The sequence below is a fragment of the Taudactylus pleione genome, unplaced genomic scaffold (genome assembly GCF_031769625.1).
Source record: "Taudactylus pleione unplaced genomic scaffold, aTauple2 ptg000117l, whole genome shotgun sequence".
Lineage (NCBI taxonomy): Eukaryota > Metazoa > Chordata > Amphibia > Anura > Myobatrachidae > Taudactylus > Taudactylus pleione.
The window spans coordinates 8722396-9010753 of NW_028284519.1; the positions used below are offsets into that span (position 1 = coordinate 8722396).

At 40.6% G+C, this 288358-nt stretch overlaps 1 protein-coding gene across 1 annotated transcript; it reads left to right on the top strand.

Annotated features, from left to right (window-relative positions):
- Positions 1-39072: 39072 nt before the first annotated feature.
- Positions 39073-181520, top strand: TOX3 (TOX high mobility group box family member 3). The gene is made up of 8 exons (XM_088471948.1): positions 39073-39910; positions 138336-138401; positions 142428-142457; positions 147630-147881; positions 170755-171024; positions 173010-173237; positions 176251-176331; positions 179721-181520. The coding sequence occupies exons 1-8, from the start codon at positions 39812-39814 to the stop codon at positions 180468-180470; spliced, it is 1776 nt and encodes a 591-aa protein (XP_088328074.1). The 5' UTR covers positions 39073-39811; the 3' UTR covers positions 180471-181520.
- The last annotated feature ends 106838 nt before the right edge of the window (positions 181521-288358 follow it).

A 288358-nucleotide genomic window follows, 5' to 3' on the forward strand; every position in this document is an offset into this window, starting at 1 on the left:
GAGGTGGAGTATGTAATGAAAGAGTGATTGATTGATTGACTTATCATTATTTTATCACTACTATAAAAAAACAAATCAGGTGGAAAATGCTATTAAAAAACAAGCACCCAAAATGGATGAAAGTTGTATATTATTATTTAATTGATTGATTCATTCATTAATTACTGATTGATAAAAAAAAATATTTAAGGTCATTAAAGAATACATTGTTAATAGTCAATGATTCCTCACAAAGGTTGAAATAGAATCCAATAAAATTAATAGTTAAACTACAGGGCAGCAAACTCCAAATCAGCCTGTATTATACTAATAAATAATGGGAGGCTTACCTGTTGGCCATGCAACCCCCTCCCCCCATTGGGTAACACACCCATGTAGCACATTTGTGAAATGCACCAGACAGAACAAGTATGAGGACAATACCATGTTATTTCTCCTAAATCTAGTGATTTTCTGCTTATCCATGATCTACAAGCATTTCTGTTGACTTTTGTGAATAATCTATTAAATTAGCTTGTGCATATTAATTAATTAAACTAAGTTTGCTCCATAATTCTGTTAAGTTTCTTGTTTTTTAACAAAATGACAACCACTTTACACTGCTAGTCACACAGTGCTTATATTATTAATGCGGTGACCAGGGCCAGCTCGAGGAGGAGCCGCACCCTGTGCAGAGAGGGACTCAGATGCCCCCTTACCCTGTGCTCTGCTGCTAAGTGTGCCCAAAAAGGGGGCATGGCCTAATTACCATATGTCACTCCTCCTAAATGATGCTACTTGGGGACATGCCGTATGGCATGCCTCCATTTTAACATCAGTCTGGGAGCGAGCCCAGCACTTATTTAGTAGCTGGGCTGCCCCCAGCCCTCTCCCTGCTGCGCGGCATCCATTCCTCTTTTCCATTCCAGCTGCGGCGGTGGGTGTGCCCAACCTCCTGACCAGCAGCCGGATACTTCAGCCTGTGGGTGGAACAGTGGGGGAGTGCCCAAAAAATGGGACTGTCCCACTGAAAATTGGGAGGGGTGCATCCTCTATGGGGTGGCGCCCCTGTTTGACCGCACTGGTCGAACATGCCTCAAGCCAGCCCTGGCGGTGACACAGCACCTACTGAGCATTATTATAACACGGTGCCACTGCCTGGCCTGAATACACACAACTTTTATTTAAAAAAAATAATAATAATTTTTGAACAAATGACAATCACTTCACATTGTGAGTCACTCAGCACTGATATTAATGGTGGACTAAACTTACTGTACATTATTTTTTAACCTTTACAGCACACTGCTCAGTGAACACACACAAGTTTTACCCAAAAATTATTTGTATGTTTTATTTAAAACATTTGGAAGAAATGACAACTACAAACAGCGCTGATATTATTGGTGGACTGCACGTACTATACATTATTTTATAACATTTACAGCGCACTGCCCTTTGAACACACACATTTTATTTTCTGTTTTTTATAGACACCAACTACACACTGAGAGGCAAATATACTAAGCTCTGGAAGTGATAAATTGGAGACTGATAAACTACAAACCAATCAGCTCCTACCTGTCATTTTTTCAAACACAGCCTGTAACATGACAGTTAGGAGTCTCCAATTTATCACTTTCCAGAGCCTCATACAGCACTTATATTATCACGGTGGCATGACCAGGCCCTAAAATCATACAGTGCTGATATTAATGGTGGACTGCACCTAATATACCTTATTTTATGTTAACAGTGCACTGCTTAGTGAATATACACATGTTCATGATTTCAGCTGACATCACATACTTATACACAATCACTAAACACGAGAAAGGCATCAAGGCAGCTATTTGGCACTTGGAAAATACAGAATTAGACACTTCCAAAATTCCATTTTCTCATGAAGGGCATTGAGTTCATCCTTAGCCACAACCACTTCTTCTTCAATGGTGATTACTTCTCACAATGTTTCGGAGCCACAATGGGCACAAAATATGCCCCCAGTTATCAAAACTTATTTCTCGCCAAGTGGGAAGAGGAGAACATATGGAATGGCGTGTACTGAGGGACGAACTATGTGTCCTGGTTTTGATACATACTGTAGATGATGTCCTGTTCTTCTGGAGGGGATCAGAAGACAAAATTGCTTATCTAGGCCTGCATCCTTCAACATGCATTTTGCTGTCACTACTAGTATTGGTTTTGCTTGTTCAATTAGACCATTTTCATTAGGAGTATAGGCAATGGTCAATTCCATAATCTTTTAAGAATTATTCCACCACTCTGTTGAGATATTCTCCACTGTATCTTATCTTAGAATCTTGTGTCTGTAACCAGTTTTATTTTCTTCCAGTGTCTTGTAATCTGAAATTTTTTTTGCCACGTCATATTTCTCTCTCATAAAGTACATCCTTGTGAAGTCATCTATAAACATCACAAAATATCTGTATCCACTTACAGATTTTACTTCCACTAGAACAAACACATCTGAATGTACTATTTCAAGTAGTTTTGTTGCTCTACTCAATTATTTTGTTAATGGATGACAACTTTGTTTCCCTGCCAACAAGAAACATTAAAGTACTCTCTTTTTTATGAATAACTCAACCTACTTGTGATAAAACTCATGTTTTAATACTATACTACTAAATGACCAAGAAGATCATGCAACACAAAAGATAAAATTACACAAAACGTGGTGGGAAAAACAAACTAGGTCCTGGCCTGGATAGGACCAGTGGATTTAACAACTGACTAGTCTTGTGAGGGAGGACATGTGCATTGAATATCTTAGCTGTCAATATGGTCAGATGAATCAATCATGACAAAATGGTCAAAAATTTTACAAAATATGTAGTGTTACAATGTTTTAGGGAGTACATTCCCCTCAAAATACAGTGTCAGCAACCACTTGCTTAGTCGACTATTATATGCTTCTGTTTATCTATATTGTTTCGCTGCAATACAGATCTCACATATGGGTCTCTCTGTGTTAGTCACCAATATTCCTGTGACCATCCCACGCTGTACTTCTGAACACTGTTGTATCCAAGGTGACAAATTATTCTATGCAAGAGTTTTAGTGACTGTGACTCAGTTGTCATAGTTGGGTAACAGTGCTTTGTGTCAAGGACATACAATTGCTGACATAGCCTGTAGCTATGACAGTCCCTCTTTTTATCACAATGCACTTTCCTTTAGCAATTGAACTATGTGGCATTTATGTTCTAGGACACTGATGGCTATAATATTTATTCCTATTTATGGTACATAAAGCACATATTGGATCTCTGTGACTTTTGATCTTGTCCCAATTTTTAAGCAAGCTTTAATTTTTCCAATTATAGTTATTGTAAGAACTTGATTGTGAATTCCTTTGATAGTGACAATGTCACATTTGGTTAACAGTGAAGCTAAAATTCCTTTTTGTACCTGAATCAATATTCTAGGAAACTTTTACGAGGCTAACTGTACCATTCAGGGCTAACACATCTCTGCCATTGCACACTAAATTGCTTTATGATCTATCTTGTGACAATTGTAACAGTTGAATTTATATTTTCAGAACTTTTTACTTTTTGTATGTAATGGAGTTGTCTCAGCATTCAAATCATAAGATACATGTTCTTAAAGCCTTAATAACTTTGCAATTACTGTGACTATTGTCAACTTTGCTGTGTTTGCCTCTAATGCCACAACCAAGAAGTCAAAGGGCCTGATTCAGACCCACTCGCAAACGGCTGTCCGCTCGCAAGTGGGTCGATGTTGTGCTCTGCGCATGCGCATGACGGCAGGAGCTCCGTCGTGCGCATGCGCCAGACACGATGAGTGAAGGACTTTCCTTCGGTCGTTGTGTCTGATCAAAGGGGGCGTGCTGTCGATGTTGATTGACAGCACGCCCCCTTTGGTGGGCATGCCGGGGGCGTGCCTCCCTGACGGGGGCGTTCCCAAGGGAATGCCTACCGTCAGAAGCCGGCCCACTGACATCACTAGTGATGTCAGTGGGAGTGATTTTGGCTCTGATAGAGCCAAAATCACTCCGGGGCTTGCGGTTGAAAACCTCAACCGCAGGCTCCGGCTCGCAGTTTCGATAGCCGCGATGGTCGTGACCATCGCGGCCATCAAACTGCACGCTCGTATAGGCTGTGGGTGGTGACCCACAGCTATACGAGCGTCCAGGAGGATGCTCCATTTTTATGGAGGGCGGCCCTCATTCAGAGCGTGCGCTCTGCTCAGAGCGTACGGCTCTGAATGAGGGCCAAAGTCAGGTATCAAGTTCTGCAAGATTTCTGTAGCCATTTGCACTCTAATAGATGTTAATTGCTGGGAAACATACATACTTTTTTGTAAACAATCACTCATTCTGCTGCATTTATTCGATTTCATGTTATACAAAGCACATCTTAAATTTATAATCCTCATGAGACCTCATCTTGATATACTTCTTGCAGTGTTGTCCACGTCTTTTTCTGACTCTTTCCCACAAATTATATAGTGCACACGGTGTTCTACACTTATGCCTATAAGTTATGACTTTCTCTATATCATATCGTCTATGCTTGAATCTGTATCTAGTTCCACAAACTTTTACTCTTTAAATGCATTTCCAAAGTAAAGTTCCAGGTTGTATAATACACCTGTAACCCCCTTTTACCTCTGTAAAGGGTCACCGAGGTTACTAACTCCCATTTCACTAGTCTAATGTACCCACCTATATCCTCCCAATAAGTGGTGTAACTCCTTTTTAAATCAGTGCCTACACCCAAGTATAAGTAAGTATTGTGGGCCTACTTGGGAAAACCCTAACTTAAGTGTTGAATTATAGGTGTGTCATGTAACATTGGCTCACAACGAATATACATTTACCAAAGAATAATTATGTACTTCTTTCCTCCACTGCTCCTCCAGAAAAGTGATGCACTAGATACAGTTTGAAAAATACTTATACTTTAGTAAGATGGTTGTAAATTAATGTTAACACATAAAACATATATACGGTCCATTAACTTTAATAAATGTAAACTCACTTGTCATGCAATAGTACACTAGCAAAGTCCCCTGCTTAATTAGAGAGTCCAAACGTCAGACAAAAGTGAGGCATTTGCAATTTGTATAATGTTCCTTATGCTCTCACAGTATTTTGGGAACATCCTTCAATGTAGAGAGGATGTAAGAAGTTCTCTGTAACTGTTACCGGATACAGGGCCTGATTCAGACCTGCTTGCAAGCGCTATGAGCTCGCATGCGGGTCGATTGTTAAGCAGTGCGCACGTGTGAGCCCCGGAGTGAGCGCACAAAGCACTCACTCCGGCACGTGCATCCAAAAGGGGTGGCTGTCGATGTTGATCAACAGCTCGCCCCATTTGGAAGGCCGTCCGGGCGGGTGGCTGGGCAAACGGAGGCGTTCCTGCAGGAATGCCTGTCGTTTGTGGGTGGCCCTACTGACATCACTATTCCTGCTCTATTAGCTACTGCAAGGGTCTTGTCGCAAGCCCGATGGTCGCGATGGTCTTGACAATCGCGACCATCACCTGGCCACTCGCATAAGCTGTGGGTGGTAACCCACAGCTATGCGAGTGGACAAGTGGCCGCAACTAAAAAAAAACAGCGCCCGCCCTGATTCAGAGCGAGCGCTCGGTTTTTGCGAGCGCCTCTGAATCAGGGCCACAGTTACTTTCTTACCAACTATGGTCACTGACAGTGTTTATGTAAACAAGTTACTTTTGTTTCAGTAAAAAAATTATATTTTGCTTCACAGTGAGGGTCTAACACCCTGCTCCCCCAAACACTTTCCACTTCGCTATTATTAGTCATAGAGCTGGCTGATGGAAAACTAAACAGCCCTAGGTTTTCCTGGTTCTGATTCCTTTTATATGTCACTTCATTGTTTGCTTCTGTGAAATACAGTAGGTATAGGGATACAGTCTGCCCTATTACAGGATGACACTGCGTGTATGTGAAGCATAATAAGTCACTCACATCTGCTGGCAGGCGCTGCTGATGAATATAAGATTTTGTCGAGCGCTGCTGCACTGAGCCACTTCAGCTACCCTCCTGTCTCCTCACCCCCAGCTGGCTTCTCCGAGGTAGCTCTGCTCAAAACTGCATTTCACAGGGGGCTTACTTCTCTGAGCAGCCTTTAGTGACCACCACCTCCTGGTTACACTGACCCTGCACTGATCCATCTCCTCTACCTTCACTGAATCTGTCAGTGTAAGCTGTAATACTCTCATCGCTGACAGGTGTCTGTGGAGTGGTGCATCTGTACTGCTCACTGCAGCTCTTATGCTCACCACCTCCCTGAATGGCTTGGGATCTCTGTTGTCTGTGCACTGATCTGTTCCCCGACTGTGTACTACTGATTACCTGCCTAAATTATTAGGGGTGACTGTGGCCTTGATTCAGAACCGGACGCTCTGACAGAGTGCTCGCTCTGAATCAGGGCCGGCCTTCTTGTTTTTTAGAGTGGCCTCATGGCCGCTCGCATAGCTGTGGGTTACTACCCACAGCTATAGCGAGTGGCCAGGAACTTGGTCGCGATGGTCAAGACCCAAGAGAGATTTCGGCTCTCACAGAGCCGAAATCTCTCCCACTGACATCACTCATGATGTCAGTGGGGCTGGCCCCAAACGGAGGTGTTCACATGGAAACGACTCCGTTTGGGCAGCCACTCCCCTGGCCTGCCCACCAAAGGGGGCGTGCTGTCACTCAACATCGACAGCATGCCCCCTTTGGTATGAGACCCGGAGCGATGGTTTGCCCATCGCTATCCGGGTCTCCGTCGTGTGCATGTGCACTGGGCCACCATCGACCCGCTTGCAAACTCATAGCACTTGCGAGCGGGTCTGATTTAGGCCCCGTGTGCGCTGGCCTGTCTGACAGCGGCACCGCCTCCTTCTTACAGCAGACACTGATAATGTCTCACTCCCACCACCGCTGCTGGCCACTACTGCTGCAGACACTTATAGCTCCCTGGTTGCTGACAGCTGATCAGGAGCCACCCGCTCACTGAACGCCACACACTCCAGTCCCTTGCTAGAAACCGTTGTAATTCCTACACCGTTCACCTGATTTGGATGTAATTACCCACAAATTAAATCTGAAAGTCTGCAGTTAAAGCACATCTTGTTTGTTTCATTTCAAAGCCATTGTGGTGGTGAGTAGAGGCCAAAATATGAAAATTCTGTCAATGTCCCAATATTTATGCACCTGACTGTATATATATATATATATATATATATATCAAATACCAACAGCGGCTGTCACTCCTCCAAATCGCTGCAAAGTCGCAAGGTGCCCGATACAGATCACAGATACAGGTGAATGTTCCCAATACGGCACTCTTCGCTCTTAATACAGTAAAGAACCCCCTGGGAACGGGTGGGTTTCAACGTTTCCAGATACTTTAATCTTTTCGTCAGGAATACAAAAATCACATAAAATCCACATACCTTTATAACCGTCACCACACCCGTGCACGCTGCTACAGAGACCTGTCCGGGAGCTGCTGATGTCGATCCAGGGACCAATACCCTGCTCTCCGCCGCGAACGCCCCCTGGTGGTTTGGAGCTAATACCTTCACCATGGAAACATGACAACACCTCGTGCACACATAGGACAATTAGAAGAAATGCAGTAGAGGTTTAGAGCTCGCACCTTTATGCAAGAACCTAAGGTGACGATCTAATCATCATAACAAACTTGCTAATCGAATGACTGTTGTAACTCATTACAAGAAAAATGCAGGATATTAATAATATGCAACTGTCTTAACGTAGACGTATACTAAATAAAGCATGTAAATGACAAAAATTCATTCAAACCAAGTGGAGCAACCGTTTTTAGTTCATGTATCCAAAACGCCTCCTTTTTTAACAAGGCTTTAGCTCTGTCACCACCCCTAATGTTAGGTGGAATGTGGTCGATCATTTTATATTTCAGACACGCCAGGGAGTGCTGGCAATCCCTGAAGTGTTTAGCCACTGGTTGATCACTTGCTTTATTATCCAACGCCAGGCGTATTGTTGATCGATGAACTGCCATATGTTCTTTAAACATCCTTGTGGTTTTGCCAACATATAGCAAACCACAAGGACATTTTATATAGTACACCACGAACTGAGATGTACATGTCAGGGAATACCGGATTTTATATTGTTTCCCAGATCTGGGATGCCAGAATCTGTCACCCACATCTAAATATCTGCATGTGACACATCCTAGACACTTGAAATTGCCTAGTTTCCTCGTTAAGAAATGTGGCACCTGCTCTCTCTTTAGATTCGTAACATCATTGTGAACTACCTGGTCTTTGATACTTTTACCCTTTTTGTAACATGGTAACAGTTCTTTATGTTTTAGACCTGGTAGATCCTTATCAGAGTTGATCAGGGGCCAAAATTTCCTCGCTGTTTTTATTATTCTTGGACTAGCCGCTGAGTATTCATTGACCCAAATGATCTTGTCTTCCATATTTTTGGATGCTGTGCCCTTCCGTATATCTTGTGGAAACATTGCCAATGCTTTTTCTTTCATCTCTTTTAAAGTCTTCGGATGGTATCCTCTTGCGATGAATTTTAATATCATTTGGTCTATATGTGCTGTTGCATCCATTCTATTACTGCAGATTCGTAGGACCCTTATAAATTGTGAAAGAGGCAGCCCTCTTTTTAACGCTACTGGATGATGGCTTTTCGCATGTAGGAATGTATTCCTATCTGTGGGCTTTTGATAAAGAGTAGTTGTTAAAATTTTATCCTTCACAAAAATTTGCACATCCAGATAGTGGATTTTTTCTTCACTCATTGCATAGGTGACTTTCACAGGACTTTCTTTGTTAATATTATCCATCATAGTGGTAAAGTCCGCCATATCGCCAGTCCATAATAGAAAGGTGTCATCTATGTACCTGGTGTAGCCATAGATATATTTAGCTCTGCTTTGATTAGAGAAAAAAACATCCTTTTCAACTTCAAACATGAATGCATTAGCGTAGCTTGGAGCCACACATGAGCCCATCGCGCATCCCCGTTTCTGGACATAGAAATGACCATCAAACATGAAATAGTTTTTGTACAAAGTTAATTCCAACAGTTCCATAAAAAAATCCAAATCTGGTCCCCTGTATTGTGTATTGTTCGTTAATAGACGTCTGGTCGCTTGAATGCCCATTTGATGTGGTATGTTAGTGTATAAACTGACCACGTCTAAGGTACACATAATTACTTTGGAATTAAACGGGCTCCATTGTTGTAATTTACAGATGAAGGAAGTTGTATCCTTGAGGAAAGTTGCTTCTGCCTGTATTACTGCTTGTAAATAAAAATCTAGATATTTGGAAATGTTGTATAATAGAGATCCGCGTGCCGAAATTATTGGCCTTCCAGGGGGCTTTTTAGAGTCTTTATGTAGTTTGGGCAGTGTGTACAGAATTGGTGTGATCGGGTACTCCACTTTTAGACTCTCTGCCACTTTTGTTGTGATGATACCATTTTTTGCAGCACGGTCCAAGATGGCATCCACCTCTTTTTTAAACACACAGCCTGGGTCTTCTTTCAAAGATTCATAAACCATGTTGTCATTCAATTGAGAATAGATTTCTGCTTTATAATCAGACACATTTTGCACAACAATTCCTCCACCCTTATCAGCACTGTGTATTATGATCTCTTTATTTTTTGCTAAATTGTTCAACGCAGTTCTCTCTTTTTTAGTGAGGTTGTGTATTTTGTCACCTCTTGTATCTATAGTCTCCTCAATTTCCCTATTTACTATAGCTGTAATGCTTTTTATGGCTGCATTATTTGATTCGGGGTCAAAAGATGACTTTTTAGTTACTGATGTCTCCGGCCTATCTATATTCTGGTTTACACCAAAATGTTCTTTCAGCCGTAATTTTCTATTTAAATGGAATAAATCTATTTTCTGGTTGAATGTTTTAGGAATATTTAATGGAACGAACGATAGTCCTTTACTAAGAACTTTTTCTTCATCTTCAGTTAATATTTTGTCCGACAGATTGAATACTAGACTTTCTTTTTGTATGGTTTTTTTGATCTTCCGTGCCCATTGTCCGCCCCTTCTGGTGTGTTTGCCAGTGGCCCTCCTTTTGCCCTTGTTGTTACTCCAAGTGGGGGCTTCGCGTTTTTTGGGATCCTTTTGTTCCCCGATGTTTCTCCATCACTGGATGAAATAGCTGTACTGGAGGCTTCTGTAACCAAATCAGCATAAGAACGCTGTTGTTGTCGTCTTATAGGTCTAAAACCTCTTTTTTGATCTTTTTGATTCACCCAGGAATACACTCTTTGCTCCTCATAATCTCTATTAACTATTGCTAATTTATTCTTTTTGAAGATTACAAGATCTGTTTTATATTTTTCTATTGCTGTAGTTAATTTCTCCAACCAATTTTCAGATTTATCCAATTTTAATTTATCCAAATTTTTTTTCTCACACTCAGCAATTTTTTCTTTAACGATCAGCAGTTCTCTTCTTGTTTCCTCAATAACAAGCAGGATTAGATCGAAAGAACATTTATTTAATATTCCGGCCCATTTCTTGCAAAACTCTGGGTTGAATCTTCCTATTGTAGGAATATTCTTAACTCTAAAACCTTGTGGGATTTTTTTCTCCCTAAAGTAGTCTGATAAGCACACCCCATGCATATAGAAGTCAACTTCTTTTTTCCGCAATTTAAGCAATTGAAAATAATTGGATTCAATAGAATCTTCTATTCCAGTTGTACTGAACTTGTCCTGGAACAGAATGGCTTCTGCTTCCGAATCAAAGTAGGAATGCACATTTCCCACAGTTAATGTGGTGTGTGTAAATCCACTTACTTCTGCAGTTGTCTCTGTGTGACTCATGTTTCACTCACCACACTATATGTACATAAACTTTTGTGCTGAAAAACACACAGGATCCTGTGGTAACGCTTATAGAAAACAAACTGCCGGGTGCTCAGCCAAACAACTTTACAATCGTGGATCAATATCAAATACCAACAGCGGCTGTCACTCCTCCAAATCGCTGCAAAGTCGCAAGGTGCCCAATACAGATCACAGATACAGGTGAATGTTCCCAGTACGGCACTCTTCGCTCTTAATACAGTAAAGAACCCCCTGGGAACGGGTGGGTTTCAACGTTTCAAGATACTTTAATCTTTTCGACAGGAATACAAAAATCACATAAAATCCACATACCTTTATAACCGTCACCACACCCGTGCATGCTGCTACAGAGACCTGTCCGGGAGCTGCTGACGTCGATCCAGGGACCAATACCCTGCTCTCCGCCGCGAACGCCCCCTGGTGGTTTGGAGCTAATACCTTCACCATGGAAACATGACAACACCTCGTGCACACATAGGACAACTAGAAGAAATGCAGTAGAGGTTTAGAGCTCGCACCTTTATGCAAGAACCTAAGGTGACGATCTAATCATCATAACAAACTTGCTAATCGAATGACTGTTGTAACTCATTACAAGAAAAATGCAGGATATTAATAATATGCAACTGTCTTAACGTAGACGTATACTAAATAAAGCATGTAAATGACAAAAATTCATTCAAACCAAGTGGAGCAACCGTTTTTAGTTCATGTATCCAAAATGCCTCCTTTTTTAACAAGGCTTTAGCTCTGTCACCACCCCTAATGTTAGGTGGAATGTGGTCGATCATTTTATATTTCAGACACGCCAGGGAGTGCTGGCAATCCCTGAAGTGTTTAGCCACTGGTTGATCACTTGCTTTATTATCCAACGCCAGGCGTATTGTTGATCGATGAACTGCCATACGTTCTTTAAACATCCTTGTGGTTTTGCCAACATATAGCAAATGTCCTTGTGGTTTGCTATATGTTGGCAAAACCACAAGGATGTTTAAAGAACGTATGGCAGTTCATCGATCAACAATACGCCTGGCGTTGGATAATAAAGCAAGTGATCAACCAGTGGCTAAACACTTCAGGGATTGCCAGCACTCCCTGGCGTGTCTGAAATATAAAATGATCGACCACATTCCACCTAACATTAGGGGTGGTGACAGAGCTAAAGCCTTGTTAAAAAAGGAGGCATTTTGGATACATGAACTAAAAACGGTTGCTCCACTTGGTTTGAATGAATTTTTGTCATTTACATGCTTTATTTAGTATACGTCTACGTTAAGACAGTTGCATATTATTAATATCCTGCATTTTTCTTGTAATGAGTTACAACAGTCATTCGATTAGCAAGTTTGTTATGATGATTAGATCGTCACCTTAGGTTCTTGCATAAAGGTGCGAGCTCTAAACCTCTACTGCATTTCTTCTAGTTGTCCTATGTGTGCACGAGGTGTTGTCATGTTTCCATGGTGAAGGTATTAGCTCCAAACCACCAGGGGGCGTTCGCGGCGGAGAGCAGGGTATTGGTCCCTGGATCGACGTCAGCAGCTCCTGGACAGGTCTCTGTAGCAGCGTGCACGGGTGTGGTGACGGTTATAAAGGTATGTGGATTTTATGTGATTTTTGTATTCCTGACAAAAAGATTAAAGTATCTTGAAACGTTGAAACCCACCCGTTCCCAGGGAGTTCTTTACTGTATTAAGAGCGAAGAGTGCCGTACTGGGAACATTCACCTGTATATATATATATATATATATATATATATATATATCATGAACTACAATACTCCATTATAAATACATGACACGCACATACATTTTACCTCATGAACTGTGACTACAGTACATATATATTTACCTTATATATGTACTTATTAATATTGTGTTATTTAACCCTTAACCAGGGTTACACACCTTTAGCTTGATAACCCCTATTATGTGTGTAGCTCCTGATTTAATTTTGCTCACAGATATGACTGAGCAGCTTCTGTACTTTAATCAATTCAATGTTGTCATAATGCACGGGAAACACTCTTGGCATTATTCAGTGCAGATCGCAACTGAGAATGCAATAGCTGATTATGCACGCTGTCTCACTTCGAAGATATGCTAATTCTCTGTGATCGCTCTGCCTCCACAGCACAACATAAGGATGCCCAACTTACCTTACACACATTCGTAATACTTAGCAGGACTGTGAAACCATCTATAACATTGAGTACAATCGCAGCCTCATGTACACTTGCACAACCCTGACCTTACCCAGGAATTGCTAACCTCATCACATGCAGTGAGTATACAAGCTGTGTATGGCATCGCAGTGGATAATTTATGCACGCCCATGCACGCCCATGCAACAGCATTCAAACGCACTGGCACACCTGCATTTCACTGACCACCCTCCCCGTCACCACCCCCAAATGGTAATTCCTGTCAATCACTCTGCATTGGGTCTGCGTACTGACTGCAAACGCAGTTCTGATTGCAGTGGAGTGTTCGTGCACACGCACTGCGATGCATACGAATGCGCAGAATGCAACAATTGGCCGATCGTATGCATAATCGCAGTTGCGATCCTTGCTGAATCAGGCCCTCTGTGCTCTTTATAACTCTGTGTTTGTATGCAGCTTCTGTGTATTGGGCAGCTTTTGTGCTGACACACTGGGCTTTCTTCACTCTGTGGGCCTGATTCAGGCCAGGACGCTATCAGCAGTGCGCTCGCTATTGCCGATGGTTGCTAATCTGCGCATGCATCGCAGTGCGCATGCCCGAACTACACAATGCGATCATAGACCGCTCACTCGCCCAGCACAGCCAGCCCAGCAGAGTGAGTGACAGGAGAGGCCATTTGTGGGTGGTGATAGGGGCAGTCCAGTAAAAACGGTGGGTTGGATTTGCGAACGCAGGCATGCCTGAGTGTTCTAACACCATTTCAGATGCGTGCATAATTTACAGGCAGCATCATTGTACACGTCACTTGCAGTTTTTTTACACTGAAAGCCTCGCAGTGCTTGCGGGAGTATAGGGTCTACCACAAGTATTGCGTATTGAGCCAATGGTTTTTGCTTGTGCCGATGTATGCAGTCAATTAACAGAGTAGCTGGTGCTACTCACTGTATTGTATAATTGCAAACTGGATGCTTAAATTAGCATATATATTTCTTTTTTTTTGTAATTTGTATATTGAGAAAGATACAAGTGCCAAACAACTTGGAATTATCAAGCAGTAGACCATATATTTGTAAAGTTCACAAATACATGTTATTTTGTTTTTTGCGGTTTTTAAAGTGATATAGGGGTATTCTATATGAAACGTTAACATTGCCAGCGAGGTTTTCGCCGCACATTGGAGGTTTTGCCAGCAAAAAAGTATTGTGTGCGCTCCCGTGTATCCCCGTATTCAATTTGAAATCGTCGAAAACGGGAACCAGCGATACTTGGATCGGCGAAAAAAAACTTGAACTTTCAGGAATTAATTGTAGGAGCCCCCTAAAGATGTCCAGACCTCGGGGATCACTATGGGTACCCCCGTTTTTGCCTGCAGAAGAAAGTCGGGGTTTTTAAATAGCTGAGCAGGTGTTTTTTTTCCCGACATTGAAGAAGTGATGCAGAAGAGCAATTAGGTTTATTTTTTTGTTTTTTTAAGTGGTCTCATCAAATTTGGGGTACATGAAAATGGGTACTAGCATATTTTTAAGTCCCTAAAGGTAATTTTTAAAAATTCAGCAAAAATGCACCTGCCGCTACTTTGCGCAATGAAAAAAACACCCGCCCCAAACACCAGAAATAATTTCGTTACTTTGTTTTTCTTTTTACCTCATTTTTTTTTTTTAAACCCCAATTTTTATTTTTTTATTTTTTTTAAGGGTGTCCCGATTTTTTTTAGGACATTTTTTTTGAACATTTCCTTTTAAGGGGACATTCCCAAAAATACAGGCTACACACCCAAACCCCTATTCTGCATTTTTTTTCACTTGCTATAGTGCTTAGAAAAATTATCCCTGTTTTTTAAAAAATGACCCTTGACCCCATTTAAGGATAAAAACGGGAATTTTCGGGAAATATGCCTGGGACCCTCCTAAAGATGTCCAGACATGGGGGATCACTATGGGTAACCCGGTTTTTGCCTGCAAAAGAAAGTCAGGTTTTTAAATAGCTTTGCAAGGTGTTTTTTCCTGCAGCGGCTATTAGAAACCCCGACTTCCTTCAGGAGTTAAAAATGGGGGTACCCATAGTGATCCCCCATGTCAAGACATCTTTAGGGGGGTCCCTAGAATATTTCCCGAAAATTCCCGTTTTAGTTAACCTGTAAAAAAAATTTGTAAAAAATTACAAAAAAAATTACATAAGGTCCCCCCCAAAAGCCAAACCAGCCCCAGGCTTGCCAGCCAGTGGTGGTTTCTAAAAATATGGGGAACAAAATGTGTAGGGTTCCACTGTATTTTAGAAACCAACACCAGGCTGCAGGGACTAGTGCTGGTTTTAAATATAGGGGGCAAAAACGACATGGGGTACCCCCTATATTTAAGACCAGCACCAGACCCAACCAACCGGGGTGTAATGCCACAGCCCAGAGACCCAATCACCGGGGCTCCAGGTCCAAAGCATTACATCCCAAGTCGGTCAGCGCAAGCCGGTGATCTCGGGGGAGTCGGGGACCCCCCAAAAAGGGTCCCCCCTCTCCCGAGCACCACAGGCTTACCCTGAAGCCTGGGGCTCATCCCCATAGCCCTGGAGCGGTGGGTATGGGGGTTATAGGGGGGCCAAATAATGTAACACTATTGTACTTTACAGTGGAACTACAAGTGCCAGCATGCCTGCCATTTTGCACTTGTGGAACTACAAGTGCCAGTAGACATGCGGCACCTGTAATTTCACTGTAATATAAATAGTTAAAAAAAGACAAAACACACACACCGTGCCCAGTATAAGTTTATTACATACACCTACCCATTCACACATACTTACCTATACCAGAAGTTTCTGTCCCCTTCTCCAGTAAAAATCCTTCAAATTTGGCCCTGTAAGGAAGATTTCATACTCACCTACATCCAGCGCTGGTCTCCGCAGTAATCCATGGGATTAAAAAAAAGAAAAATGCATTTACCCGATCCATGCTACAAGCTATCTGTATGTGTGTTGTCACACATACATATAGCTCCCGATTGGCCGCTGCCGGCACTTCACGGGGCATTGCAGTCCCGTCAGCCAATCAGCGGCAGCGCTCACTGTGGAGCACATGCTTATTGGCTCCGGCAACTGACAGTTCCCATGTGGGCTGACTCACCCACGTGGGAACTGTCAGTTGCCGGAGCCAATCAGCAGGCGCTCTACAGTGAGCGCTGCCGCTGATTGGCTGACGGGACTGCAATGCCCCGTGAAGTGCCGGCAGCGGCCATTCGGGAGCTATCTGTATGTGTGGCAACACACATACAGATAGCTTGTAGCGTGGATTGGGTAAATGCGTTTTTTTTTTTTTTTAATCCCATGGATTACTGTGGAGACCAGCGCTGGATGTAGGTGAGTATGAAATCTTTCTTGCAGAGCGATGTTTCTTGGAAATCTTACTGGAGAAGAGGACAGAACATCTGGTATAGGTAAGTATGTGTGAATGGGTAGGTGTGTGTAATAAACTTATACTGGACACGGTGTGTGTGTTTTGTCTTTTTTTAACTATTTATTTTACAGTGAAATTACAGGTGCCGCATGTCTGCTGGCACTTGTAGTTCCATAAGTGCAAAATGGCAGGCATGCTGGCACTTGTAGTTCCACTGTAAAGTACAATAGTGTGACATTATTTGGCCCCCCTATTAACCCCACACCCACTGCTCCAGGGGTATGGGGATGAGCCCCACACTTCAGCGTAAGCCTGTGGTGCTCGGGAGAGGGGGGACCCTTTTTCGGGGGGGTCACCAACTCCCCCGAGATCACCGGCTTGCGCTGACCGACTTGGGGTGTAATGCTTTGGACCTGGAGCCCCGGTGATTGGGTCTCCAGGCTATGGCATTACACCCCAGTTGGTTGGGTCTGGTGCTGGTCTTAAATATAGGGGGTACCCAACATCGTTTTTACCCCCTATATTTAAAACCAGCACTAGTCCCTGCAGCCTGGTATTGGTTTCTAAAATACGGTGGAACCCTACACATTTTTTTCCCCGTATTTTTAGAAACCACCACTGTCTGGCAAGCCTGGGGCTGGTTTGGCTATTGGGGGGGACCTTAAGTCATTTTTTTTCTAAATTTTTACTAATTTTTTTTACAGGTTAACTAAAACGGGAATTTTCGGGAAATATTCTAGGGACCCCCCTCATGATGTATAGACATGGGGGATCACTATGGGTACTCCCATTTTTAACTCCTGAAGGAAGTCGGGGTTTCTAATAGCAGCGGCAAGTGCATAAATGCGACTTTGAAGAAAGTGGTGCAGAAGAGCATTTAGATTTTTTTTGGGGGAAAAATAACTATGCCCAGCAAATTTGGGGTACTTGAAAATGGGGTCAGCATATTTTAAAGTTGCTAAAGAGACTTGAAAAAATCGTGAAAAACCCACTTGCGCAAGGAGCTGCAATGGAAAAAACACCTGGGGCATACTTGGGGACCCCCCAGAGTCAAGTTCGCTATTTTTTAACTTTGTTCACCAACATTTTTTTTTTTGGCCCCCAAATTCAAAGTGCTTTTTTTGGGGTGTCCCGATATTTTTTTTTTGAAACAGATCGTTTCATGGGGTCATTCTGAAGGGTGCAGGCTATTTTTTGTAAGCCTGCACCCCTAAACTCCAATTCTGCACTTTTTTTCGCCACCTATTCAGTGGTGAAAAGTTATCACCGTTTTTTGCCAAAGACTTTTCGAACCTGCGAAAAGTCTTTGAAATTGAATATGGTGTAAAACTAAAACCTGCGATAATGACGTCATAGGTGCGATATTAACGCAAAAACGGACTTATCGCTCCCATATTGAATACCCCTGATAGTGTTTTTGGGTTGTGGAACTGCACATCCCAGCATGCCTTTCCAGAGAAAATACATGGCTTTTTAGCAATACTGTTGCAGGCCAGGGCGTGATTTGTTGTAACATATTTTTATAAATTGAAATCATGTTTGAAGAAGGATCCAAACACATTTTTTCATTGATAATGAAATATTTTATTTTTTATGGTTTGGATTTATTCACATTCCAGATCCATAATAAATAATAACATTTTGCATAAAAGCATCATTACATATTTCATAACTTTTTGAAAAAACTAAATTAATCAATTTTAAACATTAAAAATACATGATTTTCTGGACGAATTTGGTTTAGGATAACCATCAGACAATGAAGATGTGGACACACTTGCAGTCGTGGTTGAGGAAAGTGGGCCTGTGCCGCCACCAGATGTGCCTCCTACACCTCCGACAAACACATCACCTCAAAATGTGCTAGGCCCATCACATGGAACGATACAAAAATCAAGATAGACCTTGTGGGCCTTCCAGGGGCACTAACCAGATTTAAATTTTGGATATACATAAGTAAAGTTCTGGGGGAAATAAATTAAAGATCATCAATCAGAAGTTTATTTCTTTGCAGTCGACTCCGGGAAGCTCCGGGGGAACAGTGCGTACCCTGCTGGGAGCTCGGTCCAGCCACAGCAGGGCACTGGTCCCCCTCACCTTCGATTGGGCCAGTCAGATGTTCTTTCTTCTCCCTGACATTTTGGCTTATGGACCTTAGAAAGGAGATTTGCTCCAACATGCTGGACTGGATAGCCTTCATGGCTGCTGCTCGCCTTTCCACTGCCACCCTAAGCTCATCCAGGACTACGGTATGGGTGGCAGTGGAGGATGGGGGAGGCACAATTGATGGAGCTTGTGCCGTCACCCCATCCATTTGAATGCTTTCAGCCATGTCACTTCGTAAAAAAAGGAATTAAAATATTTTATTTTGTGAACCAAAAACCCAAAAAGTCCAATAGAGAGACAGGTGTATGCAAATTATTACCAGACTCAACATGTGGGTCATCTTGTGGAAGGTTTTGATACTTGACGTTTACCTCCTCCACTAACCTCCATTCTAAGGCCCCCACAAGTTGATATTGCCTTTTGGTTAAAGCCAAGGTGCCAAGCTTTTTTTTAGTCGGCTGCAAAGGTCACTCCACCTTTAGGATAAATTTGCATCATTAATTTTTCACCAAAAATCATCTTATGAGTTATCTAGATATATTAACCATTTGGAAAACAAATATTATCATTTTTAATTTTTTTCATGATAAACAAGAGTAAAGGACCGGCGCCTGGGGACCTTGGGCCCGCATGTGCCCAACCGCATTAAAATGCGGGCGTACGCGGAGGTTAGGAGGAAGCTCCACCGCATGGGGTTTCCCCGCACTGTAGTGCAGCTTGAGCGGAGGTGGTCAGATCTCCGGAGGTGAACCCCAGACCTGCTTGACCAATTGCGGGCAGAGAACTGCCAAAGTAAGTTATGCATTTTTTTGGCATTGCATCATGTATGCTTTGAGTTGTATATGCCTTTCTGCGTGTGTGTATGTGTGTTTGTTTTATTTACTGAATTTTAAGAACTCTTTGTTTTTTTCTTTTTAAGGTCTGCATCCATTCTTATTTTGAATCAAAATGGCTGCCAACAAGTTTGTAAGTCATATTTGAACTAATGTATATGTGAATTTATCACAACTGTTGCAGTCATTAGGTGTGTGTGTACTGGTGTCTGTGAGGTTGTGTGTATGTGGTGATATTTGACAAACAACATGGGTAATGACATTTCTTTGTAAAACTATCAGATGTCTGTAAATTTGAGTCAGGTGACATTTTATGCAATGTCTCTGGGTTTTTGTAACATGGGTGATGCAGGTGTCTGTATGTAATCCTCTGGGTAATGAATTCTGCATTTAAAAAAAAAAAGGCCACAATCATTTGCTTTGCTAAACCAGGGATATCTGGATATGATGGCTTAATAAACATGTGTAATTCTGCAAACCCGGAGTCTGGATTTTGATGGTATTAACTGTAATTAAAAGAGCACTGTTGTACTTTTAAAAATAAAACACATTCATACATGTATACTGATTTTTTTTCAAATTTTTTAATTCTTAGGATTACGTCAAAGAAGACAAAGGCCTTGGCAGGCCGAATCAGCATGCAACCCAGAATCTGCCTCCCCCACCCACTCCAAATCACCCACCCTAGAACCTGCCTCCCCCACCCACTCTGAAAGTGATAATTGGGCTGCTTCTGCCTCAGAAGTGCCGGCCGAAGGAGTTGAAGGTACATATGTCACATATGCCATTATGCTATGTATATAACATTTTTGACCCAGAAAAGAATGTAATGTGAACGCAGCATTAACCTCAGTAGCCAATGTTAAACACTGTGCAGTACTATCGGTCAAAGGGATACACACAAATTAGTTATGGCTATGGTGGATGGGTTTTTGTAAAAAAATGTATTAATTAATAACAATAACGTCATAATTACTCCTGATTTCCATTAACTTTGGAGTGAAACAAGAGGAGCCAATAAGGGAGGTACTCCAGAGGGAGATGGCCACAATTGGCTTTGCCTTGCAAAGCTGCCTGTACGCCGTTAGGCGCATACAACATCACCTTCGATAAGCAGTTCACCATCACTTTTTTTGTGTGAAAATAAAAAAATTATAGTTTTGCATCCAAAAATGTGTGGAGTATTTATGTAAAGGTAAAATATTATATAAGGAAAAACATTATAAAGTAGACCGAGCTCATTCAATGTTTCATTATGTATGTTTTTTATAATGGGTATATATTTTAATTTATATATTTGTATAGGGATATTGATATTTTATATATATAGGCAAATCTTGTTTGGTATCTCTCTATCTCTATATATAACCATTAATCAATATTGGCCTATCTTGAGAAGTGATCAGGATCTGGAGATGATACATGACAAGCGGATTTTGACTTGCTATTTACGGGGGAGAAACATTCGGGACATGATTGTCCATACGGATGTGTCTAAATTAGGTAAACCAGTGACTAAGAATATACTGGGTCCCCTCAAGAATGGATGTTTCAAATGTGCGGGCTGTGTCACCTGTGGGTACATGCTCACCGGTGACACTATCAAGCACCCATATTCTTCTAAACCTTTGCGGGTTTGCCCCTCGCGGGAAATATTACGTCGGTAAGACGGATCGTCAGTTCAAGCAGAGAATGGCTATGCACCGATCATCGATCCATGCGGCCATTCTCTCTGGGACTGGGGAGCAACCTGTGGCAAAGCATTTTGCTCAGGTTGGACACTCATTGACCGCCATGCGACACATGATTATTGACCACGTTCCGCCACTGGTGAGAGGTGGGAATAGATCTAGGATGCTACTACAGAGGGAAGCGAAGTGGATTTTTTTATTAGATAGTTTGACCCCTAAGGGTTTGAATGAAACAAATAGCCTTCAATGCTTTCTGTAATATTTTCATTATATAACTAAATTTTGTCTATTGACATCGATGTGACTGCCTTATCTGTTGTTGGTGTTGCAACATCGATGTTGCTGGCACATTTATCAAATGTAATTTTATGCACTATAGTGAAGCGAAGTTTTATTAGATAGTTTGACCCCTAAAGGTTTTATTGAAACAAATAGCCTTCAATGTTTTCTGTAATATTTTTATTTTACAACTAAGGCCCTCATTCAGAGCCACTCGCTATTTGCGGTCGTTCGTTCTAAAACTAGGGGTGGCTATTCAAATGAACCGTCCGCTGTTTGCGGTCTGTTCACGCCTCTATGTCTGAACGAGCGAGCAACACTTGCGTTCGTTTTTTGGAAAAATACGCCCCCTGGCCGCTCGCATCCTACGTCATGTCCGCTATTTATTAGATTAATCGAGTACATCGACAAGGGTATGAACTGCTCGCTTTTCTTGGGGTTGGTGTTTGCTACCACAATTTTGCGAGCAGTTCTGACTATAAAATAACCCAGTGACGTGGTCAATGACGCTGCTGTTTTAAATATGCACACCCATAAAACGCCCGTTTTGACCTTTAAGCACGCCTGCGTTCTGATTTCGACTCCCCATTTTCAAGCACCTTCCCCTGTTACCACCCACATACGCCTCTTTCTGTCACTCAAAATAGCAGGCATTCGCTATTTTGCGAGCACATGAATTTCGGCCACACTGACTGGTTAGCGCATGCGTATAACGATCCGTACGCATGCGCAGTTGGGCTAACATCGCTCGGAACGAACGAGCGGCCGCTTACGAGCGGCTCTGAATCAGGCCCTAAATTTTGTCTATTGACATTGATGTTACTGTTATTGGTGATGTAACATCAATGGTGCTGGTACATTTATCAAATGTAATTCAATGCATAAAAATTAAGATTTGTTTGCTGACATTGATGTGACTGTCTGATTTTGTGCTGGTGGTTGAGTATTAATGCCGCCGGTACGTCTAACTGATGTAACTTCATGAACTATGGGGGTCATTCAGACCCACTCGCGAGCGGCAGTACGCTCGCAAGTGGGTCGATGTTCCCCACTGCGCATGCGCATGACGGAGGGAGCTCCGTCGTGCGCATGCGCGAGACCCGGCGAGCGAAGGACTTTCCTTCGCTCGGAGTGTCTCAACAAAGGGGGCATGCTGTCGATGGTGACTGACAGCACGCCCCCTTTGGTGGGCATGCCGGGGGCATGCCTGCCAGACGGAGGCGTTCCCAAGGGAACGCCTACCGTCTGAAGCTGGCCCCACTGACATCACTAGTGATGTCAGTGGGAGTGATTTTGGCTCTGATAGAGCCAAAATCACTCCTGGCCTTGCGGTTGGGAAACCCAACCGCAGGCTTTCACTCGCAGTTCCGATGGTCGCGATGGTCAAGACCATCGTGACCATATTTTTGCACGCTCGTATATGCTGTGGGTGGTGACCCACAGCTATACGAGCGTCCTGGAGGACGCTTCATTTTAATGGAGGTGGGCCCTGATTCAGAGCGAGCGCTCTGGTCAGAGCGTCCGGCTCTGAATCAGGGCCCATGTTGCTACCAGCGATTGTCACAACAATGTGTGGATTTTGCATTGCATATTGCCTTTCCATTTTTTTGTTTATACTGATTGTCTTGGTGATGGGTGCACTGTTGTGAGGTCATCACTCTGTGCCTTCCAGCATGTCTCTGGCTGGATGTGGTCAGCAAGCACATGGAACAGCTGGTGATGGGGAGCACTATTTAAGGTCAGTGTCTTTTGTATTACATTGTGTCCTGATGAAAATACTCATGTATTGAAACGTCGACTTGACTGAATAATCGCTGTTTGCTGTCTTTCTTTAAAAATCCCTGAGTGCCGCCAGTTCTGCTCGGTATATATATATATATATATATATATATATATATATATATATACACAGTATATAGATATATAGATATATATTGTAAGCTGCAAAATAAAAAAAAAAATTTAAATTTGTACACTGTACGCTATTGCAGCATAAGCAATTAAAGGGAAAATCGAAAGCTAGGAAGAGAGCGCAACATGGGCTGCGATCACTTCCGATAGTCCATATACCAATGTTTTTCATCAGTTTCTGGTGGTCACGTGAGCTAATGGGCGGATTAATGTAGTCTCTGATGGGCGTCTGCATACACAAAGCGATTGCTCACTAAGACATGGAGGGCGTGTTTATGCCGTGGCGAGTGAGCGCTTCCCGTAGCGTCAATCTGGAAAATTTGAATACGCAAGATGCGTGTGATCACATCTACCGAGCGGGTCTGGATCAGGCTCTGTGTTCCTATACAGTCTGACATGTGCCTAAGATGGTATCTGTGTGTTGCTCTGGGCATCTCTAATAGCTTGTATTTATGGGTACTTTACACCTGTGTGCCTGGGCACTTTACACTTGTGTGCCAGGGCCCATAACTTATTGAAAATGATGTGTGTGTAGATATTGATACTGCAGAGTTATATAGGCACACACCAGCTACTGACTAAAACTTTGAACAGTCCAGTTATTTAAGCAGTGGTGTTTGTTTATTGAAGGATAATAGGTACAGTTTTACTCAGTTATACACACTGGTAGATGGAGCTTAGCTTGAGCAAAGCAGAGTGTATGCTGTTCCCTGCACCTCTGAGTAGAGGTGCAGTGATGACAGAACAGATTTATGGGGTCCTTCTTGAGCTATCTGTCTTCCACTGTGACACTCTCAGACAGTATTAAGATGGCTACAGTTACATGTGCCGGAGCACATCAGGATGCAGGGTGGATTTTCCTGCAGACTCTGACCCTGATTCAGAGCCGGACGCTCTGACAGAGCACTCGCTCTGAATCAGGGCTGTCCCTCTGAATTTAAATGCTGTGACCACCCACAGCTATAGCGAGCGGCCAAAATGATGGTCGCGATGGTCAAGATCATCGCGACCATCGGGCTTGCGATGAGACCCTTGCGGTAGAGTCTCATTGCCGCAAGCCCTGGAGTGCTTTTGGCTCTATCAGAGCCAAAAGCACTCCCACTGACATCACTTATGATGTCAGTGGGGCCAGCCCCAGACGATAGGCGTTCCCATGGGAACGCCTCCAACTGGGCAGCCACGCCCCTGGCACACCCACCAAAGGGGGCGTGCTGTTAATGACCATCGACAGCACGCCCCCTTTGGTGCGAGACCCATAGCGACGGCTTGGCCATCGTTATTCGGGTCTTGCGCATGCGCACGACGGAGAAGCCTCCACCGTGCGCATGCGCACTTGACCAACATCAACCCGCTTGCGAGCGCTCAGCGCTTGTGAGCGGGTCTGAATCAGGCCCTCTGTGTCCTAGTGTCCAGCATGTACAGTATGCACAGTGCTGGAGTGCACTGCTTTCTAACATATCTCACATCAGCTCAGTGTATGAATCCATGTCAGACCAGATGGTTTTTGTTTTTTTTCTTGATTAGATCTTCACATTTCTTTTCATCCAGTATATAAAAATTGCAAGGCAGACATGCTCTCCATTTCCATGGTCGGGGATAAATAGGTACCGACAGAAAGATGTCATATCCATAATGCAGAGTGTGTAGCAGCTGTCACTAAGATCTCCACCTTTCCTTTGGGTAAGACCTTCATTCCTCCAAGTCTTCAGAAAAACTTCAGTGAGCACACTGCTAAAGATTTGTAGGACATGTTGGATTTTGAAAGACACTGTAACTCATTATTCAAAAATATTGGTGGCCTACAATTCCTCATCATTTATAATAATTTGTCTCAGCCTGTTCCAAGTGTGCCCAGGCAAACTACTATGAGGCCATTGCCTATTCAGAGTATTAATTGCTCCCACATTTCTTTGGACTTTGTCACCAATCTACCACTTTCTAACAAATACACCATCATCTGGGTAGTGGTGGATCAATTTTCCAAGATGATGCATTTTGTACCACTCTGAGGCATTCTATTATTGCCAGTTTTTCCCAGCTCTTCATGAAACATATTTTCCATCTTTATGCAAAGCAATAAATATCCAGCTTAACTTTTCCTCTGCATTTCACACACAATCCAATGAACAAATGGAACATTGGAGTGGCGAGTTCGGGGCAGGCCTGGTCCTCTATGGACGCTATATAGATGACCTATTTTTCATATGGGATGGAGATGAGAAGTCAGCAAATAATTTAATTAGATATCTTAATAACAACCCTTTCCAACTTACCTTCACTAGTAATTGTAGCAGGACGTCTATAAATTTCCTGGATATACTGGTCTCCATTAAGGATGATCATATTTCTACCTGCACTTATCAAAAAGATACAGACATGCAGTATATAATTTCATACCCTTTCGTAGCAACCATTACAAAAAAATGGCTGCAAAATATTCCTTCTGGTCAGCTACGCCATATCCATAGAAATTGTTCAGACTTTAACGAATTTAAAGAACATTCACATGAATTGTTGGAAGCCTTCAGAAAGAAAGAGTATGCCGAAACATTACTACAGGATTCATACAATATAATATCAGTAATGGAAAGACAAACACATTTTATCACTAAACAACCCTATAAGAACAATCTCAATCCAATTTTACTCAAGCAATCAAATTTATTACAGATACAATTCAGCAGCAGGCAACATAAGAAAGATCATTAACACCAATTGAAAAATTTTATTTACAGATCCCATATTAAAGAACGCGATAGGTGCAGGAATGAAGGTTATTTTTCAGAAAGCCAAAAATTTGGGAAATCTATTGGCACCTACATTATTCAAGAGGAACCATATACATCAGACACAGAGGTGTGGGATTGTTAACAACACTAACTGGTTACCCACCAAGACTATAGGCTGTTATAAGTGTGGTTCCACGAAATGTATAAAATGTGAATTTATACAGCATAAAACACTCACTTTTGCATCAGTTACTACGAAAATGACATTTCCAAGCAAAACATACATCAATTGCAACTCGACATACATAATATATCTCATCAACTGCACCTGTTTTATGCAATACATAGGTCACACTACATGTAGACTTAGAGATAGATTTCTGGAACATCGCAGAAATGTACTTTCACTTTCACTCACTTTCCAAACACTGAGTAGAATTACACCAAGGAGATCATAAGTGTATGAAAATTGTAGATATAGAAACCATTACCCCAACTCCAAGAGGGGGAGATAGGTACTCTCGATTATGCGAGAGACGTATTAGATACATCAATTAGGAACAATGCAACCTGTAGGTCTCAGTGAAATTGCAGACACAGATTTTGACATATAACATATTTTAGTACTTGAGTTTCCTCAGGCTAGCTTTTTGTTAATATGTACCAACATGTTTGTCCAATAATGTTTGTCTGAATATAATATGGATACATCATGTACCACACAATTTTGGTTGCTATGATGTGTTGTATTTTAATGCACATGTATACAAACACGTTAATATTTCTTTTTTAGAGATTTTTTGTTTTTAAACATTTAATTTTCTTATATTATTACACATTTTTTTATTTTTAATGATTATTACTGTCATTATTGTTATTTCACATTTGTTGGATACAGATGGATGATGGGGGTGTTTATCCGTATTTTAGGGTAGATTATATGCACAAAATATTAACTATCCACTACAGTTACGCTATTTTTTGAGAAAGAACCTTGCTAGTATTTAGTATATGGTTATTGCATATGATAGAGGGCTTACCACATGAAGTTCGCTATTTAGGAACATCATGTCACAACCAGGGTTTCTCTGCATGGTGGTCGACGGGTATTACCTGTGAGGTCACTGTGGCAGGGGGCATCTGGCGGTGGTGCTGGTGTGTGGCGAGGGGCATTGGCTGTGCGTGGCTCTGCGCAGGCCTGCTGTCACATTGGGCTGGTGAGGCCTGGCTGTGCTTCCGTTCCATTTGGCATGGGTGCCGCCATCTTGCCTCCAGCCATGTGATTTGCTCGCCCAATCCTGGTTTGTCACATGCTCTCTCTGGCCAGTCACAGCACAGCACTTGGTTTTTAGGGAGGTTCAGAGCCTCACTTCATTGCCAGTGCAACGTGTTTCTCAGCATAGCTGAGAGAGAGTTCCCTGTGCTCACAACCTGTTACCTGTGAAACGCTACATGCCTGCCTGCTTGTCTGCTCCAAACCCGCTGGACTACCCAGCATCCTCCATTACCTTCCCATTGCCTGAGTACTTGAGTCCTGCTGTTCACCCTGCACCTTGCCTCCACTGACACTCTGCTGGATATTTCTTCCTCAGTCAGGACTCTTCATTAATCAGTCACCACCTGGACAGTTCCCCTTGTCTGCCACTACCTGGACATTTTCTATTAACCAGTCACTACCTGGACATTTTCCATTGTCTGTCACTAACTGGACTTTTTCCTATTTGCCTCGCTACAGCTCCCAAGTGCACTTTAGTGCTATACCCGGACTTTCTGTTTTACCACATTCATGTCTGTTAAGCCACTCATTAAAACCTCCACATTTATTTTTAAACCTGCTTCAGTGTCTGCTCCTATTACCAACAAAACCTGAACCTCACACATCATCTGCTGGTAGAACCTGTAGAATATAGAAGTTACAAATAGTTACATTATTGTTTATTATCATGCCAAGTTCATAATAATTGGGTATTGTATTTGTAAGTCTATGTAGAACTGCTACTATCAGTTCATGTGTATCCCTTTAATAGAAGGGTTAATCAAAACTGTGAAGTTCAAATCACCCCTTAGTTACATGGCGGGACACATCTGTTGACAATTAACAAATCCTCTTTATAAACCACCTCTTTTCAAATGGAACATTAAGCTCCTGATGAAGGTGCTAAACAGCAAGGAAACACGTTGAGCTTGTTTGGACTATTCCACTATACCAGTCACACCAGAATTTCTGTACACAATTTCCAGAGGATATACTACAACTTGCCTCTTTACAAGCCCTATTGCTAGTGAGTATATCATTGCAAACACCTCGATATACTCACTGCACACAGACTGTGGCTAACTGCTATTTAGGAGTTAGCGGCTGCCACCTGCAAACAAGCAGAGAGAAACAGCTATTATCACTTCCATCTAGACTGCCTCACATCCACTGTGGTCACTCCCAATATATATTGGCAGCCCCAGCACACAGTCCGTACAACGGAGCACAATAGGACATACTGTGCAAACTGCAAAAATCCTCTGTATACGGACAGCTCGCTTCCGACAGAGATGTGCAGACACCATCTACAGACGTTATCAACAGAGCTCCGGAGCAGTAGCTATTCACATTAACAGCACCAATTACATTAGCAGGGCTGCATATCCATATTGACCTGTTGGCCTGTTTTGACACTCATGGCCCAGGATTTCTCTGGTTAATCAGAATAACCACCGACGATACCTACTGCTCTCACAGCAGATCACTACCCTCTGATGACGGTTAAAAATTTCCATTCATACCAAAGTACTTATTGGAATTGTGACTGTGTCCATTTCTTCTAAAGCCTTTATAAGACACTTTTTATTTTTATGTTGCAATTCATAGTAAACATTAAGCAACAATATTACTTCTAAGTGGGGTAGCCTATTCTTTATATTTTACACTGTGATTTTTTAATTAATTTTATGTATCACATGCTGTATGATGATGATTATCCGTTTAGTCGACATTGACTTTCGGACACTTTATGGATCAGTGAATGCCACGCTTCTCTTTCTCTTACTGCTTCCTTCAGGTCATTTATGGGCATGCTCATGTCAGCCTTTAATGTGTCCAGCCAACGAGTTCTTTGGCGTCGTCTTCTTCTGGATCCGCTGACGAATCCAAGCATTAGTGCTGTTTCTAGGGAATTCGCCCACATGACATGTCCAAAATACGAGAGTTGTTGTTTGGTGATCTTGCCTTCTAATGATATTTTTGGTTTGACCCGCTCTAGGACTGCCTTATTCATATTCATTGCTGTCTATGGCATGCGCAGCATTCACCTCCAGCACCACAATTCAAAAGTGTCGATTCTCTTGCGATCTGCCTTCTTGAGTGCCCAGGTTTCGCATGCATACATAAAGATCAGAAAAACAATTGCATTGACCAACTGTGCTTTTGTTGCGCTGCTGATATCGTTGCTCTTCCATATCTTCATCATTCGTAGCATAGCATTGCAGCCAAGTGCAATTTGTCGCTTTATTTCAGTAGATGATTCTCCACTCTGATCAATCTTAGAACCCAGAAAGAGGAAGTCTCGTACTGATTCGACTTCCTCATTATCGATTGCAATATGGACTGCATCGTCACTTGCCGTAGTCATTATCTTTGTTTTCTTTTTTCGCTTGAAGCTGCATCAGCATAACTGAGTCCTGACGCCTTTATCAGTTCCACATCATAAATGCTCGAGTTACTCGAAGGTCGTCGTTGTTCTTACCTGGTAGCATGTTGGGTGCTTTCCAGCACCATATTTGAAAGCGATTGTTTGTGATCCATAAAGTATTTTGGCAGTAATAGTGGAGAAGTTTGCCATTTCTTTCTCCACCCCTCCCCATTTATCCGGGCTAGGGACTGGTACGTAGCTGTTGACAACTACATTGCTGGGTTCACATGCTGTATAGCATATGCTAATTTTAATATGTGACTAATTGTTATAATAAACAATTATGCAGGCCCCCAGTAGTGGTCCCCCTTATGCAGGCCCCCAGTTGTGTCCCTTATACAGTGCCCCCCAGTAGTGGTCCCCCTTATGCAGGCCCCCAGTAGTGCCCCTTATTCAGTGTCCCCAGTAGTGATTCCCCTATGCAGTGCCCCCAGTAGTGATCCCCCCTATGCAGTGCCCCTTATACTGTGCCCCCCCTAATGGTCCGCCCTATTCAGTGCCCCAGTAGTGATACAGTTTCCCTGACCAGTAGTGCATAACACACACACACAGATACAATACATACACAAAGTACTGACTTACCTAAATCCCCACTCCTGCCATTGTCTGCTCCTCCGTCCTCCCGCTCGGTCCTGCTCAGTACTATGGTAGAGACGTCATGACATTTCAACCATCACCCACTGCAGTAGCTGGAAGGCGGAGCTCATGAGTGAGCTCCAGCCCGGCTCTGGCAGTGGGCACAGCAGCCAAAGAGAGTCTGTCTGACTCTCATTGGCTGCTGAAACACACAAATCGCTACGAGTGTAGTACCAAGCGCCGGTGGCAATGTGTGTGCAACTGTGTAGTGCGGACTGCACTCATTGTGGTCTGCACTACACTGACTGACTAGGGCGGACATGTAACATGGCCGGCGCCACCGCCCCCCCCATGCCGCTGGTCCCACGGTGTCCAGGGCATGAGCCCCAGCGGCCCTGCCATAGTTACGCCACTGCTGTGCAACAGGATGCAACTATTGTTGTATCCTCAGTCATGATATTAAAGCTTCTGATTTTAGTTTGCATGAGTAGTGTTATTCAACCATCCAGCTTCGCTAACACTCCAGTCACCACTGCTAGACCAAGGGGCACTGACCTGAATCCCAATTCTCCTATTGCCATGGCAATAATGTGAATTGGGGGCACTTAAATGTGGAATAATATGTACTGGGGACTATGTGTGGCATACTGTGAATTGGGGGCACTGTGTGGCATGTTTACTGCCAGCAATACAATGTGGCATTTTGTGTAATGGAGGCACTACAATGTGCATACTTACTGGGAGCACTGTGAGATATAATGTGATTTAAGGCACAACTACAGGTGGTAAATGGCACATTGGATTTGCAGCCACGGTTGCCAGAAGCATGCTGCTTCTAAAAACCTGGTCTCTATTACATAACCCCCTAGGGGTTCATTGTAGTGGATGCTAATTCTACACGTCATGTAGCGAGTTTTTTTTATAGGCCGCATTTATGCATATCTATCAACATGACCCCTTCTGCCAGGCACAAATTGCTCTGGTACCGGAGTGCCCACATAATATATGATTACAGTCACCTGTGTTAAAATGACCATTCTCAACAATTAGTCAACACAGGTGACTGCAATCATACATTATGTTGGAAATCCAGGATCTGGGTCTGGTGGTTTATTTGGGCTGCTCGCTCTCCTGTTCAGTGGACTGCCTAACATCCATCTCCTCCTTGCCAGTATGTGCAGGTGGACTTTGGCTATGGCTGCATCATCTCCCATAAGTATATATTTACTGCTCTCTCCCAGTCTTAAAGGCATAGGCACACATGATTTTGATGTCACATTGGTGCCGCATTCAACCTGGCAGCCTACTTGAGGTGGACTCTTCAGTGCCAAAGTATTAGACCACCTTACCTGCTCCAGGTTTCCCTATTATTTGGCTTTGTGTTCTGGACACTGCTTCTCCTGATGACATGCCTGTGCCCCTTACCTTGATTTGTGTCAATGTTCTGCTACCTGCCTGTGGCACAGACCCCGGCTTGTCTTACCATTCTACTTCCAGCCTGTCCCCTGGACTTTAACTTGTCTTACTGTAGCACTACTTTGCCTGTAACCCTAACATCAGATTCCATTACTGAGCTCTTTGTCTGATAACTCTGTACCTCATTTCTGTTGCACTCCCACATAGTCACCTCCAGTGGCATCTAGAGGGCTACCACCTGCGAACTGCCAGTAGCAGTCATCCCAATGTGCAGTGGTTTTTGGTGAAGACCACAGGGATTTTTAGACTTTGCTCCTTTAACTTGCTAGAACAGATTCTGGTCTGACAATTTACAAACTGCCCAGAATGAACAGAGCATTTTGAACCTTGTGGAAGGGATCATGTTGGAAGGTCTGTTATTGGGAATATATTGCTTATTGGATAGCAAGATGGCATAGTGGTTAGCATTATTGCCTCACAGACTGAGGTCATGGTTTCAAATCCCAAGTTTGTGCCTTGTCCCTGGGCTTGCATGGGTTTCCTCCAGATGCCCTGGGTTCCTCCAACAGTCCAAAAACATACTGGTAGAGTAATTAGATACTGGCAAAATTAACCAAAATTAACCAAATGTAGATGTGCTCTTATAAGTTATGGAATTTAACTATAAGTTCTATTGAATGACAAATATTTTAGAGTACAGAGCTGTGTCAGTTAAAGGCACTATATAAGTCAATAGTAATGAAAAAAATACCTTTAAAACTAGAAGTTTACTGAAGTATATAATGCTGACCACTGGCTCAATAACAGATAGCAACAGTACGCATCTGGACTAACTATTGTAAAGTTATGCAGCATATCATAGATAACAGTTTTTAAATAGTGACCTATTGGCCATAATAATCTTTACTTAAAGCTCTTAGGGTCTGATTCAGTAAAAAATTAAGGGGTTTATAGCGCTCTCAATCCTGTCTTGAAATTGTCCCTAGCTGCTCCACTGGTAGAGGTATCCCAACCTCTAAAAAATTGGTTAAATAAATGATTAATAGTGGTGCGCTCTGGGGCAATTGTGATATGTGGATAATGGGCCCGAAAAAAATGAAGGAAAAAAATGAAAGAAAAAAAATGAAAGAATAAATGAAGGAAAAAAAAAATTTTTTTTTTTTTTTTTTTAAAAGAAAGGAAAATGTCCAGCTAATGTCTCAACATAAAGTCCTGACTTGAATCTGTAGACAGTTTGTTCTCAGAATTATTTAGACAACTGAATAATGGCATGCGTTCCTAGTCCCTGACCGGGAATGTGTACAACAGAAAATCCTAGTGTCTCTTATGGAGTAGGATCTTTGGATAGTCTCAGAAAATATGTAGCTCTTAACGAGTTAATTTCGTGATGTCTGTAGGATGGATGTTCTTATATTGTGCTTGATGGTAACATACACCTCTTAATCCGCATTCCACCTCAAATATAATACATGGGCACAGTATCAGGGATCATGGTGAACACAATTGATGCAGGTAGGTAAGAAATGGATTGTACTTACCCAATATGTAGTATCGCTCCTGCTGGTTCTCCTTGTCCCGGTGCTCCTGCAAATGCTTCTGAGGGTGCTTGATACGTGGGGTATGCTGCTGCACACTGGCTCCGGCTGTGTCACATACCCCACGTATCAAGCACCCTCAGAAGCATTTGCAGGAGCACCGGGACAAGGAGAACCTGCAGGAGCGATACTACATATTGGGTAAGTACAATCCATTTCTTACCTACCTGCATCAATTGTGTTCACCATGATCCCTGATACTGTGCCCATGTATTATATTTGAGGTGGAATGCGGATTAAGAGGTGTATGTTACCATCAAGCACAATATAAGAACATCCATCCTACAGACATCACGAAATTAACTCGTTAAGAGCTACATATTTTCTGAGACTATCCAAAGATCCTACTCCATAAGAGACACTAGGATTTTCTGTTGTACACATTCCCGGTCAGGGACTAGGAACGCATGCCATTATTCAGTTGTCTAAATAATTCTGAGAACAAACTGTCTACAGATTCAAGTCAGGACTTTATGTTGAGACATTAGCTGGACATTTTCCTTTCTTTTAAAAAAAAAAATTTTTTTTTTCCTTAATTTTTTCTTTCATTTTTTTCATCTGATTCAGTAAAGACCGCAACTGCGATTACACATGCTGTCACACGATTGTTGTGTTCTTCGCATGCGTATGCATCGCAGTGCGCAAACCAGCCACTCCCATCGGGACTACGTTTGCAGAGACTACATACACCCATCGCAGAGTGTTTGACAGGAAGTACCATTTGTGGGAGGTGACAGGGGGTGGTCGGCGAAACACAGGTGTGCCAGTGCTTTTCAACGCCGTTGCAGGGGTGTGCATAAATTATCCACTGCGAGGTCATACGCAGCATGGGCTTTCACTGCTTGCGATGAGGTTAGCAATTCCTGAGTAAGGTCAGACTTTGTGCAAGTAAGCAGGAGGCTGCGATTGTACTTGATGTTACCGATGGCTTTGCAGTCTTGCTAAGTATTACAGATGTGAAAGGTAAGGTGGGCGTCCTTATGTTGTGCTGCAATGGCAGAGCGATTGCAATGGATTAGCATACTGTTGGAGTAAGACTGCATGTGTAATCGCAGCCACGATCACAGTTGTGATCCTTGCTGAATCAGGCCCTTAGTCAGGTGTATAACAGCTGTGCAGTACAAAGCTTCAGGGAGATCCCATCCCATCCCTAGCCTCAGTGACAGCCACCAAGACCTCACAGTCTATTCTCTTCCACATTTAACCTACACCCCACTCCCCACCATCACTTCAAGGCTGTCCGATGGTGACTCTGGATAGGACTCCATCCTCCCCGGATCACATCCCAATATATTAGCACAATTGATCCATGTCTGGGCCAATATATCATCTAGAACTGATACATCTGTTTGCAATGATAAACTTACAGCAGGGAGGAAAAAGAAGAGTGGGTGAGGGACATGACAGGAGGTGAGGTAAGAGATATGGGACAAGAGGGGGAGTGATAGGTAGAAGAACATGGATAGAGAGATAAATAGGAATGGGGTAGACAGATAAGGGATAGGACAGGAGGAAAGAGACACAGAGAGATGGGGGAAAAGGGGGCCAGAAATGGAGAGGGAAGGTTACAGCACAGGGGCAGAACTAGCGGTGGTGCAGCCCATAGCAGCCTTATAATGAGTCAAATTGACACACTAGTAAGCTGCCGCGCTGCCGATTCATGAGCAGTGACTAATAGGATGTGGTTGGTCTGACCAAAAGACGAGGTGGAAGGCAGGGGAGCCTCTACACATCTATCTCCAGCTTCTCAGCTCTGCCTCCTGACTGACTGGGACTAGTTGGGTGCTGAAGGTGAGGCGGTCCTGCTCGTGTCACTGGTGATGATGGATAACACCAGCAGATAGGAGTAGCCGTCTTGCCTGCACAGTGCAGCCATCTCAAATCCTGAGCTGAGCAAGCCACAATACTTTAGTGTGGGCCAAGGCCCCGGCCTCCAGAAGTAAGTAAATGTATTTTTAGTCACATTGCGACTGTCACAGTGTGTAACTGAGTGCCCTTGTCTGCCAGTCACCTCATAGTTATGCCAGCCATGCAGTTCCTGCATGGATCCAGACCCTTCATAATCTCCCCTTGCTCTGGACTGCCTTCCCCTGCCACCCTCTTCCTCCCCTGTCACTCACTGCCTCTCACTGTCACCATCTGCCTCTCACTGACACCCTCTCCATGCCACCCACTACCTCTCAATGTCACCATCTGCCTGTGCATGTCACCCTCTCCCAGACACCCACTTCCCATCCCTGTCACCCACTGCCTTCCTAGTCACCACCTGCCACCAAATGCCTCTACCAGTCACCCACTACCACCCCCTGCCTCCCCAATCACTATCTGCCTCCTGGTTACCCGTTGTGACCCTCCGCCTCTCACTGTCACCCACTGCCCCCCCCCCTGTCACCCACTACCTTCCTCTCACTCTCTACCTCTCCATCACCACTTGCCTCTACCTGTCACCCATTTCTTCTCCGTCATCCACTGCCTCTCTCTGTCCCCACACTGACTTCCCAGTCACAATGTGCCACCTCAGCCACCCACTACCTTCCCCTGTTATCCTCTACCTCCCTAGTCTATCTGCCTCCACAGTCACCCACTGCCTCTCACTGCCACCCTCAGCCACCCCTGCCTCTCCCTTTCTCTCTCGGCATCTGCCTGTCACCCACTCCCTCCCCAGTCACCATCTGCCATCCACTGCCTCTCCCAGCCACCAATTGCCTTCCCCTGCCACCCTCCCTGTGGGGATGGAGGAGGACAAAGCATATTGTTTAACCAGGGCTTACCTCTCACAAGTTCACCACTGGTACATTTTTTTTAAAAAGCAACACCAGTTCCAAGAAAAATATTTGCATATATCCTCGTATGCACTATAGGGGGGGAAGGGGGTTAATGAGAGAATGAGGTGGGGAAAGAGAGAAATATAAAAGGTGAGAGACAGAAAGAACTGGGGAGGTTTGTGGAAGACAGAGAGAGAACAGAGGAAAGGTGGAGAATTGTGGGGGACTCCAGCAATAATAAGTAGTGACCTCAGGTAAAATATCTAAATCTGCACACTGCAATTAGGGCCTGATTCAGAGCCGGACACTCTTTCAGAGCACTTGCTCTGAATTAGGGCGGCATTTTTTTTCAGAGCCAGCCTCCTGGCCGCTCGCTAAGCTGTGAGTGACCACCCACAGCTTTTGCGAGCGGCCAGGTGGTGGATCGCGACCATCGGGCTTGCAACGAGACCCTTGTGGTAGGGTCTCGTCCATCGCAAGCCCCAGTGAGCTTTCGGCTCTAATAGAGCCAGAAGCTCACTACTGAGGCCACCCCCAAGCAAGTGTTCCTTCGGGAACGCCTCCGTTTGGCCAGCCACCCCCCCTGGCTGCCTCTAAAATGGGGTGAACTGTCAATCACAATTGACAGCCGCCCCTTTTTGGTGCGAGACCCGTAGCGACGAGCGCCGATGGCCTGGTCTCGAGCGTGTCTCTGATGCATGTTTTCAAAATTGCATGTCATGCAGCAGACAACTTAACTAATATCAGTTAGAGATGAGCGGGTCCGGTTCTCTGAGAACTGGACCACGTGAACATACCTGCTCCAGGGGCTGTGCTGTGTCTGTCCAGGGGCTGTGCTGTACTGTACTCCATCAATACAGTGGCTGCTCCTGTGCTCAGTGCTGTGCTGTGTTCATCCACTACTGTGCTGCCAACACAGATGTCCAGTGTCCATCCACTCCAGTGCTGCTGATGCTCCTGTCCAGTGTCCACTTGCTCCAGTGTTAAAAAAAAATAAGTTAAAAATAAAAAAGTTTAAAAAAGTAAAGAAAAAAGAAAAAAAAAACTTTTAAAAAAGTCAAAAAAAATGTATAGTTTTTTTTGTGCTGTATTCCAGTGTATCCCTAGCACAAGTACTAGGGCACTGCAGGCCATACCCCAGTGTATCCATACAAGTACTGTGATGCTGCAGGCCATACCCCAGTGTGTATCCCTAACACACAACAGGGAGAATTTACAAAGCAGCGGCTTCTGTAAGTTGGTTATTCCCGGCACGTTGCAGGTACAGTACATATTTAAAATGGCATTCGGAGGCAGTGTAAGGCACGCTGGGCTTTCCACTGACTCCGGGTGCAGTTTTCAATATGTACCTGCACCCCGCTGGGAAGCAGCGGCGAAGCTGCTACTATGTAAATTCTCCCCAAGTACTGTGATGCTGCAGGCCATATCCCAGTGTATCCATATAAATACTGTGACGCTGCAGGCTGTATCTCAGTTTATCCATATAAATACTGTGACACTGCAGGCCATACCCCAGTCTGTATCCCTAACACACAAGTACTGTGACGCTACAGGCCGTACCCTGGTGTATCCATATAAGTACTGTGACACTGCAGGCCGTACCCCAGTGTGTATCCCTAACACAAGTACTGTGATGCCTCAGGCTGTACCGTTAGTTTGTATCCATAACACAAGTACTGTGATGCCTCAGGCTGTACCGGTAGTTTGTATCCATAACACAAGTACTGTGATGCCTCAGGCTGTACCGTTAGTTTGTATCCATAAAACAAGTACTGTGACGCCTCAGGCTGTACCGTTAGTTTGTATCCATAACACAAGTACTGTGACGCCTCAGGCTATACTGTTAGTTTGTATCCACAACACAAGTACTGTGATGCCTCAGGCTTAACCCTTAGTTTGTATCCATAACACAAGTACTGTGACGCCTTAGGCCATACCCCAGTATGTAGTTTCCTAGATGTGCCATGTTGGAAGCTGAATTGCCACGTTTATGAAGCCCACTGCTGTCGCTTAGCTTAGTCAGCCAGCTAGCTCAGTGCACCCTTTTGGCCTAAACTGAATGAAATCAATATTGTGAGCTATGAGGTAGTCAAAACTGACTGGAAATGTGTTTAATAATTCTGTAGGAACAAAAACAGGCCCAAATTATGTGATTTCAGCCGTTTTTATGATTTTTTTAGATCCAAAACACGAAGGAGATACAGATCCAAAACCAAAACTCTGCGGTTGGCACAGATCTCTAATTGCAGTGCACCTCTGCAGCATGGATGTTAGATACATCCATCCTTAAATGGCTTATTTGACAAAGCTATGGTCATTCCATCATAATATACAACTCCTATAGAATATAGTGTTGCTAGTAAATTCTTTAGGATCAGACATATTTAAAGGAAAATATTTACTAGTGCATTCTACAAGCCAGGCTGCATGCAGAGTATGCAAATACTATAATACAGATAAATATAACCCAGTCACATCAGTAACAACAGTATTTGGAACTGTCCATACTGTAAAACAGCACATTACAGTATAAGCATAGAAAGCATGCTGCACTCATGTTCTGGCATTCTGTCAGTGCTATTAAACACTATGGCAGCTTGTTTCAATGTAATGTCTATAAAGTACACCATACAGTGTATTATAATTACAACTCACTGCATAACTTATATTGCCAGTACTTACTACTGTAACAAGTACTGCATCACTCACTGCCGGTACTGTAATGCAGGCAAGAGCTGTACAAAGGTAGTATAATGCAATGTAAATGTAAATAAAGCCCGTCTACTGTATACAACACATGATAGACAGTGCACAGCAATACAGTGCCCTTAGAGCACACAGTAGTACTGAAGGTATTATATCATCACCTAGTCAGTTTTCCTATCACACACTGCTTTATCAGTAGCAACACAGCATCCCTATGAGCACAGTGGGTGCCTCCTTCCATCAGTCTATACACACTGTGTACACAGTAGCAGCTGCGCTCAGTAGGAGTGGCACGGGGAGGGAGGGACCCGGCTCCTGCTTGTCATTGCCTATTACTTATTCATTTCTCCCAGGGAGCTCTGCCAGCAGCAGCTCCAGTCTCTCTACCACTTCAAACTCCACTCTCTAACCGTTGGCTGGAAAGACTTTTTTTTTTTGTTTTGTTCTTCAATAAGCCCCCACCCCTCCTCCTTTCTTTTAAACAGACAGAGAGGTCATTTAATACAAACTCATGTATCCATCTTTGCACAAATCCTTATTGGTGGAATAAAGTCCTCTGGATCTGTTTGGAGTTCACACTTTGTTTTGCATTATTTATAATTACCATTATTATTATTACTATATATTTTTTCCCTCTGTTATGGTTTGACAGTGATCTCTGCTTTGGGCTGTGTTTTTTTATGGTTGATTTGGTGCAGGGGGGGTTTGTCCCGCTTCTGATCAGCACCCTGCGCTTTCTTGTGCATGGGAGCTGCTGATCCCAATAACTAAAACGCGTGGCTCCTTTGTGTATAGCAGCTGCTGCTGATCAATGCATAGGCAAGTCCTGTGGTTTTAGCTCCTTGCAGCTTTCTTTTAAAATAAATAATAACAGCAGCCCTGCACCATCCTACAACAAGCTCCCAGACTTCTGTCTCCTGCATCCAGCCTGCTGTTCTGTGTTTTTGCCTTCCGGGAAGATCTGCTCTGTGCTCTTTAATCCCCCCTTGCTCCTTCCTGCAACTTGTATTTTATCTGCACCTGAGACTAAAGGAAGAATCTGAATGCTGACCTATTAGGACTGGGTGAAAACTGAAACTTGACAAGATCCCACTCAAACATGGATGTAAGGTTTTACCCAGCAGCTGCTGGCAATGCCCTGAGTGGCGAATCCCCAAATCTGGACTTTTCACAGTGTTTAGACTACTACAGTTACAAGGTGAATATTTCTGTGCTTTTGTTTATACATTGTTACTGTGTATCGTTCTGTTTTATGCTACTCGCCGCTGCTTGATTGTAAGTTGCAGGGACTCCTGTTATTCTAGGTGCTGTGCGTGCATACTGCATAGATTGTGAATGAAATGTCATTTTTGAAGATACAGTAACGTTGGTCGTCTGCTGGCTAAAAGACAAGCAATCAGCGTGATTATCTTAAATACATCCTGGTATCACTAATGTGTCATCAGACTTTTAATTAATGAATGGTTACTATTCGCCACATTACACTACACGTCTAATTACAAAATGCTGTGGATGTTTTGAACACCACATGCCCCAATTAATTGCAGTGTGTTAGGTCTTTGTGCTGTGAACTTTTCTGTGTTAAGGTTTTTTTTCTTACTAATATCCACCATGGTTAGTTGGATGCCTACATGAGATGTATCCTACTGTAGCTAAATCCTTTGTCATAATATAGCAGTGTTTTGACAACAGAATTATTTGATCTGAATGGATAGACACAGTGAGGAATGTTTGACTTGTACTGTGTGCATACTCGTGCCTCTGCCCCTTTTGTTAAGGGAATAAATTAATGGCTCATGTTCTATCCAGATTATAAACTGTTTATACTCATTGCTTAATCACTTTTCATAGCAAATGAAGAGGAGAGAATTCAAACCACATTCTTTCAGAGGAGATTAATGTATCTTTTAGGGATGGATGATTCATCAATGGACAAATACAATTGCAAATCTGTTTGTAAACACCACTTATAAATTTATATTGCTCTATTTTTTAAACTACAGTGTGTTTCCCCACTGATATTATGTACAAATTTTCTTTTATCCTATACAAGTTTGCATCCTGGAAAGTTGCAACATGAAGTATACTATTAATGATGAGGCTGTGTAAATTCAAAAGTACAATGTGAAAAATAAAAAAATAATAATGTCAGTTATTTGGGTCTCAAACCTATTTTGCTGTTTTGATAGCCTTTGAAAAGTTTTTGCCCGCAATGTCATCTATTTTCCATCTAACATCGCACCACTGAGGTGCCATTTACATGGTGACTTGGTGTAGTTGCGGACTAATCACAAGTAAAAGTCTTTGGCATTTTGAATGCACCCCAGCCCCTGGGGATTTCATACATTTATAATAAATTTAAAAAAAATTTATTGAATCCCATGTTTAAAAGTAATTCTATTGAGAAAATCGCATTGTTGCAGAGGTTGTATCTCTCCCACCAAAGTGCAACAAAGAAGGACATTTACATTGGGAATGGCTGCATACATGCCAATGTGAATACTGTACTTGTCCTGACTTTACAGCTACAATAGACCCTAAGGTGAACTACACCAATCAGGTTCTTCTGCTTAATTAATGTTTTACAGAGTTCTTGGTTAATATAAACACTGCAAGTAGCTCTAAATCATTTTTGTCACCACCGATTAACACCTTTCTATTACCATCCATGACAGTGTCTTTAATATATAATGACATAAGAATCACTTAAGTATACAACAGTAGAACATAATGTTTATATATTTCTAATCAATGATTGATATTTTGTTCAGTAGAAGTTATAAAATTCTTCAACATCCAAAAAACCTGTTGTTGTATGAAATCATTCTGTTTACAACTACTTGAAAAATGTATTCAGAAATGAATAGTAACCTGTTACATTTTACCAAAAGTTAATAGATTGAATTTAACAATATAACTCCTAAAAAGTTTGAGCAACTCTTAAATTTAAGCAACAGTAGCATTTGTCCACCTGCAGCATAAGTATCAATTATTCCTAACCAAGTAATGGTTTTAGTTAACACAGGGCATATGTATCAAAGCTTGATGTGAGATAAAATTGTGAAATATATATCACCAACCAATTGGCTCCAAACGATCATTTCTTAAACACAGCCTGCAAAATGTAAGTTAGAAGCTGATTGGTGATATATATCTCACATCAAGCTTTGATACATATGCCCTATAGGGGCAGATGCACTAAGGTTTGTAGAGTGATAAAGTGGAGAGCTACCAACCAATCAGTTAAACCATTTTTATATTATTTGACAGATTAAAAATAAAAAGCAAAAAATATGGTCTTTCCTCTAAGAAATGTAGCTAGAGTAATTATTTTGCATGATACAGTCTTGATAATAGTCACAATCCAATTATTATGGCGGCTGATTTTTAATGGGCATGTTCACAGGTTACTTATGCTCTAAGTCAGGGGCTCCCAGTCACGGTCCTCAAGACATATGAACAGTCCAGGTTTAAGCATAGCCATACTTGAGCACAGGTGTCTTACTTAGTTATTTTGATTTAACAATCTGTGCTCAAGCATGGATATCACTAAAACCTGGACTGTTAGTGTGCCTTGAGGACCGAGGTTGAGAAACACTGCTCTAAGTCACAGGTTCTCAAACTCAGTCCTCAGGACCCCAAACAGTGCATGTTTTCCAAGTCTCCTCACAGAATCACAAGTGAGATAATTGGCTCCACCTGTGGATCTTTTAAAATGTGCCAGTGAGTAATGAATACACCTGTGCACCTGCTGGGTGACCTAGAAAACGTGACCTGTGTGGGGTCCTGAGGACTGAGTTTGAGAACCACTGCTCTTAAGTATTCAAATGATGCTGATTAACTGCTTACAATATAAAATGGACACGTTAAGTGTGCTAAATATGTGTGTGTGTGTATATATAATTTTTTTTTGTCAACTTCCCGATTTCATGTAAAGTGCAATTAAATGTTCCACCAACTCAAATAATGAAAGCACATATAATTTACACTTTAAAGCAACAGGATTATCTCTCTGTTCACTAGACACGTGAGTTGTTAGCCACACACGGCACAGTATAGGTCATCTTCCCACTATGACCAGCTTAAGATACATCTATTCATATATGTGATGCATACCAAGGTCTGTCGCTCAAATGTCTTGCACCTTGGAAAGTAATGACTAGTTGTGACATTCAGATGAAAGTGAAAAGTATATAACCAACATTTTTGGTCAATTATATTATTCTAAACTTCAACCCATAATGCACAAAATGTTAAACTTGTAAACATCACAGTTTTTAAAGCGGAGATTATTTATTGACCCAAGTCAATGACTTATAATGAGAGCATGACTTCTATCAAAATATAGCAGTGAAGCATGGATAAGTAGATATTTTCTGGTATTGTAGTAAAGGTAATGTTTAATTTGTTCTCTTCTGCTGGATAAAAAATTATTTTTTTTCCCTTTTTAAAGTCTATTACGAGAATAGAAGTAGACATAGATATGTAGAAGGCTTACATATATAGATATCTTATTGAATGTTAACCTGCGTTGAACCATGAAATAATTTTAATTTGAAATTTGTTGTTATAAAAAAAGTAATATTATGGAAACGTGATTTTATTTTTGATGGAACTCCCATTAAAGACCAGAATAATTGTGGAACTAACACAATCCTTTTATCATGGACCATTCTTGTTGGTGAAGCTTTCTTCACACACAAACTGTACCCAAAACACCTGTGGAGTGATAACATGCCCAAAGTAAATGGCAGCTATGGCTCTGTGGATGGCTTTCATATAGCATTAGGACCAGCGGTGCAATTACATTTAATTGAACTTGTATTGAGTTGAGGTATTCAAAGAGAATTTCATCTCTGAACACTCCCCCTGCATCATGTGGGTAAAACATGGACATAGTTAAACAAATCACTTCTTTTGGAGAATTAATGTAACTTTTAATAAGAAATCCAAACCTGTATCTATATCTAATTTGTAATTAAAAAAACCTTAAATCCTGAATGATGTAGTTTTCAATATTTTGGATAGAAAGCTCTGTTAATTATGTGCCTTTCAGCATAAGCACTTGTAATGAAATAATTGTTTCTCTATTATTGGGTCCATAATGTGAAAGTTTCACTATTCCAATAATGTTAATTCTTCATACTTCAGTTGAACTAGTCCATCTTACTAGATGATTTCACCTGGGTCACATGCTTGGCCAGACATGTACAGTTGGGGTAATCTATCTAGCAAGACAAAGTTAACCGACAGCAGTATTCACCAGGCAGTGAGCTCTAGAGAACAGAGAGGTGTTTTTTGTCCGTGTATTTCTGAATCAGTGGACATCACAATGACTGCATGGCCAACAGCCAAAAGCAGTTTTTCCCAAAACCAGTTCTCATGTACCCACAATAGTTATTTTTTTAAGTTTTATCTGTGTTAGCAGGTAAGTAGACTAATACCCCTTTTACACCGGAGCTAAAACCCGGGTTTTTGAAGGGTTAACCCGGGCAGCTCCCTGGTGTAAAAGGGCAGAGGGTTGGATCACCGGGTCGAGTGACCCGGCAATCCAACCCAGGCAACTAGCAGGGTTTAACACGGGCGTAGCCCGTGAAACCCTGCTATGGGAACAGCGCACTCCAGGTCACGATGACCTGGAGTGCGCTGCTAGCCGGCTGATTGGTCCGGCTTCAGTGGCGCTTGGAGATGACGTCATCTCCAAGCGTCCACTTTCTCTCCGCAAAAGCCAGGTCTATGCAGACCCGACTGCGGTGTGAGCGGCGCTGACTCGGGAATATCCCGAGTCAGCTCCGGCAAAATTCCGGGTCTGATCCGGATAGGAACTTTGTTCCAACTCCGGGTCAGACCCGGAATTTAGGTGGAAAAGGGGTATTAGGATATGCATTAAACCTTCCAAGAGAACATGTGTAGGTTTGTCCATAGGAACCAATCAGCGTCTACATATCATTGTCTAGTACAATCTGCAAAATGATCTGTAGAAACTAATTGGTTGTTATGGACAACCTCTTTAGAAGGTTTGATACTGTATTTGTGTCATTTGTGCATGATTAAAGAAATCCTGAAAACATGAACTGTTGAGGATTTGTCAGGACAGTGTCTGAGAAACACTAGTCGAGAAGGCCAAATTGTCATAAGACCCACCCATCCATTCTTTTTACCATATACTCTAATGTAGTTAAACACCATGAAAAATTATATTAGAAATAATAATAATTCGCTGTTAAAATTATTTGCTTTTTCAAATGGCTTGTGAGGTTGATGGCTAAACTAAAAGGTCAAACTTCCATCAGGGAAATGTAGGTAGAAAACTAACAGTTCTGATACTTTATGGTCAGGTTGAGTTAGATAAAGAAAAATACAATTGGAAAGCTATTTGTCCCCGTAAAAGTAATATTTATTTATTAACAGTTTCTTATATATCGCAGCATATTCCATTGTGATTTACAATTGTAAACATTAATAGAACAAAACTGGGTAATAACAGAAAGATATATAGGTAGGAAGTCCCTGCTCGCAAGCTTACAATCTATAGATCAACATGTTCCTTTTATCCTAACTGGATCTCCAATCCATACAAATAACATGTGATATTCCTGATTTGTAGAATAATTGTGTAGCTAGTTGCTGTACTGATCAAAGCTTAATAGGCTATTGTCAGAGTTGTGAACAACAACCACACATCAGGCAACAGGTTGATCACAAATCCAACAACTGTCATGAAAACCCATGGGCTATCCTGGAGACAAAAACCAGACTTAATTGTACAGAGAAACATTTCCTGGTTTGATAAATTGTAAAATCTGACATTTGGCAAATGTTACCTCTGGTGTTTATACACTGTTTCTAAAACAGAGCAGGTTTTAAATGCAGTGATATGTTTGGTGTGCAGAAGATCAGTAGACTGTTCTCCAATAAAATAGAACTTTTTGTGTAACGAACTGTAAACCATCTATTTTGCAAATTTAGATTTAAACTGGATGATAACATAATAAAGTACTAAATGCTGACATTTCATTAAAGCTATATTTACTGTTTGCATCAGTTATGGACCCTATATTCTGCTCTATGCAATCATGTTTTTGCAAAACAAATATTTTGAAATAGATGAAATTTTTTGAAAGATCATCAATGCTGAATACTCACCAATTGACTCGTTACTTTAGAATGCCGCTATATTTTCATTAAAAGACAAATTCAGCCACTGAAATGTCCCCACTAAGAGTGCCCCTGCCCATCTCTCTCTATAGTGGAATGGTGGGTTTCCTTCACGTGGTATTCACCTTGAAGCCACTGCTACATAACACACAAAGGGAGATGTATCAAACCTTCAAAACAGATAGTGTCACAATTGCCCAAAGCAACCAATCAGTTTCTAACTGTCAGTTAACTTTTACAGTCTATAAAATGACACAAACTGGTTGGTTACTGTAGGCAACTTCTCCACTTTACTTCTCTCATACTGTAGGTTTGATATATCTTCCCTCCAGAGAGAGAGACCATCCAGGTACAAAGAATCTTTGGACTATAGAAAGTGCATTCAAACCTAGGTTGAATTAATATTTATTGTAAATTGCAATTCATGGGGCAACTGCTGCAGCTATCCAATCTGCAACTTCCTGTCCTTAAAAAAAATAAATAAAAAAAAATAAAGTGTGTGTATATATTCATTCAGTTCTTTGCTTCTGTAGAATGGAGCTTGCTGAGAGCTACAACGCAGAATAGTTAAGTCATAATACACCATGGTCAATTCCAATATTCACTATAAATAAAAGTTATATTTAATAATTTAATTTTTTAATTAATATATGTAAAGGGAAATGTATTGCTCCTGTGGTAAATTGCATGGCTCCCAGGAGCTTTTTATGTGCTTCTATGTTACTGGGGTTGCAGTCATGGCCCATTGTGGATACCAGTGCCTGCCGCCTTACATGCTGCTTCAGGGTGTGACTGTCGGACCCTTGCCCAAAGACAGGCCCTGCCCCGGTTATGCTCTACCTGCTCCATCCCAACTCCAAATCCTTGGTAAATTGTTCTGAAATGGGATTTAATCTAGGTCACAAATAATTTTCACAATTCATTGTTGTAACCTTTTACCAAATGTTATAATTTTCATACGCATGCACACTAGCATTACTACAGACAATTCTGACTATGGGGTCTATTTACTAAGCAGTGTTAGGAGACAGAGTGAAAATTGATAAGGTGCTAGCCAATCAGCTCCCAACTGCCATCTCACAGGCTGTGTTTGACAATTGACAGTTAGGAGTTGCTTGGCTGGTACCTTATCACTTTTCACTCTGTCTCCTAACACTGCTTAGTAAATAGACCCCTATATATATTACAAAGTTCTACTATCTGCAATAAAGTTTACATGATAAAGAGAATATTAAAGAGCTAGATGTGCTAAGCCATGGAAAGAGATAAAATGGAGAGAGAAAAGTATCAACCAATAGAGAAAAAAGTATCAACCAATCAACTTCAAACTGTCATTTTTCAAACACAACCTGTAAAATGTCAGGAGCTGATTGGGTGTTACTGTATGCCTCTCCACTTTATCTTTCAGTTATTATGGGTGCCTAAAGGACCACTAAATTAAAAAATAACATTTTCATACATGAATCATAAAAATAAAATCTGTTCATAGATAACCTGACTTTCCACTACAGATCTATAGAATATTTAAGAATCCCCACTCAATTTTTGATTGCTAAAGCCCCACCTACATCTTTAGGACTTTAGAATAGTTTCTAACTTTATAATCTCTTCTTTATGATGTGTATAAGAACAGTCAATTGAGATGCTGAGACCCCACCAGATCTTCTCTTGTCTATGATTTTATAACATTGATCACACTCTCATTTAATTGACATTCATATTAGAGTGATTTTGAGGTAACTTTGTGGTGCAGATTCCAAATACGACATCAATTTTGCTAGATTAGCTTTAATGTTTGAGCTATATGGATGAGAAACAAGAAAAACGCAATAGACAACTGACTGCTGGTTGAGTGGCCGATCACTCGTATACGGAGGGGGAATATTTTGGAATGAATGCAAAGTGAACCCCAAAAATATTTGCGATTCTCACCTTCTAGAATGTTCTGATAGCCATAATCCGTGCATAGAGGAATCTAAGTTCCCTACTACTTGAGGGGTTTCATTATGTCTACAATTAGAACCAATTCAAAATCACTACTTTCATTTTTCAGCAACCCCAACATACACTAAATTCGTTGAAATATCCTAGGCAACAAATCCGTTTTTGTGTGATCTAACTACAGAGTGCACATGTGTAGTATAATTTGGCAAATACTCTCTACCTGCTCAGCTACATAGTCACACTGCCTGCCACCCCTCCAGCATGGTAACTTGCTCCAGGGGGATGAAATTTCAGACATATTTTTCAGTTTGGTCAAACACAACCTTTAATAAAAAGTATAATAATGGGAAATGCTGGCTCAGCAAGTGTGTGAAGCACTCCTGATGGAATATTGGTAGCCAATCAACAGCTGATGCCATAGTTCTAGGTCACCGCATTCCCAGTTTCTCATGAGAGAGGATTCATATGTATTAAAAATATATTCACATAAAGGTCAGACAATACTACATATGGCTGTTTTCAGAGCAGCTGAGAGCCACTGGTTTTTATAAGCTTATTTTGTAATTCATGCTATGCTGGGAAATCTATTTAAATCTGCTCTTTATTTCCTTTTGGGGAGGAGGGGCACATTCATGCTTTCCTCTTAATATATGTCACCTCTCATGTCCCTTTTTAGTTTTGGCATGGTTTTTTTTTGTCTGTCTTTAAGGTGTGATATGACATGTTGACATGCATTATGCCAACACCATAATGTCGACATGGTCTGAATTCTGACATCTCACATGCCAACTTTCACATGTCAACACTGCTATTTTAGTCTAATTTTAACAGCAGTCTAACCCTTATTTCAAAGTGTCAACATTGTGAGTGTTGACATGGTAATATCCACTTTGAGCTTGTCGACATTCTAGTGCCCACATTCTGAATGTCGACCTTCTGACTCCATCCCACTTAAAAAGGAATAACCATGCCTAGTTCATGTTGAACTATACCATACAGTTGCCACGCCCTCACCATTTTACTCACTTCTTGGAGAAGATGGAGCCACCGGCACTGTACTTTGGTCACAAGCAAATATTAGCTGAAGTAAATGACAGTTGGCTGTTGGAGCTCAAGTCAAAGCAACTAGGGCCCAATGATAGCACCGTTGCTGCACAAGTTGAGTAAATGGAAGGATTCACTTGGCTGTTAAGGATGCTCACCAGGAACGGAACAGGCATTGAAAGATTATATAGCAAAATATACAGTCAGGTCCATAAATATTGGGACATTGACAGAATTTTCATTTTTTGTCCTCTATTCACCACCACAATGGCTTGGAAATGAAACAAACAAGATGTGATTTAACTGCAGACTTTCAAATTTAATTTGAGGGTAATTACATCCAAATCAGGTGAACGGTGTAGGAATTACAACGGTTTCTATATGTGCCTCCCACTTTTTAAGGGGCCAAAAGTAATGGGACAAACTAAACAATCCTAAATCTAACTTTCACTTTTTAATACTTTGTTGCTAATCCTTTGCAGGCATTTACAGCCTGAAGTCTGGAACGCATAGACATCACCAGATGCTGGGTTTCATCCCTGGTGATGCTCTGCCAGGCCTCTACTGCAAATATCTGCTTGTTCTTGGGGCATTTTCCCTTTAGTTTTGTCTTCATCAAGTGAAATGCATGCTCAATCGGATTCAGGTCAGGGGATTGACTTTGCCATTGCATAACATTCCACTTTTTAGCCTTAAAAAACTCTATGGTTGCTTTTGCAGTATGCTTTGGGTCATTGTCCATCTGCACTGTGAAGCGCTGTCCAATGAGTTCTAAAGCATTTGACTGAATATGAGCATATAATATTGCCCGAAACACTTCAGAATTCATTCTGCTGCTTTTGTCAGCAGTCACATCATCAATAAATACAAGGGAACCAGTTTCATTGGCAGCCATACATGCCCACGCCAAGACACTACCACCACCATGCTTCACTGATGAGGTGGCATGTTTTGGATCATGAGCAGTTCCTTTCCTTCTCCATACTCTTCTCTTCCCATCACTCTGGTACAAGTTGATCTTTGTCTCATCTGTCAATAGGATGTTGTTCCAGAACTGTAATGGCTTTTTTAGATGTTGTTTGGCAAACTCTAATCTGGTCTTCCTGTTTTTGTTGCTCACCAATGGTTTGGATCTTGTGGTGAACCCTCTATATTCACTCTTGTGAAGTCTTCTCTTGATTGTTGACTTTGACACATATACACCTACCTCCTGGAGAGTGTTCTTGATTTGGCCAACTGTTGTGAAGGGGTTTTTCTTCACCAGGGAAATAATTCTTCTGTCATCCACCACAGTTGTTTTCCGTGGTCTTCCGGGTCTTTTGGTGTTGCTGAGCTCTCCGGTGCGTTCTTTCTTTTTAAGAGTGTTCCAAACAGTTGATTTGGCCACACCTAATGTTTTTGCTATCTCTCTGATGGGTTTGTTTTGATTTTTCAGCCTAATGATGGCTTGCTTCACTGATAGTGACAGGTCTTTGGATCTCATATTGAGAGTTGACAGCAACTGATTCCAAATGCAAATGTCACACCTAGAATCAACTCCAGACCTTTTACCTGCTTAATTGATAATGAAATAACGAGGGAATAGCCCACACCTGTCCATGAAATAGCTATTGAGTTGATAGTCCCATTACTTTTGGCCCCTTAAAAAGTGGGAGGCACATATAGAAACTGTTGTAATTCCTACACCGTTCACCCGATTTGGATGTAATTACTCTCAAATTAAATCTGAAAGTCTGCAGTTAAAGCACATCTTGTTTGTTTCATTTCAAAACCATTGTGGTAGTGAATAGAGGCCAAAATCTGAACATTCTGTCAATGTGCCAAAATTTATGGACCTGACTGTAGGTAAGGACCCAGCAATGTAACTGTAGATTCCCAGGCACCATGTGATGCTCTCAAAATAGCATATCGGTGGTCTCTTCTATGTATAGTTCAGAGCATGTCCTGGACCAGGAGTGCTCCTCTTGGCTCTTTTGAGAATAGACAGAGTAGCTCTGGAGGTGTAAGGTGATACTAATATCCCTTTTCCACTAGCTCAAATACCTGGGTTATTGCACGTGAGCACGCATCACCCTGGGATTTTGTTAAGTGGAAACGGCTCCACCCAGGTCTAGGCACCCAGGAAGCCAACCCTGCTACAGGCACGGCTTTTCCCAGAATGGTCCTGGGTAAGCCTCGGTGTAAACGGGTAACCCGGGAACCAATTAACAGCACGGAGAGAGACGCATTCTGGTGCAAGGAGATTATATCTCCAAGCGCCGGCACTGCACCCATGTGCAGTGTGAATGGCACAGATCCGGGAATAACCTGGGTTGGCGCCCCAGTGGAAAAGGGATCTGTCCCAGGTCTGAGCCAGTTTGGAACTTAAGTGGAAAAGCGGTGTAAGATATTTTCTGTAGCTCGCATTGTCTGGTTCTCATTTTTCGATAAGGGCAGATGAATGCAATCAATTAAATCCTTACTCTTAACTTTGGTACTCTTCATTTAAGCATTTGGAAAAAAGTTGCATGGACATCTGTATACTATTAGATGTTGTGCAGACTGAAATTACCTTTTAACTTCCCTTTTGGCCGTTGTTCCAACATTGCAGATTTATGGAACAATACTCCCATTTTGCAGTAAATCCATGATTAGCACTCCTGCATTTTGCATTTTTGAACAACTCAACAAAGCTGACAGTATGTATATTAGACTGTGTATTGATGGAGAAGGTGACATGACAGTGTATTACTTTCTTACATATGCAGTGTGCAATCATAAGATTGTTGTATCCTGCTTTAATAGAAAATGGATTTTCAACTGGCTAGTGAGGAATATAATGAGGACTGAGAGAAATCTTCCTTAGGCTGCTGTTTGAAATGCTGACCTTGACTGTAGCAGCTGTAGTAATTATTAGGCTGAAGAGCTGACTCATCAGTTTGGTGGTAGTAGCATAATGGTGACACTGTGCTAATCAAACCACTATTTGTAGTATCTTGACATTTTATATTTATTCATCTTTTCATGTTCTAATTTATATCCACAGTTCTATATTTATTTTCTCATAGATGATGTAAATGGGAACAAAGAAATGTGTCTGGTACAACTGGAGTGTTGGGTCTGGGAAACGAGGTGGTGATGAATAAATAAGATGAGAATAGTTGTGTAGAATTTTGCGCTTTATACATTTTGTGGCAAAACAATTCTTTTTATGCAAAGATCCAAGATTTGTTACTGAATTTTGCCAAGTAATAGAACAAGGACACATTTCACCAGACAAACTTACAAAATTCTGCAGCTGAATGAGTGATGAGGTGAATGTGCTGTTGTACAGTTCTGAATATTTTGGTTCTACTGTACTTAATACACGTTTTACACAAAACTTTTATCAAGTATCATATCAAGTTTAAATCAATGCAGGTATATCATTGTTTATTATTTTCCATACTGAATTGGTGAAGTGAACATGCACAAAAAAAGTATATACTGTATAAAAAAAGTATGACTACAAGATATATGCAGTAGATAAGTGTTTAAAATTAATTGAGTATTAAAATGATTTATGTTACATTAATTTACAGTACTTGCAAGGCCAAAATAACATGATTCCATGGCCACACCCTCTGCACTGCCCCCACTGCCACGCTTGGCCGACCTGGCTACCCCCTCCCGGCTGGCTGCCAAAATGTCGGCAAGCATGAGTTACACTGCCTCAATGTGCGGCTACAATGTGAAAAACACCATAAAGTGTGACTGTACAAAATTCGCTCTCTGTGGTGAGGAGTATAACTCACACCATGCATCTGGTGCCATATTGTGCAAAAACACTAGGTGAATGATGACACATCTGTATGTAAAGGTTATTGCAAAGAGTTCAATGGTTGTAATGTAATCTGTAATCAAAGATATCCCATAATTCTGTGTTAAAAATTTTCACTCAGTGTAACATTTAGGAATATCATCATATCAATATGCAAAATGTACAAAAAAGTTGAAATTATTTCACGTTACATTGAGAATTCATGTTGTTTAGTAATAATAATAAATAATGTAAACAACATAATATCCCTCGTATCATGGAAAGTGAAAGTTTTCAAACTGCTAAATAGTCATGATGAAATATTAATTACTAAATGAAATATCTTTGCAGAGAGAGTTTTCTCTTTTGTGGTATTGGTAAATGTATCATTAGTCAATGGGCCCAATTCAGAGCTTCTCACAAGCGGCCTGATGTTAATTAACTGCGCATGCGCTGCGTCCGGCATGCGCGAGCCCCGCTGAGCAACTGAAGTTCAGTCGCTATGGGGCTCGCAACAAGACGGGGCGGCTGTCGATGGTGATTGACAGCTCGCCCCATTTTGTGGGCGAGTGGGGGGGGGTGGTTGCACAGACGCAGGCTTTCCCTTTGGAATGCCTGGCGTTTGTAGGGCGGACTAACTGACAACACTACTGATGTCAGTAGTGGAATTCCTGATCTATTAGAGCAGGTAGTCCACTCAGCCTTACGGCAGCTAGTCCCTACCCCAGGGTCTCGTCGCATGGCCGATGGTCACGATTATCGCGCCAGTCTCCTGGCCGCTCGCACAAGCTGTGGGTGGTCTCCCACAGCTTTGCGAGCGGCTTGAGAAATAAATAAAAATAAAAAACATACGCCCACATTCCCTGCGAGTGGCTGCCAGCTCGAGCGGCTCTGAGTCAGGGAAATGTCTTTTGCTTAGTATTATGAATCAAGCACTCGGCCATTCTTTATGCGAATGTCACCTCAGGGTGGCACTATTCTATTGATTGTATGTATGTATGGTATGTTTCAGCTGACCTTAACTTTTATCACTGCATGACAATATGTAGCAGAATTTTTCTATGGGGATAAATGATGCACACATGTAAAAGATAGCAGAGCAAATATATAAGATTATACAGTCTGGTGCATAAATATTGGGACATTGACAGAATTTTCATATTTCGGCCTCTCTTGACTACCAGAATGGCTTTGAAATGAAACAAACAAGATGTGCTTTAACTGCAAACTTTCAGGTTTAATTCGAGGGTAATTACATCCAAATCAGGTGAACGGTGTAGGAATTACAACGGCTTCTATATGTGCCTCCCACTTTTTAAGGGGCCAAAAGTAATGGGACAAACTAAACAATCCTAAATCTAACTTTCACTTTTTAATACTTTGTTGCAAATCCTTTGCAGGCAATTAAAGCCTGAAGTCTGGAATGCATAGACATCACCAGATGCTGGGTTTCATCCCTGGTAATGCTCTGCCAGGCCTCTACTGCAAATATCTTCAGTTCCTGCTTATTCTTGGGGCATTTTCTCTTCAGTTTTGTCTTCAAGTGAAGTGCATGCTCAACTGGATTCAGGTCAGGGGATTGACTTGGCCATTGCATAACATTCCTCTTTTTAGCCTTAAAAAGCTCTTTGGTTGCTTTTGCAGTATGCTTCGGGTCATTGTCCATCTGCACTGTGAAGCGCCGTCCAATGAGTTCTGAAGCATTTGACTGAATGTGAGCATACAATATTGCCCGAAACACTTCAGAATTAATTCTGCTGCTTTTGACAGCAGTCACATCATCAATAAATACAAGGGAACCAGTTCCATTGGCAGCCATACATGCCCACACCATGACACTACCATGCTTCACTGATGAGGTGGTATGTTTTGGATCATGAGCAGTTCCTTTCCTTCTCCATACTCTTCTCTTCCCATCACTCTGGTACAAGTTGATCTTGTCTCATCTGTCCATAGAATGTTGTTCCAGAACTGTAATGGCTTTTTTAGATGTTGTTTGGCAAACTAATCTGGTCTTCCTGTTTTTGTGGCTCGCCAATGGTTTACATCTTGTGGTGATGTCTCTCTATATTCACTCTTGTGAAGTATTCTCTTGATTGTTGACTTTGACACATATACATCTACCTCCTGGAGAGTGTTCTTGATTTGGCCAACTGTTGTGAAGGGGTTTTTCTTCACCAGGGAAATAATTCTTCTGTCATCCACCACAGTTGTTTTCCGTGGTCTTCCGGGTCTTTTGGTGTTGCTGAGCTCTCCGGTGCGTTCTTTCTTTTTAAGAGTGTTCCAAACAGTTGATTTGGCCACACCTAATGTTTTTGCTATCTCTCTGATGGGTTTGTTTTGATTTTTCAGCCTAATGATGGCTTGCTTCATTGAGAGTGACAGCTCTTTGGATCTCATATTGAGAGTCGACAGCAACTGATTCCAAATGCAAATGTCACACCTAGAATCAACTCCAGACCTTTTACCTGCTTAATTGATAATGAAATAACGAGGGAACAGCCCACACCTGTGCATGAAATAGCTTTTGAGTTGATAGTCCCATTACTTTTGGCCCCTTATAAAGTGGGAGGCACTTATAGAAACCGTTGTAATTCCTACACCGTTCACCTGATTTGGATGTAATTACCCTCAAATTAAATCTGAAAGTGTGCAGTTAAAGCACATCTTGTTTGTTTCATTTCAAAGCCATTGTGGTGGTGAATAGAGGCCAAAATATGAAAATTCTGTCAATGTCCCAATATTTATGCACCTGACTATATAAACATGGTGTTTCAGAATATGGTCTGTTGTTCCTCAACAGCTCTGGGAAGTTCTTTAAAAGGACATAGTGGACATTTTTTGCTGGTTTAGTATCTTAATTCTATAGCTTTACAAAATTGCTCTCCCAATCGAACAACCTATGAGGACTTAGCCAATTGTCATTGATAAACAATTCTAGATCTAGACAAATGTTGAGAAAACGCAAGTTGGTCCAAATTACAAATTTTTATGAGACGATAAGGCTAAGGATAATAATGTTATAATTGTGTTTTCCACATTTACTAAACTTATTATAACAGCAATTATTTTTTTAAATATTTTTTTTTTTAATAAAATTTAAATTAGAATATTTAAAATGTGTATATATGTCCGTGTATTTGTAAAATGTCTTTGTGAAGTGCTCTCTAGCCTTACTTTTACTATTATGCATGGACTATTTATTTCTAGCTGGTTCTGTGCTTTTCCTCTATGTCTTTATATGACCAGACAACATTGCTATATTCTGGGGCAATGAAAATAAACACAGAACTACTTCCTGGATAGAACTGTAGCAACACTATATGATGTGTCTACCCAGCAATGGAACGACGCAATGTAACAGTTCATCATGAGCGTTTTGCACACTGCACGATCCGGTGTATGACGGCATGATATATAGTTTCTTGCTACATGTGGCGGCATGCTATCATTCATCACATTGCCCTATCCATGCAGAACAGCAGATGAGACAATGTGATGAACGACAGATCGGGCCAGGGGCATATTTATAATGGGTGCAGGGTGTGCGGTGCACACGGGCCCCTGAGTCCATGGGGCCAGTACTGTACATCCTGCACCCATATATATATATATATATATATATATATATATATTTTCATACTTACCTCTCTGATGTCCCACTGAGTAGCGCTACAAAAACTGCCTGGAAAATGGCCGGTGCACAGTAGGAAATCACCAGGAATATGGCTGCCACGCCATTTTCCCTCTGATCTGCGCATGCGCAGTAGACTCCGGGAACACTCTAGTGCCCGGAGTCTACCGCTACTGTCAGTTCGCTGACTGCATCCAGGGAGAGAGAAGGGGGCCCCGGACGGCGAGTGAATGTGGACCCCCTCCTCTCTTAATACTCCCTGGATTGGGCGTACACACTGCACGATCCATACATATATCATTTTGATCCGTGACGAACCTAAATATCGTATGACAGATTATATAGTGTCTAACCAGGTTTAGAAGCATACTATGGCCCATGTTGTATGAACCATTAATGTACATAAATGCAGGTTCGTTGCACAGAAAACTTATGTGCCTGGTCACAAAAAGTTTTGGTCAAATTAATAGGTTCTCTTGGTTGCAGCTCATGTCAAAACATTATTGTAAATTAGCAAATTAAGCATAGTCTTACCAAGATTAGTAAAGTAAACTAGATTTTTTTTTTTGTAATTCAAATACAAAAGCATGTGAACTGTCACCCTTCCTTACAGTAGACAAGTGCAAGCTATACTAACGTGCAGTACCTCTCTGAGGTTTCAGACTTGTAAACCAATACTGGGTTATGTCATAAATATAAGCTTTGTACTAATGTTCACTTGCAAGACACTAAATGGAGTGCATCAGTTTCTGTTGTGCAGAAATAAACTTCATTCCAATATCCTTAGCAGTGCATTTCATTTAGGTGAAACCAATTCAAAGTATTACTTATGATCCATTTAGTTGACCTTGAGTGCACTGAAATAAGTCTGCATTCTTTTGTTAAGAAACATGTTGGCTTGCTTCTGTACAAAACTGCTAATCCAAAATGACATTTCATAGATTGGAAAAAAAATCCTCACTGTTGAAATAAAAGTTTAATGTATTTTCATTTTTCTTTTTCTACATTGGCTTATATAATCTTTTTTACATTTATTTTTTAATATATTTAAAAGAAACAATTGCATTTTTTATTTTTAAAAACAAAGGATGTCAAGAACACATTTTCTCAATTAATAAGCAGTATATGAAAAGCCTTCACACTAGTCCACCCACCGTCATGATGTTGGTCATCACAGTGCACCTTACAGACAGCATAGTGATCTCAGATAGCGCAGGAAGTAGAGAAGTCATTTTAGTTGGCCATCCAACAAGTTGGGTGTTTGGAACGAAAACCTGGTATGTATGAGAGCAAATGACAATCAGCCATTTTCTCCTACACACTTGAAAACTGACAAAAATAGGTGTTCAGAGAAATTGGTTACATAAACCGGATTTAACCAATTTGTCTAAACGACCATTTTGAAAAAAATTTCAGTGTTTGGGAGCAAATGGGCAATTGTCATATTTTCCTATACATTACCAGGTTTTCATTCAAAGCCAAAAACTAGTTGGATGGACAGATAATGCTAAAATGTATGGACACCTTTTAGAGGGAAGCAAGAGGAGGCAGTAGTTTTAAAAGTTCAGGGTAGCTGAGACTAAAGGCTTCAGAAATGCTACATTCTTAGCCATAGCCATCATATGTTCTCTCACAGCAGAAAGAATTGTACTGTAGCAGGTAGCATCACTTCTTGGTTGGGAAACCTTTATATTTAGGAATACTGATTTCAATAATTTGAGTGGGGGGGGTGCAATGGGGAAATTATGACATTCATGTAAACCATAGGTTTCCAAACTCCACCATTACAGTACAGGTTTTTAGGATATGCATGCTTCAGCATGTGTACCTTAATTAGTAGCTCAGGCAATTTGATATAACCATCTGGGAACCTCTGCTGTAGACAACAGATACCGTCACAGTCTCAGAAAGACGGTACCATGCATAGGTGGATAAGAGATAGATGTACTAAGCTGGAGAGAGAGATATGCAGATCTATGTACTATGCCTTGGAAAGAGATAAAGTACCAACCAATTATCTCTTAACTGTCATTTTTCAAACACAGCCTGTAAAATGGCAGTTAGGAGCTGATTGGTTGGTTCTCTCTCTCTCTCCACTTTATCCCTCTCCAAGTCTTATGCATACAATCTTTTAGGGGGAGATGTACTAAGTTAACTAAACAAAACAAAACTAGCATAAAATTTAATAAAAAATCAAAACACCAGAATGTGTTACAGAAATTTGTTTGTATAAGAACTGACTACTATGGGTGTATTACACATGTGTGATGTTTTCCATTTGTGTTCCTCACAGAAGGCACTCAATTACTGTATATAACCATATTACTGCAGTTATAAGAATCAGTAATCCATATGCTATCAACACACATACTGGTGTTATTGCGGAGAAGAACACAGCATTTACTTACAAAAATGGGGAACAGACTGTTAAGGTGGGTACACATTAGCCAAAGTGTACCCAGCGAGATATCTCTGGCGACGGGACTCATAGGCAAATGCAGGGGGGTTTATAGTTGCCTGGAAACCCCCTTCCCTAGCCCACACCATGATAACTACAATAAAAATGGCATATAATACTAAAGTTGCCTGTTTATAAGATCCCCCTCTGTGTCAAAAGTGAAATAATTAGCACTACCTGTTGATCTTTTAAAAAGTGTCAGCAAGTAATGAATATACAGTAGTTGTGCACCAACTAGGAGATCTGGAAAACATGCAATGTTAGGGGTATAGTGATATAGACCATCTATAGGATCAATTCTTAATGTATGATATTACAATATCCAGTATATAAGGAGACCAATCTGCACTTCTATTTCCAGGGCAATGCAAAGTTCTTTTTCAGCCACTCCCCCAGATTCCCGAACTTGCTCAAATGATCTGGAATGGAGCCCACATCTGGAATAAAGCATTTAGCTCAGGCAGGATGGTCCTACTGCCGCATATAATAGCATACTGTAATTGCTGGTCCTCTATACTGTATGTCAGAATTATTTCATATCTTTGTATGACGTGTATATATACTGTAGCTAGTTGACTATGCCCTCTTCATGGACTGGCCACACTTGCTTTAAAATCAAGCATTTGGAAACCCCTTTTTAGAAATCCTGCGTTTGCCACTGACTGGACCCGCCATGCAGCAAGTGCATACACACTTGCTGATGCTGGTCCGAAATTGGGGAGAGACCTGTCATGCTGCGTTCTGCTGCATGACATCATTAGCGACCTCCCCCATTGGCCCTGCATTAAGTTCGACGGGCAATGGCGCTAACGACCTGTGGGAGTGTGCATATCATAGGTACACACTAGACGACGTACCTGATATGTCTCTTAGATTAGCGGGATCGGATGTCTACTGTGTACCCACCTTAAGATTGCACAAATTTGCTCATTAAAGCAGAATGAACAATTATAATAAAATGCATATAATGTTTTAGATATTGCCTTCGTACAACCAGCATTACTCTCTCCATTTGCAATTTCTGTGCTGAGTACAAGTTTGTTTTACTTACAGTATCTTTTAGAATGCAATGGGCGAAGCTCACATTGGCATTTTAAAATTGTGAGGTGTGAAAAAACAAGCGTGTAAGAAATATTTTAAAAGTGCACTGAATGTATTAAATTAGCTAGTGAGTGGGGTGGTACTTTCTCACTGATAATGTGCCACGAGCAGTGGTTGGGGGCAGCTGTTTTGATGTGTAAGAGAAGTTTTTTGTGGACTTTTATTGAAACCCATTAACTGAAAAACTACGGTAAATCCTTATAACCAATCAGCAGGACTGGATTAAGGCCAGTGGAGGCCCTGGGGCAACTAAATTGTGGGGGCCCCCACCAAGCCACATGGAGCACCCCCCCCTGCCACACAGAGCCTACCTCCACCTCATGATTGCTTGCTTTCCGGCTCTGTGTTCTGAATGATGCAGCACAGTCTGCACTGAGCATACAGCACAGAGCGGCTCCTGAGGCTCGACATCAGTGATAAGCGTCATGGACATGATGTGTTACATGGCGCTAATGAGGGGACTTGGGAGCCGCTCTGACCTGTATGCAGCAGCGCTGACTACGCTGCTGCATCAAAACTTAGAGCTGCGGCAGCTTAGCTCTCATCCGGGAACAGGTGCTACTGGGCACCTGTTCTCGGCCAGGTCACAACGCCAGTACCAGTTTTTAAAACTTTATATTCCACTGAATTTCACCCTGTTCCCTTATATACTAAAATAGTAGTAAAATATGGTATATGTTTTGCAAGAAAATTTTAATTTAGACAGTTCATCAAGGGTATAAGGGGGTCAAACAGGGTACATGCCAATGTGTTTTTAATGTGGATAATTATTTTCTGACCAAAAATTGGTCATTCATTCTTATCCTTGTATATACAAAGCTACCTTCAATATATGCATGTGACACAGCAGATTGGAAATAACAGCCAGATGCTGCTCTATAACTTTATCTGTTCATTAGGAAGTTGTAAATTGTGATAGCGCTTAATGGGCCAACAAGAGATTATTTCACTGATATTATAGTGTGCACAAAGCTTTTAGCACCTCTCTGATCTACTTTTCTACATTCATGTTTTCTCATATTTATTATGCAGGTCCAGTAATGAATAGTCCATCAGAGGAGTTTATTGAATACATTTTATTCCTGATTTAACTGTTCTGCTGCTGGTGTTCTATGCCGCCACTCAGGGCCAGATTAAGGGGGGAGCGACAGGGGCGGTCGCCCCTGAGCCCCCACACACCAAGGGGTCTCCACTAGCAGCGGTGCGCTGTCTGCACCCGCCGCTAGTGTCCCCAACGCTAGTGTAGTGGAGACCGCAGTGAGCACAGTCCACACTACACAGTGACAAACACACAGCCGCCAGCGGCAGCTGTGTGTTTGTTACAGGCAGCAGCCGATGAGAGTCAGACTCTCATTGGCTGCCGCACAATGGAGGGAGCCGGCTGGAGCTCACTCATGAGCTCCGCCTTCTGGCTCCCCCCGCAGCGTGTGATGATGGGAGAGACATCATGATGCTGACATCTCTCTCATAGTGCAGGAGAAGAGAAGGGACTCTGACTGCGTCAGAAGTGGGGATTCAGGTAAGTTGTGATTTTTTAAATTTGTTTTTGAGTGTGTGTGTGTGTAAGGGCACTGCATAGGGGGGGCACTACAGGGTGCACTGCATATGGGGGGGCACTTCTGGGTGCACTGCATAGCCCCCCTATGCAGTGACCTCTGTAGCGCCTGCCTCCCATATGCAGTGCCCCCTGTAGCTACAGGGGCACTGCATAGGGGGGGCGCTACAGGACTCACTGCTTAGGGGGGCGCTACAGAGGGAACTGCATAGGGGGGTGCCACTACAGGGTGCACTGCAGAGGGGAGGGGCGCTGCAGAGGGTACCGCTTGGGGGGGGTGCTACAGGGGGGCTCTGGGGGGCCTACTACTGGGGGCACTGCATAGGGGGGACTACCACTGGGGGCACTATATAAAGGGCACTGCATAGGAGAGGACCACTACTGGGTCTGGGGGCATTATATAAGGGGCACTGCATAGGGGGACCACTACTGGGGGCACTGCATAGGGGGATCACTACTGGGGGCACTGCATAGGGGGGACTACTACTGGGGGCAATGCGCAGGGGGGACAACCACTGGGGGCACTATATAAAGGGCACTGCATAGGGAAGGACCACTACTGGGTCTGGGGGCACTATATAAGGGTCACTGCATAGGGGGACCACTACTGGGTCAGGGGCATTATATAAGGACCACTACTGGGGGCATTATATAAGGGGCACTGCATAGGGGGGACTACTACTGGGGGCAATGCATAGGGGGGACTACCACTGTGGGCATTATATAAGGGGCACTGTATAGGGGGACCCCTACTGGGGGCACTGAATAGGGGGGACCATTACTGGGGGCACTGCATAAGGGGCACTACTACAGTGGGCATTGCAAGAGGGGCATTACTACTGAGGTGAATACAAAGGTAAAAAAATTTTCCTAGGGTGACAAGAAATGGTGGCATATAGGGGCCCCCACAGACCTTAATTCGGCCCTGCCGCCACTCTACGCTATCTCCGTAACAAGCAAGACACAACTTGTGCTATGGCCACGTTAGTGGGCTGAAATGCGCATTTGATAGCCATAAGGGATAACTTGCAACGGTGTCCCAAAAGTAAGGTTGATGTTGGCTATCTTGTCAGACCAGTAAAAAATTGTCAGGGTTTGTGTTATATATGTCACCCAAGATATTTTCTTTGGTTAAGCAATACACTGGGGGACTTTCCTACTCCATCACCTATTCTGCAAGTTATCCTGTTGCATCATTTTTTAAAGCAGCAAGTCCACTTAGAAGTTGTTTTTTTCTTTAAATTGCAAGTTGCTTTTTAATCATACATCATATAAGCACTGATGCCCTCTATCCATCTAACTTTTTTTCATTGTTACTGTGGAGGGTAAAGAATTATGCTTGTCACAGGTTCATTGATCTCAGTATGTCATATGATGATAATTATGGGAGAGGGAGGGGCATATCACAGTGACAGAATGGAGCTCAGGTAGTGTTCCAAAGCCTCTCTGCTTATTATATTGTGCCGTGTCATGTTGCCAAGGTAGCCCATGACACCATGGACATGAAGAGTTATCAATCATAGTAGTCTGAAGGCACAAACCAATGGAAAAAGGTAATTATCTAGCTTCTTCTTAAAACAGCTTGATAATTACTAAGGCCTGACATAGTAATTTGCTTCTATATAACTATTTAGTATGAATAGCAGGGAAGTTGCAATTTATTATTGAGGCAATGAGCAATTCATGATCTAGTTCCACTCATTTCACGATTCTTGCAAAACATGTTACAAGTTAAGTTACATATATTGCCTTTAAGGTGACCAATGTTGCACCAATTAACTAAATGTGCTTTTATCTATAAAAAGAAAACAAGCAAATCTGACAGTGTTACCTGTTAATTTGTCATCTACATCTGTGGTACATCTTTTTGAATAAATCACTCCATAATGGTTTTAACTTTATCTGTATATTTAGTGACCCTTTAATTACAATTATCTTACCTTATCTAATGTATCTTTACTAAATTTTACTGGAGTTGCAGCTCACAAAGATTTAAATTCCTATTTATTTTAGCCACATACATCTGTTATGAGCTTCAATAATTAACACAATAGTCAATAATGCAGTACTTTTCACAGCCTTAAATCATTGCAACACTTGAATACTTTTTTTTGCTTTCAATAAAATTACGACCTACAGTACTGTGACTAGAAGTTAGAAATTAGACTCATTAAATCTAAAATAATGCATTTTATTCTTATGATATTAAATCTACCGTTGCCTGTTTAAAATGATATGTTTAAATTTAAGCATGAATTAACTGGACAGATGTAAATAGTTAAATATATTTTGGTTACATTATATGATTTTACTTGAATTCCCTGTGATACTGGACAAAAATATCAGCAGCTTATGAATGAATAATGAGAAACCTATAACTCAAGTACTATAACCTTTTCATCCTGAAAATATTTCAATACTGTATATCATCTTTATTTTCAATGTAGCACAGTGGTTAGCATTGCAGTTTCAACTATGGCACTATCTGGGTGAAGTTTGTATATTCTTACTGTGTTCACTCCATAGACATATTATTAGGTAAATTGGCGTCTTACAGAATTAACCCTAGTGCATAGTAGGGAATTTAAGATTGTAGCCTTCACTGGGTTAGATAATTAAATTGATGAACACAGTAAGGGGCAAATTCAATTAAGAGTGGTGCATACAGTACAAAGTGTTTGTAGCAGTTCCCGGGGCTATATAACTGCAGCCTGCGGTAAGCCTACAGACTGCACCCACTACGGATTTCTGTTGCACCCTCCTGAGGTGCAAACTGAAATCCGCTCTAAGTAGGGTTTTGTGTCCTTACCGCAGCCACCACATGGGCTTTAACCCATAGCTCTGATACTTAACCCAGAATCTATGGGTTAATGCACGTTAGCCACTGGTTTACCACGGGAGGAAATTAGCTTACTTTATAATTGAATAGTTCCAACTGTTAAAGCTTCAGGCTACTGTATTTGCACACGGTAAACACTGCAGCTAATTGAATCTGTGTCAGTTTGTTCCAAAATTCTCCTACAACAATTTGGAATTAAATTTATTAGGTCCACTATAGGTTACAAAAATTAAAACACAGGTTTTATTGTCCTAGTTGAACTGTACCCCTGTGACAAATTGACTCAAAAGATAAAAATGAGTAATGATCATATAGAAAAATGTTTTGCCTTAATGTAGTGTTCTGTAGATAAGGTAGATGAGACCTATAGGAATTCTGGAAAGTCACATGGTCTCCAAGATGGAGCAGGAAAGGACTAGTTGGAAGAGGAAATTACATCAGGATAGTCCACATAAAATAGTACACTATTCCATTTTACCACCATGACCTGGTGGTTAAATGGACTAGCACACCCCTAGTTACTATGTTTCTAGTACTGTTTAATTCAGTGGTAGTTGCTAATAACGCTTTCTGGCTAAAATCAAGTGTAGAAGCCCATGTACACTTTAAGGCTTAAAAGAGGCCCTCAGTAGGTAAAGGACCATCACTTTATTCTCATGGCAGAGGCTGGGGCATTTGAGAAAGTCAGGGGTCTTGAGCCCCTGCAGTAGCACCCTAGAGGTTCAAAGAATGTTACTGAGGTATCATGGGGCCTCCGTGATTAGTGATGTATGGTGCACATTTTCTCACCTTTAACTTCTTCTGCCCAGCTCCTCCTTGGCCTTATGGCTGGGCTGGAGAATTTTTATGCTAGCTCAGTCATAGGCTGGGGCCGTATCAACTCTGCTCACGTTTTCTCACTTTATTTATGGGCTCTGTATCCTCTAGAGTTTTGGAGGGTGGTATGGTGCTCTTTTGAGGTGGGCCTAATTTCCTGTTTGCAACCTTTTTGCAGTTTTTGTGTTTGAGCACCTGTTTTTGCACTTTGGACATGAGAGCACCTATCCCAGGCTTTCAAGTATAAGATAGTTGATAAGTGACTTAACACATTTCAGGTGCCACATGGGTAGTCCTCTACCCGTTAAGAGGGCTGTACATCCATAATCTTAGCAATAAGTAAAAACAATACATTTAATCAAAGAAGCAGACATCTGTTTGTAATAACATATTAACAGGCATTTTAAATAAGTGTTACAAGCTATAACAAATAAATCTGAGCCGGATGGAGCCACAATTGAAGGCTCATAGGGTCATGTTCGATGTCGGTTGCCCATCATTGGTTTAAAAAATAAAAGCAAAAGTGCATCTGCCATGGATTAAACCATTTTTTCAATGAAAAACTCTTTTTGTTTATCATTAATCCTCTTAATATACAAATCCATATCGAAACAATGGTGTTAATTCTCTTATTGTCACACTTGCTAACAGTGTAATATTTTCAGAAGAAAAAAAACATAAACTAATCAAAAGCAATTCATTTTTCTCTGCACATGAAAAATCAGGTGTTCACATGTGACAGCTGATAGAGTACAGAAATTTACTTTCAAAGCTTTAAATTAAATACAATTTAAAAAAAAATAAATGCATGACTCCTCCTTCTCATTGCAAGGAATTCTCATCAAAATTTTTTTGTATGAAAGTGAAGTAGACAACTCACAAGCCCTGCAGGATTTGCCAAGTTATTATATTTCACATCATATGTACTTTATTCTCAGTGATGCCTCCACTGCAAATTATTTATTTTTAATATAGCCAGCAAAGTTCTACACATCTATAATAAAAAATGACATCTTAATATCCTTTGAAATGTGAATACCGGTGTTTTTTTGTTTTTTTCCCGGGTCTAGTACTTATTATCAAAGTGACAAGACATTTAAAATAAAGTGGGCAGGACATGTATTAACATCTCTCAGCTAATTGTAAAGACAAAGGATAAAAAACCTTTCTGTTGAAAATACAAAGTTTATGACTTAAGTTAGTAATTGTAATTTTGTTTCCTTTAGGATAGGGGGAAAAAAAGCAGGTCTCACTGCTTTAGAAAAATTTAATGAACTGCAAAATACTGACTTTTTCCCTATAAAAGTCACACTCTATTTAATTAGGTAGTTAAATACACTGGGTTATATTAAAACAAGCTTAGTAAAATGTCATAGTAGCATGAAACAAAACAATCTCTGTTCTATACCTGATCATTTACATTGCAGAAATAACTTTTGTGTGTAGTTTTTTTTATATTTGGTTTATGGAAGGTGCTATTTTGGCTTTGTTACTTAACATTGTATTTTGGTAAAAGTTCGGGTTAGTTTCTGCTTCCAGTACAAATGCAGCTTTTTTTTTTTATGCCATATAACTGGAATCGCATGTTTGAATTCAGTTAAGCAAAATTCACTTTGGCATAAGTTTATGCTACTTCTGTATATTGTCCAAGAATAATTCAGAATTTTTGTTTTTCCCTCTGTACAATATAAGCAAAGTGAAACTAAGCTTCACAACTGCTGTATTTTGTAGAAGGTTTTCTGTACCGTATTGCTGTTAATTGTTTGTACAACTCGGTTCTAAAATTGCTCTGTTCTAAAATTGTCATTTTTTTATGCAAAAGTCTGTACTATATGCAAAGTTTTTCATTAGGATTTCTTAATAAATTGTTCTGTCTCAAACTTACCCTACAGTTTTAAAATCTTTATTGATTGGGTGACCTGTCTTGTGGAGCATTTAGTTTGTCATATTGTGTTGTAGGCACAACTAAGACTAGATGACCACAGTACATTGGAAATTGGATAGTGCCTTATATTCTATCTATGTTCAGAAAATGTGTAACCATTCCAGCTTGGATTTTTCAGTCAACTGATGAAAGCAGGGCCATCTACAGAAATCGTGGGACGATGTACACTTTGTTTTTTGGGCCTCCCTATTCCTTCCCGTTAGATACATGGTGTGGAAATACTATAACATTTAATAAGACACTGCAATACTGTAATTCTATCGACACTGGAAATCATACAGGGTGGGATGCATCAACACCAAAAATGTGGTGAAGCTTCCGAAAATGCCATATTCAGAGGTTTGTCTGCATTCCACCTATGCATCAAGCTCTGGAAAGCAAAACTTTACAGAGCTTGTTCCTCATAGGCAATGCCATCTACTGATGATGTTGCCCAATAGAGCCTATGGTCTTCTTTTCAGAGCTTTCCTGAGAGGAATACAGTAGGATCCATCCCAGGTTCTCCCGTGACTCATGCATGCACTGGCTGATGGCTGCGTGTGTGTGCTTAAGGACTCCCAGGTGCGGATTGGGATGGAAAACCAGCCTGGGAAATTTCTGGAAGCAGCCCTTGAGGGGGCGGGGTCTGTTGAGAGGGTGGTGTCTGAGAGGGTGGGGGTCTGTGGAGGAGGGCAGGATACTCTCTCCTCTTAGGGCCTGGAGTGGCTTTTGCAAGCCACTGAGGGGAGCGGAGTCGGAAACAGGAATCTTGGAGAATGATGCACTCTTTTTTGGGTCCCTCCATCCCTCTGCACTAGGTACAGGTCAGTCAGTTTGGAAGTCCTTTCTTTCCTTTATGGCAGTTTCTCTGCAAAGGGAAACCTCTGAAGAAATTGACCCATACTGGGAAGCATCTTCAGCCAGTATTCACTATGCATGAAGTTCACACTGTCTGGAAAATGCCTGTTTATGTAGAAATATAACCAATGTCATCATCATAACCAGATAATGTATAGTAACAGAAGTTTTTGTGCAGGGCAAAATGTGAATTTCCCTGATCAAACAATTGGTGTCTCCAGTCCCTCGTGTTACTCTAGGCCCCTTTTAAGTCTCTCCATCCTCTGACACCCCTTGTGGTTCTCCAGGCCCCTTGTTGTTCTCCAGGCTCCCTGTGTCTCTCTCCAGGTCCCCTTGTCTCTCTCCAGGACCCCTTGCATCTCTCTATCCCCAGGCCCACCTGTAGCCTCATTCCTCCAGCCCCAGTCTGTCTCAGCCTCATTCCTCCAGCCCCAGTGTGTCTCAGCCTCATTCCTGAGACCCATTGTGTCTCACCCCCATTCCCCCAGAGCCAGTATGTCTTTCAGCCCCAATCCACCAGTCACAGTGTGTATCTCAGTCCCAGTGTGTGTCAGCCTCGTCCCCCCAGCCCTAGTATGTGTCAGCTTCATTCCTCCCAGCCCCAGTGTGTGTGTCTCAGCCCCATTCCCCAGCCCCAGTGTGTCCCTCAGCCCCATTCTCCAGCCCTAGTGTGTGTCGGTCTCATTCCCCCCAGTCCCAGTGTGTCTCTCAGCCCCATGCCCCAGTGTGTGTTGGCCTCATTCCCACCAGCTCCAGTGTGTGCACCCCGCCCCCGTTCTACCACCACCACTTGCAGCACCTCTGTCTGGCTGCCCGCTGCTTGTCTCTGCATCACCATGAAGGCTGCTGCTGTCCTGGAGGTGGGGAGAGGGGCTGGGCCACTGAGGGGCAGAAGGCGGAGCCATCAGTAGTGACTGACAGGCTCCTCAAAGGCTTGTGGGAGGAACTTCTGCGGCTGAGCATGCACAGAGGCTCCCCTGTCAGCCTTTTTTTTTTCTACCAGTAGTGTTTGCACATGCTCAGAAGCTGCGGCAGCGGGCATGGGTAAGTGCTGGCCATAGTAGGGACCGGCCCAGTGGAAACCGACCCAGTGGCCTGGTGGATAAATCCTCCCCGGCCCAGGTCAACACACTGCAAAGGACATATTTTATTGGGAGAGCTGTCCTTTATTTAATTCTTCATGCATATGGTGTTACCAAACACCACTATGCATCCAATCAGTGGTGGGATGCATTGCATTCAAAATGCAATGCGTGATGCTAACTACCCCCTATCTTGGGTCAGCTACACAACACAAATTCACAAATGCCACGCTGTGCCCCTAATTCACAATATGTCACATTATAACCCCACTTAACAATATATGCCACACTGTGCCACCACTTAACAACATATGTCACACTGCACCAGCAGACATTGGTTCTGGACTTGTGTATCATCTGCGTTTGCAGTCACGAGCGCAGTGGCTGGCTAGTTTGCATACTGCAATGCATGCGCAGCACACAACAATCGGCTGATCGCATACATATAAGCAACTGCGTTCCTTGCTTAATCAGACCCTAAGTCCCATGAAATCATGGGGAAAAGTTGGTGCCTGTTCTATGCCTGCCAATGTGAGATGACTTAATTACACTATAACGCTTGGGTTGAGTATATTTTGTTGATACTCATCATACCAACATGCTTTGCATGTCCACTTTGAACACATCTACAGTCGTCATGTCAACATTGATGAAATGGTGACATGATTAGAATTTAGACAATACAGTCAGGTCCATAAATATTGGGACATTGACAGAATTTTCATATTTTGGCCTCTATTCACCACCACAATGGCTTTGAAATGAAACAAACAAGATGTACTTTAACTACAGACTTTCAGATTTAATTTGAGGGTAAATACATCCAAATCAGGTGAACGGTGTAGGAATTACAACAGTTTCAATATGTGCCTCCCACTTTTTAAGGGGCCAAAAGTAATGGGACTATCAACTCAAAAGCTATTTCATGCACAGGTGTGGGCTATTCCCTCATTCTTTCATTATCAATTAAGCAGGTAAAAGGTCTGGAGTTGATTCTAGGTGTGACATTTGCATCTGGAATCAGTTGCTGTCAACTCTCAATATGAGATCCAAAGAGCTGTCACGATCAGTGAAGCAAGCCATCATTTAGGCTGAAAAATCAAAACAAACCCATCAGACAGATAGCAAAAACTTTAGGTGTGGCCAAATCAACTGTTTGGAACATTCTTAAAAAGAAAGAATGCACCGAAGAGCTCAGCAACATTAAAAGACCCAGAAGACCACGGAAAACAACTGTGGTGGATGACAAAAGAATTATTTCCCTGGTGAAGAAAAACCCCTTCACAACAGTTGGCCAAATCAAGAACACTCTCCAGGAGGTAGGTGTATATGTGTCAAAGTCAACAATCAAGAGAAGACTTCACAAGGTTCACCACAAGATGCAAACCATTGGTGAGCCTCAAAAACAGGAAAACCAGATTAGAGTTTGCCAAACAACATCTGAAAAAGCCATTACAGTTCTGGAACAACATCCTATGGACAGATGATACAAAGATCAACTTGTACCAGAGTGATGGGAAGAGAAGAGAAGGAAAGGAACTGCTCATGATTCAAAACATACCACCTCATCAGTGAAGCATGGTGGTGGTAGTGTCATGGCGTGGGCATGTATGGCTGCCAATGGAACTGGTTCCCTTGTATTTATTGATGATGTGACTGCTGACAAAAGCAGCAGAATGAATTCTGAAGTGTTTCGGGCAATATTATATGCTCATATTCAGTCAAATGCTTCAGAACTCATTGGACGGCGCCTCACAGTGCAGATGGACAATGACCCGAAGCATACTGCAAAAGCAACTAAAGCGTTTTTTAAGGCTAAAAAGTGGAATGTTATGCAATGGCCAAATCAATCCCCTGACCTGAATCCGATTGAGCATGCATTTCACTTGATGAAGACAAAACTAAAGGGAAAATGCCCCAAGAACAAACAGGAACTGAAGACCTTTTCAGTAGAGGCCTGGCAGAGCATCACCAGGGATGAAACCCAGCGTCTGGTGATGTCTATGCATTCCAGACTTCAGGCTGTAATTGCCTGCAAAGGATTTGCAACAAAGTATTAAAAAGTGAAAGTTAGATTTAGGATTGTTTAATTTGTCCCATTACTTTTGGCCCCTTAAAAGGTGGGAGGCACATATAGAAGCCGTTGTAATTCCTACACCGTTCACCTGATTTGGATGTAATTACCGTCAAATTAAATCTGAAAGTCTGCAGTTAAAGCACATCTAGTTTGTTTCATTTCAAAGCCATTGTGGTGGTGAATAGAGGACAAAATATGAAAATTCTGTCAATGTCCCAATATTTATGCACCTGATTGTATATTCCTGGTGGTCCAGCAGTGACTTTACTTGTTTGGTTGGTTCAGTGGCTCTGGCAATTTGCTGATGGTGAGTTCCAGCTGATCCAGTGTTGGTTTTGGTGGTACCCTACCCCCCCCCACACACAAAGACACACATGCTAATCTTAACCCTCCCATCCCACAGCCTTACTGTCAGCATTCTTAATATGTCGTCATTTCACATGTCGACTTAATGTCAACATCATAACTGTTGACATTGTGGTGTTAATATTATGATAGTTGACAAAAATGTTGGCATGACTGCATCCCTAACACTCTACCCACGGCCATGGTTGGCTCTAAAAGTATTTGGTACTGAGTATTTTTTGGTCTAGCAGTTTCTGTTATTATTAAAAATTATTTGTAATACAAAGTAGAAGCTGTGTCTAGTTCAAAAGGCAAGAGCCCCACACACTTAAAGAAAATCATGAATGTGACAAATAGATGTTCATTTAGTGTCAGAAGACATTTTCTTACTGACCTTGGTTTTTTTTTTCTTACTGATTGGTGAAAATGTCCTGCCAAGTGGCCAGCAGTATACAGTGTATTGAATGAATTGTGCTCTGGAATAGGACATCCTATGACACATACTAGAATCTTGCTCTGGAATAGGATATGACACATCCTAGAATCATGCTCTGGAATAGGATATGACACAGCCTAGAATCATGCTCTGGAATAGGATATGACACAGCCTAGAATCATGCTCTGGAATAGGATATGACACAGCCTAGAATCATGCTCTGGAATAGGATATGACACGACACAGCCTAGAATCATGCTCTGGAATAGGATATGACACAGCCTAGAACCATGCTCCTGGAATAGGATATGACACAGCCTAGAACCATGCTCTGGAATAGGATATGACACAGCCTAGAATCTTGCTCTGGAATAGGATATGACACAGCCTAGAATCATGCTCTGGAATAGGATATGACACGACACAGCCTAGAATCATGCTCTGGAATAGGATATGACACAGCCTAGAATCTTGCTCTGGAATAGGATATGACACAGCCTAGAATCATGCTCTGGAATAGGACATGACACAGCCTATTTCCCTCTCCTCCTGCATCTGTATGAGGTTTGTTTGCACTTCAATCCACTGCTGGATACTAAACACACTTGCCAACTCTCCCTCATTCTCAGGGAGACTCCCTGAAATAGCAGCAATCTCCCTGTCTCCCTGAAGAGTCTACCAATCTCCCTCATTTCACCTTACCCCCATTATGACACTGTTCTATAAAAGAAAAAAACAGCTATATACATTCAAATGGGATCATTAGTATAATTTCCCTTGGTAATAAGGCACAGTGATCCCTATGGTTACATGTATTGTCTCAGAAGTATCAGTGTGTTTTCATCAACAAGTAGATCTTACTAACTTCTTTGGGGCTCATTTACATGTGGATGTAAATCAATTTTATGACATGCCTCTCAGATGTAGCAGTACACGCCCACTTTACCGCCACGCTCATAAGTGCTGCTTTCACAATCTCCCTGAAATGCTTTTTCAAAAGTAGGCAAGCATGATACTAAATGATTGTTGTTGTTGGCAAATTGTGCCTTATATCACCATAATACAGTTGATTATCTTATTGGTATATTCTTAGTAAACATCATTGTGTTTTTATTCTGCATATGACAACCAGGGCCATAACTAGGGCAGTGAGACCTGTGCCGTGGCACAGGGCACCACGGGGCAAGGGGCGCTTTTTGGGCCTGTCAATTTTACTGTTTATCATCATTTTCACTTGTAACTTCCTCTTCTTTTATCCCCAGCATCTCCCGGTCTCCGGTGTCTCTTCCCTGGCCCTTCCCCATGAGGCCATGGCCCTTTTTCAGGTGCACTATCTTATGTCCCTATTTAAAAAATGTGGGAGGGGGGCGCCAATGCTCTCTTTGGCACAGGGCACCAAAAAGTCTAGTTACAGCTCTGATGACAGCAATAGATAATCTCCAGTTTCATGTATTTTTTGCAATGCCTTGCATAGATATTTCTGTGCCATATATATATATATATATATATATATATATATATATGTGTGTGTGTTTATTGAGTCTTATTTATAACATGTTTAGTAGTGTATGGAGACGATCTGCCGATTTGCCGACCGTTACTAGTAAAATGATGAGCCTTTCATGATGAAAAGCCTTTCAAGATTGGCAGATCTGCGGTTTGCTGAAAATTATCTGCAAATCACTGAAACATTTCTGTAATGTATGGGCACAATTGATGGATTGGGGAATCTTTAAGTCGGGAGGGAAAAAAAAAATCAGAGTTTGTGAATTGTATTTTTGAGATTGCTGGTGTATGGGCCCCTTAAGTCCCACGTCTTGACAGTCTGGATTGTCTGCTGCATTCTTCACCACTTACAGTGGCTTTCTGGTTTCCGGGTATTCATTTATATGCGTTATATGTTATAAGTAATTGCCATAAATAAATTGTATTTCTAAACAGTGAATTTTTATATATAATCCATAAGTGCTGTTTTATGGCTCATGGAAAAATAGCGATGCTTAAGAAAAATTACACAATATAGGGTAGAAAGACAAAGGACAAAGTCCGATATGAGCGCACCACGCCATTCATCCTTATGCTTAATCTACAACTTTATGCCAATTCCTTTGATACATCCTAAGTAGCTGCCCGCAACTCTGTACACAAACACAACATTGGACGCAGATCCTCAAAACATTGATTCCTCCAGTGAATCTATGGTCACTCAGAATGGCATGGTAATTGAGACACTGGAGCTTTGCTCTCTGCGTGCGTGATCGCAGACACTGGCTAGTATACACCCCGGAAACAGCCCAACATGCCTGGGTTTTGGCCGGAACTCCCTGTAACCACCATCTAAATGGCCTCTTTCTGTCAATCAATTGCGAGTGAATCCTCACAGCAAACGTGCTCGCAATTAATTCGCAGAACATGCACATAGTGGTTTTAACGCATGTGAAAGCCACCAATAATTGCTTAACTGCGTGAACATTGGAATAGCATTCAACTCTGAATCATGACTCTAGTACTCTATATGCAATCTAAGATCATACCTGCCGACTTTCTGGCTGCTCCTTCCTGGAGGGAGCAGCCAGATTTGCAGGATGGGGGGTGTGGCTGGAAGGGTGAGGGGCACTTATGGGCATGGTGGGGCGGGGCCACACGATCATGTAATTTTGGCCCCGCCCCCGCTACACAATTCCGATAATATAGGCATTGTGAAGCAGGGGGTGGGGCCAAAATGACGTGATTCAGCGTGAATCACGTACCCGCTCCCCCCTTCCTGCTGCTGGGGTTGCGAATGTTATTGCGTGGGGCAAAGGAGGGGTGGGCGGCAGCCAGGAGAATTGCCTGCCTTCCCAGGAGGTCGGGAGCGGCACCCGATTTTCGGGAGGCTCCAGACCAAATCGGGAGGGTAAGCAAGTATGTCTAAGATGCAAAATTAAGGAAAGTGTGTGAGGACAAATCTGTACATCATCATTTTATTAATTAATAAGTGCACCACCTTATTTTAATCTCAAAATAATCAATTTTATTGTTATAAGATTCTATGCAAATGATCCACAAAGTAAATATAAACCAGTGTATTTAAAATTGTAAATCCCAATGGAATATGGTGGTGCTACGTACTGTAAGTAAATGTTAATAAATAAAATAAGTGATTACAGATAAGATACCCAGAATTAAGTTAAAAAGATGAAACTTTACAATATTTAAGGTTAGTTTAGGATTTTTCCTCCCTTCATTGTTTATGTGAATCAGATACTCTGTAAAATATTCCTCCTCCTCTCCCTGGTGTATGCTCTTTCATATGTTCTAATCCTTATTAAGTTTAAAAAGGATCACATTTTATACAGCTCTGGCAGAAACATATTAAAATCCACTGAATTGAGAGGGCTGCTTGCTGTAATGTAATGACTGTCCTGATGTCCCATCTAACATTAATAAAGGTACATTTGGTCAGGATTATAAAGAAAAGGAAATTTCCAAAGACTGTCATTTGTATGATTACAAAAATACAACCTTAATATAAAATAGTGCACATGAGCAGACATTTGATAGACATTTGATCTTTTTTTGCATTTGTTTCTTTTTGTGTGTTTGGAAGCCATTTAATATTTTGAAATTTTTGTGCATGAAGGTTGACAAGGCTGCTCTTTTTATATAGGCCCTAAAGAGGTAATAAGTAAATTTGAGATGTGCGCAGACCCCAGTGTTTTGGCAAAACCACCCATAAGTATTCTGGTTTGGTTTTGGATATAATTTAAAACTGATAAAAACATCTACAATCGTGTAATTTGGACCTGTTTACAACATACATACTCTCTCGGAAGTTGTGGGAGACTCCCACATTTTTGGGTAGCACCATGCACCTCCGGACAAGTGTCTGGATCACCCGCATCCCACCTACTTCCTAGTGAAGTAAGTAGGATGGGGAGATAATTGCCGGGAATTGTGGCTCCGTATGGAAGGGGCAGGTCTAAATGGTGCAAAAACGCTGTCCCACCATTCGTGACAGTTTACCATGGAGGGGGCCTAATGACCTAGAACCCAGGCCCGCCCCCAAAGAGGCCAGCTGAGTCTCCTCTCCGGGCTTCTCCCAGAGAGGAGATGTAAAATGGTGGCAACTATGGTTTACATGCAATCCAAAACCGATATTCGATTTAAATCCGAGTTCCGAGTTTATAGCAGACCCGAACCGGAACTCTTTTCTAATCCGAACCCCAAAAATGATCTGAATCAAATTCGGAACACCTTAGTTTGGTTGTGTTAGTTTTTCAGGAAAACCGAACCGCACATCTCTAATGTAATTATGAATACAATGCATTTAAAAGCATAATTAACTATGAATTGGCTTTTGGATACACCATACTCCGATATATCAAACTAAATTTACTATTTTCTTTTATTATTTGTGGCAACTAGAAAACATTACAACACACTGGGGTTAAATGCATAATGCTCTATATCAATTCACTAGGTACAGTGACATCACTGAAGCTTTAAACATGCTGGAAATGTGAAAAACATGTAATCTCTTGCTTATACCATAATTTCCTCACCCTTTGACAACTGCCACACCAAATTTTGGGGTTCAGCCGACGCTGCTTTTGTGGGTATTATGGCTGCATGTTATGAATTGTTTCATATTGTAAGTCTTTAGCACTTTTTTTTTGTTCTGTTTGCACTGCTTCTGTTTATGGGGAAGATATCAAATAATTTAAAGAGGGCAGGTTGAGATGTTACACATAGCAACCAATCAGATTATATGTACTTTGTAAGGTGTAACCTATGTACTTTGTATGGTGCTGCGGACACCTTGTGCCACCATATATTAAAGGATAATCTATATATGTCATACTATATTCAATGGGGGCGATTCAATTGTTAAGACACAGCTTTGGTGTAATGGGCGCACAACAGAGCAATTTTAATTGTTGCTCAGTTTGGGCACGAATAGCCACGGGAGCACATATTTCTGCTTGCACCCTCTTTAGGTGGAGAGCAGAAATGTGTGAAAAGTCTGTGCTTTGGGCATTCAAACTGTTTGGGAGTGCTAACCATTACTTTAGACTGGTTGAGCCATTTTACGTGGCTAAACCCAGTCTAATTGGGCACGACAAGCTTGATTAATAAAAAAAAAAAAACAATCGAATATCGACCTGTATTCAGATGGGGATAAGGCATGATTGGGCATGAAAAACAGTTGAATCGCCCCAATATATAGGTATAGCAGACTCTTTATTGGGGTGCGATAATTCTGGAGCAAGCCATGGAATGTTGTCCTGTTGAGTCTTGGTACCTGATATATTAACTTAAAATATTGGCAAATAGTGAACTGGCTACAAGGACAGAAAGCCATAACTCATTTAACGTGTATCTCTTCACAATATCTATGGCAGGATCAACTCAAGAAACAGTTTTGTACATATGGTAAGCATTGTATGTATCTGCATCTGTCTGTAGAAATAAAAGTATGCCCTATCTTTTTTAACTGAATGTCGCTGTCTTCAATTTCTCCTGTCTACTTAACCTGGTCATTATTCCATTGCCCTTTACCCAACACTTAATGAATATCACTATTCTTAATGCTTCAAGCTAATTTCAGTTCTCTCTATGGTTAATGAGATTAAATTATGGATACCATTTGAAGAGATTTATTTTCTATCTAATCAGGAACTTCTATCAACTTGAAAATCCTCGCAGAGGCAATATGACCAAATTAATTTGGTAGTGTCAAATCATTTGAACCTTTTTAATAATTGCAAAATAGAAAATGACCATCTTGATAAATCAGAATTATAACCACATATTAGATTGTAAAAACATGTAGCGTTGTTTTTTTTTTGTTTTACTATTAGATAGGGCTCCATATTTATAAGAGTATATTGAATTACCTTTTTATATAATACTTCTAAATAATTCTCACTGTAAAATGCAGCTTTGCCTTAAATGTAGAATTTACCTAAAACTGTGACAGTAACATATTAATGCAAAGGCAGCTTAAATGTAGAAGAAATAATATACAAATTAACTTCTGAAAGACCAAAACAGTTTTTATAAATAACTGGTGCATATAAATATGCTCTAAGCTGTAAAAGACCAAATTGATACTATGGGGTATATTTACTAAAGTGCAGGTGTTTAGAAGTGAAGTTGTTACCCATAGCAACAAATCAGATTCTAGCTATTATCTTCTAGAAGGTGCTAGATAAATAAGTAGAATATGATTAGTTGCTTTGGGCAACAACACCACTTCTAAAAACCCGCACTCTAGTAAATATACCCCTAATTGTCATTTTCCTAGTACAGTTTAGAAAACAAAATCAAATGTCTTTAGTAGTTGCCTTCAATTGCAAACTGCCCTATTGTGATGCCACACATATTTAAAAACCATAAGATTAAAACTAAAATTAAGCTCTTTGTCTATTGGATCTGTTGCCTCTAAGACTTTCAGGTGTTAATCACACATGTTCTCTGTTATGCATGGGGTTCCAGATGCCTGTTATGTAGAGCACTAGAAGAAGATAGAGACAAGGCCAGTGGGCAGAGGTAGATCTACTAGTACATACCTTTTCCAGGTAAAACAGAACACCAGAGCATAGGAGATCCAGGCAAGGAAGATAAAGGGACTCGATAACACTTGCACTTAGAGCTAGTAAGAATCGTAGAAGAGATCAGAAGGTCGATCAATATCAAGACTGGAAACAAATATACATAACTGTGTCCAGGGAAGTGTTAAGATCAGGCACCATTAAGGATCAAAGCAAAATTAGCGAATGGAAAAAACGCAAAAACGTTAATAATGGGTATATAACGCCGATAATGGGAGTATGTACTAACCTCTGAGTAGAAGCGAAGTCCTTATTTGGAGACTCCAGGGGAGACTAGTGATAGTCATTGCTCAGGAACAAGCATCCCAATCCATACTATGCAACTGATGATGCTAAGTGTGGCCATATGGCCACAAATTCAAAGTGCCAGTAATGTGTCAAGGCATGATAAATATCTATTCCTGCTACACTTTTTTCTCTAGATAGTTTCACTTTCTAGACTATAGGGACGATGCTGAGTTCCTGGAGCTATTCAATTCAGCAAGCTGTTAAGTCCGACTACAGGATATCTGCTAGCACCCTCCTGAGGTGCAAACAGAAATCTGACTTGTGTACTGGCCGTGACGCTATTTTCCAGCTTAGAGCAGCGCTAACAGCCTCGTGGCTGGCACTTTAGTTGGAGAATGCTGCTTACCATGACTAAACAGCCAGCTTGAGGTGCGGCAGTCGGCAGTCTCCGACTTAACTGGTTGTAGTCGGACTTAACAGCGCACTGAATTGAATAGCTCCAGAAACCCCTTTCCAGGGCTATTCAGCATTGCATTGAATTGTATCGCCCCCTATATTTATTTCTGTTTTATTGTTATGAAGCAAATGAGTTAAATGTGATATTTTTTGGGAATGCCTAATTAAAGTATTCATCTGTTTCTTTGTTGAAGTTCAAAACAATGATTTTATTTAGCAAGTTTATGCCCAAAATGCCACCTGTTAAGATAAGTAAAATGCCAGGGAGTTTATGGAATTTTAAAAATGCTAAAATAAATCCATGAGAAAATAGATTGTTGAATAATATTTAAAAGTAACTTCATTTGGGAATATCCGCCCTTCAATTATAATCCATGAGTGAGACGTGAGGAATTTGTAATTCCTGTGAAACTGTTGATTGTAATGAAGCCGTTTTGTGCTTTCAGATAATAAATATTAATTGTTTGTGTTACTCTCCATCTGAGAGATTGCAGCTAAATTTGAAAATTACTTTTAGAATTCTGATACTTGAGTTTTTATTCTGAAGCTATAATATATTTATTAATAGACTGTATTAAATTTGCAAGAAAGTCACTTTACACGGCACACATTTTTCCAGTACAGTCTGTTGTATTTGCAATGCACATTGATGAGTAAAAATAGGTCATGTTAAATGTGTAGGTAAAATGTTACAAAGCAAGAGTTGGAACAAACCCATAAGACATCATTCATCTTAGATGCAATGTGGTCAGCTATTAGCAGGTGAAAATTACATTAGCACCTACATACTGTAAGTGTGAATGAGCCTTCTACCTTGCCTTCATTTTAAACATTCTCTGGAACCCTTTGAGGCTGTTTTAGTTCATCTGTGTACAACAGACTGGCGGGAGGTTTATCAAACCTTCTAAAGAGGACAAATGAAGGTATTGCCCACAGTCCATTCAGATTCTAGCTATCATTTATCTACTACATTCTATAAAATGATAGCTGGTATCTGATTGATTGGTTGCTATGGGCTACAGTTCCACTTGTCCTCTTTAGAAGGTTTGATCAATCTCTATGTAAGTGCACTATTGAGGGTGTGTCATAAAGCACTTTGAGTAAAAGCCTGTCTTTTGGCTGTGCATGCGACAGAAGCTAGGAAAATATATTTATTTATAAATTGCCTAGATATTAAATAAAATGCTAGCTAGTAATGTACTATTTGTGCTGTTATGTGATGACATTTTTCAGGATTTTTATTTATTATTGGAAACAAAAAATAAAATGGCAATCAATATGTGAAATAAAAAAGGTTAGACTTGATTCAGTGGCCTTTATAGGAATTCTGGATCACCAGTGATGTTAATTTCAAATTAAAAGCATAGTAGTGCAAATAATAATATTATAAGCCAATGAGATGGCTCTGAGTGCTGTGAGCCTGTTTCAACCCCTACTCACTGTAACTTTTCCCTCCCTACACTTAAGCTTCATTGTAAATTGATTCTTCTACTTGCATCACTGTGTCATCTTTTGCTGCTGCTGACTCCAATCCAATCTCTAAATACTACGCAGCACTTCCCGGTCACATGACACATCCAAGGTATCTCAAAATATCTTCCAACCCGACATCTCCGTTCTGCACAAGATCTGCGTCTCTCATCCCCGCGCATTACTTGTTCCCATGCACGGTTACAGGACTTTTTTCGGGCTGCACCCACCCTGTGGAATGCCCTCCCATGCACAATAAGACTTTCCACTAGTTTCCAAACATTCAAGCGTTCTCTGAAAACTCACCTCTTTAGACAAGCTTATCAGATTCCAGGACCGCCCACCTAACCTTTTATAGCTCCCTATCTAACTCTCTTCTTATAGTAAACACCTATCACATCTTCTCTTTCTTCAATTGAACATCCTCCTAACCCTAGGCCAACTTTCCAGTGTGATTGGATTATACAGCCCACCAAGAATATCTGCAATTGGGCTGGACCTATTTGCAATAGCACCTCTCCTTGTGTATCAACACCTATTTCCCTATAGATTGTAAGCTTGTGAGCAGGGCCCTCTTACCCTTATGTATATCATGTATGTATGTCTTTTACAACCCAGTATAATGTTAATCTTGATTCAAATTGTAAAGCGCAACGGAATTTGCTGCGCTATATAAGAAACTGTTAATAAATAAATAAATAATAAATAATAAGGTGTCCATCAGTGCTCAAGGCACACCCCCTATACTCAGAGGCATGCCTCTATTAGCTATTTTTCTTTGCGGCTTACTGCCTGTGGTGTGGCCCCGAACCCAGCACTGCAAGTAGTGTCTGACTATACAGAAGCGAGGCTGAGCCCTGTCTGCACGTCTCTGATTATAAACTAAATATATATATATATATATATATATATATATATATTACTGTATATCACCTGCTTCATGTGTCTAGTAGAAATTAGCAGTTCGCTTTTGACTTGGTTCTTTTCACCAATTAGCACAAGTTCAGATTTATCCTATAGGCTATTCAAACAACGTGGGAGCCGGATAGCCAATTAAATGCAGCTTATTTTAATTTCTGGTATTTCCTTTCTGTAAGCAATACAATTATTCTCATTTTAGTATTAGTAGTAATCCTGCTTTATAGCTAACAACATAGTATGAATAGATTGATTAAAATCTACATTTACCTCATTACATTTTATGTTTATATAAGTTTATTGCTGCAATAGTTGCATAATGTTTGAATGACATTTTAACTGTAAACCCAAACCTACAGGTGTTGATTGGATCATAAAATATACAGGCCCATTATTATTAATATTTAAAACATAAACCAGTGTATTATACTGTTAAACTGTGATAATGAGAAGTAAATGTGTTTTATTTAGCAGTGCTAGCAGTTTCTATTTTGCTTCTGACAGTAAAATTATATGTATCTGCTCCTAATACTGGCATTTTATTAAAGCATAATTCCATCTCCAACTGAAAATTAGTTTTGGGTGGAATATGAAAAGTTTTATAGCTTATCCTGCAGGTCTACTTAAAATTTAGGATGTGGTATAACTTCTGATTTCGTTTTAAGCATGTTACATAACTATTTGGTCATTACTGTCAACCAATGATTTTTTATTTTATATAAGATTGTGTAAGTTTCCTGTGTGATGTTAATGACTCAACTATAGTGGTGACTGATTAATGCCACATTGAGACTTAAGATCTGGTAAAATGTCGGGTCTATCAACCCTGCAAATTTCCAGGTCTCAGCCCGACCCTTCTGGAGTGCAGAGTCGTGGACCTGGGACTTCGTCCCAGGTTGTTTGGATTCACACACACTGCAAAACCTGAGTTTTTGCTATTTTTGAAAGGGGTATGAGTCACAAGTGTGTACTAAAATTTACACAGTTTGTGGAAAAATTGTATAATAATAATGTCAGGGTCAGACTGCCCAGCAGGTGTACAGGGGAAATCTCCGGTGAGCCCAACTGTAGATTTCCCCAACCCCCTCCTCTAGGGGACTGAAACTTGGTGGAGCAGGATCATGGGTGCTTGCATTTTTTCTATGGAAACTACAGCAAGATTAGCCATCCTGCCATTTAAAAAGGATGATCCTGACCCACCCCTGCTCCCTCCTTTTCAAAAGGGACCCTTTTCTTTGAATGTCCTTTCTAACGGTTCACCGTCCCTCTGTGGTGGCTGACCACACCCCGGTGGGCCCTACATGAACCAGTCCGACACTGAAATTATAATGTAATAATGGTTTATCTTTGTGGTTCTCAACCCTTTTTCCAACGAGTAATGTTCTGAGGATTTCTGTCTGTGGAAGCAGGTGGGATAATTACTGACTGATGTGTAGGACCAATAACTATGACCAATTCACTATACCGCCATATAATGTCAATGCAATAAGTAGAGAAGAGTGCAATTATAAAACAAGTTTGAGAGCCTCCAAGTTTTAATGATTCCGGATTGAAACTTTGTGAAGATTACACTTAAAAATTAAACAAAAACACACTGAAAGCATTTATATATATAAACGGATTTTATTGCCTTAAAACATATTTTGCAAATATTTATATTCATGTCAAAATTTGCAAACTTTTTATTGGCATCTAAAAGCCGGTTATGGCTGAGCTGAGGAAAATGACACAGTATTTATGTAATACACAGAAAAGTGCTTAGTGAATGTCATTAAACGTACAGTATTGAGTTCAGTGTGTTTGCCACAACCAGATCATGTTACTCTGTAGGTAAATATTGTAAGTATATAAAACCCACATGCTTGTGAGATTCCAAGGGAAGCCTTAAAATTGTTAGAAGAATGTTGAATTGACACAAACATTATTATGCAGAGCAAGGCAGCCAGGGCTGTACAGATTGAGCTACAATTAAGGTTTTCTAAACAGTTGCAAAACCCTGCTGTCTTGTTGAATGAGCCCTTGTATTAATTTGCTAGGCTAACTCAGGCCCTGTATGTTAATTTGCAGCACAGCAGGAAGGGCATTTTGATGAAATGTAACAATGCTGCTTTTGTCTCATGACCGATATTACTAAATCATTTTGCTGTATACACTAAATCATCTTTTTTCATGACCTGAGCATATGGTAGACTTGGGTTTTTTTTTCTAATGTTTAATAAGTTGAATGTGTTTTTATGCTGCTGAGGTGGTTAGCTGTGAACAGTATGTCATATTTGTTGCTTTAGTTTGAGAAAACAGTAATTAGAGCAACCTCTGTGAACAGGCTTAATTTCACCTTTTGTTAAAGTTTAACCATATGCTTTGTGTTTACCTGCCATATCAGTTGTCATAAAGGAAAGACTATTGTGCCACTTCCTGACTTGTATTAAGCCTTCTGCATCTGTACCCCTCTGATCTGGATCTGGGAGCACAAGCATCTTTTACAAATCGTTTTCCTCTTTTATCTTCTCAAATTACCTTTGTCTGAAAAAGTTTGCTTACAAGCTGTCTGCCTTTGCATTCACTCATTCATCATGGTAAAACATGCTGGCATTGCAGTCTCCTGTTGATGTGTTACTCTTGAAAACCTGAGGGTCAGTTTGATGAAATCTTAGCTCAATGTGATGTCTTTTGCAAAACAGCCTCTTGTAAATAGTTTTCAGTGACTTGTCAGTGCTGCTGGCTCACGAAGGGAAAGATTTCTATGGTATACTAACCGGAAAATTTACTAGGTGGAAAATTTAAATATTCAATGTTTATAATTTTTCTGCACACTGTATAATGTTTGTGATGCCAGGGCTGGCTCAAGTGCTGTTTAAGTGGCGCATCCGCACATGGGTGCCACTCAAAAGTTGATGCAGTGCTATTGCCGCTGCCGCGACCAATGACTGGTGCTGACCACCAGCTGCCTAGGGTTGGCACTATAACTCTGCGGGAGTGGCCAGCCAGCTGCCCCCCCTGATTTCCGCCTACTCAGCTGACTTTCCTTCAGAGTATCACTCAGAGCCACCCCTAGTCAATTTGGTGCCCTAGACATAATTTTGGATAGTGCCCCCTAGCAGATAATCCCACCAAAAATCTTAGTGTTTATACGCGAACACCAAAAATAACACACATTGGGGGGGAAGTACTAAATGAAAAATGCGGTAAACATCCCATTTTCAGGGTTTTACTGCATTTTCCGTATGCACTAAGGGGTGGCCGCCGGGTCTCCGATGCTTTAGCCACCCCCGGGGAGAGGTTGGGGTTAGGCACCACCGGGGGGATGTTAGGGTTAGGCACCACTAAAGGAGGGTTAGAGTTAGAGGGGGGAGAGGGTACTTGCCAGCCACAGTTGGGATTTTGAGCGTTCAGACTTGCGGCGTCAGGGTTTAGTCAGCATTTCATACCCAACCTCTTTTCCCTAATGTCCTATTCCTAACACAGAAATGCAGAATATAAAGCCATATATGCAGATATATAGCTACATATATTTTAAGTTCCTGCTTGCTTCTGTATAGACTCTATTTGAGGTGTGGGCATAGCCAGGTTTGAAGAGAGGGGGAACGAAGGGAAAAAATAAGTGCTGGGGGTGGGATTTGAGGGGAGTGGCTACATCATTCCTTCGAAGAGACCATGTAATGGGTGCGGATATGCCCTCCAGAGCCATTTCATTACTGCATGCAGTGAAGGCACCTACCTTTGCTAGTCACTACCACTGTAAATGCCCTTAGTAGGTCACATTATGCCACAATTTAGTGCCTTTTATAATTTCCAATATGCCACACTTCAGTGCTCTCAGACATTCACATCATACCACACTGTAGTGCTCTGACATTCACATTATATGACACTATAGTGCTGCCATGAGGTCACATTTTGCCACAATCTAGTACCCTATGAGTTCATATTGTAGTGCCTCATGAGGTCACATTATGCCACATTGCAGTGCCCCCCAGTGTGTAACTTTATGCCCTAATTTAGTGTCCCCAATAATTCACAGTTTACCACATTGACATAATGATAGAGGTTATATATAAAAACACCAGTGATTACTGAACTGCATCTCCCATGGTTTAAGGACATAAACTCACCAACAAATTGTATAATCTCTCATTTTTATACTTTATTAGCAAACAACCCCCAGTACCGCCAGAGTAATAGCTGTGCTTCAGTGTACTGACATCAGCCTCTATCTCCGTCCTCTGCATGGTGTGTGCTGTGTGCCTGTTCTCACTGAAAGATGGGTGGGCAGTGTAGAGGAAGGAGGAGTGTAACACAACGTGCCCAGTGCTGTGTGGCTGAGGTGGAGAAAGTGTCACCGCACAGGGTGCAGAGTGCTGCGCTCCACCTCCAGCCTTAAAGAAATGGCTGACAGCACTTTGAGCAGAGTGAAATGGCAGACAAGGGGGCTGCACACTAGCTGTTAACACAGTCACCTGACTGGCTATCTGGCTGACTGCTGCGCTGCCTGGTAGGAGCTGAGCTCCGTTCGTGGCAATGGGGGGGCAAAGCTGCAGAGCCATGGATGCCCCTAGGCATTCTAGTCGCCCTAGGCATTTGCTTAGAATGCCTATGCCTAGAGCCGGCTCTGGTATCACTACATGTAGTCACTAGATCCCCTTCACGAGAAATGACCTCATGATGTTAGGTGCTGAGTGGACATGTGGGGTCAAGGACTTGTTGTGCCTGTATAGGAGTTGGGAGAATGAATGGACAGAGGCTCTGTTTCAGAGCCGGACGCTCTGACAGAGCGCTCGCTCTGAATCAGGGCCGGGCTATTTTTTTTCTTTAGAACGGCCTCCTGGCCACTCGCATAGCTGTGGGTCAAGACCATCACGACCATCGGGCTTGCGACGAGACCCTTGTGGGTTGGGTCTCGTTGCCACAAGCCCCAGAGAGATTTCAGCTTTAACAGAGCCGAAATCTCTCCCACTGACATCACTCATGATGTCAGTGGGGCTGCCCCCAAACGGAGGCGTTCACATGGGAATGCCTCCGTTTGGGCAGCCACTCCCCCGGCACTTAAATTTTGTATCAGTAAACAGGGCTTGCATCAATTTTTCTAGAGAAACTGGATAATACATATCAATCTCTACATGGTATAAAATAAAGTTCATCATTGTGTTATATAGCTTTAATGGCAGCATTTTTTCATAGACTTGCTTCAGTAAAATCATCACTGCTCTTAAACCTTCCTCGACCAATGCTCTATAGAATAGTGAAAATACATCAAAATCCGTCAAGTGATCCTCGAGGGATCTGGTCAATATCATGACAGTCGGGATGCTGGCACTTAGAAAGCTGGTGCTGGAATTTTGACGCCTGTCAGAATCCCAGTGGCTGCATCCAAACCACCAGAATCCTGAGTGTAAGTACTGGGCTTAGGGAGAGGGTTAGGGTTAGGCACTAAAGGGGGTGGATTAGGTTTAGGGTGCGGGGGGGGGGGGGGGAGGTTAGGTTTAGGCACCAGAGAGGGTTAAGGACAAGGCAAGGGGGGAGGGTTTTAGGATACTGAACAACAAGTGTTTGTATACTAACCCTGTCAGGGTGCTGATGCCGGGATTCTAATCGCTAACGTTCCGTACCCAACCCATTCTCCAAATTAGCCAGAACAGACATGTGCGTACCACGGACTTTTTAGTACTATGTATATGAAAGGTTGAGACACTCACTCTGCCACTACAAATAGTCTAATGCATTTAACACTCATGTTACTTTGATCCTCCTGTGGAGGCCAATGAGTGTGTTTTTCCCGTGTGTGTGTGTGTGTGTGTGTGTGTGTGTGTGTGTGTGTGTGTGTGTGTGTGTGTGTGTGTTTCTTTATTCCTGTGGGAAACAATATGTACAGTAGCAAAAGAGGGGGGCAACTCCAAAAATTCTTGCACAGTTTACTAGTAGGGGCTGCAAATGTAAACATCAAATTTCACACACATTTGCTTTTTTTTTTTTAGTTTTCATTTTAATGAAGGTATCTTACAAATTAGTGGTTACAGTTATATTCCCACCATTCACATTTTACATTTTTTTGATGTCTTGTTATACATTTTAGAATGCATTAAAGTTTCATGTGTGAAAGTTGGGCGCTATGGCACCTACAAGTGGCTAGGCATAACCCACAGTATTCTTAGTTGTTTCATAAGGGGCCTGGGTACCTGATGGACTTTATTTCATATGTAAAAAGTAGGTAAGTATTCTTTATTTGAGTTTATTTGATCTAATTTAGTGGCCTGTCAGAAATATTGGGGAGAGCAGTTGCAGATATACTTTGCTATATATACAGAGTATTCTTTTTTTTTTTTTTCGTGTAAGTCCAAACATAGTTAGAAGAAACATGACCAATGTAGTCAGCACCAAATGATATCCTGCAGATCTGACTAATTTTAACCAGGCCACCTTTCTATAAAGCTAGATTCTTGTTGCTGCCACCACAGTTTTGGAGCTTTAGCTTTAGGCTATACATGCCTACTCTCCTGGAAGTTGTGGGATGCTCCTGATTTTTTGGGTAATCTCCTGTATCCCTCCCATGTCCTAGTGTAGTGACAGGTTGGGTAGATCATAAGGGCAATTTGCAGGTTCGTATGGAGGGGCACAGCTAAAACCATGTGAATTGTTTCATAGGTGGGGCATAATGACAATGATAGCCTCATCTCAAAAGCTGTCAGCTGCCTGGGCTTCTCCCGGAGAAGTTAATTAATGTAGGCTAGTATGCTTTAAGCTGCATACACACACATTGATTTTTTGAACGATTATTGTTAAACAATATCGTTTAACGATAATCGTTTGAAATATTCGTTCACTTTCTGAGTGAAACGATGAACGATTATCGTTCATGCGCGTTCACATTTGTAGTTCAGTCAGATTTGTCAACTGAACGATTTTTATTAAGGGAATATGCAAAAATCGTTTGTAGTTCCAAAAAATCGTTAATTACACTTTACAAAATCTGACAGATAATCTGACAGAAAATCGTTGGTAACAAAATCGTTGGTAACAAAATCGTTGTGTGTATGCAGCTTTAGGCTAATTGTTGTTGTTTTATTAAATAAGGTATCGGCATTATGAATGACAGCAAACAAACATGAGGATATACTGTATATGAAAGCTGAGGTACCACAACATATTGATGTAACCTTTAGCAGACAGGTTTTTATCATGTTTAAAGCAGGAGAAAATTTATCAAAGCCTGGAGAGAGATAAAGTAGCAACCAATCAGCTTCTAAGTGTCATTTTACAGGCTGTGTTTGATAAAAGACAGGAGTTGATTGGTACTTTACCTCTCTCCACTTTATCTCCAAGGCTCGATACATCTCCCCCTCTCTTACATGCTGTGTTACCAGTTTTACTAGATTAATAGAAAAAGTTAAATTTTTCAAACTCCTACACATAACATTTATTAATATTTTATGATACTTTTCATTACCGTCTAGACAGAAGGACCATATGAATGTGTACTGTACAAGAGTACAATTATCTACAGTAGCTGGGATGCACTAACTTGAGCAGCTGTCACTAGAAGTAACTATGCTAGGGCTGTTTTTATTGCTCTTTGTTCTCAGAGAACACATGACTCATCATACCTGCTGTCATATGCTAACAAACATAGAACTTTGTGTACAACCATAGATAGAAACATGTTAGTACATGCAGCATCCTCACTATGCATCTGGAGGAGCTGCAATAATTACTGCACTAGAACTTACTGTACATTAAAGTGCTCAGTTACAATTGATTAAAGTGCAATTTATGGCTTATATAAAGATAATGTTGGTAATGCTGGGCATACACTATACAATTATCTGTCAGACATCTATCCAGTCTGGCTGGTTGCAATGAAAATCTTGTAGTGTATGGGAGCAAATGACAATTGACCATTTGCTCACAAGAGCTCTGATCTCAAAAAATTAGCTTAATTAAGATGCAGACTGCAATAAAACCCAATATTTAACAATGCAATATTTGTAAGTATTTGTCATTAAAACAAAAATTGTAACGGCAATAAAACAAATCCATGTCCAAGGCTGTTGTAAATCTGGGCTATCTGCCCTGTAACAATACAGTATAGGCATTGGATGTTAGATGAGTTGCTATGGCTCATTTTCTGTAACATGGGTTATTTAGGAACTGTGCACAAGATTTATTTTGGCTTTCATCACCAGATCCCATTGTGGGTGGAAATTATTTAAGTGAAGACTAAAAAGTGAGTACAGCATTTTGGATTGTGCACATCTGTCTATCTCTTCAGAAGTAGCAGTCCCTCTGTACAACATTGCTCATTCCAAAGGATGTTGAACCTGTGGAGAAGTGATAATCAGTCATATACATAGGTGCTTTGAATGATATTGTGTTCCATTTCTGCTCTAAATAGCTAATCCCATCAAATCCTAAATATGGTGGAGTGCATTCATTATCTAGCCCAATTCATTGAGCTAAATTTGCGGTCTTGTTCATGACACTGTTTCAACACATTCCCAGCCTTGTATCATGCACGTAGCATTATCTTGATGAAAAAGCTATTTTGCAAATGGGGAACCTCAACAGTGTTCAGATAATCTGGGCATTTCAAACATTGTTTCCATAAAGAGAACAATAGTTGGCTTTATATGGACTGGACCCACTCTTGATGCCCCAAGAGTGGCAGAAACAAGTAAGCTTTTCTTTCTCAAATTCCTTTAGCTGTGTCTGCTGGTAATGTTGCAATAGAATTCTTGTTTGTTTTTTAGTTCATAATGTCTTGTACCTGTTCATGGGATTAACATATTTGGGTTTTGATGGATTTGTTGGGTCAGTGGCTTAGTTCTTTAATATTCACCATTATTTGCATATGAGCTGTTCCAGCTGCTGAACAGAACTTTGCTGTTCTGCTAGTGACAAAAAGCCTAATTAACACTCCAGTCATGTCCATGTTAAACCATGACTGCTTGTCCCTGACAGGATGGTGAAGCACATTAGCTGACATGATCTATATAATGTTTTGTGCATGTGTATGATTTTGTATGTATATATGTATTACATTTGTGTGTGCCAGAATAATATGTAATGATTGAACACAAAATATCCTGAGCAAAACCAATACAAAATGCTCCGAACAGTCTACTTTCTATTATGAAACACTGTCAGAAGCTATTTTGTGTCTTAATTACCAATTTATCGGTACAGCAGCGAGTTCAAAGAGGTATCAATATCAACCTGATGGCAATGCAGTAGAATGCATACCCTGCATGCAGTGGAGATGTTGGAACCACGGGTATGTGAAGGGTTAACAGTGGCTAATTCACTGCTGCTCAAACATGTTGCAGCGATATGCAAGGTGACATTAAGCAGGGTCATCCTGTACTGATTTAAATTGATGCTTCCAAAATGTACCTTTTATTAAATAATATACACTATTAGTGTCTTAAGATGCAAAATTAAGGAAAAAGTATTCTAGCCTGTGAATTGCTACCTGTGTTGGAGCACCTAAGTTGCGCAAGGAGTCTCGCGCCATATTGAGCAAAATGGGCAGCTATATGAGGACATGCCTGTATGGAGCACACTTACTTTAGGAATTACACTGCATGTTCATCACTGTTCAATTGACATGTGGGTGGAGTTACTATGGGATTACCAGCAGCCTAGGGGGGTTCTTGATCTTACCATTTGCCTACAATAGCTATATACAGATGAACACATTTAGGGGACCATTTATCAGTGAATATTTGAGGGAAAATATTTTCCCCCAGATGTATCAATTAGGGACCACAGCAGATATATCCGATACCTGCTGTGATACCTTCATTCCCGTAGGCAGCTGCATCCCCCATAGATTTCTATAGGGGATGCAATGCTGCCAGATTTACCAATATCCAGAATGCGATGCTGAAGATGGCGTTAGTCGCTATAGCCTATGGGCTACCCCTGCATAATTAGCCGGTGGACAGGTCCCCCAGAACCCTGGTAATGGCTGCCAGTCACCAGGACTGCACATGCACAGCTGCTCCGACACTCGCCGGCAGCTCTCTGGAAACATCGCAGGGACGGGCTCCTTTTCGGAGCCCATGTCCCAAATTATACATCCAGCCGTTATGATTGCATTTTACAATGCAGTACTGACATGCCCTGATCGCATTGCAAATATGAATATTAATAAATGGGGGCCATAAACTTTTATCTGTACTACCAAATGTTTGCTTGACTGCTCAGTTTGTAATATAATCATATAATCCGTCCTTTATACATCTTAACTGTTTTAGGGGCAGATGTACTAAGCCTTGTAGAGTGATAAATTACCAAACAATCAGTTCCTAACTGTCATTTTTCAAGCACACCCTGTAAACATGGCAGTTAGGAGCTGATTGACTGGTACTTTATCTTTCTCCACGTTTAGTACATTCCCCCATGTGTTTTGTAGTGTTGTAGCTGTGGATAAAAAAAAAAATATATCTATATATATATATGTATACTTCTTCAATCACATTGCTTTTTGCATAAAAAATAGTGGAAATGCCTTCGTATTGTCCTAAAAACAGTTGCCACTTTTTGTAGATGAAGAATCCTGGTTAATGTGGCTGAAATAAGCAACATTGTAGCTCTTGTTTATTCTTTGTCAAATGTCTTTTGTGCCTTTATCTTGCACAAGGCTTCTAAAAGGTACTTTTATACAGTGTGTAGCATACGCCACACCTCAGGTCTACATTTCCCTGAAGGGATTCCTGCCAAACATATGGGGAATAGCACAAGCTTTCATTTTAGGCTTTGTTTGTTTACACAGTCCTTTAATGATCATGTTACACAGTGGTTAATTGAAATGGAGCCTTTATTGGTTAAGTACATGGTGGAATGCATGCTTCTCCAGGCTGAATAAATTGCAAATGAAAGCCTTTGGGAGCCAAGAGATGTTTATATGAAAAGGAACGGAATTAAGAATAAAATTATGTCCCATAAATCATATATTGTAGAGATGTTCATAATCTTTTCAGCCAGCTATGGACTGTGTGAAAACCTCAATAGCAGAACATATCAATTGCATCTTTTTCATTATGTCACCTGGTATTCATTGTGTTGCAAGCAAGAGGTTTATACAATGTAATACCTGTCGTAGAAGTTGGTACATATTGGGCTTGCTAAAAATACAGAATGGATCAATCTTTCAGGATACTATATTGAAAATGGTACTGAAGCCCAGCTCAGCATTACTTCATTGTGATATATCTAATCCCTAGTCCATTGGTTGAATAAAAAAAAGAAAGACATTTTCTAATCAAAAGGTTGTCTCAACCTTTTTTTTTCAGTTGTACATTTTGAGAATCCTGAAGCAAAAATATCATTTCAAAAGACGTTTGCATGGAAACACTGGGCAGGTATAAGCTAGCCTTAAAGATGGGTAGGTGTATCATACAATCATTATATATTCTTGCTTTATGCAAAAGAAAGGGGCTATTGACCATTGTATTGAAGAGTCATGAATTATTCCCATCATTCTATCGAACTCTGTTGATTTACTGTATTGTTATTCCTATCTATGCCTCCCTATAAACCACTCTTTCTTTCTATCTATTTCTCTCTATCGTTCTCCTGCCATCTCTGCCCTCCTCCATCTACCCTCTCTCTCTATTCGTGTCTCTAGCTATTTTAATTTCTTGCTTTCTCGCTTTCCCTCCCTCTCTTAATTTCTCATGGTCTCTCCCTCTCAATTTCTTGTTCTCACCATTTCTTGCAACTCTCTCTCTCTCTCTCTCTCTCTCTCTCTCTCTCTCTCTCTCTCTCTCTCTCTCTCATATGCTAACATATTTTCTATTGCTCCCCAACTCTATCACTGGTGAATTAAATACAGTATTGTTGTACGCATAAGAAATATATACATATTGTGTATAGGCTTACTATATTTAGTTTCTAATTAATTTGTAGATACATATTATTGTTATAATTGCTCATTAAAATGTCAGTTACACTGCATGTCATGTTAAATTTATCATAGCATTATTTAAAAATGTTCTTTAAGTAAAAAAAAATCTGGAAGGAATAATTACAGAAGCATTGGAAAGAAACTAATAAGACTTCATTAATTCTGAGACTTTTAAACTGAGGGAATTATTCCGGGTTGTATAATATGTTATTAAAATTCACTGTGCAATATTACATTATTGAATTGTTAGTTCTACATAAAAGCAGCTGAATGGAAAATGTTTGAGCAAGATGGTAAATGTGCAAACTACAATGTAGTACTGTGACCTTGAATGCTTGAAATTGACATTGACGTGTGTTTGTGATTTAAAGGAAGCCTAATAACATGGAAGCTTGAGGTATGAGAAAAATGTATTTCAGATGAGCACTTCGATCGTAATGGGAAATGTTTGATTTGGAAATTCTAGCACGTAAATCATGGTTATTTTTTTGCTATGTTTACAAATATTCTTTTGAAAGTTAAGAATATAAGAAATTTACACTGTACAGTACACTATAATACTCCAGGAATTTTCTGTAGTGACTTAATTATTTTTCTGTAAATAATCTACTCACAGATTTCTCCTTTTAAATGATTGCCTTTATATGATTTTTTTTTATATAGATCTGCTAAAGTAAATACAATTTATTGTTGTAAAATATAAGCAAATGCTCCAGAAGCTTCTGACAACGGTACTTGAGTAATGGAGTTCATTGCAAATTACAAATGGAAACATTTTGTTATTTTTGTGTACAAAAGACTTGCAACAGACTAATGCAGAACTGAATACATATCTGCTGCATATACTACCGAATTGAGTGCATGGAAATAAATTAATTGGTATGCCTATAATCAGAACAGCGCACATCTTGTTTAGTGTTGCTTTCTGCTCATCTACTCATTTGCTGCTCATCATCATCATCAGGGCACAAATTACACCAGCCTATACTTGGTGTATATGATACTCCGTATTTATGCTTCCTTCCAACTCTGCATAGCCCACAGTTCCATTGACAAGCCATAATACTGGCATACATTCAACTCTGCATCAGTCCCATTGTGTCTTAAATCATATTAAAGGACAATGCAGGAACTTTTTCAAACTCTTAAATAGCTGTAGAGAGTTATATGGTTTATATTAATTAGTGTTCATTCTAGCACCCTCTAACTGTCACAACCTGTGCAGTTCCTCTTTCCTACCTGGGGTGTCGCTCTCTCCTCTGATGCTTCTGGTATGTATCTCAACAGTCTGTTGCATCAGCTGGGTGTGCTAGAAGCACCAAAGCAGAGAGCAACACCCCAGACAGGAAAGAGGAACTGCACGGGTTGTGAGGGTGCTAGAATGAACACTGTTAATTGTAAACCTAAAGGTGTGTTATGCCCCCCCCCCTTCTCTGTTGGGAAACTACACAACAAATATATACTATCACAAAACCATCCAATCTGACCAGAAAGATAAACATATGTTTTCTGTTATTAACTTGGAATGAGAATTACTATAGCTTCACATTATTATGTAAAAATAGAAAATATTAAAAGCTGCAACAAACATACTTTGTGCACATTTTAAAAGTTATTTCTAGGATACAATAATTTTAGAGTATAATTTTCAAATTATTAAGTGTTTAAGGGTGTAAAAGGGATGTTACGCTTTTGGAAAATGTTTAGACTTTAGTTAATGTTGCATATTATGTACTGTCTTTTTAAATCTCGTCAGTATGGCTTTGGTATGATATGTCAACACTCTACATTGTTGACAGTCGAAATGTCGACTGTGTAATATTGACCCCAAACTGCTGATGCTGTAGTAATATTACTTGGAGCATTGTAACCCTGTCAATATAACTGTAAGAATGGTGATGTATCAACATGTATAAAGTTATAATGTTTGGGTCAAAATTACACTGTCTACATTTTGGCTGTTGACTAATTAGCTTCCCTCAGTGTATTTGCTGCAGAAATGATCTCTCCAAAACTTGCATTCATTCCACATTTGAAATTGTGTTGAAATTTACAATTTACATTTTTTTTTTTGATGAGTGAAAACCATTTATTAAGGGATCCTGTAACACAAAATGTGGAAGAAAAACAATAATGTTAAATGTGTAGGTATATACAGTACATATGCTTGGCACTCCAGAAGTATTTAACATGTCTTTAACTAACAAAGAAACTTGGAAGAAACTTCACATTTCCCAGCATTAAACTTCTAGATTTGAATTAGGTTTGTAAGAACACTAGAACTAGCACTGCCAAATCCATGCTTATAATTGGCTAACATAAGTTCAGTACGTAGCCTTTCACTGCAGTACACTTGAGACTCTTGTCTAGATGGTAGAAAGGAAACATAGAAAATAAAAATGGGTTGTTTAATGCTTCAGTAGCTTCTCTTCACAATAGGAGGTCATAAGAAAGCTTTGTCTGACTCTTTCCATCTGTTGCCATTGGCTCACAGCTGGGAAATAGTAAACAAGAAGTATTCTCCAATGATGATCTGCTAGATTGAGAGCATTTGTAAGCCAGGAACGGCTTCTGCTATTTCATTCAAAGACCTCTAGGTTAATAATGGCTGCAGCATTGTAAAGGGTCACATTTAAGTGACTGAGACATGGTTGTTTTTTCTTAATGGCACTTGTAACAAAACTTATCATAATTTTCCCATTCTTGATAAACCTTGCTAATTGCCTATAACTGGGGCAGGATGATAAACATTGGCTTGGGATCCTAACTTTATATCTTATCGAAATTGTCAGAAGAAGCCATTTCTGATGAACCAACAGCCACCGTCTCCTGCCAGGTATTTATTGCTGTGACTATTTTAAAATTTCAAGTGGACCAATGAGATCCAGTTAACTACCTACAGGAATATAGAGGCTGTATTAAGTTATTCTTCATCACTGAAAGTACGAATAACATTACAGAATGGAGCGCTGACCATATCAATGCCAACCCTCCTCTGTAAAAACTTGAGTGGTCTATTGTTCCCTTGCCAGCCCTCCTCATGTCTATCTGCAAACCATCTTAATTTTCCACTAGTCATAAGCAGTGTGATAACATTGTGAAAGGCCGTTAATCTATATAATAATCCACTAATGTCTATGACATGCGAAGTGGGTGTTGGGGCACACACCCCTCCTCCCCAAAAAAATGCTCCTCTTTCAGCAACAGGACAGAACACTGTGCTGGGAAAAGTAAACATAGTGAACGAACAGAGGATGGGGCATAGAGGGTCTAGAGGTGACCCAGCAAATTGTGAGTCCTTTTACTAGTATTGTTATAACTTCCAAAGTTCTAAAACCTACACACTGGAATAGCATCTAAACTCTACTCCATAGTCTTTGACAATAAATGAATAAGCTACAACAGCACTTGAAATGAGGGGTCTGAACTTATTCCAAGCACATGTTATGTCAAAATAAACTCAACTCACGTGCAGTGATTAACTTGATAATCAACAAATAATGCTTATATTCTGCATTTACCACAAATTCTATTTTCGAGCTGAGCTATCAGGGAGTACATAAGATTACACAAATGAAACCTCGCTGTAAAATACTTCAAATTTAGGACAAAACAATGATACATGTACAGCCATATTTATCTAAAGTTTTGGCATTAGTTGGTCAAATGTGATTGTAGGGGCAATGGAGGATTATGCTACTTTTGGACAATATTTTAAGAGTTTTCAAGGACAGTGTGCTGATAAGTCAATAAATCTGAGCAAATCGTGTGTGATGCAATGTCGGGGAATCTTGGAGCACTACAATCCCCATCATGAAATCTTTACTGAATTTGATTATAACGTACCTATTTACATTTTAATTATTTATCTTGAATGCATATTAAAGTTGTAAAGCACCAACAATCAAAATTAATGGTAAGTATTGCATTCAAAATGCAGGATAAACACACATTTAGTGTGATCAATGTTGAAAAATAAAAACATTTCCAGGTACAAATCTTTATAACCTGAGATTTGACCCAACAAACTTCGGATAATTGCCACCTCTGCCTTTTCCTGTTCTTATTTGGGAAAGTTAATGTATGGTCAGCAAGTCATCTAGTTAGATACTGTTTTTATATGTGAGTGAAAACCTATGCATATCCATAGGGCCTTGTTTATCACTTAAAATGAGTGCTAAAGCTCACTGTGTATGATAAATGGTGCTCCAGACAATCAGCTCCCAACTGTCATTTTTCAAACTGATGATAGTTGGGAGTTGATTTGCTGGAGCACCGTTATCACACAGAGCGAGTTTTGAGTGATAAAACTCATTGATACATAGGCCCCTATGGGCCTTATTTATCAAAACTGAGAGAGATATAAAATTGTGAGAGAAAAAGTACTAACCAATCAGCTTCCAATTTACATTTTGCAGGCTATGTTTAAAAAATTATAGTTCGAAGCTGATTGGTTGGTAATTTATTTGTTACAATTGTATCTCTCTCCCAGCTTTGATGCATAGGCCCCATAGGTGTGTAAAATGTACATTCATTAAATACAATGTGAATATAAAGTAGAGATGAGTGGTTCAGTTTTGCTGAAAACAAAACAGACCCGAACTTTGTGGTTCCGGCTCCGATCACTTTGGGGTTTTGAGTAGAACCAAGACCTGACTTGAGTCTTTTCGCCAGTCTGGAACTTGGCTCTAAAAACAGAGGGCCTGATTCAGACCCGCTCACGAGTGCCTAGAACTCGCAAGTGGGTCGATGGTCGGGCAGTGCGCACGTGTGAGCGAGAACTTACCTCGCTCGGGGCTCGCAGCAAAATGGGGTGGCTATCAATGTTGATCGACAGCTTGCCCCATTTTGTAGGCGGGTCGGGGGGTGGCTGAACAATCGGAGGCGTTCCCGAAGGAACACCTGTCATTTGTGGGCGGCCCTACTGACATCACACGTGATGTCAGTAGTGAACTTCTTGCTCTATTAGAGCAGGAAGTTCACTGGGGCTTGTGGTGGACGAGACCCTACCACAAGGGTCTCGTCACAAGCCCGATGGTCGCAATAGTCGCGACCATCGCCAGGCTGCCCGCACAAGCTGTCGGTTGTCACCCACAGCTGTGCGAGCGGCCTGGAGGCCGGATTAAAAAAAAATAGGGATGCCCTGATTCAGAGCGAGCGCACGCAAATAGGTGGGCAAAATTTACTGGAAATTAATCTTAATTTTATTTATTTATTAATTACCAGTTATTTATATAGCACACACATATTCTGCAGCGCTTTACAGAGAATATTTGGCCATTCACATCAGTCCCTGCCCCAGTGGAGCTTACAATCTATATTCCCTACCACATTGGTAGGAGCCAATTAACCTACCAGTATATTTTTGGGAGTGTGGGAAGAAACCGGAGTACCCGGAGGAAACCCACGCAAGCACAGGGAGAATATACAAACTCTGCACAGTTAGGGCCGTGGTGGGAATCTAACCCACAACCTCAGTTCTGTGAGGCAGTAATGCTAACCATTACACAATCTGTGCTGCCCATGATGTTAATAATACTAAAGAACACAAACTGGTCCAAGTTCAAAAATTTTGGTTGTTTTTATAAATTTTTAAGGCAATCCAAAACCAAACCAAAACACTTGAGGCAGGGGCGTCTTAAAAGAGGAGGAGGCCAGTGTGCAGTCTCTGTCTGGGGCCCCCCCTCTCATCCCGGCAGTGCACTGATCATAGTAGACTCTGAGCACTGGGAGCACTTGTAGACTCTAGCACTGTGCTAGAGTATACTGCACATGCGCAGATCTCCGAGGAAATGGCATGGCAAACATTTTCCCAACCAATTTCCTTTTGCGCAAAACACAGGGAAAATGGGCGCTGTACCATTTTCCATTTAATTTGAGCAGTGCTGCTTCTGCTGATGTGGGACTCAGTAGAGGGAAGTATTGAAAAAATGGGTGCAGGGTGTGTTGTGGGCACCCTTGATCCAGGTGCCTGTTTGCACACACTGCACCCATTATAGTTACACCACTGACTTGAGGGTGGTTTTACCAAAGGCAAAACACAGGGGTCTGTGCACCTCTCTAATATAAAGTAAGAATTATCAGTGAATAGACAGACACATAGGGCCTGATTCATTACAGAAGCCAACTATGATTGCAATAGCAAATAAGCTCGCAGTCTCACTGCAATAGTATGCTAATCCATTGCAATCGCTATGCCGTCGCAGCACAACATTAAAAAGACACCCACTTTACCTTACACATATCCGTAATCCTTAGCAAGTCTGGGAAACCATCGGTTACATAGAGTACCATCGCAGCCTTACGCACACTTGCATAAGCTCTGACCTTACTTAGGAATTGCTAACTTCATCACACGCTATGAGTAGCTGCGTATGGCATCGCAGTGGATAATTTATGCACGCCCATGCCATGGGCAGAACACAACAGTCGGACGGTTGCATGCGTAATCGCAGTTGCGATCGGTAATGAATCTGGCCAATACAGTATATTAGCAGAATACAGACTTTTTCTAAATAGGAGCAAGTTTCCTTTTATGTGATTTATTTACATAGCAAGCACAAGACTAACTGCAGGTCTAGGATGAAAATCTTCTAAATGAGCAAAAAATGTAAATGATGTAACATGGCTGGAATGTAAGGAGAAACATAAACTGGGCTACATTTTCATGTTTTATAGTTTTCGAAACAGATATTTGTTAAGTTACTGTAGGCCCCAAACATATATAAACTAAGGGGTTAACAACACATGCATTTGACAGAGGAAGCTGGAGCTGGGTTGAGAATCTGTTTAATGAAGATGAATGAGGAAAAGTACCCATGCTGGAGTCACGTGTGGGAGGAATTGTCCGTGATGTTTGAGATTGTGATAGAAATTCACAGCTTCATTTATCAGTGTCATATTTGGACTTCAAGTGAGCCAGTATCTTTCTCATTTCTCATAGATGAATAGGTCAACTTTATTATTTATTTGAATGGTAGAACATTTATTTCAATGGGCTTCTGTTAGCCAGGCAATAAAACAAAATCACTAAAGAGAAACTAAAACATAAAAAACAGTTCAATAAAGTCAGATCAAAAGTAATGAGAGCAGCATAGTGAAAATGGATATATACATATACTGTGTATATATGTAATGTGTGTGTGTGTGTGTGTGTGTGTGTATATATGTATGTGTGTGTGTGTATATATATATATATATATATATATATATATATATATATATATATATATATAGAATGCAAAACGGCAGTGGCACTCACAGTAAATAAGTTTAAAGCACCGGGTCAATGGACCACAGGCATGTTTATTAAATTTTAATAAACATGCCTGTGGTCCATTCACCCGGTGCTTTAAACTTATTTACTGTGAGTGCCACTGCCGTTTTGTATTCTATCATTCCTGTTTTTGCAGGAGGCACCAATTCTATTGTTCCTGGAGGAAGAGTGCCAAGCCTGTGGCTATATATATATATATATATATATATATATATATATTATTATAATAAAATAAAAGGGAAAAAGGGATGAGCGGGTTCGGATTTCTGAAATCCGAGCCCCCCCGGTCCGAGTCGTATCAGAGTCAGGCTCGACTTTTCCCGCCTGACTCGGATCTGAAATCGAGGCAAAACGTCATCATCCCGCCTTCTGGATCTCACGGATTTTGGATTCTATGAAAGGTCCCAGCATCTGTGCCATTTCTCACTCCGACTGTGGACAGTGAAGAGGGAGGGTGGGAGCTAGTGCTGGCTGGGCTGTGTTGTGCTGCTGTTGTCCATAGGGGCTGTGACCACTCAGTCCATAGGGGCTGACTGGGCTGTGTTGTGCTGCTGTTGTCCATAGGGGCTGGCTGGGCTGTGTTGGCTGTCATAGGGGCTGGCTGGGCTGTGTTGTGCTGCTGTCATAGGGGCTGGCTGGGCTGTGTTGTGCAGTCAGTTGTCCATAGGGGCTGTAGCCACACGAGCATCAACAAAATAATGCCAAGCGTGCGCCTGTGTCATAAGTAAAGGGCCGGCTGGCTTGACCGTTAAAGGGTGCTGTAACCCCCAAACTGCACTCCAAACAAAATAAAAAATATTTTCTGTGTTTGTGAATTGTGTGCACTGTGGCCGCACGTGCATCCACAAAGTAGCGCCAAGCGTGCGCCTGTGTCATAAGTAAAGGGCCAGTTGGCTCGTCCGTTAAAGGGTGCTGTAACCCCCAAAAAATATATATTTTTTCTGTGTTTGTGAATTGTGTGCACTGTACGTGCATCCTCAAAGCAACAGCGGCCAAACGTGTATCTGTCTGTTAAAGGATGGTGTAACCCCCAAAGTGCGCTACAACAAAAATAAAAAAATCTTTTTTTCTGTGTTTGTGTGTGAAATGTATGTTCAGTAGCCGCACCTGCATCCTCAAAGCAGCAGCGCCAAGCATGCGTCTATCTGTTAAAGGGTGGTGTAACCCCCAAAGTGCACTCCACAAAAAATTAAAAATTTTCCTTTTTTTTCTGTCTTGTGAATTGTGTGCACAGTAGGTGCACGTGCATCAACAAAGAAGCAGCGCCAAGCATGCGCCTGTGTCCCATAAGTCTGTTAAAGGGTGGGGTAACCCCAAAGTGCTCCGAAAAAGAAAAAACTAATTTCTTCTTTGTTTGTAACTTGTGTGCGCTGTAGCCGCACGTGCATCAACACAGTAGCAGCGCCAAGCGTGCACCTGTGTCATAAGTCAAGGGCCGGTTTGGACATCTGGTCCGGACTGAAGGACGTGCCAACAATTTCTGTACTGTCTACTGTCACTGCATATGATACTGTCACCACTGACAGAATGGTGGAGGATTAAATTTTTGACAGCATCCAAGTAGGGATGTCAGACAGTCCGTACCTGTACTGGCAGGAAAAAGAGGCAATTTGGAGGCCCATGTACAAAATGGCTCTATTTTACCAGAGTTGCCCCCCCCCCTCCAGTGTGTTCTCCGAAAGAGTGTTTAGTGCAGCTGGGAACATTGTCAGCGAAAGGCGTAGTAGGTTGCTTCCACAAAATGTGGAGAAGATGATGTTCATAAAAATGAATTATCAACTCTTCCAGGGAGACCAGCCTCCAGAACGTACAGAGGGACCTGTGGTAGTGGATTCCAGCGGGGACGAATTAATACTCTGTGAGGATGAGAACGTACACAACACTGAAGAGTGTGAAGAATCAGTGGATGAGGAGGATGAGGACGACATCTTGCCTCCGTAGAGCCAGTTTGTGCAGGGACAGATTAATTGCCAGCTTGTTTTGTGTGGGCCCAAACGAACCAATCATTTCAGCCACAGTCGTGTGGCAGACCCTGGCACTGAAATGATTGGTTTGTTAAAGTGTGCATGTCCTGTTTATACAACATAAGGGTGGGTGGATTGTGTACTGTTTGGGGCCTAGTTTTTCAAACTGCCATCCCGTCTGCCACTGCAGTGTCACTCCTAGATGCGCCACGTGTTTGTGCCGCCCACTCGTGTCGCTTAGCATAGTCATCCAGCTACCTCTGTGCAACCTTTTGGCCTCAAAACAATATTGTGAGGTGTTCAGAATAGACTGGAAATTAGTGGAAATTAATGTTATTGAGGTTAATAATATCATAGGAGCAGAAAAACCCACAAATTCTGTGATTTTAGCTGTTTTTATGCTTTTTTTTTTCTTCAAAAAAATACAGATCCAAAACCCAGAACCCAAAACACGGAAGGGTGGTTTTGGCAAAACCAATCCAGATCCAAAACACAAAGAAAGATCCTGATCCAAAACCAAAACAAGTGGCTGGTGCACACCCCTAAAATAAATAAATATATATATATATATATATATATATATATATAATTACACAATGATTTTCAAATATATTTAGTCATTACATTAGTTCCTGCTCCAGTGGAGCTTACAATCTATATTCCCACACATACACACAAGTGTTAATCTTTTGTCAGAAGGCAATTTACCTGCCAGTATCTTAATGGATTGTGGGAAGTTGTCAGAGAATCCAGAGGCCACCCATGCAAAGGAGAACATATAAACTCAACAGAGAGACGCCTTTGGTGGGAACCGAACCCAATACCTCAGTGCAAAGAAGCAGAAAGTTGACCATGGAGCCATTGTGCCATAGTGCTGTGGTGATGTGAACCACAGTTGACATTTAATTACCTTTATCAAATACAGTACAGTGTGGGTTTTTATTTTTTTATAAAACTGAACAGATCTGCACAATCCATTTTTGGTTTGCTCCAACTGGCATGCTATTTAAATAACAAGCCTATTATATAAATATAGATTAACAAATACACATAGAAGCATAGTTATCTATTTAAAGATCTACCATTGTAGACAGAATTATTATCAATAAACTCCAATTGAACAGTGCCGTGCACGCTTTATCTGCATTCTCATTAGAAAGGAATATTGTTCATGAGCAGTGGTGCATGTGGGGGGGAAGGTCTGTGTGACTATGTAGAGTGTGGCTGTATGGAAATGGATGTGTGGCTGCATCCACACTACATAGATCTGCTTAGCTACAATTGCTTTAATCTGACAATTACAACTAGATTATTCTAGTGGGAAGCACCAGGCTTCCTATGCAGAAGCAAAAAGCCCCATGTGTTAGGGTCCTGACTGTGGTGCTTGAGGTTGTGAGTTCAAATCTTAAGTCAGACATGCTTAGAGTTGTATATTTTAAATACGGGGGTATGTAACTGAAAGTTATTGAAAAGGTGCACACACATCACACACTTACTGATAGCTTAAATGTGCTATAGGAGGTTTAGAGTTCAAATCCTTTGCTTGGAGTGTACTAAAATTCAGTGTAAGGGTTACAGTATATTTACTAAAGTGCAGTTTTTTAGAAGTGTAGTAGTTTTCCATAGCAGCCAGTCAGATTCTAGCTATGAACTTCTAGATAAATTAGTAGAATCTGATTGGTTGCTATAGGCAACAACTCCACTTTTAAAAAGCCGCAATTTAGTAAATATAATCCTAAATGTTGCCATTTCAAATCCTGTGAGCTAAACCATTGAAATTGGTGACTTAGCAGTGAATTTTCAAAGTAAGTAAACATTGTTTTTAAAATTGATACATTGAAAGGAATTGTACTGAAATATGCCCAAGTGATTTCCTCTAACAGTCTCTCCTAAGGAATTCAAATAATCATTTGTTTAATAATTAAAGTTTAATAATGTGCTTTATGCATGCTGTTTGTAATCCTAACATAAAGTGTAAGATGTTTAACAGTCATTTCTTTTGATTGCTCTACACTGTCCTCCCCTACTTTGCAAGATGCAGATGTTGCGATAAGTGCAAAGCAAACAACCTAGCCATATGTTTCAATAATTTAAATTAATTTGGTACAGTCATACTGTTAATCTTCAGTGACTTGTTGATTGGCACTTTGCAGACATATTCCTGGATGGCACCCAATACCATTTTCTGCAGTTTTTCTGGCAGTAGCAAAGAGCAACATTTTCACAAATTGGAATCTTGCACAGCTCTGGGAATGGAGCCAAGATTTAAATTGGACAATAACCTCTGCTCTGTATATAGCTTCTATTCTTCTGCTGTGGGTAGAGCGATTTGTTTAATGCAGTTAGCCTAGTAGCATATAATAGACTGATGTGAGTCACTCCCTGGCAACGTGTTTCTTAAATTTATATAGCTTGAAAAACTAGTTTGCACTGTAGCTGGTCACTCTTGTGCAAACAATAACAATTAACAGTACTAGAATGAGCTTGAGGTTGCCGGTGTATCTCAAATAATTCAAAAGATTTTTAGGACAGTGTTTTGGAGAAGAGGTGTCTTTTATGACACTTTTTTTATGATGACTGTAAAAAATTTTATCGCCTGTTCTTTCATGTTCCTCCTTCACTGTGTTTACCAAAAAATAAACTCTGAAATAAACGGATTCACTAAAATAGAAATGGAAGCAGATTAAGGTTCAGTTTGTCGTTTACAACAGAGAATTTAAGGAAGACATAATCATAAAAATAAAAAATCAGTTTCACATCTGTTTGTCTCTGTTGGCTGGTAGAATTTCTGTGTTTCATTAGGGTAAATTAACTGAGCTAAGAATTGGCATCTTTTAACCCTTTACATTACTTTTTTGGGGTTTTCGGTTTATATGTTGTAAAGTCCTTGTAGCCAGTGCTAGAATCTTGTGCTTTCTTTTTGTTAGCTAGTATTTCATAAGAATGCTTAAATAACTTTCTGTTCTTCCTATTGCTCACAGCTTTGCAAACGATGAAATCGCTTCTTCCAACATTTTCTTTATTTGAAGTGTTATAGTTGTATTGCTTTGCATAGAGATCCTGTTGCAGGAGTGGCCCACATGACAAGCAACACTATACCGATTGGTGGCAGCAGTGCCTTCACCCACCAAACACACCAATGTCGCTGTTATGTGCACAGACTGCTATGTAGCTTATCCTATTCAAGTGAATGTGGTGCCAAAGCACCTCTCTCCCCACCCCTTACCATCCACACACACGGTGCCACACCTATCACTTGCATTGATGATGTCAATAATTTTTGTTTCTGTTATTACTCTGCCTTAACTTTGATGGATTGAGCTTAAACAAAGTGCAGATTATTTCTAGGAGTTCACACTATAAAATGCTGCAGTTTCCATTAAAATTGGTTCAGTACCCCAAATTTGCTGGAACTACTTATTTTTTTTAAAAAAACTACTAAATGCTATTCTTCACCACTTGTGCAAAGATGCCAAATAGCAGCTATTGAGTGCATTTAAGCAGACCAAATACCTTCAGCAGGGCTATTCGGGGGTATCCATAGTGATCCCCCATGTCAGTGCATCTTTTGGGGGGTGTCAGACTGATTTCCCCAAAACTGACAGCACTTTCGCCTGTTTGAGTTTTGCCGGGACACGTTTTTGCATCCTTTGGAATTGAATAGGGCAAAAAGCGGCCGCGCACACTAAAAGTGTTTTCTCCAAAAACACGCGATGTAGGTGGAAAGTCCGGCAGGTGAAAAGGACGGGACTTTTGCGGTTAATTGAATTGTTGCTTGTATCTGAGCCCTATGAGTGCAGAAAAGGTGGAGCCATTGGGAGAGTGCAATGGAAGCTGTCCTGATTGGATATCTCTGACACCAGTCCAATCAGGTGCAGTACACTTGTTTTAATTTGATACATACTGTACCAAGAGACTGCACTGTTCTCTGCTTGTGAAGCTCCAAGTACTGTATGAATGTGTCTGTGCCAGTTGCATTTGTAAATCTGAGTAAAAGACGGAGGAGGTACCTGTTATGGTTTCTTTTCCTCTCTTCCTTTTGTATTTGAGTCACCATATTTATTCTGAAATGTGTTTACATTTTTCTATTTGGAAACTTACATTTAGGGGGAATGTACTAAGCTCTGGAAAGTGATACATTGGAGAGTGATAAACTACTAGCCAATGAAGGTCTAACACTTATGTTACAGGCTGTGTTTATAAAAATGACAGCTAGGAGCTGATTGGTTGGCACTTTATCACTCTCCAAGGCTTAGTACATAAACCCCTCAGTCCTCGGGAACAATCTAAAGCACAGGTTCTCAAACTCTGTCCTCAAGACTCCAAACAGTGCCTGTTTTCCATGTCTCCTCACAGAATCAAAAGTGAGATATTAGCTCCACATGTGGATTTTTTAAAATGTGTCAGTGAGTAATGAAAAGACCTGTGCACCTGCTGGGTGACCTGCAAAACGTGACCTGTGTGGGGTTCTGAGGACCGAGTTTGGGAACCACTGATCTAAAGAAATACCTTATGTGTCATTTTAAGAGGTTGCAAAAAGTTGAATGTTTTTCTTTTAGAGGTGACGCATGTGCGGTTTGAGCAACATAAATATACAATTTTTATTCTTTGTGTTTGGCATAATTCAAGATTATGAGTAACATACAAGCTTATGTAATATAAAGCATGCTGTATAACTTTTCTCTTTAAGCACTGTTATTTGGCTTTCATATTATTGATTTGTTTGAAACCTGTTTTGTGTAGCTCAAGGCTTCACAGGCTTATTTAATGGAATGATATAAATCATCCGGATGTGGAGTAACTAATAGACAGTAGATGCTATTTTTGATTAGTATACTGCATATTACTGGAGAATGTGTTGTACTTCACATTCATGCAGTGTGAAATCCATGTGACTTTAATATTGGGCTAATATGTTTATTAGACTATTAATAATAATTGGTATGTATATTCTTGTAAATTGACAGATTTTATGCTGTCATATACAGTAATGTATGTATAATTATTTTGATACTTATTAATATGTTACAGGTAATATTAAGCGATCTCAAATGACTAAACCTGTCCCAAGGTCTCGGTGTATGAGTATGTAATGATACATTTTGGAGCTTTGTAATTTTCTACATTTGTATCTATAATAAAAATTTTAAATATTGTCCCATATCCATAATGTGTGGTGTGAGCTGGAGCACCATAACTACAGGTGTCCCCCATCCCACTTGCTAATGGCTCCCACAGCCACTTCTGACCCCCAGTGCCTGATTGTTCCTCCCCATGTAGCTGACCACCTCTGCTCGATCCCTCCTCATATATCTTCGTTTTCTACTACAAGCACTCAAAACACACATCAGGGGTAAGTTAGGAGAAAAGCCAAATAACTTAAGTATTTCACTGAACAGTAGGGGCAAACCAATGGGTGTAGGGGAATAACAAGTGATTAGACAGATAGTACATTGGATAAGAATCAAGGCCTCAGCTCCTGCATGCTGATTTCTGAGCACCCCACACCACACATTTGCCCCACGTCTTCATCTTTTAAACACTTGTTTTATAGCTACAGTAGAACCAAGATAAGTTAGCACTAATAATTCTTTCTTTAGAGATAAAAACGTCTCCTGTAATGTCTCATGTTAAGTACAGGACGCAGTTTGAGCAATATGGTAAGATTGTCAATGTCTGCACTGCAATAAACAATCACTAGATACTGTATTACTTTTATTGTATGCCAAATAAAACTGGAAGATTTGAAATAAACAGTGTGAATAGGTACCTGCACTTATCAGTTGTAACCTATTGGGGTGTACATGCATACTTACCTACTTCTACACTCTCTCTTCCGGGAGAAGCCCAGAGGAGAGCTACAGCTGGCTGAGGTGGAGGCGGGACCTGGTGCTACACTTCAATAGGCCCGCCCCTTGATGTGGTTTTTGTAGGCACATGTCATATTGGCCCTGCCCCATCCGTCTTTACCAACGATATGCAGTATTATTCTGCCTTTAGTGCTCACTTTGCTAGGAAATGGGCAGGATGCGAGAGTCTCCTGTACCTTCCGAGTGAGTAGGCAAGTATGGTACATGTATATAGGTTATCGTAGCTTGCACAAATTAAATTTTTTTTTTACTTTTTAGCACACTCCTCCAGCAAAACCAATTCTATCTCCATATTACATTCCCTAAATTCAATGATTTAAAAAATCTAAGTTTTGTTAGGATTTATTATATGACAATACAAGAATACTGACAGAAAATATTTAATTCATTTTTTACAGACTCCTCCAACGCAACAATCAATTCCACAGGCCATGCACATAATTAATTCCTGCGAACCTACATTTTTTTTTTGTATTTAACATAGCTACCAGCTGTCATTGGAGAGTGATTCTGCACTGGAGGACCCATAGCACAGTATGAATAAGTGAACATTTGTGCCATGTGATTGAATTGGCTGTGCCAATGATCCATCCATGCCATATTCAACACAAAGCTTCTTGCATGGTAGATTCCCGCACTTTCCATTCATTGCATGGACCATTGATGATTACAGGATAATGGTGGTGTGTGGGTACTGAGCATCATGGATTATTACATGAGGTACCTACTACAAACAGGAAGCTGTCACAAAATGGAGTACTTTTTGAAGTGTTTGTATATATGTATGTGCATGCATGCTTGCTTACATTCTAGAAGTAGGGAATGAGGTGATGCCCCAGCGATCAATGATCTCTGAAAAACATCTGGTAACCAATGCCTTGCAACTTCTTTCTCAAAAAAAGTTTGGATTTCCCTCATGGAAATTTGTTACCTCAATATGGCTGCTTGAAAACGTTTTCCTCCTGACGCTGAAAGTTTTCCTATGAGGCTTGGGAAGACCATTCCTGTTAGATGGTGGTATTTTTTTTCCATATTGTGTAGTTTATTTCTTTGAAAATAATTTTTAATAACCATAATAGTCCATGCACCTGTTTTTTCCTGGTAACCCTACAACTGTTCTCAGAAAAAAACGGAGCGGTGTGATAGTGAGGAGCAATCACAATTACAGATGTGCACTGACCCCCATGTTTTGGATCTGGATTCATCTTTGTGTTTTGGTTTTGCAAAACCACCCTGAAGTGTTTTGGCTGTGGTTTTGGATATGTTTTTTATTTATTTTAATTGATAAGTTATTGAAAACCGCTTTAATTTTTGCAATCCAAAACCCGAAATTTAGTTTAAATATCCAAATTCCAAACTGTGGGAAGATCAGAACCGCAACTTGGATCTGTCCGATTCACAAAATTTGGGTGGGTTTGGATATCTGGAGAACCGAACCACACATCTCTAATCACAATTAACCATGCTTGAGATCTCCTCTTTACTCTATTTTAAAATGGTGAGCTGAATTATTTTGTCAGTTCTGTATTACAGAATTGACATGTATCTGGGGAATTAGCAACATGGAGTAGCACTCGGTGCTAATCTAGCTTTTTTCATTTGAAACCAGTGTTTCTTAATGAGTGAGCTGTAAAATTATGTTATGCAAGAAAGTGTATGTAATACAATGTGCTTTCCACTTCATTGTTTATGAAAATTTGATTAGTAAAGTAATGCTGGCTTTTCAGATATTGATAGAATGCGATCATTGCCCCATAGCTTTAAAATATAAATATCATACCCTCATGCTACATATAATGCTATCATTGTTTGCAGTTTTTGAAGTTGACAAACCCCTTTAAAACCAGTGATTTTAGTTAACAACTGAAATGTATTCAGTAACCAGATATTTTTTGCACTTTTTTTTCTTCTTGTAAGCTTCCACTACAGCTTGTTAACATACAGTGCTATTGGCACAGGGTTGGATTGGGCCACTGGGACAGCGGGAATGTTCCTGCTGGGCCGGTCCCATGAACCCCTCTGCCGGGCCGGCTGACATCAGCTGCTGGGCCAGACCAATTTCTATGTGCCGGGCTGCCAGCTGCGGCGCTTCTTGTATTTGCGTTCCGTTATGGAACGCTAACAGGAAGCTGTCATCTGCTCCGGCTAGCAGGCACTTCATAGTGCCGTCAGACAGAAGCAGTGCTGCAGCGGAGTCAGCATACGGAGCGCAATCCAGCCAGGAGACTGCGGGGGGCCGGGGCAGAGTATGGCAGAGTTAAAAGGGGTGGTCCATTTTTGCACAAGACCACCCTCAGCTGTGCGGGCAGCAGGCAACACCGGTCTGGACTCAGGAGCTGGTCATGATGCCTGATTTAGCAAAGAACGGGGTGGTTCCTCATCCTCCTTGGCTCCCCTGACCAGTGGTACTCCAGTGTGGTCTGGAATTTGCATGCAGTCTGCTGTAGAAATGCTATATAATGTGTGTGTGTGTGTGTGTGTGTGTGTGTGTGTATATGTATATGTGTGTGTGTGTGTGTGTGTGTGTGTATATATATATATATATATATATCTCACACACACACATATATATCTAGCCAGTACTCCACTCCACAATAGTGGTACCTGCCCACATGCCCTCCTAGATGCTATACCGTATCTCTCTCTCTCTCAATAAATAAGCCCCCACAGGGTCCCTGCTCTCACGCTCCCTGTAACTCCCCCTCAGTGTCCCTGCTATCACCCTGCCTGTAACTCCCCCCTTGGTGTCCTTGCCCTCACTCTCTCTGTAACTCCACCTCGGTGTCCCTGCCCTCACCCTCCCTCAAAGTCACACTGTGTGCCTGTCACTCAATCTCAATATTCCTGCCACTCATACTCACTGTCACATTCACCTTTGTATCACTCTCACTGACCCTCAATGTCCCTACACTTATCAATTACAGTAGTCCTGGCAGTGACTCAATCACTTAAGCTACGTACCACACAAACACCCACAATGTTACCGTCACATACTCACCTTCACACTCACACTTAATAACACACAACCACCGTCAATGTTCTCCATTACAAAAATGAGCAGGGAAGAATGTCAGAAAGGAAACAGACACAGAAATAGAGGAGCAGGAGAGCGAGAGGGGGAAAGATGGAAGACAGGAGGGAAGAGAGAGAAAAAGTAGTGGGATGAGACAAATGGGAAGGAAAATATCAGAGCGAGAGAGAAAAAGTGTGGAGGAAGAAAAGAGATATGAGGAAAAGACAGAGCTGGAAGTGAGAGATGGAATAAAAAGGGGGAAAAGGGGAGGAGAAGCAGGGGGCAGAAGAGAAAGAGAGAGTAGAAAAAAAAAATCAGGCAGCATCGTGGACAGCAATAGTTTAAAAAAATAAAAAGAAAGCCAGGCAACGCTGGCCATTACCTTTTTAGATTGTGTGTGTGTGTATGTATATATGATTGTTTTTAAATGTAATGTTTGTGTGGATGTTTCTTTGTTATAATGTGTATTTTGGGAAGAGAATAATAGCCGAATCCACACTAAATTTTCATGCGCACATGCAAGATCCACACTGGGTTCTATGTTAAAAGTAAAGTGAAAAGCGTCTTAAAAACATTTTTTTGTTTCCAACTCAGAATCAGGTCCAATGAGGAGGGATCCCGCCTCCCTCGATAGACCCTACCCCCTCAACAGGCCGCGCCCCCATTAGGGCTTCTTCCATAAATCTCCCGGGCTGGTTTTTCATCCCATCCACCCCTGCATTGGCACATAATGCAAATGTAAATACTCACTGTAGGCAGTATACAATCCCTCTCAATCTCACACTGGATGAGCAAAAAATTCTAATCTAATGGATATATACTGAAGTGCGGGTTTATAGAAGTGGAGATGTTGCCCATAGCAACCAATCAGATTCTACTTAACATTTATCTAGCACATTCTAGAAGGTAAAAGCTAGAATCTAAATGGTTGCTGTGGGCAACATCTCAACTTCTAAAAACCTACACTTTAGTAAATATACCCCTAAATTTTATAAGAAAGGGGGACACTTTAGCTTATGAACAGCAGTGACCATTTCATGAGTGAATTGTTTGTGCCAAGTAAGTGTCTACAGGATTGGTTAATGCAACATATCAATAAGCTTTAGTTATATGGTTGAAAGAACAATCCATTAATCAAAACGTGAGTACTTATTCATCTTTCGGAATCTTGAGTGTTTATAGATACATAAAGAAGCCTCTTTATTTTCTGCTTTCTACCGCAACAAAAATTAAATCTCGTGTCTCATGTGTGCTATTCCCGACTAAAAGATTTAAAATAAATAAACAAACATTACTTTTGTAATGGAGTGAAAAGCAAATTAAAGCTGTGAGATTACCCATATGTTAAGGCGTCTCTCAGGGGAATTTAAGTAATCATTAAAGTCACAAAAGAACCATATGCAATCATGATTTTTTTTCCTGCGATGTTGGCAAAAACCTTTCTTTTCTGTTACAGAGAGCAAAGTCTTCCATGACATATCATTATAAATTTATATTGTTCGAGATTTCTGGGATTGATTCGCATGCTATTAAAGGCCTGTCATCTAAAACGTATATACTGTAATAATTTTCAACTCTGGGTGAGAAAATATGAGAAAATAGGCTTTTTAAGTTACAGTAATTATGCCCTAGATAATGTATTTCTCTCTGTTTGCTTCAATACTTTTGTTAATAGGACAAAAGCAGAGAGATGACTTTAAATATATGATGTGCTTATCTAAACCTGAATTGATATGTGCTACAGTATATCCATTATAGTACAGTACTTACAGATGTCACTATCCCTTCCATCATCTGAGGCCCCCCCTCCCCTATACTTTCTCCAGACAATTTATGGCATGTGACTATATACTGTATTGTACATTTTAATCACGCAACAGCAGAACAAGTTCAGATTCTCATCTTTTAATTAGAATGTGTATTGTTTGTATCATCCCACATTCACATGGATTCCCATTGAACCAGCAAAACCCTGCACTCATTTTTAATTGAATTTGTCATTTCATTCAATCAACCGTTCTGTTAATATGACGATTAGGACTTGTTTTTAATTAATGACCGATGAATAAATGACAGGTGCTTTATCGGTCATAATTGCAGTGATCATTAAAATAAATGAAATTTCCACAAAATGTTCTTTTATATGTTTTGTATACATTTATTATGTAATATTGAACACTGTTATATTTGTAATTGTTACAGTGGGCCTGATTCAGAGGTGCAGCCTCGCTGTGGCTTTTTACGCAACTGTGACTGCGTCTTTATGCTAATGCTGTGATGGGCTTCCTACTGAAATGCCCACAGGCTGTTGCACTAATCTGCAACTGTGCGCATATTAAACATATTTGCTGACAATCTGGCTGCCCCCTCTGGGAGGATATAGCCAGATCGGCACAGCGGGGGCGTGATGCAAATTTGGGGATGGAGTGTGACAGCGCCGCCACGCTCATGCTATACAATGCCGAGATTACTGGAATTGTGCCGCAGGGAGCAGGGCCTCGATGACTCAATTCAGTGCGAATCGCGTCATCGGCTTCCAGTTGTATAAGTAGGAGGCTGTGGTGGGAAAGAGGACACCAGTGAGGGGGGTGCACGAGGTGACTGCTGGCCGGGAGACTTGGCCACTCTTCTGGGTGGCTGGGAGCACCATCTGATTTTCAGGAGCTTCCCGGCTGTTGCGGGACACCTAGGCAAATATGGTATTAAGATGCATCAGAGTTTGCACCTGCACACTAACCCTGGCGGTCATGTCATAGTGTAACTGTGTCTTTGGACGCAGTCACTAACCACGACATGCCAGCGGCTTGCTAGCTAAGTACCTGTTGCTAACCAAAATTGGACCTGCGTGCTATTTCGAACTGCGTCGTTGTACTCGAGTCATCAGGACACATGCAGTGTGAGACTGACACATGCGCAGACTGAAAACATCAGCAGCTTTCATGCGGCATCGGGATTATATACACCCCTATAGATCAGGCCAAATGTATTTTAGTTTATTTAAAAAGGGTTCTAGATGTGACTTTTAAATAATTAATTATCCTAATAAACCGAAATGCAAGTTTCTTTGTACATTTTCATGTTAAATTTTTTTTTATGAAAACTCTAACAAAATAAACATATGCCTAATGAACAAGTATGGTTGCCATTCACCTCCCACAGGCATAAAGTGTATGGGTTCATTTAGTTATATGGCGGATATCCATATCAACCAATTTGGTTTTTGTTTTAATCCATATAGTGTATTTCAGGCTAATAAAAGGTAATGTCTGATTGTTTGCAGTTTATATACATTATCAACCATAAAATTTAAAGCCACTGATGGGTGAAGTGAATAACATTGATTATCTTGCAATGGCACCTGTGAAGGGGTGGGATATATTAGGCAGCAAGTGATCACTCACTTCTTGATGTTGAACTGTTGGAAGCAGAAAAAAGGGGCAAGCGTAAGCGACTTTGACAAGGGCCAAATTGAAATGGCTAGATGACTGGGTCAAAACATCTCCAAAAATGGCAGGTCTTGTGGGGGTGTTCCTGGCATGCAATGGTTAGTACCTACCAAAATGATCCAAGGAAGGATAACCAGAGAACTGGCCACAGCCCAATGGCAGCCAAAGCACACAAGCTATTCCATCTGGTCCTATTACATATCATAAATTGCTGAAAAATATAATGCTTGCTATGATAATAGGGTGTCAGAACACAGTCATTGCAGGTTGCTGCATATGGGGCTGTGTAGCCACAGACTAGTCAGAGCGCCCATGCTGACCCCTGTCCACAGCTGAAAGTGCCTACAATGGGCATGTGAGCATCAGAACTGGACCATGGAGCAATGGAACAAGGTAGTCTAGTATAGAGAATCACCTTTTTTTTAATATCATGTGGATGGTCAGTTGTGTGTGCATTGTTTACCTGGGGAAGAGATGGCATCCAGATGTACTATAGAACAAAGGAAAGCCAGGGAAGGCACCGTGATGCTCTGGGCAATGTTCTGCTGGGAAACCTTGGGTTCTGGCAATCATGTGGATATTACTTTGACATGTACCACCAACATAAACTTTGTTGCAGACCAAGTACACCCCTTCATGGCAGCTGTATTCCCTTATGGCAGTGACCTCTTTCAGCAGGATATTGTACCCTGCCACACTGAGAAATGTTTGAGGAACATGACAAAGAATTCAAGGTGTTTAATTGGTGTTTAAATTCCCCAGATCTAAATTTGATCGACCACCTGGGGATGTGCTGAAAAAATGTCTCAGCCATGGAGTCCCCATCTTGCAACTCATAGGACTTTAGGGATCTTCTGCTAACATCTTCATGCCAGATATCACAGGACACCTTCAGAGTTCTTGTGGAGTCCATGCCTTGAAGGTTCAGAGCTGCTTTGGTGGCATGAGGGGGACCTACACAATAATATGCAGGTGGTTTTAATGTTATGGCCAATCAGTGTATATTATTAAATATATATATATATATATATAAAAGGGACAAATATGCAAAATATTTGTCTCTTTGATTAAAAAATAAATAAATAAGAACCAGAGCATGTTTAATGTAGGGTTTTGGTACCTTTTGATTAGCCTGCAATATGATAGTTTGGACTCAAGGTTGTAACCCATTGCAACCCCATTTTTTTCATCAGTATAATCCAGGAATATTTTGAGAAAATTAGAACCATGAATTGATTCTATCCTAAATATCTCCCTAGATCAGAGGTTCCCAATCACGGTCCTCAAGGCTCCCCAACAGTTCAGGTTTTAGAGAGATACATGGTTGAGCACAGGTGATTTAATTAGTACATCAGTCAATTTTATTTAACCACCTGTGCTTAACCATGGATATCTCTAAAACCTGAACTGTTGGGGAGCCTTGAGGACCACGTTTGGGAACCTCTGCCCTAGATTGAGGATTTATAAAAATAGGTTATTATAATTTGTTTTAAGTGCTGTAATTTTTCATTCAAAAGATGATCTTAGGACTGCAGTTTAATGAATGGCCAAAGTAAAATAAGAAGTCCTCATTGTCTAATAAATTTGATTAGATTAATAAATTGAAAAAGAGAATAATACAAAACGCTACTGATTGGAGACCCTTTAGCTTAATAAATACAATTTAATGTCACATACAAATGGCCATATATAAGCACACAAAAATACAAGACAATTTACATAAATGACAGTATATAAAATTGTTTTCTAAAATATCAGGTTAATATTTGAGCATATGGTTATAGAGCAGCCACAAGATATAACAGGCCGCCAACACCTCCACATATGTTGCTGTATTGTGGAAGTGAATAATATACATATAAATAATACACAAAACATCTCCACAGACCACTGGACATTCCTCTGGCTTATGTCCCAGAAAAATAACACTTCAAGGTTCCAAATCTATTTTAATCTATACCCTTTTGTTGGGTCAAGGACCAATTGTATAGCAGTACTTTTTGTCCTTGATGGTTGATAGAGACTTAATCATAGATATGTGTAAATACACGATCTCATATATTTTCTGTCCATTTAATAGTTGAAAATTTCTCATGGAGAGATAGGAATCTTCCCATCACCCTTAGTGGGATATAGTGTCCAGCCTGGTAGGCGTAATATCAGCTATCATTCATCCACTTTGTATGCAGAAATAATTGGCAAAAGTCTTATTATTGACCAGATACCAGTATTCACTGAGAGTTGTTTTTAGTAAGATTACTCACAGTAAATCTGATCCAACAGAGTGCCTTTTATTGGTGGATAATAATGTGGAGCTGGAGTCTGTAACGCGTTTCCCCGCCTTATGGTATACCTCAGCGGCTTCCTCTGACTGATTAATAAATTGGTTAGACCAACTTCATTGACCAAATTGGCAGTCAGGAAAGACTCATTAAGGACCTGTCATTTGGCCCTCCACAACAAATACCCATTTGTGTGACAATCAAGCCTTTCACATGTTGCCAATTTGTTGCTAGGCGTTTGGGTTTTTTATGTGCTAGAAAGGTTTATTTATTGAATGGAAAAAAGACCTATTGCCAGTAAAAGTTGGTATTTTTATGGGGAGAGGGCAATTCTCAATCTATTACAGGGTCGCCATTTGAAATAGCACTTACATCAAGAAAAGATTTAGGAAGACACACTAGCAAAAGCTTTACCCATTCAAATCATGGAGAAGACTTTTTATCAAGGATGGCGATGATAATAGAAACGAAATAAAAAATGCTGTATTATTTTAATAAAGCATTTTAGACTATTTTACGTATTTGTTCGTGTAACTGAAAGCCCAGGCCTAAGCTTCCAGATCCAATGCACATGCACAAACTGACTAGCCAGGTCATGCATGATCAAATCTCCATAAACCTTACCCTAAGTCTTACCACTCCCCAGCTTTGTCTCAGCGATATTTTATTTTTAAATTGTGATGATAATTGACTTTCTATTGTAGTGATAAAACAGTGATAGGTCAGCCTTTTCAACACAGATTGATAAATAGGTCTGTTTAATTTGAATGAGCCTTCTTTGCATGACCTGTTTGAGTACATGCTCACTGATCTAGTTGTTGGGTAATGTTTCCTCTTAAACATTTTGTTTCTTACATGCTTTCAAAACAAAAGTTACTTTTATAAATATGGAATTCATGGCTAAGCACACTGAAATCAATGTTTCCTATTACACTCTAGTGGAAATACATTTACATCTTAAATTAATCTAGTTAAGAAAGAAATACTCTTTATTTTGTCAGACCATTAGAATTGTGCCACAGTGCCTATATATCTGTCTTTTATATTTTATGTTATGAAGTTTTCAAAAGTTGTTCTGTACTGAAGAATTAAAGTATACAATGACTGTATGTGCACATCATGCCTCTGTTGTTGTGTTTTTTGTAGATTTTGGTGAATGTTTATAGATTTTTAGATGTACAAAGTGCAATTATGCCCAAGATGACACTGAATATAGCTGCAAAGTTTATTTGATCTGATTTATGTAGTCTGCATTACTTTAAACTATGTTCATACAATGCAGAACTTGCTTTATTTAGAGTCATTAAATTTTTACTGAACTATCCTATTGCTGTTATCTTTGTTACATTAAGTAAACACATTGTTCCACTTTTATGCTTGCAGACAGCTATTAAAAGGCAAATATGTTTTAAATTAGTGTAGTTACCTATTATTAATGATCATACTCGATTTATATAAGCTAAAACACTTTTTGAAAATGAAACTTTTAAAAACATATTTTTTAAATTGGGATATATGAGAAATGTATCCTTCTATGTAAACATATACAATTTCAGAAGTATAGTATATTTGTTTAATCTGTAGGCGTTTTGTTGTTTTTTTTGTTAGAGAGAATTCTCAAATTTCCAGTAAATACTTTAGAGACCACAAGAGTAACACCTGTTATACTAAATACATATAAGTAATTAAGATATTAACAGCCCTGGGACAAGCCTATTTTCTAATAAGAATATTTATCTTTTTGAGGAGTAAACTAAATAGGTACAATTTAATGCACTTTTGAGTTCAGTTTTTTTTATTTTGGTTTCTATATATTTAGCTACTAATATTTTGGAATATCTTTAGGGTTAATCCATGGTAACTCACGTTACAAAGTGACATGGCTAGCAATTTCTGTAAACCCATGTTTTAAAGCAAGACCTGTCTTACTATTTTCTCAATATATATATATATATATATATATATATATATAAAATGAATTTAACATAAATTAATTTAGCTGTCGATGTGTATATATATAATTGTATATATTAGTTAAAGCCAAACATATATATATATATATATATATATATATATATATAATTATAATATACATACACTGAAGACCCTAGTAGATTCTCGGTTTCTGTATGTCCCTCAAAACTTTGGTTGTTATTATATATATCCCCATCCCTTGTTATCATTACAGCAGATCTTCTTGACTAAGAAATTGCATTTGATCAGGATCTAAATTCAGTTCTATGGTGTTAATTTATGATTTTTGTGGAAAATAAGATATACTTCTTTATGTACTGTAGTATGTCTATAGTTGTGTACCCGCATTCTAATTTGGTTAATATTTTCATTTATCAACACACAGAAACTTCCAAAATGTTTTCCAAATACTTTATTGGTACAGTGTACCAAGTAGCCAGTTGTACATTTTGTAGTTACAAAGACTTTTGTGTGCTGTTTCTTTCCGAAACCGTACTCCCTGATTTTTTTTTTCAGCTTGAAGAACTCTCTAAAATATGTATTATTTTTAAAAAAGAGTAAGTATTAAAAAGATAGTAAGTATTCCTATCTATTTAGCAAAAGCAATGTCAAACGGAAAGATGACATTTTAGGTAATTTTAAAAAATTTCCATGACCTTGGCTTACCTTTTTGATTAATTCATTGTGTAAGGTTTAATAATACCTTACTGTAAAGTAGATTTCAGTACATAAAACTCCCAACCACTGTTTTTTTATAACTTGTCCTCCTGGTTTCTTTGTGCTTGACAGACAATTTATTGGAAACAGAGAAAGCATTAGAAATGAGAATAAATCATTGGATACCCTGGAGCAGAGTTGGCAGTTATATACTGAAATTTGTAATACCAGCTCTCAATTATTGTCACCTAGTCACTTCACATTCACCAGTTAAACATTTGTTTTTTATCTGAAATAACACAATCAAACATATAGACCAGAGGGAGAAACATATTGTTCTATTACAGAATGGTTTTGTTTCTTGTACACATAAAAAGGTGCTTGGTTACATTCAGAACATTGAGCTCTAGAGATGTTTTGTTAAACAGAGATCAATTTTCCTGTTGCTTGGACATAATGCATCAGTTTATTTATAACCTATTCCAGTAGTTGGTGGACAATAACATGTGATGTTCTTTAGTATGTGCTCTAGTAAAATTTACTGAGTTAGGGAGAAAATGACAAAGGAAAAGCCTGGAACATTATCTAGCTTTGTTTTTGTTTTTTTCTTTCTTTATTTCCATTTATCAATTTAATTTTCTTTTTAAAGTTTTACTTCACCAAAAGATATATAGACTCCTAAAGTTTGCAAAGATTTCCGCAATGTGGTTGCAACAGAAACCCGGTATCTTCAATTTAATATATGGAGAACTTCTTCCAGGAGGGCGTCACCGGTGGCAGAGTAGGGGATGGTTGACAGAAAACTCTACTTTTGCTAAACATAGCGATACAGAGCTGGATAATGGGGGGGAAATCGAGATTTCATATTACAGGGATATACAAGACAGGCAAAATAAAAGTAGACATGGAATCAAAAATAGGTAGACCCCTACACCTATGAGAGCTTGGTCTATAGTTGGAAAAGGCAGTAACAATAAGGGCAAGTGTGGCCAAGAATGGTGATTTGGACAGTTGTGAATGGTGTACTAGTATAAGTAGTTTAAGTGGTGGAGGGAGCAACCGTTACAACTGCTAACCATACTACAAAAACATATTTTTTCTTCTGTGTTTTTAGGAGTGCTTGTCCTCTGTTGGCACCCTCTTACAACATGCACGTGCATTTATAAATCTTTGTGATTTGGTCTGGGATTGGAGTGCAATCTCTCTAAATATGTGTGATTGTGTGATCCATGTGCCCTAGCTTCAAACATGCTTATTGTCTAATGACTGGTAACCTGTGAATTCAATTAACTTTTCTTCATTCCCCTCATGAACCACTTGCCTGGTGTGAGATGCGACAATGCCAAGCTGGGCTTTCCCTGACACAGTCATATCTGATGTGACCATGTCAGAGAGGTCTGCCAGCCATTGCTGGAAGCTAACATGCCAGCAGCTGCTTGGCTCAGCCCACCTGGCCAGTTGCCATATCAACTTTTCCCCCAGCCTCCTCCTGCCAACTGAAATACAGAAGATGAGTAATCCTAAAATGATCACCCACCTATGGCTGCAGACAGGCAGGCAACCTTCCTGCAGCGTAAGCTCTATGAGCTCACGGCATCTGCTGGTGGCTTTCCACAGCTTCCTCCACTGTGATTGCATACATTCTACTATGGGTTCCCTGCTGCAGCATAACCATGCCTCCCTACCTCTCCCCGTCAGCACAATGGCAGCAGAAACAGGCAATCCTCAGGATCTTCCACCCCCTGCTGGTGACTGCTTTTCCTGCAGGGCTGTGAAGTCCTGCAAAAAGTAGTTTTATACTATTTAAAGAAAAAACCTGCCCTACAATAGTATGCAGTATGTACTGTACATGCAAACACCCACAATAAGGTTTTTTTTAAACTGTATAAAATATATATTTTAAATGTCCTGGAATTTAAGCTTGATTCAGTATAATTTTATTAACACATTTGCAAGTTTGTAAAAATATATACTAAATGAGGTTTAATTAACTGTTATTTACATAATTTGATCATAAAAAAAATTCAACAATTTTGGGGACTTAAAAAAATAAAAAAAACAATATTAGTCAGTTAAGTAGGTACAGCATTAGTGTCCAACTGTTCCTAAAGGTTATAGTCTGTTTCTTCATTTTACTTTATTTTAGTGAATACTGTACCGTATTTAATGAATTTTTTCTTTGATTTACTTATTCACATTATTCCATATCCAAGCTCTCTTATTGCAGATAACGTCATAAACTAAAAGTTATACACAAATTGATGCATGTTCTAATTGAGCTGTATATTATAGATGTTGCTGCTGCTGTTGTCATAGGAATGATGAAATAGAATGAAGTGCAGACTCATGAAAAACTAAAAGTAAAATTATATATATATATTTTTATATTGAAGAATAAATTAAATATTTCAGTATTTACAATTTACAGACCTACAGTATTTTCAAACATTGATGCCTGGTATAAATGACACTAAATGCAAATTAATTTATTTTTGTTTTAATTGGCTAGTTTTAACAGAGACAGAGGTTTTTGTTTTTTTTGCAATTTAAAACCAAAATTTATTTGATAAAGCCATTATCCTTTCCATAATCATTTTATATGTATGCTCTCTAATAACCTGTATACAGCACTACACTCTCCTGAAACTCCTGCAGTCTTTGGAGGTCTTCTGTCTAAAGCCACGCTTCTCCATCACGTCATCTAGGCAATGCCATCACATTTAAACCAACAGCTGCTACAAAGGACTTCCTCTAGAATTATAACAGAATGTTTACAGAAACCAAATGTAGACATAATAGAGACTATGGCCCCCATTTACTAATGAGTTTTATCACCAAAACGAGTAATAAATTTCAGTGTGTATGATAAATGGTGCTCCAGCCAATCATCTCCCAACTGTCATTTTTCTAACAGTTGATAGTTGGGAGCTGATTGGATGGAGCACCATTTATCATACACACTGAAATGTATCGCTTGTTTTGGGGAAAAAACTAATTAGTAAATGAGGCCCTATTTTTGCAAAACATAATTACCAAAAAAGAATCTCCACCAAATCTTACATTCTGTACATTGACTGAGCTGCAAGGTAATTAAAACAAAACCATATGCAGAAAATATGGACATTTTATTTTCTTAACAGCTGAGAGCTCCTGAGTCCTAAGGGGAATCTACTTACATTCCAGCAAAGCTTATGTCTTGAGTGACTCCACTTTAATCATCCCTAGGCCAACCGCATATTATTCTTAAGTAAAACTGAGTCCCTGCCAGGAAGCTGTAAGATACATATGTATGTTCCCAGCTGATCACACTGTTTCTAAATGATAAACTATTAATTATAGTCTGATAAAGATACAGAAGATATGTTGCTGCACTTCAGGTGGATGCTTTTCAAATTAGACGGACCATTGAAACCACCTGCTAGTCTAAATGCTAAGGGCCTTCTGTCCCTCATTGGTATATTGCAGTGTTAACATTGTTACCAATTTTCCTAATTTCTCCAGGGCCAATACTAATTAATGGATACAGTTCGCAGCTGATTAGCAGTAGTTTCTTCAGTAATTACATTCACATGCTAACTGTTCAGAGGAGGATTCCTAACCCAGTTCTTATTGCATTGAAAGACTAATTTGTTTTTCTGAATTGTTCGGGCTCTTGAGATAATAAGTCTTTTAATTCTGTTTTTCAGCCATTCTTACAGATGTTATTAGTGAGTTCAACTTTAAAGATGTTTTTACTGTTGTACAGTGTCTATGTTTATATTGCACGGGCAGTGCACCGTTTTTTTTAAGCAAAACACTGGAACAGTTCTGTAAAGAGCCAGGTATAGCTTGCTATTACTGTATGTAACAAATGCTGTAAAATAGTTGGCTATTCCAAGAGATCATGCATATTTATCAGAAGACTGAATTTTGGAAAAATAAGCATTTTGTCATGGGAAAACAAGAATGCATGGATACAATTCACATGATCTTTGGAAAAAGTGGAAATTAATAGTTTACAGTTTATGCAGCATATAAAGACCAGCATTGGCATCTTTGATTTCATCTTTCCTTTGACCTATTTCTGATGATGTTATCCTGTTGATGGTATAGACTTAACAAATGTGTTTAACTAAACATATTCAGGTTACTGTTATATAATGAATATTACTTTAAAGTGCACAATTGAATTTGAGGGTATTTAATGAAAATTGGATGAAGAGTTAAGGAATATTATTACTGTTTAATATGTAGCCCCCTCTTTTTAAAGGGACTAAAAGTAATTGGACAGTTGACTCAAAAGCTGTTTTATGGATAGGTGTAGGCTATTCCTTTATCATGTCTCATAATCAACTGCAGACCTTTTGCCTGCTTGGTTGATAAAGTGTGGCATTTGCATTTGGAAACTGTTGCTGTGACCCCACAACATGCGGTCAAAGGCCCTCTCAATGTAAGTGAAACAGAGCATCCTGAGGCCGCAAAAACAAAGAAAATCCATCAGTGAGATTGCGGGAGCCTTAACATTCTGAGAAAAAATAGAACACACTGGTGAGCTCGGTAACAAAAATGCCAGGATGTCCACAATAAGACAACAATGGTGGATGATTACAGGATCCTTTCCATGAAAAAAGGAAAACCCTTCACAACTTCCATCCAAATGAAGAACAAACTCCAGGTGGAAGGCATATCATTATTCAATTCTTCCAGAAAATGAGGACTTCAAGAGAGCAAAAACAGTGGGTACACTACAAGGTGCAAACCATTCCTGAGTCACAACACTAGAAAGGCAAAATTAGACTTAACATTTAAGAAAGCTAACCCGGTTCTGGAACAGCATTCTTCGGACTGATAAAAATAAGATAAACCTGTACCAAAATGATGTGAAGAAAAAAGCATGGAGAAGGCTTGGAAAGGCTCATGATCCGAAGCATGGTACATCATCTGTAAAACACACTGTGGCAGGGTGATAGCATGGGCACACATGGCTTCTAGTGGCACTGTGTCAATAGTGTTTATTGATGATGTGACAGAAGCAGCTGGATGAATTCTGAAGTATATAGGGATATACTTTCTGCCCAGATCCAGCCAAATTCAGCAAAGTTGATTTTGGATGGAGCTTCATAGAACTGATTGACAATAACCCAAATCATCCTGTAAAAGCTAGCCATGAGTTTCTTAAGGCAAAGTAGTGGAATATTTTGCAATGGCGAGGTGACTCACCTGATCTCAACCCAATCGAGCATGCATCTCACTTGTTGAAGACACAACTAAAGGCACAAACAATTGAAGACAGCTGCTGTAAAGGCCTGACAAAGCACAACAAAGGAGGAAACCAGGGGTGTATTAACACCCAAGGGGCCCCGTATTCAGCGGGCTCCTTCCTCTAAGCAGCGGCACACTCCCTCAGCAGCATATCTTACCATGAGCGCCAGATAGCGGGTCACTCCTCCTGCATCACCATCTTCCCAGTAATATTCAGGAAGATGGCGAATGCACACAAGACAGCAAAAGCTCAAGCACCATGCCAGAGTTTTTGCATTTACCATTCCCAAAGAGGTCACTGATAAGATGGCACCATGGAAGACAAGGGACCCTCTTACCGGCACAAGGTAATTATAATCTGGGGCATGGTGTGCATGGCTTCACCTGGCACCCAGGGGCTCTTGTGCACTGCATTCTCTGCACCCATTGTAAATATGCTTAAGGAGGAAACCCAGTATTTGGTGATGTCCATTGATGCTAGACTTCAGGCAGTATTGCCAGCAAAGAATTATCAACAAAGTATTTAAATATTAGCATTTTATTTATGATTGTGTTCATTTGTCCAACTATTATATCTGAAATATATATAGATCTAATTGTATATACATGTATACAAATATTTTGTACAACAAAGGAGAGAGGACAATATTTTGTCTGGTGCTCTCTTTAGGTCAAATGATTTTTATATCAGCAGTATTCTAAGGAATAATGGTAAAACTTAAACTTTTATTATATATTCATTCAAATATATTGTCCAAACTTAAGGCAAAATATTGAATAAAATCAGAAATTTAGAGAAAGATGTGTTCAGATATATAGAAAGGTGATTTAAAATTCCTTCTGCCGTCGGTCATATCACAAAATTTTAAGCATATACTTTCGAGTTATGAGTTCCTTGGTATGGAGTTATATTCCTATAATTTATTTTCAACGCATGCAACAAATGGGCTATAACTTTGATAATGGTGTAGCAACACAGTCAGAGTATTTGGACTCCCCAGAAACCAAATGATACCGTAACTAATATTTGTATCTCTTTGGCTATTCAGTAGTAACCATGTATCACCATTTGCAACAGTATCCAAAAATTGCAGTGACAGTGAACAGCACTTTTTTTATAACAACAAGCAAATGGGATACGGCAACTCCTTTTTTTTTTGTGTGAAATTGACTACTAAATTCTGTGTGCCAAGTATATGATGGTTCCCATTACTTGTATTTATATTCCAGTGACAGGTTTGTTACTATAAAGATTAATATCTGTATCTCTTATTAATCATACGGATCTGTCAGTAATAAACTCCGGATGGTGCCCTCACATAATAATCAAATAGTATAGCAAGGATGCTGCACTTGTCCTGGAAAGCAGATGCTCCAAATTTAAGTAATAGCGCAAATAAAAAGTACAGAAACGTTGATTCCTATTACTTAAGTTTGGGGCGTCTTTTTTCCAGGACGAGTGCCGCACCCTTGCTATACTATATATATATATATATATATATATATATATATATATATATATATAAAATATATAATATATAGCAATCCAATGTCCATGTAAAATGGAACAGGCGGCACAAGGCCAACCTTTCAAGGCCACAATGGCCTTTTCATCAGGGTGTACACTGTGGCCTTGAAACAGGATCGGTATGAATGACTGCCGGACCTACTGTATGTTCAAATCCCGACGCCGGAAGACCGGAAGCAATGAAGATCCCGACAGGTAAAAAAGGTAAGTATAACTAACCCTCTACCCCCTCTAACCCTAACACTTTTTTAGGGGTGCCTAACACTAACCTCCCCCCTAGTGCCTTACTGTAATCCTCCCCGTAAGTGCCTAAACCTAACCCCCCATCCCTGCAGCCTAAACCTAAGTCTCCCAGTGGGGTGCCTAACTCTAACCTCCCCCTGGAGGTGCCTAGCCTAACCCTCCCAGGGGGGTGTCTATCCCTAAGTACCCCCCCAGGAGCCCCTAACCTAACAATCCCCCTCTGCGGCTGTCCACACCTGCCATGTGGCACACCGAACAAATTATTGTTTACACCATATCCAACAGCTTGACTGTTTGGTTTATGCATCACTATGGCAACACGAGGAAGAGAGATGCACTTTCTTGTGTGACCGCCGGCTGGTGTCACGCATGAGGAAGATTGGATATCTGTTGTAAGGGTGGTTTGATATTTAAGGTCAGTAACTGTTACTGTTTTGTACTATAAGCTTAATAAAAGCGCTGAATAAAGGCACTAAAATGTCGCTCCACTATGCTATGTGATTTTAAGGGCTGGCACTTGGATTGGTGTGTGTGTATGTGTGTGTGTGTGTGTGTGTGTGTGTGTGTGTGTGTGTGTATATATATATATATATATATATATATATATATATTAGGGGTGAGCGGGTTCGGATTTCTGAAATCCGAACCCCCCCGAGCCCCCCCGATCCGAGTCCGATCCGAGTCAGGCTCGACTTTTCCCGCCTGACTCGGATCTGAAATCGAGGCAAAACGTCATCATCCCGCCTTCCGAGTCTCGCGGGTTTTGGATCCTATATAAGGTACCTGCGTCGGCGCCATTTTCTCACTCGGCTGTGGACAGTGAAGAGGGAGGGTGGGAGTTAGGGCTGTGTAGTGTAGTGTAGTGTAGTGTAGTGTAGTGTAGTGCTGCTGTTGTCCACTACTTCAAAGTCCATAGGGGCTGGCTGTGTTGTGCTGTGCTGCTGTTGTTAATAGGGGCTGTGTCCACTACTTCAAAGTCCATAGGGGCTGGCTGGACTGTGTTGTGCAGTCAGTTCTCCATAGGGGCTGTGTCCACTCCAAAGTCCTGTGCAGTGTCCCAGTCCTAAAGGAGTGCTGTAGTGTTGTCCAGGGGGTGCTCTGTCCATCAGGGGTGCTCCCCCCAAGTGCTAAAAAAATAATATATTTTCTGTGTTTGTGAATTGTGTGCGCAGTAGCCGCACGTGCATCAACAAAGTAGTGCCAAGCGTGCGCCTGTGTCATAAGTAAAGGGCCGGCTGGCTTGACCGTTAAAGGGTGCTGTAACCCCCGAAAGTACACTCCAGTCCAAACCAAAAAAAAAATATTTTCTGTGTTTGTGAATTGTGTGCGCAGTAGCCGCACGTGCATCAACAAAGTAGTGCCAAGCGTGCGCCTGTGTCATAAGTAAAGGGCCGGCTGGCTTGACCGTTAAGGGTGCTGTAACCCCCGAAAGTACACTCCAGTCCAAACCAAAAAAAAAATTATTTTCTGTGTTTGTGAATTGTGTGCGCAGTAGCCGCACGTGCATCAACAAAGTAGTGCCAAGCGTGCGCCTGTGTCATAAGTAAAGGGCCGGCTGGCTTGACCGTTAAGGGTGCTGTAACCCCCGAAAGTACACTCCAGTCCAAACCAAAAAAAAAATTATTTTCTGTGTTTGTGAATTGTGTGCGCAGTAGCCGCACGTGCATCAACAAAGTAGTGCCAAGCGTGCACCTGTGTCATAAGTAAAGGGCCGGCTGGCTTGACCGTTAAGGGTGCTGTAACCCCCGAAAGTACACTCCAGTCCAAACCAAAAAAAAAATTATTTTCTGTGTTTGTGAATTGTGTGCGCAGTAGCCGCACGTGCATCAACAAAGTAGTGCCAAGCGTGCGCCTGTGTCATAAGTAAAGGGCCGGCTGGCTTGACCGTTAAAGGGTGCTGTAACCCCCGAAAGTACACTCCAGTCCAAACCAAAAAAAAATTATTTTCTGTGTTTGTGAATTGTGTGCGCAGTAGCCGCACGTGCATCAACAAAGTAGTGCCAAGCGTGCGCCTGTGTCATAAGTAAAGGGCCGGCTGGCTTGACCTTTAAAGGGTGCTGTAACCCACAAAGTACACTCCAGTCCAAACCAAAAAAAAAAATATTTTCTGTGTTTAGCCGCACGTATATATCAAATCGATATAACATAAATGGAGGACCAAACTTTCTCCGATAAAAATAAAATAGAGAAAGATCAAGAACCACTTCCTCCTAGTGCTGAAGCTGCTGCCACTAGTCATGACATAGACGATAACATGCCATCAACGTCGTCTGCCAAGGCCGATGCCCAATGTCATAGTAGAGGGCACATACAATCCCAAATGGCAAAGTTCAGGAAAATGACCTTGAAAAAGACATTTAAATCAGCTGAAGAGAAACGTAAACTTGCCAATATGCCATTTACGACACGGAGTGGCAAGGAACGGCTAAGGTCGATCCCTAGTATGTTCATGACTAGTGGTTCAGCTTCACATGACGATGGAAGCCCTCCTCCCACTAAAAAAATCAAAAGAGTTAAGCTGGCAAAAGCACAGCGAAGAACTGTGCTTTCTAAGAAGATATCACAAATCCCCAAGGAGAGTCCAAGTGTGGTGGTGGTTGCGATGCCTGACCTTCCCAGCACTGGACGGGAAGAGGTGGCTCTTTCCACCATTTGCACGCCCCCTGCAAGTGCTGAAAGGAGCACCCACAGTCCACTTGCTGATATGCAAATTGAAGATGTCACTGTTGAAGTACAACAGGATGAGGATACTGGTGTAGCTGGCGCTGAGGAGGAAGTTGGCGAGGAGGATTCTGATGGTGATGTGGTTTGTTTAAATCAGGCTCCGGGGGAGACAGTTGTTGTCCGTGGGATGAAAAAGCCCATCACGGTCATGCCTGGGCAGAAGACCAAACATTCCACCTCTTTGGTCTGGCAATATTTCTATCCAAATCCGGACAACAACTGTCTTGCCATATGTACCATATGTAAAGGTGAAATAAGTAGGGGTAGGGACGTCAACCACCTAGGAACATCCTCCCTTATACGGCACCTGCAGCGCGTTCATAAAAAGTTACTGTCAAGTTCAGAAACTTTGGCTAAGACCGTAAGCAGTCCAGGGACACCTAAATCCCGTTGTCCTGTTGTATCCAAGCGCCTGCAAACCACACCGTCAACTCCCTCCTCGTCAATTTCCTCCTTAGTTAGGATCGGAAGTAGTCCTGCAGGCCATGTCACTGGCATGACTGACTCTCCTATCCGGGATTCCTCCGGAGGATCCTGCATTGCTACGCCTACTGCTGCCGCTGCTGCTGTTGCTGCTGCTGGGAGTCGTTCATCATCCCAGAGAGGAAGTAGGAACACCACTACTTTTACTAAACAATTGACCCTCCAACAGTCCTTAGCGAGGAGGATGAAGTACGACAGCAGTCATCCTGAAGCAAAACGTATAACTGAGGCCTTGACTGCTATGTTGGTGTTAGACGTGCGTCCGGTATCCGCCATTAGTGCAGTGGGATTTAGACAATTGATGGAGGTAGTGTGTCCCCGGTTCCAAATCCCGTCTAGATTCCACTTCACTAGGCAGGCGATACCGAGACTGTACAGAAACGTCAGAAAAAGTGTCCTCAGTGTCCTGAAAAATGCCGTTGTACACAATGTCCACTTAACCACGGACATGTGGACAAGTGGAACAGGGCAGACTAAGGACTATATGACTGTGACAGCCCACTGGGTAGATGTATCACCTTATGCAGCAACAGCAGCAGCGTCACCAGTAGCAGCATCTCAGAAATGCCAGCTCGTTACAAGGCAGGCTACGCTGTGTATCACCGGTTTCAGTAAGAGGCACACCGCCGACAACCTCTTAGAGAAACTGAGGGAAATCATCGCCCAGTGGCTTACCCCACTTAGACTCTCCTGGGGATTTGTGATATCTGACAACGCCACCAATATTGTGCGGGCATTACATCTGGGCAAATTCCAGCACGTCCCATGTTTTGCTCACACAATAAACTTGGTGGTGCAGAATTTTCTGAAAAGCGACAGGGGCGTGCAGGAGACGCTTTGGGTGGCCCGAAAAATTTCTGGCCACTTTCGCCATTCAGCGACTGCGTGCCGAAGACTGGAGCGCCAGCAAACACTCTTGAACCTGCCCCTCCATCACCTGAAGCAAGAGGTTGTGACGCGGTGGAACTCAACCCTCTATATGCTTCAGAGGATGGAGGAGCAGCAAAAGGCCATACAAGCCTATACATCCACCTATGACATAGGCAAAGGAGGGGGTATGCACCTGACTCAAGTGCAGTGGAGAATGATTTCCGTGTTGTGCAAGGTTCTCCAGCCCTTCGAACTTGCCACACGTGAAGTCAGTTCAGACACTGCCAGCTTGAGTCAGGTCATTCCCCTCATCAGGCTTTTGCAGAAGCAGCTGGAGAAAGTGAAGGAGGAGCTAAGACGGAGCGATTCCGCTCAGCATGTGGGACTTGTGGATGAAGCCCTTCATTCGCTTTGCCAGGATTCCAGGGTGGTCAATCTGTTGAAATCAGACCACTACGTTTTGGCCACCGTGCTCGATCCTAGGTTTAAAGCCTATGTGGTGTCTCTCTTTCCGGCCGACACAAGCCTGCAGAGGTGCAAAGACCTGCTGGTGAACACACTGTCAGCTGAAGCGGAACGTGACACGTCAACGGCTCCTTCTTCATTTTCTCCTGCAACTGGGGCTGCCAGGAAAAAACTTAGGTATCCTAAGCAACCCGCTGGCGGTGATGCAGGGCAGGCAGGACCAAGTTTGGACATCTGGTCCGGACTGAAGGACCTGGCAACAATTTCTGACATGTCTACTGTCACTGCATATGATACTGTCACCATTGACAGAATGGTGGAGGATTACATCGGTGACAGCATCCAAGTAGGCATGGCAGACAGTCCATACCTGTACTGGCAGGAAAAAGAGGCAATTTGGAGGCCCCTGTACAAACTGGCTCTATTTTACCTGAGTTGCCCCCCCTCCAGTGTGTACTCCGAAAGAGTGTTTAGTGCAGCCGGGAACCTTGTCAGCGAAAGGCGTAGGAGGTTGCTTCCACAGAATGTGGAGAAGATGATGTTCATCAAAATGAATTATCAGCTCTTCCAGGGAGACCAGCCTCCAGAAGGTACAGAGGGACCTGTGGTGGTGGATTCAAGTGGGGACGAGTTAATACTTTGTGAGGATGAGGATGTACACACTGAAGAGGGTGAGGAATCGGTGGATGAGGAGGATGAGGATGACATCTTGCCTCCATAGAGCCAGTTTGTGCAGGGACAGATTAATTGCCAGCTTGTTTTGTGGGGGCCCAAACGAACCAATAATTTCAGCCACAGTTGTGTGGCAGACCCTGGCGCTGAAATGATTGGTTTGTTAAAGTGTGCATGTCCTGTTTATACAACATAAGGGTGGGTGGGAGGGCCCAAGGACAATTCCATCTTGCACCTCTTTTTTTTCTTTGCATTATGTACAGTTTGGGGCCTAGTTTTTCAAACTGCCATCCTGTCTGCCACTGCAGTTTCACGCCTAGATGGGTCACGTGTTTGTGCCGCCCACTCGTGTCGCTTAGCATAGTCATCCAGCTACCTCGGTGCAACGTTTTGGACATAAAAACACTATTGTGAGGTGTGAGGTGTTCAGAATAGACTGGAAATGAGTGGAAATTAAGGTTATTGAGGTTAATAATAGCATAGGAGCAGAAAAACCTACAAATTCTGTGATTTTAGCTGTTTTTATGCTTTTTTAAAAAAAAATACAGATCCAAAACACAAAACCCAGAACCCAAAACACGGAAGGGTGGTTTTGGCAAAACCAATCCAGATCCAAAACACGAAGAAAGATCCAGATCCAAAACCAAAACACAAAACACGAAAAGTGGCCGGTGCACACCCCTAATATATATATATATATATATATATATATATATATATATATATACACACACATAAATATGCAGTGGGTGAAATGAGTATTGAACACATCAACATTTGTCTCAGTAAATATAAATGTCAGCAACAACCCATGCAATCCCCACGTGCAAATAAATCAAACCATAGGTGTCCATGAATTAAGTTGTGTTATGTGTAATAATGTGAAATGACAAAGAGAAAAAGTTTTGAACACATGAAAAAAGGGAGGTGCAAAAAGGCATTGAAAATCCAAGACACCAGCTGAAATCTATAAGTAATTAGAAAGCAATCCTGCCCCTTGTTAGTGCAAATTAATATAAGATTGTTCAGTCCCAACTGATGGCCTATAAAAATGTGCCTCATTACCAAGATGTCACACATGAAACATTTCATGATGGGTAAAAGCAAAGAGCTCTCTCAAGACCTTCGCAACCATATTGTTGCAAAATATACTGATGGCATTACTTACAGAAGGATTTCTAAACTTAACATAATCCGGAAGTGGAAAGAACATAATTTCACCATAAACCGGCCATGACCAGGTGCTCCTCGCAAGATTTCTGACAAGGGAGTGAAAAGAATTATCAGAAGAGTTGTCCAAAAGCCAAGGACCACTTGTGGAGGGCTTCAGAAACACCTGAAATTAGCAGGTACAATTGTTTCAAAGAAAACGATGAGTAATGTACTTAATTGGCATGGCCTGTATGCACGCTCACCATGCAAGACTCCATTGCTGAAGGAAAAACATATTGAAGTTCATTTAAAGTTTGCTGCACAACATTTGGACAAGCCGGTGAAATACTGGGATAATATAGTCTGGTCAGATGAGACCAAAATTGAACTCTTTGGATGCCATAATACACACCATGTTTGGAGGAGAAATGGCTCTGCACAACACCCCAAAAACACCATACCAACAGTGAAGTTTGGAGGTGGGAACATCATGGTGTGGGGCTGTTTTTCAGCATACGGTACTGGCATAAATGAAGGAAGGATGAATGGAAAAATGTAACGAGACACTCTTGATAAAAATCTGCCTTCTACCAGGATGCTGAAGATGAAACGAGGGTGGACATTTTCGCAAGACAATGATCCCAAACACAGAGTCAGGGCCATTCTCTATTGGTTTAAGAGAGAGAAAATAAAGCTAGTAGAATGGCCCAGCCAATCACCTGATGTGAATCCAATTGAAACTCTATGGAAAGAACTAAAGATCAGAGGACCTGATTCAGACCCGCTCGCGAGCGCTGAGCGCTCGCAAGTGGGTCGATGGTGCCCTAGTGTGCATATGCATGATGGAGGGAGCTCCGTCGTGCGCATGCGCGAGACCTGCATAGCGACGGCCAGCCGTCGCTATGGGTCTCGCACCAAAGGGGGCGTGCTGTCCATGGTGAGTGACATCACGCCCCCTTTGGTGGGCATGCCAGGGGCGTTGCTGCCCAGACGGAAGCGTTCCCATGGGAATGCCTACCTTCTGGGTCCGGCCCCACTGACATCACTAGTGATGTCACTGGGAGTGCTTTTAGCTCTGATAGAGCCAAAAGCACTCCTGGGCTTGCGGCAGCGAGACCCTACCGCAGGGTCTCATCGCAAACCTGATGGTTGCGATGATCTTGACCATCACGACCATCTTTTTGGCCGCTCGCATAAGCTGTTGGCTGTCATCCACAGCTATGCGAGCAGCCAGGAGGCCGCTCCAATTTTAGGTAGGAGGGCCCTGATTCAGAGCGCGCGCTCTGGTCAGAGCATCCCGGTTCTGAGTCAGGACCAGAGTTCATAGCAGAGGCCCACAGAACCTTCAAGATTTGAAAACTTCATGGGCCAAAATCACACCTGAGCAATGCATGTGACTAGTTTCTCCATACAGGAAGTGTCTTGATGCTGTCATTACCAACAAAGGCTTTTGTACAAAGTATTAAGTAAATTTCAGTAAGCATGTTTTTCTTGGTGAAAATGTTATTAAAATAGCCCCATTGCAAATATATTTACTGAGAAAAATGTTGATGTGTTCATTATTTATTACCTGCTGTGTATGTATGTGTGCGAATGGTTTCCTCCACCCTAAATGATAAAGCCTTATGTTTGTTTGACAGTTGTGGTCCATAAGAGTATTTGCTGAGGCTTTACATACTTTGGGGATGGTGATACACTGTTGGCTAGCTTCATAACTGTGTCTTACTGTGTAACCTCCCAGTGATCTGATTGCTGCTCAGTATTGAGAATAATTGTTTGTGCTGACAAGACTGTCATTGAGAAACCCTTGTAGAAAAAAAAAAATTATATATTCAAAATGTCACTTAGAATGACCAATATCCGCATTTGTATATAAGAAGCAATGTTTTATATACACTATATCAAACTAGTATATACATTGTTAAAAATGTATGGTTACATACCTATTTCTAGTTCCTCACTAGTGTTGAATCTACTTAATGTTCATGTGCATATAAAGATATTAATAATAATAATAATAATAATAATATCAATAATAATCTGGTAAATGTGACCAGCATGCAGTTGGTGCTATCCTTTAAAGATAGAAGACAGGTGGTACATGTCTATCTTCTGTATCTCTACAGGAGAAAAAAAATGTTTTGTTTTTTGATTGGCTGCCTACTTTCCTGGGGAGTGGCCAGTGAAGTCACAAGACATTATAGTTGATCAGTTTTACACTGCCAACAAGCTGTGTTTTTTTTGTTTATTTTGGTTTGCCGGGTCTTCCTAGGGAATCAGAGAGTTCTGTAGAATATATTTTTTGTCCATGCTTCTTGTATGAAGTTTTACATTTATTTAATTTTAGCTGCCTCAATATTGGTTTGTCATCTACAGCAGATACTATGGGGTAATGTATTCTAGTGCTTCTACCAAATACAGTTCTAATTGACTATGATTGTGGAGTCCAACAATGACTTCTGCTAGATAACAGGTGATTTGCATGTTTTAAATTGTGAAATATTGCCTATTGCAAGCAAGCCTTTACTTAAGGTCTATCAGGGAATACAGATGTCTGTTGTCAGTCAACTAATTACTTGCATCATTATTTTAATTATTGAAACTATCAACATCATGTCTAATTGGTTCTGTGGCATCACTTCAGGACATCGTCTTCTTTCCAGTTGCAATTGCTTACAACAGCGAGTCTCAATTATTACATCACTATGAACTCAAACAATTTAGCAATTTGAATTAAGTACATGCATGAGTATTTTACCCAAATCACTATTACAGAATTAAAAGTACAGCTGCTGCTTTCTAATAATGTGTAAGGGTTTCAGAGAGGGCGATAAATTCAGACATTGTAGATCTAGTGAAATTTATTAATGGACATAATTTGTTTCTAATATGTTGATTTTTTTCTGATTGTGAGAGTAACAGACATGAAATGCAATATTTTTATTATATTCTTTGCATACAAGAATATAAAAGTATTACACTTACAGAATGGAATAAATCTTGCTATTCTTTACAAAATATTCAATGTACAAGAAGTGAATGATTATATGCCTAGAAATTAGTATATACTAAGCTTTACATATGCCATATAAAATACTGTGTATAATACAAAGTAACTTCATGAATGTTTTCAAATTAATGACATAACTTACAAGGCAGAAACGGAACAATTTGGATAAAATAAGAGTGTGTCAAATTTTATGTAGCTGAACAGAAGCAGAAGGTTTACAACTGTCTGATCTGTTCTGAGATGTCAGTGAAAAGTGATATTATCTTGCACTTGTTAACTTGTACTAAAGAGCTGTCCTTTGCGATAGGACTTTTGAGCTTATGAACCAGAAGTCCCTCTGTGCATGCATCATATGACACGTGCACCACAGGGGGTACTGAGAGGGATCTGATTGGATGTCCCTCAGGTAAAAAGAAGTCTATAAGGTATTGGGCAATGCCATCTGCCACAGGGTCCAAACTGCGGAAAACTTTGCTTTCTGAAGCTTGGTGCATATGAGAAATGAGGTCAAACACCCCATTATGAAATAAGGAGATTATAAAATAAGGTAATCTGGGTTACTTTTGACCTTGTTATAAGACAATTTCATTGGCACAGGTTACAGTGTTTCAGTATATCTTTATATTGTTCTACACATAGTGCAAGGTAATTACCTAACTACCCTGTTATACCACTGGAATTATTTTCTGCTTTGGAGCAATAAAAACATAATGCTTCATGATTTTTCTACACAATACAGTGGCAACATAAGTTTTAAACAAGAGGTGTTCAAAGCATTCAATGACTGGTGTTTACCATCACTTCTAGAGGACAAAAGATACAATGTAGCCTACAAAAACTTTTGTTTACCAGTGTCAGACTGGGTCATGTAGGGCCCACTGGGAAATGCAGTGGTAGGGGCCAAGGCTTTAGAGCTGTGGGCAGCTAATACAGAGGGACATGGACAACCATTAGAGACTACTTGACTAGCCTGCAAAGTGCCTACTTATAAAAGAGGGGAAAGAGGTGTGTCAGGACTGCCCACTGTTATTGTCAGGAGAGCTAATCTTAGTGTACTTAGAAATGACCCAAGCACCCAAGTTCATCTGTGATCTTACTCCACCAAGTTACTGACCCTCTAGTAGAGTAACAATGTATAATATTAGTGCATGGTCTGGTATCTGACCCCTAGATGAGGGGGTATATATACCCTAACACGTGGACACACACACAGAATAGGGTTGATTTTGTTTGTCAGAAGCCATTTAACCTACCAGTGTGTTTTTATAGCATGGGAGGAAACTCAACACACAAACATGGGGAGAATACTCAAACTCCACACAGATAGTGCCTTAGGGGGTATTTATCAAAGCTGGGAGAGATATAAAATTGAAAAAATAAATCACCAACCAATCAGCTCCCAACTATCATTTTTTAAACACAGCCTGCAAAATGTAAATTGGAAGCTTATTGGTTTGTACTTTATCTCTCACAATTGTATCTCTCTCCCAGATTTGATAAATACCCCCCTTATTCAGGAATTGAACTCATGACATCAGTGCTGTGAGGCTGTAAATCTAACCACTATGCCAATCTTGTTGCCCAATCATGGGTTGTCTTTATGTATAGCAGATGTGGCTTACGAATATACACTCTACACCATGACCTATATAATAACAAAATACACATTATTTAGTATTTATTAAATGTATTATTGCTATTTTGTTGATAGGATTTCAGATACTAAATGGCATTAAGTGGTATTTGTTAAAGGGTGATGGTAGACAACCGTTTTATGTGTACAATATATTTTTATTCAGTGAAATGTCATTTACTTAATAACTGCTATATTTATATGAACATATATACTTCTGTGATTTTAACACACTGTTTACTTTTTATCCACAGTACTTTAAGCATAAAATATTATTTTGTTGGAGTGGAACATAGTAATTACATTTCTAATGCTGGATGACTTGCTGCCTGCTTGCTTTTGTATTTACATTTTCTTGGAAACAACAATTATCTTCCAAGATATGATGGATGAATAGAAATGTTTGTTATTGCTTGTTTGGGTCATTATGAGCTGAAATATATCAAACTCAAGAATTGCTAAGCAAAACAATTTTCTCCCCCCCACCCTATTCTTTTTCAGTTTGGAAATAATAACAACTACATGAATATGGCAGAAGCCAATAATGCATTTCTAGCTGCAAATGAGGTAGGTGTACTTTATCTTTTCTCATATACATCTGTTTGCTTATATAATTTAGCAGACAGGGGATAAATAAGATTGAAACTCTGCATCTGAATGTGTTTCATGGAGCACAAAATAAAGACTTTAATGAGAAAGAAAATAACCTGACAATACTACATTACCACTCAATTTAGCCGGCCATAAGGCAGTTATGCCCGTAGCATGCCAATGGAGAAGGCACTTGCCTAATGGGAAATCAAGCACTGTATGAACAAGGGGGCTATTCTGACAATTAGAAACATATGGATTTTAAAATTCTGTGGTTTCAGCACTTTCTCATATCGGAGCATCCAAAATAAGGTTTTTGATTAAGAAGAATACACAAGCATTCTACTCTATCCCCAAAGCCTATGTCATCATTATTTTGTAGTGATATATTTCTGTGTGGTTTAGTTTGACAGTATACAAAATAAACAATAATAACATATAGGATAAAATAAATTAAAGATCAGTGTACTGTCACTATGTCCGTCAATAGCGTAAACTCTGTCTTGAGACCTCTCTGTAATGGGTATACGCAGGCCTGCTGGTTAGAGTTAACAATCTGTGGCTGATTACCCACTGGTATTAGTCCCCCTTGTATTTACTTGTGTAACTAAAGAAGCTAGCATCCAAAAAATATTGCAACGGCACTTAGCGGAAGTGAGTACTAAGTTATTGGATACAATAGGCTCCATCCCCATATTGGTTTTCATGCTTGTACTATCGAACACCAGTGGAAAAGGAGCATAAAGGACATGTGTAAATGAAGAGTAAGGCTGGGTATACACTATAGAATTATCTGGTCGGTCTTTCTAATATATGCAGATGTTTATTATAGTTGTACTGTGTATGTGCGCGACCCCTCTGAAAATATTGACAAGAAGGACATGCAGAATCGTCCAGCATGTCTGTCCAATGCGATCATTTGAAGTTAAGTCAACCACAGTGTATGCACTTAAGCAGCTGACTGATGGACATTTCCCCTGTTCTTCAGAGGCAAAAAATGTCTGCTCCCCAGGGAAAGAAGCCAAATATCATGGGCCATACACTGTGAGATATCTCAGTGTATGGCCATGATATATGCTGGGTGTCAGGCTGCCAGATAAAATGTCTGTCGGTCTGACATTTTATCTGCCAGAGTAGGTCCAGCATTAGATAACTTTTATAATGCAGGTTAGTCTAGCCTTGACTAACTCAGTTTGGTTTCAATTTGAAAGATTCTCTATTAAATGGGTACCAAGCTACTATATACAAATAAATGTATGCTTTTTGGAGAAGAAGTGTGGATAGAAATTTATTAATGAGCAATGGGCGCTTAGGCGCAAAGCAGGAAGAAGCATCACTTTTCTGATGCTGGTAACTGGTTAGGCACTAATATATTTGATTGACAGGTATTTTTTGTATGTTCTTGGTTTTTATTGATTAAAGTAGTTTTAGGGGTGAGCTTTTAGTTGCATATAAAGTTTTTCTCTCTGACAGGAAATTGCCCTCTGTCCATTTGGAATTCAGGAATCCCACTCTTCCTACAAAAATTGGGTTGCACATTGTATTATTTGTGTTCTTTGGTGTTTGTCTTAATAATCACACTTGGGGCACAGCTAGGCAGGAAGACACAGTGGCAATTTGGGGTCCAAGTGTAATTGCTGGGGATTTCCCCTTAAATCAATGCAAGAAGGTTGTTTCCTTAGTGGTGTGGGCCAATCATGGGGCAGGGCCAATCATGGCCAGTTAGGTGGAGGTGGTTCCTTGGTAACCCAGATTGCTCCAGGGGCTGTTTAGTATTTCCCCAGTTATATCTAAACAGGACTTGAAGATTAGGTGTTGCCGGCATTCAGTGTCTTGTAGCCACCCTAAATTAATTTAATTGGCAATTTAATTATTAATAAATGCACTTCTTATTTCTAGGTTTAAGTAAATTTATAGTTAATTAAAATGTTGTCAGTGCTTAAGTTTTAGGCCATTAACTATATGTAGCTTATAAGTGCAGAAAAGTAGTGTGAGGTGTTTGTTACCCAGATTTTAGAAAGGGCAAGGTGAGTAATATGCAGTGGGATTTCCAATCTTTCCCGGCCTTCAGTTGGCTTATTTTTAGTTATTGAAGACCTTAACGTGCGTCAATAAAGAAGTCTGTTTCATGTGTCACATATACCATTCTGATGTATGTGTGTGCCTTGTATGTGTTGTTTAGAAGGAGATAGAATTGACTTTAGAGTTGACATTTATCTCCATTTCAATTGTTTGCCCAGTAGCCTTTTTTAAGCAAATTATACATTTTTCAATTATGCTATATGAAGGTATAAGTGAATAATGTAATTATACACACATCTCTATGCTTAGAGACTCAGGGGCTGATTTAGATTTGAACAAATATGTCATTTACTGAAACAAAAGCTACAATTGTATGTACACATTATGCAAAGCTTCAAATATGGCAAGATACACATGTCGGTTGGCACCAGTAGCATTTGCGCCATGTTTATAATGTTTTGTATGAAAATACAAATTCATTATTAGGCATCAAAAAAAACTTCTCTAATACACCTGAAACAACTCCCTGTCTTGCATGTGAGAAAAAAAACTAAAGATTTGCATAAACACCCAACTAAAGGAATTCTACAGTATATGCATGACCAATGATGAATGGGCCAATCCTTATTAGCAGTGTATTAGCAAATAGTTAATCACTAGCAGTTTGTTAGTGCTGGAGACCATCACCCGCAATTTGCACTTGTCCTTGACCACCTGTAAATAATACAGCTGTCTCCAGAATATATAACTTTGTGCCCCAGTCCGCATTTGTTCGCAGTTGCACAAACATGCCCTTACTGCTCTCTGTCTACGTCAGATTGTCTCTTCCTAATCCTGTCCTACCTCTCCAGGTGCAGGCTGGCGAAAGTCTCAGAATTACGGAAAGGTGTATATGTGAATGCCCACTTTTCTGATCATGTGCATAGTAATTTCATGCAAGATATGCTATGTTTAATTAGCATAGTGTTCACTCTGCAACGGAACAATTGTATTTTGTTATAGAAACAGTGTATTCCTGCAACGCAAAGTACCTGCTGCTGCATTAGTATGTTCCTAGGGAGTGAAACAGTATAAAAGTGGTAGGTGATGATGTGACTCTTGATTGTTCGCTGTGGCACCTGTCCAATCACATGAATTACATGTCTACAGTGACTGGATTACCCATTCGATAAGTGGGCATGCTAAATTGGCCTTTATCTAGTATCAACATTCCGCTTAGAAAGTATCTTCGCTGTAGGGGTACCTTACATGGTACATTTTGGTAAAAAAGGATTGTAGAGACCTTTCTTCTATTGTTATACTGTAACCAGTAAAATTTTCGCATACTGTACAGTAGATGTGCCGATCAATAGGACTGCTGCAAAATTAGCATTTTAGTCCCATCTTTTCTATGACCATTAAGACTTGCTTAGATAATCAAATAATGTTTGGCATAGGGCCCAGCATTTATTTGTGATAAAGAACACAAAACCCCATCTGTAAGGATAACATAATGTTTCATTCTGTAGAATTTCTTCCTACATTTGAATCGAGCATTGATGAAAAGTCCGCTGCTAGCAGCTGTTAAGAAGACAATTTAATTCCAGCTGTGATAATTCACCGTGGCAGACATAGGCTGTTATATGTTGATACAACAACCTCTCTGAATTTGCATTTTTATCAAAAGGAACAAATGTTTTCAACATTTCTGTACAGATGGCGTTCACCCAGTTTAAATGTATTTTTTATATAGCGCTTTTTTTATTTAGCAACGATAAATCATTTATTATAGTCTATATACCCTAATGATAGTTAAGTTACTCTTCACTGTGCATTGCTCGTATAAATATTTTATTTATGGATATAATCATTACCAAGATTGAAAGTGATGACTTGTTTGTATTTTATACTTTCCTCTTCATAATCTTATTACAGAGTGCAGGATAATATTGAATACTTTTTCTATGGTCTTTATAATCAATACATTCTTTGTTTGTACAGAAACAGCAGTGGACTGAAGAATGTTTTAAGGTACTGTACTCACTATTTTTTCTTTTCATATTGTCCTGTTACCATCAGCTTCTTGATAACATGACATTTTATTTAGAATTTGTGAATGTTTGCAAAATAACACACACATTTGTATATTATACATTTATATCTGTGTTATTTTGCATATATATATATATATATATATATATATATATATATATACACACATACATCATTTATCTTGCATACAAAAGGTGTGTGTATATATATTATAGTGTGTGTATATATATATATATGTGTATATATATATATATATATATATATATATATATACACACCACAGTAGTTACAAATATATGTGAGTAGAGTTTCAGTGGCAGTGGCCAAATTGGACCAGCTGATTGGCTCTCTGGCTGAGCAACTAAATGTGTTTTGGTGTACTGGTGTCCAACAGCAGTTATCTTCAGCCATCTTCCATAATTTATCAATGTGTTTAACAGTGGTCCTGTTGATTTTGACCAGATTATTGAGATTGATGGCTGCCCTAGTACCACTTGCTCTGTGATATGGATCCTATTGCATGGGCAGGAAGCATCATGCTGTCCAAAAAACATGATAATCGTACAATCTAAGACATGAAAAATAAGGTAACTTCAGTAGTGGATGAAATGGTGATCAAAAGTAATTGCTGACTATTCTTTACCAATCTCTATCATAATATGGTAGTGGTTGGTATTGAGGGCACTGTTCATTTGATAGTTTATGATACATTTTACCTAACTGAGCATACAGCATTCCAAATCCTATTTAGGATAACTACAAATAAACAGAATTGTTGGAATTTATTTTTTGTCCAGTTTTAACCAAATATTTATAGCGAATTAATATCTATTGAGCAACAGTGTAAATTTTCCCTTTAGTGAAACAGTGGACAGGTGATCCTGATATAATGGATGATCATTATAATACCTTGAAGGACAAGTCAAGGTTATAGTATAGCTAAATAGAAATAAAACTAGGTAATATGACTACCACCCAATTTTCCTGCTATTTACTTACAATATTTGCCTATAGAAATAAGCAATATTATTACACAATGATCTTTCCACCACTCTTCCGTAATATATATGTTCATTATTATTACTCAGTAATCTTGCCACCACTCTTCCGTAATATATATGTTCATTATTATTACTCAATAATCTTGCCACCACTCTTCCGTAATATAAATGGTCAATATTAGTACACACTAATCTTACCACCACTCTTCCTTAATATACAGTAAATGTTCAATGTTATTACACAATAATCTTACGCTCACTAATCCGTAGAAAAACTCTACTAATTTTCTTTTATATTGATAGTGAAGTGTGACCTTGTATATCAATATAGGCTATGGATTTGCAAGCTATCATTTTGCACACTGTTCTATTAGCATCAGCCGAAGGCGTTGCAAGCATTTACATCTCCATGTATGTTTTCTGTTCATTCTCAAGATCTCAAATATTTATTGAAATAATTTTTCAAAGGTTTAATTACAGTGATAATGAAAACAAGTTAAAATGCCACATAAAAAGTGTTTACCCGTATTGTTAATGTGATATGTTAGATTTCATTAAGCAGTAATGGTGTAGCAAATGAGTCACAAATTACTGTTGCATCTGTTAAAAGACCACATTAGTGCCAAATAACTGCAAATGCAGCCATTGGGTTATGTTCATTAGCCAATTGCTTCTGATCATGACCAATCTATCTATGGTGGATGAGAGTTGAAGTTTCTGTAGTGTGAAAAATTACAGTTTTTTCTTCTTCTAAACAACGCCAATAAAAGAGAACCCCCCATTGCGCTGTCTCCAGCATAATTTGTGCTTTGCATCAAAAGTGATTATTTGAGCTTCAACAGTCTATTCAAATAGCATCTTCCTATAGAATTGCAGGGCTCATCACTCCTGACCTGTAATGACAGCTGCCAGGTTGTATATGCAAGCGAAGGGTTTTCTGCTTTTTCCAAGAATACTGTACTTCCTTCATATGCGGTTATTAATTTCTATCATCATTAAAAGTTTGAAGAATGACAAGCTACTGCCGCTAATGAGATCTTACCCCAGAATGTATCATCCCCCACCCCCCATTAACTAGCATGCAAAACATTCTCACATAATGTAAATTATATTTACAGCACAATGACTATTGTAATTATGTTTTTTTTATAAGTTATAGGCTGCCCTAGATCATGAATTAACATTTTGTCTCCTACTCATTTCTGTCACAATGCTCTGTGTGCCCCTTCTGATTGCATCACATAATCACATATAAAAGACTATTAAAAATAAAATAAATATTCCTGATATGCCCAAAAGTAATAAAAATAAAAAGAATGTCATATAACCAGTTGAAAATCTGTTTCCTAAAAAGTTTTTTGAATGGCTTGGTGTTACTTTCTACATCAGAAATAGTGTTCATTCTAGCACCCTGCACCTGTCACAACCTGTGCAGTTCCATTTTCCTGCCTGGGGCATTTTCTCTGCTCTTGTGCTTCTAGCACACTTAGCTAATGCAAGAACAGCATAGATAGAGAGCAATGTGTGCTAGATGCACCAGAGCAGATAGCGATACCCCAGACAGGAAAGAAGAACTGCACAGGTTGTGACAGGTGCAGGGTGCTAGAATGTACACTAAAAAAATCACATGCAACTTCCCTGCTCTTAGTACGCTGCTCATATTGCTCACATGCAAACACATATGGTACTGTATATAAAGCCATAACAGTGTTCAGGGTTCTCCTGGCCAGAATGCAAAAATACACAGCTAACTTGGGTTTACATAAATCGAAGCCTGCAGATGGCATAAGTACAGGCCTATAGTGTAGGGCAGAGGTTCCCAAACTCGTTCCTCCAGGCACCCTAGCAGTCCAGGTTTTAAGGATATCCATGCTTGACCACAGGTGACTTAATTAATTCCTCAGTCAGTTTGATTTAACTACCTGTGCTCAACCATGGATATCTCTAAAATCTGAACTGTTGGGGTGCCTTGAGGACCTCTGGTGTAGGGAATAAAAAATAAAAATCAGTGTATAAGCATGAAAAAATGTGACACAGCAGCTAAACTGTTGTTTACTTCATATCAACACATATCACACATACTTCATATCACACATATCAACTGTTTAAACACTGCTCCCTGAAAGGGCGATGTTATTCTAAACATCATTGCTTGAGAATTGTTTTGCTGAATAATAACAGCCAATGTTCCATTGTAGTAGAAATACAGGCAACAACTGAACATTCTGCGTTTTCTCTCTTGCACAAATCACAGTAAACTGCTGTGTTTGAGCAGATTAAACTGGGGTGCGGAGTACACAATTGTCTGAATTTATGGTGCATAAGTATTGTATAATGTGAGGTATTTTTTATTATAGCTTGGTATCAATAAATAGGCAATTTGATATGCACTAGGTCTAATGTATCCGTTGCTCAAACAAACAAACACAGATGTTGCTAATTAAGTACACATTAGAACACTGTTAATACTGATACACTACTACAGCCGTATGATAATTACAGTTCTCTTTAATCAGATCCGTTTGTGCAGAGCTTTCAAAATTCAAGCAACAGAGATTTACTTTATAAATAACAGCTAAGATTTAAATAATTATTTTACTTTTACAATGTACCATTTTCTATTTAATTAACTGTCTCATTTAAATTGTACATCAATATCTATATATTAATGCTAGGCATTTATTCCATGAACATCTCAATTTTTTTTGTTTTATTTTTGTTCTTTTGCTGTTTTATTATTTTTGTTTGCCACTAATAAAAGTAGAGTCTATTGCCGATCTATGGAACTCAATAGAGGAGACCATTTAAAAGGACTGAAAGCCCCAAACCACATAATTGTTAGCACAATTGGCCAGGGGTCTCTATGGCACCTGGCAAAGAGTTGCTAATTTTACCCTCATAACCAGAATTGGATGAAATCTGATGACATAATGTGCATTTTCAGCTCAGTAAACCCGCTGTCATGTCTCCTGACCAATCTGGATTATTATTTTGATGCTGTACAAATTATTGTGAATATCTGTAAAAAGCCAGTTGCTATTTCACTAGTTCATTCATATCTCCTGACATTTGAAATATCCAAGTGGGAACAGGACCATGAAACTCAAGGGAGAAAGTGAGGTGACATCTTACATTGGATGTAGATATATTCCTCGGTGACATGTCTAGAGCTTCCAAATCACTAGACCACCTTACATGCCCTTACTTCTAATAAAGATTTCTTTAAATTTAGGATATAACTGCTAACTTTTTGAGAGTTGGGACAGATATGCCGTCTGTGGGCCTGAACCTACAAATCAGGTCTGCCCCACCTAAATCGTGGCAGAAGGAGAGGTATGCTAGTCATATCTAGAGATAAGCACAGCAATTCTTAATGGCTTGTAATGTCTATTTGAATAGACTTATTCAGTAAACAAAATGGCTTACATTCTAAAGTAAAAGGTACATTTTAAACACCAGATTATTTATAAAACAAACATAGTAATTATAGTGAAAAAAATTATAAAAACAATTGTAGGGTAAATATTTGTTTCTTTTGTAAACAACTTTTTTTTTTTTATTTGAACCAGGAGCCATTTAGTGTATTACTTAAATTTCAAAATGACTATTTGCCCAATATCACAAATAGTTCTGCAATGGAAGATATGGTCACCCATACTTCGTTTGTTTGACTCCATCCATGTAGATCTGAAACCGCTTTAGTTTGCTAATATGTTAGTTATTCCAATTATACTTCTTAATTTTCTTTTTTTTTAATTTATTTTATTTTTTTACAAATTAGTATATGGGGTTATTTCCGAATGTATACAGATGTGATGCAGAACAGAGCAACCATTTGAATACACTTAATAACCAAAGTACTTTTTGACTGGTTGATGGGGGTTACTGCAAATGTTTCCTTCTGTATGTTTCTCAGTAGTCCCCGAAGTTGCTCAGCTGCCTGTAAAAAGTACTGCAAGATAGGCGGTTTCACAGTATAATTGTAATAGCCTTCAATTAGCCAGAATTAAATTTAAAATGAAAAATGTTGCGGATGCATATATGATTGTTACTTTTGGATTTGTAATTAATTACAGCTATGATGCTCAATTATTTCAACGTTTAAGGTTATCACGGACTATAATAAACCTGTGCATTTCTTGTTTGACAGACGTTTCACACTCCGAGTCTTGGTGACGAAGAATTTGAGATTCCTCCTATAACTCCACCTCCAGAAACTGACCCAGGACTTGGCATGACAGATGTCCTTCTCCCATTCCAAGTAATGAACGAAGCTTTGGCTGCCCAGGGCAATGAATTTACACCTCAGTTCCCACCTCAAAGTCTGGATCTTCCATCTATCACTATTTCTCGGAATCTAGTAGACCAGGAGGGAATGTTGCACAGCAATGGGTTGACGATGGTAAGCCTAAAATTTAACATTCTGTTGCTTGGGTAGTTATTGCAAATCTTAAATGGATAACCGACATTTGTTTTGATCAGTCCGACTAATGGGATATCTAATTGGTATGTACCTGGTACTTTATTGCAAATATGAAAAAAGTATTTAAGATGGCAAAACTAACTATTTTTGTTGCTGTTGCAGAGTTTCTGTCTGTAACAGGAATGCGCATGTTGACAAAAACTTACAATTCATGATAGTAAGGACACATCTGGGCTAATTCAGGTGCCAATAGTTTACCATGGTGTTATCTTTGCTTTATATTTTTCAGTCAATACACTTCCTGTATAAAATGCAGCATCCCAGTAAAATAAGTGCTACAATTAATTTACAAAATATTCTAAAATTGTGGAAAAATTTCGTAATTATTTTAGATTATGAAGTGGTTATGAATGTACCATTTAATTGGAAACAGTCCAAAAATATTTTTTTCTATAAAGCCACATAGGAGAAGATATATCAACATACAATGCAAATGCATGCTCAGTCTGTGAATATGGGTACAAATGTGGAAGAACAGGTGCACATAGCTGTTGCTTAGTATTATCTAATTTCTTTCTTTTCTGAAATAATCTTTTATTAAATTATTTGCCATAGCATACATCCCACCATTTGGGAGTTTGCAATACAGATGAGTGTGTGGTGGTCCCCACAAATCAGGATGGGGGAAGAGTCACCACAAATTGGGACAGTTGGTTATACAGTATGTTGTAGAATTTGGCATTGAAAACAACCACAAAATTAAATCACCAAAAATAATTTAATATGTTGTGCTAGTAAGCTTTAAAAAAACTGCTGCATCATTTAAATATAAAAAAACCTGTGTGAAATAAACCTATAATTGCATCAGATTTAAAAAGAAATAATATTTATATTACAATATTGTACTTTATTGGCCACAAATTTAACAAAATGTATTTTTTACATATAATAATGTCACCATGGCAGATTAGTACATTCCAATGTTGTGGCATTCTTTCTGGTAATGAAGTTCCCCCTTTCAGTTTCATATAAAGCCTAAGTCTGTATTCCCATGGAGACTTGAGAAATGAAATGAATAAGAACTATAATCATTGCAAGAAAGCCACAGGATCTAATAATGGTTGAATGCAAAAATTTGTAATAAAAACAAGAACCATCAATTAATTTAATGTTCTGTGTGAAATCAAATGTTTGGGAAGTGATGCGATTTGTGTGATTGCTTAATGTTATTTGTTTAGTTTATTCACCTTTTTGTGTGTAACACCTGATGTGCAGCACATTCAGTGTTATAGGGGTGTTCTTTAAAGGGGTCTATGGACACAGAATTTTTGTCCTGCACAATCGACTAAAAATACAAGGAGCAACCTGGAACTGTCTGGCCAGGGTTCAGAAGATGAAATGTCCTCAGTGTGATAGGTTAGGAAAAAGGTGGATATGACAAAGTTATCACAAAATGTAATAAAATGACTTGTGGGTCAGTAACCGCTTACATTATCTGCTTCGCTTTCAACTTTCTGCACAAACGAGTGTCTAATTTAAATCTCAGTTTACTAATCTGAAAGTGCTGGTACCAGTATGTGCATAAAGGAATGTAATGTGAGATACATTGGAATAAACAAACTGTTGGATGTGGTTGGTCTTTTAAGGACTTCAAAAATTACTGGTTGGCTAAACGGGTCTTAAAATAAGTTACAACAGATTATGCTTCCCATACTTATGCTAGTTGGTTGGACTTCCATTAAAGGTTAAGTAAAAGTGTGTACTATACTTACTAGTTGGGTACACCTTTCTTAATGTATCCCTTTAGTGGGCCATCACCTCAAGACCACCTTTTGTAATGCAATGCACCCATGGATGACACATCATTGATATTGTATGGTAAAGGAGAGCTAGGTCTGCGTGTGTGTAGCAAATACAATTAAACCTATTCCAACCTCTCCTATCAATTCTGCAGAACCATTTTACAAATGGAGAAGAACTTCATATCTCCAATCAAGCTCTTGCAGTCAATGTCCTCCTGGTAGTTGGTGCCTTTGATTAGATAGATCGGAGGGTCTCTGAGAGGATGAGGGAGGTGTTTCAAACTAACCAGGGTGTACAACCCATTTAAAGAGCAATAAGCAGTGCCAGATTTATAATAAGGAGCAGATATTTGAGTAATTTTGTCAGAGTATGTTGCTTTATGCAGATGTTTGGGCTGTGACCGAAAACATTGCAGCTTTAGTTCTGTTCCAGTATTTTCAGGGGTTAATGGATACAGACAATTTCCTGGGACCCTGCATGTTCAACTGTTTAAGGATATACAGAGCTCTTTGCAGTCCCACTAATTCTATAGATTGATAAACTTGGCCTACTTGGTTTTAGCCAGCATGCAGTCCATTTTTTGAGTGAGAGCTGTATATTTTGCATATAGCCAAATGGAGATATGCAGCATACTTGTCTACTATCCTGGAATGTCTGGGAGACAAATGATTTATGGTGGCTTCTTTCAGACTCCTTGGAGAACAGGGAACCCACCTGGATCCAGCCCACTAGTGAAGTAGGTGGGAGCTTGATAATTTGATTTGCTGCAAAAGTTGGAAATGCCTAAAAAATTGTCAAGTAAAGGGGCCCATCAGGGGCAAACTGTGCCAGGCAGCAGGGTGCCATCTGCACACCAGGCCATTACAATTTCAGTGCTGGAGGGTCAACAGTGGCATGCAGCCACATGCTGCATACTGTACATGCCTGGCAGCTGGGAGACAGGGAGAGGATGCTCCCTGGCCTCTCCATTTGTGTTACACAGCCTCAGTCTGCCAGTCTCCCAGCCACAGCGGTCATGTACAGTACAGTACATGCAGTTTCCTCCTGGCCATGCTGCTGATTGGAGCAAAGCTCTTGCCATCCACCAATCACAGTGATGGGATGTCTCCACACACTGATTGGTGGATGGCTGGGGTATCCACCAATCAGATTGCAGGAGTCTGCAAGGACAAACAAAGAGGGACAGATGAGGCAGCAGGTAGGGTGAGTATCTTTTTTATTTAACAAGGAGGAGGGAGAACAAGGATGGTTTCAGAACTGGAGCTTGCTTTGAATTAGAGAGGTGGGCTGCAGATTTTATGGGTGTAGTTTACTACAAAACTTTATTTGTTACATATTTACACACACATTTTTTTTATTACAGCTTTTTTTTCTTAGAAAGGTCAGGGCCACTGGTTTGTATTTGCCACCCCAGCAGCCCCTGGGGCCCATACATCTGCGATGGACTGCCACAATTCTCCATTCTGCCAATGTAAGGGTCAGGAAATCGGGTGTATTAAACATGTTGAAAAATCTTGATTCCCCAATCCCTACAAAAAAGTGGTTGTAATTGATGAGTTGGGGATTTTTTACAGTTTTAATTTCCCCAATCTGTGGATTGAGTCATATCGGCACAACTGGAAATTGGCGCCGTATATGTATGGGTTCCATTAAATGTACAATCAATTAGTGAGCATTTATAAATCTCAAAAATTCTAAGCAAAATGAAGTCTAGTAATAAGACTTGCGTACCCTCCCGATTTGGTCGGGAGCCTCCCGAATATCGGATGCCGCTCCCGACCCCCCAGAAAGGCAGGAAAGCCTCCTGGCTGCCGCCTGACCCCCCTGACTACAACTAGAAACACCCCGCAGCGAGGGGCCCAATGACGCGATTTGTGCTAAATCTCGTCATCGTGGCTCTGCCCCCTGCTTCACAATGCCTTTATTTTTGGCATTGTGAAGAAGGGGTGGGGCCACAATGACTAGATTGTGTGGACACGCCCTGGCCCCGCCCCTATGCGGAGTCAGTGCCCGGCCATGCCCCCGCTGTGTGCAGGCATTCAGCTCTCTCCAGAAAGGTGGGAGCTGAATGTCGGCAACTATGCTAGTAACCCTGATTTAAAATGTGATTTAAATGTTAATGTTTCACTACATCTCAGTTTGTGAATTGATTTGAAACATTTTTTGAAATGCATTCGCATGTGTAAATAAAACTTAGGCTTCAATTTTTGCCATCAGTAAACCTTTTCACCTTCTGTGAAACATAAACAAGTTGGACTCTGTACATTTTGGGTTTTCCAAGACCCCTTCTGAAAACATTGTTCTGCTTTACCTAGCAGAACTGAAAGACATCAATACACAGAACTGAGTCTTGTTATTGTATACAGACTAATGTATGTAACTAATCATTCCAGCACTTCACCTTTCTCCTGCATCAGAATATGGAGCGTGGAAAGAACAAAAGGCAGCCGTGAATTAATTTACACCTGCCTGTGTTAATTTGCCAATTTATTATCTAGATTGCTTGGCCTTTCAGTTTGTTACACAGTTCATTAAAATCTCCCAAATCAATATTTTGATAGCTCTTAATAAGATGTCTATCTGTTCTTACTCGAAGGGCAAATATTTATCAATAGGCCAGCAATGAATCATTAAATTAGTTATTGGGCAAATTGTTTTACCTATAATAGGAAAAAAAGGTTTTTAGAAACAATACCCATAGGCGGCAATCAGTCCTATAATTTAATTTCATAGTATATAGTAGTATTTTATTATAGTAGGTTTTACTTTCCATAGCAAGATAAAGGAAATTATCGTTTAAATCATTTAAAGCATTCTACCTTAGATGTGTGTAAAAGTCAAGTGTTGACACCCTAAAATAGTGGATGGTAAGGCCCAGTACCTGGCTTGTTGACTGATCCTTTAAAAGTAATCCTCAATTGCCATATCCAGGGCTGGCTCCAGGGGTAACCGCGGCCTGTGCCGGATCAGTATAAAGCGCCCGAAAAGGGGGCGTGGCCCAATTATCATAGGCCATGCCCCCTGTGTGACATTATTTGGGGGTGTGCCTGCATGGCATGCCTCCCGTGTAACGTCAGGTTGGGGACGAGCCAGGCACTCTGTCACTAGCTGGGCTTCCCCCAGCACTCTCCCAACACTGAATGAATGCCACGCGCATGCATGCAGCATACATTCAGCCACTCCGGGGTCCAGCACCATGGCACAGCTGTGACGGTGGGGGTGCCCAGCCTCTCGACCAGACCAACCACAGGACACTTCGGCCCATCGGGATGTTGGGAGGGGTGCGCCCTCCACCCCAAGAGCTGGCCCTAGCCGTATCCTCAATGTGTTGCTACACTAAGAATTTTTCAGTGAGTGTAAATTGGAAAATGGGCTAATAGGAATCAACACACACTCTAATGTAAATAAAGTACTGTAATCTCCTTTCTGAAACCCAAGGTACTCGCATTACTGCTGAAGCTCAAACAGAGTATAAACTACTTCACACACATTTATAAATAACCTACATTTCATTTACACTTCTCCCCTAAATTTGTACCATGTCATCCTTATATTTTTCCTGTATTCCTTGTAATTAAAAAAATATAAATAAAAAATTGTATTATCTTATTTACATGGCACCACAAGTGGTCTGCAGCACCTTAGAAAGTACAGAAACAGGATGAACACAACAAGAAAAAGTTACTTACAGTACAGAACATTGCAGGACATGGACAAGGTTTCTAAACATTGCTGTGTCAGCAGTAATAATTCCCATATACAGTAAGCAGCAAGGTGGCAGAACCAAAGGTTTGGTACCATTGTAGGGTATTTGGTCGACTTGTGGACATTCAAGAGGTCTACAGTCAGAATGTTGACAACAGAAAGTTGTCAGGTTCTGAATGTTGACAGTCAGAATGCTGACATGGTCATTAAGTTGACCATCAAAATGTGAACATGCATTTAGGTCGACATGGTTACAATGTCGACACAGTGTGTCATCATTTTAAATAAAATGCAGACATATTTTTTTGTTGGGATAGACTAAAATAAATAAATAAATAACCAAATAAAACTTATGACATTTTGGTGTCAACATGTTATTTGATGCCAGTCTAAATGTGTCGCCATTTTAACCATGTCAACCTTATCACATGTCAACATATTGATTGTTGACATTCAGAACCTGTAGACCTTCTCAAACCCAGTACTAGATTATGGAATAAGTGAGGGCAGGAAAAGGGCCCTGCTCATGAGAGTTTACAACCTAAAGGATTTATACCCAATACATGGTTATAAATCATCGGTACCAGGCTGCAGGTTAGTCCTAAATCTTTTATGTTTAGAATAGTACGGCACTATGGAACCCTTATGCACTTTATAAGTAAAAGATGATAACAATAATAATAATCATTGTATGAGCAACTGTGCAGCACATTATCTGTGTCACTCTGATGATGCTATAATGTGGACATCTTTATGAAATACGCTTTGTACTCTAGTCAACCTTTAACATCAGATGTCCATCACACTTGGTTGTATATGTATTAACATTTATAAATATATTTTACAGATTTCTCAAGGCTTATTACTTAATGTGACCAAGGTATAATTATATTTTGCTTACTCTTCTCCTAATATAGCAAGTTTCTCAAGTAATAAAGAAAACAAATGCAGCACAACAGTTTTATAAGTAATATTGTATATCATTTGTTCTGTGGTCTACTTGACACATTCACCTATAAAGTTGAATGCACAATTGCCAGAGGTACGGTTAAAAATAGGTTATGTCAAAGTTCCTCAATGCTTCCCTCAGGGTTTGTGTTGGCCAGATAAATAATAATATTTTTGCGCTGCCCTCATATATTTCCCAGTGGAAGTCTGTTAAAAATGAACGGTGACTTCTTATTGCTTCATAGACATCTTGAGATCCATAAAGTGAAGCAAAGATGCTTGTTATCTTAGTAATTGTAAGTTTTGGTACAACCAGAAATTGATTTGTGTTACAAAAGACCTATTTTTTTCCTCAATAACAAACTGCTTCTTGAAAGATTGCCATTATTATACAGTGTACTTGCTCTTAATACTGTTTCTATCCGTGCAAATGGGTAGTCTTATACAGAGGCAAAACCACTTTGGGGTAAGAAATATCACGTGGTCATGATGGTCATATTGAATTAGGGATATGCTCTACGTATGTTGTATATAGTATAAAAACTGTTTTGTTAATCGCAATGGAATATGATAGTTATTAGCAATATTTATTTAAATATAGCTATCAGAATAAGTGCAAATATTTCAATTTGCAATTTATTTGGAAGCTACGCCAAGTCTCCTGCCCTCTGCTTACATTAGACATAGGGAGGAGTGTGATGCATGACTGTGAAGACCATGAAAAGTGACACAATCCCAGTATAAAACTGCCATGGAGGCATGCCAGTCAGCAGCTTTACATGCTTCACCATAATGTAAGGAAGTGGACGGCACTCCATGTGGATCATTAAAAACACTAGATTCCACTCATTATAGTAACAGGGTTTTAATGAGGACAGTGCAACTGGTGCTGCCACCCAGAGGGCAAGGCTAAAAGGATGGCATGGTATCTGCCATTATGGCACCCCACCAACCTATAGTAACTTGAGGGGTGTCTAGAGATGCACTCTGATGTGCTAGGAAAGCAGCAGGGAATATCCTTAGTATTCTATTAATTTTTATTTATACAGTACCTGAAGTGCTCCACAGCGCCGTACAGAATGCAAGAAAATAAAACAGTACAGTGTAAAGCAGAACAGTACAATACAGTAGACAAATAAAAAATATCACTATAAATCTCAATACAGCCACTGAAGCAAAGGGTGCAAAGATAATATTCAGTGTAAGCTGAGACCTGTACCTATTAGCATTGCAAACTGAGTGAGCAGAGGGCCTGATTCAGACCCGGTCACTATGAGCGTACACTTGCATGATGCGTATGCAAATATTTGAAAGTGACGCGGCGGCGAGTGATCGCTCGTCAAGGCATAGGCATGCCCATCTTACCTGTACGAGCACCCACTGCCCCACGTCATCTCCTGGAAGTTTATGAAAACATTGGTACAGCGACCACTATCTGATGGGAACGCAGTGCTTGTGGTAGCTTTTTTTTACCACAAGCATTGAGATGAAAACAAAGGAATAAAATGGCTGGTGATGTGTACTATGACGCTGCCTGTTAATTATGCAGGCCTCTAAACGGTGTTGAAACACTCTGGCACGCCTGCGTTCGCATCTCCAACCCCCCCATTTTTACTAGACTGCCCCTGTCACCACCCACAAACGGCCTCTCCTGCCACTAACTCTACTGGGCTGGTTTTGCTGGGCGAGCGAGGGATCTGTGATCGCACAGGGAAGTTCGCATGCGCACTGCGATGCATATGCATGCACAGATTAGCAACCATCGGCAATTGCGAACGGACTGCTGATACTGTCCGGGTTTGATTCATGCCCACAGAGCCCAAGAAAGAAGTGTAGAGAGCATCTGGTGTGCAAAAGACATGGATAAAGAACAGGAAGGAAGTCTAAAGGGAGGAGGGATACAAACAGAAGACATAAGGAGTGAGCTAGTGTAAGAGGAGCTAAGGGCAGGAAGCATGAGTGAGAGATGTGGAGATGGTTAAGTGGTGGACAGATATGCTTTTAAGGACAGGTGGGATTTCGGCACCTTCTTAAAGCAATGCAGGCTGGGGGATAGTCTTGTGGAATGAGGGAGATTTCCAGCACGGGAGAAATCTTGGATTCTGGAGTGAGATGTGGTAACCAGAAAGGGGGAAAGGTGGTGGTCATTGACCAACCACAGATGAGGTTGAAGGTGTAGGGAGCAGTGGAGTTGGAGAGGGCCTTGTGTGTGATGGTTAGGATTGAAGAGGATTCTGTATGTAGAGGGGAGCTGGTGAAGTGCTTGGCAGAGAGGGGAGGCAGATGTAAAGTGGCGGGAGAGGAAAATAAGTAGCTGCAGCATTAGGTACAGATTTTTAGAGGAGCAAGATGGGAGCAGGGGAGTCCAGTGAGGAGAAGGTTGCAGTAGTGGTTTTAGTTGCATCCTGGGAAAGGAAGGGTCTACTGCAAGTGATGTTGCAGAGCTGGAACTGCCAGGTTCGGACAAGAGATTGAGGCGAAGGAGAGGGAATAGTCAAGAATGACATCCAGGCAGTGGAGTTGGGAAACATAGACAAAAGTGGTGTTGTTGATAGAGAGGATGGAAGAGAAGTCAGTGACTTCAGTTTTGGCCCTGTTGAGTTTGAGGAAGTGCTTCAGTATCCAGGAGCAGATGGTGGAGAGGCAACTGGACACCCAAGAGAAGGATGGATGGGGGATGTGGAACCAGCGTAGAGACAACAAAGGAGTAGTTGGTGAGTAAGAAAGTGAACCAAGAAATGACAGAGGGCCTGATTCAGAGCCGGACGCTATTTGCGCTCGCTCGTCCAGAAAAAGGAGCTGGCTATTTAAATTGACCGTTCACTCTTTGTGGTCTGTTGACGCCTCTATGTCTGAATGAGCGAACAAAACATGTGGATTTTTTTTGTAAAAAATGCCCCCTGGCCGCTCACATCATACGTCATCTCTGCTATTTATTAGATTAATCGAGTACATCGAAAGGCGAATGAACTGCTCCCTATTCTTGTGGTTGCATTTTCCTACCGCAATCATGCGAGCAGTTCTGGCTAAAAGACACCCAACTGACGTGGTCGATGACGCTGCTTTGTTAATTATGCACATCCTTAAAATGCCAGTTTTGGCACGCCTGCGTACGGATCTCCACTCCCCGTTTTCAAGCACCTTCCCCTGTTACCACCCACAAACGCCTCATCCTGTCACTCAAATTAGCAGGCATTCGCTATTTTGCCAGCACACGAATTTCGACCGCACTGACTGGTTCGCGCATGCGTACTAAAACCCATACGCATGTGCAGATGTGCGAACATCGTTCGGAGCGAATGAGCGGCCGCTTACGAGCGACTCTGAATCAGGCCCTGAGTCTGATTGTCTCAGAGCATGCTTGCTCTGAGACATAATGAGAGAATGTGCATCAGGGGTGTGTGTTGCCAAACAAGGTTCCAAGCAAAAGAATCACCCGTAACTATTGACACCCTAGGTTAGCTTAATAGTAGCACTGGCCCTGTTGGTGAAGATGGATAGAAACAATTTATCCCATAGATTTGTACCTTATGCAGGGTTAATTTTTTCCAGATACATTGGTCAAAATTTACTAAGTGGCGGTTTCTAAACCCCGGCAGTTTGGTGGCGGTTTGACGGCGGGTTCTATTCTGTTCTAAACCCCGGGGATTTGTTGGCAGTTTTGTAGCAGTTTCTAAATGACAGCCCTGTTCTGTTCTAAAATGTGTTTTGGAGGCGGTTTTGCTATCTGCGGATTTACTAAGGTCAAAACCGTTGCAAAACTGCTGTCAAAACACAGTTTAGAATAGAATAGAACAGGGCTGTCATTTAGAAACTGCTGCAAAACCGCCACCAAACCCCCGGGGTTTAGAACAGAATAGAACCTGCTGTCAAACCACCACCAAACCGTCGGGGTTTAGAACCCACCGCTTAGTAAATTTTGCCCATAATCTAAATCCATTTTTTAAGGTTACTTGAATAATTCAATAATTGATGTGGAGTGCATTGTAAATTAGATGGTGAGCCATGATGAAGTGATTCAGTGCAAAATTGTATTATCAAACCACCCAGTCTAGCCCACATCATGTAGGAAGCAATATACACTTTGTATGAGACTTGCCCTTACGATTCACCGGAGGTCTCGGACGTCGCGGCTGTGGACAATGCTGATGGGAGATACGGTGTGGGATAAGTGTATAAATATGTTTGTTTTACATTGCACTAATTTTGTTATTGTCCTGGGGGCACGTCCCTGAAACGTTGACGAGGATAACATAAACTTTTCACTTGTTTCACGAAGTCTACAGTCTCCTGAGTGCCGCTTTATTTGCTGAAGTACATGCTTGGGGCTAGTCCCCTGATAGAGGGCACTGGAGCAAGTTACCCCAAGGGGGTCCGGAGTGCCGGAGCACATTGTGATATATATACTGTGTATGATATGTATGTGTATGTATGTATGTATGTATGTGTGTATATATATATATATATATATATATATACTGTGTATGATATATGTGTGAATGTATATATGTGCATATATATATATATATAAACTGTGTGTGTGTGTGTATATATATATATATATATATATATATATATATATATATACATATGAGTTATATGAAAATGTCTAACAAATGTATAAAGTGTCAAACAATAGTGTTAGGCTAATCACACACACAAGTCTATAATGGAGGATACTACTCTTCTTTGGAAAACTCTTTTCACAGAGTGCTAAACAGGTGCAATATTTTTCAGAAAACACAATTATTTCTGCAGCAACATTTCCTCAACATTCCAGAAAAGAGACAAACAGATGCCATCTTGTTACAATATATTAAATTAAATTACATTGAAGTACTTGTAGAGTGTTGGAAGAACAATTCAGAATGAAACAGCTATATTTCATGGAAGAAATGTAATAGCTACAGTATACGTTATTAATTTAATCATGATTTTGGGTTCTGGTCGTGTAGAATGAATAATCCATTTATAAGATTTAGTTCTGTGAATAAATCAAGGCTGGTTATGGAGGACAGGGTAGATGTCCAATAATAGATTATCTGCATTAATTACTTAATTTTGTATGTACTATTTCCCCATGTTTCTGACATCACTGGGATACCCTTAAATTTTTATTGCTTCATTGTTCATGTCAATAAACATGAAAATGTAGTGTCCTCAAATGTCTCTGCCTTTTGCCTTTCTTTTTTTTAATGTAATGATTTTAGATGTCCAAACGATATCATTTGTATATAACTACATCTGTGCTCCTATAAACCCCCCCTTTTGTTTTACACCTCCCAATAATCTGTCTAGCTTGCTGAGCAGTATTGACATCAGTGCTACATCAATTTCAAAAAGTGGATTATTTTTACAAGACAGCTATTGTGACATTTTGGGTCAGTCATAAATGAAAGATATTCATGCAAGCATGCAATACTTGTAATGAAGTCTCACTCTGACCTTCTGTATGATTGATTCGGTAATTTAGTTTTCTCAGGCAGTGCCTGAAATGAAATGGAATCATGTTGAACAAGTTTTGAATACCCACAGTGCACTAGGAGAAAGAAAAATCTGCTGCCCCAGAGGCTTGCAAGTGAACAGCTGAACGATTTATCTATGTGCTATTATAGCCTATGCCAGAATTCAACATTTCTTTTTCCTTTTTTTTTTCTTATTTGGCTTAAGTACTTAATTCTGCAGGTAGCTCTAAATGGGAAAATAAAATACTGTTCAGATTTAAAATGACAGGACAGAAAGTATGTGCAGGGTACTGATAAAATATCTTGAATAGAACTGACCTTTCATGTAGTTGAAAGTTACTTGGGAATTTGTCCTTATAATTACCATATAGATTATTTTTATTTCTTTCCTGCAATGAAACACTTCTCAGAACAGCAGTGGTGATTGAATGGAAATTGAACTTGTTAACATTCTCTTCTGTTTAGTCTGTTGTACGTAAGTGAAGGTTCGCTTTGATCAATTTAGAAATATTTTTCCCCTCAATACACAAAAAAGACAGTAAAATTTATTATTTTGGGACCTTTTATCTTCCACTCTAAAAACAAAATAGATTTACCGTACTAAATGAGAGAAAACATTTCTAATAATGTCGCCTGTGCACTTTCCCTCATACGACAAAGACAAATATCTCACAATATGCCCAAAGCTGGGTAAATATATTTACAGAGAAGATATTTGTACATGAAGATATATATTTTTTTTTTTATCAAAACATTTTGGTCAAATAGATGCACGAAATATGCATCACCATCTATATATAAGCATAGCTTGGGCAAGTTTATTTTAGATGAATGGTGTAGCAGGTCTATTTGGGAGCCTTTATGGGGGGTATCCACGTAGCGATTTAGCCAAGCGATTGCACGATAACGACATCGTTATCGTGCAATCGCTTGCAAATCGTGCATTCATCGGGCATGTTTTGGTCGGAAGCGACCAGCGATGCGCGTGCCCGCTGGTCCCTTCTGACATCCGACATCGCCCATACATGCTGGTCAACCTGACGATCTCGTCAGGTTCAGCATGTGTAGGGATGAGGGATGTGCCGGGACTGAACGAGTGAACGTTCAGTCTAGGCCCATCACTAGCTATACAAATGACAGCACGATTGCAATGTTGTAATCGTGCTGTCATTTGTATATCTACAAGTGGATACCCCCCATTAGTTAGCACTTACACACACTATTTAGTGGTTGGAGCAAATCTATTATGTTGTGTTACATTTACTCAATGTGGTCATGTGCCATGTTGCACCTTATGCATATTAAGGGACACTAGCCTAAAACCCTTGTCTGTTGTATGAAGGAAACTAATAGGAAGATGTATCAAGCCTATGGGAGAATTAAAGAGGAAAAGTCGCCTATAGCATCCAATCGGCATTTAAATGTCATTTATCAAGCACAGTCATTTAAATTACAGGCAGAAACCAATTGGTTGCTTCGGGCAACTACTCTACTTTATCACTCTCCAAGGCTTGATTCATAATCCCTTTAATGTGAAAATACTCTTATTTGTTTGGCTAAAGACACTTATGTGGGAGGCATGTACTAACATTGCATTTACATACAAAATTACACTGGACACTACTGTAGCTTTTATTGTCTCATTAACACTAAATATATTCTAGTTGCCCTGGGCATATTTCCCAACAGGGTTGTAACTAGAACTTTGTGTAGCAACATTTTGGAGTTCCCATCCCAATGCTTCTAGAAAGACACATTTTGTAGCAGCATTTATTCATTTTATGCCCATGATGTGATCACACAATCTGTCCCGATATACAGTAGGTGTACTACATTTGGAAGAAAGGTATTGGGGATTAGGTTGGTTCAGTACAAATTGTGCACCTAAATGCAATGTTAGTAAATATGAGGCCTGGTGATTTTGTTTCTGGGGCAGGCAGTTGGGAGTGGACCTCAATGGACCATTTTCACTCCCATCCCTTCTTCTCTTCCTCCCATTTTCCCCCTTCTAAACAAGTATCTGGAAGCAAAATAAAGTACAACTATCTACACTTTAGAAAGGGAGCACGTGAAATATGCGAGCAGGAATTTACAGCACACATGCATAGGAGAAAGTTTTATCTAAAAAGACAACAAAAACAGGGGTGCTTCAAATAAGGTATGTAACTGCTCTAGCAAGAACTATATAAAATATAGTAAAAGTCTATAAAAAAATTCATAGAAAATGAAATCCTTATGAAGACTTAACCAGAACTCTCTAAAATAAATTTCACTGAGGTTTGTAGGGTAGACTAGGAGAATGGACATCAGGAATACTCAAATCAAGTATGATACCTGCTCTGTGTTTTCTAATTTTTCTAATTGTTTTGACACTGCACTAGGAAACTATTGATCCTGTCAGTGACCTGTTACTGTAGTTAGGATCATGGGGAATTAATCTGCCAGTTTTCTTACAATAAACAACGTGTGTGCAGAGGCATAAAGTGTAACCATACCTCTGTGGCATAAAACTGAAAACTATCCACTTACAAGAGAGTACTTCCCTAAAATACTTTGTTGTCATCACAGTCACACACAGATTACCATTTCTAGACTGTTGAGAAATCCAATACAGCTTTAAAACATAGTTATCCAATAATTGGTATATGCCTGTGGCAGATTGGGGGTGTGGGTGTGCCATAGCAAGCATGGCCACCCATAATAGGTCATTGGACTTGTTCAAACAGGAGCTGTTGGCATTCAAGTCTTTGTGATAGATCTCTCCATTTTATGGTTCTCAGTTGTTGTCACATCAGTCATACACCAGAGATCCCAGACCAAGATTAGGTAGTACTGGTTGTTGCTGTATTAGGCAAATGTTAGGAAAACTAGTTTGGAGGGCTTGAAACCATCATAACTGATATATTTGAATATATTTTATTATTTAATTTATGCCTATGTTTAGTATATCATGCAAATGTATAACGACAAATGGCATTGATGAGATAAAAATTTGAAGAGGAAAACTGAAGATACTTTATACTGGTAACTGCAAGGGTCATGAGGGAAGAGACCCTCCTTGTTCGGCAGATCCGGGGAATTTGTATGAAAATATATTTTCTATACAAATAAATAATCTGCGAGTCTCTTACACTACTACGCAAAATCAATAACCATACTGAATACTTCAAATGTGTGCCCTACAGATATTAAATAGCAAACACATAAATTTTCTAAACTACATATGCCAACACAGAAAACATTCCCCAGCTAACCAGCTGTTGTAATCATTGTACTTTAACCCTTGCACATGTTGTTTACGTCAATGTTGAGCTATTACAATTCTTTATTCAGGTTAAGTGAAATGAAGGGATGTCATTAGCACATAATAATCATGGATGGATTTTAGTATCTTATGAAAATAATTAGACTGACTTTCACAGGTTCTACACCAAAGGAATCTTCATAAATAGAATTTAGTGAAATGGTTAAGTTATTTTCATAAATTGTAGGATCTTTGGGAATTTGGTGTTTCAAATTAATATGCAATTTTGTGGGTGTTGACTTAAAAGTATTGGCACATTTTATAATTTCAGTGATGTCTGGTAACGTAGAAATATATTCAGTCACAGGGTTATTGATTGATTAACAAAAGAAAATGTACCGTAACCTATAGCAACCGATAAGGGTAAACTCCTGGTAGGGGGGTGTATTAAAGTTTTGGTAGCCATTGGTTTACTGTAACAAGTTTTCAATGTTTGCTAAAAAAATAAAATAAAAAACAGTGATTATACATAATATTATGGCATCCTACCATAACACAAAAACTGTAACATTAGTAAATAACATCTTTCACCATTACCCCAAAATTGTATATTTCCTATAATCTGTGTTTGACCAGCAAGGCTCATCTTTTATGGCTGGCATCCTATTAGTCATGTAAATAGTTTTTTCTCTCAGATAAAAATTACCTGTTTTCGTCCAAAGCACAGGGTCCATGAAGCCTGTGTATTTTCGCGATCGTGGCAACGAAAATGGGGCTGATTTGGGGGATATTGTTTGGGTGAAATACAATCACCGATATATGCCGGCTTGTGGAGCTAATTGGATAGCCCCCACCAGTTAAATTAGCCACAACAAATTACCACGACTAATAGAATACTGGCCTATATCAGATACTTCAAGTGTGATTTATTTGGATTTTTACCAGTCCTGAAGTTCTGTATCCGTATAAATGCAATACTGTGATCCCAATCATTTTATACAGGTCACATAATTCTGTGTGTTCTAATTGCCATATAAATTACAATAGGGGGTGCATTTGTTCTTGTGACACACATTTTTCTAATGAAAATTGTTAGGATGACATCAGAATTTGGTGACTTCAAAATGATGTCATCAGAACTCACTGTGTATGCATTAAAACATTTAATTGACAAAAATATATTACATAAATATCACATGTAATTTTTAACAATTTAGCAGAATTTCTTTTGGTTATAAATTCTATATATCCTAAACAGATAATTCCGAGATCACAATGTATAATAAATGTGGACTGTGAGAAACTATTTTTGCTGAGATATATACAGTATTTTAAGCTTTGGCTCATATATCTATCTACTCTTTATGACCTTATATTTAGCTAACATGAGCACATTTTCGTTTTCAATTAATACATTGTTGGGCTATGTTGTCTAATATGTTGCAGATAAAACTGTTATTTCATGGGTCATTAATGTGTTTAATGCGTGGAACATTCTATTAAAACAAGCACTTATTATTTTTATGAAGATGTTTATTACTATGGTTAACAGCCACAGTACAACTACATTTTTTGAAGGCCGTAATCATTCATCTTGTGTGAGGTTGCTTCTTTTGTTTGTGGCTTTCCTTCTGCAGAAGATTTGGATTATCACCAGCAAGCAGCCAAAGGTTTTTGTTATTTCAAGCTGAGATTGATAGATGTTATGGAAATTACATGCAACACAGTTACACACCTTCCGAGATATACAGCAATGGTGCTAAATGGCTATAAGAACAAAATAGAGAGAGCTGATTTTTTTGCTAACGGAATTTATAGACATAAATGACATTGGGGAGATCAGCATTTAGACCTCTAGACAGTTTTTGATTGTCAATGCACTTTATTATTATTGTTTTTAATGTTATGTCAATATACTGTAATAATATTACTAATTATTACTAATACTAATCTAAGGTGTTGAATATGCAACAAATAATTAGTGTAAATGTTATAATAAAATAGGAATACATTGCTACTGCTTAAAGCTCCTATTTTTTCATTTATCTGGAATAAATATATATATTTATATGTATACTATGATATACAAAATATCAAAAATGTACATCATACATATACAAAAAACCCTACTTCTATTCGACAGTGATCTAAAAATATATATGGTCATAAAAGGAGTATATGACCAAGGATTCTGTTATGTAAACAAACTGAGTAAGACTTAGATTTGGTTTAAATTAGGGATGTGCAGGCTCGGATAGGTTCGAGTTTGCACGTTGAGTTCGGATTTTTCCCTCCAAAAAAACGGAACTCAGAAAGAGGCAAAAATCCGAACTCAACGTGCAAACTCGAACCTATCCGAGCCTGCACAACCCTAGTTTAAATATTCCATTTCATAAGGTGTGCACCACTTTCATTAGAAATTTATAATATTGGTCTATATGGCAGGGATCAGGCAGATTTTAATGCATATACAGTAAGCTATGCATATTTACAGACCCTGATTGGTAGGGTTTGCAAATATAATTCCACTTGACATACTTAAATCGTTATTAGAGGAACTCCAAAGAAAATATCTTCTATTGGTATGTTATAGGTCACTACAACATAATTCCACAGGGTGCAGAACTGTATACAGGTATAATAAAAACTTATTCAGTAGGGGTGACTGGTTAATCAATGTCATTGTATGATTTGCTGCTCCTTTTAAAATGTGAATACAGTGTTCAAAGGGTGTAAACTGTAAATGCACAAGAAGGTAGACAGAGCTCTCATTACATTGAGAGAGTCAATTTGGGGATCAGACTGTCATTTATACTTAACTAGCCAGTCGGGGAGAAGAGTGTAGTATTAATCAATACTTTACTATATCATCATAAATAAAGGTATGTTACATGAATCAAATCAATATCTCATACAATCATAACATGAAACAAGGTAAGGGTACACATGAACAATCAAAAAATAATAAATCAAAAATCAATAAATGGAAATAATAAATAAAAAATAATGAAATATGCAAATGAGAAAACAGTATAAAGATATCAATCGTCAGTGGTACTAGTTGGTGTCCACTGTCTCTGGGTTGGTCCTTTAATAGTTGGACTGATTACATTTTAATGCAGCATCTTATATATGTATTCATATCCTTAAGATCCACTGAGGCCAATCCAAAATGGCCGATTAACCCTTCAGATGCGGACCAACGCATTACAGACTCAAACTCCAAGAAAATGGCCACCGCAAGATCATGGTTTAGTGTACCAGAAGACCTGACTAATTAACCAATTATGGACACCCAATAAGAGCATTTTCAAAGATTTATAAATCCACCTGAACAGCAATCAGGATTCACAACACCAGAGGAAGGCTAACTAACCTAAAACACATTGGGCACATTGCTGTTATACCACATTTTACCCCACTTACAAAAGGAACCCAGGCAGAGATGAGCGCCAGCTCCACGGGAGTCAAGTGACCGGAACAACAAGGAAGAAGACGGAGGCAAGAGACGCCGCAGCCAGCAGTGTAACAGGACCCTGGTACGGAGAGACAGACAGCGCAAGGACTAACAGGTAAGTCTCCATAGTGGCAGGGGCACCCAGTGAAAGGCTCTCTCCAAGCCCGATCCAGTGACTCCCCCCTCCCCAGGCAGTAACACCTACAAGACCACCCTGCCCCGGGCACATCCCTCCACAAGACGCACTCACGCGCCCGGCAGTCTGGCAAGGTGACACAGTCTGGAGACCCCAATACAGCCCTGCGCAAGTTCACTCTAACCTACCAGCCATACACTTGTCCTGCACCACGCTGATCGTCAGAAAGACTCACCATCTATTAGTATCAGCGGGACGCCTCTGCAACAAGTCAATTAGACTTTTAGACTTTTCTCTTGAATCTATATTTGTCTTAACAGACATGAAGACACTATAAATACCTGGTTCAATCGGTCCAACTATCAAGGGAGCAACCCAGAGAAAGTGGACACCAACTAGTACCATTGACGATTGATATCATTATACTGTTCTCTCATTTGCATATTTCATTATATTTTATTAATGTTTTTTATTTATTATTTCCATTTATTGATTTTTGATTTATTATTTTTTGATTTTTCATGTGTACACTTACCTTGTTTCATGTTATGATTGTTCGAGATATTGATTTAATTCATGTAACATACCTTTATTTATGATGATATAGTAAAGTATTGATTAATACTACACTCTAGTCCATGGTGTATACTTAGACAGTGATTTATCCTATATAGAGACTGGTATATACACACCAGACATACACTATCCATTAAGGGTGAGTGCAGTAAATTTCTTCTCAAATTCCATTTATCACAAGAGGATAGGCAACATCTCTCTCTTTTTACCAGCAGCACACCCAAACAAGTTCCAAAATATATATTTTTTTGTAATCACAAGTCCAGTGCGAAGAGATTCAATATATTACTATACTTACTAGCCAACATAGTATTAATGGATATCTTAAGGACTTTGCTAGAATACAAAAATGACTTTCTAAACATTCCAGCCATCAAACTGTGCACATGGAAACTATCCTACAGATAAATTAAATGAAATGTTTTATGGTAATTAGACTGGTCAGATTTAATTCACATAATGATCCTGACAAATTCAAACTGATACATTTACTTATTTTTTCAAAAAGAAAGCAATGGTCCATGCTCATTACCATATAAATTGTTCTATGTATTAATGATAAGCATCTTTCACATTTCTGTATTTACATATTAAGAAATAAATAACAATCATCTAGATCTCACTAAGGACCTGATTCAGATCCGCTCGCTAAGGCTCGATCTGAGCGATTTTCACCCATCTGCGCATGCATATAGTTCGCAGTGCGCAAACCATTCGTTGCGATCTGATTTTGGTAGCTCGTAAGACACTATCAGGTTGCTGCTTTGAGTGACTGTGCCGTTTGTGGGAGGTAACAGGGGAAGTTGCTTGTGAACGGGGGAGTGGATGTGCGAATGCAGGCATGTCTGGCCACCAAAACGCTGTTTAAAGGGCATGCATAATTAGCAAAGTAGCATCATTGTACATGTCACTTGCATGTACTTCAGCCAGCGCTGATCGCTGTGCTTGCGGCAGGCTAAGGCAACCCCAAGGGCTGCGAGCAGCTCCGATGGCTCACGATGGTCCCGATTAAACCTTCATTCCCGGATATGACATGTGTTGCGAGTGGCAAGGGGGCGTCTACAGACATTTGCAAGCGCACTTTGCCGTAGCTCGCTAAAACGTAGTGGGCATCCTTACGCGATGCAGTGCGAGCGCTTAATTAAAATATCTGGCCCCTTTTTGCCAGCGAGCGATCGCATCTTGCAAGCGGGTCTGAATGAGCTCCTAAGTCCTAAAGTTTGATAAACACCCTCTTGTGACAAATTTTATTTTGTGATTATTTATTTAACATAAACTGTACCAACATGAAGATGTGTAAAAAAAAAAGTGCCGCCAATCAGATGTACTTCATTATATTATCATCAGGAACTGCTGCCACCTCTATAGTAAAAGCAGAATCTTTAGGAATTGAATCTAATATATTTTTGTTTGTGTTAGCACCATCCCTATGGGAATATATATATATATCTCTAATGATGTCAGATAATTATTATAACTCCTCATCAATCTGGAATAGTGATAAGGCAGCATCATGGGGTGTGTTTAATTTTTCGCACATAACGTCTTCATATTTATTTTTTTGTTGGCTAAATAATGAATAATGACAATTTGAAATATATGATGTGTCATCTATCACATGTTATCAAAATGTAGCTCTTGTTGGGGACATAGATCTGTCAGACTGTATGCTTTATTTTTCTTACCATTTTATGTTTTCTAAATGCAACGAACACTAGAAATAAAATAACATAACCGATAGGAATAAGCAGTACAGTAGAAGCTGTTCTCGCAGCAGTCATTTCAGAGCATGTTGGGAAAATGGGCATTTTATTACCTCCTGTTAAGTTCCAATACAAGTGACATTTTATTTTACATCATGTCAATTTATAGCTTTGACTTTTAAATTTAGTCAAGCCAAGTAAATTAACACATGCCAGATCTGATTTCTAAAGTCTTGCTACTTCTATTCATAGTTTAGAATGCAAATCAGAATGCTCTGAAAAATGTTTGAATGCTTATTAAGAGCAATGCAGCCCCTTCCAGAATACACAATATTTTTAGTATAATTATTTTTATTATTTCACATAAAATACAGAAATATTTTTCTTCCAAAATTTCAACATATTAAATTACATACATACTGGTAATCCTGCAAAAATATATATATAACAAATCCTATATAATGGAACAAGTTCTAAGCAGCTTGAAGTTTAATAATTTTTGGAACAAATTCATGAGCAATTATAGTTTGAAAATCATTACCAAATATCAAGATAATATGTAATATTAGGTAAAACTAAAAGAGCAATTGTTTCTTTTACAAACAAGCATTAAGTAGCTCGTATTGTCCTATATTGATCCCTACTAGACTGCACCATCTCTGCCCAATGGTCTCTGCATCTGGCTAGCAGGGTACCTAGAACAGAACCCTGCAGCCAGTATAGCTGTTACAGTGCCACCCGGAGCATCTTTTGTACACTCTAGGCACGCAGCCTGTACAGCACCCCCGAGCATCCTGCAGATGCCTTGCCCGTCAGTGCAATGTTATGCACTTGGGGCAGGGCTGGCACAAGGCGCAGCATCATTCTATTCTGGCACTGACTTTAAACTACATGAAAATAAAGCTGTTAATAGTGATGACTACTTTTATTTTAATCCAAGTCAAAGAGGTTATATTTTTGTACATTCCTCTTTTATGATCTTTCCAAATGGATTTCGGGGCATCAGCAGTCTCTATTTGTTAAAACTAGTTCTCTTTATAGTTAAATTCTCATCAGCGATCCTAATTGAAATGAGTATTGTGGAGCCCAATTCATTCTAATACCAACTGAGTCTTGATAAACTGATCATATGATCTGCTCTGGCAAGCACTCTCCTTTTTTATTTTTTTTTCTAGATCAGTTAGCCAGCTAGGTCAAACATTGAACACACGCTTATCTCTATTGTTGAGTTTACATAGAAATTGCTTCCCCAGCTGCTGAAAAGATAGCACATACTATTTCACCTGTCATATACAAACAGCTTGTATTATATCTATAGTTACTATTTAACTGACACAGAAAAAACAAACCTATTGGTGTATGTGTGACATTCCTACTGATTAATGGATGTGTTTGGAGTTCTGAATTTTCAACATTATAATTTTGCAGAGTGTTTTTTTTTAAATGTCATTCCAGTGCAATAAAATATATTGGTTGCTCTCAATCATTACTAGTGGGACTAGTAAGCACTGTTCTTTACTCTTCATAAGACATCTCTATTTAAAACATATCTAGTCTACAATAAGTTAAGCATTTAGAACCTTCAGTTAGTTTATGTTGAGAATTCTCTGGTTAGAAAAAATATATTATTCCAAGGCTGTCCTTGAATTTTTAACATGAAAAATATTTTATAGTAGCTTTGAAAATAATATTGCCATTATACAATCATTATGTTATGTATTTTTTTCAAAAATTAAATAATTGTTTTTGTTGCAACCTACATTTTGTGATCAGCATGGTTTCCCTTTGTAAACACACTATTCTTTTTCTTTTCAGGATCAAAGACAGACTCAAATGTCCCAATATCGCCAGGATCATTCCTTGATTATGAGGTCACTGGTACATATGTCTGACGTGGCACGGGCAGGAATAATGTCTCAAAGTCAACTCACCACCATAAACCAGTCTCAGCTCAGCGCTCAATTAGGTCTCAATATTGGTGGAACTCCCATTCCACATACATCTCCTTCTCCTCCAGCTAGCAAGTCAGCAACACCGTCTCCTTCCAGTTCAGTCAATGAAGAGGATGCAGATGACACAAATAGGGTGTGTAACATTAGTATATTTTCATTCTGGGCCACTCAGTGTTTAATATTGTAATGTACAATATTGAATGTGCTACATTGTTTAACTTTCTTCATCTTAAAGGCCAAAATATGACCAACAACAGCCAGTATACAGTTATGGGAAGGGTCGTGCCACACCCCAACCCCGTTATATGCCACTGTTCCAGACATGCATTGCCATAGTATAAATAGATAGTAGTGTAAGCTGCCACACACCTTTTGATATTAAAAGCTGTATTACCAACTAAGCTCATGAACATTTTACTGTAGTTAATCACTTTATAATGGATGCAACGAACTATGGGGTCTATGTACTAAGCCTTGGGGAGAGATAAAGTGGGTGGATATAAAGTACCAACCAATACGTTCCCAACTGTCACCGTACAGGTCGTGTTTAAAAAAATGAGTTAGCAACTGATTGGTTATATCTATCTACTTTCTCTCTCTCCAAGGCTTAGTACATAGACTCTAGGTGTGAGCAAGAGTATGACTGAGAAGCCACAATATCCATGATTGCATGGTTCTCTGTGGCTTCATGTCAACATGTTGACATTCAGAGTGTTGTTGACAGATAAAATATTGACATCAACAATGTTGACATTGACATAATGTTAATTTTATGAATGTCAACTGTAACAATAATGACGTGCATAGGGTAATACACAAATAGGGTTACTTTTAAACTAAAAATAATACTGTCGAAATTCACAATGTCAACATTCTGAAAATGTTGCCATGTCACTGTCGACATTGTAAATGTAACATTTTGAACATGTAGACATTATGATGTCAACATATTGAATGTCAATATTCTGTACGTCGACATATAATACCAAACCACCTCCTGCTGATATCCCTTTAATTACACAGGCCCAGTTTTCTGCCTGCAATGCCAATATTGCAGTTGCATTGAGGAGATATATGAGCTCCAGGGTGAGAGTAGGGCTATGTAACATTCTGCTCCCTTGCTTGGAGGTAATGCACTTTTATAGTTAAAAATAAGTTAACAGCATGGGTTACTACCTTATGTTTTTTAAATATAATTTAATTTTACTTTTATTTTTATCAGTGTTGAAACTCTCTACAAAACATCTATGCCACCAGAGTGCCACTTACACACTATTATACACTATTATACATTAGACGACCAACTTTAAATGAACATGAATTGCATTTTCTTTGTTACATCTATATATATTCACCGGTGTTAATAATATGTAAAAGTTATCCTTTTTGTAGGGACAAATTTATTATGTATGTGTATTAATGAGATTTTTAGCATCCCATGCACTGGTAACATCATATTCAATGTGCTGAGATACTTTGTAACAACAACAAACTTAGGGAGTCTGATCATTCCTGACAAAATCATACTTTTTGGTGATGTCACATCAAACCCCCTTTTGGATGCAAAAAATTGAACTGTCTCGCAACTATTGAGACTAATGGCTGGTATAGAGTCAGCAATCTTAATATTAGTACACAGGACAGCCCACACCAACAACTAATTTAAATAATAACTTGGGCACTAAAGGAAGAACCAGACGCACAATTGTAACTGATTTGCTTGCATGTCATATATTTAATAACTGTACATTGTAAATTACTCATGCACTCAGATATACGATTTTGTCCATGAACATTCAAACATCCCTTAATAGGTAGACATATACAAATTATTTATAAATATACAAATTATTTATGTTTAAGCATAATGTCTACTTATTTCCAATTAATTTAATTAAAAACTTGAATGATTGTACAGTAGTTTAAATTTAAATGTAATTAATTAACTGGCCTGGTGGTCCTCATGATATTTTCACTAAAAAAACAAGCTACTATTTATTTATTAATCCTGAAAGATTTGAAAAAGATACAGATAGAACTTAATATATTTTCTTTCAAACCTTCTACTCGTATACCAAAAATAGATTTAGTAAAATACATTAAATTGCATTTTTTCAGATGATTGGAGAGAAACGAGCTGCCCCGGATTCTGGCAAGAAACCTAAAACTCCAAAGAAAAAGAAAAAGAAAGACCCCAATGAACCCCAAAAGCCGGTTTCGGCATATGCTTTGTTCTTTAGAGATACACAAGCTGCAATCAAAGGTCAGAACCCCAATGCTACTTTTGGTGAAGTGTCAAAAATTGTTGCCTCGATGTGGGATGGCCTCGGCGAAGAGCAAAAACAGGTAATTTACTTCTTGATCTGCATGGTAGAAACCAACAGCCTAATGCCAACATTTTTCATGCCCTGGCTACAAGGGATCCAAATGTTTTCCTTCCAGGCGCATACACTTAAACAACTTAAACAAAAGTTTTGCGTTACCAATTATAAATGCTGATTACACCATGACACTTTTTTGTCCTATATATATTTTCAAATCATATTTTTTTAAATCTGAAATAGAAAATTTTACCCAAAACACAAAGTCTAGGTTTTGTTGATATTGAACATGTTGAGAAAAACTGCTGGAGCAAGGAAGGACCCCATGGGGTAGATTTTTTAATGCTTCTGGTGGTGGCATGTGCCCAAAGCAACATTTCTGATTCAGTCTATCATTTCTAGAATGCAAAAGAGAAATGATTGGTTGGGAAGCACAACCACTTTTCATTTTTATAAGCTTTAGTGAATCTACCTTCGTGTCTCTATTGTTCTGGCACTGTTCTCCTCATAGCTTCTAGGGCAGTGTTTTCCAACCTCTGTCCTCAAGGCACACTAACAGTCCAGGTATTCGTGATATACATGCTTGAGCACAGATGGTTAAATCAAAATAACTGAGGTACTAATTAAGACACCTGTGCTCAAGTATGGCTGTGCTTAAAACATGGACTGTTAGTGTGCCTTGAGGACTGTGGTTGGGAACCCCTGCTCTAGGGGATGGCCTATATTGTGTAGATAGCAGTGTTTTTGTTGCCCATTCCCTGTGAAGTTCCTGTTCACATAGGGAGAGCAGTGTTAGATTTTTGGAGGCTTGGGGGGACCTCCTAGGTCAGGAGAATTGCACAATCCAGAGAAGTCATAATCACTAGTTTAGCTTAACATGAAAACTGAACAAAATAGTTTGGATTGAATTTCTCCTTTAATTAAAATTTACAGTGTTTTGAAATACTTGTTATCATTCTTATTACAATTGCTGCACTGTAATGTCTTGTGGTAAATGTGTATGATTTTTTTTTTAATTATTATTTGGAGTCTGTTAATGTAACATGAAGGCATTGTGTACAAGTTTCTAAGACATCTGCTCTCTACCAGACTTCCCCTGTTATGATTTAATGATGGTGATTAATCAAGCCTATTTGTAGCTACAGCAACAACTGGGTCCTTTGTTGAATGGTACAAAAAATACTTAGCAAAGGCCAGACTTCTGCAGGCAGGAAGTCAGAAAACATAATCACAGTCATTCAGAGAACTGGGTAAATTATCAAAGGATTGCTCTAGTTTTGCACTGGGCTAGTTGATTTTCTAATGAGCGATTCTGCAATAGTATAAACGGTCAAAATTTTGCAAAATACAATAATATAAAATAGAAATAGAAGGTCACTGTTTTCTTAAGCTCATTATTTTTAAGGCAGAGGTTCTCAAACTATTTTGCTCTGGGACCCGGTCTTACAACAAACATTATTACAAGACCCCAGCAAGTTGCCAGAGAATGGCTGCCACACATGCATGGTCAGCAGAATGCACATGCACTGTAGGGGTACAAAACAGAAGTGAAGTGACCGCTAATGCATTGTCTTCATTTCTTACACATCACAGGGACTAGGTCCTTTCAGATTCCATGTCCCTGCATCTGTTTTTAATAAATGCATGTGAATGTTAAGTTTGTTCCACCTGTGAAGCTTTGGGGGTAGCAAGGACAGGCATAGGGTTACTAGTGAGACAATGGGTGACAGGGGGATGCAGTGGGAGAAAGTTGGTGACCAGAGAGGCAGAGGATGGAAGGGGTAGGTGGAGGGTGACTATGGAGAGACAGTGAGTGTGTAATTAATGTGTGTTCACCCTCCACATCACACACTGTGTGCTCCCCTGTTCCCCCATCAACAAACACATCACAGAGGGTCTGTGCTCAGTACACCCACTTCTGCCCCATGCTTCCCTGCTGCTGTTTCTACCCCCTCCTCCATTTCAATCATTACACATTCTGTGCTCCCCCCAGTGGCCATGGCTCACCATCCCTCCCCCTCCTTTCCACTGCCGCAATAACCCAGGTCATTTCTGGGTCTACCCGGGTCACGGAAAAAAGGGTTCCAAAAAAATTATCTGTGTCTAGTTACCTGGGAATTTCAACTGAGGTAGCGACCAGGGTTGGACACGGGAAAGACCCAGGTTAAGGCACAGTGTAAACGGGTAACCTGCTTGGATGACCAAGGTTCCATTTATAGCATTGGGAGATCTGGATTTCCCTGCGCTTACAGTTGATGTCACCTCCAAGTGCCAGTGGAAGAGTTCCACTAAACACAGGTGAAGTGTAAACAGTGATGATCTGGGAATAACCTCGATCAGCGCCACAGTGTGAAAGTGGTCTGACCCAATTTGGAAACATGCTCCAAATTCCCAGATTGGACCAGGGATTTTGTTGGAAGAGGAGTATTGCTCACAACAGCTTCTTCACAGACTCAAAGTCCTGCTTTCTGGCAGCTGGCTCCTATGAGTCTGACTCCACCACTGGTACTGGCTGCCAGTTTGTCAGCTTCTATTGCTGGAAAGGAAAGGAAAGACTGAGCACTTGGGTGCGGGGTTGCTTGATGATTTCTCAAAACTCCAATGATCCGAGGGGTCTGAAGTAACAGACAGTTCAACTTATTTCAGACTCCTCAGATCATTGGCTGAGAGATCCTAGGAGTCATCAGACTGACCTCATGTGATTATAATTGCCAACTTTTTGGAAATCCCCACTAAGTGATCCTAGAGGGGAAGATGTAAGGGACTACTGCAGGTGTGCAAGATGTCATGTATCAGGTCAACATGACCCTGTCCACTTCACCACAGGAGTAAGTGGGATGCGACAGCATTACCTACTCTTCCGGGAGAGTCTTTTGGACATTCCGAGAGAGTAGTCAAGTATGGTCCATATGCCTAGCTTGCTTTCTTAAACTGATGATGTACTTTAAAAACATTATATTGGTGTATTATTGTCAATCTGACAAAGAATTTATAATAAAAGAATTACTGACATCATCACACTCTTGTTCTTCTTAAAGGTGTACAAGAGAAAAACAGAAGCTGCCAAAAAGGAATATTTAAAGGCTCTTGCAGCCTATAGAGCAAGCCTGGTGTCTAAGGTAAGAATCATTTTGTGATAATATATATACACGTAGTACAAGATCATGGTGTTCTTTTTAGCGTAATGTGAATTGTAAGTGCCAATTGCTACTTTCTGTAGAATGATGTAGTATATTCTATTTTATGGAACCATTTGCTGTTCTTTGTGTCTGAAATTAAAAAAAAGATAGAAATACAGAAAATTACGTTATGCAAATAAGTCATTTGCTTCTGTGTTCCGTTACAGACTTTTCAGTGTTACCATTTCCCTTGCTCAAATACAGATTTAGTGAGCCATAAAAATTACATTGCAAGAAGCTGTTAACCCCTACACATTGTACATTATGCGAGTACACCTACATTGGTCTTGCAGTCTCTATATCTAACCTTTCCACTGCTACTGTGCACTTTTGCCAATAAAGGGAACCTCAACCTATCAATCAGCTTAAGCATCTGCTAAAGATAACATTAATTTGTTTGGTTCAGCAAACCTGTGTCATATTGCTGAAAGTAGTTATTGCATCTGAGTTTTAATTGTTTTAGAATAGAGCAGGTGTGCATAGCTTCATAATAGAGTGTAGTTGAGTAACTAGCAGAGGCAGAGCCTACTTCAAGCCAAGTGCAGCTGGAGTACATTTGAGAAAAAAAAATGCTGTCGACCATTTTTCATGGCTTCATAATGACCATGTAGATTTATTGCATAGTGGGTGGAGATTAAGGGGTCTATTTACTAAGCAGTGTTAGGAGACAGAGTGAAAAGTGATAAGGTGCCAGCCAATCAGCTCCCAACTGTCATTTTTCAAACACAGCCTGTTGGGAGCTGATTGGCTGGCACCTTATCACTTTCTTATCACTTTTCACTCTGTCTCCTAACACTGCTTAGTAAATAGACCCCTAAATAACACTGTCTAGCATGGGTGGAACTGCATTTTGCCAAAGTTGAAAATGAAACATGTTTCCATCTGTTCATTTGACAAAACAAAATTATTTGTTTACTTTACGTTGCATTACATTGCAGTCCTAAAAAGATACTCATCCTCAGCATTTTTCATTGATTGTACATGCTGAGGACAAGTCCCACAGAAGTGCATAACAAACTCAAGCAATGAAGCACCATGTTACAGTAACTATAGCTGTGACTGTTTGGTTGGTATCTTTTTAATTTTTATACAAACTGCACCAAGTTAAATCGTTATATTTATAATGGAAAAGATACTAAAATAAATTTTAGAATTGAAGTTGCATTTATTACATATTTGCTCTAGATTAAGGTCTTCTAGAATAAATTAATGGGTATGCAGTAGGCATATCAACAATCACTATGTACACAGTGTGGAAAATACCGGCACTAGGATTCTGACATGGAGGTAATGCTACTGTATGTAGAGCACAGTGACTGTGGACATTACATAACCACGAATAATGTACACACACTGATATCACTTTGACACAAGTGAGCTTTTCAATACTAAATTATATTCATTAGTGACCAATTGTTAAACATGCATCTTTCATTGTAGTTTTTGATGTTTATTAAGCTGCAAGCTAATGCATTTAATGGAAATACTTTATTTGTCGGTTTTATTTTTATGTGAATTCCAAGCTGTACTCACTTGGGACATCTGCAAAGCCGATATATCTGTTGAAATAAAAACCATTAAGTAGAAAGGCATCGGTTGCAGATACGAGGAAGAGGAGTTAGGCCGATCATCCCCCTCAGCTCCTCCTTGCACACTTCTATAAAGTAAACTGCCAGCAACTCTGTTGTAAGGATAGAAAATTAAGAACAGATTCATGGGGATAGGAGGGGAAATTGTCCCCCTACAAGGCTGTTTCACTTAACAGACGTGAGCTATGAAATATCTTTCAGTTCTAGGATTGTAGAATTTGTTCCTGGTAATTAAAGGGATTTATAGTGAAAATATGCCTTGTGCAATCTGAGGATGCAACCATTGGATCTCTTGTGTGAACATCAGCCATCTGAGTAACTCCCAAGTTACTCAGGATGGCCATGTATTTCATGTAGCTGTGGCCAGTGAAGCTGTGTTGCAAGACACAGACATGGGCCACAGCACACCCAGAAATTGGGGCTAACACACTGGCCATTGCTGCCCCTTCACTGTCCCAAAATGTTTTTTTTTTTACATGCTGTGGCTTAGGGAGTACTGCACGTGGTCATGGACAGAAACCAAAATCTTGGAAACAACACACTCATATTTTTGGGGTCTCATTCACCACCTTGTGTGACTCAGCCTCATCCCTCCTGTGTCTCTCAGCCTTAGCCTCACATGTCACTCAGCCACTGCCCCCCGTGTCTCTCAGCCTCATCCTTCTCCTGTGTAGCTCAAGCTTATCCCTCCTGTCTTTCTGCATCATTATCCCATGTGTCTCTTAGCCCAATAATCCTGTGTCTCTCCAGCATATGACCCTGTGGGGTAAATTTACTAAAGTGAGAGTTTTTAGAAGTGATGTTGCCCATAGCAACCAATCAGATTCTACTTAACATTTAACTAGCACCTCCTAGAAGATAATAGCTAGAATCTGATTGGTTGCTATGGCAACATCTCTTCTAAAACTCACTTCTAAAAACTCTCACTTTAGTAAATTTACCCCCGTGTCTACTCAGCCCCATACCTCCCGTGTCTACTCAGCTCCATACCTCCCCTGCTGTGTCACTTTATCTCCAGCCTGCCTGACCTGTGTCTACCCAGCTGACACTTAATGCATTCTGAGGATGCTGCTCCTCTCCACTCCAGTGGTGTGTCCAAGGTCATTCGGTTTGCTTACAACTCTGAAGGGTCTATGTACTAAGCTTTGGAAAGTGATAAACTACCAGCCACTCAGCTCCTAACTGTCACTGTACAGGCTGTGTTTGAAAAAGAACAGTTGGGACTTCCCCCAATCACTTTCTCTCTTCAAGGCTTAGTACATAAACCCTTGAATCAGGCCCAAAATCAAATTTGATGAGAGGGAGAGGCTAAAATAGGGGAAAAAGGAGAAAATTATACAGAAGTTGGAAAATGGCAATTACAGACAGATGTATTACTCTGTGTATAATATTTTTTCCTCACAGATGTGTTTTTTATTATGATCTTACAGTAATATAATCGTTATATCAGTCATCCCTAAATAAACAGTTTATTGTAGATCTGCCCATTAATTAGTATTGCCTGAGACCACAGGTGGATTCATAGATCGCTAGAGTACTTGATTGTTTGAAACCCTAGATATTCTTTATTAAATGTAAATTTAGTATTTTTAATATTTTAATCTACTAATATTTAGCTGTCATAGTTCATACCTATTTTGTGTGGTAATATACTGCTGTATCCCTGTCACTTTTGTACTGTATGTCATTATAATTAGATCTCATTAATGGAGTATGCTTATGTGCTTCTTTGTGTAACAGGCTGCAGCAGAATCGGCAGAGGCCCAGACAATACGCTCTGTCCAGCAAACACTGGCATCAACCAATCTCTCATCTAGTCTTCTCCTCAACTCTTCACTTTCTCAGCATGCAGCAGTCTCAGTGGCAGCCCAGAATCTTCAGCAATCGCTTCCAAGGGCGATTGCACCCAAACCTTTAAACATGAGACTACCATCTAGCCAGATTGTGACTTCTGTCTCCATTGCACCAAACATGCCATCCAGTATGGGAACTCCTTTAATGAGCTCTATGGGTGCACCTATGGTTGCCACGCCACCCTCTTCTCAAGTGAGCCCCTCTCTGCAGAGCCAGCAGCATCACATCCAACAACTGCAGCAGCAGCAATTGCAGCAAATGCAACAGCAACAGCTTCATCAACACCAAATGCACCAGCAGATCCAGCACCAAATGCAGCAGCAACATTTTCAGCATCACATGCAGCAGCAGCTTCAGCATCAGCAACAGCAACAACTCCAACAGCAAATGCAGCAACAACTGCAACATATACATCTACAGCAGATGCAGCAACAGCAGCAGATGCAACACATTCAGCATCAGTCTCAGTTGTCTCCTCAACAACAATCACCTGTCTCTTCCCAAACTGGAATACCTGCCCAGATATCATCTCCCATCCCACATATCAGTAGTCCACCCCCATCATCCCAACACCATCAGCCATTGATACAGTCCCAGGCACAGACTCAAGTGCTGTCTCAAGTCAGTATTTTCTAATCCTCCAATGGTTTCATTGCAGGATATTTTCATCTCTTTAAGGGAAGGTGCATATGCTGTACATTGTCTAAACATGTTATGCTAGATTGCATAATGGACCAAGTGAATCTCTTAAGTGTCTATTAGATAGGCAATAAGAACAATATAACCTGTATCATATTTTAGCATCCTGAAAATCACCTCTCTAAAAAAAAACTAAAGAAAGCCGTCCTTTTTTTTTTTTTTTTTTTTTTTCATGTGATGCCTTTTTAATTTATTAAAGCTTTTCCTAAAATATGTGAATTGTGTGGTCTAAAAAAACACACTGGGAAATAACTACAAAAAACTGCGACCAGTTTGAGTGAACTTGGACACGCGGCAATGTGTTTGGACCTCAATGCATTGTCCGCATTGGGAACTCACAAAGACAAACCATATGCAGTTGTAACTACCTGTAAAGTGATAATGTCACAATCATGCAAGTGCATTTGTATAACAAACGTAGTTAATGGCATTTTTGTCATATGTTATGATGTAAATCACAGATGTTTGCCAAAGTTTTTTTTTCTGTCTATAATGAATAATTAAAAAAAAGTCTCATTAGCAACCAAAATTTAAGTTTTAAATGCACTGTAACAGTATGTTGATTGGTTCTGTGTCCCTTCCATATACATTTGAATTAGAAAAGAATGTGAATATAATGTGCTTAAGTGACACTTTTCATATTAAAACAATGTATTTTTCAAAGGGAAATGCACTTAATAAATGGTTATTCTAAGAGCTAAATTTAACTAATGCTACAAGTACTGTATGACCAGTATAATATTTAAAAAAGGGTATCCTAAGTAAGGTGTATATATTTTCTTTCTGAGTTGTATGTTTAAATAATTTGTTGTAAATGGTTTTCATAAACAAGGCTTTAATGTAACACTGGTTACAGAACCATTAATTGCTACATCGCTTATTGTGTTTTTATGCTGTTTTATACTTTTTTATGAGTTCTGATAGCGGCAGTTAAGTTGTTTGTATTTTTGCTTAACTGAAAAAAAAATGCTTTTATCTTGCAATAGAATAAACACGTTTCTGTAATAGTTTGCATGATGCTTATTTATTTTTTCATATTCCCTTTAGTTTTCTATATAGAATATTTTGTTGGAAAAAATGCATTTGTTTTTCATATTTAATGAATACCTTACAGCTATCCTTTTGAGATTGATCAGTCACCATATAAGTTTATTGATGATGTTAGATCAAATGAAGTATACTGTTATATGTCCTGGTCTACAACAATATAGAATGAAGTTAATCCAACAGCCTAGTATGTCTCATATATATCTGTATAAAATTCATTTTTAATTATTATGTATATTGTTTGATGGCTTAGTATATTTTCCATCAATGGTGAAATACAGGGAAAATGCGGAATGGAGGATAGATATACTGTCTATTCTCTGTACTGCACTTTCCCTATGTTACCAAAAGCAGCAATATAAATGACTTTTTAATCCTTGAAGGGATCAAAGTTTCTTTATTAAAACTCAATTTAAGCTCCCTTCTACTTTTCCATTGCTACTTGAATAGATTGCAGATTGGATGGAGAGTCAGAGTAGGCTAAATATCCTTGTGCATCTACCCTGAAAGTGGCAGATTGAAATATAAACCCAGAGGGAATGGGATTGAAATACAGGCGGCTCAAATCCCAACAGGGGTCAGACAGGCCGACAGGTGAAGAGCCCAATGCCCGGTGGTAAGAATGCTAATCCTCCCTTCTCCCCCCTCCTAACCCTAAACCTCCCTTAGGGGTGCCTAACCCCCCTTCCCCTAGCCTAACCCTAACTTTCCCCCGGGGGGGTGCCTAACCCTAAATTACCCCAGGGGTCCCTAAACCTAACCCCCCCATCCCCGGGCTAAGTGCATACTTACCCGGTAGAGAGGATGATTGGCCGAGCGTTCAGGGATTTCCAGCAACAGGATTAACATAGACGTCGGTATTTCGATGCCTATGATAAATCCCAGTAGGGATTATGCTGTCGGGATTGAGACTGGCGGATATGCGGCTGCCGGTCTCATAACTACATCCCACCCAGGGAGCTCATAGTGTAATGGGTTTGTTGCATTAGGTGATATGGATTATTTTCCTATAAAATGTATGCTATGTAGATGTTATCAGGCAATTTGGAATTTTTTGTCTTATCAATGATTGCACAGTGTGTAGCCCCAGGTTTCTTATATGGTTGAATAACACCCCCCCCCCCTCATTTGCATATGTGAGATCCCCAGATGACTCATAAAACATGTAATGTGTTTATTGGCTATTACATTTACAATTAATTTGAAAGGGAATATTTGCAAAGAGGATCCATGTCTAAATAGATAGTAACACGTTGTCCAGCATTAGTTAAAGAAAGAACTGTTTATGGGTGTGATTAAAGGCTATGCTATTACTCTTCTAAAAACCAGTTGGCCGTGCTGTATATTAGAGATTATTGTAAATGGTCACACTTCTTGCCTCAGTTTATCTAACGTGTACATTGTTCTTAAGTCAAATTCTAAGGGGGCAATTCAAGTTGAAAAACAGTTGGAACGCTGTCAGTTAATGGCTACCAATATCGTACATTTTCCCTCGCATCCATTTAGTTGCTCAGGAAAATGTGCATTGTTAACCTAAGGTAATTATCGGGGATGTGCATACTGTGCCCCTGATTCAGCAGAGCAAGTATGTTGGTGGGGAAACTGTACAGGCATCGGACCCATACTGCGCATGTGCAGTACGGGCCCTGCGTGATAGCATGCAGAGTGGCAGCAGACTGTCAGTATTTGACAGTTTGCTGCCATTTGTGGGTGGGGATGGGATCCCGACAACCTTCATTTACCAAAATGGAGGCATGTCACTGCCATTTGGGGGAGGGAGGAAGAGGCCAGTACCTCCATCGACTGGTGGAGATTTTCTGGCCTCTTTGTAGTATCTGCAGCAGTCGGCTTGCGTGACCCTATGGGTAACTCAGCCGGTCAATGTCATCACAGGATATCTGATGCTGCATCCTTGGACACAGTGCGGATAAATAATGCATGCAGGAGGCATAAAACCTCCTGCTGCATTACCATAAGGGTGCTTTCACAGCTGCTAACATATTAGCAACTGCGATAGCACCAGCGATGGCAGCTGAAACATCCCCTTTGACCGGTCAACTCCGATAGTTGAATTGCCCTTTAAATTTTTACGTTAGAATATATTGAACAAGACTGGAAGTATGTTATAAATAAGATTTTCAACTATTCTGGAAATCAAAATTTCCTCATATGGTTTTATTATATTACCATAATATTACTTCTCAGTTTAGAACAAATGTCAATGAATGTAGCCTCCAGGAGCATTGAAAAATAGGCGAAAAATTGTTCATGATCTCTACAATATTTAACATCTTGAACCAAATACTGTACTATAGGTTCAACAATTTCTTCTCCTATAGAACCTGATGGATCTAAACTAGAATCCTCAATAATCAGTCACTGGGCCAGAGCTCTATATGTGTGTCAGAACCCCGTATGGTGAGCGCTCATCAGTATTTAGTCAGCTGAAGAGCAATAACACAAGACTACCACCAGGTCTGTATTCAGTTCTCTGGCATATATTTTTGTGGTATACAGTTTTATAAGATTTTCTACAAGCATAGTGATCTCACAATGTAACATCTGTGATTAATCAAAGTATAAACAACCATTGTTACAGTATGTCTTTGCTATATTTCCAGGAGTTAGTAGCATGTGCATACTTTTTAAAGTTTTCCTATCTATGGTACATTCCAATCTCTTGAGTCTATGAATGTCACTGAAAACCTCTCTAGCTATTTCAGAACAAATATGCTTATGAATAACTTTAAAGGCATACACCGTCTTGTTACAGGTAGCCTAAGATTGACTTTCTCAATTTTATTCATAACTTATCCTAAACTATCTACCTAATCAGGATCGTGCTCTTGCTAAACTAAGAACAGGTGTATATACATATAAGCCCATCTACAGAAACGTATACATAGGATCACCCACCTCTCCTGGGAGCATTGACCCATCCCCTGTAGGGCAAGTCTATGGTCAGTCTCTAATTGTCTTTTATCCAGTCCATCTTGTCATGGGTATTCAGGGAAATGATGATAGTCTTGCACTGTCCATATGTCTGATTGTCATCTTCAGTTAGGCTTTTCCCACAGACGGTGCAGCTTGGAATAACATCTTGGGCAAAGATGTTATCATAGATCCAAGTTCTCATCAAGGCTTTTGGTGTAGCTTCCTTGGAAAAACAACATTTAAGTGTAAATAACTTCTAAATCAGAAAAATAGCACATTTTACTGCAATATAAATAATTACAAACAAAGCTAAGCCTTTATCAATAAGTGAAATAATTCATGATATCCATCTACCAAATCCCATGAACCAATTAGCTGTGTTTAACCAGGAAAACCATCCATTATCATCAAAATCATTTCGTGATACTTATGCATTTTTCTAAACTGGTCCTATAATTCCTTGATTTTTTAAGTATTTGTAAATTGTGCAAGAACATGATGCATACGAATAAATTTGTTTTCCCATACCTCATTCAAATGAAGGTGCAACTCTCTCCTGTTTCTTGATCTACTATTATTTGCACAGTTACTTAGCTTGGTGCTTGTGATAACAAACTCAAAATTTAAAGCTAAAATTAAAACTATAACAAAAACAAAGCAAAGTATGCATTCCCACAAGCAATTTGTCTGACTTTGGGCTCAACAACATATATCTGTTCATAATTTTAAATTACTCCAACTCCCCTTGGGTGTAGATTTTGCAGTGGGAGGCATGTATCCAGGTATCCTTTCCCTTCGCCTAAGTAGGTGTAGTCAGCAGAATTTTAGGACTTTCAAATCTGGGCTCAAGAGCCTTCCTGGTATGTTTCCAAACTACCTTCCAGTCTCCTGGTTATAAACGGTGTGTACCTGTATCAAGGTTAAGGTCTGGATTAGAAGAAAACACCTAACATATGTATGTTAGTTTATTGTTTTTGTAGGATAGTTACATAGTGCACCATATCTGCAGATGACCTCAGTCATGATTTTCTTGGCCACTGTCTTTGCATCTGCCCTCCAACATGCCCACCCTCCAGGGCAGTGCCTGAAGAGGCCCGTACAAGAGGACATCACATCTGAAGCATTTGGACAGTTGTATATAGTCAATTTGTATCCTCTTGGGAGTACTTTTCAAAGGAGTTGGGACAGACTTACTCAGATTGTTCAATGCACATATTAAACACACTGTTCCTGAGCTGTCTGTGCAAAACTCTGGGCTATCCAATTATGGTTTGTGATAGCCACCATTGTATCTTTCCCCAGGTGCACTATACTATGTATTATCTGGGCCATAACTGGGTAAAGTGCTATTGGTAGACACAAACTTTGACCTTCCCACTCATCATTTATTTCTTTAGCTCGTATTTTTGACCATGCTCATTTTTTTCAGCCTCTAGAGCTTTATGACGATACTTAAGTCAACTTTGGGGGTGGGATCTACCACATAAGTTGGCTCACCCTGGCAGTAGTGACTAATGGAAGCAACACGTGCAGCCTGATCTGCCAGTCTATTGCCTTCAGCTTCAGGTGTAGTCTCTCCAGTGTGTGCCATTATCTTCATCACTGCAAGCCTTTGGGGCAACTGGAATGCAGTAAACAGTTCTCTGATGTGGCCAGTGTGTGGAACTCCATCCACATAGTATCTGGAACCATCTACAAAGAGAGTAAGGTCTGCATCTACAAAAGGAACATCCGAAATGTTAGATAAGGACAATGATTTTTGCTTCATAAGTTCAACACAATCGGAAAAATCGTGTATATTTTCAGTGTCGTCCTTGACATTGCCACTATCACCGTCACTGTTATTTGTACTTGTACAAGGGGAAATATCATCTCCTCTCCCATCTTTTGAATCCTGCGGGAGCAAAAATGCAGGACTCAACACTGTGCACCTTTTAAAAGTGACATTACTTGTCAGCAAAACTAGCTCATATTTTGTAAGCCTAGGAGCAGACAAATGCTGCGTTTGGGCCTGATTCAGGAATTCTACAACCCCATGTGGTACTTTAAGGGTTAAGGGGTGTCCTAACACTATGTTAGCATTTTGTTTCCAACATGAGAGCTGCCGCTGCTTTTATGAAAGTGGCTGTTGCCCTAATTACAGGGTCTAACTGACAAGAGTAGTATGCCAAAGGCTTTTGCTTGTTTTCATGTAATTGTGTAAGGACCCCCTGAGCATGTGAGTTAGACTCATGGCAAAACAGTATAAATGGCTTACTGTAATCAAGCATGGCTAATGCTAGTGCATTAATGATGTCTTGTTTTTAGAACATGAAAGACTTCAATTTATTCAGGTGTTATTTCAAGGGGACCATGTTGTGTAGGTCCCTTGAGTGCATCATACAAAAGTTGCAATTTACTCGATGCACAAGGTATCCATTCTCTGCAATATGTAAGTTAGCCAAAAAAGGCTCTAAACTGTTTGTATGTTCGTGGGACATCTGCTTTTTGAATCGCATGCTTTCTTTCTTCTGTAAGATGTTTATCTTGGTGTGATATGCAAAATCCTAGAAATTCAACTCTTGTCTGTATAGGTTGCAGTTTTTCTTTAGATACCTTACAATTTTTACTGTGCAGGAAATTCAGTAATGATAGTGTCATGGAAACATTCCTGCTCTGTGTTAGCACATAATAGCAAATCATCCTAAAAGAGGGTTTGGGGTCTTCTATTTTAATAGGAAAAAGGATGAGCTCCAACTGGAATGGCATTCCCTAAGAACCCCTGCTTTCAGGTAATCTTCTACCTGTTTGGTCACTGCAGCCACTTGATCTGGTTTTAAAGGGTATTGTTTAACTTTAGCTGGCTGCACATGTGGCTTTAGTTTTAATTTCCACGGGCTGGATGGGCAGTAGCCCTACATCCATTTTATCTTTTGCTCATAGCATACCAGGGACTTTAGCAAATATCTTATTTAACAGTATGTAACACTGTAGCAGCAGGTGGCACTGTTGGCTTGGTTTTAGGACATGCACCAATATTTTGCCCAAATGGCACCAACTGCTGCCGTTTCCCTGTTGATTGCACAACATAAATAGGCAGTAGCTGGGAGGTTTTCTTTTTGCTCTGCCTATCTGTTTCATCTTCCTCAATGGATCTTAAAATTGTGATGAATATATTGGGAGTCAAAGTAACATATTCTGGACGGCTGACCTTAAGGGCTTTAAGTAAATTAGGTTTCAAGCCAGTTAGGAATTAATTTTTAAACATTCTCAGATCTCTAGCATTTTGTAAATTAGCCCTGTAATCCTAATGATTCTGTCTACATTGCTGATAGTAATCAGTGACAGACTGATTATGTCCTTGTGGGTTATCTTGGGCAGGCATACTATTAAATTTGCCTTCACAATAAGCTTCACAGTTCAACACCCATTCATCTCCACTAATGGCCTCTTTCTTACAGTTATCATCTGGATCAGCTATATCAGCATTATTTCTTTGGGTTGGTTGTCTTGCTATTTGGTCAACCTCAATATTGCCCATTGTGGTCTTGGTCATTTGCTCTAAATCTAACCATGTGACAGTATAAAAGACTTGCAGGTGTTTCATATAATGTGCAAATCCCATAGGATCTTTATTTATATTAGGCACATCCCTTGCTAATGCTATTTGGTCTGTAGGAGACCATGATTTATACCGGTGAACTGGTCTTGGACCCTGGTCTCCCTGTCCAGGTGCTATTTGTGTAAGTACAGGATGTAATCCCATTGATGCTTTTATTTCAGTGACTGTACCAACTACTCCTTCATAGGAGGGTGATGCTGAGGGAGAAACTGTATCACTTCTTTTACATTTACATTCATCACAACTTAGTTCTCTCCACAATTTAACTTGAGGACATTCACACTTCCATGTATTTTTCTTACAGGGGTCTATGTATTTCTTATCTCCATCCCAACTTCTGGTATATTTTCTGGGTATAGAATATGATACCCCCAGCCTAAAGCCTCTACATACTTACTAACCAATGAGCACCACAATTCCAACAAATCTGGTTGTTGGATTCATTACATGTTTGATAGTCTCTATTGGGGCATCCAATTCCTGTCTTCTTCCATTTCTTGTGATTCTTTCTCTTACAAGATCTGTTCTGACACTTTTTTATCCAATTCAAAAAATTGCCTTCAAGCTTGTTACTCTTTTATGTAGGGGCCATATGACTTATGTATCTGTTGTAACTGAATTGGGTCAAGTGTGCCATTTCTGTGGATCCCAGCCTTTTTAAAGAGTTTGGACATCCCTTCTGTTGCCCCAGGACCTAAAACTGTGCACATAATATCCATGGGGGAATGACAGTCGGACAGGTACTTACTGTCCATATTACCCATATCTGTGGATTTATTAAATCCTGTTCTGTTGTGTGAGATAACTCTAACTTAGGTGATGAAACCAGACACAGATTCTTTTCTATTTTTTCTGTTACTAACGTGGGTCTCCTTAGTAGGTCTGGGCACATTATGATGTACCTTTGGGATATAGATTGACTGGTAAATTAGTTATAAACAAATCCTAAATTTCTCCTACTCTAGTCTGGAGATAATCTCCATCAATATTACAACCTACCAAAAGACAAAAGGCAGCTCTATGTCTGTTTATTCTATCTCTGGAAATAAAAAGATCATGAGATGTTTTAAAGGACAATACTTCTGCCAAGTAGGAAAACCAATTATTAGACTGTTGAATAACAATAACACATTTGCATTCTTCACATTCAAATCTTAAGGACTATAGTCTGTATACATTTTTAAAGGTACATTTGTCATATAATTTCATAAAATAAAAAAATCAACAGTCTGAGACACATAGATATGAACCATTAGACATCCATAGGAGTTCATAAAACAGTGGGGTCTAGCTTGAGCAGAACCATACCAGTGACTGTCCATGAGTTCATCAATTTGTGGTGGTGGACTGTAAAACAACATTCAATGTGGGAGATCCGACCTGTGCAGTATCTGTCTGGACCTCTAGCTAATACCAGAAATTAGCAAATAAACCACAATAAAATAATTATAGAAGTGAAAATAATAAGTGCTGTTACAACAGTAAGACATAGTTGCCTACCCTCTTGCATCTTACGGAAAACTTCCGGTTCACTGTCTACTCTCCTGCTGCCATGGATTGTAAATCATAAATCCCAGATTCTTCACTGCAGGGCAGCTCAACCTGCCTGGGGCCACCAAGGAGTTGCTGAGCAAAGATAGTTATTTACTGCTGTCATTATGGGCCTCTGCTGACCTTGCTCATGAGCCCCTAGGTGGTGCTCAAGCAGGATGATCACAGTATCTTCTTATCTCTGTGTGTATGCTGTAGTGAATTAAAGCCTCTACTATTGCTGCTAGTCTCAGCTGTGACTGAGGGTAGTACTTTCTATTAGTAATCCTTAGTTAAAAGGGGGGGGGGAAATATTACTCCCTATGTGAGTTCCTCACTGTGTACAAGCTAAAAGGACAATACATAAATTAATTTTCTATCCTCCTATATTTAATATTCATGTTTTTGTTTTTATTTACCCTGCTGGCATTTCTAATGCTGTTTAAATGGTGCACTGACAATATATACTACTCTGCTATTATACATACTCCCAGCTTACATATCCTGCTAAAATCACAGATGGGGGGAATGAGTAAGAGGGATATCTGTTATATCAATGGAGTGCAACTCTTGGGGGGGTCTTAGGTTTAGGCACCCCCCTGGGGAGGGTTAAGTTTAGGCTGTAGAAAGGGGGGGTTAGGGAACACCAGGGTGAGGTTAGGGTTAGGCACCACTAATGAAGGGTTAGGGGGGGAGAGGTGTAGGGATAGCATACTTACCACCCCTGTTAGGATCTTCAGATGTCGGGATTTGAACCGGCGGCTATTGAGCTGCCAATATTTCATACCGATTCTGTTTTGCAGATCTCGTAGTGGGTGCACAGGTGGAGCTACTGTAATTATTTCCATTATGATACTGAGGATATCTGTAAAACATGCACTGTTAGGGACCCCTGAAGACTGGCGTTAGAAACACTGGGCTACATAGTCTTGTGTTTGCAGGGCCTGTCCAGTGGATATTGTGAAATGATTTCAATTAACCTTATCTGTAACAGTAATTTTGGATTTCATGTATACTTTTTAATCATGGGCTTTTACAATTCTATTAGTTTTATTTACATATTTTTACACAGAGTTTCAACTCCTCAGTACTCTAGTCGCTTCCTAATGACAATCGCCAAAATGACCAGCAAAAACAAACTTACATTGTGGCCTGTAGCCATGTTCCATTAAATATTAAACAAATTGATTAATGTTTTTTTCCCTTGTTTAAGCCACTAGACAAAAAAAAAATAAGAAAAAGAATCTTTACTAGAGCCTAGACATTGAAGGCGCTGTGCAAATGATCTTTTATGTGACATGACAGATACCTGCTTTCTTAGGAATACAGCGGTGGAATAATGTCAGGTCTGTTTTCTCTTGTTTACATTTCAGAACAAAACAGGTTCATTTACTGCCCTCTCTGTTTCTCTCTCTTCTCTCCCTGCCATACTGCGAGTGTTACGGACACAATTCCCCAGTTGTCTTGCAAGATTAATTACAGCATCTGTCCTGTCACAAGCTATAATGAAGAGGTCTTGATAAAAATTGCAAATTACCGCTGGCAACAATCTTAAACTGCTTATGATAAAATGAAAATTAAAAACCACAAACTAACGGGCCTGATCAGAATCCTAATTCCCAAACAGTGATATTGTTAGAGATTTGCTCAGGAAACAAACACAGTCAGGGTTACCATCTGAATACTCAATGGGTTTTAGTTGTTGTCCAAAATGTATGTGATACAGTGGATTATTAATAATGAATTTGTAACTTAATATTTAATGAATAGTTTCTTGTTATTGTCTATGGGCATTGAATAGCCTGGAATAAAAATTCTTGGTATGAACAGATACAGTTCCTTCAAATATATCTTTTCGAACTACAAATTATTCTCACTGTTGCTGAGTTATTAATTTATTTGGCATCTGATGATTTCATAGCATCAATAAAGTAATTTATAATTCCTAAAAGAAAAATAAAAGTTTAGTGACAAATAAAAACATGCCATTTTTTGTTCCTTTATGCTGTTGGATGTTTTTAAGTCATCCTTTCATCTTTGAATTAGGTGCGTTGACACCGTTATGAAAAGTGTTATAGTAAACAACATTAGGAAGATTTACTGCATCACAACACCTAGTTTATTTCCACCCCACACTGTCCTAGCCACTTCACGCTTTTGCTCGCATTGGGGTATTACAGTAAAAGGAGGTAACCCCCTGTTTACTGAGAATGGAAAGAGGCCTTTCATGCAGAGAACAGAGATTTCTACATTGGCATCAAACATTTTATTTCATCTCGCCACCAGCCACTGCTTTGGTTACAAAATAAGCAAGGCATCAATTTCCGAAAAAAACAATGCCATCTAAGGATACTTTCTTGAGGTCCCAATACTATTTCTGTAGATAATGCGTATGTGCAGTCTTATAGGTTTGGCATATGCAGGATGGTAAAAAACACTTTAAGGCTTTCGGTTAATTCCGCGCGTGTTCAGTACACCTGCACACATACAGTAGACTTATGCATCACTTCAGCGCTACTAAGGGTCAACAGATCACCATAGGGTAGAGGTTCCCCAATAGTTCAGGTTTTAGAGATATCCATTGTTGTGCATGGATGACTTAAATAGTACCTCAGTCAATGTGATTTAACCACCTGTGCTCAACCATGGATATCTCTAAGGGTGCCTTGAGGAACGTGTGTGGAAACCTCTGCAATAGGAGTATGTTAACCGTATGTCTAATTTAAGCCCTGCGATAAGTGGCAATGCAGGATGTCTCTTAGCGCTGAGGTAAAGGATATGTGGATACATATCTCTCCTTGTCTTTGCATAAAGACTCAAATGCCTGTTGTCCACCGCACTGAAGTGGATGATGCTATAAAAAAACATACAAATAAATATAATAAAAATGTGTTAAATTATATCATTTGCCTTTCCGATCATTAGCGGTCAGCCGACAACCCAACGAACATGGACTGTGACTGTACTGATCACCAGGGGCACCGAGGGGGGAGGGGAGTGGTTACTAATTATCTGGGCTTGCTAGAGAGGCCTAGTGTGGCCTGGGTCCACCGCTGCCCCCCCACCTCCCTCTTCCCTGTCAGCTGAGCAGCCCAGCACATGCTTCTGTGTGCTCGACTGGAAAGGAAGACTGCTTGCTGGTCTCCTCTCCCTGTGTCCTGATTGCCCCCCCCCCCCTTTGCGGCGCTGCAACTAGTCTTTTCTAATTTTTTCCCAACAGGGGCGTGGTCACACCTCCCACGATTAGGCCACGTCCCTTCACTCGAACCAGGCCTTCTCTTAACGGCCCTGCTGATCACCATTTTCTTCCAGTGTTTCCTATATCCAGTCCTCTCACACCACCAACAGTTTACAGGGCCGCCGAGAGCAGTGACAGACCAGGGTACAGGGAAAGGTGTGGCTATGCTCTCTCCCAATTTATTTTTTTTAAAAAGTACTATGCATGGTACAGTACTGGGAAAGGCGATGGATTTGTCTTCCTTGGCCAGGGGGCAGATCCAGCAGGCTAGGAGGGCGAACCATGTGATTGCCCCCCTTCCTGCAACACTTGCAGTCTGCCTGGACCCTCAGCAGACCAGAATACTGCAGTGTGTGCTGGACTGGGGAGAGAGACTGCTGCCAACTCTCTCTCCTTGTCCATGTGCTACTGACGCGGATAACTCCAGTTGACCCGGGTAAGTAGCATCGGCTCCTCTCCCCTCTCAGCACCCCTGACTAATAGTGTTTTCAGGATTTCTATCTGTGGAAACTGGTTAAAATAATTACTAACCCAGCCAAGTATATTGCCACCAGTGTGCGATTAAAGAAATCCAGAAAACATGAGCTTTTGGTGGTGCATAAAGATCAAATTTGGGAAAAACTTTTTTATTCTGAATGTAGGAGGATGACTGAACATACAGTAAATGGATACTTTTGGATCTCTAGTACTGTGGAACTACAGGTCCCAGCATGTGCTCTTAAGGTGTGTATCCACTAGCAGACTGTGAAATGTCTGCACGATTACGACATTGTAATCGTGCAGTCATTTCACAGTCTGTGCTGTGCCTACACTGAACGTGCAGTCGTTCAGTGTAGGCACATCCTTCATCCCCGAACATGGGCAATCTGTTGTTATCGGCAGAATGACCAGCATTTTCGGGTGATGATTGATGTCGGAAACGACCATCGGAAGCGCGCATCGTTGGTCGTTCCCGACATTGTGTGCGATTTGTGCCCGATTACTGAGCGATTGCACGATTACGATGTTGCATCTCTTTTACACTTCAGATTGATCATACTATTACCACCACTGTGGGTACAGTACATGGATGAGTTCACAAAATCCTAATTAAAAATACATCTACATTGAATTCAATAATAATATGCAATTATTTTTGTGCCCCCGTCCTTTAAAGTAAAAAGCTGCATTCAAGGTAGGTGTGTTGTCTTTTTATTCCTCAATCTAGTTCTTTCTGTTGCCTACAGGCAATTTTATGGGGCAAATTAATTGCCTTTTGGTGATCTTGCAACTGGTGACGTCATCAAAATCATAAAGTTGATATTTCCCAGTCAATTGACACTTGCAGTCTGAAGAATATTGGTTAAGGCTGAGAAAAGTCTGCTGTGAGCAGGCAAGTATAATAACAAGAGTTCAGGTGCATATCTATAATGGGTGCAGGGTGTCCAGGGAGGGCCCACACCGCACACCCTGCACCCATATTACTGTATAAAAAACTTACCTCTCCGAGGTCCCGCGCTGGGTGTCAGCACTCTACAAAAAGCCGGAAAAGTGTCCGCTGCGGCCATTTTTCCAGCATTTTGCGCATGCGCAGTAGGCTGCAGGCACACTGGAGTGCCCAGAGTCTTCTAATGCTCCGGTGGTCGGCCAGCGGCGTCAGTCAGCTGCCAGCCACCGGGAAGAGAGGAGGGGGCCCTGGACTGGGAATGCACATGGGCCCCCTCCTCTCTAAAGACAGCACTGTAAGTGTTACTGTGCATTTATTCTATGAATGACTGTTTAATTAATGCTTTAAAAATAGCTCGCAGATATAAACTGTACACTTTAAATGTCATTGCTCAAAGAAATGCAGTACAATTCCCTCATCCCTAATATAAATAGATACCATTCTCTCCCATATGGGCTTTATAAAATGTCACAATTTAATTTTATTGTCATTATTGTGAATGAAGTTCTCCACAATGCATCTTATACCATGTTTTTAAAACATCTATAATCATGCACAGGTTAATTAATTTAATTGATTTGATTGGTAATCACACAGGGAAATTCTCAAAACATGACCTGTTGTGGTACCCAAGGATATGCGATTCAATATCATAGTTGCAGTCCTTTTTTAATTATTTTGCACTTGTTTTGTAACTGCAGAAACCTGAGTTACAGTATATTAATTACATGGTATTACATGCATTAAGTGGGAAAAGCAGATGTGAATTTGGCAGTTGTGTGATATATGGTTCTGGAAATACTTGTATTTGAAAACATTCACATATTTTTGTTTGGTGTAATATTTTACAGAGGTTCCCAAAAACGGTACTCAAGGCACCCTAACAGTCCAGGTTTTAAGGATATCCATGCTTGACCACAGGTTAAGGCCCCCATACATCTGCGACGGATCGTCGCGATGTAGCGATGGGATTGGAAACACCGATCCGCCAGACGGAAATGCCAACCGGCGGCCATTGATGTTCCACGATCCGTCGCAGGAACGGTGAAATTCTACATGTTAAATTTCACCGATCTGCAAATCACAATCATTTTTTGATCGTGATTGGCATATCTGTGAAATCCATTACTTAATTAGTACACAGTCAATTTAATTTAACCACCTGTGCTCAACGATGGATATATCTAAAACCTGAAAGGTTGGGGTGCTTTGTGGACCGCGTTTGGAAACCTCTGATATATTGTATTTCATATTGCCATCTGCAATGCAATCAAAGTTACAACACATACAACATATATTGTTATTCAGAGCAACCAATCACAAGTCAGTTTACAGTATATAGTCTTGATTGTACAATGCTGACCGAAACTTGTATCTGAGTGTTTGCTATGAATCATTTTAATGAGAACATTGTTTTAATGTGATTTAAATCACATTACAAGTTAGCTTTCATATTGATTGACCTCTGATAGTAATTAATGTGACACATCTAGGGATGCCAATGAAAGACAGATGCATATGATAAAGACAGACTTAATGTTTGCAATGAAATGGGTTCAGATGCATGGTGCAAATATGCATTTAATCTACAGCAGGCACAATGCTTGCATCTGAAAATACTGCCATGCAACCACAGTGCATGTGTACTGCACATCACATCTGCCAACTTGACCCCTAAACATCATATGTAATTTTCTACAGAAGATGCCTCTGCATTGAATGAAGTCATCAATATTGGACATTAAGTGGACAGTTCTGTACTAGAGCATTATACACAGGATGGAAGGGGTCGTGTTGGAGAGTCTGCCATATAATGTATGTCTAAATTTAAAAGACCAACATTACATGTGTCAACAACAATATATTATTTGCATATGCTAAAATAGCATGCTAAATAATAATAAACGTTTCTTCAAACGACGCCTGCCACAATTCAGAAATAAAAAAAAAAACAGCTTGTCAAATGTATGTTAGCGAATGAGCATTTAATCTACGGTGTTAATTTTAGAATGTATGTTAAATATATGGAGCTGTTTTAGTGTATCTTTCAGGTATATATATATATATACACACACACACACACACACACACACACACACACACACACACACACACACACACACACACACACACACACACACACACACACACACACACACACACACACACACACACACACACACACACACACACACACACACACACACACACACACACACACACACACACACACACACACACACCAGTCTTATATAGAGATTTAACATTGTAACAGGTGTTTAATGACCCTGTGCGTTATTTTCCCTTGTTAACCTGTTCTGTATAACATAGGCACTTTATATAATTAACTAAGAGATGGGTCACTGTTGTTTATCTTTTACACTTAATAAGTAAACCGTGGCAAAGCTGTCATAACAAACAGCCCACCAGCTTTTTACATCAATACGCTCCCCTGTTAGTGTATCGATTCAGCCGTGGTTTTAATAACCCCTGAGTGCAGAGAACATAAGGTGATGTACTTGATCTATTTTTTTTTTTACACTACTGTACAACAGAGATTACATTTCTCAGGTTTAAGTGTAGTATTTGCTGGTTTAATTAAAATATTATTTTTTTCTTCAGATGCTTAAATTAGCCCAACTCTCCCATCCCCTCTTCACTATCTCAGCATCCATCAGAAATGGTTCTAACCTTTCCCTCCCCTCCTTTGTATGGCTTTTGTGTTGTAACAGCTGTTATTATCATTTTTTGGTCAGCTGTGGTTGCTGGAGGCATAACATGACCAGATGGTGTTTTGCTATGCATGAATGGAGAGTTAGGAGACTTTGGATTGAATAGGCTGAGTCTGAATACTGTCTATACACCACCTGCCTATTTACCAGCAGTATTAAACATTGTTGTAGTATGATCTGCCCAAGATCTACTAGAATCTGATGGGAAAGGGAGAGACCTTCTGGATTTTGTACATATTTATTGATCCTCTCTACATTAACAGCATAATGCAGTACACAGTCAATTTGAGCTAATTGGAAATGACACAGCATGTATATGTAATCTATCACGTCAGTCTCCTGGTACAGTTTATAGGACTCGCTGCCATAGTAACACACAATCAGTAATGGCATACATTAGGAAGGCTAAGTAGGAAGGAGTAAAATAGGATCATTTTATGGTTGTGTTTTTACAAAGCATGCTTGTGGGATGGGTAATTTAAACCTGAATAAAGTATCATCTTTGTTTTATATATTTTTTTTATTAGATTTTACTCCTCCAGCTCATTTATACTGAAATCATTAACAATCCAAACACACAAATTTTGCCCAAAGGATGCATATAAATAGCTTTAACAAGGTGTCTTAATTGCTTCATGTTTTTTTTTTTTTTGCTTTCACTTTAAAATACTAATGCATTCAGGAAGATAACCTGTTCAAGCAGGATAGATGAGATTCCAAATATTACTCTGCTCCCCTGTAAGAGTTGGGTGTATAGTTATATTTATGGCTGTTCCATGCCCATTCTATATTTATGGACCAGTACCTTGTTTGGACAAGTTTCTCATTTCCTTCCATAATATTCCACTATGGGCCTGTTGATAAATCTATTGGGATACATTAATGTCTAACAGTACTTAGTTTGATGTGTGTTTTAGTGTTGTGCATATATAAGTCTTGCAAAGTGCAGGGCTATGAACACATGAAAAAGCTAGTTTTACGTGTCTCTCCTATTTAAAATGTTGGTAGGTATGTTATGTATGTATGTTTTTTATTCTATCAGTAATACTGTTGAATTGCACTTGGCTTTAACTACACAGCCATTATATCCCAGACTTTGATGATGATAGAATACGCCAGTGTTTCACAAGTCCAGTCCTCAGAGACTTCAAACAGTCCATGTTTTACTAGAGAAGAGTGGGTTCGGATCTAAGAGATCCGAACCCACCCGAACTAAGGAGATCCGAGTCGGACCCAAGCGGGCTCGGATTGTTCCCGCTGACTCGGATCTCCAAATCGAGGCAAAACTATAGAGACAAAATCTCGTGGCTCGCGAGCTTTCATGTCTTCTCTATATATAAGGGACGTGGCGGGCGCCATTTCACTCTGGCTGTGGAGACTGAACAGAGAGGGTGGGTAGTGTATGGTTGGGAAGAGGTGCTGGTGCTGCTGATCCATTCTGGGCTGGTGTTGTGTAACTTGTGTTGTGCTGTCTGCTGTGTCCATCTGGGCTGTTGCTGCTAATCCATCAGGGCTGGTGCTGTGTTGTCTGCTGTGTCCACCTGTGCTGTTGATGATCCATCTGGACTGGTGCTGATCCATCTGGGCTGGTGATGTCTGGTGCATCCATCTGGGCCCAAGTTCTGGACCCAAAGTTTTTTTTTTGTGTAATATATATTTGTCTGTGTGTGTGTTAGGTTTAACCACACAAAATACAGCAAGTCGGCAACGCAAGCTAGTGCTGCCCAACTCCAGTCCAAAGTTCTGGAGCAGAAAAAATTAAAAAAACTTTTCTTTTTTTTCTAATAATAAATAATTGTCTGTGCGTGTTAGGCTTAGCCGCACAAGATCTATCAAGTCGGCCACGCAACGCAACTGCTTCAAGACCGCAGAAAATATGGAGGGCTGTCACATGACAGGAGAGCAAGGCCAAGAACCACATGTTGTAGCTGCCGCCAGCAGTGCAAGGCTGTCAACTTCCTCATCCTCTATGAATGCCCATGCCCCGGGGCTTAAGTCATGCCATCAATATGGTAAAGCAAGTTTTTCAGCAGTAAAGAAAAAAAAAATCAAAAGGCAAGTTGTCTTTAGATAAACAAAACACTGCCAATATGCCCTTCACTACACAAAGTGGCAAGGAAAGGATAAGGCCTTGGACTTTCTTTAGGAAGTCTGCTGATTCTGATAGCCCTTCAGAAAAAACAACTGTGTGCCCATAGAAATCGAAATCACAAATCCCAGAGGAGAGTGCAAATGTGTCCGTGGTTGCCATGTGTGAGCGAGACCTAAATACTAGTGTACTGGAGGATCCTCCAAGTTCTAACATTTGTGTGCCCTCTATAAATGTGGGGAAGGGCAGTCAACATCTTGCAGACGTAGTCATTGAGGATGCTTCTGTGGAATTGCACATGGAGGAGGAGGAGGAAATTTTGGTAGTTGAAGATGATGAGGATGATGAAGATGTTGGTGATGAGGATGTTGATGCTGAGGATGTCCTTTGTGTAAGTAAAGCCACAGCTGTTGCCCATGGATTGAAAAAGCCAAAGCCCATTGTTGTCATGCTGGGTCAAAAGATAAAAAAATCCACTTCTCACGTGTGGAATTATTTCCACCCCGATCCGGACAACAGTTGTCAAGCCATCTGTGCCCATTGCCATGCAAGAGTGAGTAGAGGGAGGGACCTAAACCACCTAGGAACCTCCTCCTTGTTACGTCACTTGGAGCACATTCATCAAATATCAAAGTGTATGTCGCCAAGTTCCAAATCTCATAACATAACAAGTCCAGTGTCACCTACCTGCTCCCTCTCTGTGAGATTCAAGCACCTTCGATCTCCAACACCAACATCCTGCATCATCAACATCCTCATTCGTCATCGGGAGTAGTCCTGCTGCATCCAATGTTGTTATTTGAAGCATGATTGACTGCTCTCCTATCCATGATTCCTCAGAAGGATCTTTGATGACTACGCCTGTTGCTGCTGCTGTTGCTGTCAGTGGATCTTCATCCAAGAAGGGGACCAGGAGGAAGACTACTTGTAGCATATCCTCCAAAAAACAATTAACTGTCAAACAATCATTTGCAAGGGCAAACAAGTAAGACAGCAATCACACAGTTGCACAGCGGATTACTGATGCCATAACAGCTATGCTGGTATTAGTATCCGCCATTACTGCAGTGGGTTTTCAACAGTTAATTAATGTCCTGTGTCCTCGCTACCAGATCCCTTCTAGATTCCACTTCACTAGAAGAACAATTCCAAATCTGTACAAGGACATTAAAAAAAAACCTTATTAATGTCCTCAGAAATGCCGTTGTACCCACTGTCCACTTGACCACTGATATGTGGACAAGTGGGACAGGGCAAACTAAGGATAACATAACTGTGACAGCCCACTGGGTAGGTGTATTGCCTACAACAGCAACAGAAGTAGCAACATCTACCAAAAGACAGCTGATACAGAGGCAGGCTACTCTTTGTATAACTGGTTTCACTAAGAGGCATACCACTGAGAACCTCTTAGAAGAACTCAGGGAAATCATTGATAAATGGCCTACCCCACTTGGACTCTCCTCGGGATTTGTGATTTCAGACAATGCCAGCAATATTGTGAGAGCATTACATGTGGGTGAATTTCAACACGTCCCATGTTTTGCTCACACAATTAATATGGTGGTGCAACGTTATTTAAAAACTGACACGGTTGTGCAGGAGATTCTCTCGGTGGCCCAAAATATCCAGACCTTTTAGATATTCAGCAACAGCTTGTCGAAGATTGCATGACCAGCAGGTACTGTTAAATTTGCCCTGTCATCAGCTGAAGCAAGGGGTAGTAACTCTGTGGAATTCTACCTTCTATATGCTTCAGCGGATGTATGAACAGCAAAAGGCCATCGAGGGCTATACAACGGACTATGAAATAGGCCGTGGAGGAGGAATGCACCTTACTCAAGTGCAGTGTAGAATGATTTCTGTGTTGTGCAAGGTTCTCAAACCCTTTGAACTTGCCACACGTGAAGTTAGTTCAGACACTGCCAGCTTGAGTCAGGTCATTGCCCTCATCAGACTTTTGCAAAAACAGCTGGAGAAACTGAAGGAGGAGCTGAAATGGAGCAATTGCACAAAGTATGTCGGGATCAAGCCCTTGATTCACTTCATCAGGATCCAAATGTCGTCAATCTATTGAAATCTGAAAAAAATATTTTGGTGACCATTCTGGATCCTAGGTTTAAGTCCTACCTTGTGAGTTTTTTTCCAACAGACAAAAATCTAAATCTATGCAAAGAGATGTTGGTAAAAAATTTGTCAGCTGCAGCCACACGTGAAACGCCATCATCTCCTCCGTCAGTTTCTGCAGCTGCCAGGAAAAGACTCAATTTTCCTTAAAGAATGCCTGCTGGCCATGCAGATCAGTCACCAAAAATTGACATCTGGTCGGGCCTGAGAGAACTGCCTACTAGTGACATGTCTTCTACCGTGACTATGTATGATACGGTCTCCATTCACAGAATGGTGGAGGAACTATTTCAGAGATAACATCCTAATAGGCATGTCAGAAAGTCCCTATCAGTACTGGCAGGAAAAAGAGGCAATTTGGAGGCCCATACACAAACAGGCTTTGCATTACTTAAGTTCCCCACCCTCAAGTGTGTACTCCGAAAGAGTTTTCAGTGCAGCTGGCAACCTTATCAGTGATTGGTGTAGGAGATTACTTCCTCAAAATGTGGAAAAGATGATGTTCATTAAAATGAATTACAAATTCCACAAGGAAGACCTCTATCAACAATTACAACAAAAAATTACAGAGGCGCCTATGGTGGAATCCAGCGGGGACGAATTAATATTGTGTAAAGAAGAGGATGTACACACTGATGGGGATGACGAGGACAAGGATGACGACAACTTGCAATGTAAAGCCGGTTTGTGTATGTGATCATTTTCATTTCCATATCCAATGCACATTGGCAGCTTGTTTTATGGGGGTCCAAACAAACCAATCATTTCAGCCACATTTGGCAGTCCTTGTCGCTGAAATGATTGGTTTGTCAAACTGTCCTGTTGCATATACAACATAAGGGTGGATGGGAGGGCCCAAGGACTATTCCATCTTGCACCTTTTTCCATTCCATTATGTGCCGATTGGGGCACTGCTGCCTGACATTTTAAATTAATGTTATGGTTGGTTTAGGAACCAATGGTTTATTTTTAAATTAATTTATTATCAATTTAACAGCCAGGGGCTGTACCAATGAATTTCTTTTTATTAATTATTCAGCCAGGGGCTGCACCCAATGAATTGTTTTTTAAATTAATTTATTATCAATTTTACAGCCAGGGGTTGCACCCAATGAATTGTTTTTAATTAATTTATTATCAATTTAACAGCCAGGGGCTGCACCAATGAATTTCTTTTTATTAATTATTCAGCCCAGGGCTGCACCAATTAATTGTTTTTTAAATAATTTATTATCAATTTTATAGCCTGGGGATGCGCCAACTATCAACTATCAATACTTCAATCCTCAAGGCTATCCCAACCATCAACTTTGCACAGTCCTCAACTCTATTAATAATGATATCAATCAGTTTTGAGCCAGCAAGCTGGATGCAAACTTTTGGCCCTATAACTAGATGAAAAAAATCAATTGTGAGCTATGAGGTGGTCAAAATCGACTGGAAATGAGTGGAAATAAATGTTATTGAGGTTATTAAAACTGTAGGAACAAAAAAAGGCCCATTTTATGTGATTTTAGCATTTTTTTTTTTTTTTAAGAAAAAATCCAGATCCAAAACCAAAGCACGAAAACAAAACACGGAGGTGAGGTTTTGGCAAAACCAATCCAGATCCAAAACCAGGGGAGATCCAGATCCAAATCCAAAACCAAAACACGGGGGTCGACACACACATCTCTATGTTTTACAGATCTCCTAGTTGGTGCATAGGTGTAGTATTACTGACTGATACATTTTAAAAGATTCACAGGTGTAGCTAATTATTTCAGTTATGATACTGAGGAGTACTGTAAAACATGCACTGTTAGGGGTCCCTGAGGACTGGAGTGGGAAAATTCTGGAATAGCATGTAACCCATCCATACCTCCCAACATGTCCCATTCCAGAAGGGACAAACTGCTCTGTTCCTGGACTTCCCTCCAAATTTATGATTGCTGTCACCTGTGTTGAAACACCTTTCTTCTCAATTAACTAGTTCAAAATAGGTGACGGCAATCATAAATTAAGAGGGAAGTCCAGGAACAGAGCATTTTATCCCTCCAGGAAAGGCTCATGTTGGGAGGTATGCCAATCTGATCAACAATGTTGATAGCAATACAGTTTATAGTGTAGCAGGAGATGTGTGTGCTCTTTTTGGACCTTAGTGACACCCCTTTATTTGCACCCAAAATTTTGTTCACAGGTCACTCGGCTGAGATCCCTTTCAATCTGCCGGCCTGACCTGGCAATTTGGCCATGTCTTTGTCATCACCACCATCACGTGCTGAGCCGGCACTTGGAGATGAAATAATTTCCAAGTGCCGGCTCTTCCTTTGCAGTAAATGGGACCCGGGTCACATCGTCCCGGGTTACCTGTTCACACTACATCACAACCCGGTTTGAATCCGAGGCCAACACTTCTTGAGATCAGGGTCGAAATGCCGGGTGGCTCGACCGGCATATTTCAACTGTGCCCTTTCACACTGCACAGTAACCCGGGTTATTGCAGGAAGTGTGAAAGGGGTATGACAGGGAATTATTCATCATCCCTTCTGGGCCTAATGAACTTGCAGAAAGACTAGTTTCCACATTAATATTATTATTATATTAAGTAATGGTCTATACCTTATTAGGGTCCTTATGTGGCCTCTCCGAATTCAGCAGTTTTCAAAGTTCGATTGTGGGAACTGATGTCACCTTCAGATGATGTTAGTTCACTGTCGCCTGCTCCTTCTTCTTGGAAGGTGTTTCAGAGTGCGACGAGGGATCCAATTGGATCCATGCATCCTTCTTTGGCAATGCACATTCGTAAAATTAGTTCATGCATGTGCAATAATACTGCTGAGTCCGTTGGTATTCTACCATTACTAATTAGCAGAGATATCCCACCTGTGATAAATATTGTAGGGAGGGCTGTTTTCAGAGCAGCCACCCCCGCACCAGAGAAATATTTATTGCTCTGGTATTTAAGTAACCATCACGGCATCTTACATTAAGTTGGATACTGGTGACACTCTGGAAACCCCCCACGCGTTGGAAGTGTGCCCAGCTGAAAAGGGGTGTGTGGTCTAAAATAAGGGCGTGGCTTCAAAGGGGATCCTGATAACAAAACTCCGGGGGCAGCCCAGCATCATCGGAGATGCTGGGCTGCCCCCGGAGACTGGGCAGCCTGCACTGTCAGCTCCTCTTCTATAATAGGAGCCGGTGGCTGCAGGAGAATGTTACACCACTGCATCCAGCTCCTGTCACTGCAGAGGAGCCAGGATTTTGGTGTCAACCCCACCGTGGGTGAAACCCGGGTGTGGCCCGCACCCCCCCATGACGCACTGGGAAAAGGTTACAGAGGCAGTGTCACAATGTGGGTAGTGCGATGGCAAGTGGGTGATTTTAGATGATTAAAGAAGAACAGTAAGCTCTTAGAACAAAACATAAATAAGTCCCACAATGCATGCAAGCCAGCTGTGCTTTTCATCAAAACATTTTTTTTTTTCAATGTGTGAGGCAATAACGAATTAAGAACAGGTGTTATTATATAACATGCTTTTATTTTACATTGTGTACTTAAGTTGATATTTAACAGAATTATCTGCACAAGCAACTTATGCCTGATTACTAACAAAGATACAGTACACAGTGTGCGCAGTAATTATATAACATATTGACAGCTGATTCGTCATATTTCTACCTATTTTGGAGCTCACAAATTTTATAATTTCAAACCTTAAAACTGTATTTGTCTAATATTCTACCAAATAACAGCAAGATATAATTATTGTGATACAACAATTGGTCTACTGTATACCTGGAAGTCGTGAGACAGGTTGATCACCTGTCACACCGCAAACCAGAACAAGACCAGAATATAGGGATGGTTCACATGACATTAGCAGTCTGCGAGATATATACAAACAGGCTTACATTATTTTAAAACATTTTATTTACCCAAATAATAAAGTTATATCCACAAGAAGGAAGTATACTAAGCATTTGGATACAGTGGATACTCAATAATGAATGTACCAATACATATATTGCTTTTACTTTGAGAGTTGAGACCAGTGTATTAGCCTTATAATTAGCTATTTAATCTTAAATGACTAACAGGGATTAATACATTTATTTTCGCCAAGCCATCAATTATTGTGGATTAGACAAATAATTAAATAGGTCAATTTATTTGGGTTGGGTACGGGAACCTGGGGCTTGGGATCCCGGCAGACATAATCCAGATGCCGGCATCCTGACAGGGTTAGGATACCAACACCTGTCGGTTAGTATATTAACCTTCTCCCTAACCCTAACCCTCCACGCTGCCTGAACCTAACCCCCCCTAGTGCCTAAACCTAACCTCTCCTGCTCGTACCCTAAACCTAACCCTCCCCCTAGTGCAGAACTCTAATCTCTAACCCCAGTACTTACTGACGGGATGGCAGCGGTCAGGATTCTAACAGGTGTTGGGATCCGGCAATGGCATTCTAAGCGCCAGCATCCTGACTGTTGTATTAATTTATTTAATACTTTTTAAATATACTTCTGACCCTAACGGTGTCTTTTAGAGATAAACATTAAAAGTTATATTTTAACTAGGGGTGAGCGGGTTCGGATTTCTGAAATCCGAACCCCCCAGAGCCCCCCTGATCCGAGGCCGATCCGAGTCAGGCTCGACTTTTCCCACCTGACTCGGATCTGAAATCGAGGCAAAACGTCATCATCCCGCCTTCCGGGTCTTGCGGGTTTTAGATCCTATATAAGGTACCTGCGTCTGCGCCATTTTATCACTCGGCTGTGGACAGTGAAGAGGGAGGGTGGGAGATAGGGCTGGCTGGGCTGTGTAGTGTAGTGTAGTGCAGAGTAGTGTTGTGCTGTGCTGCGCTGTGCTGCTGTTGTCCATAGGGGCTGTGTCCACTACTTCAAAGTCCATAGGGGCTGGCTGTGTTGTGCTGTGCTGCTGTTGTCCATAGGGGCTGTGTCCACTACTTCAAAGTCCATAGAGGCTGGCTGTGTTGTGCTGTGCTGCTGTTGTCCATAGGGGCTGTGTCCACTACTTCAAAGTCCATAGGGGCTGGCTGGACTGTGTTGTGCAGTCAGATGTCCATAGGGGCTGTGTCCACTCCAAAGTCCTGTGCAGTGTCCCAGTCCTAAAGGGGTGCTGTAGTGTTGTCCAGGGGGTGCACTGTCCATCAGGGGTGCTCCCCCCAAGTACTAAAAAAAAATATATTTTTTCTGTGTTTGTGAATTGTGTGCACAGTAGCCGCACGTGCATCAACAAAGTAGTGCCAAGCGTGCGCCTGTGTCATAAGTAAAGGAGCCGGCTGGCTTGACCGTTAAAGGGTGCTCTAACCCCCAAAGTACACTCCAAACCAAATAAAAAAATATTTTCTGTGTTTGTGAATTGTGTGCGCAGTAGCCGCACGTGCATCAACAAAGTAGTGCCAAGCGTGCGCCTGTGTCATAAGTAAAGGGCCGGCTGGCTTGACCATTAAAGGGTGCTGTAACCCCCAAAGTACACTCCAAACCAAATAAAAAAATATTTTCTGTGTTTGTGAATTGTGTGCGCTGTAGCCGCACATGCATCAACAAAGTAGTGCCAAACGTGCGCCTGTGTCATAAGTAAAGGGCCGGCTGGCTTGTCTGTTAAAGGGTGCTGTAACCCCCAAAATACACTCCAAACCAAATAAAAAATATTTTCTGTGTTTGTGAATTGTGTGCGCAGTAGCCGCACGTGCATCAACAAAGTAGTGCCAAGCGTGCGCCTGTGTCCCATAAATAAAGGGCCGGCTGGATTGACCGCTAAAGGGTGCTGTAACCCCCAAAGGGCACTCCAAACAACATAAAAAAAAATTTCTGTGTTTGTGAATTGTGTGCACAGTTGCTGCACGTGCATCAACGAAGGAGCAGCGCCAAGCGTGCGCCTGTGTCATAAGTAAAGGGCCGGCTGGCTTGTCTGTTAAAGGGTGCTGTAACCCCCAAAATACACTCCAAACCAAATAAAAAAATATTTTCTGTGTTTGTGAATTGTGTGCGCAGTAGCCGCACATGCATCAACAAAGTAGTGCCAAGCGTGCGCCTGTGTCATAAGTAAAGTGTCGGCTTGCTTGACCGTGAAAGGGTGCTGTAACCCCCAAAGTACACTCCAAACAAAATAAAAAAATATTTTCTGTGTTTGTGAATTGTGTGCACTGTGGCTGCACGTGCATCAACAAAGGAGCAGCGCCAAACGTGCGCCTGTGTCCCATAAGTAAACAGCTGGCTGGCTCATTTCTTAAAGGGTGGTGTAACCCACAAAGTGCACTACTCTCCAGCAAAAAATAAAAAATTATTTTGTGTGTTTGTGTGCGCCTTAGCCCACGTATATATCAATATAACATAAATGGAGGACCAAACTTTCTCCGATAAAAATAAAATAGGGAAAGATCAAGAACCACTTCCTCCTAGTGCTGAAGCTGCTGCCACTAGTCATGACATAGACGATAACATGCCATCAACGTCGTCTGCCAAGTCCGATGCCCAATGTCATAGTAGAGGGCACATACAATCCCAAATGACAAAGTTCAGGAAAATGACCTTGAAAAAAAAATTTAAATCATCTGAAGAGAAACGTAAACTTGCCAATATGCCATTTACGACACGGAGTGGCATGGAACGGCTAAGGTCTTTCCCTATGTTCATGACTAGTGGTTCAGCTTCACATGACGATGGAAGCCCTCCTCCCGCTAAAAAAATCAAATGAGTTAAGCTGGCAAAAGCACAGCGAAGAACTGTGCGTTCTAAGAAGATATCACAAATCCCTAAGGAGAGTCCAAGTGTGGTGGCGGTTGCGATGCCTGACCTTCCGAGCACTGGACGGGAAGAGGTGGCTCTTTCCACCATTTGCACGCCCCCTGCAAGTGCTGAAAGGAGCACCCACAGTCCACTTGCTTATATGCAAATTGAAGATGTCACTGTTGAAGTACAACAGGATGAGGATACTGGTGTAGCTGGCACTGATAAGGAAGTTGGCGAGGAGGGTTCTGATGGTGATGTGGTTTGTTTAAATCAGGCTCCGGGGGAGACAGTTGTTGTCCGTGGGATGAAAAAGCCCATCACGGTCATGCCTGGGCAGAAGACCAAACATTCCACCTCTTTGGTCTGGCAATATTTCTATCCAAATCCGGAAAACAACTGTCTTGCCATATGTACCATATGTAAAGGTGAAATAAGTAGGGGTAGGGACGTTAACCACCTAGGAAAATCCTCCCTTATACATCACCTGCAGCGCGTTCATAAAAAGTTACTGTCAAGTTCAGAAACTTTGGCTAAGACCATAAGCAGTCCAGGGACACCTAAATCCCTTTTTCCTGTTTTATCCAAGGAATCGGTGGATGAGGAGGATGAGGACGACATCTTGCCTCTGTAGAGCCAGTTTGTGAAGGGACACATTAATTGCCAGCTTGTTTTGTGGGGGCCCAAACGAACCAATAATTTCAGCCACAGTCATGTGGCAGACCCTGGCGCTGAAATGATTGGTTTGTTAAAGTGTGCATGTCCTATTTATACAACATAAGGGTGGGTGGGAGGGCCCAAGGACAATTCCATCTTGCACCTCTTTTTTTTCTTTGCAGTATGTACTGTTTGGGGCCTAGTTTTTCAAACTGCCATCCTGTCTGCCACTGCAGTGTCACTCCTAGATGGGCCACGTGTTTGTGCCGCCCACTCGTGTCGCTTAGAATAGTCATCCAGCTACCTTGGTGCAATCTTTTGGCCATAAAAACAATATTGTGAGGTGTGAGGTGTTCAGAATAGACTGGAAATTAAGGTTATTGAGGTTAATAATTGCATAGGAGCAGAAAAACCCACAAATTTTGTGATTTAAGCTGTTTTTATGCTTTTTTAAAAAAAACTACAGATCCAAAACACAAAACCCAGAACCCAAAACACGGAAGGGTGGTTTTGGCAAAACCAATCCAGATCCAAAACACGAAGAAAGATCCAGATCCAAAACCAAAACACAAAACACGAAAAGTGACCGGTGCACACCCCTAATTTTAACATCATCATTTTCATATTGTTTACACATAAGAGTGCCCCAAAAAGGTTGTTTTTCTTTCTTGTCTCTGGCAAACCCCAGATCTTAGATGACATGCTGACCCCTGTCCACTGCTGAAAGCACCTACAATGGGCACTTGAGCATCAGAACTTGACTATGGAGGAATGAAAGAAAGTGGCCTGGTCTGATGAATCACTTTTTCTTTTGCATAATGGCCGGGTGTGTGCACACATCATTTACTTTGGGAAGAAATGGCACCAGGATGCACTATGGGAATAAGGCAAGCCAACAGAGGAAGTGTGAATCAGTGTGATGCTCTGGGCAATATTCTCATGGGAAACCTTGAGTACTGCAATTCATGTGGATATTATTTTGACCCAAACAGTACCATTTACATATACATTGTTGTAGACCTAGTATGGCAGTTGCCTCTTTAAGCAGAATAGTGCCCCCTGCCACAGTGCAAAAATTGTTCAGAAATGGTTTGAGAAATATGACAAAAAGTTCAGTGTTGACTACAAATTCCTATGATCTCAATTAATCAATATCTCCATCAATATCACAGTAAGGTAGCCTTATAGTAGAAGCATGCACCCTGATTTTGGTCTTCTTCTCCACTTTTATTGTTCTCAGGATGACCGCAAAACAATGACTATCACAGAGAAGTATGTTTGTCACTTACTAACAGAGACCTACTCCCTAGTAACCTGCCACTATCTGGCATCGGTCATGCTGACACATGGCCTGCATAGGCCTTAACCACTTGCCTGGCATGTTCACATCAGATGTGACCACACCAGGCTGGGCTTTCCCTGACATGGTCACATCTGATGCGACCAGTCAGAAATGCCCACTAGATGGCTGTGGGAAGCTAATCTTCCCACAGTCGCCTATGTCAGAGGGACCTGTTGGTCCATCTGCACCCATGGCTGCCCCTCCTGTATGTCCCGATCACTGCTGGCCACAGTAATCGGGCACCCGGCAGCACCCCCCTCCTGGTGCGGCTGCAAGGGCAGCCGTGACTTCCATAGTAGCAGCAGCTGTGGCTTCTGCTGTGGCCAGCAGTGATCGGGCAGCCGGTATCACCCCCTGCATCCACTCCCTGGATGCAGCAGCCACAGCTCTGGCAGCAGCGGCTGCTGCTATGTACCCAGGCTGCAAGCAGGACACCCTACCACTGCAGCTCCAGAGCAACAGTGATCAGTGATCACTGACTTGAACAAGCAGGAGACATGGCTCTAGCAGCTGCAGATATGTACCTGGGCCATCAAGTGGGGCACCCTCCCGCTGCATCTCTGGAGCAAAAGTGATCAGTGATCATTGACTTGAAGCAGGAACCATGGCTCTGGCAGCCGCAGCTACTGCTCTGTACCAGGGCCACCAGCAGGAAACCCTCCCGCTGCGGATCCGGCCCAGTTTGCTTCTCTATACCCTGATAGTTAATACATTTAAAAAAAAGCAATGAAATTCCATAGACATAAAACCTTTCGCATGTCCCATTAAGGCTGTCTTCTGTGCAGACAGCAATAGTGAAGTGAGCGGCGCATGATTGCACTGCTTGACATCACTGATATCAGCTATGGGCTACTGGATCCTGACTTGTTTACACTGGTTCCCAGGGCTGCAGTGAAGCCATTGCCATTACCTAGGGTGCAATGCCCAGTTACTGCCCCAGTTCCAGTAGCCACTTCAAGTTATAAGCAGTCTCGTCCGAGAGTTAACAATATGTGAGTAAGGTACTTAAAACTGCATCTCCTGGTAGCACATGGCCTGCTGCCAGGACACAGATGGGACAGAAAAGGAGGGAGCCAATGGAAATGAGACTGAATGAAAAGGAGTTGTGGTTTGGTGAAGTGGAGCACGTCAAACCCTAAAGCCAAGTAAGTGAAGAGCCAAGCTAGCAAAGGATTATATAATAATGGATTAGCCCTGAGGTCAGTAGGTGGTATGGGGCATTACAGAGTGGTATAATGTGGGGAGCACTACAATATGTAAGTGTGCAGGCACTAGAATTTGGCATAATGTGGGGGCTCTGCATTGGGGCAAACTGTAGGGGCACTACAGTGTGGCATAATGTGGGAGACACTAAAATGTGGCAAATTGTTGGTTGAATTACAGTATGGCATAATGTTGATTGTACTATAGTGTGGCACAATGTGGATGCACTATAGTGTGGCTTACTGTATTGGCACTACATTGTGGCATAATTTGGTAGGAGCATTACAGTTTGACATATGTGGGGGAACTATAGTGTAGCATCTTGTAAGAGGCACTACAGTGTGGCATATTGTGTGAGAACTACAGTGTGGCATAATGTGGGGGACACTACAATGTAGCATAATGTAAGTGAGAAAAAAGATATATGGATGATATCAGGGAATGGAAGGGAATGTCAGCAGTTTTGCACATTTATTCATAGCTACTATAGGAAATTCTACATTCATTATGTATGCAGTGTTCATCTTCAATGCCTATTTATACTACCTTTCCTGTAACTAACAGTAACTGCACTAGTATTATGAACAAACCACTAGCCAAAGAGGATCATTTTAAAAAGTTTTCTGTGACCTTTCAAGAGTGAGTTCACGCAGGACATACACAGTGCAATTAATATGGATTTTATAGTAGTTGAACATTGAGCTCCCTTTGAATAGTATTGTGTCCTGGTAACATTTGCAATAATATATAATAAAGGTAGAGTGGGGTAGAGAATATATATGAAGAAAGGATAGAGTAGACAAATATCACTCAAAATCAATAGAAAAAAATATGGTGAGTTGGAGCGGAAAATACAGCACATAAAAAAAGTTGAGGAGGGGTGCTGGTGGTCTCCCACACCCAAGGCACTAAAATATCTAGTTACCACTCTGCTGATCCCCCCAGTGAGGACATCAGGTAGGTGGGAGGAGGAAAAGCCAGAAGAAGAGCATTTGGCAAGATAAGAGGTATAAGGAAGGCAAATACTGCATCAAGGTTAGTACTTACCGAATCTGTTAGTACATTTGTAGTGGTCTCATTTACCCACAACTGGCCAACATTGCAAGGGTTACTGGCTGGCTCACTACTACCTCTCTGCACTACCTCTTTGACTCCTCCATGCTTACCATTACTTCCCTGACCCCCTATGTACTCCCTCTACCTATGTGGACTACCCCACTGACCCCACCTTACCAAACACTATCTCATTTCACTGATGCCTGCATGCTCACTACTACCACTCTGCACTATGGCCCTCATTCAGAGCCGTACGCTCTGAGCAGAGCGCACGCTCTGAATGAGGGCCGCCCTCCATAAAAATGGAGCGTCCTCCTGGACGCTCGTATAGCTGTGGGTTGAGGTTTTCAACCGCAAGGCCCGGAGTGATTTTGGCTCTATCAGAGCCAAAATCACTCCCACTGACATCACTAGTGATGTCAGTGGGCCGGCTTCTGACGGTAGGCGTTCCCTTGGGAACGCCCCCGTCAGGGAGGCACGCCCCCGGAACGCCCACCAAAGGGGGCGTGCTGTCAATCAACATCGACAGCACGCCCCCTTTGATCAGACACAACGAGCGAAGGACTTTCCTTTGCTCGTCGCGTCTGGCGCATGCGCACGACGGAGCTCCCTCCGTCGTGCGCATGCTCAGTGCAGACCATCGACCCACTTGCGAGCGGACAGCCGCTTGCGAGTGGGTCTGAATCAGGGCCAATGTCCCTGCCTCTTCCATACCAAACACTACCACTCCACTGTCTGTACTATCCCACTGACCCCTTTTTACCAAACACTAGCTCTGTGCACATCCATCCATGACCCATCCATTCCCACTACTACCTCCCTCAACCGCCTCCTTAGAGCTTGCACTGTTTAAAAGAAAAAATAATATATATATACATATATATATATATAAATAAAGTCATAACAACAACAAAAGAAAATATTTTCCTTGAGCTTGGCTATTATATTATATTTCTCTCTCCTTTAAATCCCACCTTTCCAGAGGCATTATATTTTAAACTGCTAGATTAGAAATTCTGAATGTACTGTTAGTATGTAACAATCACAAGAGAGAACACTAGAAGAGGTCCAATATCCAACCGTATACTGCTCTCTGCACTACACTCTTTAATTCTGTGTCAGAGAAACATGGGGAACAAACCTGTAGAGGCGATCACTTTTCTATTGTACAGCAAATAAGTTTGTCACCAACCTATCTCAATGACGGAGTCACAAAGCAATTTATTAACTCACTTTGAAAACCTTTTCAGATAAATGATTTACTTTCTAAATAGTTCACACTGCTCCGCATCTGAAATTGAAAATGGCCACAGTTTTTCAGCAAGACGTCTAAAACATATATTTTATTTCGGGCTGTCATGGCATTTGATGGAAAGCAGAGAGTTTACCCATTATGGACTTAATCTGTCACTCTGGACCTTTTTTGGGGTGATATACTACAAAACCTGGCTCAGCCAACAGTCAATAAAATCCTTACCTTGGATAGAGATTGCTAAAAGAAATATGTTCTTTTGACATTTTAAAGTACATTCTACCTTGATTGAATCTATTTTAATGTCATGTGTAGACATTGAATAGTGGATCAGAGCCTGGTCTTTTCAAATGATGTTACTTTCCTGGTACTGCTAAAATTCAAAATTTATGTATCAACCACTAACTTTTTATGTTTCTAATTAGATACAAAATGTTCCCGGAAATTGCTATAGATACAACCTTTTTAAAAGCGCATTACAACTGTTCTAAAATCGTAATGCTTTTAAATCTGGAAAGGTTCCAAATGTAACAATCTTTTTTGTGTGTGTGGGGTGGAGGTGGGTGATTAATAAACTACAACGACCTCATTTGTCATTCGCAAAGCATCAGAAATTAACGTGTTAAAGGGTAACATTCCAAACTTTAGTGCATATGTAATAATTTGGTACATTAGCAGATATATGCTTTATATCTGTAGCAATACATGTATGAATTATGTTATATAGAAACATTATAATCTTCCTACATCACTTTGACAGATTCCTACATTTGTATCATGTGCTGTTGGGTCACCTAGCTCCTTCAACTATATAATTCTCAGTTACTGGCTTCTCAGTTGCCTTCATTTAGCACAGGCATAGGCGACAAGATGGGACAGTGGTTAGCATTGCTGACTCATAGGGGCATATTTTATTTTGGGCGAGAATAGCAAAAATCCCACACCTGCAGGTTTTTTCCTAGAGGTGCAAGATTTTTGCTATTCAATTAGGAGTGGGGTTTTTGATTTTTTTGAGTTCCGGGAGGTTTTTTATTTGCGCACCTCCAGAGCACGACCAATTTTTCCTAAAATCCACAATATTAGGAAAAATGGTCTGGACATGCTCTGGGACCCCAGCGGCACCCCTCCTAATGATAAATTAAGCAACTGGAAATATTCAATTAGCTTAATTAGTCAGTAATACTCACCTTCCAAATGCTGTCTTCTGCATCCAGCATCGGGACCCGGTCTCCTGCAGCAGCGGTGAGTATGTCAGTGTGTGTGAGTGTGTATGAGTGAGTGTGTGTGTGACCCCCGGTGTGTGTGTGTCCCCAGTGTAAGTATGCTCCCCCCGTAATGGATGCTGGGAGAACTACATCTCCCAGCAGCCCTTGTGCCTCCCTGCAGCCCCTGGAGCCTCCCTGCAGCCTCCTCTTCAGTGAGAAGATGGAGGGGAGGACACAAGGAGCCATAGAAACCACCGGAGACCCCTGAGCAGGTAAGTGTAATTTTTTTAATGTATTTTTTTACGTGGTTGAGGGTTTTCAGCTCTGAACCCAGCAACCACTTTTTTATATTGGATGCCGCTGGTATTGGGATTGCGCATACCTGCGGTAATAAAATTTGGGCACAAGGGGCGAAGGGTTTTTTCCTTCCTAAACCTCGCGCCCAATTGAATATGCTCCCTAGTCTCCCTTGTATTTGTATGGGATCTCTGGTTTCCTACCACAATCAAAATAACATGTTGGTAGGTTAATTTTCTTCAGATAAATATTAACCCTAGTGTGTATTTGTGCAGGAACAGATGTGAATGACTATGTATTCCCTATAAAGAGCTGTGTACTATGGCCCTGATTCAGCACGGAACGCAAGTCTGCACAGACACGCACCCGGCCGCTGCAAAAATATGCTAAAGAATCCATACGCAATGCAACCACAGCAGAATAAGCAGACGCCCATCACTACATGGTGGCCACTTCCCTTTACTTACGTCCTCTACAGATCTGCCCAGTTACACTGTTGTCCATAGCGCAGCATGGTGCGAGATGGCCTCCCGCGATCAGAGACGCGCATTTGCGTCTCCATAGGACTGAATGGAGACACACTCCCACGATCGGGTATGCGCCATAGTGTAGCGTGGAGCATAGCATGATTCACGGGCATGTTTGTTCCACCATCAGCCACAATGAATGTGGGCGCATCTGAATACCTTGCAAGACAGCAAAAACATTGTTAACATCAAGGACCATCGGACCCATACGCACAGTAGTGGTTGACCGGACCCTTCCACAGACATAGCTAAATTTCCTGTGTGTAACTAGACATCATGCTGCATCTGCCATCACAGAGGCTTAATTTTGCACGCCCCTGAAATGCCATTCAAACGCACAGAACGCCTGCGATTGCCTGACCACCCCCCTGTCACCACCAAAAAATGTCACTTCCTGTCAATCACTTTTCCCTACGGCTGCGTCTAGCCTGCAATCTCTTCCCTGATCGCACTGGCCGGTTCGCACATGTGCACTGCATCTTATACTCAAGCGCAGAGCAAAGACATCGACCGGGTGTGTGCAAATTCGCGGCTTCGTTCCTTGCTGAATCAGGCCCTATGTTCACACTATATAAATAGCTTAATATTAATTGCACCACCCTACTGCCTCATTACATTGCCCCTTACATACAATCCTATCATCACTGGCATAATGAAATGGACAAATCACTCGCTAGATCAACACATTAATCAAGATTTACTCTGTGCTGCAGTGAAAATTCCAATGATCTGATTGGATACAGGATGGTGTACCATCATCCACTTCAAGAGAGGGTACATAGAAATGAAAACTAGTTAGATAAGGAAAATAGTTTAGTCCCCTGCATATTAAAAATAAAATAAAATAATAATAATAATAATAATAATTAAAACAATAATAATAACAATAATAATAAATAATTTTATTTACATAGCGCTTTTTTCCCGTAGGACTCAAAGTCGCTTTACAGACATCAGAGAACATGGTACATTGTACAAGGATTTGGTATAGCAAAATATAGAAAACCACACAGAGATAATTAAAATCAACTGAAAGCTAGAGAGCACAATAAGCATATTGCAGGGTTGTTGCAGATATTTCGGGAAATAACTTCCATGGGTTATATATTCCACCCACAAAAGGTACCAGATGAGGCAGTCATCTTGGGCACACTACGTAGGAATACCCTGGGTGGAATAGGTTATGCCTAGAAGAAATTATACAAAATGGGTAGCTGCAGCATCCTAATGCTAGGAGTAGGGCCCCACTATAATAGTCAGGTACATGTATTTTTCATCCAATCCAAGAGTGTACCAGGTGAGGCAGCCATGTTGGATGCAGTACGAAAGTTGCACTGTGTTAGATGAGCCATGCAAGGACCCAAGGTATATATGGGAAAACTGACACGTGTGCTGCAGTGTGATATACCCTGTGTGAGTAGATCCACGTGAAGTACTTCCTGCCCATGGAGAATGCACTTCAGTGGAGGTATAGCACACCAGTATAGCATAAAATGGGGTGGAAGAACATGGTATAAAAATGAAAGGGAAAGTGTTAAGGTACACCCAGTGCCAGATTTTTAAATATTGTGTATGTGAAATCAAATTACTATATTAGTAATAGCAGTGTCTATAATCTAATTCATGCTATTGCTGACACTATTTATCAATTCTAATGGATATGAAATCCAATCAGTTTAAAGGAAAATGTGACCAATCACGATGATCAAATCAGCAACTTTTTGCAAAGGTAGTTACCATTGAAAGAACTGTGGGCCTGATTCAGACTTGGGAAAAGAGAGAGATATCTCTCTGAACTGATCATCTTGGTGAAACCATACTGCACTGCAGGTGGGGCAGATTTAAAATGGGCAGAGAGATTTAGATTTGGGAGGGAGGTGTCCAAACTGACATGTAAATTCAATTTGTAGAGTAATAATAAAGCTGTGCAGTTATTGTTGGCTACATGTAAAAGCAGCCAGTATTTACCCTACATGCAAAAAATTTTATGTATTTATATCCCTTGCATTGCAACATGGTTTGTCCAGGTACACAGTTAAGTGCTATGTCTCTCTCTCTATTCCCAACTCTGAATCATGCCCAGAATCCACTATACACTCAAAGAAGGAGATATTTAGCAGATGGTCCCAATGTTATCTCACACACTGCATTGTATATAGAGATTTTAGTAGAATTGAATACATTCATTCCTTTAAGCTACTTGTTAAATTCTGCAAGCTAAATGATCACTTAAATTGTTTCTTAAAATGCATCTCAATTTGGTGCAAGTTATTGGTGCCTTAACTACAAACTGTGTTTTCCTAATTAGATAAACTATTATCAGAATTTATTACATACATAACCTGTTGTTTTATAAAGCATTACAAATACTGACAATGATTTATTATATCTGAAAAGTAACCAAAGAAATGTTTTTTGTAGCCAACACTCTGCAGCTGACTTCATGAAATTGCTGAATTTAGAATAGGTTTCTGTTCCATGCCCAAGTATTATGCAATATGTAAACAATATACAATACTAACACAAATTGCATCTATACATATCTGTTGGCAGATGCCATTTTAGAAACAGATATGGCCTAAAAGGGGATGTAGTCAGCATCCTGGCGTGCCGGAAACCAATGGTCTAAATACCAGCATTGGAATCCCAACAGTGTCGGGATCCCGGCTCCAGTATCCCGACCGCTGGCATCCCGAAGGTATAGGGGGTTAGGGAAGGGTTAGGTTTAGGGTTAGGGGTTAGGGTTAGGTGCTAGGAAGAGGGTTAGGGTTAGGCACTAAGGGGGAGGGTTAGTTCTAGGGTATGGGGTGGGGGAGGTTAGATTTAAGTACTGGGGGGGAAGATAGGTTTAGGCACCGGGGAGGGAAGGTTAGGATTAGGATGTGGGGAAGGGGAGGTTAGGTATAGGCACTGGGGAGGGAGGGTTAGGGTAGTGGTTAGGGTTAGTATTAGTATACTTACCTACTGGTGTCGGGATGCCTCTGTCAGTATTCTGACCGGCGGGCATCCCGACCACAGGGAACCCATACCCAACCCACTTAAAAAACCCTATGGAAACAGCATGGCAGTACTCATAGAACTTTCTTCCCTTTAGCTGAGTACACTGTGAGATGACTGGCAATTGAACAACTCTCTTTAGGATCACTGGCTAGGAGTGGCAAGAGGTGACATCTTCAGAGGATAAAATATTGATCAACCCTTAACTGAGAGGTAGTAGACTACATGCTCCTGTCCAGCACCAGAGTGGAACAGGTTGACAATCCAGCACTAGGCTGTGAGTTGCAAAACACTAAGCTGGGGGGTTGTTCAATTCCACTCCTACAAACTGGTTACAGAAGATGGGAGTAGGTAATGGCCCTGCCACTCAGTGTGGTTTGTGAACAACCATTTGCAATTCATTTATATGATAAGGTAGAATTGTATTTTCTAGCTCTTAACTTTATGTGTTATAACATTACACAATTCAAAGACCCTAGCTGAGGGTTGCAATGCGTAGGTGTTACTGATGGAGAAACCAGTTGGCGATTGGAACACAGAACCCGGAATAAGGGGATTGGAGCTTGGACCAGTGAAGGACCTGGGACCAGCAGTGCCATATTACCTATTACCATAAGCACTCTAAGGCCTGCCCATTGAGAGTTCTTTCCTCTACCTGGTAATTGTTACCTTTTCGGCCATTTGGGGATATCCGTTGATGCAGGACCATAATTAGGGTAGTGTGACATGTGCCATGGCACAGGGCACTGCAGGGCAGGTGGTGCTGTTCGGGCATGTCAATTTTCTGTTTATAGTCATTCTTACTTGTAGCTTCCTGTTCTGTTATCCCCAACATCTCCTGGCTGCCCCTATCTCCTCACTGGCTGACTCCCATTCCATCTGGCCACATCCCCAAACACCTTCAGTCACATCCTCCTCTATTTACACACACATTTAAAAATACTGTCATACCCGGGTCTCAAACCCATCACCTCTCACATGGCAGTCAGACACCCTAAACATGGTGCTATCTGCCCCACAATTTCTGATGGCAATCCTTTGTTGAAATTTGGGGTTTGCATCTTATGTCCCTATTTGTAAAACAGGGTGGGTGCCAATGCTCTTTCTGGCCCAGGGCACCAAAAATTCTAGTTACAGGTCTGCATTGATATGTTGAATTCCTGATTGTTTTTATATAATGTATTAAATTGTACTTCACTATATTATTTTCTCCTTTGTTTTTTGGCACTTGATTATAGGCCTATGAGGGGACTACATTGGAAAAACACAGTCTATTAATACTCAGCGCTAATGCCCAATATCACAACCACTGATTCACCTGCAGCCATCTCCAAGGGATACCAAAACCCCTATAAAAGTGACTACATTGGTAGACCATCCCATAAAAGTGTTTGTGGATGATAAAAATGTTATGTTGCATTTCTATTGGTGAAGGTGTGTGGAAACCTTATTACAATTATTCACTATACCGGCTGCTTTTCTGTCTTTTCTGTGCACCTAAGCACTCATCACCTGGGTTTTCAATTACACAATTCTGTCTGATGCTCTAAATACACCCTTAAAGGCAAATATGGAAGCTATATAGATAAAACAGTATATAATTTAAAGAATTGGAATTGGGCATTTACAAGCCAAGTAACAGAAAAGTGTAAAACCACTTAAATTCACCAGTGTTGTCAATGTTTGTTATACTAAGGCCCTTTTCCTGGTGATTCAACAAAAATCATGGAGGCGCCTGTCAATCTCTATGATGGTTTTACAAGAAAGCAATAAACATTGGGAACTGGTGCGACTTATTCTACTGCTGACTCATCAATTTGCTGACAGTACTGTAAATGTCCTATCCAATGAACCAATAACTGGTATATTTAGTAGTACAGTAGCCTGAAATTGTTATCACATGCTGCATATTATTACAACAGCTATTATGTGTTTGGTAACAAACAACATATTTAAAGATGAATCGAGCAAATGCATTCTCTAATGTTCTAGTGCTAGTAGTAATTTTATTTACTATGTTGTCTGTAAAGCTCCAGCTTGTTTTTTCATTTTTCTAGTATACAATTTAATACACATATAAAATGTACTCACAAATAACACTTTGGCTGTTCTTGATATAATGTTTAAATATGAATTTGTATCATTGGTGTAAATCACCTTTATGATAACCAAACTATTTTTTTTTTAGAATAGTTTATAGAGGGTCATTGGAAGTTCACTGCACAGACATCGTATTAAACTGTCGGCTATAGGGAGTTTTGTAGCATCGTATTGTAGCTTAGTTGTGTTTTATTCTTTAACCGCAGAAGGATTTCTAAAATAACTAGTGTCTGTTATGTTGTATCTATGTTTATGTGGAGGATTAAGTCAGTGTTTCAGTTTGATACTAAATTACTTATAAGTGTATAACAGCATGATTCTAACATTTTGTCATTCTTGGTTTAATATGTCATATTTAATTCTGGTAATCTATTATAACATTATAAATAATAATATGTAGAGAAAATCATCTTGTATTGCCACTCCATTTATTTTTAATGAAAATTGGGAAGAATAGGGCTTATTATTTTTTATTTGATTCTACTGAATTTAGTGCCTCATGTTGAATTATGCACATTGTTATGTGCCTTTTATGGGTCCTCAGGACAAATTTTCCTAAAAAAAAAGAAAAATTACTTAATCATTTACAGGACTGCACCCACTTACAACTAAACCTAACTATAATGATAACTACAGTAAAGCACCTCAGTATTTCTACTTTATGTAGGTAGGGATGTAAAGGAGGAGCGGGTGCAGGGTACCCAGGCTGTCTGGAAACTTGGATGGGGTATGGGCAGTGGCATATCTATAATGGGTGCAGTTTGTGCAGGGCACATGGGCCCCTGGGTCCAGGGGGGCCCCGCACTGCAAACCCTGCACCCATATTATTTTAAACTCACCTGTCCGTGGTCCCGCATCGGGTGTCAGCGCTGCTCAGAACACCGGAAAATGGCCACGATGGGCATTTTTCCGGTGTTCTGCGCATGTGCAGTAGACTCCGGGCACACACTTGTGCCCAGAGTCTACTGAAAATGCACAGAACACCGGAAAATTCCCATCGCGGCCATTTTTCTGACATTCTGCACATGCGCAGTAGACTCTATGAACACTCTAGTGCCTGGAGTCTACTAATGCTCCTGTGGCTGGCCAGCCGCGTCAGTCGGCTGCCGGCCACTGGGGAGAGAGTAGGTGGCCCCGCACGGGTAGTGCACATGAGCCCCCTCATCTCTTAAGATGCCCCTGGGTTTGGTAATGCCAAAAAAGCAGGAGTTCCCCCCAGCAGGGTGTGGCAATCACATATTCAGTTGAAGGGCCCCATTTTCACAGTGTCATGACCATGCTGCCTAACAACTTGATCCTGCACCCTAAGTACCAGTACTACATTTTCTAATGTGACCTTATATGTAAAGCCCAAGGTCTACCAGTTCATTATTCCATACAACTCTGTTTAATGATCTCTATATGGAATAAATTTATAATCTCCATGATCTAAGGGCCTGATTAAGAGCAGGACACTCTGGAAAGAGTGCTCGCTCTGAATCATGGTGTTTTTTTTTTTTTTTGAGCGGCTTCCTGGCCACTCGCATAGCTGTGGGTGACCACCCACAGCTATAGCGAGCGGCCGTGATGATGGTCTCGACGGTCAAGACCATCGCGACCATCGTGCTTGTGACGAGACCCATGTGGTAGGGTCTCGTTCATCGCAAGCCCAAGAGAGCTCTCGGCTCTAACAGAGCCGGAAGCTCTCCACTGACATCACTCGTGATGTCAGTGGGGCCGCCCCCAAATGGCAAGCATTCCCTCGGGAACACCTCCGTTTGGAAAGCCACCCCCCCGGCCCACCCACCAAGACAGACAGTGGTCAGCCCATTGATTTCAATGGGACTTTTTCTGGGAGAACCAACAGCGGGATCTTGAGGTTTTGGCTCATGTAGGGATCCGAAGCAGACAGCGAGATCTGAGCTGTGTCTTGGATCACCTCAGATCCCGGAAGTTCGGTCATGTTCAGATGTTCAGATTCCAAGGAATCCGAACTGCTCATCTCTAGTTCATATATATAAACATGTATTCATTGTTTCAGTTTATTGCTCCTTATCCTAAAGCTCTTTGTAGGCTGCAGAAATGTGTACCTTCCTTATCAGCTTGTGTTGCTCCTCCTGGAAGCTGGTTTTATGAAAGACAGCTGAAGAGAGCTACAATACACACATCATGAAAGGACTTGTTATTGATATACAGCTGGAACACTGATGTCCCAACACCACCAATATGTATTTTTATTGGCTGATCATGTTGTCACATAGATCTCCACCACTGTCTGGGCAAGATATAAACTATTGAAAATACAGCCATTATGAATGGGTGCAGTAGAACTCTTCAACCAGAACCAAACTCTACTACCACCCCACTGCAACGTCCACCCCCAAATGCAAACTTTGTTTATGGAGGGTCAACAGAGTATGCATATATGTTCTTCCTAGTAAACCAGGCCTAAACATAATGTACATATTCATATCAGTTATGTTGATTAGCATCAACATGTCAAGTCAAATTGTAATTTCAAGCACATTAGTTACCAAATACTTTTACTAAGACTTCAAGTGGTGAAAAAGTTGCTGTGCCTCAAGTAGATATTGTTTAATATTTGTGTTCATCACTGCATTGATTTTGAGTCAGGGACATATACTACAATTACTAATTGCATAAACTGTACACTGCTATGAATAAGTAACCCCTTATAATGTTGTAGCAAGTGTGAGCAGAGCCGGCCCTAGGCATAGGCATTCTAAGCAAATGCCTAAGGCATCTGGAAAGCTTTATGGGCATTCCATGGCTCTGCGGCTGCAGGTTGTGTGTACGATTGGTTGTGGGATTATCTGCTAGGGTGCACCATCCAAAATCTTGCCTAGGGCACCATACTGGATAGTGGCGGCTCTGATTGTAGTCATAGATTATATAGCAGTCTGTCTTCTTGGGGGGAGCAGAACTTCTGCAGCAGCCAATGACTGCAATGATTGTAGATGAATGCAACCTATAGTAGCTAGCTAGCTAAACAAAACAGACAAATGTAAAGTGGTGTTTACCCACCTAACAAATGTGATATATCCAGGATGTGTTGAAAGCTACTCAAGGATATCAAATCATCTTACAGTAGGTTTTCATTTTCAAAACATGATGTCCATCAGGGTTTTTGGAATCCAGTGTATTTGAATTGTCACTGTTGTGTGTGAATGTGTACCATAAACCAATTAAAAGGTGCAAGTGTTTATTATGCGTATTTGATGCCCAAACATGAAAAATATAGTTTAAAAACACTTTATTTAACACATGATATACAGCCTGAGGAAGCGTTCCACTGACAGTGAAACGCATTGCTGGGAAGGCAAAGGAGACTAATACATAACTGATAGTGGGCCTGATTCAGTAAGGAACGCAGATGCTAATACGCATGCAATCGGTCGATGTTTGTACTCTGCGCATGCATATGCATTGCAGTGCGCATGCGCAAACTAGCAATTGCATTGGGAACAGTGATTGCTGAGGCTACGCAGACCCTGGGCACAGTGAATTACAGGAAGTGCCATTTGTGGGTGGTGATGGGGGAGGGGGGGCCGGATACGCAGGCATGCCAGTGATTTTCAAAGCCACTACAGTGGCGTGCATGGCTGGTAGCAATTTCTGAGTAAGGTCAGGGCTTGTACAAGTGTGCATATGGGTCCAATGTTACCGATTGTTTCGCTATGTTCCCCTAGTATATGGATGTAAGGGGCAGTGGGCATCCTTATGTTAGTATGCGATCGCAATGTGAATGCAAACATATAAATAGCATCGCTGATATTAGCAGCTGTGTTGAGTGCGTATAAGCAGAATAGCGATCTATAGTGAAACAGGCCCAGTATTCCCTGCACTTTTTTTTAACCCTTTAGTTACTGCTTTACACTTTATTTGAATACATTTCTTTTTATACCTTTGCATTATCAACAAACTTCCAGTGTTATTATCTAGACCTACAGAAGTCTGGTTAAGAAGAAATACTTTTGAATATACATGTCAATCAATGGCACAACAATCTCCAGAATTGACTATATTCTATCTGATCTTCTTCTCTCCAGGGTAATCTCCACAAAGATAGAACCTATAATGATATCAGACCACGCGTTGGTCTGGATGGCCCTATCCTCTACCATTGATATGGGCTCCTATAGACTCTGGAGATTTCCTTCTCACTTTGTCCAATCTGATATGTTCTGAGACAAAATATAAACCTTTTGGCAACATTTTAAACATAACAATCTGATTCATAAATATACTATCCCTTTATCAAATTGGCAGGTTTCCAAGTCAGTCCTACGAGGGGATATATTATCTTATACAGCACATTCCCGAAAGGAATTTAATAAAACTTTTAAATCTTCTTAACAGGCTCTGACTGATGCCTTTCAGTGTTACAAACTATCTCCTACATTAGCGCATAAAGCAGACTCTCTCACTAAAAAAACACAATTTGAAGAACTTCTGGTTCAAATTTCTATACTAACTTATACTCTACCAAACCTATTGATACAAAGGCCAGAACACAATTCTGTAACAAAATATCTTTACCTAAACTATCTTCATCTCTTACTGCTAACTCTAAAGCTGGCCACACTCTAGACCAACTTACATCCAACCAGCCAACTTGTTGATTGGTTGGAATGAAAATCTGGTAACGTATGGGAGTAAATGATGATCAGCAATTTGCTCCTAAATGCCAGAAAACAGATGAAAATGGTCGTTCAGACAAGTTTGTTAAATGTTTGATCCAGACAATTTGTTCAAACAACAGTTTTTGTCCATTTTCGAGCATTTGGGAGCAAATTGCTGATTGTCATTTGCTTTCATACCTTACCAGATTTTCATTCCAACCAATCAACAAGTTGGCTGGTTGGATGACAGTTCGTCTAGTGTGTGGCCAGCTTTACTTGTCGAATAAGTACAAAAGACCATTAAATCACTGAAACCTGCTAAGGCTCAGGGACCGGATGCCCTTACTAGTAAATACTATAAAATTATTTCCCCAAGAATCACAAATACATTGGTGGAAGTATTCAACCATATACTGAAAGATCATACAGGCCAATATCGCTTTTAAATTTAGACTATAAATTGAAGATTTTGGCAGAGTGTCTAAAAATACTACTTCCAAATATAATACATGTAGATCAAACCGGGTTTATATGGGGCCGACATTCGGTACTAAATATCAGGAAAATACTGTCAGCGACACAATGGCTGCATTCATTAAATTCTTCTAATTTAAATGTTCTTCTCTCCTTAGATGCAGATAAAGTATTCAATCTGATCTCTTGGGATCACTTATTTGACACCCTGCTCCATTTTGGTTTTCACTTTGACTTTATAGAAGCTATTAAATCTTTATATACTAAGTCTACATCACAAATTGCATGCAATGGTTATTTATCCCCCCCATTTCCCATACTTAGTGGTATAAGACAAGGGTCTCCACTTTCCCCTTTGTTATTCATATTGGCCTTGGAGCCCCTAGCAATTACTTTACGACAATCCCCAGATTTCAAAGGTATCCGAATGAGTGGAATTGAATTAAAATTATCTCTTTTTGTAAATGATATGCTCCTTTTTGTGTCAAATCCAATTCACTCGGTTCCTTTCATAATAGATATTATCACTAAATATGGTTCTTTTGCAAGTTACTGTATCAATATTGATAAGTCTGAATTATTGCCTCTTACAGGTTCCCATGACACAGTTATGTCATCAAACTCTTTATCTTTGTTCCAATTTCAAAGCTATCAAATCTCTATTCTGCTAACTTTACTCCTATCATTCACAAAATCACGCAGTAGCTCACTTATTGGAAAGCTCTCCCTTTTTCTTTATTAGGTAGAGTAGCAATATTAAAGTGTGATTTTTCCTAAATTATCGTATGATATACAGATGTTTCCTGTATCTTTGTCCAGAGCTGACATCACTCTTTGTACTAAGATGTTTTCTAAGTTCATCTGGAAAAATAAAAAACACGGAATAGCTATGACAAAAATGCATTTACCTCGGAGTGATGGTGGTTTAGGTGTACCAAATTCAGATGTTTTTTCTGCAGTGGTATTTTTCAGATATATTTCAGATTGGCTTCTGGACAGAGACACTTATACTTGTAAAGCTTTAGATAAAGCCTTATTATATCCCTTTTCTCTGAGTGCCTTACTTCATGCCCCACATCCCTCTATACTATTTTGATTAACCTTTTATATGCAGATATGTATTGAGCATGGCTTTTTATAAACCGTAAGTTAGGATGATGTTTTAGCAGCTCCATTTACACTACTTTCTGGGGAAACTCAGTCTTTGAACCAACTTTACACAATGGCTTGTTTCTGACATGGAGAGATAGGGGCATTATGAAAATGAAAGATGTGTTTGATCCTGGTAGACAGTTTACATAATTTACTGATTCATACTTTAATTTTGACATACCACATAGGCAATGCTTTATGTACTTGCAGATGCACCAGTTTATTTCCTCTATACCACCACCAATGAATGAAGAAAGTTTGCCCTATCCTATAGTGACATTACTTACCTTTCTTTCTCAACACTATAATCATACTAAATATTTATATAAAGAACTTATTGCTGCTAACTCAGAGAAATTATGGGATCTAACTGTCCGAAAGTGGGGTAAAGATGTAAATTTCTGTCCTGCTTACACTGATTTTTTTGGTCATTTTGATTCCACAATGAGATTTTTATAATCTGCTACTGTATGTTACAAGAGGTACATTTTAGAACAATCAACAGAGCCTATATTTCCCAACTACAAAGAAAACATATGGTCTATGACAAGATTGGCAAAAAAGGTCTCAAAAGCCATTTTCATTCTGCTTCCCTATTCCATCATTTTTTGGAATGTCGGAAAACATGTAGATTTTGGAATAAAATAACAGTATTTATTAATTCTATTTTTCTTCTATGTGTACAACCATACCCTTTAGCATCTCAATACGCTAATTTTAAAAATTGTGATCTAGGCTCTGGGAAACAATCTATCCCTGATGTTTTTCCTGGAGAGAAGTTTCTTCTTTGCTGCCCTTCTTGACACCAGGCCATCCTCCAAAAGTCTTCGTCCTGTGTCATGCCAACAGTATAGCATCCTGAGACCAATCATGTGTGGGGTTGCTTCTCAGCAAAGGGAGTGGGATCACTAACAATTTTGCCCAAGAACACAGCCATGAATAAAGAATGGTACAAAAACATCTTCCAAGAGCAACTTCTTCCAAACATCAAAGCACAATTTGGTGCCAAACAATGCCTTTTCCTGCATGATGGAGCACCTTGCCATAAGGCAAAAGTGATAACTAAGTGGCTCGGGGAACACACCATAAAAATTTTGGGTCCATGGCCAGGAAACTCCCCAGATATTAATTCCATTGAGAACTTGTGGTCAATCCTCAAGAGGCGAGTGGACAAACAAAAACCCACAAATTATGACACTCCAAGCATTGATTAGGCAAGAATGGGTGACCATCAGTCAGTATGTGGCCCAGAAGTTGATTGACAGCATGCCAGGGTGAATTGCAGAGGTCTTAAAAAAGAAGGGTCAATACTGCAAATATTGACTCTTTGCATAAACTTAATGTAATTCCCAATAAAATCCTTTGACACTAATGAAATTCTTGTAATTTTTCTTCAGTATACCACAGTAACATCTGACAAACAGGTCGGAAAACAATGATGCAGCAAACTTTGTGAAAACCAATACTTGTGTCATTCTCAAAACTTTTGGACACAGCTGTATATTAAACAGCTGAAACCTCAAACACAGATATTTTATAAGGCACAGTCGTGACTCGAAAAAAACTGAATTCTCCACAAAGAATTCCGGAGGGGGGTGGGCATGGTGTTTAAGGAGCTACACCTCAAAAGCTATTGGACGTACTGAGCACAGAATTGACATGAACTGTCTCTCGGTGCTGCATGCCAAAAAAAATAAAACATTTGGATTTGGGAGTAATCTAAAGTTCCAACTATTAGTTTTTCTGACACGCTCAGTTAGGACCACTTTTCTGCTGTTCCCTATGGGAAATTTTTGGGAAGGCATAACTCAAGGTAGGGGGCGAATTTAGACTTGGGGTTTGTTTTATTAGGTAGCTCTTGTTCCAGGGTAGGGCCTTTTGGGGTTTAGGAAATTGAGAAAGTTACAGTTTTTAAACTATTACCTCACAATTGTGCCATTATAGGGATAGGAAACTTCAACTAATTGTGCTACTTCAGTAGGTGCCTTCAGCAGGTGTACTCATTGTGGCTTCACTTGAGTGCACAAAGATGGCTGTCCTTTGTGGGTGGTAGTGGCAGTGGGACCTGGGGGAAAGAAGTGGCCATTAGCTGCAGCTGGGACCAGGGGTGTAGTGGGCATTAGCGGCGGGAGTGTGGTTGGTGGGGAGGGATTAATGAGATCCGTCTGTGCTGCTGTGTTAAAAAAAATGAATGTGTTAAAATGAAAGAAAAATGGTGTGACCCCCTCAAAATGAACAACTAGCACCAGGCTTGGTCCTAAATACATGTGACAAATGATATACGGGTCCCCCATATTAAACAAAACCAGCACTGGGCTATTCAGAACCAGTCCTGGTTGCCAAAATATGGGGGACAAATGAAGTAGGGATCCCCGTATTCAGCGCAACCAGCACTGGGCTCTGAGATGGTCCTGGTTTTTGAAATTCAGGGGATAAAATGCATAGGGTCCCCCGTATTATCCAGAACCAGCACCGGACTATCAGCCTAGGCCTGGGGTGCCCTGGAGAGGGGGACCCTTTTATTGGGGGGCAGCTCCCCAGGGATCCCCGGCCTGAAGCGGTCAGGGTTGAAGCATTAGCTGGGGCTGGAGGACCCGTTGAAAGGGCTCCCCTGGCTGTGGCATTAGCCCCCCACTAAAAAAAGTCTGGCGCTGGTTCTGGAAAATACAGGGGGATCCTACGCATTTTTCCTCCTGTATTTCTAGAACCAGGATCACCTCAGAGCCCAGTGCTGGTTGTTCTGAATATGCAGGACCCCTATGTTGTTTGTCCCCCATATTTTTGCAACCAGGACTGGTTCTGAATAGCCCAGTGCTAGTTGTGCTTAAGACAGGGGACCCCTATGTCGTTTGTCCCCGGTATTTAGCACCACCAGGACTGGGTCTGCTAAGCCCAGTGCCGGTTGTTCTTTTTTTGGGGGGGGGCACGCCATTTTTTTTTCATTATACACAGGTTTTAATTTTTTAAGCATAGATGCATGCATCTGTGTCTTGATGCTTGCAGCACAGATCTCTCTCATCCATGCCCACAAGCATCGTATGCAGATCCGAATGACATATCGTTCAGGCATAAACATTGAATGATATGCCGCTGGATCATGTACAACATTGGCAATTATTGCTGCTGTAGGCAAGATCTAATGTTGCGATGTACAACCCGCAGGGAAGTGCTTTGTGTTCGTGAGTGGACACTCACGATTTAAACATATTTTTACAATTTGTCTTTCCGATGTGTCGGAAATGGGCAAATTGTGCAAAACATCATCTAGTGTGTATGCCCCTTAAGGACAGTACTACCCAAATGATGGCTTAGCGGCAGGATTTCACTATAGAAATCCTGGTGCTAAGTGCTCATTGGCTGAGAGTGGCGAGCCAATGAAATGGTCCCACCATTCACTTCAAAGATGGCTGCCATGAGCCAAGCTTGGCTCATGCTGTCATAGCCCCTTTGGCTGGCTTATATAAACCAGCGCGAGGCAGCAGCATGGAAGTCCATCGGCATGGAGGGAGTGTGGAAGAGCCCCAAAGAAAGAAGATGTCTGGAAGTCCTGGGGTGGTGGCAGCCCTGTAAAAAGCTTAAAGGCTGCTGCCCCTCAGGTAAAGGTGCAGCTAAATAAATTACTTTAAAAAATCAGTGTAGTGTGTTTATTTTAATATTTATTTTGCTGTGGAACTACAGGTACCAGCAGGCCCATAATGCCCTGCATGCTGGTACTTGAGGTTCTATAAGTACCCACATGTGGGGGAGGCATGCTGGGACCTGTAGTTACACAGCAAAAGACAATATTTCTAACTCTTTCATTTAAACCAGACTACAAAATCAACCTGGCACCTACTGCTCCAGTGTTGTGGGGGAAAGCCCCTGGCTTTCAGCCTAGGTGTGGGGTGCCCTGGAGAGGGGGACCCTTTTATTGGGGGTCCCCAACTCCCCAGGGATTCTTGGCTTCGGCTGACTAGTGGTCAGGAGTAATGCTTTGACTGGGGGACCTGGTGAAAGGGATCCCCTGGCTGTGGCCTTAACCCCCACCAGAAAGGGTCAAGTGCTAGTTTTGGTAAATACTGGGGAACCCTTCTCATTTCCCCCCCTGTATTTCCACAACCAGGACAGGCTCAGAGCCCAGTGCTAGTTGTGTTAAATACAGTGGACTCCTATATTGTTTGTCACTTATATTTTGGCAACCAGAACTGGCTCTGATTAGCCTAGTGCTGGTTGTGCTTAATACAGGGAACCACTTCCTTGTTTGTCCCCTGTATTTAGCACAACCAGCACTTGGACTCTAAAGCCTGGTGCTGTGGGGGCACATCATTTTTTTAAATATTACAAATATTCATTTTTTTATAGTTGCATGGATGGATCTCACTGATATGTCCATGCATCTGTCTTATTGATTTGATTTTCTCAGGTACATGCAGTGAGTCCCTTTGTTGCCTGCTGATGCTCTTGTGCATGGCTCCATTTTAGCCACTGCTCCGCACCTCTACTGCTGCCACAGCCCCACACACCTGCAGCCTGACCCCACAGCTGTCTCTCCCTCTGCACCCCCAAACACCTCCTGTGTGCTGTCCACTCTTCCACCCGTGCTAGTGCACCTATTTGTTGCTCTTCTGCTCTGCAGTTGGCCCAGTTTGCTCCTCAAATCCCTGATGATTAATAAATTATAAAAAGCAATGAAGTTCCATAGACAAAAAACCATATGGTTTCACATGTCCCATTAAGGCTTCTTAGACATGATCTGAAATTTCACAAAACCTAGTGAATTTGTGCAACTCAAACTTAAAAAGCAATGAAATTCTGATCATTAAGGCTGACGCTTTAACGGACGTGCTCCTTATGCAATACAGATATGGTATGCAATCACACCCTGTGTTTAACTGCAGATTCAGCACTCTCACAGAGTGAGATTGCTGTCATGCACAAAATGGTGGAGCTTATTATTCACAGAATTGTGTGCTCATTGGAATACACACATGCAGTCTATGCAAGTGAGGTCTGAGCAGAAGATAGAGCTGTACAGATGGGATAACAGTGGATAGGGGAAGAGACAGAGCAGTGTGGATCGAGACAGATAGGTGTGGAGAGGGGGGGAGATTAAGCAGCACAGATGGGAAGGAGCCAAACTGATGCAGATGGGTGGAAAACAGTGGTGCTGATGGGGGGGAACAAAGTGATGCAGATGGGTGAAAAACAGTGGTGCAGATGCAGGAAAAACAGTGGCATGGTTTTGGAGAACAGAGCAACGTGGATGGGGTACAGAGTGGCATGGATGCGAGAAGACAGAGCAGCACAGATGGGTAAAGACAGATTGGTATGGATGAGGGAATACAGGCTAGCACAATGGGAGAACACACATTAGTAGGGATTAGGGAAGACATTATGGTGTGGATGGTAGGAAGACAGTGCCGCGGTTGGGGGGCAGTGTGGTGCAGATGGAGGAAAAAAGAGTGGCACAGAAGAGGGGAAGACAGAGTGGTATGGCTGGGGGGAAGGTAGTGGTGCAGATTGAAGGAAACAGAGTGGCTTGGATGCAGGAAGACATAGAGGCACAGATGGGGAAAGACAGATTGGTGCAGATGAGGGGATAAAGAACTAGCACAGTTAGGAGACCACACAGCAGTAGGAATTGGGGAAGATAGAGCAGCATGGAGGTGCAGATAGTGTACATGTATAGACAGAGTATGATAGTTTTAGAAATTAGGGAGCTGAATTTGTATTCTGAAAAGGATGGATGTATGGAGTGAGAAGGATGTTGGAACCCAGCGGGATTGTTGTGGTGAATGAATGGGAAGATTGTCGGCACTGAGTGGGATGTGTGCCACATAACTGCTCAGACCTCAGCTGCATAGACTGCATGTGTGTATTCCAATGAGCACACAATTCTGTTAATTAGCAGCTCCACCATTTTGTGAGTGACAGCAATCTTACTCCGTGAGAGTGCTGAATATGCAGTTAACTACAAGGTGTGATGGAACACCATAGCTGTATTGCGCAAGGAACACGTCCATTAAGGCATCAATCTTAATGATCGGAACTTCATTGCTTTTTTGAGTTTGAGGGGCACAAATATAGTAGGTATTGTGAAATTTCAGATATGTCTAATAAGCCTTAATGGGATATGTGAACCATAAATATATATATATATATATATATATATATAGATAGATAGATAGATAGATAGATATAGATAGATATATATATTAAAACAACAGTCCAGCTCTCAATGAGCAGATTTCTTATGCCAGGTTGCCCGAGCCATCCATGTATTCCATGGAAACACAGTAAGTAAAGGTAAAGGACGGCACTCCCAGACTTAATATCATTAAATATTTATATCAATATGTTATCCATCCATCATCAACGTTTCTGTGTTAGTGAACACCTTTTTCAAGATGCAGAGAAATCAACAATTCAAAGTAGGTGAAATGTTGCTTTGAATTGTTGATTGCTCTGCAGGCTGTAGGTGTAATGTTGCTTTGACTTATTGATTTCTCTGCATCTTGAAACAGGTGTTCACTAACACCGAAACGTTGATGATGGACGGGTAACATCTTGATATATATATAAACATTTAATGATATTCTAAAGAAGTGCCATCCTTTACGTTTACTTACTATATATATATATATATATATATATATATATATATATATACACAGTCAGGTGCATAAATATTGGGACATTGACAGAATTTTCATATTTTGGCCTCTATTCACCACCACATTGGCTTTGAAATGAAACAAACAAGATGTGCTTTAACTGCAGACTTTCAGATTTAGTTTGAGGGTAATTACATCCAAATTGGGTGAACGGTGTAGGAATTACAACGGTTTCTATATGTGCCTCCCACTTTTTAAGGGGCCAAAAGTAATGGGACTATCAACTCAAAAGCTATTTCATGGACAGGTGTGGACTATTCCCTCGTTATTTCATTATTAATTAAGCAGGTAAAAGGTCTGGAGTTGATTCTAGGTGTGACATTTGCATTTGGAATCAGTTGCTGTTGACTCTCAATATGAGGTCCAAAGAGCTGTCACTATCAGTGAAGCAAGCCATCATTAGGCTGATAAATCAAAACAAACCCATCAGAGAGACAGCAAAACCATTAGGTGTGGCGAAATCAACTGTTTGGAACATTCTTAAAAAGAAAGAATGCACCGTAGAGCTCAGCAACACCAAAAGACCCGGAAGACCACGGAAAACAACTGTGGTGGATGACAGAAGAATTATTTCCCTGGTGAAGAAAAACCCCTTCACAACAGTTGGCCAAATCAAGAACACGCTCAAGGAGGTAGGTGTATATGTGTCAAAGTCAACAATCAAGAGAAGACTTCACAAGAGTGTATTTAGAGGGTTCACCACAAGATGTAAACCATTGGTGAGCCACAAAAACAGGAAGACCAGATTAGAGTTTGCCAAACAACATCTAAAAAAGCCATTACAGTTCTGGAACAACATCCTATGGACAGATGAGACAAAGATCAACTTGTACCAGAGTGATGGGAAGAGAAGAGTATGGAGAAGGAAAGGAACTGCTCATGATCCAAAACATACTACCTCATCAGTGAAGCATGGTGGTGGTAGTGTCATGGCGTGGGCATGTATGGCTGCCAATGGAACTGGTTACCTTGTATTGATTGATGATGTGACTACTGACAAAAGCAGCATAATGAATTCTGAAGTGTTTCGGGCAATATTTTATGCTCATATTCAGTCAAATGCTTCAGAACTCATTGGACGGCGCTTCACAGTGCAGATGGACAATGACCCGAAGCATACTGCAAAAGCAACCAAAGAGTTTTTTAAGTCTAAAAAGTGGAATGTTATGCAATGGCCAAGTCAATCCCCTGACCTGAATCCGATTGAGCATGCATTTCACTTGATGAAGACAAAACTAAAGGGAAAATGCCCCAAGAACAAGCAGGAACTGAAGACATTTTCAGTAGAGGCCTGGCAGAGCATCACCAGGGATGAAACCCAGCGTCTGGTGATCTCTATGAGTTCCAGACTTCATGCTGTAAATGCCTGCAAAGGATTTACAACAAAGTATTAAAAAGTGAAAGTTAGATTTAGGATTGCTTAGTTTGTCCCATTACTTTTGGCCCCTTAAAAAGTGGGAGGCACATATAGAAACCATTGTAATTTCTACACCGTTCACCTGATTTGAATGTAGTTACCCTCAAATTGAATCTGAAAGTCTGCAGCTAAAGCACAACTTCTTTGTGGTGGTGAATAGAGGCCAAAATATGAAAATTCTGCCAATGTCCCAATAATTATGCACCTGACTGTATATATATATATATATATATATATATGTATATATATATATACTAGTATAACTGATAAGTATGTAAATATAAAATAAATATGTGTAAAGTATTAAAAATTTATATTCCAAGTCCTGTGCATCAAAATGTGCAATAATGTGGTGAAAAAAACCTGAAATAACTTCAATGTACTGTGTACTTGAAAAAGGTGTTAATATTATATTCATACCATAAGTTGCATAGTGCAAAACAAGAAACAATTGTCTACCTCCATTATTTAGTATGCAGCACTAATGTCACATATAAATATAAATAGGAATTATTATGAACAATAGATCATAAAATAATTTTGTATTAAAAGGACAATTTATTTAAGATAAATTTTAAGCATATGAGATAGTGTTAGCATTCAGTAATCAGGTACTGAGCATGATGCTTTAAAAAACATACATAAGAAACATTACCTGTATTAGAATAAAAATAAAAGGCTTATCTGGTAAAACAATAGTAAGTTCATGAAAGGTAAGAGGAGCCGCCAACGCGTTTTGTCTGGGAATCAGACTTCTTCAAGGGATAAAGAGCTCCTGTGGGGTGTCTTGTTTATAAAGCCCCTTAATGGGGACAAACTAGCATCAATTGGAGTTCATTATGATGTCACTTCCGGTTCCTGGTTTTATATTAATCGAGTAACATAAATCAAAATCTTTAGTAAGTATATCCATGAGATTGTGTCCATTATGGAGTGCTAAATCGCACTAATTCTGGACAATTACTGAGTTTCCCCAGCCCTGGAGGGTCTGAAATCTGGCCAGTATGATGTGGTACATCCGCCCTTCCTGATGCCAGGTGGCACGTCACTTCCACCCATCACATCCGTCCTTCTCCGGAGCATCATCTCCACCCACCGTTCAGCTTCCGCCTATCTCCTATGCATTCAGTCTCCCACTAGGTGCATCACTTCTGCCCTTCGGTCAGCTTAGATTACGGTCATCTTAGTCCGCATATTATTAGAGTGCAGCCATCTTTGTCGACCTGTTTTGCATATATTCATGTTCCAATTACGATTGTATATATGACAGGGAAATTCTGGTTTAATCCAATCATAGTTGAGGCAGTACAATAAACTTAAGATTTATTTCTTCCTGAGAAAATAGGAGAACATTGTTAAAAATTGGTTTCATTAATTATGAATGGGGAATATAATACTCCACCAGATGTATTTATTGTGGTTCCCCACTTAGCACAGGTAAGTAGGCAATCTCAATTAGATCAAAATAGCCTAATTTCAAATAATTTCCACAGTTTATAGAGATGATGAATCAATAGAGGATAAGTCATGATAATATAATATGACATGTCTCATTTGCATAGAGAAGAAGAATAGGGAAAAAATAGTACCTATACTGTATATGTACTAGATTATCTGATTAGTAAATATATATAAATATATAGGGACTGTCATTCAGGATCCTACATGACTGATATCAGAGAATATATGATTGTGAACATGGATCCAATGAAGTTCAGTTATGGTCAGAGAGAGGATTGATGTAGATTATTGATCATCTATAATGAGTAGGTTATGTTGAATTTGATATCCAGTAGTTAGTTCTTTGCTCAACAATATAGATAGTCTTCCATTTTGGCCTTTATGGATGATATGTTCATTATAAGGTGTTTGAGAATCTTCCATATTCTCCAGGGGTGGTATGGGTTTGATATGAAGATAGAAGATACAACACAACCAGGAAGCATACATATGTATCTCATAAGTACCTACTGCACCTTGTCTTCCCCAGCAGTCACCCATCTGAGTACTGGCCAGGCCCCACAATGCTTAGCTTCCAAGATCAGATGAGTTTGGGTGCTTAGACCTGGGTATGGCTCTAGATAACAATTAAGACACATGTGTCAACCAAGCTATGTCCATCGCTGATATTATAAAAAAGGAGCTATCTCATAGCTATCATTAAAACCTCGGGGAGTCATAGTATCCAATTCGAAGATCCAATACATCTCACACCTTGATAGTTTATTTGCTAATTTCCTTACATCTCTCACAATTCCACATGTTCAATTGCCTTAAAAGTTAAGTCATCCGAATCAGAGTTGTGGTATAGGCTGAAATGTCTTGAGACTGTATGTCCTTCTATCTTATTTTTAATATTTTGTACGTATTCCTGTATCCACAGTTTAAGGGTTCTATTGCAAGACAGGACACAGCATTCTGTAAAAAATGGGTAGCTATATTAAATAAGTGCTCATTTGATTTAACTATTTTAATCATTGAGCAATCGACTAAAGAGCTTAATAAGATTAAGCAAAAAATCACTGAGTTTGAATCTGCACACAACACCCACGTTGGAGCACAATACTAACACTAATTGGTTAGAAAAACTTGCCAACCAGGTCTGGATTTACAAGAGAGATTTGATCAAATTCAAAAAGGAAAAATAAAGAAAGGTCGATACTGACTATAAAATGCAAATATTCTATCAATGGACAAATAATGCTTATCCAATGAAAGACTATAAAAAAACACATTTTTTAGAAGGAACAGATGTCGCTATGTTGAGTCAGATTCATCTAATGAATTAAAACCTCAGGCAGTGACACTGACAAAGTGAGTCCCAGTAGACATGTCAAATCGTTTTTTCCCCTTTGGGGATCACAGGCAGATCCAGGGAAGGAGACAGCATAGGCGGCACATGAGATGGGGAGGTCAGTGTCAGAGGAAGAGGTTGTGGCAGAAAGCCACCCTTACCATGGAGAACTTAGTGGTGAATTTGTCCACCTTTGAATTATCCATACACTGACTTAAAAGTTTTGGGCAAAGGTCTATCCTTTGTCCCCACTACCAAATTTGACACTTTACAGTGGCAAGTGGAACTTCACAACTTGCAGAGACAATTAAAAAAAAAAAAAAAATTGAATACAGCATTGATTCTGGCATTCCCAGTAGTACCTATCATGTACACAATTCCTAAGATACACAAATCGATGATCAATCCTACATGACATCCTATTATTAGTGCTCACGGATCACTTTACCAAACTACTGTAATTTACCGGGACTCTCTCTTACAACCTTGCATTTGTACAGGTCCACACTATCTAATGGATACTACATCATTGTTGAATAGATTGCAATTTTTGCCACCATTAGAGGGCGTGATTTGGCTGGTGAGTTTAGATGTTGGCAGCCTTTATACCGTTATTCCCCATTCTGCTGGACTTGATTCAGTAAAATCGTTCCTGTTAAATCATCCACAATTTATGGGGCTTAATCTGCAGCTATTTATGGAATTACTGGAAATAACCCTCACAAAAATAATTTTTTATATAATAACAAATTCTACCTACAGTTAACTGGCTGTGCGATGAGGTCCAATGTGGCCCCATCCTTCACTAATATTTTCATGTTTGAGATTGAGGATATGTTTTTTTTTTTAACAACCCTGTAATTGCTGACAGAATTGTGTTTTATACATTTTATATTGATGACCTCTTGTTGTTTTGGAAAGATCCTAAACAGAATCTCATAGACCTGATTAAATTGTCATATAACATCAGTGACCACCAGATATACTATTTGGATGTATGTATTTCCATTGACCTGGGTAAGATCCACACTAGTTTATACACCAAAAAAACTTAAAGGAATAATTTACTTTCCCATGATAGTTGCCATCCTAAACCCCTTATTCACGGTCTTCCATACTCTCAACTTTTGAGAGTTAGACAAATCACTTCTGACATGTTATTGATGGATACACAGATGAATGAAATGATTTGCAAATATGAGGCTATGATACTATCCATTTACAGGCAGTCAAACCACAAGTCATCAGCTTAAATAGAGATCAGTTATTATCCAAACAGCAGGGTAAGGTTAAACCTAGTTCCATCCCATGGGTTAATTAATACTCACCGGCTACTGAGTGTATAAATAAAGTGTAAAAAAAATTTTGGCCCATAATACATTCTGACCCAGATCTAAAATTGGACAATACCAAGATTATGTCCTGCTATACAAGAGGACGCAATATTAGGGACATTTTAATCAAGACGGACATTTCAGGTCTCGATCCCTAGACTGAATCATTTCTTGGCTATAAACTGGATGTTTCAGATGTACATGTACTACCTGTCATTTTCTAATTTATGGCAACAACTTTTGTCATCCCCATTCAGGAATTGGGATAGGGATATAGTGGTTCTTGTTTGCGCTTGAATTTCCACTGCTCAAAATTGGTAAAAATTTAAATTGGGTGGGTATATGAGCGCTGGTGTAAGAATGTACAATATGAATCTAAAATATGTTGGTAGATAATGGTGAAAGTGTTGCTGAAGTCAAAATTATTGATTGAATGACAGTAGATACAAACCATATGAAATAAAATATGCAGTTGGAATAAAAAAAAAAATGAAATGAGAGAAAAAAAAAATGTAAATAAAAAAAAAAAAAATGAAAGTTCAACAATAAATGATTAATAAAAACAGTGAGAAAAGAAAAAGGGAAAGGAAGAAGGAGTCAAGAAAAGAGATTGGCATACAATTATTAAAATAATGTTAAAATAATGTTTATAGTCTTAATAGACTATTTGCAGGTGTGCCAGTTCTGTAAGTAGCCCAGTTGGATACGCTGTGATGCAATCCTAGTGCCACCTAACTCACCCTGACTACCTTTGTGTTATAGTAGACTTCAGCTGCGGACTCCCGTCCGAGCCGCGACCATGTGACATGCCGGGTTGGTGTCGCTTGATGACGTAGCGCGTCGGGGGATGTTCGGTGGACTGGTAGTGGTGGCTGCAGTGTTGTTCTCCGGGCACTTCCTCAGACTCTCCAATGCGTTTCAGACCTCCAAGGGTCCTTTGTCAAGGAAGGGGAATTATGTCTCTATGGACTATATTTTTTTAATTTAATTTTTTTTTTATTTATCTCATTTAAAATATTTTTTTATTCCATTTTCATATTTTATTTCATTTGGTTTGCATCTACTGTCATTCAATCAATAATTTTGACTTCAGCAACACTTGCACCATTATCTACCAACATATTTTAGATTCAAAGGCAGTTATTGTACATTCTTACACCAGCGCCCACCCAATCCCCATTCAGGAAAACAATACTCCATTAAACATTGACTCACATGCAATTCGAATTTCGTGGTGTATCAAATTATCTGCCCCTGTGGCTTGTCATATATTGGCAAAACAGAAAGAACATTTAAGGAACGTATGGCGGCTCATAGATCAGCCCTTAATACTGGGCATAGCGACCAGTCTGTAGCTCGCCACTTCCTTAAAGCACCACACGCCCTGTCAAGTCTCAAGTACCGTATGCTTGATCATATACTGCCAGTCATTAGGGGGGGCAATAGACCATTACAGCTTTTGAGGTGTGAATCTAGGTGGATCTACCGCTTGGGGACCCTAGTTTCAAGGGGATTATATGAACAGAATAGTTTGGGCGTATTTAGTTAAATCTTTATGCATTTTTGCAATCCTCACATTAATATTATCCTTATTTGTTCCAATCCCCATGGCACAAATTGTTTGCTGTTGCCCATGGCTTGCTTTGGTGCATTTGTTCCAAAGTAAATACTCTGTGACTTTGTCTTTGACATTCTCTCCTTTATGTTCAATTTCATATGACTAGTGCCTGTCTGTTTAAAATTATCCTCATGTATTGCATTTGCCACTTTTGTATTAGTATACATGTTGTCCATTTTGTGTACCACAGAAACTATGACTATGATGAGTCACCGCTGTTGCGCCATGTGTGATGACATCATCATTGTGTGGCTCTGTCCAGCCGGGTGTATGGTCCTGCCCTGGCTAATGGCAGTGTCTGCACTGGGTCTCTGGGGTTATATAAGGTAAGAGATATTTTCTTCTCATTTATGTCCTGATGAAAATGCCACTTTATTAAAAAGGCATTGAAACATTGACTATACCTGCCATCTGACAGCCTATTGATTATTTGTTTGGAGTGCTGCATCTTTACCAATTTATATATATATATATATATATATATATATATATAAATATATATATATATATACGAAAAAAGGTGGCACTCAGAGACTTCAGTAAGGAGTGTAGCAAGTACCCACTGCGGGGTAACTTTTAATGTGACAACTTCACAGCATCGACGTTTCGGGGATCGTATCCCCTTTCTCAAGACAACATAATGTGAGAACAATACAAAGCAACATTTATAGTAGTGAATAAACTCACCAACATAACTCCAAACAGGTGTGCCAGGCGCCTTCCGCCGTCGGATCCGCGCAGCCCCGGAAGTGCTGATTAGCATAAACCGGATATGACGTCGCGTACCTCCGGCAGTCGGGACCATGGCAACCTTGTACAAACAGTGAAAGTGTCAAGTAAGACTGTGGTACATTATCCACAGATAAAGTGAAAAATAAAACACAGCGAGTTAAATGTCAAATAAAATACATACACATAATACATCAATTTAGTAAAAAACTAAGGTAACAAGTATATACTAATACTCTAGATGATCGAATAAATGTAAAAAAGGATTACTCCATATTGGTAACCTAGCACTGCCATCTAGTGGCTGAAATGCCTATTGAACCTCAACCAACAATAAACATCAGTAATCTGGAAAACCTGTACCTGTAAAGCTCATATCAGAGACGACCATATTATACCATATACATGTGAAAGTCTGGAACAATTAATGGAGGTAGCAAAAGTAGAGATAAAACCAATTCCAACAAGCAATAGTACAAAAGGTTAGCAAAATATATAAGTATTAGAGAAAATTAATGAGGCCAAGGTTTTCATTAAGCCCTCTAGGAGATAGAGTATCCAAACGAAAGATCCATCGGGATTCTGTTTGCAGAAGGCGTTTCGCTCTATCACCACCTCTAATGGAAAGTGGTACATGATGGATGATCTTGTACCGTAAAGTGGCTAAATTATGTTTCAACATACAGAAATGTCGTGCTACCGGTTGTTCACTAGAACCTGAGGCCAATGCCGCATGTATGGCCGAACGATGTTGGGCCATACGTATTTTAAATGTACACTCCGTTTTTCCAATATAGTAGAGCCCACATGGGCAAATGATAACATATACAACAAAACTTGAGTGACAAGACAATGGCCATCTGATCATAAAACGTTTGCCTGATCGTGGATGAGTAATGTAATCCCCTGTTAACAAATAAGAACAGGTGGTACACCCCAAACAACGAAAACAACCATTCTTACGGCTCAAAAAGTGTGTGTTGTTAATTTTAACTTTATGTTTAGAAAACCCTGTAACATCATTTTTAACTACTATATCTTTAATGTTGTTGCTTCTGGTATAACACGGCATAAGTCGTGTATCAGACATACATTTAAGATCTGGGTCAGATCTAACCATTGTCCAGAGCTTTTTGGACTCTTTGCGAGTATGATTACTCTTGATGTTAAATTCATTGACTTTGGTACATTCATTGACTGTGGTACATTGGATCATGTACCACAGTCTTACTTGACACTTTCACTGTTTGTACAAGGTTGCCATGGTCCCAACTGCCGGAGGTACGCGACGTCATATCCGGTTTATGCTAATCAGCACTTCCGGGGCTGCGCGGATCTGACGGCGGAAGGCGCCTGGCACACCTGTTTGGAGTTATGTTGGTGAGTTTATTCACTACTATAAATGTTGTTTTGTATTGTTCTCACATTATGTTGTCTTGAGAAAGGGGATACGATCCCCGAAACGTCGATACTGTGAAGTTGTCACATTAAAAGTTACCCCGCAGTGGGTACTTGCTACACTCCTTACTGAAGTCTCTGAGTGCCACCTTTTTTTGTATATGCATTCAGGGAACCTTTCCCCTTTGGAAGGCACCAGAGCGAGGTATAATGGAGAGGACTGGTGAGTGCCGAGTCACTATTGGATATATTTTACCTCAGTCTCTCTGACGAGTCTGAGTGTTAGTCCAAGGCACCAACTCCTGGAATTTGCCTTATCTCTATCAACATTTACTTCATTTTTTATTTTTTATTTTTTAATTTTCCATATTTTTCCCTCACGTTTTTGCAATTACAGCGGATTTTTGCACATGTCATTGGAGGCACTTTATATTGGCTCTTGCACTTTAATATTGAATTATCACTGCACTATCACTAAGGAACTATTTTTTTGTTTACTATGGCTACTAGTGATTTGGAAGGGGATTTCTCCTCTTTTTACTCCAGTGTGATAACTACGAGACCCTCAGTTTTTCTGATCAAGATGCAGAACAGATTCTACATAAGGAACCCACTTTGTTGGATGCATCGATTGATTCTCATGTTGATAACTTCAGAGACTTATTTAAATTAAAAAAGAGAGAATTGGACTTTTTGTTTCATGCTAGGACTCTATCAGACTACCATCGTTCAAAACAAATTCCACGTGGTTTCAGAGTCCACAATACCCCTACCATCGGGCGTTACAACATGATATTTTGTAAAAAATGGGTGTCCATACTAAACAAATGCTCTATGGACCTCATCTTATTAGTAGTGGAGGAATCCACTAGGGAATTAAACATTACGAGGGATAACATTTCCAAACTTGAGAAGGATATATTACCGGGACTAATTGCTGACAAAAGTACTGATTGGATGACTAAACTAACTGATCAAGTAGAGCAATATAAAATGGATTTACTAAAATATAAAAAAAACAAATTGAAGATAGTACAGGCCGATTACGCCCAGCACAGGGTGTACACCTGGCTGGGAAATAGTGGCAATATACTAAGACCAGGTCCTCCTGGCCAAATTAGAAGACGTCCCTACAGAGTGCGCTTTAACAGCACTTCAGCCAGCGAATCTGAGGATTGTCAACTACAAACACCCACATTGCCTAATACTACTGGAGCTCGTCCTAAACGCCCCACGATCCCTTTAGGGGTCAGCACTCGGACTGGGGGCGCGGTCCGAGGAGTAAATACACCAGAAGAGGGGGCCAGAACAAAAGACAAAATAAACAGACAGACTTCAAAATACAGGAGGACCTAATTTTCAATTTGTCTTCAGTAACCCTTTCTGCTGATGAACAAAGGGTTCTGTATAAGGGACTTTCTTTTGTACCTACCAACAAGGGTGATCCATTTAAATGGAAAACAGACATGTTTAGACTACATAGATCTCTAAAAATTAAAGAACATTTTTCCAAGTCGTCGAGGAATGAGAGGGGAGATTTGTTGCCACCTAAAATTCAGAAATTAGGTAACAAGTCTCGGTTTGATCCTCCAACTAATAATGCCTCTCTCAAAACGTTTAACAGATTGCTCGAGGACGCTGGCAAGTCACATCAAGGAGTTATTCATCACAATTTGTCTTTAAAGGAACGAACCGCTCTGACAGCACTGGGCAAACGTCAGGATATTATAGTGCGAGCAGCCGATAAAGGAGGCTCTATCGTTATCCTAGATACTGACAAATATATAGCTGAATGTGCACGATTACTCAGTGACTTGGATACCTATGAATTATTGGCAAGTGATCCATCTGTGGCTTACAAGAAGGAATTAGATGACATTTTACATCAAGCCAATACTGATGGATTGTTATCCAGTGAAGTTATATCTAAATTGTCTACTACATGTCCAGTTATACCTGTTTTTTACGTATTGCCTAAGATACATAAGGACGCACAGAACCCACCGGGGAGACCTATTATCTCGGCCCGTGGGTCTCTGTGCGAGCCAATATCTATCTTTTTAGATGTTTTCCTACAAGCATGTGTACAAAACACCTTTTCCTACCTAAAAGATTCCAACATGCTGTTATTGAAATTAAATGATTTTGGACAGGTGCCAACTGATCCAACTTTGGTAATGTTAGACGTAACGAGTCTTTACACCTGTATTCCCCATCAGGCAGGTCTAATCGCCGTGAAAAATCTAATTACGGCCAATACTTACTATACAGGCCCAGATTTAGATGTGTTTCTTAATTTGTTAAGCTATACACTGACACACAATTATTTTTTATTTAACGGGCAATTGTTCAAACAGCGCACAGGTTGTGCAATGGGGTCCTCTGTTGCTCCTTCTTTCGCCAATGCATACATGTGGTTTGTTGAAAAATGTCTATTTTTTGAAGATACCCAGGTAGCAAATCATATTAAACTCTACTATCGTTATATAGATGATATCTTACTGTTTTGGCAGGGAGATATACAAATTCTCTATGACATTATTTCAGTACAAAATCAGTCGTCTAATCCTATCAAATTGACTATATTGGCAGATAAACAGCAAATCTGCTTTTTGGACATTCTGATAACCATTGACAGTGGCCAATTAGTGACTACACTATACTCTAAACCCACTGATCGGAATATGCTATTACATTATGATAGCTTCCATCCACGGGCTTTAATACATGGATTGCCCTATTCTCAATTCCTTAGGGTCATCAGATGTAATAGCAATAGAGATTCAGCCATAGTACAACTTAACAATATGGTAAAAAAATTCGAGGCACGGGGTTATCCCCGAGATATATTGGTTAGGGCCAGCACAAAGACTCTGTCACAGGACAGATTGTCATTACTTCAACCTATGGCTGATAAAAGGAAAGAAAGAGGATGTATTCCATGGGTCAATGAATTTAACATCAAGAGTAATCATACTCGCAAAGAGTCCAAAAAGCTCTGGACAATGGTTAGATCTGACCCAGATCTTAAATGTATGTCTGATACACGACTTATGCAGTGTTATACCAGAAGCAACAACATTAAAGATATAGTAGTTAAAAATGATGTTACAGGGTTTTCTAAACATAAAGTTAAAATTAGCAACACACACTTTTTGAGCCGTAAGAATGGTTGTTTTCGTTGTTTGGGGTGTACCACCTGTTCTTATTTGTTAACAGGGGATTACATTACTCATCCACGATCAGGCAAACGTTTTATGATCAGATGGCCATTGTCTTGTCACTCAAGTTTTGTTGTATATGTTATCATTTGCCCATGTGGGCTCTACTATATTGGAAAAACGGAGTGTACATTTAAAATACGTATGGCCCAACATCGTTCGGCCATACGTGCGGCATTGGCCTCAGGTTCTAGTGAACAACCGGTAGCACGACATTTCTGTATGTTGAAACATAATTTAGCCACTTTACGGTACAAGATCATCCATCATGTACCACTTTCCATTAGAGGTGGTGATAGAGCGAAACGCCTTCTGCAAACAGAATCCCGATGGATCTTTCGTTTGGATACTCTATCTCCTAGAGGGCTTAATGAAAACCTTGGCCTCATTAATTTTCTCTAATACTTATATATTTTGCTAACCTTTTGTACTATTGCTTGTTGGAATTGGTTTTATCTCTACTTTTGCTACCTCCATTAATTGTTCCAGACTTTCACATGTATATGGTATAATATGGTCGTCTCTGATATGAGCTTTACAGGTACAGGTTTTCCAGATTACTGATGTTTATTGTTGGTTGAGGTTCAATAGGCATTTCAGCCACTAGATGGCAGTGCTAGGTTACCAATATGGAGTAATCCTTTTTTACATTTATTCGATCATCTAGAGTATTAGTATATACTTGTTACCTTAGTTTTTTACTAAATTGATGTATTATGTGTATGTATTTTATTTGACATTTAACTCGCTGTGTTTTATTTTTCACTTTATCTGTGGATAATGTACCACAGTCTTACTTGACACTTTCACTGTTTGTACAAGGTTGCCATGGTCCCGACTGCCGGAGGTACGCGACGTCATATCCGGTTTATGCTAATCAGCACTTCCGGGACTGCGCGGATCCGACGGCGGAAGGCGCCTGGCACACCTGTTTGGAGTTATGTTGGTGAGTTTATTCACTACTATAAATGTTGTTTTGTATTGTTCTCACATTATGTTGTCTTGAGAAAGGGGATACGATCCCCGAAACGTCGATGCTGTGAAGTTGTCACATTAAAAGTTACCCCGCAGTGGGTACTTGCTACACTCCTTACTGAACTCTCTGAGTGCCACCTTTTTTCGTATATGCATTCGGGGAACCTTTCCCCTTTGGAAGGCACCGGAGCGAGGTATAATGGAGAGGACTGGTGAGTGCCGGGTCACTATTGGATATATATATATATATATATAATATTTAAACATACTGAATGGTAAATGACATGTTAATTATTAAACTCTTTCATCTTTGTTATGTTATCAAAGTTTAGGATTCTTTAATATTAAGGAAATTTCCATGATTGTAATAATTCCCCCCACTTTACTTCCATCCATTTCCTTTTTGTTTTCCTTCTTTCTCTTTTTATTTTACAATTGTTATTTTGTGCTATGATAAATGTAATTGCAAGGTATATTTAATTGTAATAGAATAACAAACAGTTAAAATGGAATTAATGATAAAATACAGATCTTGTTTGTGGTTATTACATTGTTATCCTTACTGTTTTGTATAGCAGAAGCACCAGAATAAGAATCCCATGTTGACTAATATTTAATATATCATTTTTTTTCTGTAATATGCTAAATTATACATTATTCACTTTATTGTACCACTTTCATTAGAAGCTACTGTTTATTTTGTTGTTGAAAAACTCAATAAATTGTTATTAAAAAACAAAAAAAATCAATAAAAAAAATAGAAGACAAAAAATAGAAAAGGAATGAAAAACAAGCGATGGTGTTAAGGATGTCCTTGGGTAACACTGAAATGTGAAAATGTCCAGTAATGCATGCAGGGTGGGTTCTGAGTTTTATTATAAACCCCCCTGACCACTGATCCATCACTGTAGCTGACCTGTTGACTGACAACTGAAGGAGAAGTGCAGGCAACTGTACCAGTAACATGGCAGCTGCCTCCTCATAGCCACAACACTAAGAGGCTGGCTATATCTAGGTGGAGCTCAGATCCTCCCAGGCAGTTCCCATGGGGCTTATAGCTGGCCAGGTGACACATGCCACTCACTGTCTTCTTTCTTGTCTTCAGCTCTCTCCTGCTCTCTCCCAAATCTAGCCACAGGGGTGTGCACTTGTCAGTGTGTGTGGCACAGGTGTGGGAGTGCCATAGGTGCTGAAGGGGGTCCTTGTGTGTGTATTTATGTATTCTGTATGTAAGTATGCTTATATGTGTATATATGTGTATGTATGAATGCTGTGTGTAACTATGCTGTAAGTCCGCTTATGTGTGCATGCATATATGTATGTATGCTGTGTGTAAATATGCTTATGTGTGTATGCTTTGTGTGTGTGTGAGTATGTATACATTCTTGTGTGTATATGCTGTGTATATATATATATATATATATATATATATATATATTCCAGTAATCGGCCCTCCACTTGGCTGTAATAAAAGTAACAAGGTTCCGGTGCCCTCCAACTCCTCAGAGAAATATAAACCACAAAAAGTGACACTCACGGAGAAAATAATACAGGGTCACATGGACCTCAACGTTCAACAGTTTCGGTTTATTCTCAAACCTTCCTGAACTTTCTCTGTGAGTGCGGCTTTTTGTGGTATATATATATATATATATATATATATACACACACACAGTATATATATATATATATATATTGTAACATGTGGTGTATAAATGAGGATTTAAGAGAGGCAGATACTTGGTAAAGCAGTATCTTTAATAGCAGCAGACACTGCATAGGCTTAGGCTTGGACATATAAGCATATAACACAAGTAAACAAACAAAAGTAGATGTCCCAGTACTTACAGTGCTTAGAAGTCAGTTTGCTGCCACAATCTGCAATGCTCTTCCAACATAGCCAAACATCAGTCCCTGGCAATATAAAAATTTGGCCAACTAAACTGGATGCTTGCCGGCATCAGTGTCCAGAGCACTTGGTGTTTGAGAGTTCTAAACTCTATCTGTCTCTCTGTGATGAGCTGCAGCTGGGCTTGTGCAACTGTGAAAACTTGAAGTTCCACATGTCCACTGCTACTGCAGTAGGCACAGGCTTCACTGTAGCTTCCTCTGGAGGGAGCTTATTCCCCAGGAATGTGGGAAATTCAGGTGAGAGACAATCCCTCTCACCACAATATATATATATATATATATATATATATAGATAAGGAGGGGGAGCAATTGTCATTCAAGACTTGACTACATATCAGAAGGAATGTCAACGACAATTAGATGATGGAGCCACATATCAACTATTGTCCACAGATCCAACTAAGGGCTTCAAAAAAGAATTGGAGCAGATATTACTAACAGCACAACATGATAACATCATCTCCTCTGACTTGCATCAAGCCTTATTAGTTGAACATCCAGTGGTTCCTTTGTACTATACAGTCTCCAAAATCCACAAATATTTAGTGGACCCACCGGGCCAGCCAATAATCTCAGCCAGGGGCTCGTTATATCAGCCCATAGCAGTGTATTTAGATTATCTCCTTAGTCGATGCGTCCAACAAGTACATTCTTATTTAAAGAACACTACTTATTTATTATTCAAACTACAGGCATTGGGCCCATTACAGGTGAGCACACTGTTATGCATGGCTGATGTGACTAGCCTCTATACCTGCATCCCCCATGATGATGGTATAAAGGTGGTCAAGATGTTAATCAGTAATAACCTTTTATATATTGGACCGCCTGTTGATTTCTTCTTGTGCCTGATAAGTTTGGTACTAACTCGCAATTATTTCTATCATGATGGTAGATATTATATTCAAATAGTGGGATGTGCGATGGGGTCAGCAGTGTCCCCTTGTATGCTAATGCCTTTATGTATTCTATGGAACAGAAATGTCTTTATGTTTCAGGTATAATTAATGAAGACATTATTTTAGATCTAAGATTTATTAATGACTTGTTACTTTTGTGGCAAGGCACTGAAGAGGCATTGAAACGTGTTAGATCAACATAATCTATCTATCAGCGTGGTGGAATTCACTTACAAAATGAGCAGCGAGAGTATCCAATTTTTGGATGTCAATATATGCCTTAAAAACCATCAGCTAAGCACCTCTCTATTTAGCAAGGATACTGACAGAAACACCATATTAAGACATGAGAGTTTCCACCCACTCCCCTTGCGAAGAGGGTTACCCTATGTGCAGTTTTTAAGGGTTAGAAGAATGACATCAGATCCTGATAAAATAGAGCCAGCCCTCAGTGCCATGCTGGAGAAATTTGTGGCCAGGGGATATAGTCATAAACACCTAGAGAAATTGAAGCACAAAGTATTAAATATACCACAACAGGTCACTTTAACCTCTAGCAATGCCTCTGGCATGGCAGTGCCATATGATACGATCCCTTGGGTTAATAGATACAACTTGAGTAGTGGTCAGTACAATAAACAGGTGAAGAAGTGGTGGCCAATGGTTACCAGTGACCCTGAACTACCATCTCTACATAATTGTAGTTTATTGCCCAGCTTTACAAGGAGCTGCAATATTAGAGACAAAGTTGTTTGATTGGACATTACAGGCTTAGGTAGTAACAAACCTACACATTTTCTTAGCTGTAAAACCGGCTGTTATAAATGCCTGGGCTGCATTACTTGCCGGTCTCTTCTGATAGGTGACACTTTTGGTCACCCACATACAGGCAAATGGTATAGAATTGGCCATGCAGTGACATAGATGACTACTTATGTCATATGCTGCCCTTCCCCTGTGGTCTGGCCTATGTGGGCAAGACCCAGAGACAGTTCAGAGAACACAGCACTTCATAAGAGTACCATTAGATCAGCCTTAACATCAGGGCAAAGTGATCAGCCAGTGGCCAGATATTGGGTTTGGGCTAAACATGGGGTGGCAACACTCCATACTATTATTATTGACCATGTTCCACCTGATAAAAGAGGAGGCAATAAAGACAAGGCTCTACTTCAAAAAGAGAGTAGATGGATCTATATCCTTGAGACCTTGAATCTACGTGGATTGAATGAGACATTGGGACTGCAGTGCTTCTTGTGACTTGTGTCATGTATATTTTTTGTTCTACTTGAGATATTGGCCAGTTCTACTGTCATTACTATGTCTTTCTTTAGCCTTATGCTTATATATATTTGCCTTTATTATCGATTGTAATTTTTCTTCAGTGTAGTTAATCTGCTTAAATTTCATGCCACTTTGCTTCAGGGGCATTTATATAATATTCATATTACGAACATAGCATTTGTAAAATGATTACTCTACCTTAATGCATAAACTTTTAGTCAACCCTATTTTTCATGTTTTCTTATATGTAGTTGTATGTATTCAGACGCGGTGGTTACTAGGTAACCACGTCATGTGATCTCTGACTGCTCAGGCTGCATGTCCCTGTTGGATGACGTCATCACGCCAATGATGTGGGAGCACAGCGGGCAGTGTGGTGCGGCGTCCGGCAGGTACAGACAGGTGAGTGAGATGTATCTTTATTGTTTGTGTATTTATAGATGTGTTTAGTGGCAGTGATGCCATATGAATTTCCCTGAAGACGGGGTCTAACCCCGAAACGTCGGAATAAAGGAATCGTAAATATATATATATATATATATATATATATATATATAAAACCTAACTCCAGCAAATTTGGCAGGGTGGTGTAGTTTGAACAGGATTAGGCTTTTGCCTAGGATTGAACTTCATCAAGGCCACACACTGTCACACAATCCCTAAAAATGGGGACACTCTTAAAGTACACAGGTACTGGGGCTGGCTCAATTGGAAATAGATTTTTGGCAGACTGCCAATGTGAAAGCTACAATAGTATCTTTTTAACCTCAGTCTGAGCGAATGTGAAACTGTATGACTCATGCAAGTTCATATTAAATCCAGAGTTAGTCCTTTTTAAAGTGACCATATATATATATATATATTAGTCAGCCCTCTTTGTTTGCATGCAATGGTGTAACTAGAACTTTGGGAGCCACATAGCAAGATCTTAAAAGGCCGCCCCAGAGGTAAAAAAACACATTTGCCCTCACATAGAGCCTAATCATGTTATGCCACATAGAGCCCATTCAAGTTATGCCACACTGTAGTAACGCTTAACATACAACAATAATTCCCCTTACACATTATTCCACACAGTAATGCCCTTTATAGATTATGCCACATAGTAGTAGTGCCCCATATAACACATTATTTCACACAATAGTAGTACCCCTTACCAGGGGCTGGCTGGCAACTTTTAGCCTGGGGGCAAATGCATGCAGGTGGCCCTGGCAGAGGAGTAGCATGTAGCCAGGGTGCCCGAAGAACGTGCGTGCTATGGCACCGCCCCCCTCAAGTGTTTCAGGGAGGAGGTGGGTCCATATGGGATTAATGTAAGGTAAAAATAAAGATTAGGGGCAGCCCCCTGTCGTAGTGCCCATATGCAGTGCCCCTGTGTGCCACAGGAGATAACACCCTTATGCAGGCCTCCAGTAGTGCCCCCAGTAGTGATCCCCCTATGCAGTGCCCCTTGTGCCCCCAGTAGTGGTCCCCCTTGTTCAGTGCCCCTTGTGCCCCCAGTAGTAAGCCCCTTATATAGTGCCCCCAATAGTGGTACCCCCTATGCAGTGCCCCCAGTAGCAGTCCACCCCCCCATGCAGTGCCCCCAATAGTGGTAACCCTTATACAATGTCCCTTAAATAGTGGCCCCAGTTGTAGTCTCCCCCCTATACAGTACCCCCAGTATTGCCCTTTATATAGAGCTCCCAGCAGTAGTCCCTCGCAGTGCCCCTAGTAGTAGTCCCCTCCCCCCTATGCAGTGCCCCTAGTAGTAGTCCCCTCCCCTTGTAGTGCCCCCAGTAGTAGCCCCCCCTTGTAGTGCCCCCAGTAGTAGTAGTAGTCCCCCCTTGTAGTTCCCCCAGTAGTAGTAGTCCCCCCCTTGTAGTGCCCCCAGTAGTAGTAGTCCCCCCCTTGTATTGCCCCCCAGTAGTAGTAGTCCCCCCCTTGTAGTGCCCCCAGTAGTAGTAGTCCCCCCCTGGTAGTGCCCCCAATAGTAATCCACCCCCCTGGTAGTGCCCCCATTAGTAATCCCCCCTGGTAGTGCCCCCATAGTAATCCCCCCCCTGGTAGTGCCCCCATAGTAATAACCCCCTGATAGTGCCCCCAGTAGTAATCCCCCCTGGTAGTGCCACCATAGAAATCCCCCCCTGGTAGTGCCCCCATAGTAATCCCCCCCTGGTAGTGCCCCCAGTAGCCCCCCCCCAGTAGAGAGAGACTTAATAAAACAAACAAACAAAAAAAAACACTTACCTGAAACTCCCGCTCCTGGTCCCGACACTTCCACCGGCTCCTCTGGCTGCTTTGCATTAGGGGAGAGACGTCGTCATGACGACGGCTCTCCCATTACCCACTGCGGGAGCCGGAAGATGGCTCCCGCAGTGGGAGCAGCAGCAGCCGATGAGAGTCTGACAGACTCTCAGCGGCTGCTGATTACAGCAAACACACAGCTGCCGGCTCCGGCGGCTGTGTGCTTGTGCTGTGTAGCGCTGACCGGACTCCGTCCGGTCAGCGCTACACACGCGGTGCAGTCTGTGTCACAGTGACACAGACTGCACCGGCCCGCGGCCCGCATGACGCTGCGGCCCGGGGGGCACATGGCACCCTGCCCCCCGGCCCAGCCCGCCACTGCCCCTTACACATTATGCCCCCCAGCAAATCATCTCCCTGTTCCCTCCAGCAGCCTCTTGCCTCCCTCTGTGTGACATCAGCAGCCAGTAGATGTGGATTTGGGACCAGGACATCAGCTAATTACAGCTGGTGCACCAGCAGGCAGCAGCAGACATGGGCAGACACCACCGGCGCAATTTGAATCTAGTGCCGGTAGCAAGCCAATCAGAACTTGCGGTATGGCAACCAATTAGAAGCCACAATTGCTGATTGGCTGCCGGTTCCCAAGCTCTGATTGCCTCATGAGCGCCGGCATGTCTCTTCTTGTCTGCCAGCCAGTGTGCCAGCTGTAATCAGAAGGAGGACAAGCACCATATCAACACCGCTGCCACCCAGGGCCCCATTGGTGGCCCTGACTTGACTGGTCCACCTTGTGTGCATGACTGGGTGCAGGGGGAGTGGTGGGCTATAAAGGCAGCTTGAGCATCATAGCAGCCGCACCCCTTCCACTCACGGTAGTTATGCCACTGTTTGCATGCATGTTAGCAAACATTGGGGCCTTTTCAGGATCAATGGAATGGAGTTGTAGGCAAATAAAATGTAAACAAATAAAGGCTGCAGGTGTACTTCAGGGACCAGTCTTCAACCCAGGCAATGCCGGGTATCCCAGCTATTATATAATGTATGGAACCCCCCCCCTTAAAAATCCTGCATTTGTACTTGATGTCCCTGTTGCACCTGTACATATGGTGAAAGGTATAGCTGAGATCCAGGTAGTATGCAGAGGTGTTATGATGCAGTAGGCAATGAAATGGTGTAAACTAGAGCTTATGCTAAGTGATCAGAGGTGTACATGGTATAAAAAAAGGCTGTGAAGTAGAAAGTAATGTCAAGTGTTGAATCCAGTTGGCATTCAACTAAAACAACTAGAAACTAACAATAAATGACCATCAGTTTTGGCATTTTCCCAATATGCTTCTAGAATTTTAATTAACTTCATTAGGCACATTACACTTCACACAAGTTGCACAGAGTTACAGTATATACAGGAATACCATACTATCCCTCTAAACCGGGACACTCATGAATTGCACAGATTCTGTGGCTGACTAAAACCAGGTGAAATGCAAGCTTAAAGTCTGCCAGCCACAGAACGTATGTAATTCATGAGTGTACTGGTTTAAAGGGATAGAATGGTAAACCTAGTTATACTAAATTTGTATTCTTCTCAGATGAGAATCATATTAGTTTAAGAATATGTATTTTCAACTCAACTCAGAATAATAATATACCAACACCCTTGAATTAATTGGATTTCTGTTTGACTGATATGCCTATAGCAATGAGTAATAAACATGTGGTAGTCCATTGGCCTCAAGTGCTGACTAATTGCCCTGACTAATGACATGTAGAGATATACAGAGCATTAGGTTCAGTCTATAAAGGCCACTTTAAACTGGAATAGCTGTCCTTTTTCTTGTTTACTTCAACATTGCTCTCCTGTTCATAAACCCTGCTTCACCATTAATCATTGTCAGTTTGAAAAAGTATTACAGGTAGGGTCATTTATCCAGATCTATTAAAGTTTAACATTATGCAGCTTGAAGTCAAATATACACGAATAAAGACTGTCATTTCTGATTAATGGCATATGACTTTGGTGTCTTATAAAATAATCTCAGTAGCAAAGCTGTACAAGAAGGTCATTATCTCCTGCATTGTCTGTAATGTCTTTTCTTTTCCCTCCTTAGGCAAAAACGACAATAGTTTTATTCATTATAAAATTCCAGCTGATACTCCATCTTATTGCTAACTAATCATATGTAGACAAATAGTGTGCAAGATATGAAATCAAGACAAGGGCTGTAATGAGAAATTTTAAGGGGAATTTATCTTGCAGTAGAAGAAATTCTACCTTTTTCTACTGGAAACGATGTCTGTTTTCTTTGCAGGAAAGATTAGGCATTGTAATACACTATTCAAAATCAATTTATGCAGAAAAGTGCATGACATCCCTGCTTACATTAATGCATTCCATGATTCACCCTCTCCTTTGGGTCCTTATGAAATTTTTTATTTTATTTTGCATTACATGTGCAAAAAATACAGGAGTGTTATAGCTTTCAGAATACAGAAATAGATGTGGCTACTACATTATACATAACACTATATTTATATGCTCCTGTGGAATAGGTCAACAACAACAAAAAAAAATCTGGCTATTATAACTAGACATCTATACAGCATGTCTGTTTTTGTGTCCCCATAAAGAAACAAGACAATAATGTTATAAAATAGACTCTGAAGTTTCAGAGGAGCTCTAATTCTAAACCTACATTTGGAACTGGCTTTCTGACTGCAGTATTGTAGAGGGTGTCTGTGTGTGAAGGTGGGAGGAGGGGAAGAGGGTGTGGGCATTTTGATCTCATTGATCTGGACTCAGACACCATGTAAAGAAAAATTATCTTATCTGTATCAGTCACAGATCTGTTCCAGGTTCTATTTCATCTGTGCAATATAATATTTAAATGCATAAGTCCTAAAGGACCCATTATCGCTTCACAGCAAAGCAGGTAATACAGTAATGTGAATTTGAAGTGGCAATAGCTTTAAAAGACATATCTACTTGCAGTCAAATTTTGGAAGACCCTGAGCTTTGGGGCATTTCCCATATCCACAAGTTTTTATGGGTAGAAAATCAGTTGCGGTAATTTCTATAGGAATTGAGGCGGCTATATTTTTGCAGCCCCAGAGCAGGTCTAAAATAATTAAAAAACCTAATTTTATGGTAAAAAATATGGGGACCCCTTCAGAGCCCCTTAGACTAATTAGGCAATTGGAAGTTTTCAATTAGCCTAGTTGTTCAAATAATTACATGTCATTATTGGTTGTTAAAGGCAATAATGGCCTCAGATTACCTCAAATTTATATATATATCAGCCACTTAATGCATTTCTTATTTTAAAAAGTAGTACAGGTTGAGTCTCCCATATCCAAATATTCCGAAATACGGAATATTCCGAATTACGGAATATTTTTAGTATGACTGACAATGTGAAACCTTTGCTTTCTGATGGTTCAATGTACACAAACTTGTTTTAAAGCACAGATTCATTAAAATACAGTATACAATAACCTTCAGGCTGTGTGTATAAGGTGTATATGAAACATAAATGAATTTCATGTATGTACACAAACTTTTTTTGATGCTCAAAATTATAAAAAATATTGTATAAAATGACCTGCAGGCTGTGTGTATAAGGTGTATATAGAACATAAATGCATTATGTGTTTAGTTTTGGGTCCTATACCCAAGATATTTCATTATAGTATGCAAATATTCCAAAATACGGAATAATCCGATATCCAAAATACCCCTGGTCCCAAGCATTTTGGATATGGGAGACTCAACCTGTATACATTTTCTTTAGGACAGTAATAAACATTATGGGGTATATGTACTAAACCTTAGGGGCCATTTATAAATTTATATTTACAGATTATTTGGACTTTTTTGGGGGTATTGGCAATATTTAATATCCAGCAAATATTTGACAGAGATATCTCCGATACCTGCTGCGATCCTTCAATTCCTGCCAGCAGCCACAACCCCCAGACAGTATGTCTATGGGGATACGATGCTCACATATTTACCAACTTTTGGAATGCGATGCATCCCAGAGATTGGCCCACACAGCTACAGCCCTATGAAGATGACAGCAGCTCACTGTAGCCTATGGGCTATAAATTGCATCAATAGCCAGGAGAGAGGAACCTTCCCCTGGCAATGGCTGTGGCGGATGTGTGGTCTGTAGACCGAGCATGCACTGAAATCCTGGCACAGGAACAGGGGCATCTTAAGAGAGGAGGGGGCCCGCATGCACTTCCCGTGCAGGGCCCCCTCCTCTCTCCCGGTGGCCGGCAGCCGACTGACCTGACTAGCCAGCCACTGGAGACTTAGTAGACTCCGGGCACTAGAGTGTGCCCGGAGTCTACTGCGCATGCGCAGAATGCCGGAAAAATGGCTGCAGTGGACATTTTCCGGCGTTCTGTGCATGCGCAGTAGACAAAAAAAGAGTGTGCCCGAAGTCTATTGTGTGTGCGCAGAACACTGGAAAAATGGCCGCGGTGGTGGTGTTCTGAGCAGCACTAACACCCGACGTGGGACCACAGTCAGGTAAGTTTAAAATAAAATGGGTGCAGTGTGTGCAGTGTGGGGCCTCCCTGGACTTGGGGGCCCATGTGCCCCGCACACATTGCACCCACTATCGATATGCCACTGCACAGGAATGAAGAGACCGCTGACTCGGTCATGTCATTCCAGGCACATTGCACGGACGGGCTTCTTTTGGAGCCCCTGTCCTTGCAGGTGTTCAGTAATAAGTTCAGCTGATATGATCACATCCTGCAATGCGATCATGGGTGCTTATATTGCACCCAGATCGCAATGCAAATGCAATCGTTAATAAATGGGCCCTTTGGAGAGAGATAAAGTGGTGTGAATTAAAGTACCAACCAGTTGGTACTCAATCTCTCTCCACTTTATATCTCTCCAAGGATTTGTACATCTCTCCCTATTACTGTTACCGAATATTTTTGTACAAGTGTACAAATATCACAATATACATTTCTCTTACTATTTCAGACAGTACATTGCATTTAAACAGTTATAAAAGAAACAATGGTTTCTGTCTACTTCTTCTTATCATTCTTTATGGATGACACACCCAGCAAAGTTGTATTGCTGACACTCTCCCTACTGAGACATCATTTTTAATCTGATGCTCACTCCCAGCCAGGGCTGCCATCAGGGGGGGACAGCTAATACTGGAGTCCCGGGCTTGGATGCTCGGGGGGCCTGTCAGCTCCTACACATGCTCCTTGCTACTAGCCCTTCTGCTACCAACTACTAGCCCTGTCACTGCCTGCTAATAGCCCCCCACCACACAATAGAAGTGAAGTGACTTGTGAGTCACTTCTCACTAGCCGCTCTCCTGCTCCACCTCCTTCCTTGGTTGCTAAATGAGAGAGGAGCCATGCTGTGGCATGTGAGGACTGAAGGTGGAGCAGCAACAGTCAGGAGTTAAGAACAGAAAAAGGAGGGAAGTAATGAAAGGTAATGAAGGTAATGAAAATAAGTGTCTGGGGTTGCGGGATGACCAGGGGGGGCCTGTCTGAGGGGGCCAGGGTTTTGGGGGGTGATTGTCCTGGACCCCATAATTTCTGATGGTGGCCCTACTCCCAGCTCCCGGAGGCAAAACAAAAATGAGGGGGGGGTGATATTTTGAAGAAGATCCTTATATTATATTGGGCACAGACCCATATATACATATAACATTGGTTAACTAGTCCCTGATATGACCCGAGATTTGGAACACCATTCCAAAATGGGTCAGACCACGGACAGACTCCTTTTCCACTGCAGCAGCGATCCAGGTTATTCCCGGAATGGCGCCGTTCACACTGCACATGGGTGCAGTGGAACATATCTCCCGGTCTTTGGAGATGACATTATCTCCAAGCGACGAGAAACCCAGAAGTCCCCATGCTGTAGACAGAACCCGAGTTACCCATTTACACTGCAGGGTTTCACGGTTTGTTCCCGTGTTAAACCCCTGCAAGTTCCCTGGGTTGAATTACTGGGTCACTCGACCCGGAATTCCAACCCTTGCCCCTTTTGCACCTTGCAGCAACCTGGGTTAACCCTGCAGTAACTTGGGTTTTAGTTGTGGTGTAAAAGGGGTATGACTTATACACAACAATCAAGTGCCTCAGGGTTTGATACTTATCAGGCCTAATGTCTTTCTGTCAGCTTTCTACAACTTGCAATCTACATTGTCAGACTAGACACAAATATTATTTATGTACTATTAATATTTGTCTGTAGGTATGTATGCATGTATGTATGTATGTATGTGCTGTTTAGATGCAAAGTACCAACAATGCACATTGTTTTGCTTTATATAGGGTATATCATATTATATGTCATAAATTATAAATATTTGAAAGAATTCTGCTGCTTCAGGCTGCAGTACGTTTCACAATCCTTATACCATGCATATTATAATTAAATATACTTTAATAAACCAAGTAAACATATTAACTTTAGTGTTGTGAGGGAAAAGTTTATAAAAATGTACCCGCAAAATAAGCAGGAATGATTTGAAATGAGGAGGAAATAAGGCAAAGTCAGTTTATGTACAGATTTCAGCATTACTGTATTTATTGTGCTTTTGCAAAGGTAAGAAACACTTTTCACACAGGCTTATTTCTAACCAATTCTAGCTAAGAAAAAGCCTTGTCACTTGTGCTGCAGGACTCATTTTAAATGTGTTATGTGATGGAATGAATAACGCTGTGTTATTGGTAAAGCTGTTTGTAATGTTATGTTGTGAAGTAGTCTGTTACTTTAACAACAGAGTGCACTGTTGTAAATGGAAAAATACTGGAAATAGAAAGGAAAGAGATGGCTGCTGGTTATTAAAATAACGTCTTTCATTTCATACATATTCGGCTGATTTTTCTGCTCCTGCATATGTATGGCTCAACAATAAGAACATCTGCCACTAGAGGTCATTTCCGAAGAGCATGTAGTCTATGCAGTGAAAAATCTATTTTCACCATGCATCCCAAATTACACAAGTGTGCCTAGATCTTCATTTAACAATCTGTTTATGGAGGAAGATAACGGTGGTGTTTGCATCAGAACTGATTTTTGCACAGGAGAGGAGTTGGGCAGAATGAAGGCATATCTAGCAAAGTATGGAATGCCCAATAGTTTTATAAAGCAGATGAAATTTATTTTTTGCCTAGTAAGATTATTGAAATGAGATTAAAAAAAGATGAAGGTATGTTTGCTTACTACCCCAGGATTGTCCAGGAGAGAGCCACATTATTGGGGCTGTTTTGGTCTCTTTATTGCGGCTGTGATGACATAATTTGCATCAAATCTTCGAATCATGAGCCTGATTGAGAGTTGTACGCTAATGCAAATGCATTTGTGAATTTTGCAGCTTAGCAATTGCTATGCAAAAAATATGCTAATGCATAAATTACCAATAAGTCTGTGTACATGCGCAAATGGACAAGACAAATAAGTGCAGCAAGAATACACTAAAAGGAACTCCATCTAGGTTCATAGATAATAGTAAACTAATAGAAACAGTTATACCCCTTTTCCACCTAAATTCCTGGGTCTGACCCGGAGTTGGAACAAAGTTCCTATCCGGATCAGATCCGGAATTTAGCCCCCCCCAAAAGACTAACCAGCCCCGGACTTGCCAGCCAGCCCTGGTTCTTAAAATTACAGGGAAAAAAATGTGTAGGTTTCCACTGTAATTTAAGAACCAGCAAGAGGCAGCAGGGACAGAGCTGGTTTTAAATATAGGGAGAAAAAAATGGCGTGAGGTTACCCCTATATTTAAATCCAGCTCCAGACCCTTTCTAGCGGGGGACTGATGCCCCAGACAGGGGAGCCCTTTCACCAGGCCCTCCAGATACACCATCAGCCCTGACCGCTAGTCAGCCCGTGGGACAAAATGTGAGTATTGGATCTTTTTTTTCAGCTACTTCCACTGCATACTTTACGTTGAGAAGGGGACATGAACATCTGGGAACAGGTGAGTATGTGTGTGTATGGATTTAATAAGTCTTTGTTTTCACGATGTGTGTCTTGTGTTTTTTACACATTTCTTTACAGGTGAACTACATGTACCAGTGGGCCCTTAATGCCCCACATGCTGGTACTTGTAGTTCTCCAAGTACCAGCATATGGGGGAGGTTTGCTGGGACCTGCAGTTCAACTGTAAAGTCAATGTTGTTAATTCTATTTTTAACACTACAGCTACACTATCAACCCATCACCCACCGCCCAGGGGTGGCATGGATAGCCACGGGCTATCAGCCTAGGCCAGGGGATCCCTGGAGAGGGGGACCCCTTTATTGGAAGGTTCCCCATTCCCCAGGGATCCCTTGCCTGGGCTGACTAGTGGTCAGGGCTGATGCTGCAGCTGGGGGTGCCCTGTGAAAGGGTACTCCAGGCTGTGGCATCAGTTCCCTGCTAGAAAGGGTCCAGAGCTGGTTTTAAATATATGGGGAACCTCACGCAAATATTTTCTCCCTATATTTAAAACCAGGTCTGGTGCTGGTTCTTAAATTACAGTGGAACCCTACACATTTTTTTGTAATTTTAAGAACCAGGACTGGCTGGCAAGTCCGGGGCTGGTTAGTCTTTTGGGGGGGGGGGGAACCTCATGTCATTTGAAAAAAAAAATTAACCCTATTTTAACCATTTACAAAAGTAAACATACACAAATCACAATGATTTCAGTATGTTTCTGACCATCTCGCAGCTCAGGGGCTTGAGAGATTGAAAAGTGATTTTGACAGAGAGTTTGCTCCTATCTCACCCGAGCTTGTAATCCCGATTCTTGGTAAATTTGAGAGATGTATGTTTTAGGTGAAAAGTTCTTTCGATTTGGTCTGTTGTTGATTTGATTTGAGATTGCTATCTCACCCGAGTTTTACTACTGAGACAAGAGAAATCTGTCTCTAACTCACCCAACTTTTGCCTTTAGTAAATTTGCAAGCAGGAAAAAAATGAATAAATCATCTGAGATGGTAATCTTGACCTATCTCGATTCTTAGTAAATATACCCCTATATCTCTAATAGAGCACAAAGAAAATCTAAAATGCAATAAAGCAATAATCACCCTTAGTTTAGGAATCTCTCAATCAAAAGTCCTAATATATATATCAGATGAATAGAAGAGTCGTGATTGCAAGTCCCTTCATTCACATAGGGTACTAATGCATCGTCCAGCAGAATTGTCTTGAGACGTCCACCAGAGCTCATGTAGCTGTCCATAACTGTGTACACAAATGCAGCATTGGACGCAGACCCTCAAAACTTTGCTCCTCGAGTGAGTCTATGGTCTCTCAAAATGGACATGGTAATTGGAGAATTGTTCTCTGCATGCACAATCGCAGATGCTGGCTAGTACATGCCCAGGAAGCGACCAGACATGCCCACGTTTTGGCTTGGAACTCCCTGTAACCACCCACAAAATGGTCTCCTTCTGTCAATCAATTGCGAGTGAATCCTCCCAGTGAGCACGATCACAATTCATTTGTAATGTGTGCGCAAACGGCTGTGACACATGCACCATCCACCAATAACCACTCAACTGCGTGAACATTGGAATAGCATTCAACTCTGAATCAGGCCCTATATCATTGTGATCATACATGACACTGTAAAATATAGGCAATTTTGGTTTTAAACAACAAGGGCAGCCTCAATGATGCTGTCACAGCACCAGTGCTCCGCACATCAGACCTTATAACAGTCATTAAGTATGGATCAGGGTGCATTTAGGGGTGGTCCTTAGTGTTGGAAGGAGAGTACAGCCATTTCCACTCCATAAATAGATTTTGTCCAATGCTTTTAATTGGACCTATTCATGCACATTACCAGGTACAGACCAAGTATGAAAAGTTTTACATACTCACAATTGCCATATGTGGAAGTAGGAGCTTACATCATAAATAGTAAAACTGAGAAACCAACTTATTGGAAATACTGGTTTGTGGGCCTGATTCAGCAAGGATCGCCATTGCCTATATGCACGCAATCGTCTGATTGTAGCATTCAGCGCATGCGTATGCATTGCAGTGAGCATGCACGAACCAGTCATTGTGATCAGGACTGCGATAGCAGAGGATATGCAGACCCATGGAGTGATTGACAGGAAGTGCCGTTTGTGGGTGGTGACAGGGGGGTTGTTGGGAGAATGCAGGTGTTCCAGTGCGTTTCAACACCGTTGCATGGGCGTACATACCAGACGCTGCCTGAGGCCTTATAGCGTGCGCTGAAGTAAGCAATTCCTGAATGAGGTCTGACCTGCATTAACTGTGCGTATGGGTCCGATGTTACTAGATGTTACCTGTTGTTTAGCTACGTTGGCCAAGTATAGGGATGTGAGTAAGGGGAAGTGGGCATCCTTATGTCAGGCTGTGATCACAATGTGAATGCAAACATTTACATATCACCACTGATTTTAGCAACTGCGTTGTGTGCGTATAAGCAGAATAGCGATCAATGCTGAATCAGGACCTGCGTGTGTCCTACAGCATTAATGAGGACCATTCAGATATATGCTTGTTGGTACAATCAATAATATAAACGTAACTTTTCAAGTAACAATATTATTCTGATTAGTACTGTACATTTAATCAGGGTGTTTGCTTTATAAAATACTTTGGAATAAAAATGTATGCTGTATTGTTTTAGATTAAAAAATTCTGTAATTTGAATTCATGTGGTTTTCAAATTTGCTAAATCACAGATTATATTGCTAACTCAAAGTATAGCGAGTGTTGTATTAAAAGAGTTTTCACAGCACAACAGCTGTAGGAATGTGGCAAGCTAGAACCAACGGCTATTAAGGCACTGCTTGTATAAATTCCACCTTAGGCAATAGCCTTAGAGAATTTATGTTAAACCACCCAACCCTGGATACGAGAACATGCACGATCCTGCAAGAGTTAAAGAAAAAATGCAGATAATTACTGTACACCATATGTCATGTGCAAACGTGATTTGTTTGAGCCAGCAGGTGTAGTCAACAGGTATTTAAATATGCGTATGGTCAATACTGAACTTGCATGCTAGAACAGGCTAGTGAGAATAATAATGTTGTAACATCTGCACTTACAGAACACTCTGAAGACTGGGACTATGAAAAAATTACAAATTGCTTGCTATAAATACAACACTAATAGGCATAAAAGATACATGTAGATGTTTCATGGACCTGCCAAAATGGAAAATATTTAAACTAATTTACAAGAACATTTATTTATTTACAGTAATTTAAATACACATATACAGCAGCACATTACAGTGAATATGCCGTCATTCACATCAGTCCCTGTCCCAGTGGAACTTACAATCTATATTTCCTACAACATGTATACACACACATGGGTTATTTTTTTGGTCAGATACCAATAAACCTACCAGTGTATTTTTAAATTGTGGGAGGAAACTGAAGAACCAGTAGGATCAATGGTGTAACTAGGGTATCTGGAGCCCAGGGCAAGTAAAAAAACAGATACCCCCAAGTATGTGTATGTGCCGAAGACATGCGCTGAAAAAGTGGCCGTGTCAAGGGTTGTTGCCACTGAAAAATGGGGGGGGTGTCAACATGACACACCACCATTTATCTTCACTCTGGGAACATTCCTTTCCATTCCATATGCACCTTAATGGCCCCAGTAGTTGTGTCCCTCTTGCAATGCCCACTGTAGTAGTGCCCCTTATACAATGTCCCCAGTAGCAGTGCTCCTTATGCAGTGCCCCTTGTAGTAGTGCCCCTTATACAGTGCCCCCAGTAGTGCTTCTTATTCACTGCCCCCAGTAGTACCCCTTATGCAGTGCACATAGTAGTGCGACAAATACAGTGCCCCTTATGTAGTGCCCCCAGTAGTGCCACTTATACAGTGCCCCTAGCAGTGCCCATTATTCAGTGCCCCCAGTAGTGCCCTTTATACAGTGACCCCAGTAGTGCCCTATATACAGTGTATCCCTATGCAGTGCCCCCAGTAGTGGTCCCCTATGCTGTGCAGTATTTTTTCCCCAAAAATACCATGTGACTGTACCTTCATTTGCACCACCACCTACCTTCCCTCTGGACCCCACCCCGCCCTCCCTCCTTAGCTTACATTGACCTCCGTTCAAGTGATTGGTGATGTGGAGAACTTCTCAGTGACCCAGTCAGTTGATTGGTGGGCTCTTTCTATGTTACCCTGGCCATTTGATCTGTGCAGTAAACTAGGGTGCTGGTCTGGACTTCACTGCATCTCAGTTCACAGTACAGAACAGATTACCGGGGTTACAGAAGGAGCACAGTGATCAGCTGCCTGGGTCACAAAGGAGCTTACCGGTCCCTGGGTGAGTACTATAAATGTATTTTTTCTTATTCTAGATTTTTTTTGATCAGCATGTGGTCTATCAGGTACACAGGCTGATTGTAGATGCCTGCTCCAGGCTCTGCATTCCCTGTCAGCAGGCAGGGAAGGCTGACCTGGAGTAAGGGAAATGTCAACATGAGAATGTCAACATTGATCATGTTGACATTCATCATCTAGACATTGATGAAATGTTGACATGATAGAATGTAGACACACTGTATCAACCCTGTTGGCCCTTCTCCTGATGGTTGAAATTGCTTTAGCTGTGTCTTCTGGATCCATCAGTTCCGGCTGAGTCATCTGATGGAGCGGTATTCCTTTGAGTATACCTGCCCTAACCCCCCTCTAGTGCTTAATCCTAACCTCCCCCTAGTGCCTTACCCTCACGTACCACAACATAACCCAAATGTCATCATTCTGACAATGCCAGCATTTTACATGCTGACATTTTGAGAATGTTGACATGCTGCCTGTCTACATTTCAACAATGTTGACATCATAGCTGTTGACATTGGGTGTAAACAGTATGAATGGTGACATTGTCATTGTCCACCTTATAACAAGATCCCCACTGCCCCACTCTGATATATAAAGAATGCAATCCAAGCATACAGATGCACCCAGTTACATTGTGGCTGATCGCGCCACAAACATGCACACGCATTGCGCCATGTGATTCCCCTTGCCTGCATATGCTACGGAATGCTATAGTGCCCACTGTAATCGCACTAGTCATTTATATGGAGGTGTGGATGCTTATGCAGTGTGCATACCTGATCGCAGGCGCGCATCTTGAGCTATGCATGGAGCGAGTAGCCGCGCCAATGGCAAGGAGGTAGCTGGGCAGATCTGTAGGTATATTTGCCACATGTCTACTTACAATAAATAAAAATCCCTATAAAAATATATATTATCATAATATTGGGTGCATGCTCTGAACACAATTCATATTTTAATCATATAAATCAGAGATCAAATGTCTTGGACATCTGAAATTGATGGGTGACACTTACATCAAAGAATATCTAAAATCAATAAAACCAGTATTTAATACTATGTAATTCAAATGTTGCAAAATATAAAACTATATTGATTTAAAGGGATGTAGTTATGAGACCGGTAGCCGCGATGCCGCCAGTCTCAATACCGACAGGGGAATCCGGACAAGGTACTTAAGATAGGTGTCAAAATACCAATGCATAACTTAATCCCAAAGCTGGAATGCTGAAGGATGCCATGCCAAATGAGGTAAGTCCGGGGTGCCTTTAGCTTTAGTCACGGGAGGGAGGGTTAGGTGTACGGAGCGTAGCAGGGTTAGGTTTAGGTTTTGTGGGGGGGGGTTAGGGTTAGGCACTCCTAGGTGGATGGGTTAGGATTAGGCACCATCGGGATGCCGCTGTCAGGATTCTGACAAGAGGCATCCCAACAGCCGGCATTACATACCAATTCCGATGTAAATATCCCATCAGTATAGGAGTAAAAACAACAACATATAACAGACATTATATGGGAAAAAAGCCTTAATTTTATTATATAAACTAATCTAAATATACATGTAGGAATAACTGCAATCACAATAACAAAACTTTAAAGTATATAGCAAATTATATCATGCCATTATAATTTTGTATTTAGTACATGGGCACAATTTATATAGAACTATAATGACCACACAATTGTGGTGCACCTTTAATGAGAAGCAACAGATTTTGTAGAAGATCATGACTTAAAGGAAATATGTAGTTTAAGTTAAACACCCAGATCATGACACATACATATAATAACTAGAGATGAGCAGGTTCGGATTTCAGAGATCCGAGCCCACCCGAAATTTAGCAGATCCGAGTCGGATCCAAACAGGCTCGATTTTTCCCGCCTGACTTGGATCTCAAACTGAGGCAAAACTATAGAGTCTGAAATCTCGTGGTTCACGAGCTTTCGTCTCTATGATCAAGGTAGTATATAAGGGACCATGCGACGGACGCCATTTCACTCTGGCTGTGGAGACTGAACAGGGAGGGTGGGTAGTGTAGGGCTGGGAGAGGTGCTAGTGCTGTCTGCTGTGTTCTGGGCTGGTGCTCATCCATTCTGGCTGGGCTGGTGCTGTCACTGTGCTGTCTGCTGTGTCCATCTGGGCTGTTGCTGATCCATCTGGTCTGTCTGTGCTGTCTGCTGTGTCCTGGGCTGGTGCAGCTGCTCCATTCTGGGCTGGTGCTTTGCTGTCTGCTGTGTCCATCTGGGCTGGTGCAGAACTGCAGCTACATCTGGGCTGGTGCTGTGTCCAGTTCTGGACTCAAAAAAAATAAATAAAAAGAAAATATATAGTCAAAAAATAAATCATTCAAAGTGTGTTTTATATTTTTCTGTGTGTGTGTTGCGCATGTGTGTTAGGCTTAACTGCAGTACCAGACAAGATCCAGCCAGCAACGCAAGTTGCAACCTAGTGCTGCCAACTCCAGTCATGATTAATCTGTGCTCTGGGCCCAAGTTCTGGAGCTGAAAAAAAAAAAATATATTGTCAAATTTATTTTGTGTACCAGTCAGCCACACCTGGCTGTCACTGTCATCGGCGTAGGTACGCAGGGGTGCTGTGCTCTTGTCTGTCGAGGGGCTGCTGCCCAAAATAATAAATAAATAATTTTTATTGTGTGCACGTCAGCCACACCTGGCTGTCACTGTCATTGGCGTAGGTGCGCAGGGGTGCTGTGCTGCTGTCTGTCAATGGGCTGCTGCCTAAAATAATGGGCTGCATCCATTTCTAGACTGGAGCCAGAGATGATGTAACTAAGGAATGGCACACTGGGTACACTAAAGACACATTTTCCCAATTTCAATAGAGGTGGTTCTTCCTCAGATGGGATAATACTTCCTTCACATGTTTATGATGTTCCTCTAAAGAAGACGAAAAAATCATTATGTCGTCCAGGAAAACAACAACAGAGACATATAACAAGTCCCGGAAAATTTCATTAGCAAAGCCCTGAAAGACAGCAGGGGCATTGCACAAACCAAAGGGCATCACAAGGTATTCAAAATGTCCATCTCTGGTATTAAAGGCAGTCTTCCATTCATCACCTGCGTGAATACGGATGATATTATAGGCCCCTCTCAGATCTAACTTTGAGAATATGATGGACCCCTTAACCCCGTCAAACAACTCTGTGATCAATGGAAGTGGATATCGATTCTTGCCCATTATATCGTTAAGGACACAGTAGTCTATACAAGGTCTTAAGCCACCGTCCTTCTTGCTGACGAAAAAGAACCCAGCTCCAGCAGGAAAGGTGGAGGGATGAATAAATCCTTTCACTAGGTTCTCCTGGATGTATTCAGACATAGCTTTGGTCTCTGGCAAGGATAGAGGATAGGTGCGACCACGAGGTGGCATCTTGTCAGGCAACAGATCGATTGGACAATCCCATTCTCTGAGAGGAGGTAAGACATTCACCTGTTGTTCAGAAAAAACATCAGTGAACATCTGGTACTCCTTAGGAATTGCTGTTTTCCTTACAGGTCGTATCTTGGGAAGACAGGATTTCTGACAGTCAGTCCCCCAAGAAAGAATTTGCATTGAACACCAGTCTATCCTGGGATTATGCTGGCATAACCAGGGTAGTCCTAAAATGATTTCTAGGGAGGCCTCAGGTATCACAAAGAACTTTAAAGACTCGGAATGGAGTGCTCCAATATGGACTAGTACTGTTTGAGTTTCTTTGTTGACCACTCCATTAGCTAGAGGCCATCCATCTACAGAGGTCAGGGAAATTGTGTGATTGAGAGAAGAACAAGGAATCTGTAGTTTGTCAACTAAGCTGGAGGTCATGAAATTTCCGGCTGCTCCAGAATCTAATAGAGCAGTAACAAAGACAGGATTAGGCTTGAGATCTATAGCTAAGGTAATTATGAAATCTTTAGTATTTGGAGACGGGCTCACAACTCCTAACTTGATGTCCCCAGGGTCAGTTAGGAACGGGCATTTCCCAATTTACGCGAGCAGGAGGCCACCAGGTGACCCGAATCTCCACAGTATAGGCAGAGGTTTTTTAGTATCCTTCTCTGATGTTTCTCTTTGTAGAGATGGGTCTGGTTCACCTGCATAGGTTCTTCATCCATAGGTGAAGGGGATGGACAGGTAGGCAAGGGAGGAGTAGTTAACTTTTACCGGTCAGATCTATGCTTTTCAACCTGACGTTCTCTAAAGCATAGGTCAATTTTGTTGCAGAGTGAAATCATATTGTTTAGGTTAGTTGGAAGCTCACGGGTGACCAGATCATCCTTTAGTCAGTCCGAAAGTCCATGCCAAAAGGCTGAGGTAAGGTCTTCCTCATTCCACTTGAGCTCTGATGCCAAAATTGAAACTGTATGGATTGGCTGACAGGATGGATTCCTTGTCTCAGGGTCATGATACTGGATGATGCTGATACGGTGCATCCATGTTCATCAAAAATCCTCCTGAATGATGATACAAAGTCTGCATAGTTATCCAGCAATGAATCTGAATGCTCCCAGAGTGGGGAAGCCCAATCCAGGCCTGGGCCAGACAACAGAGACATGATGTATGCCACTTTAGTTCTTGCAGTGGGAAAGTTATCAGGCTGTAAGGTGAAGTGTATATCACACTGATTCAAGAACCCCCAACAGAGCTTAGGGATGCCGTCAAATTTGCTTGGCATAGGAAGGTGTAAATGGAGGATACCTGTTCCCTGTATTTCCAGGCACAGGAACAGGTGTAGTTGCTGATACCCCAGGGGTGGATAATGAGGTTTGCAGATGATCTTGTCGTTTAGACATCTCCTGTAGAAACTGAGCCATTCGGTGCTGCAAAGCTTCCAGGTTTTCCAACGGCCAGCAATACACCAGAATAAATCCACTCCAGACTCCTGTTTCATGGCCAGATCCATGAGGCCAGTGCAAACTGTGAGGTTCTGGTTTTGTTGTTGACCCGGAGCAGGAGCAGACACAGAAGCAGATTTAAATGAAAATGTGGAACTTTTAATGAGTGGTTTAGTAGACATGAATATGGCAAAAATAAAAGTCCAGGCAAAGCACTAAAGTGCACTTGGGAACTGTGGTGAAGCAAATGGGAGGATATCCAGTTAGTGACAAGCAGGTAACAGTCCAGTATGCAGGTATGGTGAGCAGAAATAATATGCAGGCAGAGGAGATATAATTCAGCAGAGTGTAAGTGGAGGCAAGGTGCAGGGTGACAGCAGACTCAGGTAGTCAGGCAGGCGGAAGGTAAATGGAGGGTGCAGGATAAGTCCAGTGGTTGGAGCAGGCAAAGTGAGCAGGCTAGGTAGCATTTCCAAGGAGGCAGGTAATGAGCACAGGAACTCTCTCTCAGCTGTCGCTGAGAAACACATTGCACTGGCAATGAAGGAAGGCTCTGGACCTCCCTAAATACCAAGTGCATCACCGTGACTGGCCGGAGAGAGCACATGACCCACCAGGATTGGACAACTGAATCACATGGCTGGAGGCAAGATGGCGGCGCCCATGCTGGGCAGAATGGAAACACCACCAGGCCTCACCAGCCCAGAGTGACAATGTGCCTGCACAAAACCATTCACAGCCAATGCCCCTCGCCAAACACCAGTGCCACCGCCAGACGCCCCCTGCCACAGCGACCTTACAGGTATTACCCGTCGACCACCATGCCGAGAAACCTTGGTCATGACATTATGGTGGCAAAAGAACACAATGAACAACTATTAGTGAAGACACTTGAATAATTCAAGTTAACTCCCAACAATATTTACATGGGCCACTAACTGCCTAATCAACAACAACATTAAAATTTATTAAGGTATCCAATTCCCATTCCAATAACACCTGCAAAGACCCACCCGGCAAAGTTGTGCCAGTGACCAAAGTAGCGGTGAAATTAGCTTAACCAGTTTGTTGAAGGGGAGTCAACTTCCATGAACCTCCACAACAAATTGTTTCAAGAGGGCCACTGGACTGCTGTTCTTTCGCACCAAACAATAATTAAGCTATCAAAATTGACAAAAGGGAGAGGAGGTTGGGATACAGTGAGGGAAATTCAGGAAAGCCAAGAGGCTGATATCCCAGTGGCAAACCTCTATGAAAGATACCTAAGATACCCCCCAGGCTCCATCTCTCATTGCCATTGGACCTTCAAATTGTCAACTGCTTATGAAAAAAAGGTGAATAACAATGCCTAATGTGTGACTCTTTTAGCCCTCCTTATAATTTAAAGGGCTTTTTTCCTCATCTATTTTGGTGGTATACAGGCATATGCAGGGGCTAGTGGAGCCACACATCAACATCATCCCAGTTCTTCTTCTTTTACAGGGGCTATAGAGGATCAGGACTGCTTTAAGAAATGGACATGAAAAACTATTATTAATCTAACCTTGTATCCCTTAATATTAGGTGAATTGTCATTACATTCTATGGGATTTAGTTTTGTAACTACAAATATGAGAAATACATTTGACAAACAGATTGACCACATTAAATTGGGAACAACTTAAGGACCATATCAGTGACAAGAGCCAATGTGACTTGACCGATTTGGATTTAATTTTGATTAAACCAAATCCTGACAGCAAAATCAGAAGCTGGGTACACACTAGGGATGTGCGCCGACCACAGTGTTTTGGTTTTGGATCTGTATCTCCTTTGTGTTTTGGATCTGGATTTGATTTTGCCAAAACTGCATGTTTTGGTTTTGGTATTTTTTTGTATGTATTTTTTGTTTGTATTTTTTTCATAAATTGACAAAAACTGCTAAAATCACACAATTTGGGATTTTTTTGTTCCTTCAGTATTATTAACCTCAATAACTTTAATTTCCACTCGTTTCCAGTCAATTTTTACCACCTCACAGCTCACAATATTGTTTTCATCCGGTTTAGGCCCAAAATTTGCACTAAGCTACCTGGCAGACTAAGCTAAGCAGCAGCAGTGGGAAGCACAAACACATGGCAGTTAAACTTTCAACATGACAACATAAAGAAACATATGTTTTCATTAATCAAGAGGCCTGAGGAAGATGGAGAATGTTTGTAGCTGAAGGCAGGGTTGATTGGTAGGAAATTTAACTTAATTTTTTTTATTTTGAAACAAATGTATAAGGGAGGGAGGAGGGGAGAGCATGGGTGAACAATATGTCCCATATTTTGCCCACAAAATCAACTTGGTGGTTCAGAATAATTTTTAAACTTAAAGGGGCATACAGGAGATGCTGTCTTTGGCCATAAACATTTCTGGACATTTTTGGCATTCAGCAACCGCATTTCAAAGATTGCAGCAGCTGTGACAGTTTAACTTCCAACATGGCACATCAGTAAACAAATGCTTTTATTATTCAAGAGGCCTGAGAGAGTTGGAATATGTATGTAGTTGAAAGCAGGGAAAGGAAGATTTGATTAGTAGTAAATGTAATTTAATTTTTTGATTCTTAAGCCAATTATGAGGGAGGGCAAGAGGGGAGGCATTTACAAAAATAAATTAAATAATTCACATCAGTCCTTGCCACAGAAGAATCCTTGAGCACTATGCTTGCTGCTGCTGCTTGGAGTGGATTTTCATCCCAAAAGGAGACTAGGAAGAATACTAGTAGTACTTTAAAAATCAATTGACTGTTAAACAATCCTTTCTCTCCAAGGGGGAGAAAGTATGAAAGCAGTCACCCAGTTGCACAGCGGATCACTGGCACCATAACATCTATGCTGGTATTAGATGTGCTTCCAATAATGCAGTGGGTTTTAGACAGTTAATTGAGGTCCTGTGTCCCTGCTACCAAATCCCAACAAGATTCCATTTCACCAGAAATGCAATTCCCAACCTGTACAGGGACATTAAAAAAACTTAATTAGTGGCCTCCAAAATGTCATTGTACCCACTGTCCACTTAACCTCATATGTTGACATGTAATACAGAGCAAACACAAGATTACATGACTGTAACATCTCACTGGGTGGGTGTATTTTCTTCAGTGGCACAAACAGCAGCAGCAGCATCTAAGAAACAGCAGCTCATTCAGAGACAGGCTACTCTGTGTATCACCAGTTTCACTAAGATGCATACTGCTGACAACCTTTTAGAAATACTGAGGGAAGTCATTGCAAAATTACTTACATTGCTTGGACTCTCCTCAGGATTTGAGATTTCTGACAAAGCCACCAATACTGTGAGGGCATTACAGCTGGGTGAATTCCAACATGTCCCATGTTTTATTCATGCAATCCACTTTGTGGTGCATTTTAAAAAAAAAAATGACAGGGTGGAGCAGGAGATGCTCACTGGCCCAAAAAAATTTTCTGGACGTTTTCGCCATTCAGCAGGCACATGTAGAAGATTGCAGCTCCTGCAGGAAATGTTGAATTTGCCCTGCCATCAGCTGAAGCAAGAGGAACTTACAAGGTGAAACTCTGCCCTTTATATACTTTAGCGGATGGAGGAACAGCAAAAAGCCATCCAAAGCTACACAGCATACTATGAGATAGGAAGAGGAGGAGGAATTTACCTTACGCAAGCTCAGTGGAAAGTACTTTCCTTGTTGTGCAAAGTGCTGAAACCCCTCAAAGTAGTCACCTGTAAAGTGAGTTCAGACCCTGCCAGCTTGAGTCAGGTAATCCCCCTAATTAGACTGTTGAAAAAGCAGCTTGAGAAAATGAAGTAGGAGCTGGAACGAAGCGATTCCATAAGTATATCAGACTTGTAGATCAAGTTCTTTATTCACTTCACCAGGATCCAATGGTTGTCAGGATCTTACAATCATATTGTTACATTTTGGCGACCATGCTGGATCCTAGGTTTAAGTCATACATTGTGTCTTTCTTCCCCATGGACACAGATCTGAAGTGATGCAAATGGCTGATGGTAAGCAAATTGTCAGCTCAAGTGGCAGTGATGCAGCGATTGCTTCTCCTTCAGTTTCTCCAGCAAGTGTATCTCTTGGGAAAAAAACTAAACTTACCCAAAAGACCCACTGGTGATGCAGATGTGTCAACACAACCAAGTTTTGAAATCTGGTCAGGTCTAAAAGAATTGCCTACAATTAATTACAATTAATTAGACCTCTACCATGACTCCATCTGATACGGTCACCATTCAAAGAATGGTTCTGGACTATTATAAATTTTTTAATGATAGCATCCAAATAGGCATGTCAGACAGTTCGTTTCACTACTGGAAAAAAAAGTCAATTTGCACAAACTGGCTTTTCTTTACTTGAGCTGCCCACCCTCCAGTTTGTACTCAAAAAAGAGCTTTCAGCACAGCCGGGAACCTTGTCAGCAATCGGTGCAGGAGGCTACTTCCTCAAAATGTGGAAAAGATGATGTTCATCAAAATGAATTACAAATTCTATGCCAATTACATACAAAAAATTACAGAGGCACCTGTAATGGTGGATTCCAGTGGGGATGAATTAATTTTGTGTGAAGATGATGTACACACTAATGAGGGTAAGGAATCAGATGATGATGGTGACAACATCTTGCCTCCTTAAAGCCAGTTTGTGCATGTAGAGATCATTGCCAGCAATGTCCACTGCCCATTGGTAGCTTGTTTTGTGGGGGCCCAAACAAACCAATCGCTTCATGATTGATATTGTTGATGAACGTGTTGGTGGTGAAGATGGCAGGTGCTTGGATCTAGCAGAGAGAAGGGAACTAGCTGACACTGGACTTCTTGTTGGTACTTTTTTACTGTGATGTCATGCTATGGCAATAAAAGACATGTATGTGTTAAATTGGTTGTTGACTAACTATATCAATTGTGAGTAAAATTAGTAGATAATTTTATAATATAACTCTATTATTGATGATGAGGAACATTACCTCACTCTGTTTTTCATCAATTGGACCTCTGAGGGGTAAATTTACTAAAATGGGAGTTTTTAGAAGTGGAGATGTTGCCGATAGCAATCAATTAGATTCTAGCTATTATCTTCTAGAAGGTGCTAGTTAAATGTTAAGTAGAATCTGATTATTTTCTATGGGCAACATCTCCACTTCTAAAATCTCTCACTTAAGTAAATTTACCCCCTGAGTCTCAGTTGGTAGCAAAGGCCCAGATTACTATCTATTTCCTTTACTTGGAACGCAAAGCCTCAGAAGTACTATACTTCCTGAGTAACCAAAATTGTTTCATTAGTGGTTGGTAGTATAGGCCAGATACAGAATGGAAGTTGTATCTGATACCAGAAGTATGAGACATGCTGACACACACATGCCTGTTTATGCATCTTGTTTAGTGATGTGGCTATAAGGATGGGTTCACCACTTTTAGGTAAAAATCAAGCTATATTTCAAACACATAAAAAGAAGAAATTCACCACAGAATAGGCAGATACATTTCCTAAACAATGGGGTAGAAGTGTATAACATGCACATACTGTAGCTCAATATAAACTTCTTAATATTTATCACAAAAAGTCATGTTAAACTTTTTGCTGCCTCAGTTTCATTATTTAGAAACCTCTATCTATCTATCTATCTATCTATCTATCTATCTATCTATCTATCTATCTATCTATCTATCTATATATTGAAGTGTACAATGGTGAAGTATGTTATTAAAAAGTATATACTTTAATCACAACATGAACTACGCACTTACATAAAAACATGTGTGGCCAAATGTAATAGGGTGAGAGTTTAGAAAATGTGACAGTTTAGCAGTAAACACTCACACTTTTCAAACTCGGCTAATATAATAGAGTCTGAGGGCATGCAAACTCACATGTTTTTAGACTAAAAAAACTCACAATTTAAACTCTCATCCAGATGGTTTCCCGTTTTGCAGATAAAACTTGGCCAATGTGACAGTTTACTGATAAACTCTCACATTTTCTAAACTCTCACCCTATTACATTTGGCCCATGATATCCAAAGGTTCCACAATAAGTGCATGAATTACAATGGGCGTTTCGTCTCCTGGACTTCGACAGTGGGGGTCCAGGAGACGAAAGTCCGAGGACAAAGTCCAGGAGATGAAATGCTTTTGGGTGGGACTAGCAGAATGTGGAATTGGTAACGTCACAGAGTCCAAATGAGGCTTAACACGCAGAGGTACTGGCTATGGTGCTAGGGCCAGAGAGCCCATTGTGATTCATGCGCTTATTCTGGTATCTTTGTATATCACATGTTTTTATGTGAGTGGTTCATGTTGTGAAGTAAAAACGTACTTAACCATTGTGCGCTTCCTTTATTTTGTTTTCATGTTACTAGATTGGCCTGTGGAAAGGGCAACTATGGAGTGCTGCACCTTGGACATCTCTGGGACTCTCTATGTATATCTGTGCAAATCCTGTACTTTTGGGATAAATTTGATTCCAGAATATATACAGTGCATCCGGAAAGTATTCACAGCTCTTCACTTTTTCCACATTTTGTTATGTTACAGCCTTATTCCAAGATGGAATAAATTCATTTTTTCCTCAAAATTCTACACACAATACCCCATAATGACAGTGTAAAAAGTTTTTTTGAGAATTTAGCAAATTTAATTAAAAAAAAACTAAGAAATCACATTTACATAAGTATTCACAGCCTTTGCCATGAAGCTCAAAATTTAGCTCAGGTGCACTCCGCTGATCATCCTTAAGATGTTCCTACAGCTTCATTGGAGTCTACCTGTGGTAAGTTCAGCTGTTTGGACATGATTTTGAAAGGCATACACCTGTCTATATAAGGTCCCACACTGGACAGTGCATGTCAGAGCACAAACCAAGCATGAAGTCCAAGGAATTGTCTGAAGACCTCCAAGACAGGATTGTTTTGAGGCACAAATCTGGGGAAGGGTACATAAACATACCTGCTGCTTTGAAGGTCCCAATGAGCACAGTGACCTCCATCATCCATAAATAGAAGAAGTTCAGAACCACCAGGACTCTACCTAGAGTTGGCCGGCTATCTAAACTGAGCAATCATGGGAGAAGAGCCCTAGTCAGGGAGGTGACCAAGAACCCTATGGTCACTCTGTCAGAGCTACAGCATTCATCTGTGGAGAGAGGAGAACCTTCCAGAAGGACAACCATTTCTGCAGCAATCCACCAATCAGGCTTATATGGTAGAGTGGCAAGATGGAAGCCACTCCTTAGTAAAAAGCACATGTCAGCCTGCCTGGAGTTTGCCAAAATACACCCGAAGGACTCTCAGACCATGAGAAATAAAATTCTCTGGTCTGATGAAACAAAGATTGAACTCTTTGGCATCAATGCCAGGCATTATGTTTGGAGGAAAACAGGCACTGCTCATCACCAGGCCAATATCATCCCTACAGTGAAGCATGGTGGTGGCAGCATCATGCTGTGGGGATTTTTTTTACAGCAGCAGTAACTGGGAGACTAATCAGGATAGAGGGAAAGATGAATGCAGCAATGTACAGAGACAACCTTAATGAAAACCTGCTCCAGAGCACTCTTGACCTCAGACTGGGGCGACGGTTCATCTTTCAGCAGGACAGCGACCCTAAGCACACAGCCAAGATAAGGAGTGGCTTCAGGACAACTCTGTGAATGTCCTTGAGTGGCCCAGCCAGAGCCCAGACTTGAATCTGATTGAACATCTCTGGAGAGATCTGAAAATGGCTGTGCACCAACGCTTCCCATCCAACCTGATAGAGCTTGAGAGGTGCTGCAAAGAGGAATGTGCGAAACTGCCCAAAGATAAGCGTGCCAAGTTTGTGGCATCATATTCAAAAAGACTTGAGGCTGTAATTGCTGCCAAAGGTGCATCAACAAAGTATTGAGCAAAGGCTGTGAACAGTTATGTACATGTAATTTCTTTTTTTTTTATTTATTAAATTTGCAAAAATCTCAAAAAACTTTTTACACGTTGCCATTACTGGGGTATTGTGTGTAGAATTTTGAGGACAAAAAATAATTTTGTACTCTTGCACATACAGTCCTGATGAAAAGGCTTTAGAGCCTTGAAACGTTGTTTATTATCTGTACTTACATACTGTTATTCATTTAAACACTTTTTTTGTACTTTGTCATTGGGAGTGCCAGCTCTCTTTTTTCCTTGCCATAGGAAAAATTATTTTGTGTTAAGTTGTTTAGGAAGGCACCCTTCAGCACTTCTTTTATCCAGAGTGCCGAATCTGTGGAAAATTTATATATGCACTACCGTTCAAAAGTTTGGGGTCACCCAAACAATTTCGAGGTTTTACATGAAAACTGACTCTTATTTATCAAATGAGTTGCAAAATGAATAGAACATATAGTCAAGACATTGGCAAGATTAGAAATAATGATTTTTATTTGAAATAATAATTGTGTCCTTCAGACTTTGCTTTCATCAAATAATGTTCCTTTTGCAGCAATTACAGCATTGCAGACCTTTGGCATTCTATCTTTTAATTTGTTGAGGTAATCTGAAGACATTTCACCCCATGCTTCCTGAAGCACCTCCCACAAGTTGGATTGGCTTGATGGACACTTCTTGTGTCAATCTGCTCCCACAACAGCTCAATGGGGTTGAAATCTGATGTCTATGCTGGCCATTCCATTACAGACAGAATACCAGCTGCCTGCTTCTTTCCTAAATAGTTCTTGCATAATTGCAAAATGGAGTGATAGCCTTCCTTATTAAAAATCCCTTTTACCTTGTACAGATCTCCCACTTTACCAGCACCAAAGCGGCCCCAGACCATCACATTACCTCCACCATGCTTGACAGATGGCATCAGGCACTCTTACAGCATCATTTCACTTGTTCTGCATCTCACAAATGTTCTTCTGTGTGATCCAAACACCTCAAACTTTGATTCGTCTATCCATAACACTTTTTTCCAATCTTCCTCTGTCCAATGTCTGTGTTCTTTTGCCCATATTAATATTTTCCTCTTATTGACCAGTGTCAGAAATGGCTTTTTCTTGGCCACTCTGCCTAGAAGGCCAGCATCCCGGAGTCGACTCTTCACTGTAGATGTCGACACTGGCATTTTGCGGGTACCATTTAATGAAGCTGCCAGTTGAGGACTTGTGAGGCATCTATTTCTCAAACTAGAGACTCTAATGTACTTGTCTTCTTGCACAGTTGTGCACCGGGGCCTCCCACTTCTCTTTCTACTCTGGTTAGAGCCTGTTTCTGCTGTTCTCTGAAGGGAGTAGTATACACTGTTGTAGGAAATGTGCAGTTTCTTGGCAACTTCTCACATGGAATAGCCTTCATTTCTAAGAACAAGAATAGACTGTTGAGTTTCACATGAAAGTTCTCTTTTTCTGGCTATTTGGAGAGTATAATAAAACCAACAAATGTGATGCTCCAGATACTCAACTAGCTCAAAGGAAGGCCAGTTTTATAGCTTCACTAATGAGCAAACCCGTTTTCAGCTAACATAATTGCACAAGGTTTTCCAAGGGTTTTCTAATCATCCATTAGTCTTCTAACGCACTTAGCAAACACAATGTACCATTAGAACACTGGAGTGATGGTTGCTGGAAATGGGATTCTATACATCTATGTAGATATTCCTTTGAAAACCAGACATTTGCTTGCAGCTAGTAAAGTCATTTACCACATTAACAATGTATAAAGTGTATTTCTGATTAATTTAATGTTATCTTCATTGAAAAAAAACAGTGCTTTTATTTCAAAAGTAAGGACATTTCTAAGTGACCCCAAACTTTTGAACGGTAGTGTATATAATATATATATATATATATATATATATATATATATATATTCAATATTCTCAGCATGGTAGCACCTATTATCATGTTTAATATTAGGATGTGCAGCCCAGCCCCTCCCATTTCCTGTGTGTGTGTATTTAAGGTACATTCTGAAGGTGAGACCCCTTCTTTGGGCTAGCACTCTTCCTGCCTGCCCCAGGTGATTTTAACTGGTATGGGTCCATGCATTGCAGTACACACATCTAATGGGCTCTATGATAGGTAAGACCTAGATACATTAATTAGTGTGTTAGTATTAGAGATGTTAGGGACCCACCTGTATAAGGTTCACCGTGATGTGGTAGGTGGGCAAACATCTTTGGCCAAACATGTACTAAGAAACCTTACATTTAAAACCATGTTAATTATTGCAGTCTATTATAGATATTTTGATCATTTGTATTCTTAGTGCTTATAGTGTACACCTGCTCCTCCCCCCCTCTCCTTTGTGCTGTAGAACTACTGGTCTCAGCATGGTAGCACCTATTATCATGTTTAATATTAGGATGTGCAGCGCAGCCCCTCCCATTTTGTTCACTGAATGCAAGGGCCCATGAAGCTAAAGTACCAAGGGGTATTTTTACACTTTAAATGCAGTAACCTGTTCGATAAGCACCAAAATAATTTCCCAAAAGTCTTAAACTATGGGCCTTTCCCACCAGATATTAAATAATGTGCCTACAACACAACACAGATTGAAAGAGAGTGGGTAAAGCTGGTGAATCCCAGCAGGAGTCCAATACCACCTTGTATAAATCTTGATGGAGTTTTCTGAAATACTGTTCTCCATACTGATGGCAGCCTTTGCCTCTTTTTTAATGCATAACCTTGCTGTCCAGAACCACCTCACACCTCCAGATAAAACACTTTTGGGGAGGAGGGCCAGACGCAAGGACCAGGGATCAGAAAATAGTAGTAAATTACTGGGATAGTATCCATAAAACCCACCACATTAATGCATCAATGTTCAAAAGGGGATGGAGCATGCAGGAACTTTGAATGAGTTTGTGATTGAATTAAACTTCTTACCTGTAAGTAGTCATAATGAAGGGAAGGAGGTACAGCACATTGAATTTTACCTGCATGGCCTCAAAAGTAGAAAGGGCAACCTTTTCTGAAATATGCATGAATCAATGTTATTAGCTGACCAAAATTAAATCATGTGATCTGAAAAGCCTGGTGGAAATAAAGGATGTATCGAAACAGGATACAGTAGAGAGAGGTGTGTTGATAATGAAAAACATCTATTACCCTAGTTCCAAAGAGAGAGGGTGATCAATGGATTAATTTAGCCTAAAACTGGTCTAAAACTAATCTGTGACCCACCCACAGCTTAGCAACCGACCAGGGTGATGGTTGTGATGGTCAGGACCATCGCGACCATCGAGGTTTGCGACAAGACCCTAAGGTTGGGTCTCGGCAAGTGCAAGCCCCAGGGAGCTTCCTGGTCTGATCGAGCAGGAAGCTCCCCACTGACATCATTGCTGATGTCAGTGGGGCCGCCCCCAAACGGCAAGCGTTCCAATGCCTCCGTTTGGCCGGCCACCCCCCCCACCCACCTCCCAAACGGGGCAAGCTGTCAATCACCATCGACAGCTCGCCCCCTTTGGTGCGAGACCCATAGTGATGGAGCACCCGTCGCTAGCCGGGTCTCGCGCATGCACACGTTGGAGCCGGCTCCGACGTGTGCATGCCCAGTGGGCAAACATCGACCCGGTTGCGAGTGCTCAGCACTAAATTCAAACACTGCCAGTGTGGAAGATAAAACAGCCAGGACACCTAAACGATCAAAATATTGCCTCAGTTTATCAGTAATCAGGGCTTGAAATTCAGGGAGTTTAAGGAGAGTTTAATTAAGTCTCCATGATATTTTCCCCATTTTAAGACTCCTCATTTCCCTCAATGGCAAGGTGATCTGACCACAGATTAATGTGAATAGAAGCTTCAATCAAGGAGTGAACTAAAGAGGTAGAGCAGAGAAACATATCAAACCTGGAGTATGCGTCATAAGGTCATAAGGAAAATGGTGCTATCTTTAGCAGTCCGGAAAAGTGCTCTTCAGAAATAAACTTATTTTTAATTTTTTTTAGACTACAATTTCACTCACTGTGATGAGATGCTGTATTAATGTGAACAATTGAGTTGTAACTTTGACTGCATTAAGTGCTTGGTTGTGTATAGGGTATTATTACCACTGACAATCAGTCTGGGTTGGGGTGACCATCTATTGTTGCTGTTGTTGTTGTTAACAGTTTCTTATATAGCGCAGCATATTCCGTTGCGCTTTACAATTGTAAGCATTAATAGAACAAAACTGGATAATAACAGACAGATATATAGGTAGGAAGGCAATGCTCGCAAGCTTACCATCTATGATAAACAGCCGAGATTGTGAGTGAGCAGGTGTGACAAGCAGTCTGGGGTAGGGGTGACCACATATGACAAGCAGACTAGACTTAGGGTGAACATATTTCACAAGCAGCCTGGGTTGGGTTTGATCACAAGTGACAAGCAGCCTGGATAGGGTTTGACCAACTGGGACAAGCAGCCTGAGTTGGTGGTCATCAAACAGCAATCATGCCCGTTCAATGCCCATTGACCCTGCCATAAGCCTGTTCCTGGCCCCAATTCATATTGTACCACATAGTAGTGCCTCCAGTTTGTAGTATGTAAAATAGTAGAGTTACCAAATTATAATATACCTTCAAGTAATAACAATATCATAGGGAGATGACGTTAAAATGAAGCCATAAAATAGATCAGTCACTCACCAAATGGAGTTCAGAGCCCACTTGGAATGTGAAGAGGTATAGATTCCCTCTTATGTTTTCAGGGATAGATGCTACTGATATGGACTCCAGTCTGTCTCAGCAGCCAGTAAAATCTGGTCCCTGCCTTAACATTTCCAGGATAGCTATAGCAGCAGACAGGATTAATTGGACTAAGCTCCTCTTGTTTACTTGAAAGAGCATACTTTATTACAGAAAATGTAAATTATGACAAAATAATCAGGGACACCAAGAGTCGCCACGGTCCTGGGTACTGATGAGAGCGTGGCCTAATCACAGGCAACGTGGCCATGCCACAAATGATGCTGTGAGCCAGGAGGGGGTGTTGGGAGCCCCTTAGCCCAGCGCAAATCCTGGAGGGGCAATCAGTGTGATCGCTCCCCTCCCACAGAGACTGCTGTTGCTCATTGGCAGTGAGCAGTCTCCCTGCTCCTACTGCAGCCCAGCACACAGCAGTGTGTGCTGGGATGTTGACAGATAAGAGGGATGGGGGTGGCATCGGACCCAGGCCCCTCCAAGAAGCCTGAGTCCAGGTAACTAGTACCCGCTCCCTCCCTCGAAGCGCCCATGAAAATAATTGTTAAACTGAATGCTGTATTCATATCTGCCACTGTCTAGCTGACACGTCTGTCTATTAGTGACGTGGTATTATAGATAGCCTTGCAGCGTGATTAGTCATTGGCAGTCAGGCAGCAGAGATGTGGCCACATACACTCATAATTTTTCCTCCACATGGCATGACATAATGTGTGTACTAAGAAGCATTATATTGTACCATGTCGCAAGAGCATGTAATATCACTTTTCAGACAGCAAATGGCACTCTATCAAAGATGTTCTGCACATGAATCAAAAAGGCATCATTAACTAAGTGATGTCTACAGTAGGCCACTCATAGCACAGACTTTACAGATGTGTCCACATACATCTATCCTCTGTGCACTTCAAGTCGTGTTACACATAACGCGTGAGTGCCGTGTGACTCTGTAGCGCTGAACGTCTTTTTTCATGCAACTTTATACCTTCAAATGTGTCTTATTCTCACATTGATGTGAATAGGATGCACAAGCAGCAAAATGCTATGTTACAGTGCCAGCGACTGTGACACTACAACATAGCAATTCATATGCAGATACACCCGCAGTTACACACAGAACATAGGCATGCTGCATATCATTTTAATCAGCAGAAGCTGCTTGTATGTTCTATTTGCATTGTTGTCATGCCACTGCATGGCACGACTAGAAGGACTGTTTAACTTGCAAGGAAACTCGATTTATGTGATCACATCTGTACATCAATTGTGAAAGTGTCATCACAGTGTAGTTAAGGGATTAGTATAGTATAGAGGCCCTGCGGTATGTCCTGCATCCACATCCTTGATTATATAAAAAACTTTGCAAAGTTATACAAAACAAACACTAGACAACACACTGTGATGTGAACAAGTACAGCACAGTGCTATAATGTACACTGCAGACTTGTTTACTAAACTGTATGACATGGAGATTGTCACACAAAGTTTAATGTCTGAAATACAGTACTGTATCTTCAGTGACAGCTGTAATCAGGTTTAGAAGAGCTGGAGATTGTGATCTCAACAGCGTATAAGCAGCCATGGTACTGGATAGGGCTTCATAGAGCATTCCATAGCAGGCAGAATATTTGAAATCAGCATGGATCTGCCAGTAAAGAGCACTCAAGCCTACAATCCCAAGTGGGTTCTTATTCAGCATGACTATCACTAGATGCAATAGTCATGTAACGGGGAGTTTTGTTAATTAATTAAAAAAAAACTCCCTTTCCTAACTGACAGAGTCTTTGTCAGGGTTCAGCCTAGGATCAGCCGTTACTCACCCCAGCACTGGCTTCCCCTGACTTCTTGTGCGGTCAGACTTCAGGTGTAGCTGTGGGTGATGCGCTGAGGATTTTGCTTTAGGTGCTCTTGGACCTCCATGTGTGGCTCCATGTCTTGGTTTCTGAGGTTGCCGTCATGGGTGCCACCATGTTAGTCTTTCTCACCTGACTGTTCCTTCAACCAATGGTAGTGTAGTCTCGGTCAGCTGACGCTGTTCTCCAATGAACTGATACCTTAGTCTATATAACTGGGCTCTGGACACCTGGAAGTTGTATGCTTGTCATCATTCTGTTCCAGGTTCCTGTTCCTTGCTCTCAAGTGATTTCTATTACCTTCTCGATACCACTCTCCAGTGCATTGTGACTCGCACACCATGAACTCTGGGCCTGATTCATAGCCACTCGCAAAAAGCGAGCGCTCGCTCTGAATTAGGGCAGCCGCTTTTTTTTTTTAAACCGGCCTCCTGGCCGCTCGCATAGCTGTGGGTGACCACCCACAGCCTTGTGGTAGGGTCTCATTCCCGCAAGCCCCAGTGAGCTTCCTGCTCTAATAGAGTGGGAAGCTCAACCTCTGACATCACTAGTGATGTCAGTAGGGCCGCCCTCAAGTGGCAGGCATTGCTTCAGGAAGGCCTCCGTTTGGCCAGGCCCCCCTCTCCCCACCTACAAAATGGGGCGAGCTGTCGATCAACATTGACAGCCACCCTGTTTGTAGCGAGCCCCGGAGTGAGTGAATTTCTCACTTGCTCCAGGGCTTGTGCGCGCACATTGCGCATGCCGTGCATGCTCAAAGCCCCAACATCGATCCGCTGGTGAGTGCATAGTGCTTGTGAGCGGGTCTGAATCAGGCCCTCAGTACACACTATTGAGTACAATTGCTGAACCACTCTCTGGTGCTTCTGGATTTGCACACTGTGTACACAGTACATCTCCTGTACCAATGGTGCTCCAGTATCCACACTCCTTGCAGCCAATGCTCTCCTAGTCAGCGCAATCACCAACCTCCTCTAGTGCCAGAAGAGCACCCTACTCCTCTGTGGATCTTTTCTTTGGTCTCCCATTGTTCCACTTCAGGAACAATTCCCTTTGTGCCTACTTTGTACCTGAATCCATACTCCAAGTGGGCCATTTCCTACTTGCATAGGATACCTGCTTGTCGGGAGCAGATGAAACCCATATCCCAGTTGGAGGGGTCACCAATGCGGGACTCTAACTTCCTGGCAGGTTAGACTACGCACCCTTGGTCAGATCTTGTCAATGTCCGATACTTCTGGATGAGGAGAACGTACTGTACATCCAGGCATCTCACTCTGATTTCTCCCTCAACCCAGGACCACAGCTTTCAGCCCCTCAGTAGGGGATTACACAAAGTCAGGTGTGACAGTCTTAACCAATAAAATCTTGGTTGCTATGATGACTCTGATGTCCAAACTGCAGTTCATTCAGTGGGCCAGATTGCAGCAGGTGATGGACCACATTTGCCCTGTGAACTGTAGTTTGATTACCCCTTGTCTACCATCGAGTTTGTGGCCATAGATCCAGTTATTACCAACTGAAATTAATTTCTACCCTTAGATTAATTTGAGTGTTTGTTTACATATTTATATTCCATTATTTCTTCCTTATACAGATGTGTCCTCATACACCTAGCCTAAGGACTCCTTGTGATGTGAGGCACCTGGCATGAGTGAGCCTCAAGGTCCCATGCAACTCTTTTTCACCTGAAAATGTGTCTTAGTCAGAATGAGATGTGACTAAGATGCACCAGGAGACCACACTGATTAATTTGATATATGACACTTGTATAACTGTGTGCAACTGAATCAGTATACAAAGCACAACAGAACTTAGCGTGGAATAAAGCCACGGCTGATACATTGTAGCAATTTGTATATAGATCCAGACTCAGTCACACACAGATATACAGTCACATATCCAATTAATCTCACATATATACAGTCACATATCAAATTAATCTCTGCAGTCTCATGATGCATCTTTTCGGGTGAAATTGATGAAAAAAAGACTATTGGTACTAGTAGAGTCACACGGGACCTGGCGTGCCATGAGGAGCTGTTTGGTACCATTGCACCAATAGTGTATGACGTGGACCCATCTGTAAATATATGTGTGTGTTTATAAATAAGCTATGTGCATATATATTAAACAAGACATAGGCTTACTTGAAATTCCTTGGACATATAAAGTATGTTTTGTATTCAAATGTCATTATATTACAAAGTCTTTTCTTTCATATGTTTCAAAATTAAGGCTAGCTAATAGATAAAGAAAACCTTTAATGTTTTGGATGACCATATATGCTTAACCTTTGCTTTTGTTTTAAGTACGCAATTTGTTCACATTGCTCTACATTATAAAGTAAACAGTTCTGCCTTAAAGAAAGGTCAGGATGTGTTCTGCTAAAATCTAATTTCATCATTTTGACCAGCGACCTATAACTCTGAAACATACAGTACACTTTAAGTAAAATGTCTGGCTTTGATTATGTGTGTTGAAAAGCCATTTCCCCTGAAGGCATATCTTAAAATGCTAAAAATTTTTTAAAAAATATACATTTTTCTTTTGAAGAATCATGATGTATTAAATTAACTTCTGCTTCAGTAAAACGCTTTAAAAAAGCATTCGTCTTTTTTAAATTGTATTTGTATATTTGCAATAAGATGGAAACACACTTTAGTGCACTAGGCAATTATACAGATCTACACAATATCTCCAATTATATTTTCTTGTAACATTTTACTAGCTTGTCTTGTATGGTGCATTGATAAATTAGCTTTGAATCATTAGTTCCTCTTGTAATGATGAAATACATTTTATTCTGGTGCCTCGATGAAATTAATTCTGTTGGAAGATACAGGATAAAATGCTGTTTGCTGAAAGGCACAGTTAAAAATGGGGTCGAAATGTACTATAAGACATTAATTTCACAAAGGAGTACAAGAACTTTGCTAGATTACATGCTCTGCTCATGAATAAATTAATAAATGTTATGTTGCCTGGAGGAAATTTGTTTATAGCAGTTTTTCTTAAATAAAGCATATCAATTTCTTGGCTTTGCTGAGCACGCTAGGAATTCCACATGAATACTGTATAATGCTTTTCAAAATTAGCATCTCTGCAGCACATTAACAGATGGTAATCCGTGTGTAAGCCATCTAGTTACTGTAAACTAAAAGTTACCAATTTACAATTATGAAAATAATTCCATGCATACTCTAAACCCAATTCATGCCCTTTTTACATCTCTGAATATCACTCTCAAATGTTTAATGATTTATTTATTATTATTTTATATTATTATATTGCAACCCATCCCGGCTCTGTATGGAAGTACTTTTAAATTTACAGTGATAGACTTGTTTAA

Coding starts and splice junctions, on each gene's coding strand:
- TOX3 (XM_088471948.1), top strand. CDS start 39,812: ATGGATGTAAGGTTTTACCCAGCAGCTGCTGGCAATGCCCTGAGTGGC. Junction 138,402..142,427: donor CATTTCTAGCTGCAAATGAG/GTAGGTGTACTT, acceptor TTGTTTGTACAG/AAACAGCAGTGGACTGAAGA. Junction 171,025..173,009: donor ATGCAGATGACACAAATAGG/GTGTGTAACATT, acceptor GCATTTTTTCAG/ATGATTGGAGAGAAACGAGC.